The sequence below is a fragment of the Rissa tridactyla genome, chromosome 8 (assembly GCF_028500815.1).
Source record: "Rissa tridactyla isolate bRisTri1 chromosome 8, bRisTri1.patW.cur.20221130, whole genome shotgun sequence".
NCBI classification, from domain to species: Eukaryota; Metazoa; Chordata; class Aves; order Charadriiformes; family Laridae; genus Rissa; species Rissa tridactyla.
Window position 1 is genome coordinate 20,793,187 of NC_071473.1, and position 216,495 is coordinate 21,009,681.

At 45.4% G+C, this 216,495-nt stretch overlaps 1 protein-coding gene and 1 non-coding gene across 12 annotated transcripts; both read right to left on the minus strand.

The window, feature by feature from the left end:
- Positions 1-58,598: 58,598 nt before the first annotated feature.
- On the minus strand, positions 58,599-193,480 carry COP1 (COP1 E3 ubiquitin ligase). 11 transcript variants are annotated; one of them, XR_008468238.1, is made up of 21 exons: positions 192,954-193,477; positions 186,565-186,624; positions 184,973-185,070; positions 183,537-183,613; positions 180,421-180,540; positions 178,296-178,364; positions 168,364-168,423; positions 166,396-166,472; positions 161,551-161,608; positions 156,881-156,995; positions 153,331-153,466; positions 136,809-136,952; positions 129,171-129,279; positions 127,311-127,392; positions 119,097-119,213; positions 98,184-98,301; positions 93,250-93,374; positions 91,998-92,158; positions 61,743-61,787; positions 59,485-59,738; positions 58,599-59,162 (listed from the first exon to the last, which is right to left on the minus strand). XR_008468238.1 is itself a non-coding variant. In XM_054213195.1 (20 exons), the coding sequence occupies exons 1-20, from the start codon at positions 193,289-193,291 to the stop codon at positions 59,721-59,723; spliced, it is 2,115 nt and encodes a 704-aa protein (XP_054069170.1). In that variant the 5' UTR covers positions 193,292-193,477; the 3' UTR covers positions 58,599-59,720. The 11 variants fall into 11 exon arrangements, 8 of the variants coding, with proteins under 8 accessions (XP_054069170.1, XP_054069169.1, XP_054069174.1 ...); XM_054213195.1 differs by having other exon boundaries at positions 58,599-59,738; positions 183,549-183,613; XM_054213194.1 differs by having other exon boundaries at positions 58,599-59,738.
- Positions 78,823-78,957, minus strand: LOC128914421 (small Cajal body-specific RNA 3). The gene has a single exon (XR_008468292.1). It is a non-coding gene; the product is annotated as a small Cajal body-specific RNA 3 (non-coding RNA).
- Positions 193,481-216,495: the final 23,015 nt, after the last annotated feature.

A 216,495-nucleotide genomic window follows, 5' to 3' on the forward strand; every position in this document is an offset into this window, starting at 1 on the left:
TTATCTCCAGCCTAAAATCACCGGTGCCAGCCCAGTTGGTCTGGGGATGGATTCAGCCCCATTACTCTTATCAGGACTGTTATATGCTTACCAATACTTAATGCCAACTGGTTTGCCATGAGGAATCACAGCCTGGTCCATCAGAGGATAGGGCTAATGGGCAGGGAAGGCTGTGTCTGCAATGTGGCACCCAAAGATATGGCTTGCCTTGTGTTTTCTTTGCAGGAGGTAGTTTATGTGCAGTCCAAGTGGGATTGCTGGAGTGTGGCTGGTTGGAGAGCACATTATGCCATGGTCAAAGGCTCTCAGCTGAGCCCTGGCACTGCTTCAGTATCAGGACACCTAATTAAATACAATTATTTATAATTAAATATTTCCAGCTAATACCTTGAAATGTCTGATTGGATTTCTTGCAGCATTTTAGGAGGTAATGTTAATCGCCATGTTTGTGGCTCCCTACCTGTGTTGGGTTTGTAGGACGTGGACTGGAGATATGCTGGACCTTATAGGACCTTGTAGGACCTGGACTGGAGATATGTAGTGCTGGAGATATGCTTTGTGGTTCTTTCTGCACCAGCAGTGCAAAAGATGCAGCAGGCACATTAAATCTGTCAACAGGCTTTTTACAGTGCTGGTAAAAAGATACAAAGACCTCCTCCCTGCATCACCAGAAACTACCAAAGCTCCAAGAACTTGTGGGTTTTAGGTATTATTCAAAGCCAGGACATAGCTCTTGCAGTGTCCAGCCTTAATTCATAATTAACTTCAGTAACTCTGTATTTAGTACCATTAATAAATCTATATTCAGACTCTAAGAGGGCTTAGCCATTCTTACAGGTTTGAAGACTACAAAAAAGTACATGGGACTACATGGGTTAAGAAGGACTTAAAACCTCAAGGACTTAAATTCCTGAGAGCTGGAGTGTCACACTTGGATGGGACCTGCCTTGAAGGACCACTACATGGAGAGTGGCAAATTGCCACATCTGCCAGCTACAACATGCTCCTTCTTTTGGGACATTTGGTGGCAAGAGAAGAATTGAAATCAACCTGGTCTGACTCAGCTGCCTATTGCAGTAGCTCTCATACCAGTATGAGCATGGGAAATAACTGGGAAATAGAGGTGAGAAGGAGTAGCAGGTTGAGTGTTTCCAACAAGCTGCTTAAACATGAATCTCCCAAGATGCATTTAGTGCATAGGGTCTGTACTTGCGGTTTCACAGTTGGTCCACAATAGGAAATACTGGCCATGGCAAACATGAGGTGGGAAGATGTCCTGATGGCTTTTGGTGGATACTTCTACCCTATCCATGTGGGGTCTTCTCCAAGCAATGGGAGCTTGCCTGGCAGAGTGGGTGTGATACCCAGGCGCTTCAGTTTTTAGTGGGTCAGAGTGAATAGTGGTGTGATGCTCAGCTGCGATCCACAGCTAAGATGTGCTCGGGGCCTCTTGTCGAGTCTGACTTTGCTGGTATCTGCCAGTGCCATAATCTTGAGCAATTGCCTTCCCTTACTCTAATGACAATCCTGCTCTGGAGCTCCTCTCCAGTTCCCTGGGGAATGGCTGTGCCTCCCCCCTTTCCTTGCTGCTGAATGAAAATATTTATTTAATGGTTTCTCTCCTACAATACCACACTACTCCAGAAAATATCACTATTCAGCTGCCTCGCAGCATTCGCAGGATTATTATCCCATATTACTGCAATGTTTCTGCTGCACTTTTCTTTTCAGCTCCCTGCTTAATGCCTGCTTCTCATGAGCAGGCACCTGGGACTCCTTTGGTAGGGTCTCTCTTTTTTTCCCTGTTTTTAGGAAAAGCAAGAAAAATGGAAATAACTCCACAGTGGTGTGGCCTCCTCCTCCCCCTTAGCTTCCGTGATGGCTCTGACCATACTTGCAGAAGAGGGAAAGGAGGGCACGGGAGATGACAATGAGATGGAGCAGGGTGGTTGGATTGATGCTTTGTAAGTGGAGATTTGGGGCTGTACTCTCAGACCCTGAACCCTCCAAATCCTCCTCTGCCTTCTGGGATCACCAGCAGCTCCTGGTTGGCCTTGGCTGACCTACATAGAGACTTCTTGTCCCTGTGTAATGGGGCAACTGTGATGGGGGGAGGCATAGGGACTAATTAGTGTTGGTTGCCTTTGATTGACTCACTGGCATTGGAGGCTAACTACCTGCTCCTTGGCCTCTTGCTCAGATTTCTTTGTGTATGCTTGGAGTGGAAGTAACTGTGGTGGTGAGCCAGCTGTGCCGAGCTGGGCCAAAGATTCAAAGCAACCTCCTTGCAGGATTACAGGAGCATCTTAGACACAGGGAGATGAAATCTGCCCTCTCCCCACTCCTTCTCCCCCCACCACCCTCCCAGTTTTTCAGATCCAGCCTGGCTCAACAGAGATGCCAGAGCCTGTTTATGAGGGATGGGGGAGAAGGGGTCCAGGTGGACACAGGGATGAGGGAGCAGGAGATGGGTCAGTGGATAAAGCAGGGCAAGCAGATGCACAGCAGAAATTGCTCGCTAATGACAATGAGCAGGTTGGGTGGTTAACGACTCCCTAACCCATAGATGGAAAGCCATTCATTTGCTGGTAGGAACCACCAGGCTCATTGATCTGAATCTCTTTATTGGTATATCCATCACAGGGGACACCGGCAGGATGCTACCTAGCTCTTGTTTCTGAGCAGCAAGTGACGGCATCCCCCTCCAGCTCTGCTCAATGTGGTGGCCTTGAGCAGCGGGTGATGCTGCAGGGGTGGTGGCATCCCCATGGCATGATGCTAGAGGGGCTTTCTCTTTGTTATTATTACTATAAGCAGGATCATGGAAAGAAAAAAAAAAAATAAGAAAAAGTATTCCTGCCTCAACTGGGTGCCGGGTTAGGCTTAATGCCACCTCTTTGCTGTGAAACAGTGAAAAGTTGGTTCGGGCTATCCCCAGATCAGACCAGGCTGAATTCACAGGGTCCTGCAAGGCAGGAGGATGTTCCTTGGTGTCCTCCAACCCACAGCAGACCATCTGAGTCATAAATCCCTATTAATCCTGACTTCTTCCTGGAGGCTTGGGCTGACAGCTCTGAAAGCCCTGCCAAATTTGTGGCTGCATTCCCAGGATCTGTTGACTCCCTTCCCTATCCGGTCCTGTTTTGTCTCCTGCTCCTGCAGTCAATGATTTGCTTTTCCCTGAAGGACCCCGTCACCGTGAGCTCGGCCAGGGTGGGTTAATGTGGGGATTTGGCTGGCAGTGTTCCAGGGCCGTATGCATGGTCTGACAACTTGAGGCTTGTTGACCCAGAAAGAGAAGTTGCATTAATGTTCCTGCTCCGGGTTCCTTGTCCTCCTGCCCTCGTGGCAGCTAACACTGCCCATGGGCAACGACAGAATCATTAGAAACCATTGACTGAGTGAACAGATCCAGGATTATACATTTTTTCCTTCTCCCTGTATGAGGAAAAAGAAAAATTTCTGTGGTCATTTCACATGTAAAAGTAGTTGCACCAGAGCAAATGTATCTGGTGTGCTTTTTAGTCTTGTTTTTTTTTTCTTTCTCCTTCATTGCCACCAAATTCAGCTAAAACTCCAAGCTGATGTTGTTCCCAGTGGCTTCAGTCCCTCTGTCCCAAGAGGTAGCCTTGGAAAACCTCCCACCTGGGGCAGCAAACACAGCTTTGAGCCCAGTGCTTTCCCAGCAGCTGACAGCAATGTCTTCTCCTTCACTTTCCACCAGGCTGGGGAAATGCCTCTCCATCTGCTCAAACCTATGATGAGGGGCTTGAGCTCCAGTTGCCTTTGTCACAGCACAAGTTGGGGATGCTGCTTTATTTTTGATATCATGTTGGGTTTTTTCCCCAAGCTGCTCATAGATGGCGGGCGGGAGTCATGCTCATCGAGAAGCAGCTTTCCCTGTGCTTCAAAAACCAGAGCTGGTTTCCCTTGGTTTGCTTTGCTTTGTTGCTTTGGGTTTTTTGTTGGGTTTTTTTTGGTACCCCAGAAACACGGGTGTTTGAATTAAGTTCAAATCAAAGAGTTATTAAAGTTAATTATGAAGTTTAGCAGGCACTGAGCTCTCGGCTCCAAAGCATTTCAACTCTGGGGAGCTGTGAAAGAATCAATCTGCTGCAATTTATGTGTGGTGCTCAATAAAAAAAACACACAACATAAAATTGGGAAAAATATTTGAGGGCTTTTGCCAAACATATACCACAACAAAGCACTCTCCCTCCCACCTGAACAGCCTCTCTCCATCTAGGGCTTGTGTCTTATGTATCAGCGAAGGAAGAAATAGAAAAACCCTATTAAATCCACAGTGCATACACCCTAATTATATGTTTTTGGCTATTTTTACATTTTATTGATGGGCTGTATTTGTGAGAGCAAATGGTGCTAGGGATGCAAAAGGGAACCTGCATGTGGTGATGTTCGGAGCAGCTGCACCGAGAAAGTCACTAATAGTGTGGCAGCAGTTTTGGGGGGGAGCATCATCCAGAAATGCAGTGCTGTGTCCCCCAGCAGCATCTGCACCCCCTTTTTCGTAGCGTAGCATAGCAATATGAACATAGCAAATGCAAACTGTGTGCAGGGACAACAAATCTGCACAACAGGGATGATGCCAGCAGTTTTATCTCCAGCACTTTGCTGGAGATAATTTAATATTTGGATAGTCCAACAATATTTCTATTTTCATGCCAGTTTTGGTGAATTGCTTTGGTTAAAAACACCCCACCAATGCTGCCTGGAAAGATGCTTGAAAAATTATAGTAATTGTTTCTCCAGCCAGATATTGTGTATTAAAATATTTTTTAAATTGCTAAAGATGTGAAAATTAAGTGAACAATTTGTTCTGGTTGAGAAACACTTTAATCTCCCCAGAGCTTGTAGATATACATGTGTAGATATACATATTTATATGCATTTATTGCCCTGCTTTTTGGTGCAGATGGCAAACTGGAATAATCAGATTTATTTGGAGTTTGGACTGGGACACATCCTTAATGCCAACCAACAAACCATCAAGAAACAGAATTTGCTGTCTGCTTCCTTGGCGTGGCAGGAGCAGCCAGATATTGGCTAACCCCCAGCAGTCCCCGAGCCATGTCGGGGCTGGCTGAATGGAGCCGTGATGTGTTCTCTGCCAGAGCTTGGCTGGCAGGAGCCAGACCGCCACGACGGATTTGCTCACGGATGCTTTTAATGGTGGGAGCGAGCCTGGTGCATGGTGGTGTGTGAAGCAGGCGGGAAGCCTCCAATGTATTATTTGGGCTTTTACGTTGAAAAGTGTGTTGGAGGTTTCCCATAAGCCAAAAGAACCCCCACACTGGATGGTTTTCAAGGCTCCCAAAACTGCCCTGGAGATATTTGAGTGCTCAGTGCAGATGATGCCTGCTCCGTGTTACGGCGAGATGGAGCCTGTGCAGGCTTTCCTCATGCCTGCTGGGCTTGTAGGGAAGGAAATTCAGCTCCATGGGGTCCCTGGTCAGCTTCCCAGCCATATGCTTTCCACTCCAAGGTGACCACATAGCTGGGAAAATGAAGAGGACTGAAAGCTCTGAAGCCAAATCATGTGGGTTTTTTTAGACCTCTCAAGAAAGGTTGCAGCACTCACTGGTTTAGAGCAACCCGTCGCTCCCGTGCGTCAGCATTGTTATTGGCCCTGCATTGAAATTGTTGCTGGGTGCCACAGTCTTCCAGCCATGGCAGGTGACGACGTGTGCATGGAAGGCATATGCCTTGCTTTTGCTTTGCTTCATGATCTGGTGAGAAACTCTTGTGATTTGCCCATCTCACCAGAAAGCACTTGCGTCGCATCAGCTGCTAACTGAGAATTAGTGGAAAAAATTGGGTCAGCTCCTTGGCAGCCTGGAACTGCTGAAACTTTGGCATCATGAGGCTGATTTGTACCTGTAGAACCCTCATGAGCAGATATAGAGATGCAGCACATCCTGCAGACCTGATTCACTCCTGCAGTTTTCCAGGAGGGTGAAGGGCACTGGCTCCCAGTTGTTACTAACTTAATGATGTGCAATTTGTCCGTTTAAAAAGGTTTTCATTTCATTAGCTCCCTGGGCATCATAGCAGAATGAAGGTCCTTTCTATGTGCAAGCAAACATAGCCTCTTCCTTGATCAAGTCCTTCTGCACCCTCTGCCTAATTGCAATCTTTGTCTCCCCTCTAAATAAACCTGCTGCGGGCTTTTGGGGGAATTAAAGGAGGTGGAAAGCTTAGAGGAGCAAAGCACCACGTTCCCTGTAACGCTGAACCTCAGCCTGAAGTCAGTTAGTCGAAAGCCAGGCCCTGAGGACTCATGGGGCCAGAGCTGAGGACCAACATCGATACCTGCACCATTCTGGAGAAACCCGACCGAGTCATTTCACTCCGCCACCAAGCAGCCCTTGGAGAAGGAATTATTTTCACCCCACTGACTAATCGCATATTTAAGGATGAAATACTTTGATGCTTTTACCAGTGTTCCCTAACTATATGTGGAGGAAGAAATCTGTTCCCCCAACTGACTGTAAATTCTGATGGCTTAATAATTCATGCACGCCTCTGTGATTGTAGGGTACGTTATATCTTGCTTTCTTTACGTATTCTTTTATTGAGTTGCCACGGCATATATCAATAGCCTCTATAAGCTCCCCCAGGAAAGCAGGCAGTGGCTCAGTGCAAAGGTTTTGAGGGGAATCTCCTTTCATTTTCCCATTAACAGGTAAAGCCCGGATCCGGCGTGTCTGACTTCATGTTGTCTCATTCGCCTGTTCCCCTGCAAAAACTGAGGTAAGTCTCATTTTTGCAAGGGTGTCAGCTCTAAGCCAAGCACATCCTAGCATTTTACTGAGCACATTGTGGTCTTGACTGTCTTCATTTATATATATCTACAGGCAGCAGCAGGTACGTTATCAGCTCCCCCTTCAAAGCCACTGTGCTCAACCACGTGCCACAAAAAACGCTTGCTTCGTGCAAAATTCACTGGTGTGACAGGCTTGCAAAGGTGGGCACCTAATTTTGCAATGAAAGCCAAGGTGTACACCTAATTTTGTAATGAAAGCCGTTAACAGTGGGCTTGGGCATTGGCCTGGCGTTGTGCATAACTCTTTGCTGTGACCAGCCCCAGTGCTCCGTGGGAGATGCTGAGATGCAGGCACAGGCAGCAAGCCCATGGTGCAGCACATCATGGCTCATAGTTAGACACTTTCCTCTGGCCTCTAACACCAATGTCAAGACCCATGGTGTCCAGTGTCCTGCAGAAGAGTGACCTGCTCTCTCCTGTGTCCATATGAGACACCCTGGTCTGGCAGTGCCTGAACTCCCAGCTGCTAATGGGAGTTGCAGGCTGCTAAAACCGAGCTCTTCCGTACCTACTTATGAGGCCGGACATGTGATCTGAGTTGTGGCAGGTGAGTATTTTGTAGCCTGGCCCTTCAAGTACTAAGACTTGATGTCTGTTGGAGATGGCCTCGGCTGCTCCACTGCTGGAAGAGCTCCATCCCTCGGGACTCCCTGCCCAGGAAAGGGCATCACATCCAGTGCTTCACACCATATATTTATTCATGGTCATTTAAGACATAATTCCTCTGCAGTGAGCCTGTATGTTGCAGAAGGGTTTATTTTATCCTTATGCAGCACCTCCGTTAAAGCAGTCTTACCAGGGAGAGCCTGGGGGCAGAGGCTGGAATGGCTCCCGCTGTTCTTCAGTGCCTCGCCATTTGCCCATAACGATGCACCTGGGGGCATCTCTTCTGCCCCATGCATGGGGAGAGACTCTATTTCTAAAGAAAAATTTTGGGACAGGGCCACCCTTCAGTGCTAAAGCTGTATGCCATGTTTTTGAGCCCCATGATGGTGGCTCTGCCTGCCCTGCTGGCTCCCAGAGCTCTGCCGGAGATGCTGGGAAGTTGTAAAGGAGGAATTAACCATAATTATGGAGCATTGCAGGGTGTAAACACCCTCTAAATCCTCTTTAATTACGTGGTGGCACTTAATTACATGACAACTGGAATGTAAGCGCAAAAATAAATATGATTTCAGTTTTATCTTCAGCAGGGGCACTGTTAATTAATTTTGGAGGGTAACGTAGGACCCAGCTGAACACGGGCATGAGGTGGATCCCACTGCAGAGGTGTGGCCTCCCTGGATGATCAAACCTCCCTTCTCCCTCTCCAACAGCCACAGCTTTGTCATACCTTCCCACTCCCCCCTCGGCAGCATTCCTCTTTCTGTACATCCATGCACAGGCTTAGACTTGTGGATGTCAAGGTAAGGTAGGACCCAGTGGTGGGGTACCCACTCATCCTCCAGCATGGAGAAAAACAAGAGTGAGAGCCTCCACGGCTAATTCATCCCACCTCAATTACACTGCAAACCCACAGCCCATAACTGGTGTGATTCAGATCACTCTTGGCCACAGGCGTAGGTTTTTTCCCCCTCGTTTGCTCCCAGCACACAGCCTGGGTGCCAGCAGCAAGTTCTTGTGCTCTTGTAGCTGATGCTTGGCTGTCATGTTGCATTAGAGTCTACAAGTCAACCCAGACCTCCTCAGGGCTTAGCCAAAGTGGATGCAAACGACCCAGCTTGTGATGCTCTGTTGCCAAAACGCCACCACCCATTACCCCTGTCATGGATTGAGCGTATGGCTTGATGAAGATGAGTGTGCGATGAAGTGTAAAGTCATGCTGAAGAAATTGCATGTGCCGAGACCTCCATTGTCCCATATAATCACCACTTGCCACCAGTGCGACTGTGAAATGCGTAACAGCACTCCAGACCAGGAGAGGAAAATCCATGCTATTATCATGGCTTTTTTTAACCATAATTAGGGAATTGTGGCATTTTTTTCCCCGTGAACCCTGAGCAGGGGCACCCAGGAATTCGGTTTTCTTTCAGTAAAAGCAAAACCACCTGCTGAAGTCAAATGAGCACTTTTTTTAAACTTGCTTTTGGTTTGCCTAGTCATATACACCCTGACCTGAAGTCACGGGAATGGACAAGAAATGCTCATCTGGTGCGGTTTTGCATTCGTTTTCTCCACACCTGTGTATTTTTACAGTGCGGAGATGAAGCAGAGCTGATGTGATTGTGAGGTCGTGCATGCTATGGCTTTCGCCCACCTGCTTTATAACCCCTGTACTGGGAAATTCTCATTTTTCTCCTTTTTTTAATATATTGCTCAAACTAAACTGCACAATACAGCTGATTTACATACATATGCAACCTGGCAGGTAGCAGCAGGGATTCCGCTGTGAACCCTCCAATAATTGATATTTTCTACTCGCCTTCTCATTGTAATTTTCCCTGAATATTCAGAGCACCAGCAGATATTTGTGCAATAGATTTGGGGTTCAAGCAAAGCTGCCGTGGTGGAGCTGGCTCTTGCTAGAGGATGTTTTTTCTTGGGCAAAGCTTGTCCTCGATCCATTCTGGGGACCCACAGGGTCTCCTTGGGAGGGGACAGCCTTGTGGCAGAGACCACAAAGAGCCTGCAAATGTTTTCTATCATGTCTCATCAAAAAGGCAGATGAAGAGAGCGCGAGCAAGCTGGAGCAGAGAAATGAATTGTAGTCCTGCTGCAGAGACTTCATTTGATAAATAATGTATACAGAGTTTGCAGAAATAACTGCTTTTTTCTGACCCAGGCAGCTGGGCTGGGTTTGACACGTCCTGGACATATTCTCCTTCCAGGTGGTGAACCGAATCACGGGCACTCGCTCGCACAATGGGGAAGGCAGGGCAGGCAGTGACAGGCTCTTGTGTCAGATAGGTTAATCTGGAGGTTTTCTCACTTCTGACGAGGCGCGTGTGTGTACACAGAGGAGGCGGTATTTTCAGGCACTGTGGGAGCAAAGTGATGCACTGGGGGCACAGCATTTAGGAAAACACCTGAGGATAATGCATGCCACGGACACATGGCCAAGAGGATGTATGTAGCCCTGGTGGAGCAGGTGGGTACTGGCTACCCCGACACCAGGATGGCTGCACCCTGATCTGCCTGACAGCCCCAGCCCAGACCAATGCTGGAGATGCTGCTTCCCCACCCCAGGACCATCTCCCTCCTCCCTCCCCTGGTAAAGGGAGGGGTGTCCTCCTCTAAAAACTCATTTTTGGCTTCAAGCGTGCTTACCAAGGAGCACGTGGCATTGCCCGCGGGTGGTCTCCCCCAGGAAATATGGGATTTTGGAGATGACCAGCTACATCACCCCTGGTTATCCCTGCATAGTGCTGTGAGCAAGGATTTCCCTTTGCAATCCCATGTTGCTGTTACAACAGTGTGCAGTGAGGTGGTCACATTGCCTACCCTCCCAATTTGCCGTCCCTTTGACCTTAACAGCCGTTGCAGTGGGGCAACCCAATCATCAGGTTTGGCCCTCATTCTCCCTCTTCTGACATGTGAAGATGTGGAGGTGCGAAAACGGGGGCTGAAAGTGGGTCTCTTTAGGAAGCCAAAAAAAAAGGTCGAGAAATTCTCCCCTGTCTCTCTGCCCCGATGCCCTTAAAAACTGCTTTCACAACAAATAAGAAAAAATGTGTGCCTTCCCAAAGAACAAGCTGAGACTCCAGATCCCTTAATTTTTCAGGGTCTCAGTTTTGGGCTCCTGAAGAAGGGCAAAGGTGAGGATAGCATGGCTGAGGGCTCTCCTAACCTGCAAGAGCCTGGCCGGCCCCACGTAGTGAGAAGGGTCACATGGGTATGACAGAGCTAGTCTGGGCTTTTAGGATGGGTCCTCTACAATAAGTCACGCTGCATTCAAAATCCCAGATTGCCTTAGTTTATACCTTCCTGCTGGGAGAGCTGCCACGGACACTTCTGGGGCTGAGGAGCTGGCTGGGTGCCTGCACAGACCCCCCAGTGCCACTGGAGGTATATAAAATGGCTTTAATCAAGGCATACCAGAGATAATGCTCTTTAATAATTTTTTATGGCAGGCTTTGAACATTTCTGCTGGAGCAATTTGGTTAAAAATAGGTTTGCTTCTGCTGAACTTTCGAGGAAGACCTGGGCTACCATATTAATGAGGGTGAGTGGGAAAACCCATATCTCTCCTCATTTTACATCCCTGTGTGAGAACTGGGATGTGTGCTTTTATTGCAGGGAAAAACAAGATCCTTGGGAAGGGAAAATAGCTGTAGTCAGCGTGGGCTTGCACCAGCTGAAGGTCTGAGTTGGGCTGGGTTTTTACTGCTCTACAATAGGTAAGTACCTCATTAAGGAGTGGATGTAAATGTGTAACATAATTTAATTGAGCCTGGAGACAGTGCAGGGCAAGGAAGCTTGGAAGCGAGGCACTGCGTTGTGATGTTTTTTAAGCTAGAGCTTGGTTTTGCTCACTTTAGTTCTCCCACAGTATTGTAAGTGTTGGGGTTAGACAGTTCACAAGCAAGCACTTAAAATCAGTTTTAAGGCCATTTTTTTATGCTGAAGATGCATGGAGATGTAAGACTCAGGATGAAGGAGACCCCTTCAGTCCTGTGACAGACAGAGATGTGACACAATCCCTTTCATGAACGGGTCAAAATCCATCTTTGTGTTGACTCCCGTGATCCCCAGTGTCCCAAAAGGCTGGCTCAGTACATTTTATTTCCAAGACTCTTATAATTTCTAAACCAAAATTAACCACAGTCAGTTGAAACGCACTTTCTTGCCTGCCTTTGCTGCCCTCCTTCACTTGTGATCAAACTCATGGATAAATAATAATAAATAACACACTGCAGCCATCGAAGTAGGGCTCGCTGAACTAAGAAACGAGATCACTTGGGCAGCGATTGCAGCACTGTGGGAAGATGGGAAACAGCCAAAAATATTTGCAGAGTTGGAGCACAGTAATTTGAAAGTGAGGGATTATTGGCTACATTCTATTCCTGCAGAAAGTGAGGAGCAAACGCCCCTAGATGCCTGCTGGGATCAGGACAGCCCTGTCAAATTAGGCAAATTGAACCTGCTAATCGAGATGAACACGTGCTGCTTCTCACACACCTTAAATAGAGCAGAGAGGACTGTGTTCAGAGAGATGTTTTGGTATATAGCTGCACCTGGTCACTCCCTGGCTTCTCCACCCACCACCAGCCTGCAATAGGCCATGCAATGAGGGCTATACAATTGCAATTTTCCCTTTAAAATCAGAAGCATTAGGCAATGCAGTGTCTCTGCTACCTGTAAGGCCAAGCTGTGACTGCTGAGTAGGACAGGGAGGATGGCACTGCAGAGGATGGGGCTGTTTTGCCAGGTCTGGAAGATGAGAGTCCCTGGAAAACTGCTGGTGAGGCCACCAGCTGGGAAAGCTTGAGATGCATTATGGTAGGACTGGTTGGACCTCTGGTTCTGCTGGAGTTCGAAGTGTTGCAGCAGGAGAAAGACGCTGGGGTTGAAGCCTCCAGGAGATTTGCGCAAGAAGATCTGCATGGGAAAATGAGTGGGAAATGGCAGAAGAAACTCTGTTCACCTTAACTGGCAAGGCAGGATTCCACCTGGGAATAGCCTTGGATGGTTCCTCACTGCAAGGGACAGATCCATTGACATTTCAGAGTGATCCTACTTGAGAGGGGATGACGGCAAGGTAACGTCCCAACCCTCACACACACGTTCGATGTCTCCAGTTTGATTTTGCAGCTCGTTAGGGGATCCCTCTGGAGGAGGTCACCATGGGTCTTTCAAGCAGGCTTATATTCTGTCTGGCACAGTTATTTCAATTTTGGAATGTGGTTTTTTTTTTACTTCCAATCGACCCTTTTGGGATGCCTTTTCTTACTTCCAATTGACCCTTCTGGGATTTAATTTGTTTGGTGTGCCTGAGCAGGTAGGGTGGACAACAGCAGTCAGGCGTTTAACCCCCATCCTGACCTTGGCTGTGCTGTTTCACTGTGGGTACCTCTCGCTGCTGCCACTGCTGCTTATCCCCTTTGAAAAATGGGGATAATATAGGGCTATTTTCCTATGAAATGCTGATATGACAGCCTAATGAACAGTACCATGAGCTGGTGGAAATTCACTTCTGTGCAGAGGTGCCAATCTAATTTTCCAGTCTAGGTAGATATTTAATAACCCAAAGTCCTCTTACTCTAGTGAGATTATCTATAGAACACTTTTCTTCCACAAAGTCCAAAATACTCTACTAAAGTGCATGTGAGAAACGAAAACAGAAAGCCTTGTAAGCGACCCCTCAGACACATGCTTAGCTGGGTGGATGACAGGGACGACTCCATTGCCAAAACTATGCAAAAAGATCAATTTTACAATCTGGTCTCAAATTTGGGTGGTTTCACTTCCTACCCTGACTGGCCTTGCCCACCTCTATCGTGGTGTTTGGCTGGTCTCTAGGAGATAAAACTGAGCTGTCATGTCTCTGATAATGAATTATGTTTTTTTAATAAGTGAAGGGCGTGGAAAAGGATGTTCTTTTAACGCAAAGCTTGGCTGGAAGATCAATAGCACCTTCACATGTATCTTTGTCTAACACTTGGTTTTGTAGGGCTTTGGAGAAAAAAAAAAATTGTTGCTTTTCATGCAGCACATGGATGTGATGAGCTCTGCTGGCAGGTCCCAGGCCTTTATCACAAATTGCCTCCCCAGCCTGAGCCATTGAGGCCCAGCCCATGTGACCGAGGCAGGCAGCAAGCCAGGACTGCCCCTACTCACCTCAGACCTTCTCTTGCAATAGGGCTCTGCCCAAATAGATGGGGACTCTAAAACCAGGGCACAGCGGGTGTTCAGCCTATGGTGTCCTGGCCATGAAACATAGCGTGCCTTGCAGAGAGGCTTTTGCTCATTGCTGCTTGTACAGTGCCACAAGATGCTCTGATGGAAGGTTTTCTGATTGCAAGTCATTATAATTGTTCTTATATATGATTATATTTCCTTGCAGGAGATCTGGTCTGCAAGATACATGCCTGCCTTAGCTGATCTGGAGAAACCAAAGAAAGGCCAAGCACTGGCAATAATTATTGTGAAATTCCACCTTCTTCTCCCTGTGCTTCTCCTTTTTAAAGCTGCTGCAGCTCTCACAGGTGAGATGGCTAATTGCAAGGGGTGCTACCAGGCATAAGTAATTAGACTGGCTGATAAGCTCCTTTAAGTCCCTGTGGCTCTACTGATTTCTGTACTTAGTTATTTCAGCTGAGATTGTAAAGGTAGGGGCTGGGGTTTTTTGTGGTGTTGGGAGGATAATGAGTGTCTGTGGTTGGTGATGCTCTGGACAGATAGGAGATGTGGGTAAGAGGGAAAAGAAAGGGAGCTAACTTTTTTTGTAAGGACTGGGCTTCCAAGGGGAGCATCTCAAGTTTGGTGAGGTTAACTATGGGAGTGCTGCCTTTTTGTACTGCATAGAAGAAAGGCCAGAGGACCCCGCAGCGCCATTTCTGTCTTGTTCCAGTGTATGCGTTAGTGTGCTGCTGGTCTGTCATCTGATGGCATCTGAGAAGTGCGACTGCGACCTTGCTGGGAGCCGTGGAGGAGGAAGCTCATCCATCTGCTGTGTCCTGTGCTCTGGTGTTCAGGTATGCTTGTTGTGCTGGGTTTCTGCTGCACCTTCTTCTCTACAATGCTGTGCCCTGTGTTGTCTTCTGTATATCGCTTTTTTTTATATATTATGTAAATATAAAATGTTTACATATATATAGATAGATTATAGAATCATAGGGTTGGAAGGGACCTCTGGAGATCTAGTCCAACCCCCTGCCAGAGCAGGGTCACCCAGAGCAGGTGGAGGAGGATTCAAGTATTTTCTTTAAGTCTTCACACCCTGAGAAGGATGACATGTAAAAAGCCATCCATTCTTAAGCTCCTCAGAGCTGGTTGTCAAGCATGGAATGGGAGAAGATGGGGTGGAAAGGTCTCATCACTTCACCCATCTCTCCACCTCGTTTTTCCTGTTGGTGGTTTTGAGGTGGGCTTGGTTCATGCCTGGCTAATGCTCTGTTTCTCGGAGCTGCTTTTATACCTCTTCTGTACTGCTCCCACAGCCCTGAGCATGCCAGTGCCTATTGCGGGCTTTTCTGCCCTTCTTGGGTCACCTCAGAGTCTTTCTGTCCCCCTAAACATGGATGTTCTGGAGTATACTGACTTTGATATGATATAAACGAAAATTCAGAGGAACAGTTGAATGCAGTAAGATGCTCTTTGTTTGCCAAAGCCAGGAGGCAAAACATTTATGTTTTTATTAAAAAAAAAAAAATAAAATAAAGATTTTTTCTGGTTTTGAGAATTCAGGTAAACCAGTAATTTCCAAAGCCACTAGAGCACACAGTCCTGAGCTGGCACAAATGCAGCCAGGGTTAGCCAGAGGGTGTAAGGTTTTTATCATGGCCTTCTGAGGCTTTTTTATTTTATTTATTTTTGGATAAAGCTGCTCTGTTATGTGTTTGCTGCATTTGAATGAGAACTCCTCCCACAAGAGATGGCCAGGCAGTGAAAGTGGGAGCCAGCTGGGGTGGGCGCATCTCTGAAAAGCATCTCAGGATGCAGTGCAATCGTGGAGACAGGGACAATGGGTGTCCTACAGGCTGTGGCGAGTCAATTGGTGCTCTGTGCCTGGTGCTGCCCTGCTCCCAGTGCAGCAGGGCTGTCCTCAGCCGGGGTTACTGGAGACACTGGAAACTTCTGCCCTGAGCAAATTAGGCAAACATAATCCCTGTGCCCTTGGGCTTCTTCTGGGTGCTTTGCCTGGGTGATTGCCCTGGGAAGTGGTGAGGGATCCCCATCTGGATGGGGAGAAGCTGCCGGACACACAGACAGGCAACTGCCCCCTCCCCCCCGCCGCCTCCTTCATTCCCCAAGCTGCGATGCTCCCTCTCTCTGGATTAATTTAAAACCACATCAGCAACTCAACAAACTCTGTTTTCCCTTGCTGCATGTCATGTTTTACATTTTCTGCTACACTTAAACCATGGGATAGTGCTTCTGCTATGTGATTATAAACCTGATAGAACCCCCACTGTAGTACCTGCCTTTCCGAGGAGCTTAAGTAATATCTTTCGGAAAGCACTTCAGTGACCTTTGAATTCCTGTGGAACACTCGAGTAAGTGTGACCTGAGGCTTCTGTGTTATGAATCCACTTCTGAAAAAGCCTGGAAATTGATTTATGGCTGCGTGAAGCGCATACAGGCTTCAGAGATACGGGAGAGATGATGGCTTGTTACCCAGCCCTGGAAATGCTTCAACATTGGACCATCGCCACTGGTGCACCATAGTGGGTCCATCCATCCCGTGGCAGACCCGCTCGTGGTCTTAGCGGGCACTTGCCACCATAAGAAAATGCGAGTTCATGTTGAGCTGGGTTTAAAAAGAATTGTCTTTGCTAGTTTGGGAAGCCTGAAATACTTAAGTAAAAAGTGCGGATGCTGATAGGATCTGTTCATCTGATGCTTATCCAGTGGCTCCACTGTGCTCGCACACCTCTGGCTGTCTGCTTCAGGTCTGTAGTTATGTTCTTGTTAGCATGGCAGTTTTTGGGGATAGCTGATGGAAACTCGCCTGCATTTCATATTGTCCTTCCTTGGCATGTTAAAATATATATTATTTTTTTATATATACTTGCTGTGACAGCAGGAGCTTAAATAAAATCTTAAATAACCATAGAAGTGTGTTGGTTGTGGAAGTCCTTGCTTCCTGGGGCTGGGAGGCAGTACTGGGCTGCTGTAAGAGACCATCTGATATTGCAAAAACGGGACCTAGGACAGGGTAAGACAGAGACGGAGCAAATCTGCTCGCAAGCTGTGTAGAGGGCAGGGGAGCATCTTGTGGGCGCTTCTCCAGCTCCTGGCTTTGGTTTGGGTCTGGCTGCCGGAGTAATGTGCTGGTTGGCAAAGGCAAACTGGGGCATATCAAATCAGCTTGCAAACCTGGATGAAGTTAACTTTGTATGGTTGTAGTTGGAAAATGTCCCACAAGCCTGAATGTTTGGTTGTAAGGAAATCTCTCAAACAGTGTTTCAGGATAACTTGTTTTCCAAGTAACCTTACACTGTCTAAGGTGGGGGGGGGACACGGGGGGGAGGTGGGGGGAGCAGAAACTGCTGCAAAGATGGGATTTTTGTAGGTCTCAGTGTCCTGCTGCTGAATCTGGCTGGAGGGCTGATGCCAAGAAAGCAGAGTGACTTTTGCAGAGGGCCAGCTGCTGCCCATGAGCTGATCTTGCCAGGGGAAGATTAAATTGCCCAAATGTACTGCTCCAGAAAGCATGGCCAAGCCTGTGAAGGAGGCAGCAGGTGACATGAAAGCAGGGATGTGGGTGAGGATTTACAGCATGGCAGTTGCAGCCTTGTGCACGGGTTACCTGGTCTTTTGGATGCTTTGAGACAGCATCGTGGGGAGCTCCCGGTCTGCCGTGGGAGGCAGCTGATGTTGCTGCATGCCCAGCATGTTCAATCCAGAGTTGCATTCCCAGTCTCCTGAATTTTGCGATTGAGGGGAGAAGAGATAGCTGCATCCTCCAGGAGGCTCTGGGACGTGGTTGGGGCTGAGAATATCCTTATATTTTTTTTTTCTTTCTAATTTCATTTTTAGACTGAACCCTGACAGTGCAATGTCAGACCTGCTGCCGCTTGCCTGAAGAGACTGACTGTCCTGGTTCCGGTGGGGATAGGGTTAACTTTTCCTGGTATTCCATGCCATGTGAGCCACGCCCACCCTGAGCTGCCGGGGGAGGGGGCAGGAAGTTGCTGCTTAAAAGCGGGCTGGGGCGGCCCGGGTCCGGCCGGCGAGCGGCGGGGGAGCGGCGGTTCCGTAATCGCGTTTGTATATTCCCCTATCCGTGTTGTTGTTGTTGTTTGCCTGTTCCCTTTGCTGTTCTGTTAAACTGCCTTTGTCTCAACCCAAGAGTCTTGCCTTTTCTTACGATTCTTCCTGTATTTGGAAGGCACGAGCGAGCGGCACGTGGTTCTTTCTTGCCGTCTGAGGCTAAACCACGACACTGACTCAGACTGGGCTGATGCCCAGGTGAAACATCTCATGAATCCAAGGCTGCTCTGTCCTGGTGTTTCAGTCTGCTGTGGGAGATGATGTCATGGTCCTAGGCTCTAAAGCAGTGTTTGTAGAAGACAACTTCTTCCCCCAGCTGCACGTAGGGTTCCTCCTGGCAGTGATGGGTGCTATGTAACCCCTGTGTCTCACTGGTGCTCTGCACCATTCAGGTGGGGAAAATCATGCTCCCTGAAGGCAGAGGTGGCCAAGGGCAGCAAGGATGTCTCGACTGCAACAAAACCAGCTTCTGTGGTGTGCCCACCCTGCTCACACCAGTTGTGGGCAGGGTGCTTGGTGCTGCAGGATGGTCATGGTGTTGGTGTCAAGTCACCAGGACCTTGCTGTGGCATCTGTTTTATGTTCCTAAGTGATGAGGCTACAAAGGAGCATCCCCTGGCAGGGGGTGTGTGTGTGCTCAGCTTTAATCTGACTGAGCAGCTTCAAGTAAGAGATGTCAAACACAACAGACAAGTGTCCTTGCCCCTACATCTGCCACCATGCCACCCCCCATGAGGGGACCCGTGATGCTGCAGAACCTGGATGAGGCAGCCCCATCTCTGCAGGATGACTCCTTTGGATCAGAGGAGCCTCCCTTTTCCTCTTCCTCCTTTAAGCACCTCACCCCAGCTCTCCCAGGCAGATCCCATATCTCTGAATGGCACAAGAGTTCACAAGAAATCAAACTTCAACATTTTGGATGCACAGATGAAGTGAAAACTTATGTCCTGGGAGAAGACTGAACACACACATTCATGCACATACAGACTGAGCAATGCCCATCATGGAAACTCCTGTTGGTGAGCTACCTCCTCCAGATCGAAAGAACAAATCTTTAATTTCTACACCACCAACAACAAATTGGCGGGGAGGCAACATTGTCACTGATGGCTTTGGCACAGTTGTATCTGAAGGTGGGGGGGAAAGGCGCACCAGGGCTTGCAGCAGCTTGTTCCCGTAGGAGATGGTTTGACTCCAAATTTTGACATGGATGCCAATTGATTTTCACCAACTGCTTATGACACTTTGTATTAAAACACCCAGTCGAGATCTCTCACTACTTGGACACCACAGCAATGGCCATAAAACCCCACTCTGTTAGTTTGTCTGGCAAACCCTGGACTGGAACCTGCACATTTTGGTTCAGCCCAAAGCTGGGTCACAGTGAAACCTATGAGCTCCTGCTCCTTGGCTGTGACATAACCTAAATTTAATTCCAAACTAAACAACCATGGATGCCAGGAGTGTAGAGTCCAACTCTAAAAATCCCTGCAAGACTTAAACTAAGAATTAAAGAGAAACTATAACTTCGGGGAAACATAACTTGCATTACATCTCCTGGCATTTTTACCCCCTTGAAAGCAATACAAAGATTAATAGAAAACATCTCTATCAGGTTTCTGTGGATCATGCTGTATGAAAGGGCAAGAATAATTATCCCTGCCATACAACCCTTCTCCCCACCCCATGTTGGATGGTATAAAACCACTATTAGAAAGAGTATCCTGAGCTGTTAAATCCTGCAGGTTTCAGGGTAACTCCGTTAGCTGCATTGCTATTGCATCCTGTAGGATTTTCCCACAGGGTACAATTTCTCAGGGAGCTTGTGCCATGTACACTGACAACTGGGCATCTACAAAGGCCAAAATAACACCATTTCTTCTCTTGCGTAACGGGGATTTTTGTCTCCCTTTTTATTTTCTACTCTCTCTAGCTATTTCAGAAGTGTTCTGGGGCTATGCCCAGATGCTGATACCCTCGCAAGCCTGGGCAGAGATGCAACAGGGCATGTGGTGCACGTGTGGGCTTTTCCCTTCGGCAGCAGGGCTGCTTGCCTGGGTGGGTGGACTTACATGAGGTAAGGCTGCTTGCTGAGCACACGGCACGATCAGAGCAAGCGCACAATGCCTGAAATAGTTGATCTTATATTTTCTTTTAAAATTATTTTTATTGTTTTTGCCATTCCTTTCCATTCTAGTGTAATCTGTGTAAGCTTGGGACAGTCAGCTGTGGCTGTAGCCAGCTCCTTGGGGGATCACCCATTACTGGTTTTCTACCATCCCACTGTATCTCAAGGCTGATTAATCCCTTGATGGTGGCAGGATGTGTCCCTGTGATGAGGTGTGAGGATGCAGATGATGCTATCAGCAACAGGAGCTGCAGAAATGGTGGTGCCTCTGGGTCCCAGCGCATCACCTTGCCCCATAGCATCAAGCCTTGCTGCAGGGCTCACCCCAGCACTCAAATTTGTCCCCCTGGCCAAAGTCACCTGAGTTACCATGGAGCCTGGAGGGGCTTTGCCTGATGCCCAGAGGCTTTGAAGACGTCAGACTGGGAACTTAGTGAAAAGCAGGTGTCAGAGAGCAAAAGGAGAGTTCAGCTCTTACTCCGTGGGGTTTCCCTTAACTAGGAAAGGAAGTCCTGTTCTAAATTTCTCTCTGGCAGCCAGCATCATCAGCTCCTTTTTTTTTTTTTCCCCTCAGTCTTTACTTTTGTTCTTTGTCTCTATCTTGCCATCCCCAGAGGAAATCACAGCCACTCATCTGCAAACATGGGGGCCTGGACTGGGGGGAGACCTCAACCCTAGGCGTTTCTCAGTGTGGATAATATTGTTGCAGCACTTAAAGACTGTTTGAGCAGAGGGCTCTGCAGAAAAGCAGGCTCCAAATAGCTTAAATACTTTATATTAAGGCTGGAAGACAAGGCATTGATCCTTTCCAGCTCAGTGTCGCTGGTGCCTTCCCATGCACTAGCATGGGTTTTGCATATTTTTCCTCTGCTCTGGCTGTTTTCAGGTTTTCCTCCTACATCAGGCAGCTGTAAGCAGCTCTATTTCAAAATGACCAGCAAATACCCTAAGCCAGTGAAATCCTCATGCAAACCCCTCCTGAGCTTCCTGGCCAGCTTTACTAGAGATGAGGCACATCTTCCCAGTACAAACCTCCCAAGCAATGGCATGTGAAAACCTACTGTTAGAGTTTCTCTTCAAGGCTCTATTGCCTTCCTTGGTTTCAATTATGTGACAGTTCTCACCTATTTTCCAACTCATTATTTATCAGGGCTGGAGACTCTGGTGATGACAAAAAAGGGAGGTTTTTCTACCAACTTCCCCAGGCAGCCGCGGCTGGTTAGTCATTAAGGGCTCTGTGCACAAGTTCATCCTGAAGTTGGGCCAAGTTTCTCTTCCAATTTCCCCTCCTATCCTTCACCCTCCTTCCCTGTTTTCCCTTTGGGAGACTTGTCGTAGCGTATTTTCCACCCCCCCCCAGTATCTAGCAGAGGTTGATTTGCTGACCGTCCAGGTAAGAAAGAGCTTTCAATTGCTTTATCCTTTGGTGGGTTAGGTTATTGTGACTTCACGGTTTTCTGTTGGGAAAGTGATTAAGTCCCATCTGTGAGTGAAAATGGACTTTTGGTGATCGAAAAAAATGTCACTAGGTTATCTCTGAGGCTGGTGCAATCATCTCCTGCATTCTTCATTTTCCAGTTTTTTTTTTACTCTAAATATTTTTGTTGTTGTTAGCTTTTCTGTTTATTTCACATGCGCTTGAGCATCTGAAGGACACTTCTCCCCTTCTTCTCGGGCATGTGCAGATTGTACTTTAAACCCATTATAACCTGTGTCCTGAAAGCAGGGGCAGAATTGCAAAGGTTCTAGGGATCTATGGGTGAAACGAGCTGAGAGGTGGCGGGTGAAGACATGCTCACCATCTTGGTGGCTTTTGGGTGAGGAGTTGAGAAATGCTCTCATCTGCCATTGAGTTGGGGATCAGCAGAACCAGAGGCCCTTGACATGTATGGGGAGGCCTTGAGGTTGGGATCTCCTTAATAAGGAAAAGGCACCTGGTCATGCCAGCTTGTCATCAAAGTGAGGGGGTGCCACATATCAGAAGGAACAGAAGAAACGCCAACAAATGGCAGGAAAAAAATAGGCAGTAAGATCAGAAAAGGGATGAGAAAGCAAATAACAGGGTGAATATGTCTGTACACCTGTGGCTGATCATGGCAAATAAAAGGGCTGATGATCTTTGTACCTTGCTTAGACTAGGGCTTAAGTAGCATTACATGGGCTTGGTGAGATAAATAGGACCCAGCATGGCTTGCTGGGGAAGAGCAAGCTGGCAATGAAGGAAAGGAGTGCACCAAGAGCTGTGCATACTTGTCCTGGAGGTTAACAAGAGGCTGGGAACAGGCTACTTCAACATGGGTGAATTAAGAGGAGTGAAACTGTGGTGGGACAGACCTCATGAGTTATGAGAAGAGGGTGAGCGTGTGTGAGGGGCTCTTCAAGTCCAGGCTACCTCCACATGGTACAACATGGTGGTAACAGTGTCCTAAAGCATGCCAACAGCTCTTGGGAGAGCGATACAGCAGGACAGAGCCATTCAGTTCTCTGTGTGCATTAGCACAACAACTCATTTCCAATGATGGCAAAAGCTACTGGAGAAGGTGCTTATTTTGCACTTGGTTTGGGCTAATAGAGCAGAACTGGCTGAAAAAAGTAGAAGGGTAATTTCAGGAAATAAGTCACAAAATAGTGGAGCCCACTGCCGAAATCACTCCTGGGCATACTAACCCAACCTTGGAAGTGTTCAGGGTTTCTCCAAGAGCTGCAGGAGCCCAGAGCAGGCTGAGAGCCGCAGCGGGGCAACCCCAGGAGTTGGAGACTTCAACACAGGGCATGATGCAAGAAGTAGTTATTAAGCAATTAATTTGTAAGAACCTGGAGGTTAATGAGGTTAGAAAGTAACAACCGACACGGGTTTGTCCAGACCAAGTCATGTGAAATGGCAATTTAACCTTCCCCTCTGCCAGGATAACTGGGTTTGTGGATAGGGGAGCAGTGGCAGGCGGGCGAGGGCTTGGCTGGTGTTGTGTGGTAAGCAGCTGTAGGAGGGTGACCTGCTCTGCAGGAAGTGTTGGGGACCTTGGGCTGAGCTTCAGGGGGAGGTGAAGAGCACAGGTGCATTGCACAAGAGTGAAAATTAGACCTCGGTACATGATGACAACAGGTGCTTTCTGAATTGTCCCCCTGTGGTAGTGCAAGCTGATGTGCTCGCTTGTGTCTCTGTCCCAATGCTGCACAGACCAGTGCTGCCTTTGCTAATTCCCCCCATTCTCATCAGCTGGTCCCCATCACCATCATCTCTGCCCATCTGCTGCCATCACTGGGGGCAAGTGGCCAGCACCAGCTGCTTTCTCCTGCCCCATCTCTGTCTCCTGGGCAGCCCTGCCCTAAAGAAAGCCTCGCAGGACTTGCACAGGTCATTTGTCACAATGCTTTTTATGGTCTCCTCTGCCTTGTACCTCGTGCTGCAGCACAGCATCCCCCCCTCCCCAGGATCTGCACCTCCACCTTGCATCTCCAGGGACTGCAGTCCTGCCATGCTCATTGTGTGGCTGCATTTGTCTTAACGATTGACCCCTTAACGATTGACATATTAGCCTCATGGTCACCTCCAGCACTGCCTGTCATGATGAATTAGAAATAGAGTCCTCTCTGCATCACAGTCCTCATTAAACCAACCATCCCTTCTACCTGCCGCAGTCATCACCTCATTATAACGCCATTACCTTTAACAACAACTCCATTACCATCCATTATCTTTCTTATCATCTCCTTTATAAGGCTGTTATCCGCACCTCCCCCTTTACAGCCATCCCCTCCTCAATTACGATTCCATTATCTTTATTACCACCCCATTACAGTCATAACTATTCCCATTGCAATTTTGAGATCTGCATCTCCATCCAGACAAGTCGGTGTCTCCATCAGCCCCATCACCAGAAGCATGCCTTTCTCGCTCGGTGCTACTCATTGCCTTCATCATCTAGCGTAGTTATGGCCACCTTCCCTGCATTCGTAATTATCCCCATACCAATAGTCATATTTTAATTATTTTTCATTACAGTTTTATAGCCTTTCGCTGTTATTGCTTCCTTTATCAGCCATTCTCCTTTCCCTGACGTATCATAGTTGGAATGGGTACTGGGGTGTGAGCTGAGACTCAAATCGGTGATAGTACACTGATTTGCACCAACCAACCCTGAGCAGGTACCTTCACTCCATTGCTGTCCTCCATTACAATTCTAGCATTTAATCTCTGTCACAGCCCTAATTACTGATGTTATCTCTCTGTTATCGCTCACCTCATCTCTGTTGCAGCTTCCCTGATGGGCACGACCACCTCCTCCAGGTGGTGGTGCCTCTTCTCCTCCTGTATGCATGGAGCAGCATCTCTGACCCTCTCTGACTTTCCTGGACAACAGCTCTAGGGAGCATTTATTCTTTTCAATAAAAAGAATATCTGTGTGATACTAGTGGAAGAAGTGGTTTTGTTGCAAAGGTACCAACTTTCATAAATTCTCGTGGTCCAGCCCTGAGTACCACACCCCGTTGCTATTGCTCTCCCCTTGTCTGCTATGTTAAGGTTTCAGCTGTGCTGCCAAACCTGCCTGTACTCCCCCCAAAACACTTTCATCTTCCAGAAGCCACCATGAGAAACTCAGGAGTGGTGTTTGGCAGCTCTTTCATCAGCACAAAGAGGAGGGAGAAAGCCTCTGGGCCAGCATAGGGTGGTTTGCACCAGCGCTGCACCCCCCGCTCCGTGGCTATTGGGGTCTGGCAACATTGCATCGCTCCCAATGTGATGGAAGTCATGCAAGATACAGTGTGGTTCCTGAAGGAACCTGCCTGGCTCATCCAGCATGCTCAGGGCATCGTAGACCACATCTTATTGGCTAATCACAGCCCTTCCTCTGTGCATGAGATATCATGGACTAAAGATACAAACTGTGCGTCTAAAACTGAGGCTGAGTTGGGCTCTTCCATCCCTGGGGCAGCAACAGAGCTATGTGGTGATAAAAGGGCAGGGATAGCCTCAGTGCACACATGGAGGAGCAGGGCACTATTTAGGGTACCACAGAGGACCATGGTCTCATTTAGGGTACCATGGAGGAGCAGGATATCATTTAGGATAGCAGGGTATAATTTAGGGTGCCATGGAGCAGTAGGATACCATTTTATCCCCTGTAGAGCACTGACGCATCCGAGGACAAGCACTGTGCCAGTGGGTCTGGTGTGTCCATGCTCCTCGAGAGGACACTGAGAGATTGGAGTGGTTACAGAGGGAGTTGCAGCACTCCCCAAGGATGGGGAAACTGACAGATTTAGAGAGCCTGGTCTGCTTAGTTTATCATGAAGATTGAGAGGTGACTTCATGACTTCCTATAAGAACTGTCAAGGCAGGGATATACTAAAGAAGGTACTATAGATCTCTTTACAGCGTTAGGGAAAGGCAGAGCGGGAGCAATGGCTGGGCACTAAGAGAGGTAAATTTGGCTGACCGATGCAGCACATGGGGTTTAAAGCGAGAGTGATGCCCATTCCCAGCAGCTCCAGGAGGCAGTTGGAAAGAGTGCGATGCAACAGCTCATGAGTGATATTTTCTCGCATCCCAAAAACGTATCAGTCTGCAGGCGATGCTCAGCAGTGGATGAGCCGGTAACAGCTTGCAGGTAATTAACATCTTTGGTGTAAGAGAGGATGTAGCTCATGTTTGAATGCCCTTGGGTTATTTCCCACAATCGATAAGCTTTGTAAATAATGTATCCTGCAGAGGGAAAAAAACGCTACCTTGTACTTATCAGATTTTGTGCTCTGTTTGGTTTAGCAATGCTAAGAGGGAATACAGCTCAGAGGGAATAATAAAAGATGTAAAGGGGTAAGGGGGGTGACCCTGTGCTACTGCAACCCCCCCGAGATGCCACTGAGGAGCGCTGGGAGGGGAAAGCTGATTAAAAGCTAACAGAGGGGGAGCGAGCTGCCAATCCAGCCGTGCCGTGCACAGGGCAGATACCAGCTCCCAGGGCCACACTGCAGATTTTGGGGGAGATTTTCCTGATTCTGGGTGGTTAAAGCAGACCAGAGAGAGGGAGGCAAAGCAGTTAGCATCCCTCTCCTATTATTTCTTTGCTTCCCTGCTTGTAAAGGCACATGGTGGAGCTGAGATTGGTGCAAACCACAGGGCAGTGCCTTCCCCGAGGGCTATGGGGACAGCTGGCATTCTTGTTTGGCCATGCCATTTCCCATGGGGATTTTGGGAGAGCACTTAAGCACCCAGTGATGCCCTGTCCACACCTCGGTAATCACATGGGGAAGGCTGAATATAAAACAGGACGGCAGGGCACTGAAGCTCTTTTGGGGTCAAGGGGAAGGACTTGACTGAAGAATTGGGAAGGTACAGACAGATGCATTTAAAGCAGCAGCAGGATGGAGACTTGCTATCCTGGCTTTGGTTTTAGTCTATAGCCACAGGTTGCCTCTAAAAAAGCATAAACCGGGATTGCTCAAGCAAGCAGCCAGAGAGCTGCCTTGCTGCCACGACCTGCTGCCAGCTCAAACAAATACCTTGGGTTTTTTACTAAAGAAAAGCAAGGAGCTGGCAGGAAGTGGGCAGTGTGGTGTCAAACACCTTCGGGATTAAAATAACACCCCCAGTAAGCCCTTGCTAGAGGTTTTGTGTGCCCAGGCTGCTCACTGAGCAGCTGGAGCCAGAACACCTGGGAGTTTTTATAAATTAAAAGGAAACACAGGTCTCCCTGATGTAAAACACATAATTACGATATGTGGTAGAGCACGGAGGTTTTTGTCGATTTCAAGGTGATGGAAATTTTTGGTTAGGTCAGTAAATAATTCTGGAGTTGAACTGGGGTGGCCCCATTTTCCACAGAGACCCTGCTGCCTGGTAGCCCGCATTCCCTAACGGTGGGCAATTTTCCACTATGCACTGACAACTGTGGACTGAAAAGAATCCATCATGTCCTGGCTGGGAGCTGGACAGGGCAGAATGGCTTTTATCACCCCCTTTCCATTGCAAACAGCAGCCGGGGATGCTGCTACCCCAAGAGCGATGCACTGGGCTGGGCGAGCTGCGGTTAGGAGCGAACATTCTGCAAACCACCAGGCTGAGGAGCGAGCACCTTGGGGAGTCTTTAAACGTAGCTTAATTACATTAGCTATACACCAGCCAAGGGGATAATTTACCATCCCCAGACAGATGTTTTACTCCTTGCAACAAGAAGAAAACAAAAGCGAGCACAGCCCCACGCAGGCACCGCTCACGCTGGGGGACTCTCCTGTCCCTGAGCATCTCCGACAGGTCGAGAACCGCTGCCGATAGTGTTTCCTTGCAAAGCATTGGCCCCAAGGGCTTTGCTGGCATGCTGGTTTCTGCGTGTGCCTGGCCTAGAAATACCCATCTACAGTCCTACCTGTAGGAGTAAATTAATATTTGCAAGAGCTCAGCTGCTATCTAGGGCTTGGGTTTTCTCCCCGCTGCCCCAGGAAGGGTGTTTTTCGAGGCAGCATGGATGCTTGCTGCTCCCTGACAGCTGGAAAGCTTTGCTCTGGAGCTTGGCTGCTGGACCATTCAGCTGTGTCATGGTATAAATTTCAGGTTTCGTGGGGCTGGTACCATCTCCTGGTCTAATTTTGCCCCCAGTCCATCACCAACCCACCAGAGCAAAATTCAGCACCCCAGGGACTAAACCTTGCTCGCACTGGGGAGATGCTGCACTAGGAGCAGCGTTACATTGCAGGGACCAACAGGAGCCGGCACATCCCCATCAGGATATCTCTCCATCACTGTATCTCTAAAAAATCCCAGCTTTCCAGGCTGATGGGGATGGGGCCTGTTAAAACTTTCTGGCCCCCTCCAGGGCTGCTCCAGGAGCTGGAGCCCAGATGGTCTGAACAGATTACTGCAGCCTCTGGGGCCATACATCCTGGGCGCTTTGGCAGGCCTGAATTCCCTCTAAATGACAAAAATAAACAAAATCTCCCAGCACTAAATGTCGGGAAGCCCATGAAAAAGCTGTGTACACAATGAAAACAAATATATGGTTAAATAACCTCTCTAACAGTATTTCTGTAAAATGCCTCTCTAAATAACGCCAAGTGAAAGGCTTGCTCCATTCTGATTAACCTCAGTTGGGGAAAATTGTCTGTATCAAATCATTACCATCAGCTGATTAAAAATGAATTAAACCAAACGGAAAACAATTCCCAAAACATCATGTCTCCTTTCCAGTTCAAGGCCAAATTAAAAATAATAATAAACTCTATAAGACCCAGGAGCAAAAAGACCCTAAGTCACCACAGCCTGAGGATGAAACAGGTGATGGGGACCTGCGATGGGATGGGATGGATGGGATGGAGGGACTTGATGACGGTCGCCCCACGGAGAGGTGGCAGGACCAGGTGCAAGGGTCATAAAGCATAAAGAGAATGCTGATATGGATTAATTAAAATAACCCAAATGATCTACCCAGTCCTTCGCCTCTTGAACAGACCCATTTTTCGAAGTGCTGGAATCAGCAAAAGTGAGTTTTTAACATCTCTCTCTCATTTTTGTTTTATTTTTAGGAAGCCTGGCAGACCCTGAAGGAAAGTGCAAAGTCACAGATCTGGAGCTTCGACCGGATAAATCTGTCCCAATGGGACCATCCTTGAGTATTGAAAGCCAATGGGAGATGTTCTTTTTCATGGAGGAAACACCATCCTAGAGTGTTTCCAGAGAAAACATGTCCAACAGCATCACTGGCAAGCACCAAGGAGAGGGAAACGGCAGGAAAACCCTGCATTTGGTACTCTGTACAGGCACCCTCCTTCCCTGTTGGAGCAAGCTCCCAAGGAAAGCCTCCAAGTAATGGAAAGGCCTCAAATATTCCTTCTCATGCTACTTATATTTCAGTTGTTTCCATTTTCTCACTCATTTTCCCAATAATTGTGTAGCAATTGTTGGGGCTTATCAGCAGATGCTCCTAGGTCCTCCCCGTCTTGGGGCTGAACAAGAGGAATCCCAGACATGCATGGCTGTCCCGGAGCTGGACTCATGAAAGAGAAGGGTCCCAAAATACAAGGGTCTGCGGGATCCATCCTCCACTGAAGCTATGCTGGTGACACTGCTGTGGTGTCCTCATGGTGTGTCCCCCCCAACATGAATAAGACAGAAAGTTTTGGGTCTTGGGGTAGGGCTGCTGAAAAATCCATGTTGCCAACACTTCTTGGACACAAACCCACCACATCACAAAGGAGAGTCTAATTACTAACTCTAATTACAAAGAGGAGTAAATCACCTCGATTATTTTATTTTTTGGCTCTTGCTGAGTGCCTTTGATATAATAAAGAAGAACAATTGACAATCAAAGGGACCTGCCATAATGACACTTTAACAACAGCCCATTTTGAGACACCAAAACTGCAACTCGGCGCTTCTAGAAGTCGTAAAAACTGTTGTAAAACCTACTCTCTGTCCAAGCAATTGTAAAAACTTGTCTCCAATGATGAGGAGAGCATGACTGCTGGGGGGAGGTGCCCCAGGGTGCAAGCATCTCTGCTGGGTCCAGCCCTCAGGAAAAGATGACTGTCCCCTGTCCCCATTAGCATCCAACCCCATGGGATACACGGGGACCCGATGGCTGCAGCAGAGAGTGAAGCATCACTGGGGGGGCTTTTTCTCCACCCCAGCTCATTTTTAGAGCCATGCCATAAAAAAGATCATTTAATCCTTTTAAGGGGAGGCTTGTCCCTCCATGAGATGTATAGCTGTCAAAAATGCTTACATGTATGGGCAAGATTTTCTGCTTTTTGCTCTGCCCCTCTCCAGCCTTCCAACACTGGGACATCCCTGCATCTTCCTCAAAGCACTGGCACCATAAAACCAGCAGAAAACACCACTATGAGTGTTAATAGGAGCAGCGTGCATGCTATGCATGTATACATATATATTTTGGAGTATCCTTTTGGGGTGCAAGGTGAGGCAATTAATAGCGCAGGTGGGTCGGGGGCTCATTAAGGGTCACAGGAAAGCAGCTTGGTGCTGGTTTACGGTGCCTGGCTGCTGCCGGGAATTAGCACCAAGGTGCCACCCACTTTGATTTGAATAGTTCTTTTGACTGAGGCCATAAAATTAATGTCTGAGCAGATAGCTGGGAAAACAGGAAGCCATAGAAAGTAACTTGGTGCTTGGCAGAGGAATTGAGATGATCTGCATTTGGGAGATGCTGGTTTTGATTGCATTTCTTTCTCCTCTGGGGGTGCCAAGTGCCCCGGCACAGTGGTTACCACATCCCTATCCCTCTGCCCCATGCCGCCAGCTCTCCCTAACCCCCAGCTCTCCGGTACTGCTCTCATCTTGCTGCTTATCTCTCCACCTTGCTTTTCTCTCAATTCCCCCATCCCTTGCACGTTTATCTAGCCCTTCGGCCACTCAGTCCCTGCTTTATTCACCCAGACTCTACCTTGCACTCCTGGTTAGAGCTTTACCTATTTATATTCTTAACCTTTGCCCCTCTTTCCTCTGTCTCTTTAATCCATACATCAGTCTTGTTTATGGCCTCCGCACTGCTTATCTCAGGTGCATACGGCCCCATATCTGTGCCCTCTCTCCTAAGCCATGCTTAGTTCTAGCTCCTCCACACAGCAAAGCGTGGTGGAAGAAGACCCTTCAACACAGGACCATGAGGTGCAGGAGCTCAACATCCCACCCTGGGGATGCTTCCCCTACCTGACACACTCTTTGACCCATTTATGGGGTTAGGCCTTGCCCTGCACGCGGGCATCACGAAACCTGCAGCTGGTGAACATGTGCAGGGGTACCCAACATCCTGCATCCCTTCACCCTGGGATGCTTGGGACCCGGGTACCCGACAGAGGACAGTCATTTGGGGAGAAAGCTCACATTTCAACGATGCTGTGAGATTGGTACCCGAGTCAGCTTTACCAGGCTTCCCAGCAGTCAAAATTTAAGTCAGGAGGACCATCAGCTGAACATCCTCAATACATTGCCCTGTTGTTCCACCCTGCTTGCTGCTTCGGCACCAGAGCTCCATGCCTTTCCTTGGACTCCCTATTCCTACGTCATCACTCTGCATTCCACAAAGTTGCTTCACAGAGTCCAGCACAGCCCTGCCTGTAATTTTTACGCCTCCTCTCCTTCCCCAGAGTGTGGGAATTTTCCTTTTGCTGATTCACGCCCCCATTGCATCATTTTTTTTTTTAAAGCGCTGACGCTGGCTGTGCTCACCCCAGGGAAAGGCTAAAACCCAAAGCTGCTGCTTCAGGGACTGGCCCTCTGCCAGCCACGTGTTGACAACTCAGCCAAAAACCTGCACCTGTGCTGAGCAAACCGAAACCTCTCACATCGTTGGGGTTAAATAAGGGAAATTTCTGGGGTTCCTTTTCCCCTCACTGCCCTATCCCAAACCCAGTGCTCCCAACCTAGTCCCTGTGCTGGGAACAGCACACCTCAAACATCAAAAAAACACTTTTTTTTAGCATAAAAATTCCCTGGCTCTTCCATCTTGGCCATTAAGGTGGCAATAAAAAGGTCCAGTGGTTAGTCACAGCCCCGCAGGCATCACCCACATCCCTGGTGTGATGGAGCTGTTCGCAGCCCTGAAAGGGATTTTGAGAGGTGGAGCATCCAGATCCCCTCACAGGCACCTTTTTGGGAGAGTTCAACAGCTGGATTGGCAGTTTGCCTCCAGTTCCTCCTTGTGATAATCATTGCTGGGGGTTTCCCCCTCTCTGTTTCCTCCCACCTCCCTCCACCTCAGACCTCAACTAGATCCATTCCCCTGCAGAGGGGTCTCTTGCCCAGTGGGATCAGCAGTGACCCAAGGGTGGGTCTGCCAAACAGAACATCACAGACATTTTCGATGGACTTTGCCGTTTATTTTCTATCCTGGGAGGCTGCCTTTTATTTTTTTGCTATTAAAAAGGCTCAAGAAGCATCTGACCCAAGCTACCTCTTTCCCAGACTCCATTAATTTCAGCATCCCTGCCAACCCAGCTTGCCTAGCCGTAATCTTGCCTCCCACTGGCGAGGTACAGTGGGACCATGCAAGGCCTCGCTGCCCAGGAAGCAATTCCCAGCAATTCTGAGCAATTCCCGCTCTGTAAAGGGATACACTGGCTCTTGCAATCAGATCAGGAGTGCCACTACTCTCCTGCAGTCACCTTGGGGATGTCTCTCCAAATCCCACGTTGCAGAGGATGTGCAGAATGATGGGCACCTGGATCACAGCAGGATGGGGACGAGGGAGCAGCCCGTGCACATACTCCCACCCCTGGGCGGGGGATAGCAGGATGCGGCCCATCCCTGCCTTGTGCTGGGATGGTGGCACATCCCTGCAGCCAAAGCCCCTGGCTTGTTGCCTGTGCCTCAGTTTCCCTAAGCAGGGTAAGGAATAAACAGAACAAGGAATTCCCTAAATAGACTAAAATGTGAAAGTCTTCGCTTTGGCACTTTGTTTTCCCATTTGCTACAGCAACCGGAGAAACCCACGCAGCTGCCCTGGATAAACCTTCTCCTGGCTGTGGGGGCGGCTCTGATGCACCTTGTGCACCCCTATAAGCAAGGGGCCCTTGTAGGGTGGAATGATTTTGGAAGGTCTCAGCCATGCTGTTGTGCTCCCTGCTGCTCTCCTGCCAGCAAAGGCTGCCTGTCCCCTGCCCACATGCTCAATTTGGGATGGGATCAGCACAGACCTTTGTCCCCTGTGGTCCCCATGGCAAACCCGGGGACATCTTCTTTTTCCTCCATCATGCTGATAAGCCTAGAGGATAATTAGCAAGTAACAAGCCCCACAGTCACAAAGTCAGGGTGGCTTTAGCTCTGTCTGCTCTGCCGCAGTGCAAATGACAGGGAAATGGAGATTTTGGCATTCAGCAGCAACGCCATCACTAGGGATAATAAAGAGGCGCCCCTAACTGGGAGGAAGATGCGGGAGGCAGGGAGGCAAGCAGGAGAATGAGAATGTCATAATTACTGGGTAGTTACAAAGTAATGAGGGGTGATTAATGCTCCTGGCCTGTGATGTAGTGGGGAGGCACTTGCAGCCATGGGCTTGGGACACCACAGGGTACCAGCGTGGCCACCTTGGGGACTGCATGTGGCATGGGAGTACGTGGGCAGCTGCCAGGCTGCCTCCACCCCAGCAGTTAAAGCTTCTCCTGGTGGGAGCAGGAGCTATTTACTGGGACCAGCTCCCACTGGAAGCCAGGAGCTGGAGATCTGGGTCTGGGCTCACACCCTCTGGGCTTGTCCCAAGTGCAATAAATGGCAGGGCATAAATGGAAGGGGTCGTCGTCCCGACCCCCCCCCTTTACATTAAAACATTTTTGTCCAAGTGACAGCGAGGGAAAAAGGAACGGAGGAGAATGGATGCAGCTCCCTGGAGAAGATGGTCTTTGAAGGGCTGGTGATACCCACAGGTGTCACAAGTTTGCAACACCTTGGCCAGGCTGAGCCCAGGGCTGGGGCAGCTGCAGCTCCCTAGGAGAGCAAAGAGATGAGAGCTTTGCCCTCTGTAGGTGATGCAGCAAGACAAGAAGCTCCCTCGCTACGGACAACTCAGCACTAGAGATGTAACTGGGGTGTCCCATGCGCAATGACACACGGAGCCCTAGGGATCCCTGCAAATCAGAAGCGGAGCCCGAGCCAGCAGTTAACTGCATTTGTGCCTCCGATCTCATTTGGAGTGAATGCTTTTATCAAGGTAAAGTGGCAGGGAATCTACTTCTGTAGCTTTCTACAGGATTTGGGAAGACCCCGCCTTAAAAAGCTAATTTTTCATTCCAATTTAATTTTTAGCTTGCTGAGGGTGCCCAGTGGTCCCTCCTGAGTCTGCTCTGATTTTGGTCCAGAGCATCCTGAAGCATCCCACCCTCAGATGCAGGAATTATCCCTGGATGGCTGTCAGGGTTTGAGTACAACCACGTCAGTGGCTTAGTGGGATTCAAGGGAGGATCAGACACCGAAGGGGATAACAAGAGAGGATAAAAGCTTAGAGGGGATAAAAGCCCCTGGTGCATTGGGGCATGAGGCAAATACTAATTGCCCAGGGTCAGGGAGGCAGTTTCCCTCCAGGAGGGTGATTTATGGACGCAGGTGGGTTGCTGTCAGCACATTGGTGTGACCACATCCCTCAGCCGGTCCTGTTCCCTAGAAGCAAAGCCAAATTTCCCCCAGTTTGGGTAGTGAGGCATGGATGTTCAAGTGGAAAAAAATACTCCTGAGTAAAAATAGGTTTGAAGAAAGCATCTCCAGCTAAGCATTGGTTAATGGTTCTGTTTATATGCCAAAAACTTAGATCTGTTCTAATTCCCTTGGTGTCCGGTTTAATAGGACTCTGAGCATTGGTGTTGACCAGGTGACTGATGATTCCTGCTGGTTTCTGTGGTGACGTTCCCCAAATACACTTATTTTAGGAGTAGGGGAGGCCACGCTGGAGTGCATCTCAGCAGCATCCTCCATGCTGGTTCCCACAGGTCCCACATGTGCATCCTCCCAGCAGGGACAGGCAGGATGAGTGGGAATCCTGGACACAGGCAGAGGGATGTGCTGCTTGCCCCAGCTCCCTCTGCCTCTGGGAGCCAATTTGGGGTCCGTCCCACCTTGTCCCAGCTGATGGAGGATTGGCCCACTTAGATGAGTGAGGTGGACCATGCGCCCCAATGCAATGAGACGTCCGTCTGCACTGGGCATAGTGGAACTCAGACTCCTGGGAGAAGCAGAAATAAAAGCCACCGGTGCCAACCTGCTGTGCTCGGTGGCCTCATGTTAGGCAACAGCTTATTAAAAATCTGTTAGTGGCCAGGCTGCTGCAGGCCATATGCTAGGTGAGCAGACAGATGTCTGAGCCAACACCATCTGGGCATGGTTTGGGGGGTGGTGTGGGTCAGACCCTTCTCCGGGGTGGCGGCACGTGGGGGTCTGCACAGGGCTGGATGGCTTCAAATCAGCACTGGGGAGGGTGAGGACCAGCACTGCGGCAGGAGGGCATCGCCCCGCAGCATGGTCCCTGACGGCACACGGTAGTGGCATCACCACCCTGCCTCAAATCCTGCTGAATCTGGGAGAAGAGCACTTTGCTGGTGCTGGGATGGGGCTTGCACAGGCACAGGATCATCACCCACAGGCTGCTGACCAGGCTGCTAAACTCCCCCTGTGCCCAACCAGGCTGCACAGGGCCCAGGTATGAGCAAGCCTGCCAGGGACATGCATATGTGTAGGATGCAGCGATGGCATGCACATCCCCACCTCCAGCTGTATTTAAAATCAAGATAATGCCTTATTCTTGATGCCTTCTCTGTGGCACGATTGGCCCCATCTCTGCTCTGCTTTATGCAGCCTGCAGCAGAGGAGAAGAGGTTCGCTCCTGGCTGAAGGGAGGCACACGCCTCCCCCAGCTCACAAGTGATGCTCTTCGGGATGGTCATCCTGCTGCTTACACAGAATCCACATGCGCAACGCCCCCATGATGTTAGAAATTCGGTTTTCCTGGCTGGAACTTCCTCTGCCACTAGCTTCACGGAATGCCTCCCATAGGAGGATTTCTCCTTCAGTTACTCTGGAACCCGCAGGGGATGTGAAAGAGCAGGACCGAAAGACTCCTACCCAGGAGCTGAAATATGGACTGAGACCGAAATATGGATGAGCTAGAGTTCACCTGGAATTTAACGGGTATTTTTAAGACCAAATGTAAAACCCAAGTCCTTGCTATTTACAGTCATTAAATGTCCCCCTGTTCATTCTGCAAAGGGTAGGCACATTAACCTGCTGGCCTGGCTGCCCTCCGCTAACCACATCCTCATCACACAAATTCCCCTGACATTTGAAACTGCTCTTTTTTCCAAACCCACTACCTACTCTCACTTCCCAACCCAACATTTCGAGGCTGGTCATTTGCTTCTTGTCTTTCCTGAGGATCTTCTAGTATAAAGGATGCTATGGAGGAAGAAGAATGACATTATCAAAGCATCAGGCATAAGCACATCTCCATCACAAAGAGATTAATTTTTTGCTCCAATTAACATCCTAAAACCCTCCCTCAGGCAGCGAGGGGCAGGCGGGCAGAGCATCACCTCTGCCCAGGCTCACGGCTGCCTGTTCTGCCTTCGCCACCTCTCTTTCCAGCTCCCATTTCCATGGAAACCTGCCCTCCTCGCTTCTTCCCCTGCCTGCACTCCTGCTAATTTAAGTAAACCGCTTGCTTTCTGCTCCCCAAGGAGTTGCCTGGACCAGCTGGAGACATCCCACCGGGGCAGGCAGGGATGTCACCCTGCCTGCTGGTACCTGGCAGCCCCTGACAAGCACTGATGGGGTCTGTGCAAAGCTGGGGGTGGGTGTGTACCCTTATTTCTGCTCTCCGGCAGCTTGGGCAGGGAAGGGCAGGATCCCTCCTTATTTCTGGCCCTTTCACCTCCTCCCCTCCCTCCCGGTCCTTTCTGTGGCTGTTTCTTTCTTCCCAGCCCTCCTTATCTCTCCTCCCCCTGTCCCTCTTTCCAGCTTTGTTTACATCAGTAAAACACTTGTCCAGGTCAAACATGGCTACTTGATAAACACATTTCCATTGATTGCTTAAAGAAAAATCCTCCAGAGCAGCATATTCTTTGCTCTAGGCACTGCTAACACCTCAAGATCCCTCTCATCCCGTCCCCAGCCCTCCATCCTGATGAGGAGGGTACGTTTTGGGGACACTCTTAGAGTGGAGGTGGAAGGGACCCCCCTCCTGCAGGTATGGGATGTAAGATATGACACCCGAAGAAGATATATGATATAATTCACCTATAAATCCATTTGGGAGACTGAGAGCAGGGTCTGAAGGGCTGACCCCTTCCGTGCTGCACCCATGGGTGACAAACCACCTCCAGCTGCTTCCCCAGGCAAGCGCTCCAGTGCATCAGCACTTGCACCCGTGTCCCTGGACACAAGCCATCACGTATCACTCCTCTTCCCTGGGCTTGCCCAAGCATTCCCATTTCATGTTGAAAACAGGGATGCTCAGGCACTGCCAGATCTCCTCCACCAAGCCCCACAGATGGGGACGGCAGGCGAGGCACCACCATGAAGGCTGGAGTCCTGCAGGCAGCTAATGCACTTGTGATGGGGAAGCTCATGAATCGCTACAGCGAGTGATTTAGCCATAAAGCCACAATCAATACAGGGAAATTTAAGGAGATTAAGCTCTCTGCCTCTGCTGCCAACAAGATGCTACCCATCAGGGTCTCTGTTCCTGGACCACATCAGCTGCTGTGAGACCTCATGGGTGAGACATGTGCTTGTGGGTACCCACCGAGACCCCCAGGTACCTGTAGGGTTCACTCGAGAGGCTTTTTTTAGCCTAAAAATACCAACTGACATGTAACCTAATGTACAAAATGATGCTTCACCCACCCGTCTGGTGAATGGTTCACCTCCTCTACAGCAAAACACACACAGGAGGCTGCTGGGAAGCATCACAGCCCAGTGAGCCCCACCATTTGGGGTGGGGAGAAAACAAATTAAATTATAATAATAAATAGTTAATTATAAATAAATAATAAATACATTAAAATGATAAATAATAATTTGGGCTGTGAAAAACTATCCCAAGTGTTTTGTGTGGTGCCTATAAACTACCAGAGCCCTGACCCGAGGGAGCCAGCAAAGTGCTGCATGGCGGAGCATAAGGAGCTGTAATGAATTTAGAGTTTCCACCAGGCTTTAATAAAGTCCTTCTTGCAGAGGCTATTAAGGGAACTAAGATGAGAGGTGAAAGTTTGTTACAGATCAGAAATGGTCTAAAAGACAGAGAAAAAGATAAAAGAGATGAGCAGTGATGAAGGCATCCGACAAAGTGGAGAGCCTGGGACATCTCCTGTGGGGCACATGCCCCAGAGAGGGAGCTGGACTGGTTGGACCAAGCGGGGCACTGCAGGAGGATGCGCCTTGCCCATCCTCAGGAGCTGGGCTGGTTTCAAAGCGGAAGCTAAACCTCGTTCATTCCTGGTGTTCATTCAAAATGAAAGCTGCCTTCGATGCTGAAGATGCTGATGCCACCTCCCTCTCGACAGCATCCAGCCTGCACATTAACAACACAGCCCTTAAACTCCCCCCCCAAAGGGCTGTTTTACCCTGGCTCAGCCTTACCCATGCTGCCAGGCACTCTGCTGCCAACAACGTCAGAGCCTACCATGTACCACAGTTCCATCGTGGATTTTCACCCAGCTCCATCACGATTTTCAACTCACGTTGGCTCGGGGGATGCTTTGGAGGTGTCATGGGGACAACCTTGCCTCTCCTCAGGGCACCAGCTTTGGGTCTCCCCCTTGCTGAGAGGGTGAGAATGACCTTTCCTAAAGGCAAAAAAAGCCCCTGGGGTTATCCAGGAATTGAGGAGGGTTTACACTCCCCACAAGCCCCCCCAGTCCCACATGGCTTCACACCTCCGAGCCTCTGGTATGAGGGCTGCAAATCCCCAGCACATCCGAACCCCTGCCCTGCTGGGATGGATTTTTTTAATTGGATTGTGACAAACATTTAATACCTAATAGAGCTCACACCAGCACAGTTAATTAAGAAGGTGACTAATCCAATTCACTCGTGGGAGCACAGGAAGAGAAGAGTGGGAGGGAGGGAGCCTGTGTGCATGCAGGGGGTAACAGCAGGGAGGGAGCAGGGGATGGGGAAAAATCAGCTCAGCTGCTATCGCCCTTCATTTCATTTTGTGTACGTGCATAAACGATGAAGGACTTTTCTTCCTCATTTTCTTTTCCCCTTCCAAGCACCGGAGCTGCTGGGTAGCTGAGCTCTCTCGGGCTGGGGGTACCACTGGGGGAGCATCACTGGAGTACCAGCCCAGGGGAGGGTGGAAATTCGTGGCAGGTCAGATGCTGGCAGCTGAAGGGTGCTTGGGGCTCAGACGGCAACATCCATCGTTACCCCCAGGGATGCCCATAGCCCAAAATGTCACTTTTTATTTTAAACATGTTCCAGCTGTTTTTCCTGCTCTGGATGGGATGCTGAGATCCAGACACCCCAGAGCGTCCCCCCTCTGCATGGGACCCTGCTGTGGGGCTGGCCCCAGCCACATCAGGCCAGCAGAGCTAGCTGTGGCAACATCTGTATGCCAGTCACTCCCCGTCCCCCCGGAGTTGATAAATAAAACAAGTGGAGTTATTTTGGCCCCGGGGACAGGGCTGTCTCCCGGAGCACAGAGCTGCTCTTTCTCCATCTCTCCACAGCACCGGAGTTCATTGTTATTCCCCAGTTGAGAACAGGACGTGGATTGAGCCGAGGTCCCCATCTGCAGTGGGCAGCCAGAGAGAGACTCTCTTCATATTAGCTCCTAACAGCATCAATAGCGCTTTTAAATGAAGCCCCAGGGGGAAACAAAAGGCTGAGCGGGGAAGAGCGAGCGAGTGAAGCCAGAGAGGGATGGGGGGACAGGGACAGAGCCAGGGAGGAGTGTGGAGTGAAGCATGAGCTGGAAAGGAAGATGAAGGGGGAAAACAGAAATGAAGTAGTTCTGTATAAAGCGTGTTTCCTACCGAAAACAAGGCAGCTGGAGGACCTCAGGATGCAGACAGCAGTGCCACGAGCACCAGGTACCAGGGATGCTGGTAACACTACCTGCCTCCACCTTGGCCGTTGCCTACTGCCACCCACCCAGCAGGAAAGCACCCAGCATGTTAACCAGTGTCCTGCTGCAATTAGACTTCATTAGGCGAGGCTAGCGAAATGAGATGCTGCTTTAGCAAAATGACAAGTGGATGGGTTAAAATTGGGGAGTAAAAAAAACACCCAACCCAACCCAAAGCACCCTCTGCTCAGGGATGCCATCAGCCTGAGGCCGGCAGGACCCGTGGGCAGCACCCAAAGCACCCTCTGGGACCCCATCAGCCCTGGGGTGCACGGGGCAGTGAGCGACTGTCACAGGGAGGAGGCGACAATGGTATCAAGTAATTAGTGAGGAATTACATGGAGGGTTCATCCCTCCTGTGGCCAGGAGTGAAGAGTCCCCTGAGGCGCTTCCGCATCGTCCCCCTTGCAGGAAATAATTACTTAAGTTAAAATTATTTAGTAAATGAGGCAATTCTCAGAGTGCTGTCTCAGAACCGTTTGCCCAGTTTACTTTGGTACTAGTGCTACATAATAAATTAACTGTGTAATTAAAGATAAGTTAATGCTGGTGCTTTGCAGAGGGATTTTCTTTTAAGTCTCTGTGCAAGTATAAGCATCCTTTATAAAAGCACACGCACACGAGCATTGCATGAGGAGGGCTGAACCCTGCACCTGCAGCCGTGGGCAGGGCCAGGCTGTGTACTAATCCCCCATGAGAAACATCAGGGACCATTAGCACCAGCATGTCCCCTTGGGGAGCCCCTTTGCCCCCCCCAGGGGACAACAACCAGATCGAACCAAATCAATCTGTGTTTTAATTACTTGCTGAGGGGATGCTGGGCTGTCTGCGATGCTAGCTCGGCCGCCAGCAACCGAAATTGCCTCCGGTGTGGCTCCCTGCTCCTGTACCCCATGATTTTTATCAGGAACGTGGATGCACTCCATCAACAGGACCTATTCCTGGCTGTGGCACTCATCAGGGTGAGGCCGCAAAGCCCCACAGGGATTAGAGGACTCACTCACCAAAAAAATAAGGAAAATGAAAAATGTACTTTAGGAATCCATGTTTTCAGTGATTTCTGCTGACTAACGCAATTTCAGCCGAAACGAAGGAAGCCAGCATGAAGCAGCTCGAGAGCTTCGCTGGGAAACATTTCCCTGGTGGAGATGATGCTCTAGGACTGCAGTGGTGGGACTTGCCCCCCAAGGGTGTGGACCACGAGGGGCTGCGTGACCCAGGACATGCTCTGTTCCGCCTGCTGGCTCACCCGTCTTGCACCCACCGCCCTGCTCCAGTGCAGTGAAGGCAGGGCTTGGTGCAGGCAGGACTCAGAGGTCACCTCCCCTGGTAGCCATGAGCTCTGAAAGCCGAAGCCCAGCCTTTCCCTATGCCGGCTGTTGGTGGGCGGCAGCCATCCCTGAGTGCCTGCTTCCCGCTGCGGGCAGCCGTGGCATGGTCCAAACACATCGATATCGACTCGGCAATCAATTTTCAAATCCCAGGCAGCTGGGCCAAGGAACAGTAATTAGGCCAAGCTGCTGCATGCTCCAGCTAATGCAAATGCACCAACTTTCCCTTGGGACATTGTCTCGCATCCCATGATGGAGGGCTCTGAAAAAGAGAGCGGTGCTGGGTGGGCAGAGTTAAGGCTGTTTGCCTTCCTCCAGGGAGGATATTTGCACTTTGGAAGGAGAGACAGCACCCACTGGAGCATCTCTGCTCCCGAGGCACCTCTCCAGCTCCATCCACAGCCCCCATCCCTGCACTATCCCAAGTGGGATCTTCTCCCCAGACAAGTAAGAGGAATAGGAGGGAGCTGCCCTAGGCATGAAGGACAGAAAGCCGAAATAACTTCTTCCCCACCATGATGCCTCTCATCAGTGGAGAGGAAGGAGATCTTGAGGTGTCCCCAAAAAAGAGAAGGAGTGTCAGCCAGGCTAAGGAAAGCGAGGTGGGTCATTAGCATGCCAGACCCACCAGACACCCAGATACCAATTATACACTCCTGAATAATTCCTGTAACAGCAGGAGACTTCAAACCTCATCCTCCTGTGGTGGCTTGCCATAGGGGGGACAAGCGCTGGGGCTCTGCTCACTCTGGGAAAACAGACAGTGAGCAGAAATGCCTGCCAAAAAGCCCTTACTGATCAAAAAAGCCAAGAGAGGTGCAGGGAGGTGGTAGCTGGGATCGGTCACAGCTTGTCTGGGGACACACTGCCTCCAAAAGCCAAGAGCTTTTAGAAGAAAAATATTCAGATTAAGATCTGTGCTCACCAGATCTCCTAGACACAAGGACCTCAGCGAGCCCACACTACCTCTGCTGTTCTTTTTGCTGGGGACTTTGGGGGGACCCAGACCCCTTCCTACCACCAGCCACCCCAGGAAGCGTGGGGAAATAATTTAATGTCCCTGAGATTTCCACCCCAATAGCAAATTCGGCAGCAACTGGCCATGGGGTATCAAATCGCTGCCTGTGGGGGTTCCCAGTGCGGGGAGAAGGAGAGGGGCCACATGACGACCCACAGCCGTGACACCTCCACCTGCCCTGTGTTTTCCCAACCCCGGCTGCCCGGATGCTTACATGCCGTCAGGATGAGCTCACCATGCCAGCTTATTAAAAGCATTGTGCTTTACTGAAGGCAGCTGGTTGAAGCAGGGAACACAAGCAAGGCAGCTGCGTGCACCTCGCCAGTGCCTGCTCTGGCTTTTCAGCTCCCTGTTTCATACCCACTGCCCTGCAGATGCTTTGAGGGGAGAAATGTACCAGTTTATGGAAATACAAGGCTTTGACATTGCAAAGCATCAAGGAAAACAGGGGAGAGGGGAAAGAACCAAACAATTACCTGGGCCTCATCAAGGAGCTGCCAGGAGAGGCTGTGATGGGTAATTATAAAGGGAAAATAAAATCGAGTTCCAAGATGAGGATGACAAGCCGGAGGGGACTGGGAAGGTGCAGGAGGAGAAGGGCTCACAGCACCCCGCGTCAGACTGTGGGTGCGAGGCTTGGTGCCAAGATTTTGGTGAGGAAGGATTTTCCTTTGAATATTCATTGGGTCGAAAAACTCCCTGAGTAGGTCCAGAGGCCAAGAGGCGGGTGGGGATGTGGTGTCTCAACACACAGCACTGAGCCAGCTGCCAGCTCCAGCTGCCCATCCCGGGGCTGGAGCAGTCCGACTACTCCAAACTTTGGGGCTATTTCAGGGAATACTATCATCAATTCATTAGTGCAGGGATGATGCTGCCCCAGCGCCCACGCTCCGACCCCCTCCTTTGGCTAGAGAACAGTGGGGAGGGATGGAGTGGAGAGGCCCTTTCAATCCCCATGAAACCCAGTTGAAGCTGCTCCGCTTGAGGGCTGCAGAGGTGTGCCCAGTCAATGGGGACGATCTTTAACTAAAGGTCAGATAAAATCATGCTGTGCACCCTGGGGTTTATTTCAGGTGCATCAGTAGGGAAGGCTTGACCTGCCTTGAGAGACATACAAGAGTGACAGAACAAGGGGTGGATGAACAGCACCTGCCAAACCTGCCTCCTATTTTTGATTTTATTTTTTAAATTCCTATTCCTATCCCTTCTTACTTCCTTATTTTATTTCTTGCACAGCAAGGGTGACATCCAGCAGAGAGCAATGATGTGGGTTATGGGAGACCAGGAACTAATCACAGAGCATATCCCATAGAGACCCTGAGCTTCAAGCATGTAATGCCATCAAATTTAGTAGCTACCTCCCAGTAACTCCAGCCAGCAAGCTGGGCACAGTTAGAGCCCAGTTCCTGAGAGCTGGGAGGATCCAAGAGGCTTTGGCCTCGCTGGGATTTTAACCCTGGCCTGGCCGTAGGCTGCTGCTCCCCTGGCCAGGAGCGCCCTACAGGAGAAGCAGTATCCAATGACATTGACATTTCATTTCTCATTACAGGCACAATTAAAAGGAGAGAGGATTACAGGCAACGGCCACATCATGTCCCTGTCCCTTGGTCACCGAGTGCTGCCTTTATCTCTTCTGCCTGGGCTGTTCCGTCAATGGATCGACTTCTTCCCCTGACTAATTTATGGCTCCTTTATGTTCGTTTATATAATATGGTTAAACATCTACTTTACACCCTGCACGCTTGTACTCTCTAAATAGTATTTTTCTCCATGTTTATTGCATTCGCTATGTGCTCTGGCGAGATGAACGGGAGCAGGGAGAGGGCTGGGAGCCCCATAGTCACCCTGCGCTGGGGGCAGGAGCTGCAGCCCCCAGTTCATGCCAGCCCAGCAAGTTTGGGTGCCTGTCCCTGCCCCCCCAAGCTGCAGATGAAGCTGTTGGCAGCCAGAGCTGCAGCTGTGGCAGGGAAGGGCTCCCCATAAATTTATTTCTGCCTCCTGATGTGGTCCTTAGAGCCACTTCAGGGTGGACTGGGTAGGCTGGAGCATCACTATTAGGGGAACAAGAAGATATCCATGTTCTCCCCCATGGTTGCTGCCCTGCAGTGACAAACCATCACTGCAGCCGTCTGTCCTCCCCCTGGTGATGCTCAAAGCCACCTGCTGACCCCCTCTGAGTGGGTTTGGGGGGCAAGGCAGACAGGTCTCCACTGGCATTGCTTGAGCCCTCCTGTACCTCACAAGTAGCCTCCCAGACACAGCAGAGCACAGCCTGTCCCTGCCCACAGAGCCACCTCCACTCACCAGGAGCTGAGCCCAGAGGAAGCCCCAACCTCAGCCCAAAACAGACCTTCTCCCCAGCCTTGGTTTGCCAGGATTTGCGGCCAAATCCCCCCCCTCCACTCCCCAAGCACCAGCACGATAAGCCCTGGCAGCTGGCACTGCACCTTCCAGTCCTGGCAGTATGGGTCTACATACAGATCCATACTGCTGTGGGGTCTGAATCTGCCCCATGGTTCCGGTAAAAGCCCCAGCCCCCAAGGAGTCACCACCTCTTGCTTCCCAGGTGCCCTGGGGGGGGACATGCCAGGCAGGTTGGCAGGGCCGGAGTTTCTCTGTGGCCCCTCGCTCCCACGAAGCCCACCTGTCTGGCATCCCATCCTGGGGGTTCACACCCCATCGCTGTGAGCACGGACCCAAGAGTCAAATAAACAGCCAGGCTCACGCTCCACCAAAGGTGCAGGAAAAGCCTCCTCTGACCCCTCTGCCTGGCTGCCTGGCCTCCTGCTCTCCCCTACTCCCCGCGCTGCAGTTTCCCTGCCTGCAGGCAGAAGTCCCATGGGGGTGCGACGGTGGGGGGGACAGCCAGAATGCGTCCGCCAGAAAACAACTTCAAATCTGGCCCTTCCTTGAAACCACAGGAGGGGATGTCTAGTCTCAGCAAATACAGGGAGAGGAGAGCTTATGGTGGTGAGGTGCTCCCCAATTACAGCCAGGAGGACAGGATACAGAGATTCTTACCCCCAGGCTCTGTAGCACCTTGGCAAACCCTCTTCCTCTCCAGGAAGCATCCTCCCAGCCTGGGCTCAGCCTCCTTCTCCTCTCCAGACAGACAGATTCTGCCAGAAGCCGTAACAGGTAACTGCTAACAAAGCATGCCTAATTAACGTGCTCCTTGGAAACACCCTTGCCGCCCCTTCCTCCGGATGCTCGACCACCGCTCCACTCCGCAGTAACCTCGCCAAACAAGTGCTCTGCTCCCTGGCTTTACAAGTTGCAGTTCAGCAAAGGCTCAGGGAGCATCTTTCAGCCCAAAGCTCTCAGATGGCCCCTTCCAGGGCAGCCCAAGGGGTCAGCTCTCCTGTAGAAAGGCACCATCACTGCCTACAAGGTATTCCAGAGCAGGCAGGAGAGGAGGCAAAAATCGCATTCAAACTTTGGTGAATTGAAGCAGAAAGCTTGGGTTAAGGCTCAGCAGAGGGCCTGGGTGGTCTTCGTTGTCCGTCAGCAGCATCTACAGGCAGACGGCAGCCGTGTGTGGGAAAAAAGGCTGGGCAGGGTTGTTTCCACCCCGCCTGGGGTTAGGGATGCCGCTTCCCAGCGGCTGCCGGCACGGCCCTGCGGGGAATCCGTCTGCGCTCAGCCCTTGGTAGAGAGGAGCCGTGGACAGGAGGAGGGAGGGAACGGGGTGAGAAGGAGATAGGAAGCATGGGCTTGATGGGGAGAGGGTGTGAATGAACCCCCACCCCCCGCCCCCAGCACTGCCTGCAAGTATGCAGCAAGAAACCTCCTCCCCTCCCCGAACTGTCTCCTCTCTCTGTATGACGCAGGTACCAAGAGCCAAATTTCTTTAACCTCATTCCAGCAACAAAAGGAACTTGCAGAAAGTACAGGCAGCCTTTGCCCTCCCCACCCTCCACCCCAAAAAACCAACCCACCCATTCTTCCCCCCCCCCACTCCCCACGCTCCCCCGTGTCCGGAGCGGAGAGACGCCGCATCGCGGCGGGGGAACCGCGGGTCCCTTCCCGTCGCCGCCTCCCTCCGCGCCCAACTCTGCGCCTTGCTGCCCGGCCGCGGCGGTGGAGGGAGAGGGGACACACACACACACACACGCGCGCGCGCGCGCGCGCAGAGCACAGACGGTCGGGGCCCGGGGCGCGGCCGCCCGCGGGGCTGGGATGCGCGGAGCAGCGGAGCGCGGCCACCCGCGGAGCGCGGAGAAGCGGGGCGCGGAGGCGGGAGCGCGGCCGGCTGCCCGCGGAGCCGGACGCGGAGCCCGGAACGCGGAGCGCGGCCGCCCGCGGAGCGCGGAGCTGTCCGCGGTGCTGAGGACACTCACCGGACCGAGCCGGGCCGGGCCGGCTCCTCCTGTCGCCGCCGGGAGGGAAGTGGGGCGGCCCCGCTCCGGCGGGGTGCCCGGGCTCGGCCTGGCGCCCTGTCTGGCGCCGGCAGCCCCGCTGGCTGTTGCGGCGGAGACGAGCGACCCTGGGACTGCCTCGCTGCCGCTCCCTCCCCTGCTTAAATTTCAGGAGCTTGGGGTTGTTTTGGTTTTTTTTTCCTCGTTTCTTTTTTTTTTTTTTTTTCTCCCTTGCTCTCCCCTCTGCTCCCTCCGCTACCCGCTCCGGGCTCTCCCAGCACGCAGCCACCTAGTGGGCAGAGGAGGGAGGAAAATCCCACCCGCAAACCCACGCGGCATCGCCGCATCGCCTCCCACCGTCCCCCTCGGCCGGCCCTGCCGCCCCCGGGCTGCCCCGCGGCCTCCCCCCCTTCCCCCCGCGCCGCCACCACGGCCACGCACCTTCCGCCGGCGGGTGTCGCCTCCCGAAGGAGAGAAGCGATTGGAAAAGAAAGGGGGGGGGGGGGGAAGGGGTGGAGGGGGGGGGAAGGGGTGGAAGGGGGGGGGAAGGGACCACGCAACAAAATGGAATGCAAAACAAAGTGAGAACCAACTGAGTTTGGCCTCAGCCTTACTGGGCTGTGAATGCAAACCAGCGTGGCCACAAAAATCACCAGAGGGGCGGAACACCTCTGCTATGAGGACAGGCTGAGAGAGTTGGGGTTGTTCAGCCTGGAGAAGGGAAGGCTCCAAGGAGATCTCACTGTGGCCTTTCAGTACTTAAAGAGGGCTTATAAGAAAAATATGGACAGACTGCTTAGTAGAGCCTGTAGTGATAGGACAAGGGGTACTTGTTTTAAGCTAAAGGAGGGTAGACTACGTATAAGGAAGAAATTTTTTATGCTGAGGGTGGTGAAACACTGGCACAGGTTGCCCAGAGAGGTTGTAGATGCCCCATCCCTGGAGACATTCAAGGTCAGGCTGTACGGGGCTCTGAGCAACCTGACCCAGTTGAAGATGTCCCTGCTTATTGCACGGGGGGGGGTTGGACTAGGTGGCCTTTAAAGGCCCCTTCCAACCAAACCATTCTATGATTCTATAACCCCAGACAACAAGGTTCAGGTCTTGCACCCCCTCTGAAGGGGCTGCAAATAACAATCACTGGTCTGTAGGGGATTTCCTACCCAGCTGGGAGGTTGGGGTATCAAATCACACATCACTGTCTGGACTGGGGAATGGAGCTGCTTGGGGAGGAGAGGGCAGCAGCTTCAGTCCCAACATGGGGGCTGAGGATCCTCCACACTTTGGTACCTCTTTGGGGGTCACACCCAGCTCCCTTTCCAAGCAGGATGGACAAAGAGAGCCACGCTGGCATTATACCTTGCCTCCAACCAGCTGTCAGACCTTGGGGAAGGATAATTGGTCAAGCTGGCAGTAAGTATTTTTACACCCATCCTTACTTTACTTGGTTAAAAAGACCTGAGTTCAGCACTCCCCACCACTCCCATACAGCCAGAGCCCAACCTCACCAAGAACATGAGAAACAAGCCTCAATCCCCAGTGGTCACTGCCTCAAATACAGCCAGGAGAAATTTTCAGTCGAATTCTCTCTTTGCAGATTGAGAGCCATTGAAGCCATTTGTGAATTTTCGACAAATTCACCCAATTACCATCACTCAGCCAAAATAATGCAGGAAAGATGCCAAAGAGGCTGTAACATTATATTTTAATATATTTGGAGCACTCTAATGCCTTTTAACATCATAACCTACTTGAATATTCAAAGTAATAAGCCTCCACAAACTTTTTTGCTCAATGACGAGTAGCACTGTTGATGGTAGAGAGCTCTTTTTCCAGCTGAGCTGGTGAACCAAAGTTGAAAAGAGCAATCCAATCTAATTCTGTGTACCACGTTAGACACAGTTTCCACAGGTGGCTCAAACATTTTCCTGGCAAGCTGCTCCATCAGCTGAGATACTCCTGTCCTGAGGAGTTAAACCAGGCCTCCCTTAGTCACAGTCACAAGATGGCCCTAAAAGTATCCATGAGATATTATTTCATTTCCCAAATTCCCTGTGTCGCTTTGGGTAAATTGCCTAATCTACCTCCTACCTCTGTAAAATGGAAGTTCATTGAGAGATGCAAAGCACATTAATAATGATGAGATGCTTCAGCTCTGTAGATAAGTGCCCACCTAGATGTATAGGGAGTCATACAACTGCACCTACGTGCACAGACATCCTCCATGGAGTGAAACCCACAGCTCCGAGGGAGCAGGCAGCGATTTTTGATGGCCTCAGACACCAGAGCTCACTAAATCTGGTTGACCTACAGCCTATGGGTACCACCAGTGAGGTGGCATGCAACTTTCCTGACTGTAATGCAAAAGCCTGAGTTGGAAATGAGGTATTTCAGCCACAAGGAAACTCCCTTTTTGGTTTTACAGGTGTACCAGCAAGAGAAAAATTACATTCCTTGGACCACACTGGTGGGAAAAAAAGACCCAAGAAGCCATATTCAAGCAATAGATTGAAATATCTGATACATCCCTCCTGGCTTTCTCCACCCAGGCTCCTTGCCGTAGTGGGCAAAAGGACCTGTCTGGGTCCTGCCTTGGGTGCTGGAACCATGGCAGGGGAAGAGGAGGTCACTGCTCTCCTTCACCTTCCAGCCATGCAACTCAAAGTCAAGGGCAACATCCTCAAAAGTCATGGTGTATTTGACCATGGCCATGCATGAAGGAGAAGTTTCTTGCCCAAGTATCTTGGGGCTGGGTGTAAAACTGGCATGCTTTAATTCCTGTAGTAGTAAAGGTGCAAGGGAAAAGCAGGGTCAAGTGGGGTCCAAAGCTGTCACCACCTGCCTAAGAGGATCCTTAATGAAACCTGTGGTGAAGCTGAGGAGCAACACACAAAGTCCCTTGCTCTAAACATACTTCAGAGCAAAATACACTCCCAAAATGAGAAACTCACTTGTTTTGTAGCCAACACAAGAAGTTTTCCAAGGTATACCTCTGGAGGGGAGAGCATGTGGCTTGCACAAAGCATGGGTGGTCTGAAGGGGTCCCTGTGGACCATTCTGGAAAAAAACCCTAGAGATCTTCATTTAGAAGAAGTCTTTGGGGAGACCATTTCAAATCACTTCAGTTTTGCTCATGCTGTTTACAGCTCTCTGGGGCTCTGAGCCATAACCACCCGTGCAGTCCGGGCACCCTCACTCTCCCTGAGCCTGCCTTGCTGATGCCAGCGGAAACTGAGCTTCAGCTGGACACCCCAGGGGTTTCCAAGCACCCTCTAGTGAACAAGACCTTCTGGGCTGGCCTGAAAACCCCGGGATCCCTTCTCTGGGCAGTCACAACTGGGGAGATGCCCAGCAGCAAGTCGCCACTCTTTCCATCCCTCTCCTCCTGCTGCTCTCCTCCCAACACAGCCCTCAAATCACTGGCACCCACCTGCATCCCCGGGCTTTGAGCATCCCTTCTATTTCCCCTGGATGCACGGGGTGATGGAAATTCTGCCCTTGCAGAAGTTTGTGGAAAGGCTTTTACTTCTTCCATCACTGATGTTCAGGGGGAAGCAGCCCCGCGGGGGGAGGCTCTTACACAGACCTGTATGTATGAAGGGAAACCGACTCCTGGCAGCAGTGATCCTTATGTGCACGCAGAGGAACAAGTCGGGGCTCCCAGCCTGAACTACCAGAAAATTAATCATATGTCCCCATTCACCCAGGTGAGGAATTACATGTTGATCCGTCCTGATTCCGTCTACTTCAATTACAGCCAAGGGCAGGTGCTGCCTTTCCTGCACAGAGACCCTGGGAAGGCTGAATAACCCTGGAGAGGTCTCCAGCCCACAGTGCTTTTCCCAGGCAGGAGAGCACCCTGGGCCCTGCAGCCCCAGCGAGACCCATGGCAGGGAATGCTTAGGGCCCCAGGAGGATGCTCATGGCTGTGGGAGAGTGCTCTGGGCCATGGAGGGATGCTTAGGGCCCTGGGAGGAAGGATGCTCAGGGCACTGGGGGGGCTGCTCAGGGCCACTGGGGGATGCTTGGGGCCCTGAGGAGATGCCTGAAGCCCTGGGGGGGTCTGCCTGGGGCCATGAGGGGAGATGCTCAGGGCCATGGAGAGGATGCTCAGAGCCCTGAGGTGGATGCTTGGGGCACCAGAGGGATGCTCGGGGCGCCAGATGGATGCTCAGGGCCCCAGGGCGCTGACAGCACCCTGAGTTGCTTCCCCAGGAACTTGCAGAACGCTCAGGGCTGCAGGTCGGTGGATAATAAGAGGGAGCCTACCATAAACCAGGAGCAATATTAAAAAGGTTTGACTGTAATCATGAAAGCAATAAACCCAAATCTTTAAATCCATCTAATACCCTAAAATCAAAGCCCCCAAATTATCCGCTGTCATGCAACGGCTGAATGAAGGTGAGCACTGGCAGGGGCATGGAGGATGGCAGTGGAGTCAGAAAACAGCCCTGCAAAATAGACGTGAGCTTTACAGCAAGGCAGCCCAGATGCTTTATTGGTCCATAGCACCAAGACCTCAGTCCTCCTGGTGATGGGCAGGGAAAGCCTGTCCCCAGCTCACTGCAAAGCTCACTCCGTTATTGTAGGGTTTTGTGTTTCTGAGGGAGAGGAAAAACACCTTGAGATGCTCCGGTGGTGGGAAATGCAGTGGGTGGGTGACGAGCTTGGGTGGAAGATGCAATGGCAGCTACAATCTGTGCTGTGCAGGGGGGGAAGCAGCTGCAAAGCCGTGCCCCGTCCTGCTATTTCAGGGCCCTGCTGGCAGTACTTCTCCTGCTCCTCCCCAGCACCAGCTGTGCCTCAGTGCATTTAATGGCCCCTAAAGACAGTAAAGCACCATGGAGTGTTGCCACTACGGAAGAAGCCACGCTCTTCCTTTCACCCTGATCTACAGGTAGATGAGCCGCTTTGCTGCTGCCCTGTGCTCAGACCCGTCCCCAGATACCTCTCCATCCCGTTTGAGATGGCCAGTTCCTGGACCCATGCGCCACAGGGAGAGGTGCCACCCCACAAGGGCTCCTCCGAGGGCCCCTCTTGGAGCGCAGACCCCAGCAGGGCAGCACATTATGCTGATGGCAGGGGGCTTCACCACGGTGCTGTCGCCCTGCGCCCTCAAAACTTGCTGCAAACTTGGAAAGCAACTGGTGGCACCCACGCTCACTGGGGATGGGGACATCAGACTGCCTGGCAGGCAGCAGCAGGGGATTAAGGCAGGCAGGGACCGAGAGCTGGCAGTGGCTTGAGTGCCTCCTTTGCTGGCAAAACACAACCCAGCCTCCTTGGTGTGCTGAGGTTCTTCCGTGCAAGGCAAGCTGGAAATCTCCCCCTGCTCCCAGGGCCAATGCAGAGGTGCCAAAAAGAGGGTTTATTTAAGCCCAGCTGCTCTCATCCTGGCAAAGCACGACAGTTCCTGGCTTTGCAAATCACACGGGGTGCTTTGGGGCATTGCCTTCACTTTTTTTTCTCCCTCTCAGTGCCCCCTGCTCGCAGCAGAAGGTGGAGAAGCATGGCCACCCTTAGCTGCTCAGAAATGCCTGGGGCGCCCAGCTCCCCTCCCCGGGTGCATGGCACCGATGTGGTTTCTCTCCCTCTCTTCACCTGTCTGGACTAAGCGATGCCGATAGTAACACTTCATCATCATTAAAGCATCGTCACCACGATAAGCCCTTGCTTTCTCATCCATCAGCAGCACTGGTCATGCAGAGAGTGGCTCTATTGCCAGAATAAATAGTCCTTAAAAGTAGAGGCAAGAGGCAAACAGCCTCCTGGGGCTGTTTGGGGGGCATCTGTGAGGGGGCGGGGGGCCCTTGGAGGAGAAGACACCAAATCCCCCTTTCTGGAAACCTTCCCCCCAGTCTCCCACCTCCCCGAGCAGCTGCGCTGACACACCGGGCAGTGCCGCTGAAGCCCATGGCTGTGCGTCCCTGTCAGGAGAGGCTCTGCAGGCTTGCAGACAGACAAACAGCTCTGTAAACAGCCACGGGGAAAACAGGCACCTGGGGGAACATCAGTCCAAGGACTCCGCTAAACGTGAGGATTTTAAACCCCTATTTATACGGCAAACGATTGTAACAGGCTCTCAGCATGGCCACTGGAGTGGGGCAGCCAAGCTGGGAGGGTTTCCTTCCCTCTGCACAGAAGAGGCCGAAAATCCCCCCACGTGGTCTCCTTACTCCTACCACAGGAGGCTGGTGCCTTGAGGTGGGTGGGTGTGTGTGGGGGCTCTTCCTGGGTCACGCAGTGCTGGGGATATCCCTCACCGGCCGCGTGGTGCTGGGCTCCCTCTCCTTCCTCCTCCCAGCCCTGTGGGGCAGAGGCAGCTTCACGGTGGGAATCGCAGCATCCCACAGCAACGTTGGACCTTTACAGGTTCCTAGGGTTTTTTTAAAATGCAAAATGCCCTTTATCATCGCTATTGCCACACACAAGGCTTTCAGATGTCGCAGGAATGTACTGAAGGAATTAAAACCCACATTCAGACATAAAATATGGTATTAAAATGAAACTCTGGCAGCTCCAGTGCTGTTCCGCAGCCTCACGGCTGCCTCACAGACAAGACAAAGGAAGGATCTTTAACCCCATGTTTCTGCCTTGGGATAAGGCTGTGCCATTCCACCTTTGCCAGCTGGTTGGGCACATCCCAGGTGCTTCGTGTGCCCATCCGGCTTATCCGTGCAGGGCTGCTTTCCTGCAGGAACCACCACATACCTGGGGTTTGCGTGGAGGCAAATTCATGCCCATTTTACAGCTAGGTAATACTGAGCGCAGAGGTAGCAAGGGCAAGGGATGAATTACTGGGATGGCTCAGCCTTTTGACCACCCTGAACATCACCTTTGCCAACAGACAGGGCAGCTCACCTGGGCCTGCCAAGCTGGGGGGCACTTGTTCTGCAAGGAGCCAGAACATGGATACCAGCATTTCCATCACTTGGCTGCGCACAGGTTGTTAGGAAAAAAAAGATGATAAATAAAGATAAATGGAGGAGAGCGGAGCATGCTGGCAACCCTTCTCCATCATTCCTTTTCTTCCCTAAGCAGATCAAATTATGACCTGAAATCACTGAATACATATTTTATTATGTGGATAATTTAAAGGATGAGGGAGAGACAGAGAATTCATAAGGTACAGTCATGTTAGAAGACAAAGAGTTCCCATTAATCTCCTACAGGGAAAAAACTGAACAGGAGAAAAGAGGAGGGGGGATACAGGTTGTAATCAGCGCTACCCTCTTCTCCTCCTCATTTTGGGTGAGCTGGGACACACAGGGATGTCTTTTCTGCTAACATCCAGACATAAGCTGCTCCTTAACATCTCGCAAAATAGATGCAGCGCTCCCAGCTCTTCCTGCCACCAACACGGACCCATCGTATCGCATTTAAAGAGCTTGGAAATCAGCTCTCCTCCTCTTCCTCTGAGCAGAGCCGGGCAGCAGGAGAGTGGGTTCGGATGCAGCCATACCTTCCCCCCAGCCCTGGGCAGGGCTGCACCACGTCCCCCCATCCCCTGGGATACGCAGCCCCCAGCCCAGCGCTCGCCCTTGCCAGGGCCACGCCTGGGGCAGCGCCATTGCGGTCTGCTGGGCTTTGGCCCATTTCACCCTGGCTCGGGCGCCCGTCTGGGGCCAGCTGGAGCGCGATGACTTTGAGGGGTCAGCCCCGCTTTGCTTACTCCCTACACCCGCCGCCCCATTAAGTCACGGGTCACTCTACAGCCCACAAATCAATGCCAGCTTCAGGATGTTTTTCCGTTACCACAGGACTAGAGAAAGGCCACTGGCTCTTAATAACTGCTTTAATAACAACTTAAAAAAATAAATAATATGCAATAAATAACACTATATAAAAGAACTCTCTGTATTCTATGGGCAGATGAGCCCTGGCACTGGGCTAGGGGGGTAAGGGCTTGTCCCTGGAGGCAGCACCCCAGCATGTGCCTCTGACCTGGGACACCGTCGGTGGGACAGGAGCAGCTGAGTCGGTGGCTTCAGACCAGCTCCTGCTCAGCTCTAGGAGGATGAGAGGAGTGTGTTTTCCTTCTTAAATGCCTAAATGGTTTTACAGGGATTTTGACTAGTCTGATTAAGCACAGTAATCCACACAAACTTGTTTAAATAAGGTCCCTGAGGACAAATCAGAACTGCTGAGCATTTTCCCTGCTCAACCCCACACATCTCATGGGTGGAGGGTTGAGGGGTGGAATGGTGTCACACCTCCAGCATGAGTTGCTTGTCCTCTGGCAGTCACCATCCTCACTGCGGGGCTGGAGAAGGGGATAGATGGGATGATCCAGTGCCTTTGTACCTCCAGGGCTTGGTCCATCGGAGCCCAGCACCGCGATCATGGCTCCTTGCAGCACCCTGGCATTGGCCAGTCCCCTCTGGGAGGCTCACGATGCTGAAGGGGTTACGACGAGGTAACCTTTAAATGAACACATTTAATTTCTGAATTACAAGCTCCAGGGGCTGCTCTCCTTCCCGGCGAGGTTCCTGGCGCTGAGAAGGGCAATGGGAAGGCAGGCTGGAAGGGCACATCGACACTCGCTGGTTTGGGATTTGCATCGAGCTCGCGCTGCTGGCTTGGTTTCAGCTGTCACATGCTATTACTCATGCCTCCTAAGGATGGCCTTTACATTTGTTTGGCTTTTTTTTTTTTTTTTCTCTGAAACTCTCCAAATTATTTTTCTTGGTTGCCTTAAAGGATTTTAAGAGACTAAGTGACAGCACGCTCCCCAGTCCTCAGCAAGGCAGAGGCACCGGAGAGATTTTGGGGAGGATGGCAGGGTTAAAGACGGTCATGGAGCTCACACCCTTCTGCTATTTGTGCAAGTCTCCAGGCGAAAGCCAGTCCCATTGGTCCCCAACACCACATTTTGGGAGTTAAACAAGAGCATCAAGGTTAATACATCTCCCTGAATGGACTGGGGAGACAGCAATACCTTTAAGAGTAGGCAAAACTGGGAGAGGAAAAAATTAAGCTGCCTCTCTCTGCCTTTGCTCATGCGCAGATCAGAGGCTTTGGGCAAGCAGCTACCACAGATGAGATTTTTCTTCCTTCCCGCTCCCCGGTGAGCTGTTTTCCACCGCAGGCTGTAGCAGGCACGTTGCACACACTCACTATTCCAGGCAGATTAAAAGAGGCTACGATGGATGCATGGAGTCCTCCCTCAACTGAAAGGTTCATGGAGCCCTCCGAGATGCTTGAGGTCCTGGAAGAGCTGGAACCACCTTCCTCCCCTGCACTGCAGATCAGCCGAGGAAAGTTCATGCTTTTTTTCTTTCCCCCCCCTCATAATTTATTTCTAAGAGATGTCAAAAAGCTCACTTTTTCCCCTCACCCAAGCATTCTTCATGCTGCTTGATGTTATGGGACGAATTTTTGTCCTGCCCCTGCTAAGTAACAACGGCCAACCATGAGCCAGAGCCAGACTTAAGGTGTGAAAGTTAAGCTGGAAAGATTTAAAACAGGTTGTTGGCAAAACCTACTCAACTCAAATGGCCTGGTAACACGTGGAGCAGAGTAAGAAGTCTTGTCTTCACCCACCCAAACGTTTTAATTCCTTTATGAAGACATTAAAGCCTAGAATACCCAAATACTGCCTTGTTGTTGAACAGAGATAAGGATGAGAACACCCTCGCTTGAAGAAACCATTTGCAGCTCACTGAACGCAAAACTGAAGCAACCTATGCGGGGACAAGGGCTAAAGTGCTTTTCTGAAAGGAAGAAGATGTAGGCTCTGGTCCTTATCTGATGAACGCTGCTACAATTCACAGCTTCGCGTGGTCTTAAGCCCACCTTCCCACTAGCCAAAGCCCTCAGTTCCTCAACATTTGAAGCGGGTGACAGCTCCTACAGATGCTCTGTAATAACCCTACACACATGACCAAGCACAGCAGGCGGGCTCTCCACAGCTGAGGGGAAGGCAAACCCCTCTCGGAGAGCAAGCGAGGGGGATTTGTTGGCCTCAAGAGGTGAGGATGGCCTCAAGAAAAGGTCTTTGTGGGCGGCGGCGGCGGGGAATGGCGTAAGGCAGGATGCAATTACCTCTGCTGGACACCAGGGTGCCTGCATGTGTGGATGCTGCCGACACACAAGATGAATTCTTCACGGCAAATGCCACAGTGAACGCTCTACTTTGCCCTCAGACTGCTGCACAAGTCCTTGCTGGGTATTTCTAGCCTCCGAGAAGCTGTGAGAAAGGAAAGAGCACTTTCGAGCACGGGAGGAGTCAGATTTGTCTTCCCAGTTGTCCGCTGCTGTCATTATGACCTTCCATAGTTAAACAAAATTACCCTAAACAAACAAGGCTATAGTGCTTGAGTCGAACCTTGGCATTAGCAGCTGTCCACACTCACTGCAGAAGAGCTCTGACATATTGATATTAATTTAAATTTCCCCTTGACCATCATTTTTGATTCCCTCCAGCTCTGAACTTCTTTTTAGTACTGAGGCATGTCCCTCCTACTCTTCTATTAAATGCTTTAAAATTAATTAAAGAGGCTGGCTGGCCAGGCAGGGTTTTAAATTCCCTTTCTCAAAGAAAAATCTGACTCACCCAACACCTCTCGCAGGGACACGAGCGCTGGAGGCAAAACCATTCTGGGGCAGCTTCCAGCCAAGGGCTTTGTAACCCTGTTCTTTCAAAGGAAGAAAATGAGAATAATGACTGTAAGTGCGCAGCTGGAATTAATTTTTGCAAGGAGAGCCATAAGCCCTGGAAAAGTTTCCCAGAGGGACTTAGGAAATCTCCAATTCTTGCTCAGTTGAGTTGTGAACATCTCCAAGCCCTGGAGCAACCTCATCCAACTTTGAGGCAAGCCCTGTTCTGGGCAGGGGGTTGGACTGGAGACCTCTGGAGGTCCCTCCCAAACTCAGTCACTCCCCAACTCCAAAAAGGCTGACAACACGATAGGGACCATTTGTTGAGGAGGTGACTAATTAAAAAAAATATTGAGCAAATACTGTTAAAAAAAAAAAAGATCACAGTTAATTATATGCGACTTAATATGTCAACTGCAAAGAGTTACCTGAAGGAAAGAAAATTAAGGGGATTAAAATAAGACACGTACCACTTCTGACAAAGAGACAAAGACAAAAAATGCCATCAACTTTTGTTTATGAGCTGCTGTGTTTCTAATTAGGGCCAGACACCAAATTTGCATTTTATCTTGATTGAAACAGAATGAAACCCAAAAAAAAAAATAAAGGCGGCCGATGTTAAACTGTTTTCCCTGTTTAATTCAAGGACTAACCTTACAGCGTTCAAAATAGCCATTTATTTTCTTCTGGTTTTAAGATCTCAGCTTTATTGGAGTGATTTCAATTTAAAACACAGAGGACCTTCAAATGGTTGGAGAGAATGAGGTGACCTGCCAACCAGCGGCTGCACAGCATGGAGCAGGGGTACAACAGCAGCTTGCAAAACAAGTTATTAGGCATCGACAAATAAAGCCACAGGCTGAGGGAAACCCATGCCTGAAACCAGGAGAAGCAGCAAGAGTGATGGTCATTGCTCCTCGTGCCAGCCCGGTCTTCACTGGTTGAGAAGGATGCTTCACACAGCCCAGCACAGTAACCCCAGCACCAAATTCTCTTAAAATTCAGCAAAATGGGAATCAAGCTAGTGCTCAGTGGGATGCATCAGCTGCCGTCAAGACAGAAGGAACCAATTTCATATGGCGGAGACCTGCAGATAGCATCTTAGAACAGGACCTAGGCTAGCAGAGTCTCATCTCTGGTTGCTCTCACCCTGCCACTGGCATGCCAGAAACCATGGAAGAAAACCAGCATGCAGCATCTGGGGGCTATCTGCACCTCTCTCGAGCTGTCCATTGGTCCCCACTGGAGAGGACTCTCCAGCAACCAACAGCAAGTTCAGTGTGTCCCACACCCTTCCAGCCACAGCTGTTGGTTGAAGGTGCGTATAAGTCCCCTGTGGCCCCACTGGAAACAGGCACCAATGTATCTGCCCCAACTCTGCTGTAAGGCTCCATCCGTGCTCCTTTGTTCGTACCCACGAGAGCATCTTTGTTTTTCTTTTCTATCCTGTGACCCAAGGATGTCAAAGACCTTACCACCTTTCTGGGAAGATCAGAATCAGGCATTTAACACCTGGAAGATGTGAGAGACCTTTCACATGCCACCATCAGTTACAGCCCGAGACTGCAGCAGGGCCTTGCCTGGCTGACACACAGAGAGGTCCGAGCAACCTCAGGCTCAGAGGCATGAGGGAGACTATGTGTACCATGAATGAACACAGAGAGATTCTGTTTGCAAACTGACACACTTCCTACAGGTATCACTGTATACATTGCACCTTTGCCACCCGCAGCTAGGGAAAGATGCTACGCCCACCAATTCCACTTTCAAGCTTAATGAGTTCTGGCAGCAATCCTGACAGTTCAGCATGACTGCTACTCACGAAGACCGTCTGCACCTTCTTACCCATCCCTGCTATCCTGCCAACAAAGCAACAACAACTCTTAGCATCATAGTTTATTCCCCCTCTGTATGTACAATTAAGTGTATGCATGACCATTAAAAATAAGGCTACTTATATCATGGCTCTGAAACACATCACAAACCAACTCCCTCCCCTCTCTCATTATAACATTCAAAACGCTTGGCTTCCATCGTGTGCAAAGAGGGGCAAACGCAACCAAACCACACGGGCGATGAAGTGGTGCAGGGCTTTGGTAACTGGATCTAGAAGCTTCCTCCTCTAGCTGAGATAGTCAAACACAGCCCGGTCAGAGTGCGTGCATACGTGTGAGATCGTTATCCCACGACATCTTGGTGAGGTCAGTCCAGGTCCCAGGCAACTGCATGTCCCCTCATCTCAGCATGTTGCTGGTGGCAGGCAGAGAGGCCCAGGCTTATGTGGAAGGAAGGACAACATACTTCTCTCCTTTGGAGCTGCCCCTTCAGATCAAGGCAGGGGTGTAAGGAGAGGAGGAAGAGGAAGCTGCCCTTCTCTTCTTGATGACCAGAGGACTTCAGTCTCCAGAGGTGTCAACTTGGGTGACATTTCTCAACATTTAATGCATCTAAAAAAAAAATAAATCAAAGGAACAACTAAACCATATCATTATGGGATCTCAAAGCAGACTGCTTGCATGTCCAAGTGAGGCTTAGAGACTTTCTTTTTCCAGTGGGGATGAAGGAATAGTCCAGATGAAGGTAACGAGATATGTGCAACTGAGGACAGCCCTGTGTGGTCCTGTAAGCTCCCTTCCCAAGTAATCTGTTCCCATATGCAACAAGAGAGAATCTTCCAGCTTCAGCTTGTGGCTCAATAAATTTTATTATTCCTTTTTGTTTTTATTTAAAAGAATTTGTTTTCCTATCATAAAAATTAGACAACCATACCACCACCACCAGCAGCAGCAAAGTCTGTGGAGTTAATGTTGATGGCAGACAGTTCACTGGTGTTTCCAGTGTCTCAAAACGTCCCCGAAATTCCATAAATGGAAAAAAAACCCAAACATGATGATTTTGGGGAGGAACATCAAGGTGGTCTCGGTTTCTTGTCCCGCTGAGGATCCCAGATGAATACTGTAGCATATCGGCAGGACCAAGTACCTCATGCCTTGAGAGAAAACCCTTCATACCAGCTCCAGTACCTGATTAGTAGGGAAGACGAGACGTTTAGAACAGCAATTTATGACATTTATTATCTCCTACATCAGCATATAGATCACTAGGACAGGACTGACCCTTCTGCCTACACCCCTTACCCTTTATTCACCAGCATGCAATAATATCACACAAATGGGATAAGCACTTGGCAAGGATCATGATTTTGATGTCTGCTTGTGCTAGAATAAATAATGGCATTAAGCAAAACCATTCCCAGTTGTCTTATTTCTGCACATCCCAATCAACCATCTCTTGGAAATCTTGTGATGGAGATCAGAGATTTTGTCTTCTCAGCCCTCTGTGGTCACATTTCCCTTGTCCATGCTAAGATGGTGCAGCAGCCTCTGAAGACATGGTCTAGAGATGGCAGAAGAAAAGTAACCACGAGGGCTGTCACTTGCAGAGGCATTTGCACAGCCAGTCTTAACCCGGGGTGGTGTTACTGGGGAAAGCTTCAGCCCACGGGTGCTGGCTGGTATGGCATCTGCCCCTAGGTTGGAGCGGGTTTGTGCAAACCCAGTCCTTTCACAGACCATCCCACCTTCCGCCCACATGCTGCCAAAGGCAAATGGGAATGACAGAGTTCCGACAGCCCTGGCTGTTTGCGCATTCCTCCGTCTACCTTCTCTCGTTAACAAGTAACATGCATAAGCAAAACCTCTCCTCTCTAATCACTCTTTCTGCTGCTGCTGGCTTCACTTCAAGATATCAAAAGCATCTGTGCATTTTACCCGTTTTACTAAGAAGGAAGTGACCAAAGTAATGAGCAACCAATTCCACAGCCTGCGAAATAAATAGCCAATGAATGAGAGGCTACAGCACCACACACTGCAAAAGCAGGAGTAACCACGCTACTCATGGCCTAAAAAGGAGGGGAAAAAAAAAAGCCACCCAAAAAAACCCTCAACACACAGTCAAACACAGACCACTGCGGTCTCCATGCGTTTTCTGCTTTTTTTTGTGAATTTTCCGGTCTGGCCCCAGAGAGCTGCTATTGTCACAGGGATGCGAGGAAAAAGTCAGGATGAGGACCTCAGCTTCATGAGAGTGCCAATCCAGCGTGTAACTTTGCAAACAGCAAGGAAACCCCTTTATCAGCAGCTACAGAAAGCTGCCAGGGCTCTGAGCTGCAAGTTTGCAGTGTTAACCACCAAGCCCCAAAAACACGGTGGAGGTCAATGTTGCTGGGGACAATTTGGGATGGCATCAGACCTGCGGTTCTCCAGAGGATCAGCACCAGCCTGGATTTGTGTACTGGTTTTGCTTGGCTGTCTGATAGCCATGTAAAGGAAGGACAAAGTTCTTTTCCATATCACTTGACATTTCATGTATAGAAATACATTGAACAAACACTCTGGAAGGCTTTTAATTCAAGTTTTGAAAACCTGGCAAAACACTGGCTTCTTGGTGCACAAGGAAGACTGTTGCTTTCACAAAACCCTGCACTAACAGCTGCTGTCTGTTACAGCCAGTCTAGGCACCAGAAGCAAGCAAAGCAAGGGAACATCCCTGCTCATTTCAAACGTTGCTCCAGCTGGCTGCACATCAGGAGCTCCGTTTTCAGCTCTGCTGCACCCTGTGTTGGCAGCAGCAGCAGCTAGAGGATGGGCTCTGGTTAACGCTGGCAAGTTATCGCCCAGCCTCCACTGCCACAAGAACCAGCACGAGCCTCAGGAGATGCTTGTGCCGGACTACGCTACCGGGACCCTGAGGAGCGGTGGAGGGACAGCGAGTGGTGGAGGGACAGCGGGTGCTGGATGGCCGCCAGCAGCTTTTTCTACACCTTGCTTTAAACTCCGTTTCATCGCTGGTGTGCTGTCTGCTCGCTTCACCGTGTGCCAGAGGCAAACACATCATTTAAATTACAAAGTTCTACAGTTGGGATGACCTCCTCTAATGGCTTCTCCTGGCTGTACAGTTTCTCTGACCTTGGTCTTCACTCACAACAGATTCAAATGTTTAAAGAGGAGATGCATGAAATAACTTACCTTAATTGTACCCTGACTGTTAGCAGCAATCAGCACGTTGGACTCCTGGAAAAAAGAGGCACTATCACAATCTGGCATTGGTTGTTTGTTGTTGTTTTTTAATTTTTTTTGGAAGAAGCAGCAGAGAAGCAGCAGTTGTTTTTACCTTAAACATTAGAAATATATATAATTTCAAAGGAACTGAACTCTTACCATTTCCAAGATGCTTCGGAGGCTAAAAGTCTTTATAGAAGTTATATTACCTTGATGAATTAGAAAGCAATAATCCTTAGTGCTTATACAGAGCTCCATCTCCAACGCAATTTACAAATATGAATTAATCCTCACAGTCCCCCTGTAAAGTGGGCAAATAATAATAATCATTTTCATCTTTTGGTAGCCTATGGACAAAGGTCTCCAGCCCTCTAACTAAACCGACTAATCACCATGACAAAACCTCTCCTGTTCAGAGGCCACGAAACCTCTCCCCCAGCCAAGAGGTTTCAGACAAGTAAAACAAAGAAGAGATTAGAGAGCAATAGCAGATACACCCAGTTTGGGAGGGAAGATAAACAGAGAGGGTTCCAGCCCTGCTTTATTCAGGAAGGCAGCATCTATTTATCTCCTGCCAATTGATGAAGTTGCCTTTGGAAATACCCTGGTTGTCTGCAAATTAATGGTCTGCTGCATTAGTCAAGCAACCCCCAGGCAAAAACTGGGTGCCAGCTGCAGACAGGAGACAGCCTCTACCCTTCAAAACCACATTCCCGATGCGACCAGCAAGGGCAGGTGCACCCTCCCAAACCAAGATCATTCAGACAGAGGAAAATCCAAAGGAACGATATGATGTCAACAAACCTAAAGCACATAAGTGCTGGGGACTCTGGCCACAACCCTGGAGATGCTGAGGTTGAACCACTTCTCCTAGACTGCTGTCCTGAACGTGTCCTCGCACCAGCAGTTGTAGTGTACACCGCCAAACCAACTGCTGCAAATGGTTTTCTCTAAAGACAGCTGATATCTTCTCTCAGACACATTTTTCAAGTTCTCTCTCTGCTGCCATCCATCCCCAGACAAACGTACCGTAATTATCCCATCACTTAACACATGCATTTTTAATGAAGTCAGTGACTAGAATACAACCTGCTCCAAAGGGCGCAGAAAGCCAGCTCGACCCAGCCCCAACACGGTCGCATGCTACCTTGCCGCGACGTTCAGGACTTTGCACAGCCACCAGCTTTGAAGCAATGGGAGAAAAGTCCTTTTCAATGCAGAAACCCACTTATCACATAAGAGTAGCCTTGTGGTGGACCGCTGGGCTAATTATTATAGATAAGACTTGTTCATCCTGGTACAATCATTAGGGGATTAGTTAAGACTCCCGATATTATCTCACCAATGATCCTCCAAGTCAAAGCTCCTGAAAAGAAAGTATATCCTCAAAGGAAACATATGCTTCAGTTTCCATTAATTTGGTGGCTAAAAGATTTTAATCCTGTGAACGACCCAGCTTCTGATTAACAGCATTAGAATTGAAACTCGCTGGGGGGAACGCAGATATAAATGTGATTTGGGGACTAAAACAAGGACCAGGATGCCTGATAGGATTTTGGAGGCAAGGGAGAGACACCGGCAGCTATCTAGCGAGCAGTACAAGAGAGACTTGAACTCCTGAGTACATATGATCCAGGGCTTGAATAATTCCTGTTTGCACTGTGAGTGACTGGTAGTTCATCCTGCTGCTGCAGTCTGCTAGGGTACCACTGTAAATGAACTCTGGTTCAATGAACAGTTTTACCTGCTAAATAAAAGAAAAACGCCAGAGGGTAATATACTCTCACTCCCTTGTTCTTCAGAAGCTACTGGGTTTTTTTTCAGCAGGGTCTGAGCTAATCACCCGCTCTGCTTCTTTCATCCACAACCACGAGACGCAAACGGGAGCAGACAGCAGCAAAATTAGTACCAAATCTGTCATTGAACAAACAGTGACTTGCTTGTTAAGGCACTCTAGCACTGCTTCCCTGGGAACACAGCTAAGTAACTTGTTTTTAATCGTCTAAAGAAACAATTCTCTTCCTTTCGTGTTGCCTGTATAATTACCAATATATTCAGCACATTAAACACCGAAGCAAGCCATGAAGTTGCTTCGATCTGTAGGTCTGTAACTCACAACAGCTGCGTGAATGTTGAACCAATCCTTTTGCCAGGACATGGGTGAATGGAGTCAGCACTTCCTCAGAATGACAGAACCATAGGGTTGGAAGGGACCTCTGGAGATCATCTAGTCCAACCCCCTGCCAGAGCAGGGTCACCCAGAGCAGGTGGCACAGGAAACCATCCAGGCAGGTCTGGAATGTCTCCAGAGATGGACACTCCACCACCTCTCTGGGCAGCCTGTGCCAGGGCTCTGCCACCCTCAAAGGAAAGAAGTTCCACCTCATGTTTAGGTGGAACTTCCCATGCTCCAGTTTGTGCCCATTACCTCTTGTCCTGTCCCCAGGCACCACTGAAAAGTGCCTGGCCCCATCCTCCTGACACCCACCCTTTCAGTATTTATAAGCATCGATAAGATCCCCCCTCAGCCCTCTTTTTTCCAGACTGAAGAAACCCAAATCCCTCAGCCTTTCTTCATAAGAGAGGTGTTCCAGTCCCCTCAGCATCTTGGTAGCCCTTTGCTGTCCCCTCTCCTTCTCAAACCGGGGAGCCCAGAACTGGACACAGTACTCCAGGTGCGGCCTCACCAGGCCAGAGCAGAGGGGGAGGATGACCTCCCTCCACCTGCTGGCCACACTCTTCTTGACGCACCCCAGGATGCCCTTGGCCTTCTTGGCCACGAGGGCACATTGCTGGCTCATGGTCATCCTGTTGTCCCCCAGGACTCCCAGGTCTCTTTCCACAGAGCTGCTCTCCAGCAGGTCAGCCCCCAACCTGTCCTGGTGCAGGGGGTTATTCCTCCCCAGGTGCAGCACCCTACCCTTGCCCTTGTTGAATTTCATAAGGTTCCTCTCTGCTCAGCTCTCCAGCCTGTCCAGGTCTCTCTGTATGGTGGCACAGCCTTCCAGTGTGTCAGCCACCCCCCCCCAGCATTGTGTCATCGGCAAACTTGCTGAGGGTGCGCTCTATCCCCTCATCCAGGTCATTGATGAATGATGAATATATTGATGAGGACTGGACCCAGTCCAGAGACAACCACTATAACCACTTAACTGGCAGAATACCTATTTTCCCCTACTGCACCACCACAAGCATCGATATATCTCAGACATGAAAAACAGGGCATCAGCATCCATTGTGGTTGCATGTTTTACTTTACCATAATCCCTTGGTGTTTCTGTGCAGGGCAGAAATGTCAAGATGCTGGAACAGGTTGCCCAGAGAAGCTGTTGAGGCCCCATCCCTGGAAGCGTTCAAGGCCAGGCTGGATGGGGCTTTGAGCAGCTTGGTATAGTGGGAGGTGTCCCTGCTCATGGCAGGGGGTTGGAACAAGATGGTCTTTAGGGTCCCTTCCAACCTAAGCCATTCTATGACTCTATGCCTCCCAAGTTTGTTGTCTGCAGGAGCCAGAAACTCCCAAAGCAAAGGCAGGGGGTATGTTGGAGACCCACCCCGACTGCTCTGAAGAAATCTGTTATTGGAATGTCTCTTCTACACATACACCTCCTTCCATAGGTGGTTAGGACCTGTAGCCCTTCTTGACAGCAGAGGCAGAAGGTGCCAGCTGCCTTTGCTAAAACAAGGTTGAAGAAAAAAAAATAAATGAACAAACACAGCAAAAAATCAAGAGATGATGCTTTACTGCCTGCCAAGCAACAGCACTTTGTTCCATGTGGCTGCTAATCTCAAGTATTACTGCACCCTGGTGGAAAGCCATGGACTGTGTAATCTGATGAAATGCGGCAACCTCTCTTCTGCACATCAAGGCAGATAAGGAATGATTGGTGGAGACGTGGCATGGCGCAGTTGGGTCCCCTGTGATAACATGGCATCTCAACAATCCTGGGACAACCATGAAACTGACAGGAGACAGCTTAAGAGTTGTGGTCCTGTTAAGTCAACAGAAAAAGAGCAAGGCTCTGGGGATGTCAAAAGCATGCATCTTTTTGCCTCTTGGCATTACATATTAATTTAGAAAGATTAATTGACAAACATAGGTGCACCTCAGGACTCTATCAAGATGAACAGAGCGTGCAGGTCCAGAACAGCTCTAAGATGCTCCAGAGCTAAGTCCTGTGCTAAGACTTACGAAGAGGCTTCCGCACATGCCAACTTTTTCCTCAACTGCAGAGACAGTATTAAGGGAAGTCTGAAGGACAGTTCCTTGACATTGGGAAGGGCTTGCCTCCACCACAAATCTTTGTTATTGCCTACAGACTGGATGCATATCTACATAGAGGTAGGCATTATGCAAAGTGAAGTTGTAAATCAGTCCTGAGAGCAAAGACAGACCGGACAGAAGCACCTCGGTCCCGAACCTGACACATCTCCATCTCCTGGATGTGGCACTGGATGAATACGTCTCATCCACGCACGGGAACTTAGGAGCATTTGCCCTCGGGATTTGAAGGGACTTCCATTGATTGTGCCAAAAGAAGAAATTTCTGCAACGCGTTCTTGATGGCAAAGAAAAACAGAATCAAATTTAGGACCTTCCTGAGTAGATGAGCTACCTGCTACATTCCATTCACCATTCAAAAGAATTATTCACCTGCTGACAGTTGGGTTTTGAAGCACACTGATCTCCTTCCCTCCTAGATGAGCTCTGCATTTGGATGGCCCTGGGGAAGCAATTTGTACAGGGAAGGAAGGGAGGAGAAGGAAAGTCTGTCTGACTGCTGGTATTCATGCAAGAGCAGTTGGTATTAAGAGAATGAGAAATGCTCTGGATGCGAAGCTTGAGGATACTCAGCTGAACAACTGAAAATTGTCAGAGCTGCTTCAGCATGACAGGGAGTAAAAGGCAGCTGAGGTTGTAGCTCTTCCACTTTTCCTTTACACCTTTGTGCAAGAAAACTTTGGGGGAGGAGGAGCTAAATAAAAGTCACTCCAGACGGACAGCTGTTAACACACACATCTCCTTAGAGGGACACACACTGATATTTGTATGGACTCAGCTCTATGGGGCAAGTGAAGGCTCCAGACAGACGCTCTAGCTAAGCAGTAAACCCATCCTCCCAGTAACTGCAAGATTCATCTTTCATCCCTCTTCACTAATAAAGAGCCACCGTGGATGGCCACCTGCAGCCGCAGTACTCCAGGAATTAAGCACTCCTCTCACCAGCAGGCTTTTGCAAAATCACAGCCAAGTATTTTATCATTTTCCTTCCCTGACACAAAATAGAGAGCCTATCCCCAAAGGGGCTCAAAAATAGTCAGGGTGAACACAAATCACTCACATCCTTTTTTTTTTTATGCTTTAATATAATAACTGGTGAGACCATTCCTCCTCTCTTATCCCACTTATATCAATCCTTAAAGTCAAAGTCAGAAGTTCACACCATCCAGTGCAAGTTTCCCTGAAGGAAAAGCTGGAACGTGGCCTACGCAGAAGGAGGAGCCTGGATGCCGGCTTTGAAACATCTTGGTCCCCCTGTTGGGAGTGAAACTGCGAATCAGAACATTTATGTGTGAACATAACCTACACTTTTATAGTTTGTCTGTCAACATGGTAGTTTTGCAAAAGCTAGTCTTACCAGGAACAGTGTCAGAATACTTGAAGGCTGGGAATGGCAGCGGGTAGCTAACAACCATGGCTTTGACCACACAAGCCAACACATTAAAAGATGCAGCAGCACTCTGTGCTGTTGGCCCAACAAAACTAACCACAAAATAAACTTACCCAGCTGTGCTTCCTGCAAGGCTCACGCTGAGGAAGGAGGAAAGTTTGGCTACAGGAGAAGTGGTACAATGTGGAACTTGTTTCTTACTTTTCCCACTCTCCCCTACCTTACCGGTACCAGCAATAACACAATGGGCTGAAGACATTGTTCGTTAGGAGAATTATTAAGATGCAAGATGCGTCTCTTCAAATAGCATGTGCACTCGTTCATGTGATGGACTAGAAATCGTATCTCGGACTTTCATGGTATTATAAATAATTACAGGCCATGAAGTTTGTGCCTCTTATCTCACCTTTTCTACGCAAATAAAGCATATTCGCTTCAGACTCCCAGTGTTATCATCGAGGTAAGCATGAATTTTCTGGATTTTCCGCTAGGTTTGTTCTATGGATTCACATTTAGGATTCTTAAAGATCTTAATTTAAATTAACTTCTCACCCCAGCAGACATTTTTGCCAACGAAGGGCTCGTTCATCAGCAATTCTCTTTCAAGCAGATAGACTCACAGCCAACAAACCCTGAACACTTGCTCAAAGGAACTAGAGTCTAATTAAGCAAAGTCATTGGTACAATGGGAAAATATACCGGGTGAGAGAGCTTGCATGCAAGTGGCCATTGTCTTATGTTATTTATAGGCAGAATATAAGTATATAGTTGAATTAAATCTAGTGCCGTTTGCACAAAAAGCCCTTTAAGAGTAAACCTACTCATTCCTTACTGAAGGGGCAACTATTACTCAGGTGCTGGCTTTTAGGACTGAGCTGCAGACCGTCCGCAAGACATATTTCACTGAGACTTTTCCCACCGACATCATGCACGAAGGCTTTTCATACATCAAGATGTGCAAAAGCTGTTCCCCAACAGACCACCACTGTTTGACTGATCTTCATCTTATAATTAGCAGATTCTAATAGCTTTTCACTCTAATTCCCCTGAGAACTCCAGTTATTTCTTGGTGTAAGACTCAAGTCAGCCTTTGTTTTTGAAAAAAAATTACAAATTCTAACCTGGGAAACATGAGGAACCTCCAGTGCACAAAAAACAAGAGGTTTTCAAAAGCTAAACTGCTAGATTAGATTTCTTCCACACAGGATAACATGCTGCACGCAGTATTTTATTTTCTTTTTGCTGTTGTTGCGATACAATTGTTATTGATGAAGGGGTGCACAGTGGGATGGGTAAAGTGGTGCAAACCCCACTATCTCCATGTGTGCCAGAATCTCCTTTATATGCCATCATGCTCACCTAACATTAATCCCTTCTGAACAAATTTTAAGGGAATATTATCTATACTGTGAACATCAGGCCTAAGTAGAAATTAATTACTCCTTTAAACTGAGCACTTCTCTAAAGAACGAAGTCTTACATACGACAGATGTCATACCGAGACACTTCAGGAGCGACAACACCCAACTCTTTAGGTTTTAAACCTGGAACAGAACACGCATGCCTGAACTGTGTCTTTTAATCCTTAGAAACTGGATTTTTATCTTGTTCTGAAGGTAATTCCCTTGTACACGCAGAGATAAAAGCCTCCTTAGGCTTATCTGGGCGCCCCCCCCCCCCCAAAAAAAAAGGAACAACTCAATATATCTGAAAAAGGTCTTGTCTTGTCTGTGCTTCCTTCTAGATCCAGCTGTAAATACACAATCTTTTGGTTTTTTTAAGTTTATAAAGGCTACACAATTACCTGCACAGCATAATAAAGATATTTTCTTAACACATTAACCCACAGATTTACAGATGACAGCACTCCTTTGGCTCGCTTTCTATAGAAAAACTTGCCTACAATCATATATACACGGGTATAGTTTCTTCTCACATAGGAATTCATGGATACACTATAAAGGGGAAAAAAGCTTTCGAACAAATTAGTGTTTTCATCATCCTACATCACACAGAGTTTGCATCTTCTGCACAAGATGAAGCGCGTCTTGCTAGGCAACGTGCACAGGTAGAAATTCAGCATCTTCTTGAATCCCTTCCCCCGTTTTTCTGCAATTCTAGACTTTAACCTCTGTACCAGGAATGCTTTTATCAAGTTTTTTTTTTTTTTGACACTTCCACATCTGGTATTTTCTAATCACGACTCTCAATCCGTGAATATATCCCTCTTTCCTGCTCCCTGAAGAAGCAGTCTTCTCATTTTGGGATTTTACACTTGATGCATTTTTTTCTACTCCTATTCAGGCCAAACTCAACACAAGAAGATGCTGTGTAACGGGAAGCTCAGTTGCTATCACATATCCCCAGGCCTCTGTATTCACAGCACATGGGTGCCCGGGGGAAGGAGTCCAAGCCTTGCTCCAACGTACACACTCAAATAAGCAGTAAGCTATCTTCTCAGCCAAGTGAGAAATCACTTTTTCTTAGCATGACCTTTCTTTTCAGCATGCAGCTCTCAAGAAAACAAGCTCAACCAAGTAACTGTAGACCAAGCTAGGGGAAAATAAAAGTATGCATGTGTATGGTGCTGCACAAAGGCACCAAGTTGCTTGTTTCTACACCATCTTCTGAATTCCAGATGGAAACGGAGGCTGGTGAGACTGATGGGAAGAAGGCAAAGAAAGCTCTGCTAAGGCAGGAGAGCAAGTGAACAAAGCCCATCCCAGGAACTGTTGATATATTACAGGCGACCGCCTCAGTAATTCAGTTGTTCTGGAACAAAACTGTTTTTGGTGAGTGCCTAATTTATTTAGAATTCGAGATGAGAACAACTCATCAGACACTTACTATTCTGCATCTCCTGCAAAGGGAAGTACACAGCTCTAACAGCTGTTGCACACTCCCCATCAGGGAAAGTGGGGAGACATATGTTAAAACCAAATTATGTTGGCATTAACCCCCCTCCCCCAAACAGCAAGTCTTTTCCTCCTCTATATGTGGGAATATTGAGCTCCACTGTCCGTCTACTTGTGACAAGGTCGCTAAAGCTTGTTCCTATGGTCATATATCCTGGGATTTCAGATGCTCCCAGAGGAAGTAGCTAGGCATTATTTCAGTGAAAACAGCTTTCAGCATCTATTCTCTTAATACTTAAAGTTCCCAAATATTCATTTGGCAATTCTACATAACATACATCACTTGACAACTGCCCAGCCCAAGATCTGCGTTCCTACAACTGATACATTTTCCTCCTTTCTTGTTGCAGTCAGTCATTACCTCATGCTGGAGGTGATGAATTTAATCTCTCCCTAGCCAAGGTCACGTTGCCCTGCCAGTCAGTGCTGTATCTGGCGAATTCAAGCCCTGAGATGCTGTCATTATTATCGCTATCACTGTTGCTTACGATTCCCTTCCAAACCCCAATAAGAAACAACATGTGGATCTGAAGAAATGGACACCAGTCTGCATGAGAGTATTCAGAAATATGATCTAAATCTGGTAGGTTTAGATTTTGATTTTGTGCAGACTAATGTCAAGCCATCAGGGATCGGAGCCATAAACCAAAATCAGCAGAACGTGAAAAGCCTTTTCAGTCCAAGCTACCTCAAATTAGACAGATGAGCACTCCACAGCACAGCCTACCACAAGCGCTACACAGCCCAGTCCTGCAGCACAGCAAGGACCCCCACTCCCAGCTGCTGCACTGGGAGGGAATAGATGCTGGTGGGAAACTCCTGCAAGATGTTAAAAGACATCTTTTCCCATGCTTCCCAGCTCCTTAGTCCTCTTTAATTTACAACACCCTCCTTGCCCTACTGCGAAGGGCAAACTCCAATTTAAGCCCTGCTTCATGTTTAGTTGGTTCTCTTACGCCTTTCTTTCACACTCATGCGTTTCTCCCATCCCTATTACCTTCTTTGTTCTTCTTCCTTATCCTTTTTGCCAAGTCAGTGCTTTCTCTTCCAACTCAAATGTACCCAACACTCCTCAGTTGCTCAGTTCCCTCTTTCAAATCTTCTTCACACTTGAATCAGCAGTTCCCTAGTTTGTGCAAGAACGCTTTCATCTTTCCCAGACCATCTGTCCCATATCCTTTGGGGCTTTGTATTTGTGAGATCATTGTCCCTCGCATAGCATCTCTCATCAAAACCCTCCTTTCAGCATTCCATTCTTGAGTTTCAACTGCCTCTTCTAAAGCACCGTGTACATCTTCCCACCTCTTTCTCCCTCCCCTTTTGAACCCACCTTTGAAAATCCTGCTTACAGCACAGTTTCCTTTTCTTTGCAACCCTTTTGCTTCCAACATGGTAGCACCAACACCAGCGTGCACATCTTCCTTGGGTTCAGAAAGGTAATAGATGATGGCTAGCCTTTCTCTCTGGTCCCAGTAGCCAATCAGCCAACTGTACCTGCCACCAGAGGCCACCTTCTTTTCTTAGCTCTGTACTTTTAGATCCCTGAACTCATTACTGCACTAGGATGACATTTCTGTTCCTCTGGTCCCTGCCCGGGCTGTCAACTACAGCTCATTCCCGCCTCAGAAACATCTGCCCAGATAAAAAACAGTGGATTGAAGAATAAAAGGAGGCAGAAGCCTTATGGTTAGAGACTGAAACACCATGTTATTTTCTGGGAACAAACTGCTGCTGGGCCAGGAGCTTTCAACAGGAGAACGTGATCCACATCTGCAGCCTTGCAGACACAGACATACCCCAGATATCCTTTCTTTCATGCTTTTTCCTGATACACACACATCAGCTAATACCACACATCAGCTGCTGTGCTGAACTGGAGCACAGGCCTCCGAAGGCTGACAAACATTGGGCTAAGAGGGATCACTGCTAGGTGACACATCTCCTGTGCTCTGTAAAGCTCAGAACGCTGTTGATGTTGCCAGTGTCTTCCCTGGGTCAGGCACTGGAGTTCATATTCTGTTATTAAATCAGTCCCCACGTAGAAATACCACAAAATAAGCTGTTAGCTGGTCCAGCTCCTGCTTCCCTTACTCTCCCAGTGCCATTAGTTTCAGTCTCTAAATAGCTGAATGATACAGGCTTAAAATTGACCCAATCACCTTGACGTTAATGTTTTAAATTATTAAGTCTTAGTTCCGTAATGCCAATATATCATTTATATATGCACATTTAATTAACAGTCCAATCAGTAAAAACAATGTAGCATTCGCACAGCACACTTTATCAGAGGAACCAAAGACACATTACAACATTAATTAAGTGTAACAAATGTCCTGGTGAGGTAGCTAAGTATTATCCTACTTTGACACGTGGGGAAACCAAGGCAACACTCAGTGGATTTGCCCAAGGTTAATCCAGATGTTCACAATGAGGAGCTGAAGAGAAAAAGCTGGGAGAAATACCACCAAGATTTTCTTAATAAGCATTCCTTTTCTGAACTGGAGTATTTACTTATTTGCTGATGAGAAATCCGTTCCAGCTGCGTTCCTCTCCCAAACAGACCAGGGGCACAAACCACTGCCATCAAGCATGCTAAAAATCAACCCTGAACTGCAACAGCCTGTCAGGTGAGGCTGAACGCACTGGGTCCAACATGATATCCAGCCAAGGGTTCTGAAGAACACTTAACGACCCTTCCCGCTCCCACAGCTCACAGTTATGCACACATCTAAGCTCATGGGATGCAGGACACTTACGTAGCAGCCATAGGTCCTAGACCTACATCAGTATCTGGTATCTCCCAAGTGTTCCAACAACTCACCCAACCGCAGGAGAAGAGTAAGAAATTCCTGAACACCACCAACTGCTCACAACACGCTGAACAGTTACGAATCTTGGAACATATCAGGTGTCCCAGTATCCTCAACTCTTCTACAAACCCATAGCTTAACTAGTCTTTCAGGCCACACAGAGCCCATCCTGCCACCTCCTCCTCCCTTCCCACATCTAGGAGATGACCTTCACAGTGGTCCCAGACAACAATGGCACCCACACAACCATGGCAGCTCTGTTTGAGGATGTGCTCCTCCGTGCCTTCAACCTACAGTTCTACATCCAGCACTTATGTTTGCTTCTTGGTAAAGAAAAAACACTGGAGCCTGGGATTCAGGCTCTAGCTGGCAGCCAAACTGATTTGCCCAAAGTATCAGGGATGGGTTTTTTTGATAGTGCCTGGCAGCCATCTAGAATTCAAGCCCAACAGCTCATACTGGGGCAAGTCCAGCCTTGTTTTTTACAAAAATCATGAATTCTACTCTGTATGCAAATTACCTGCTGTGGAAATGCTTTAGGTTTCCCAATTATCATGTGATGAAATGATGCAGACCTAGATGATGCCCAGTGTCAGTCCCCTTAACCCAAGTGTGTGTGTCTCAGCAAAGCTGGATGGATTTTTAGAAGTTCTCACCGAAACCAGGAGGAGCTTATCTCCTCAACATCTTTGTCAACTGGATCTCTATGATTAAGGCACCTGAGTATGGATATGAAGTTGGTGTCATGATGGTAGGATGCAGAGCCTTCCTTCTCCAAGCAAAATGACGTACAAAGTGTTGCTTACATAGGAGTAACCACAAAGTCACCAGTTCCTGTACAGTGCTCAGTCTGAGACAGGGTGTGCAGATGATTAAATAACACAGAATTCACCTAATTAAAGCAAGAGAGAGAAAGACTTGGCTAATATTAAGGTATTAAACCTACCACAGGGTTAAGACAGGGCAGATAAAGCCCCAAACTAATGTCTGGAGAAAGAGGTCTTGCAATGCGTAACTGGTGGGAATATGTGCTGTCCGGTGTTAGTGGGACAGGCTGGGAGAAAACCCCACCTTACTAAACCCTTCACATGCCATTGTCTCCTCAAAGCAAAAGTGGAAGAACAATTAACAATTAATGCATTACAACCACAGATGGTGGCAATCAATAATGGAGAATGGGTTAATCATAGGAGGTGTCAGGAATGACAGAGAGCACTACGCTGAGTCAAGCTGGCTGGGTCAGCAACAGGGGAACACATGTAACGGCTGATGGACTGATGAAATCAATTTATTTAAAGCTGATAATGGATTCGTACTCTGCTACTGTTAATTTTCTACAGTTTGGCTGTCAACTCTTTGGGACAGGAAGCTGTCACTTGCTATCTGTTTGGACAACACCTAATAAATTGGATCTCCTGCCAATCGTCACTTCTTTGCACTGTCCTAATGAAAACCACCTCCACCTCTAAGACTGGCCTGACAAAAAGATGCAAAAAAGGGTCACGTTAATGCGACTTGAATTCTGACATTTCATTTGTATGCTTTAACTGTAATAACATCCCTTGAACATAACCGTGCATTTTTAAGTGGGATCCCACCACCAAACCAAACTCTGATACTACAGTATCCCAAACCAACCAACTTTGAAAGTTCTGGACATATATTAAAACCCTGAACACTTCATTAACAGGTCCTGGAATAACGTTGCAGACGGACTTGACTGCTCAGTATCTGTGAAACACATTAACTATTCTGAATGGTTTCCTCATGCCAGCTGGAAAAGAAGGATTCACTGCATCTACAAGTCTTCTAATCGTGTTGCTGGATGGGCCAGAAGTCTGGCAGCCACGGAAAGCAAAGCCTTATTTTCTCTTTAAACCAGGAATAGTACATTTACTACCAACAGGAACAGAATAATGGGTTTAAGTATCAGCACTGAGGGTATTGGCAGGGGGGAAACAACAGCACACGTAAGATGCTGCATCTCCAGCAAGACGCTGCAGGCAGGGAGCGCCGGGGACTGGACATCTGCACAGCAAGCAGAACCACAGCAAGAGGAGGGGATGTAAGGCACAGCAGAAGAGCAAAAATATCTCATCCCTGGAGGCTGCTTCCACCCAAAGGGCTGCAGCTGCTTGGTGGTAAGAACAGAAGAGGGAAGGGTCCCTGCCTGCAAGGTGGCACAGCATAACCTACTACAAGGGGGGGAAAAAAAACCCCAAACATATTTCTTGTATTTTCTATGTGACACATATATATGTGTGCCACAGAAGTGAAATCACCAGGACCTGGTGAGATAAAAGAAGGGACAAATTTTTTCTTGCAGAGAGAAATCAAGGCACAAACAATAACATTAGCATGTGTATAAACTTAATGAAATTATATCTATACTAAAGCTATTTACAACATACACCTATTTGGGAAAGAGGACTTTGATTTAAGGAATGGAAGTTTAACTAAGGTAAAACAAAACTTTCCATTATCTTGAAAGAATTCACAACCTGCTGCTCTCCTTCAACATCCAATTCAGCTAATACTATAACAGGATCAAGCGCAGCACTACACACCTGAAACCTCCCACAACGCAGACAGGGCCAGGCAAGCTGTACCAAGCCAGGTGGCATTCTTCAGTCTTGAGAAAGAGGAAGCTTTCTCTCCTCAATATACTGCTTCAAAAAATGCCCTGAGCGTGGTGGACACATATTTTCACTAGCCAGAGTATGCAGGAAAATTATGAAGGAGAAGAGATGTTGATAAACTTGAGATTGGCGACAAAAAGTGGCTAGAGCTTACACCTGCGGGCAGCAGGTTCTGATGATACCTGAAACTGCATTTAACATCACAAGCACAAGTTTTCCCCCTGTGCATATTCAAGTCAAAGTTTACTGTCTTCCGTTCCTGTGGTACAGGGTAATCACAAGTAAGGACCGGGCAGCAGAGCTGGGCGTCCTCTCACAGCCAGCAGAACTCTCTCTTCTCTCACAGCCGAGAACAGGGTCAGAGCTGGCATGGTGTATGATCAGCGTGATCTCCACAAATCCTTATCATTATGACAGTACATAAAAGGGAGCCAAACTGGACTTTGTGCTGGGTCACATCTGCAAGGCTGTCAGGAGGAGAGAGCAATCTGTCATTTGTACATGGGAAGAGATGGCAGAATCCCTGATGTTGAAGCCCACAAGCCATTTTTGCAGGTCAGTTTTCGAAGACCACACTGCAAAATGTGATTACCAAATTGTATGTCTGATATTGAAAAAGACAGTACAGTAAACTGAATTTTAGTAAGGTCTGATTGTACATAAAAGGTGAAGAATTTCATTAAACAAAACCATACAGTGTACAGATGATACATATAAGGTTGCTTCTCTAATATGCTACTACTGATGCTTTCTCCATTGTATTTATCTGGGAAGACAAGGGAGTGGAAAGAGAAGACAGCTACGCCTTACATATAAAAGAATGTTAAGAGTACAGCTTTATAGCTTTAGCACAATAAACGCAAAGCGTGACATCTTCCTTACTTTGTTCTGCTGAACGAACTATTCAAAAGATAATAATGAACTTCCCATCATCTGAAGGACTCAATTGTGCTCTGCTGCTCGCTTCCCTGATCCCATCCATCTAAAACACTCCCAAATCCACAAGGACAAGCGAAACCAGCAACAAAAATGCACCTGAGAAATCAGAAATCACTGGGTCATTCAGCTGTTGAAAAGCATTTTAGATTTAAAAATAAAGGATGTAAAACAACCTACCCCACCAAGGACTGAGATTGAAGTCAGAAGAAAAACATAGGATGTCTTTAGACAAGTTCATTGATTTGGGGGGAGGGAGGAGTAATCCAAGTTCTTACAACTAGAGAGAAAAACTCCCTATTCTTCCCTTCACCTTCCACTTTCCCTCTCCTTGACTTGCTCATTCACCTCCCTGCAACTTCCCCTCCCCCAAGACATACCAGGGGGTAGCCCCTGAATTCTAATTGCATTTGCTATTCTCCTAAATCCCGCGTATTTAAATGGGCAAAATTAGCAGGACTTGCCTATCAGGCATTCTCCACAACACTAGATGAGAAGTCACCTGAAGCTGGAAGATGGGCTTTCTTTTGTTTATGGCCTTTAAATAATTCAGAGAGAGGAGTTGTCAAGCTGAATCTGCAAAGCTCCTTTGACTTTGGGCTTATGCCTTTAGACTGCCTGCCTATTGTTTATAAAGACAAAAGGGAAAACATTATGGGGCCGTATTTCTGCATGGGAGGGGAGTCAAGGCCAAGAAGAACAAGGGCTGTCAGGACAGAAGGCATACAAAACAAATGGGAAAGCAAAAGTATACAGTAGGTGAAATGCAGATGTACCAGCAACGCAGCATGAACAAACTGCTGGTTTTGTTGCGCAATATGTGCGACAAAAAGTGCCAGCGCTTTCTTACGTAATGTGATGTCATTCTTTAAAAAGGAAAACCCCAAATGCAAACGGTAGCTTTAATTAGCAATTAAAAGCACAACTTCCCAGATACACAGCTGTGGTCACCTCTCCCAGATCTGTCTCACTCCTGCAAACCAGTGACAGTCATCAGGCAGCGGGCCAGCACTTAATAATCATCCCAAACCTCAGAGAGCGCAATTTTATCCTTTCTTCCTTTTTTTTTTTCTTGTCTCTTTGGGCAGACAAAGATTTAGTGGGTCCTTCCTGGGGACACCAGCAAACCACAGGCAATGGCCCCCAGCATCCCAGGAAGTTCACACACTCCAAGGTGCTTTTTGGATTTTATTATTTTTTTTTTTAATGACTCTGGGGCATGCACAGCTTTGATGGGGTTCTGCACAGTCATTTTCAATTAAAGCTGCAAACCTGGCTTTAGAGCAAATGACAAAGGCGATCAGAGGGCTGGAGCACCTCTCCTATGAGGACAGGCAGAGAGAGTTGGGGTTGTTCAGCCTGGAGAAGAGAAGGCTCCAGGGAGACCTTATAGCGGCCTCTGGCATCTGAAGGGGGCTACAGGAGGGATGGGGAGGGACTCTTTATCAGGGAGTGGAGCGATAGGATGAGGGGTAATGGTTTCAAACTGAAAGAGGGGAGATTTACATTAGATATTAGGAAGAAATTCTTTCCTGTGAGGGTGGTGAGCCCCTGGAAGAGGTTGCCCAGGGAGGTTGTGGCTGCCCCATCCCTGGAGGTGTTCAAGGCCAGGCTGGATGGGGCTTTGGGCAGCCTGGTCTGGTGGGAGGCGTCCCTGCCCAGGGCAGGGGGGTGGAACTAGATGATTTTTAAGGTCCCTTCTAACCCAAACAATTCTATGATTCTATGACCATTTCTTGAAGCAGCAAGAAGAATTGAGAGGGAAGGGGAGCCACAGGATGTGCAGCCCTGCTCCACTCATGCACATCACTCCAACCAGAACGTAATCACCTCTACAGCCAGTTTGCTAAAACTAATGAGGACTTTAAAAAAAAGAGCATTTTAATACAAAACTCTTATTACAGTCTTGCTGTAAACTACCAAGCTAGTTAACTCTTGGTAATTATACTTATCTCTGGATGTGTCAGACAGAACCCCGCACAAGGGCTGTCCCCATGTGGTGGGACATCACATCTGGGCAGCAGAGCTGCTGCCAAGGACACTGCAGGAACTGTCTTGGCACATTACAGGAAAATACACGTATATGGAGGTGAACGATCTGGTTTAGTTGGCTCTCCTAAAGCAGACAGAGACCTCCACTTTGCTCTAGGAAGACTGCAACAGTGGACAAAACATGTTTCTTTTGCCCACAACCGGTCCCAGCAGCTTCCAGTCTTACAAAATGTCATGATAAAAACAGCCTTTTATTACACTATCCTGGGCTTCTAACCATATCAAATTCTAAATGAAATATGATGCACCGCATGCAAATAAGCTAAAGAAAAGAGGATTCAAATAGGAAAATACAATTAAGTGGGCGAGTTTAACTCAGAAGGTCAAAATCATTCTAGCCAGAAGAAAGAGATGCTGCACAGGGCACGCACACACCCCCAACCGCCCTAAATGCAGTCCCGACGGCTCCTTTCTTACTTGCTTGGTGACTGCCAGCTAACAGCAGGGCCCGAAGCTGCAGCACCGTTAATAAGTACCTAAATCTCCTGGCCTTGAATATGCTCCTAAACTCCAGAGAACAGCTTGCCAACAGCGTGCTGCCTGCCAGCATTCCCACAGCAAGGCCATTAAACAGCAAGCTACCTTTTTTTTTTTTTAGAAATAATTTAACTGTGGTACATCCATCTGAAATAAGTATCGCCAGCTCCCAACGGTATTGATCAGAGCCCACTCTCAGGTAGGAGTCCTGAAATGAATTGAGGGGTCAGTGAAGCTCACATGTCATAGCTTGGACACCCCTTAAAAGCAGGATTCTGTTGTTAGCATCACTGCATTGGCAATGAGCACTTGGGGCTGGCAGGGGAGCGGTGGATCATGCTGTGGCTCTGCCGGACACACTGCCCCATGGGCTTGGGTAGCTGGAGCCTGAGCTTCTCCTCCTCTGGGTTCCCAAAGAGGAAACAAAGCTGCTTTAAGGTACTTAATTTTCTGTCCTGGCCACTCCACAGACCCAGCAGCAGCTCAGTTAATGGCAGCTAATGGCAGACCTTTAAGCCATCAGAGGCTTTTGCAGGTGGAGTGCGCCCTTCTTGTTGCATGCCAAAATAATTTCTAGCTAACACACTACACAGATTTAACCCATTCCATCCAACACCTCCTAACAATCTTATTAAAAAAAAAAACCCAAAAAAAACCCCAGAAAGCATTTTACTTTCTAAAGTGCCAGCAAATGAGGAAAAAGCATCCTTCTTCATATGATCTACTCGCAAGCAGCTCGTGATTTCTCAGCACTGCAAGACCAAAAAAGGCTTTCAATAAAGTGAGATCTGGGTAATGTTCTGCATCACTGTTTAAGGACAATTCAATCATCTTTGTTCTGGATTAAGTCTTGCTCCCGATTAATCTTAACAGAGCAATGAATAGGAAATCCATGACTCAGGAAGTAGGCAGATTTTATCTTTAAACCCAATTCACAAGTAAAATCATCTCTCTTACAATGGATAATTCTGCTGCTGTTCAAGTTATTTTCACATAGTGGGTATAAAAAAAAAATTATCTCTAGATACCTCAAATTGAAATGACTGTTTTTAACTCTCCTTGTCATTTTGAATGCATGCAAAGACTAACAATACTGTATCAAAAAGAGCAGCTCAACAATCAAGAAATCCATTAAGCTACCAACAACACTAATAGCAAAAAGGGAAGTTTAAAGAGACTCAAGCATATAAAGAAAAAAAATAATGTAATTTTCCTGCCCAGATTATAGGAGCGAACAGAACCCCCTGTGTTGCGACACAGCACCTTTGATTTTATAATATCCTTCAGCTACATAAATATTAGAACACAAACCCGAGCTCTGCTGACAAAGGGTGAGGGAAGACAAACACACACTTCTGGCATTGGACTTTTTTTTTTTTTTTTTTTTTAGTTAATCTGCTTCATCCTTCCTAGATTTTAGATTGTCTTTCTGAAGAGATGCTGCTGTTGACTCACTCCTCAACAGAAGCCACTGAGCTGAAGCCCGAGCGTATGGCAGGTAGCCGCTGCTCTTCTCTCAGCCTGATGTCTCAAATGTTCCAGAGCACAGATGGTGAGAAATACAGGACAAAACACTGTGGCTATAAGAAAATAAAAATAACTGTCCTCTCTCAGGACTACACAGGACTTATTTCTTGTCGAAGCAAGCTCATACGCGCTGCTACAACCATCAACAGAAGAGCTCCCGTGAAGAATTCACGATCATCTACTGCCCTAGCAAGTGCTTCCAAGGAAGAAAGAAATGATAGTATAAAGAAATGGCCTCTGAAAAAAAGCCGCACACGCAGCACATACACAGTATGCATTTGTCTGGATAAGGAGAGACAACAGGGTTTGGCATGCGTCACATTCGTTACTTCACTAACTTTGATTTGTAGTCAGCTGGACTCAGATTCCACATTCATGTTACCTGAAATTCGTACAGACACCCCAGCCTGGCCGAGAATACACTGGTCTGCATCACAAACCCACCTCAAACCTGCTCGCAAAGGAAAACAACGGGAACTTCAAAAATCTGTACAAAAGTAAGTTTTCATAGCTCCCCTCCCCACTCCAGAATGGGCAATTCCCAGGTTCATGATGAACAGCAAAAGACAAAGATTCAGTGACTGTGGTGGGGTTATGAGGAGGAGACTGTCCTTGTCCCCGCTTCCATGTTCAGACAACTGCTCTTGGGGGAAAAACAAGGAGTCTTAGGAGGGGAAGAAGAGGGATGGCTGCAGAGAGGGGCTGAGTTTGCACTCAAGGGTACGCTGCAAGAGCAACAGCCAAATTGCATCCCTTCACCCTGTAACCACACATCTTACCCATTTACCCAAAAGAAATCTGTAAAGAGCTATTTTTCTTACACAAACATCTGAGCATCAGCAGAGTGATTTTTCACAGTGTGGATCTCTGCTTACTTTTGACAAGGTTAAACATATATATTCATCAGTTTTGAAACAAAGAAAACTCACAAGCTCCCAGTGCAGGCTGCTGCCTGCTTTAACACTAGAAGAGAAGTTCCACAAGCTGCTAACTTCTGTTTTACTTCAGATTTTCACACGTTTCCCAACAACTTAAATTTCTTCTTTTGCATCGTCAAGCTTGAACCTAACGAAAACAATAAGATGAATCCTTTTGTACTAAATAAGGACATTTGTATTTCACTTCCAGCTCATTTTCTCTCTTTTTTTTTTTAACTCCTGCTGGCCCAAAATTATTTGAGCGAACGTGCAAGTTGTGAAGCAAGGTGCACACAGAAGCGGTATTAACCTCCTATTTTAATGAAGGATATTTCACTCTAAACGAGTCAGGACATCCCTCATGCACACACTCCCCAGACTAGACGGGCTTGCCATTATCTGGTGGTCGGAAGAAACTTGGCCAGAGCAGCCGGCTTTGTAGAAAATCTTTCTTGGAAGAAAAAGGCAACGAGGTCTCAACTGACCAACCCAGAAACTAGGGAGAAAAAAAAAAAATGATGTATGCCTGATCTACACTGGGAAACTTGGCTAGCAGCACTGAGCCTCTGCCAGCATGGGTAGTGAGCAGGAATGCAGCTTCTCCTCCTCCTGCTGCAGTTCACTGACATGCTATCTGCAGATTACAGGTAAAAGGAACTCTTTTTTTTTAATTTAATGGATCTGAAACAATCTTTCTTCCCAGTATATGTAATATTGTTTATCTTCCCTCTGGTATCTCTCATTGTTGTAAGTAAATGGGAAACAATGCACTGTCATCGGCCAGTTCCCCAGGCTGACCCAGCTACATCTCTCTGCTTAACTTAATATTCACTTCGACATACTGAAGTAAAACTAGAAAATCCAGTACTGCACCAAACAGCTCACTCCTCTCCAGCTTTAGCAACCAGTAAGAGTTTCGGCGGAGATTACGATATACAATAAGAGATGTAATTGTCTGAAGCAGAGCTTCCCTCGCAGAATTCAAAGCACCTCGTGCAAGGGTGAATGCAACTCCATTCAGCTGCACAACCCCAAATTTAACAGTGTAATTTTGGTCTAAAAGGTACTCATTGAATTACTAAACATAACTTTACTGACATAGTAGCTTTCTCTTCCTTAGAAAGGACTGATTATTATAATTATGTGTGTATCCTATATAAAATAATTACATATCTTAATTACGTATCCAGGTAGTTTCAATTCAGACATGAGACTGCTTTCCAAGGAGCGACCATTTCCACTCTGTACACATAGCTAGCTCATCTACCATTAGCTAGAATTAGATCAAAACACCACCAAAAGGAAACTAAGTCTTATTTAAGTAGGTTAAAAGGTTACAAATCCACATCGCTGTTGGAAAAACCAGTCTGAGCCGTTGTTTTTACAAGGAATGTCATAAAAGCCTTAATTCTTGCTTTACTAACGTGCAATGCAATTGGCATTAAGGTGGTCACAAGTTACTGGGTTTCAAAACACTTTGGGGTTTTGTTACTGATAACAGAAGGGCAGAAAGCACATGAAAACCTGCAGAACAGTTGCCCAAAGCCAAGCAGTAACTATATTAATGCAGAGACTTACATAAAGTAAAGCCTTTGCAGAGAAAACCACCTGTGCATAAATGCTTCTACTTCCATTTCACCCAGAGGTTAAATTATCTGATCAAAATCCTGTGCTAGAAAGAAAAAAATCAGTTCATATTTTTTCCACTTCCTTTAGACTCTGTAAAACATTAAATCCTTCCATTAAAATTGCTTAATTAGGAGTGCTAGAGCAAAAGGTTGATGCAGCTCATGAGCTCTGACTACTGAATGATGGTGGCCTGGCAGGACTTGCCATCAGCAGATGCACCGAAGAATGTTCTAAAAAACAATCAGAGACTTCATTCAGTGCCAATCAGAGACTTCAGCAGATAGATGGGACTTCTAAAAAACAAAACCAAAAAAGCCCTCATGAACTAGCAGTGGAAAGTAAAGCAAAGGCTACTCATGTAGGAGATGCTCTTGACTCGGAGGAGACCATCTTTGTTTGGAGCTTGAAATCAGGCACTAGATGCTGGCTCAGTACCTACAAAACTTGCCCGGCTCCTACAATGACTGCTTTCAACGGAGTTTGCTCCAGGACACTATGGATAATAAGCACTATAAAAAGCCCAGAAAATACCAGAGATGGACCTTGCTACCCAAAGGCTAACAGCTGTGGGGGAAGAGAGAGCATGTGCCCACCACCCCTAATCCCTAGGGCAATAAAGGGCGAAATGCCTGTGAGACAAAAGCACAACACTAAGAACAGGCATGGGAAGAGAGGAGCTTACAACTCATGACAAGTAGGTTTCCAGGCATCATTTGAAAAGAAATAAAACAAACCAACCCAAACCTTACAACAGCCTAATCAACTATTTAATCAGCATCTCTAGAACCCAGCAGGATACATATCAGAGTTCAGACCAAGGGGCTCAACAACAACACTGATGAGGTCGGGTGGGAAAAGGAAAAGACACAGTTGTACAATTATTTAATTCGAAAAGCAAATGTCTCTGAATACAAACCTACCCTTTTTCTCTCTCCACCCCAATATATAAGGATGACCCCGAGTATCACCCTAATACAAATAAATTTCTATTAAGTTATACTGCTTGGGAAATAGCTTATGTGAAAGGCCACGCAACACATACTGCTGCACTTCAGCTTGTACCTTGCAATGTTATGGGTCAGCAGGGAGTTGGGGATGGAGTCAGGAATGAAGTCCTGGTTGCAGGTGAATTCCTGACTTGGGTTCATCTGTTAAAAAAACCCTCATACTTGAATAAAGAATTGATGGTTACTAAAGCAGCAGAGTCCCAACAGGAGAGAAACATCCGCTTACAAGTTTAATGACAGCTGCACAGAGACTTCTTTGCATCCCCAGTTCATAGCATGTATCATAGCAATACAATCTGTGATTGCATCGGGATGCTCTTATTTCTTTAAAGCCTAAGAAACAAGGAGAGCCTGCTCAGACCTCTGCTTGCACCAGCAGTGAACTGCAATCCATTATCTGTACAGCTGCACCATTGGGATCAGCTACTGGAACTGTAACGTCAACAGCACTCGGAGTTATGTTAACCACTATGTCATTCGCTTGCTCTAGGAAAGAGATGACTCCAATAAAGAGGACCTCAGTCCGATCTACAGCATGCTGTCTACTTCTCTTGGCATTAGAACAGACACACTGGTAAGCAAATATCAGTTGTAAGAGTCTGAAAGAGTAAATGCTGCCTTCGTTCATGAAACATGCGCGACTTTGATCTGCCTTCGCTTCAAAAAAAACATCATCCCCTTGGCAATTTTTTGCGATTGTGCACGGAAAAAAAAAAGCCTCACCTTGTAGAAGGAGAGAGAAATTGAGTTTGCAAATGTAAACTTAAAACCAACAAAGAAGAAAAACCCGAGCCACCTGCATTTCTTGGAGAAGCTATTCTTAAAATAGAAGCTAGAATATCAGAGTGCTGCAGTACCACAGGGGACCTGAACTTCCAGAGCTGAACGAAAGCAACAGATTCATCCCCTCTGTTGGCATCGGCAGCAGGGTCAGCCGCTCTGTCTGCATCTAGGAAATGAAGAGTTAACATAGGCACCGATGTCGTGCCACCTTGAGCCCTGAAACAGCAAAATAAATGGTGTAATACGCTCCCCCTCCACCCCCAAACACATTTCATCCCTGCACATGCTCGACCTCAGCAGCAGTGGGGTGCAGCAAATGATGGCTCTCACCAGGTAAGAAGCTCAGAAGGTGTCCTGCCACTGGGGAGAGGCAATACTGAAAGAACATTCACCAACGTTTTTCTTCTTCTACAGAAGACTCAAAATTAAACACTTTCCCCTAAAGCCTGTCATTTGCATAATCACATTATCAAGATGGTCTTTCACATGGGCTGAAGTGTCAACACACCGAAATTTCAATATAATGCATGAACTGTTAATAATAGAGTATGATTTGTTTTCCCCATGAAGTTCTCTGCAGTTGGACTCCAAGAGTTGTTATAAGGAGGAAAATACTGTGAGTCACCTGAGTATTTTTTAATTCATTCTCCTCAGCTACAGTAAAAACAGAGCCCAAAATGAGCATCTGAAGAGATATGGGTATGAAAGTATATGAGTATGTTCAACAAAGCAGCATACATACCGAACTTGTGATATCTTATCTGCAAGGCAGAACTATTCTGAATATGAAAAGAGTTTTCAAGCAGCATATAAAACAATATATACAGTGTGTCTTGATATACATAAGTCATATGCTAAGATTTGGGGGGAAAAAAAAATTCAAGCATGTATAATGTTGATGTACCTTTTCATATTCTTGGTCTTAAAGAAGATTTGAGTTTTTCAAATGAGTAACAGAGGAATAGACATGAAAAAGGTAGGATGGAAGAGGAAGAGAAATAAAATAAATACAGTTACTACCTAAGGAAAGCGTGAAGTAATAAAAGTCATACAAAACTTCTTGTTTAAAGCATTGCCAATGGCCAGAGAGCAGAGGGCACGTCAAGAGGAGTGGGAAGCCATCGCACAGAGAGCTGAGAGCTTCACATCTCGCATGCCACGGGGCTTAGACGGCTTCCAGGGGAGAGAGGAAAATCTTTGAAGATCTTCAGGAGGGGGAGAAAAACCCCATAGAATAAACCCGATCAAAGTCGCATCTCCTTGCTTTTCCTAAAAGCTGCTCATTCTTAGCCTCCCATAAACTGCTGTGCATTTTGATCAGGAAAGAGAAGATGAAGACCTCCGCGTTGCCAGGATGAAGCAGGAGCGTGGTACTGCACTGGAGGACAACCTGCAAGAATAGCGGTTTGGGAGATGCTGCACACGAATGCTGTGTGGCCAGCGCGGGTCTAGGAAAGAAAGCCTGAGTCAGAAAAGAGTGAAAAATACTGCGGTTGAAGCTACTCGTGCTGCTACCCGTGCCAGCAGCTGGTATCAGAGGCAGGCAAGGGACAGCTTGGGTCTGAGCACTCCGGGCAGGCATTTATCTCAAACTTTGGATTACTACCTAGATATATCTTAACCGACATCTGACCAACTAGTTGAGGATGCTGCAAAAATAAAACAACACTGCGTTGAAGCTGGAAGTCAAAATTCTCACTTGTCTGAGCCTTTAAAATTTCAGCAGCAAAGCAGAACAAAAAAATACCGAGTCTTACACTAGTTTTCTCCCCCAACCCCCATTGGGATTCATATTTCAAGTTACAAGAGATGTAGTTACAGTCGATACAAGTTACTTAAGAATGACACTGAATAAGCATTTGGTTATTTGGGAATGACAAAGGAGGTTTCCTTTTTAATGTTCATAAGTCATCCAAATTAATTAGTGCTTTAAAATGGCAATGAATCACTTCCAGAAATAATTTGTATTAGCTAAATTAATTCCAGTGAAGTGAGCCAATTTGCTGATTGTAAATTACCAGAGTCCCTGACTAGCTCTCGTGTATGTTGTGTACCATTTATTAGGCTACTGGGAAACAATGGATGGCTACTTTTCATCAGTGAACAAGATTACAGCCCTATTAAGTGACCAGCTTACTGCGGTACAATTATAGGTTTCTATTTAAAGAATTTAAGCCAGACATCATTAAAAAACAAAACTGTATGTTCACAGGAAAGGAAAAATAAATGGAAGAGAAAACTTATTTTCTGAAAAGATGCACCAAAAACTTATTTAAAGGGAATATTTCCACCCTCTTAGATTAACAAAGAGAAGTTCAGAGACGCAAGGCTAATTATGGAGATACTCCATCACATGACAGTGCCTAGAGGCAACCTGAAGCCCAGAGTCCCAGAGCCGACTTCTCTCACTCACGGCTACATTATTGTTTCAAGACTCCCCTAAATTAAAATGACTTTTGAAGAGCAACAATGAGGTGAGAAAATATGTTTCTGCTCTCCCTCGTCAGGCAGAGAGGACACTTTCATAGCATTGCCATGCTGCTGCTCTGAGAGCCTTCCTCCCAAGCCCCAGGAGACCTCAGCATCCATCCAACACATACCACCCCCTACCCGCCCACTGCCGTGAGATGATTTGGCTAAGGTCTGCAGCACTCTTCTCAACGGATCTCCCTTCTTTACCCCTCCAAAAGAAAAAAAGATACCTGTACATAAAGCTTTACCTAAGCTAATTTGCATGGCATTCTCCTGCTCTTATCTATATCTCCTCACTGGTATCAAAGCCTCAACATTTCTGCTTGAGAAATCTTTCCCTGGCTAACCTGCTTATCGGCAGTAATGAATACTCCTGCAAACAGGTATAAAATTAAATGGCTTCTTTGCAGTGATTATGATAGATTGAACCATGCTTAATCTACATAATCAAATTGCGTCTGTGTTCAGCGGTAATACCTTTTTGCTGTCCTGGGAGCAGCCTTGGTTTCTCTTTTGACAGCTTCTTTCTGAGAAACACTAACCATGACTGGGAAAGGGTCTACTTGAGGTGCAATTATTTAACACAGCTGTATGAGGCACATCTCGAACTCTGCAATATGGCAAAGTGGGTCCAAACAAAAGGTGTCACCTTTAGGGAAGGGGAAGACATCACCTAGGACACGTAAGGGAAAATGAAATACAAACCAATCTCTTCCAGCTACTACCCACATACCTAGACAAAACCGGAGTGACCCTCCCAAGGAAATGAAACATCTCTACTCACCCAGCTGCAGTGAGCCACTACCACTACTATGATTTCCTTTCCACATGCAAGAGCATCCCTACATGCAAGAGCATCATCTGCTTACATGCTAATGAAATAGAAGAACGTACCCTCCAGGCATCCTCTCAAGACCAGATTCACATTTCAAATTCAGCTGGCTACATCTCACAGAGGTGACAGAAACAAAAGGATGGCACAGGTATATTATAAAATCCCCAACTTGGGAAATAAAAGAATTGGGGTCAGGGAAGGTTCTGAAATGCATCTGTATGCCTAACTCATGTTTATCAGGTCACTTGGGCCAGACGTGTCCTGAAGCTTTCTGTGCTTTGAGATACTGATCAACTTTTAGCATAAAATGAGAAGTGAGAAATGGTTTTCCCCACAACCTATAAATAAGTGCTATTTAAAAAAAATATTAAACAGCCTATTTACCTTTGTCCAAAACACAGCACTGAAAGAAGCAGAGCAAAGCTTTGCTTCCTGATGTACCTGTTAAGAGGTTTTATGTTTGATTGTTTTGGGGTGGTTTTTTTTCCCCCCAAAGAGTCTAACAAAACTACTAGCCTTCAAGCCAGTGCTTATTTCTAAACATCAACTAAGAGCTGCAAAGTGAGTAATCCTGATGCAAAATGCTATTAAGCACTTGCAGAGAACAGTTTCTCTCCCTCATTATTTGACACACGTGGAAAGAAGGTGCTGGCTAGATCTCTGCAGTTGGAAAGGTGACAGCTCTAGCAAAAAGGTCCCTGCATCTTCGTAAGCAAAGAGAAACCAATGCAAAGGAAAAAAAAAAAATTGGCTTCTGGCAAGGGCTGCTTGGCACAGCTTGACTTTGGCTCAGGAGGAAGTAAAAGCTTGAGTTACATAAAAATAGATTTAAGAAAAAAATCAGTGACATTTCATCTGAAAGTTTTAGTTAAGTTTTAATTAGGATCCGAGATTTTGCACTTAAGTGCATGAAGTGAAGGAGTACATGTACTCACACTTCCCAAGATAACTGACAGATGTGAAACTTACTCATCTCATCTCGAAAGGTTAATTAAAGAACAATCCTTGAGAGCAACACCATGGGGAAACCGAGGAGAGTCTGCATCTCCCCCCTTGGAAACACTCCAACTAGCAAACTGAAGCTACTGCCCAGTGACCGTGGCACGGAGACAAGTGAGACAGCTTTGAACCAGCCCACCAAGGCACGGAGAACAGCACGCCCACACCAGTAAAAAGCTTACCTGGATGTGCTCCCTCTGGCTCTGGGGCAGGTTTCCCAGCCCGCGCTGTGCTCTGTACAGCTGCTAGGCTGGAGCCACTTCGACACCGGCACCCTTCAGCAGAGCAGGCACGATCACTGCCAGCAGTGAAAGGTAGGCATGGTAGCTCTTATAATTAGGAAACTAAAGCAGAGTGACTCACCCGGGATCAAAGTCTGCCATTAAGCCAGAAATAGGCTGTGGGTTCCCCGATTCCCGCAGACAGCACTGTGAGGCAAAGGCCTTCTCCAGTTCATCCGAGTATCATTAAAAAACACACCAGCTTTTAGGGACGTCTGTATATATGAAGCTCATTTGAAAAATTTCATGCTATATTTAAGAAACATTATTAAAATGGAGAATAAAATAGAGTTCCATTGCTTGAGCAAGGCTTTCTGGACATCAGTGATCTTTGGCTGTGCAGTAATTTAATTTCCTAAGAACATGAGCAAAGGCTCAATTAGGTCAGAGAGGATCGCTGCGCCGGTACAAGAGGGAAGAGAAATGTGTGGCTGCATCATTGAAGAGTACTCCTCATCTCAGAGGGACCAGAGAGATGGCGCAAGGAAGCATTCAGGCCTCTTGGCAAAAGCAAGCAAGGCTGCTTGCTCAATATGTAAAGCAGGATGGCATGCACCACAGGCAGAGGTAAAACATAGAAGCAAAACACTCAGCAGGTAGCTTTCAGATCACAGGTGGTTTTTTGCTACTTCCTTTACAAAAGAGAGCCAGGTACTGTGCTGCCACAGGAGGAACAGGCTCATTTAGAAGAAGCCCAGGAAAGCAGAGGAATGATGGGAAAAAAAAAAAACACAATAGAATAGTGATGGATTCTGAATGCTGCTTAATGGACTGAAGCCTGAACGTTATTTGGTGCAATCTTGATGGGTCTGATTTAACTATTATATTTTTGCACAATGTTTTTCATAGCGGTTATGAAGAATTGCTTGACAGCCCTTTGTGACTGCTCAAAACTTTGTCAGTCACTTAAGCAGAAGGTCTCTCAGAGTAGAGCACATTAATCAGAGAAAAGGCTGATAAGGAAGATATGAAAGGAGTGGACAGTAACTGAGACAACACAAGGGGTGAGACACCACTGTTAGTCTGTTGCCTGTAGAAATGCTGCGTGGGAGGTCAGTGGGCAGGACAATCCGACATAGAAACACTGCAGCGAAGAAAGTCCAGGGAAGGGCATTTCTGGACACACAGGTTCCTGCAGCACATTTTTATCCAGCAAAAAAGATGGATTACGCAACTTCTAAGAGCCACTCTTCATCTGAGACGTGACATCTGTGTATACCAAATCCTCCTAAATCCCCAGACAGAAAGAAGCTGGTGACCCTGCATCATTTACTCATGCCCACCATTCAACGACAACAGCTCACTTTTTACTTTGGAAGTGCAGTTTCAGATGCTAAGGTTTATTTTTATTTTGATTCAGAATTGCCTGTCTGAAGTAAGCTTATACCAATAACAACGGAATCACACTTGTGGGGGCAGTTTCTTCATACAGAAACAGACTGGTAGATGTCATCCTTCCAAAACACTATCTTTGTGAACGCAACATGTCAGGACATCAATTAGGCAATGTTCCACTTCAGCTACTTGGAAGACTGTATTTAGCATGAGCTTCTCTCCTTTGCCTCCCAACAAGCCCATGAAGTACCTGATCTGCAAACCCTTGTACATACAACTTCCTCAAGTTTTGTTGGTGTTTTTTTTTTTTAAATGCAAAGTTTTCAAGAGTAGCATTTTGTTCTGAATCTAAAAGCAGCATTTTGTTCTCCAGAGCAGCCTTGTGCTGAAAGGCCACTCTCACAAAAGCTGCGTCAGGTTTGCCTGCAGCATTAGTACACCTGCTATGTATATGAATTAAGTGTCACTGGAACAGTCACTGAGGTGACTGCAGCTCGGGCTTGCGTCCTTTACATATCTACTCATCAAAACACAGGGGCTGTACATCAATGAGCAGGCCCAGATAGACACAGTAACATTGAGATAAGGTTCCACGGCAAGTATCTGCAGGTGCCTTCGTTAAAGCAACAAAAGAAACCTGATAATGCTCCCATCAACAACATTAAGTGCCAGACGTGCAATGCTACTTTTGGGATTTCAGCTGCCAGGTGGAGAAATTCAGACACCCAGGTGGAAGAGTTAAGGGCACAGCAGTCCCTTCTCCCCCACCACCTCCCAGCACTTCAGTTACCCTGCAGATCTTCACATTCTTGCACTGATCTGCAACACCAATAAACAGGAAAATATCGAGTGCAGTCAAACCCTCAGCAATGCTATTTCGTAAGAAAGCAAGAGGCATTCGTTTTGCACCCGGCTGGGGTGTCTGAGCAGAAAGCTTACCCCATCTGGTAGTGCCCTCCAGCATACAGCACTCACAAACTCATTTGTGTCATCTTCTTTCCGGTCCTTGTCCAGGACACTTTTAACTGTATCAAACTTGAACGTCAGCAGTGTCTTTGAGAGGCCCTTATAGTATAGGTAAAGGGAATTATTTTCACTTCCTAGAAATAAAATAAATATACAAGATTAGGTTCTGGTAGCAGGAAAAGAAATAAGACCTCTTAGCTCTTTCATTGTTTAAGACAAGACCGGACATTTCCTCCTTGTAGTTACTCAGTGGTGCCTCGGCAACTGGCAGTTCTCCATAGCAAACTTTCATGATGCTTAATAACACAGTTTGTTTTGTTTTTGTTTTTTTTTTTTTTTAACAAGACAACTGCAGTATGCACCACGCTTGCAAAACATACAGAATCCCAACCGTCCCCCACAACTTCCTTAGGGCAGAACAGGGGATCTGCACTACCACATGGAACACTGCTATACTCAGCCTGCTCAGCATTACAGCTCTGAGGCACTGTCATAGTTTTGCTTGCTGTAATCAAGGACGACAGTTTGGTCTGTGGAGGTTTAAGTAAGAGAGACTAGACAGTGTGCAGGCTTTATTTAGAAATCCATCCCAATTTCTGCCTTGCAAGCTGTACAGAGATCAGAGTATACACAGACTAAGGCCCTCCCTTCAGTGCTGGCACAGCTGTCCTGCTCATTCTGCAGCAATCAGCCTGCCACCGCTTTCCCACCAAGACCTGGGGATTTACACAGATTCAACAATTCAGCTTAAGCAGTAAAAAACCAGAAGCTGCTGCAGGATGATTTAGTTTTCTAGGCAGCTGTCCACAATGAAGGCATTATTGCTTCGCCATGCAGAATGCCATACCAAGTGACAAGTACAGGACCACTCGTGTGGTCCAAGCTACTGCCCTTCCCTAGAAGGATGCATGAGGATGTGTCAGTTGATAAACTTGAACAACATGATATCAACAGTGGCTACGTTAGCAGCTGACTTTTGGTGACAGCAAGCCTGAATCAGCATATACAAATAATTCATCTGAAATGGTAGAAAACCAAGGACCCCAATCGTTCAGGGCTCCTTACGCCATTCCCTGGGAAGGAAAGGAAGGGGAAAGTTCAGGATAATCCTCTATTAAAAAGCCCGTGCAGCTACATAATACTACTGCTGGTGTGCTTTGGAATTGGAGAGGCACCAACCCTGAGGAGTCCCATTAGCATTCATAAGGATAGCTGCTCTACTCACCACAAGCGATGTAGTCTCCATTGGATGCGAGCCCAACAAAATTCTTCTCGTTGATGTGACCCTTGAAGGAGCGTAAGCAGTGAGGCTTCCCTACGTTCCACAGCTTCAGCTGACTGTCTGTTGACCTGGAAACAATACCTGAAGTTACCCCTGCTGCCATACTGCTGATACTCCTCGCTTGCAACCCTGCTCCTTAACACCCTACTTGCAATGTAAATGTACAACGTCTTAGCGCACTCCCAAGGATTTATCCCGCTTTCAATCATATGCAACTCAGCTCGAACTCAGAAAGGTATCGTGTTATTTTAGAAGCCTGTCAAAACACATTACATGTTTGAATAAAAAACTTCCCCCAAGCGTTATTCTTCCTTTCTCCTATCAATTTCAGAGTCCTCCACTGAACTGTACATACCTTGCACCATCGCTGCCTCGTCCAGATCCCCACAGATCCAGGACACACTGAATATATATATTTTTTTTTTTTTCCAAACTTATACAGCATGGACAAAATTTGTTCCTTTCTTCGTGCTGCCTACAACTCTCATTCATGCCTTTACAGGATTCGGATAGGAAGCAACCTCCTCCCTCTCCAGCTGCCCTGAAAGCATGTTGTCATCTCTCTGCCCAATACCAAGCAGCAGCATATAAAAACCTACCGGGGGTCAGAGTTGCTGTTAGCATTAAAATGATGTGGTTTTCTCATGTGTAATTGAGACTGCATGCATACAGATCTCAAACTCCCACTTTTTTCACCTTGGCAGCAAAGCTAGATATTACTGTTAAAAATATACAAACTCTGCTGGTATTAAATCAAAATTGATGTTTTTCATTGTTCCCCCAGATACAAACATACCTGCCTTCAAAATATTTTTCTACTTATTGTGAGCAAACACTTTGCCTTTGGCAAAAGAAAGGAGGTGGAGGTATAGTCTCCTCCAGCTGGCAGAGCTCAACTGAAATAGGAAAATCCTAGGTTTCCAGGAGATACAGGATTAATTTATTTCCCTACGCCTGAGGGGACACGAGCCCCTCTCACTTCCCAGGCATTCTTCTCTAGCAGTTGCCAGGCTCTGATATTCTGGCACTCACTGACTTACAGTAATACACTCCACAGAAGGTGAAGAAACACTGATGTGGTGGGACTGGAGCTCCGTGAAGCCACCCTTGAGGAAATGGGTAGTGCTGTTTTGATTTTCAATTTGAAAGAGAATGGGAGCAGGACCTGTCAGCCTCCTGGGTGGGAGGAAAGGGAGGTAGGTAACACTCCCCTCTTACAAGTCACATCACCCAACCTTGATGCCTTCTGAATATTAAGAGCTGAAAGGAAAAAAAAACCCACCCAATAGCCATCAAATAGTACCAATGATATAACAAGTTAGCCGTGCACCAATGTCACATTTACCTAAAAATACAGCACAAAAGAGTAGCGATGCACCTCATGCTATACTGCAAAAACCTTATCTCAGCCCTCAATGACAGCTGAAATGACAAAGGAGAGATAAGGGAGTTGCAGCAAGATTTGTTACTCATTTGTAATAATAGTATGAGGTCAGATCAGAACAAAGGTATGAACTTTATCTGTAATACTCTGACTGAAGCAGGAGTGCTTTCCTCATCCCAGGTCTTGACCAAGGGGGGCCCTAAAAGAGAGTATTCAGCTTCTCTGCCTGATGCTTGTTCCATGTCCATCTCTGCCCTATGCTGCCGATCACCCTCCCTTCCCTTCTCTTGTCCTTACCATCACAGCAGCAGCAGAAAGGGCAAAAAGGTAGATACCACTGCTTTTTTTTTTGGCCCACAAGTACAGGGAGGTGCCTTCTGTGCTATTAGGGCAGTCATATTTTTAAAACGCTGCTTTTAAAAGCTTCAGAGTTGCCTAGAAACTAAACTTTTCTGAAGGCAGGGTAAAGCAGCAAAAGACTAATCCCTGGTCTACAAGCTGTCAGATTCCTGGGACACCTTCTGCTATTAGCTAACCCCTAACCCATCAAGATGACCTCATATGTATAGACACTTAACCTCTGCACTCCAGTAGCATACACTCTAGATCTCTTCATTAAAATAAAACACTTAAAGTCTATTACTAATGGAATGCTTTTACTGTTAACAAATTCCCTTCAAGCTCTAGCCACGTTTGCATTACTTCGGATAAACGTACCATAAAAGAAGAAAGTTATCCGCCACTGGACTGCAAGGAGAAGAAAAGGCCATTGATTCTGCTGGTGTTACACTGCTGCTCTTGTTTCATACCCTCTCCAAAAAAATACCATAGATGCACTGCTCAGTTAAATCTGTCTCTGTAAATCAGCACTGCAATCAATGTGTTGTGCTAAATACCAGGCAGTTCTGAACACCCTTGAGGTCAAAACCTAACTCCACAAGGCAAAGTAAATCAATGCAATCTATAAAACAGCTTTAGCTAGCAATCTGGAGAATCTGAATATACATATGATTTTTCCCTAAAAGAAATCAGTCCCTGATTTTTGAGCATCACTACTGCCATCTCCTCTCCTCAATTTGCAAAAGACAAACACAAAAAATAACCTGCTCGCTCTGACGTTTCTTTCTGTTCACTCAGAAAAAGACAGGTGAACCCTCCAGTTAGTCCTCTCCCCCTGTTGTTGCCTGTCCAAGTCTGCCAGCTCTCTCGATATTCCTCCCAGGACCGTGGGTTAAGCTTTCTCCGATGGTCAGCTCAAGCAGGATAGGGCCATTATGTCCTGAAACATCCCATAGATGACGCTCCACTGGCATATAAAACTTTCCATGGCTGTAAAACTTTCCCAGCCTCCTCCTGCTTCTATTAAACACTTTCTTCTTACCCAGATTTGGTTCAAAGCATTAAATTAAGTTTTCTCTATACTAGGTATTAGTTTGCACCCTTACAGAGTTATAGCGTTAATGGAAATAAGAGAGGAGCTGATTAAACATAAACACTACCAGAAACCACCAGGGAATCTTCCACCACACAGCCCAGAGTAACTCACTAGCAGCCTGAACACACCTCAAAATGCTCTGCTTTGGCTTCAGGCTTCTAGAGCAAACTGTGAAAACATGGAACAGAGCCAAGCTGGATAATCACCAGCTCAGTACCAGGCAGCAGGTGTACTTTCTGGGACTATCTCTACCCCTGTGATCCATCCCTGCCACCCTTGGGTGTTACACACAAGCACGTTGAGATCAAAGATTCCCCTGCAACACCCATTGCATTTTCCCCACCACGTGGGGAACCAACCTCTGGTTTACTAGAATCACAGAATCATAGAATTGTCTAGGTTGAAAGGGACCTTTCAGATCACGGAGTCCAACCATCAACCTAACACTGACAAAAACCATCACTAAACCATGTACCTCAGCACTACGTCTACCCATCTTTCAGATACCTCCAGGGATGGCGATTCCACCACTTCCCTGGGCAGCCTGCTCCAATGCTTGATAACCCTTTCAGCGTAGACAATTTTTCCTAATATCCAATCTAAATCTCCCCTGGTGCAACTTGAGGCTATTTCCTCTTGTCTTATCGACTGTTACTTGGGAGAAGAGACTGACCCCCACCTCTCTACACCCTCCTTCCAGGTAGTTGTAGAGAGCTATAAGGTCCTCCCCTCAGCCTCCTTTTCTCCAGGCTAAACAACCCCAGCTCCTTCAGCCACTCTTCATAAGGCTTGTTCTCCAGACCTCCCACCATCTTCGTTGCCCTTCTCTGGACATGGTCCAGCACGTCAATGTCTTTTTTTGTGGTTAGGGGCCCAAAACTGAACACAATATTCAAGGTGGGGCCTCACCAGTGCCGAGTAAAGGGGGATGGTCATGTCCCTAGTCATACTGGCCACTATTCCCAATACAGGCCAGGATGCTCTTGGCCTTCTTGACCACCTGGGCACACTGCTGGCTCATATTCAGGTGGCAGTTGATCAACACCCCCAGGTCCTTTTCTGCCAGGCAGCTCTCCAGCCACTCTTCCCCAAGCTTGTAATGCTGCATGGAGTTGTTGTGACCAAAATGCAGGACCCGGCACTTGGCCTTGTTGAACCTCGTACCATTGGCCTTGGCCCATCCATCCAGACTGTCCAGATCCCTTTGCAAAGCCTTCCAACCCTCAATCAGGTTGACACTCCCACCCATCTTGGTGTCATCTGCAAACCTACTGAGGGTGCACACTATTGAAGAGGCTTGTAGCCAGTCATTCAAACCTTTCACTATGTGATCTGACAGACATGCTCATTCCCACATGACTGAAAACCTACCTAGAACTGAGGCAGCCACATCTGGCTCTGGGGCAGCTCTAGGAACATTATTCTTCAGGGCCGCCGTGGAAGAGCTTATGGTCTACCCTGGCTGAAAAGCTGCATACCATTAGGTCCACAAAGCACTATTTCTTGTCTACTTTCTAACCCAAGTATAATCCTAAAAAGGGCCTTCATAGAGCAAATTAATGAATTACCAGAGAACAGAACAGTCAGTCCTACTTGAGTTGCTTTCAGGCTGTGGCCTAAACCTCCTCTTCAGACATAACAGCATCATTTGATCACTTCTGTCACTCATCAGATGTGTTTTACTGCAGATTACTATCCTCAGGGCTCTGCTGGCAGCCTTCTCTACAGCAGAGCTCTGGTCAGGAGCATCCTCTGCACACACAGCCCTTTGGGAAGCTGCATGTGAACTCTTTTATAAAGTTAGGGCTTGAGGTCAGAAGCTACATCTAGTTGCCCTAGTATTCCTGTTGAGCATTTTAGCTCCACAAGACAGAGCAGAGCGACACCAGGAGTGAATTTCTATTTTTGTCTTAGAAGAAAAAGCCATGATCTGCTTCCCAAAAGCACAGCAGCTACTGCGTGCACCCACCCACAGAGATGAACTTGCACGATGACCCTGAAGAGCACTGGAAAGCAAGGGCTACAAAGTCTTTAGCCTAAAGAAAAGGCAGTACTTACGCAGAGACGATTTCTTCCCCGCTCACAAATTTTGCATAGGAGACTGCCTTGCGATGCCCTTTGAACACCATGATTGGCTGCTTAGTGTTGCGAAGATCGTAGTAGTGAACACAGTGATCTGGAGATAAGAAAGAAAAGGGGCAGAATTTAATTACCGGACCTCGAATAGTCAGCTCACAATAAGAGTCCTGCCTGCAGCTTCCACATCTCACTTAAAGCCTTGCCTAGGATAAACAGTCTGCGCTGCAGGAAAGAAGTGTCTAAGCAGGCTTCTTAAAACAGCTCTAAAATTCAGTCCGTAAGGGTCCAAGTGGCCTTTCAGAGAGTCACTGATGGAAAAAGGTGAATCCACGTGTGTGTGTGCACACACATGCATCTCCCCGCATACCCCATTTGGCCCATGTGCAAGCCAGCAGCTAAAATGACCCTCGCCTCTCCTGCCTGGCTTCTTGTCTCCCACCTATGCCACTTCAATTACCATTTCTAATTCCCTGCACCACGCCCTCTTCCTTCAAGCTGTTCCCTCTCTTGGAAAACTGTTGAAGCCAAGGCTAAAAACTCAGTCTGTCTGCTATTTAAACGGGATCATGGAAAATGGGGATTAAAGTTCTTATGCTTACCCTAAATGGATAACCTCCATACTTTTGTTTTTTTGCTTCTCTCCTTCGATTTTATTAACAAGAAAGAGAATTAGCATTTCTGCTAATGAGAGTACAGACTAAATTCCAGTTCTTAAGATTTAATTCACAGATGTGCCGCAGTGCCGCAACCAAATAAAAGGGATTCACAACAGAATTAGCAATACATTTTATTTTCTGCACAACTAAACATCAATTCCCAAGAAAACAAGAATAAGAATAGAAAACGCCACAAGACTCACACCCCAAACGCACCCAGCGCTCTTTCCAGCTCAACAAGGTTAACAAGCTTCTCTCCTTCCCGACTTTCAGCCTTTAATGTTGAACTTCATTTAATTATCCCCTGCTATTTCAGAAACACGGGGAGAGAAGGCCACACACATGGAAGGAAACCAAGCCAGACGCCTTTCTCACCAAGCAACTTGCAATACCCAGATGTCCGCTGAAAACCGCTCTGACCCTCCTCCCACTGAAATAACACCCTACCAATGGAAGTTTATTGCAAAGACTACATAGAAGTGAATTTAAATGCCAATAGCTACAGTTATTTTTGTATTTGCATAGCATTGCAAAGCAGGGCTCTCGTTGTACAAGCGACACCCAGCTGTCTCAAAATCCCATGTGGTTTGAGAGATAACTGGATTTACATCGATCAGGCTACAGCGACCACGTCACACTGGCAAGGGTAGCTTCTCCTCTATATTAACAGGCTAACTGATGGCTGTGGCAGGACAGAGGGGGGGAGGCTGTATCAGAAACACCTTCAGTAAAATGAGGTAAGCCTTCCTCTCCAGCTGCTTCCAGCATCTTGCTCTCTGCATCAGGTGGGATCAGGGACTTATCTGGTAAGAGGTTTCTGGCACTCTTCCTTCTTGCCCTGTAAAAGCAGACACTCCAAGCAGCCATAGCAACTTTTCTCCACCATTTACACCAAACTGAGGAATTACCCCACTGTGTCGAAACCCAGCAGCTAGTATTATTTTAACAACAGAATGATTCTATCAGGGCTTTCTATTAGGAGCCAGTTAGTGGGTAAGCCTTTCAAGCCTGTTTTTGCTCACCGTTTCAACTTCCTCTCCAGTTGGCCTATCACTAGGATACCTTTGGAGCACCAGATTTTATCCTTCGGAGGGTGTCATGGAAAAGGGTACCTGTGGATGGCTGCACGTGAGCAGCCAGAGCAATGCGGAGAGGGAAGAGCTAGAGCAGGAAAGCCAAGCTCATTTGCAGAGCAGAGACATGAAGTTGCATTCACCTTCTAAATATCACAGTGATCAACAGCCTGAAGCCTGCCAGCATCTGGCCCCAGCACCACATGTGCCTCTCGGCATCGGCAGGGCAATCAATTCACTGTCTGCTCTGATCACAATGAGTCCAAGAGAATAGGCAAGGCCAGTGAGTTCTAAAATTAACCACTTAATTATTAATTGATTATTTCAGCAGCCAAAATGTTGGTGCCCAATTGAGGGTTTTTTTTAAATTCAATTGAAGTAGCTATTTTTAAGCAGATATATGAAGATGAATGCTCACTGCATTCATTAAAATCAGAACAGGTGGTCATGTTTTACAATTAAAGAGATACTCTCTCTTTTAGGCCATACGGACTTTACAAAAACATGATAAAAATGCCATCTGCTGAGGAAGCAGAGTGCCCAAAAATAATGCTAAATGAGAAAAATACAACTCCCAGGTACCCCGTGCAGCAGCCTCGCCTGGTGGAGTCTGATGAGCTGAAATGGTCCACGATTGGCAGTATCCTGGGCACAAGGTGAGGCGCTCCAAAAAGCTAAGGCAACAAATTAGTCCTGAGAGCCAGGAAAGGAAAACAGAACAGACATTGAGGGGAATCAAACACTTCCCAAACTCTGCGAGAACTCATAAGCTCATCTAGCGTCCCACTGCCCGCTCCTGCCCTCGGTATCCCTGTAAAGCCACAGAGCACACTCATACTCCATCGCTAACCAGTGACATACAGGGCTATTTCCTTCTTATTTTGCTCCTCCAGCGTGGGCATTAAAATCATCATTCAGCAATTTTTTTTTTTTTGCAGCTCTCCAGTTTCCAGAAAACTCACTTAGAACAATTTCAACTTGGAAATGACATTTCCACAGTTAAAAGCCTCATGCCCTAACCCCTGGGCAGCAACAGCTTGCTGCTTTACTTTTTCTTCTGCATTCAGGCTTAATTGAGATATGAGATATCAGGAAAGAACATGTATACATACCATAACAAATTAAACACTCTGAACACTTCTTGTCCAGTTCGGTGTCACTGCAGAAGCTGAGCATGAGAGAATTCTAATGCTGTGCCTTCCGAATTCAAATGTTTGCTGGCAGACAGAATTTTATTATATATCTTAATTTTTAAGTCATCTCAGAAGGCAAAAAGGGCAGCTAAGCTCCACCACTGCTGCTGAGAGGTCTCCAACCACAAGCCTGAGTTTAACTAGTGCATTTCCAGAACGCTCAAGAACTGCTTACTTCCCTGAAGACGTCGCTGCTTTCACCTTTGAGCTGTTTAGCAACCACTCATGAAGAATTCAGTTTTCCAAACTTCCAAAAGATCTCACCACCTCTCCAGCAAGTACAACCCGCATCAGCAAAGGATGGCATCCCTTGCTGCTCGGCAGCTCACAAATTCACAAGACTCCAGCTGGCAGGAGCCTGGTGAAAGGGGAGGATGATTTTGTGATGTACGAGGTGGGGAGATGCGTGCCTTCTCAGTCTCTGTCCTCAGACTCAGCTTCATTGCAGGTGTGGGGATGCAGCAAACAAACTGATGATGTGGTTACATGACTTTAACCAAAAAAAAAAAAAAAAAAAGGAGAGCTGGGAATTGCTAATAAAGCCAGCAGCATCTTAAGTTATTTCAGAGTTGCTCAGAAAGGTGGAATTGCTCTTGGATTTTCGGTTGTTTAAACAAAAAAAAGGCAAAAATCCATGTTTTTGCCAAAAATTCTTTTTCTTAAGCTTAGATTTGTTAATAAAAATTCACAAAACAGCTGTTACTAGCAAGATTTAGGTCCACATTACCTATTGCAAAGCTCCTAATGCGTACAGAGTAGGGGCAACTCCAGAAAGAGTAAGCAAGGGTTCGGAAAGAGCATCACACATCAGCAGTTTATGTCTCTGAGTACTAGTACACCCAGGGTAGCAAGGCACACAACCCAAAAAGCAGAGTGATTTAACTCTCCAGGTAGCCAACGATTCCAAGTAATATTCATATTTCAGGGCATGTGCTACATCCACCTTCACCACAAACATTAACCAGTCTACAGCACGAGCTAACTCGCAGCTACCCCAAGGCTTTTTTTTTCTGATCATAGAATCTTCATGGTTGGAAGGGACCTTTGAGATCATCGAGTCCAACCAAACAACCTACAATCTCTGCCACTAGAGCATGCCCTGAAGTGCCACATCTAGACGTTTCTTAAACACCTCTAGGGATGGTGACTCAACCACCTCCCTAGGCAGGCTCTTCCAGTGCCTGACCACTCTTTCAGTAAAGTAATTCTTCCTAATATCTAATCTAAACCTCCCCTGCCCCAGCTTCAGACCATTTCCTCTGGTCCTGCCATTATTCACCCGGGAGAAGAGGCCAACACCCACCTCTCTCCAGTCTCCTTTCAGGTAGTTGTAGAGGACAATGAGGTCTCCCCTCAGTCTCCTCTTCTCCAAGCTAACCATGCCCAGCTCCCTCAGCCTCTCCTCAGATGACCTGGTCTCCAGACCCCTCACCAACCTGGTAGCTCTCCTATGGACATGCTCCAGCACTTCTATGTCCCTCTTGTACAGAGGGGCCCAGAACTGGACACAGCACTCGAGGTGAGGCCTCACCAGTGCCGAGTACAGAGGCACAGTCACTTCCCTGCTCCTGCTGGGCACGCTGTTCCTGATAAAAGCCAGAATGCTGTCGGCCTTCTTGGCCACACTGCTGGCTCATGTTAAGCTGGCCGTCCACCGGCACCCCCAGGTCCTTTTCTGCTGGGCAGCTTTCCAGCCACTCTTCCCCAAGCCTTACTCAAAGGGCCTTACTCTTCCCCTGATCACTTACTCAAAGGGATGTCAAGGCAAAGACAGCAATAGAAATATTTACCTGCAATGCAACAGTTTTACATTCAATGGACATAATGACTTAGAAAGCCCCAAGAGCTGCATACAAAGGTTCTGTGGCTCTCCTCTGGAAAACTGAATTGCTGGAGAATCAATGACATTTGTCTTATTTCAATCATTTAGAAATGCATATTTCTTAACTATTCAAAAAAAATTATTCGAAAAATAAGTAATTTACATTACTCGGATTTTTCAGTGCTTACAGACTTGAGAATGTAAGTGGTGCTCGCTGCTACAGGTCAGACGAAGGTTACAGCCCAGGAGATGCCCATATTCAAAACTAAAGTTTTAGGGTAGGGAGCAAGATCTTAAATGGTGTGTTACATGTCTTCTGTTATTAAAGCTTATTTTATACTTTTTTTATTTTTTTCAATAAGAGATCTTTAATACCACACTTAGGGGTGAAATTTATTTCATATATGCTCTGGCTACAGTGTGCAATCCTGCATGCCTCGTGCTACAGATCTTTTACTGAAACAGAAGACCAGGCTAGAGGGTTATCTTTAAATGGGTTTCTCTCGTGCTTCTTTGACCATGATGATCTGATTTCTCAGACTCTTCAGGAAGGAGAGGCTGGGGAGATGAGGAGGGGGTGCTGTCCTCTACATCAATGAACAGCTGGAGCTCATAGAGCTCCACCTAGGGATGCATGAAGACCCAATGGAGAGCTTATGGGTCAGGATTAAAAGGAACACAGGGGCAGGTGACATCACAGTAGGGGTCTGCTACAGGCCACCTGATCAGGACAACAGAGAGGATGAGGCCCTCTGGAGACAGATAGGAGCAGCATCGCGTTCACAGACACTGGTCCTCATGGGGGACTTCAACCACCCCAATATCTGTTGGGAGGACAACACGAGCAGGTGCTGTTTAACATCTTTGTTGGAGACATGGACAGTGGGATTGAGTGCACCCTCAGCAAGTTTGCCAATGACACCAAGCTGCGTAGCACGGTCAACATGCTGGAGGGAAGTGAAGCCATCCAGAGGGAACGGGTCCAGCAGGGGACCATGAAGATGATCAGAGGGCTGGAGCACCTCTCCTATGAGGACAGGCTGAGAGAGTTGGGGTTGTTCAGCCTGGAGAAGAGAAGGCTCCAGGGAGATCTTATAGCAGCCTTCCAGTACCTAAAGGGGGCTACAGGAAAGCTGGGGAGGGACTCTTTATCAGCGAATGGAGCACCAGGATGAGGGTGTAACAGTTTCCAACTGAAAGAGGGGAGATTTAGATTAGATGTTAGGAAGAAACTCTTTCCTGTGAGGGTGGTGAGGCACTGGAACAGGTTGCCCAGGGAAGCTGTGGCTGCCCCCTCCCTGGAGGTGTTCAAGGCCAGGCTGGATGGGGCTTTGAGCAGCCTGGCCTGCTGGGAGGTGTCCCTGCCCAGGGCAGGGGGTTGCAACTGGGTGATCTTTAAGGTCCCTTCCAACCCAAACCATTCTATGAATCTATGATTTTGTTGCATTGAGTAACTCACATCCTCAGCTTCGTCTGTTTGTTCTCCTCCATATGAACTTCAAGCTTGGATCAAGGCTGCCCATTTTCACCAGTGAAACTCCGTACATCAGTAGTAAAAATAAGAGACAATTTATAGTCTGAGGGGTGTATTTAAATTACATGTTCAAGAAGATTTAAACTCAGTCAGAGCAAATTTGGTGCAGGATACCTCTGCTCGCCTCCAATTAGGTTATCCTTAAGAAACCTAAAGGGCAACAAAACAAAAGGGCACAAAAAAGCCTACAAAATATCTTTAGTCAGGAAGAAAGAGGAGAGGCATGATTTTGCAGCATTTTAATCCATTTCTACTTTCACTGGGTGAAAAATGATTCCAGAGTTCCTGAAGGAAGCCCACAATGCTTAATACATATTGAGGATGTTATCTGAAATCCAATTATTTATATTTAAACATCTACTTATCGAAACTGCTCTTTCTTTTCACTTGTTTCTCCTCTGTATAGCAAGAAGCAGCTCAGGACACAGTAGACAGAATGAAGCCTTCAAAGCTATCTAGAATTGTACCTAGGCAATTTGTTTAGCAGGAAAATATAATCATATACTTATGCCTGCAAGTGTCCAGAACCCAGTGGTTCAAACCAAAGCTTGTGTTTCAGGTGTCTCCGGGTGAAAAGAAAAGAGTACACGTTCTCATTCCCCTAAGTCGTACTGCATGAAGGAGAGGGCAAGCTACCCTAATGAATTTTTCTTGAAAACAGGTAAACAAGCAGCAGAAGAACAGAACTTTAACATCAAAACGGGTTAACCAAACATCTCTTTCAGCCAGGCTCGCTGTGATTTCTTGCTATGAAAAGGAAGCTTGCGTTCTTAGAGGTAAAGCTTTTGGCTAAACTAAAAATGGAAACAGAATCAGACGGCTCACACACAACCTCAGTTTTCACAGGTTTCTGTGAAAGAAGAAAAGAAAGAAGAAAAACTTTTCTTCTTCTGGAGAAAGAGGAAGGATATAAAAAAGAACAACATCTTGATTTAAAAATAAATTCAAATCAACAGCAGTACACTGCACTACAGCATACCGTATTGCACTACACTGAAGATGACTTGGCACATTAGATGCTCAGCCCTTACAGAAACCTGAATGAGGGCCAGGTAAAACAGTGCTGCTTTCTCAGAAACCCGAGGAGAGACACACAGCTGCTACCACAACCCAAACCTTCAAAACAAAATGCTTTAAAACCGATTTCCTTTCATTTGAAAGGAAACCTACAAAAGCCTCAGCACTCTCTTGACCTCAAAGCTATCTAACAAGCTGCATACTTACTCAGAGACTAACTAAAAAGCTATTAATAACAAAGTAAAAGCTCTCCAGTGGATCTTCTACATACCTCCACATCAGGAAACAGAGCCTCCCCACAACAGCAGTGATATCATCAAAGGCTGGCCAAAAGACAACTCGGGATTTAATTACAAGGAAGCCCAAACTGAAACTTAATCCTACGCAGAGTGCTGTTTCTGTTTGAAATCCATTTTTGCTCAAGGGCCCTGAAAGTTGTTAAATAATGTAGATTGGAAGGGACCTCTGGAATCCAGCCAGTCCAACTTCCTGCTCAAAGAAGGGACAACTGCAGTCAGATTCAACTTCCAAGTTAAATAATTGCGTTCGAGGGTCCTACTTAGTCAAGATGTGAGCATTTCCAAAGACGGAGTTTCTGCAAACTCTTCCCTCATTTTAGCTGCCTTGAAAAGGACTCTTATGTCAAAGGATTAGGGAGAATTTTTATTTATTTTTTAAACATGAATTTGCTTAAGCTATTTGCTGTTGACATAAGAAAGAAAAGGTACTAGCCCACCCCTCAGCATTACAGCATGAATGTTTAGGCTGCGTTTTGCTGCACAAGTTTCTGGCTTCTCATATCTTTCAAGTTTTGTCTACCTCCTCCCACATGATAGCAGTGGCATGAGGCACTGTCATACAACCTTAGTTCTTCTTTAATTTTTATTATTTTTCTTTTAAATTATAGTGAAAAATGGAGAAGTGCTGAACTCTAACTGTTGCCAAGTCTATAATACCAAACAACAGGACTTAGAGATCTTCATGCGACTTAAGTGGCTTTGTTCAAGAAGTTGAGGGTGGAGATTTAATCTCCCCTGTGGCAGAAAGCCAGGCTGGAGTTTGAACATCCATATGTGGGTCTTGCTCTGAAGAGAACACTGGGGACACAGGACAGTTGAACACTCCATCTTCGGGAATAATTCAACTCAACAAGACATGTGGATCTTCATGCAGGGACCACAAACAAAGACTATTTTTTACTCATGGGTCTCTTCCATGGCAGAAGGGAGTGTATGGAGTAAAAAAGGGTCTTTATTATAGCAACAGAAAGGCAGAGTGGCATTTGGGTATCTGACAAAGAGCAGTGAGGAAACCTTCCAGCCAGAGAAACTCTAAAAAGAGATACGTTTCACTTGACAGAGTAATATCAGGATAGGATATGATCAGCACAGGCTTTGGCCTATCACAAGCCATTTCAGGGAGAGAAGACAATGTGGTGGTTTCCACTGCATAAAGGAAATGGATGGTCTGGGAAAAGAGAAAAGATGACAACACATTAGGGATGGGAAACAAAGCAGACTTGAATTCAAGTGAACAAAGCCCTGTACCAAAAATTAACCCAAGGGTTTTCTGAAGAAGAAATTAGATAATATCAACAGCAGTGAGCTGACATCAGTGCTCTCTTTACAAACTATTTCCCTTAGTGTAAGGAAGGGGATTAAAAATGGGTTTGATACAGCCTGAAGCAAAGAACCTTTGACAGACAAAACTATCTGGAGCATTTTGCTGAAGAACGCAGTGTGCCGTTTTCCACTTGCAGCATGACAAATCACATAAGGAAGAGAGCAGCAATAAAACCATTTCACCCCAACAACTCCCTGTAGACCACTGCAGTGCGGACAAAGCTAACGGATTTTTTTTTCCCCTCCATTTTTCCTGTCTATACTTTCCCTTCAAAAAAACCCAAAACTAATAAAACCCCAAAATTCTATCCCAACAGCCATCATTACAAGCACATTAAAATGTTTGCTGGGTATGGCTTTGTATTAATAATTTTCTGTTCCAGCAAAAATTGCAAGTACTTTGTTGCTATAACTAAGACAAAATTACCCACTTGACGCATTTGCGTTTTCCTCCTCTTTTTACCTGGAGTTCCCTTTGCAGTAAAGGAACAGTTTTTCCTCTGAATAACTATTTTCTGTTGCCCTAGGGGAATCTCAGTGATCTCTTCTAGAAGCAACGCTCTGGTCCACAGCATCAAACTGAAACAATGCCCTTATTTTGTATTTCATGTGTGTGCCTGAGATGATTTGGGATGTGGTACTTCATTCATGTTAGCTATCGAAGTTCTGTCTAGACAAGTAGTCTAAAACACCATTTTATCAGACCTGGCAGCTCCCACACGCCCCATCTTTGCAGGCGTCAAATATTCAGCAGCCACCCAAAGAGGGACTAAACTTTGGAAAAACAGGTCAAAGCTTTCCCCATGTGCTCTTCCCTTACAGCATGCTCTGAAAACTGTACAAGATAAGTAAAGTCTGGATGATTTGTTTTGCTGGTAGCAAAATCTTAAGAAAAATACCTTTTAAGTGAGGAAGCCACAGAACCCATGATGTTAGCAAGGAGATGAGAGAAAGTTTCTAAAGCAGAGGAAATCACATGGGTATCTGGGACAATCTCATTTTCCTACACTGCAATACGGATGATGGGCAACAGCCTCCAAAAATCATATTTAGAGAATCCAACACAAATCCAGCCTCCAAAAGAAAAGTATCATATTTAGGGAGTCCAACATAAAGCCAATCCAGGTTTTCATTTAAATGAAGGAAGAGCACAGCTTTAAGAAGGAAAATGCCTACCAGTGTTCTGTTTAGCAGACTTGATGACAAAGGAAGCAATATGAGAAAGTTCCACTCCATGAAAATTGATCTGAAGAGAGCTGAGGTTAGATTAAACACGTGTGGTAGCCTCCGTTTAACCTCTGGCAAAACCAACAGCACAATAAACATCTCCTACCTTTCCTTCTACCAAGGAAAGGCTCCACAATGTGACAGCAGAGGGTTTCAGGTTAGAACTTGAAACATTTCGACAGACCTCCGCAGGGAAGACTATATACTGCTTCAGCCAGTGATTTTCATCTCTTACTAACACCAAATGTACTTTTTTTTTTTTTAAAATGTATATCAACACTAGCATTTTGCTAAAGATCTATATCTCCCTCTGCTGAACAGACGAAGGGAACAGCAGCCTTGATGGGAAGCGCCAACTGGGTTTTTAACCTTTGTATTCAACAGATTCCCTATGGCTCGAAGTTACAGATGACATTTGCTAGGTTGTGGATAATGGCCTTTACACACTGGGGACATTTTTTACTGACTCGTCTAAAGCTTTTGACACAGCAGCCCATAAAATCTCCACCCTAAATAACTTGTCTCGTATTAAGGAGAGAAGGAGGAGACATAAAACATTAGAGATCTTAATCAGTTGAGAAAAGGGCTCCGATGAGAGGGGGAAGCAAAACAGATTTCCCTAGAACTCCTTTGAAACTTTGACCTTTATAGTTTTAAAGAGTTACAGATCTCTCGCAGGCATAAGGAATATCTACTTTTTGTGCAATTCAAAGATTGCCTTCTATCGGACTGTTGGAGTAAAAAAAAATATTCAGTACACATAAGATTTACTAATGTTACAAAAGCACTGAAGACAATAGCAGTAACAACCTGCAGCTTTTGGAAGAATTCATTCTTTATGTCTGAAGGCGAAAAAAGAATTATATACTGTTCTGACGCTTAATCCAGCTTCTCTCACTGACTGTATAACACATATGACTACATGCACTAGTGCACGTAGGCTGATGTCCAAAATAAATTTTATGACACCTAGAACACGTGAAGAACACTTTATAGTAAAAGTTGCTTCAACCCACGCTGTCTAAATAGACCCTATCTCTGAAGATCTGACTCTTCTCACACGAGCATGAGTCTTATTTGTACAAAGAGCGTTGGATGCATCTATCAAAGCCAGAAGTACTACCTCATTTGCTGAGCAGATCTCTCCCGACTCAAGATACTTATTGCACACAGTATTTGTTCTTATGGCAAAGCCATGGTCAGCTCTGGTTCTCCAATGACTCAAAGTTGTGCATGTCATGGAGCTGTGATGGAGGGAAAGGGCAGCACAGTCAGACTCCCAGGGACCACACGCTCCAAGAGGTGAAGATCACGTAGATAAGGGCTTGAGACATTAAGGAAGGTAGATATGGAAAGGAACACCCTCCCTAGGATTTTAAGGATGCATTTATGAAGCAACAGCTTTAAGGTTTTTGTCGTATCAGCAAATGTCATATAAAAACAACTGAACCAGCTTCAGAGCAGTCAAACTGGCTCTAGGGAAGGTGCAGGCTATTGTCACACGCATAACAATATGCAGTTGAGGAGACGAGTTTGCCAAATTATCAGTCAAACTTGATTTTAATCTAGAACTACGTTTTGATTCACTAGCCTGAGGAGACACAAGCCTTCTTTTATTAGGTTCTAGAGATGGTGATATGATTCATTACCTAAACTGCCCTCAAAGCAGACTCCACTGAAAGAGATGACTGATATTAAAGAGAGTGCTGCAATCACTAATATTCCGTGTTCGGCAAGAATGCTTAAACCAAAATCCCAAAGGTATGGTGGATTATGTGGACAATGACATGAGCACAGGAAAGCACATGATGATACACAGGTACCCAATGTGGAAAAGAAGCGATATACACTCTAGCTAGGCAGTGAAATAAGTCATGTGAAGAACAACTAGATTTGTACACACATTACAGTCTCAATTTTTGTCATCTTCTTGAGATTCAAATGACTATCAGGCCTCTTTAGAGGAACCTAGCCCAAGCATTCAAACACTCCTCTTAAAAGCTTATGGTGACACTACAAAAGATGCCTTTGAGATGAGAGCCCACCCTGCACTCACAGGTTACAGATTTTACTAAGTAATGCGAGATCCTCACCAGTTTGTATGGAAAGAGTAGCATATGTTATAAAAGTCCCAATATGCACAGTACCCAAATAAAAGGGTGGAACAGTTAATCTACAGAGCAGTCTGAACAGGAGATAACACAGGAAACCATTACAGAGGATGTCATTCCAACGGGCAATTCCTTCAAATAAGCTACCAGAAAAAAAACCATGCAGCTTTGGAAACCGCCGAGGTTGGAAAGGATTAAACTCTAAGGGATACAGCAAAGCTAGTGGCAAGAACAGTTTGGCATTTTGAGGAAAAGATGAATCTTGGAGTTGCCTGTCTGTTCCTGAATTTCAAGGCTCATTTCAATTTAAATTTGAATTTTGTAAAATTGCCTAAGTGACTTCTACGCCAGTTGTAAGACAAAATGCTCAGGCAAAGAATATTTAAGCAAACAATTAGCATGCTCATTTCTGCAAATGACAGATTTATCTTTTTCTTCAGAGAATCAAATGGAGCTTTTCAAGTTCATTTTTCATTCACTTCTTACTGAAGTGTGATGACCTCTGGGATAAAGCTCAGAGACTCCCCGTAGGTCTCTATGTTGTTACTCACTATTCATTGCAAGTGCTTTATCCGACACAAGTCAGAGACTGCAAATAAAAACATTATCCAAGCTTTTAAAAATTGAGGCTTATGTGAAATTTGCACGCACATGTCCTGCACACCTAGGAGTGGTTTCGTGTCCCTTCATGATTTCCTAGGAAGCACTGTGCAGTGCCTGGCTGATCTGGTAGTATCTCTGATACACAGATACGGGCAAGTCAGCTTAACCGAAAAACATCATTGCTTTAAATAACACTGCATAGCTGCAGTTCTCCTGATTGTCAGCCCTGAGCAGAAGCTATGGTTCAATGTTTCATTTTTATTTACATCCCAGCATCCATAAAGAGGGATAACATTTAAGTTATCGAGATGGCATTCTAACCTAAGCTCAGTGCTTCCCCCATCAGTAAGTACTGTTGGGACAAAAATATGATGATAGCCACACTGGCCGAAAATACAGATTCCTACAAACAACCTTCAACATACTGAAGTGCTATAGATACTTCAAAGGTTACAATAAATTAAACCTTTGCAATTAATTCTGGAATGAATTTAAATTATAAGGTGACCGGTGTGCACTTGCTGAACATGGAACTTGTCCCCTCTTTCCCCTGCAAATAGCTTCAGAGACCATGGACTAGAAGATTATTGAATACCCGCAAAAAGAAAAGACACCCTGCAAGTCAAGTCCAACACCAGTAACAGGCAAGTCCTGGACTGCTGCATGCCATACTGATTTCATAAAGGCTGAATTTTGAGCACTGCTGTGAAGTTTTTCCACAGGCTTGAAAGAAATGACAAACCTTTTTGTCTGTGCCTTTGAACACTGCACTCAATTCATCCGCTAAAGGTAATCTTGTAGCTTAAGCCCAAAGAAGCCACCTAACTCCACCCTAACCATGTCATATATTCACACAAATAGATTCTTTCTGAGTCACTGCAGATTTTCAATAGAGCAGAGTACTTACCCATGAGAATCTATTAAGGTAAGACCTTGCTTTCAGCTGGAAAACATTAATTCTCTTCAAAAAAGGTACACTGCCTTCTTGGTCATTAATATCACATCATTCTTCTGAGCTGAGTGACAATCCAGGCGAGACACCCAGATGTGAGGCAGCATGAAAGGCAAGCTCTTTAGAGAGATGTTTGGAAAAGAGAAATCACTGCTCTGGTTACTGCAGCAGAAAAATCAATATTTCACTGGACAAGGATGGTCTCCAAAGTGGTCCCACTCGGACACCAGGTATATTAGCAAAATTGAGCTACACTGATCTTTATCACATGTGACCTTGAGTTGTGAGTGCACCAGGCTGATGTAGAGATCTTAAGGGGTGGGTAAGTAGTTGCAAATGGAAACAAAGCCGTTGACATAGCAACAGGAGTCCTTTTTCACGCTGGATGCTGTGGATGTCTATTGTTAGTTTTGAGGCCATTCAGCAATGAAAGAAAGGCGGCAGCTTTCAACGCCGGAGTACGATGCCATCCTGTAATGCTGAAGATAGTGCAGAGGGAAGCTCTTTAAAAAGCATGCAAAACCTGCTGGGGAAGGGCAAACCCATCTTTGAAGAAAAAGCACTTTCTTGAGAAGTGCTCTTGTTCAGCATCACTGTATGAGTGGGAAAGGGAATAAAAAGGAGAGACGGAACAGGGAAGAAAGGGCAGAAAACCTCACATTCAGTGAGGATTTGCCCCTTGGTAGCAAACACTGATCTCAATTAAGGCTGTCAAAAGCCTGTTGGGGGCTGGCACTGGTGCTCTATGATCAGGGCCATGCACTAATCCAGGAAAAAAAACGCAATTCAGGTTTGGCCACACAATTGCCAGTATGAAGGAAGAGATGGAAAAAAAAACCCAACACTGGGAATGCTTAGTAGGGACTACGGTATCCCCAGCGTAGGCAGTCTCAAACACTGAGTCTATAAGTAGTAGAACCAACATAAATCAGCACTACCCCACGTTTTCCCTGCCCTGGTCACTTCATCTGAACCCACACTGTCAAGAGTTTGTGACAACACCGTGAAGCTGTTTGGAGACCTAAAGGTAAGAACTAACCCAGCAAAACCTTAAGCTCTGACCACAGTGCAGCTGTTCTGTTGCTCTCCTCCGTCCATCTGTACTGGTGCGCTGCTTCAATTTAGTTCATGAAGCTCACGGACTGTCCTGCATCCCTGCAGTCCTGAGGAACCCCTCTCATCCCCCAGTCCAACCTGCTAGATTTGTGGGTCCTACAGGGGAAAAAAATATAGCATGTGAGAGGATGACGCATCCAGCGTAAGAACTCGGGAATCGAAGTTTTGATGACATGATCTCTGCATAATATATGGGAAATAAAAGGTCAGTGGTAGCTGCTGACAGTATTACGGCATGCTGGGAATAAAGCATCACTACCATCAGTAGCTATGCTTAGCTCACTAGAGTTAGCAGACAGTCTGATCTCACCCGGACTGCACAACTTGGACATTCAAGCTGCCAACTGCATGCATTTTCAACTTTTTTTTTTTTAAAGCAGGGAAATGGTACTGCTAGAAAATATATGGGTTGAGGGCATCAGTGCTATTGCTGAGGCAGAACAATAACAACTCCAGTCATGATTTATATAACTAGTTTCAGGATAAAACCCTATCTGTTTTTAAAAAGAGGGAAAGACCACAGAACTACCTGATTTTGTATTCGGAAGTGATTACAGTTTATACTGCCCAATGTTTCAACCCAGTAAGCATGCAAATAGAATATTTTATTAAAGTAACGGACAAAAGGGATCTTTTCTTCTTTATGTGCCCTCTCCACTGCAACAGATTTTATCAGGCTGCAGCCAGATGCACTAGCTTCCTTCTCACCTGAAGTGCCTGTCTGGTTTAAGAGAATTATTTACCAGACCAAATACCCATTCTTCTCTCGTATAGGCTCTATTTCCAGTTTATCGCTCATTTGTTCTGTTTTAAGCTAACAAAATGATCCTTTGGTCATCTAAAAGCTTTCAGACTGAAGAGTCCAGAAAACAAACATATATATCATTCATATTAGATGGTAATCCTGGGATTTGCTTCTATAGTACCAACTAAAGCACGGTTTCCTATTGTATCTGAAGCCAATCCAGTACTCTCTACTAAAGGGAAGTGCTCCTTATGGAGATACACAATCTAACAACACTCTCGACCAAGGCTACCTCTGTATCAAAGTGTCAAAGGAACTCCTTCCATCAACCACTAATCATGTTTACCAACAGGTAAACTGAAGCACGGAGGGCTTGACCAAGAAATCCACATAAACCCCAATTCCAACCCACGTGATATCCTTTTCAGGAGACATTATTCAAAGCAGTCACTTCACATTCTCCTGCTGCTGCCAGTGATGGGCAGGGACCTGCAGAGGAACTTGGCACAAGGGGGAAAGGGCTGTTCTCCATGAAGGAGGAGCAGTATGAGACAAACAGCAGTGAGCAGTCTAGTGGAGTCAACATAGTCTCATCGGGGAGAAAAGCCCAGCCAAAGCTGCTGCAGCAATAACCCCTGTTTCACTGACTGTGCTACAGGGTTTGCAACCTGGCCTCGCTTCAAAAAAAAAAAAAAAATCCATTGCCGCAGTCCTTTGGTTCACTCCTTTCATTTGACAGTACAGCATGAGAACTGAGCGTGGGTGGAAATGCGTGAGTGCGACTACCTACTCTGCAGTACAGCTGAGGGACCCAGCTCAGGGTGAAGCTGCCACCACCCACAGCACTAGACACACAGAAGTGATGCCCTCACTCCAGAGAGCCTCTGGTTTGAGGACCAGAGGACCTCAGCAGATAGAGGCACACAGGGAACAAAAGGGCAATGAGAACACTTTAACAGGCTGCTGCATCAGCTCACATAATTCATGCCACTTGTCAGTAGACCTCTATGGGGACTTTTAAGTATTTTCCTTCCCATTTTTCCGTAAAAGGGAGTTCTTCTAAAATTGGAGAAAGTGAGAGAAAGCACAAAGGTACCTCTCTGAATATTTTACCTGTGCACAAGATAGCATCACTGACAGAGGTGAGCCAACATACAAGATTTTACTAACAAATGAGAAGGGATATCTAAACTGGAGACGGGTAGAAAGGACCTTAAGACAGCCATGCTATTTCTGTGGAGAATGCAAAGGGAGAGCTAGCACAGAGATTCAAAGAGATGCCGATCAAGTTGAAGCATCTGATTAGGAAAACCCACTTCAAAGAGGCACTTCTAATAGATGGAGGCAAGTGGGCAAGATGAATTTGCCAAGGGCAGAGGAAAATGTTTCATTAAGCAAGGTGTGAAACAGCAAGATCTTATGAAAAGGGTTTCAGCTGTATGAATGATTAAGACAGACCCTCAAGAGAAAATAAAAACAAGAAATGAAAATTGAAAAAGTCTCCTAATTTCAAAATATTAACACTGAAAATATTTACATGTGCAGACAAAATTGCACTGCTAAAGCAAGGCATGCTAGCTTGCAAGCTATTCTGCATATAGAAATGGAGGAGAGCTGAAACATGTATGTTTACTAATTTAATAATAGTATACTAGATTAATTTACTTCCTCCATTTACATCCCGAGGTACCAATACTCCCCCCTCCTGTTTCCTTCCGGAGAGGGCCCACATCTTGCCTAGTCTTGCCTTTACCCCGACATACTTATAGAAGTTTTTCTTGTTATCCTTGATGCCCCTAGCCAGACTTCATTCTATCTGGGTTTTAGCTTACCTGATCTGGTTCCTGGCCACTCAGACAGTTTCTCTGTATTCCACCCAGTCAACCCGTCCTTGCTCCCACTCTCTGTAGGCCTCCTTTTTGCTTTTGAGCTTGTCCAGGAGCTCCTTGTTAATCCACGCAGGCCTCCTGGCATTTTTGCCTGACTTCCTCATTCTTGGGATACAGCACTCCTGAGCTTGGAGGAGGTGATCCTTGAATACTAACCAGCTTTCTCGGGCCCCTCTCCCCTCCAGTGCTTTTTCCCATGTTACCCTGCCGCCAAGCAGGTCCCTCAAGAGGCCAAAGTCTGCTTGCCGCAAGTCCAGGGTAGTGAGCTTGCGGCGTACCTTCCTTGCTGCCCTAAGGATCTTGAATGCTACTGTTTCATGATCACTGCAGCCAAGGCTGCCCTTGAGCCTGCCATTCCCCACCAGCCCCTCCTTGTTGGTAAGGTCAAGGTCCAGCATAGCTCCTCTCCTTGTTGGCTCCCCTACCATTTGAAGAAGAAAGTTGTCATCGACACATTCCAAGAACTTCCCGGATTTCCTGGGACCTGCTTGTGTTGTCCTCCCAACAGATATTAGGGTGGTTGAAGTCCCCCATGAGGACCAGCATCTGTGAACACGATGCTGCTCCTATCTGTCTCCAGAGGGCCTCATCCTCTCTGTTGTCCTGATCAGGTGGCCTGTAGCAGACCCCTACTGTGATGTCACCTGCCCCTGTGTTCCCTTTAATCCTGACCCATAAGCTCTCCATTGGGTCTTCATGCATCCCTAGGTGGAGCTCTATGCACTCCAGCTGTTCATTGATGTAGAGGACAGCACCCCCTCCTCATCTCCCCGGCCTCTCCTTCCTGAAGAGTCTGTATCCCTCCATTCCAATGCTCCAATCATAAGAGCCATCCCACCACATCTCTGTGATGCCAATAAGATCATAGCCCTGGAGGTGTGCACACATCTTTAACTCCTCTTGCTTGTTTCCCCACACTACATGCATTTGTGTAAAGGCACTTCAGCTGGGTACCTGAGGGAGCTGACTCACTGACTGGAGGGGCTGCATTTCCTTCATGCTGTTCTTCAGGTGATCTTCCTTTGGGGTGTTTTATCTGTGACTCCCCGGTTTCTATTGCCTCAGGAGCTCGTCCCCCATAAGACTTTAATTGTGCTGCAGCATACCCAAGCACATCTCGGAGCAACAGGTTGAGGGCCTTAGCTAGTCGTACATGCAATGCTGGGAAGTCTTGGCTCTTTTACCATTGACTATATCACTGAATAATTAAAGACTTCAAAACTGAAAATCCTCTGAGTATGTGAACAAGCCAAGGCAGAGCTAGGCCAGTTTTCTAAAATTGCCCACTACACTGGTCACTGAATTAGTGTTTTGCATCGCCCATTTTTTATTCCTACTGGGGGGCAAACAGGAATGGCCAAGTCAGTGTGCCCAATCCAACTTTTTTACTTTCCCCCCAGTACTACTCCAGGAAACAAGCTTTGACTCTCCCTTATTTAATTTTATAGCCCATGTGACAAGTCACACTATTTACAAGTTAGATCACTAGTTTCATTTAGCCTATGGAAAAAGTAAACAAGACCAGCTGAAACTGACGGAAAAGCCTTTTTCTCCCTCATAACACATGACACAGGACTGTCTGACTGTACGGAGTATGAAAGTAGACACTAACTCATTTCTTTGCTGATTTTTTTAGGAGGTCAGAAATAACATCTTTCAAGACCCCAGTATTTCTTTTAATTTCAATGCAATTTTTTTTCCACGTGCATCTATGGCTAAAAGATCAATTACAATTCCTTTGTGGGAAGTCATTCTCATCAGTCCAATTACTCCATGTAATTGTTTCAGCAATCATAGTTAAATACCCATTATAGTTTTTGTTTAGAGACTCAACTACCAAACATCAAGCAGGTGTAAACACTTCTAAAATTTTATCTTGTCTTCCTCCTACACCTTCTTCCCCAGTACAAATACCATTTTATTCCTCAGCATTCTCTAAATCGTAAGAATGCACATGATCTCATTTAAAACCTCCATATAACTCATAGTGCTCACTAATCCTTCTTTCCCAAACGTTCTTGTTGAAGATGAGCCCATGGTGGTTTGTTAGATGCAAGCATGGGGACAGAGACACTCCTATCTGCTTCCAGCCCACATGCCCTACAGCTCCAAAAGTCTTCACAGATTTATCTGGGCCTTATTCCCCCTCTGCCTTTCAGGTGGGAAGGAATCCCAGTTACTAATTTATCAGGAAGAATTCTGTTTCGTGGTGCTTTTCATATCTATTTTAATCAGTAGCTGACACGTTTGGAGCTCGTACTCTCATCTTTCCCTAGAGCCTTTCTCAGACAGCACCTTTCATTCAAATGCTGCTAGTAGGTGTTGTAATTCAATTCTGTTCTTGCCTGTAATTCACTAAACTTCAGCAACATGCCTGTCAAGCAAGTCAACATTTTACACTCCAACTTGAATCCATTTTTTGCAGGGTATCAAAACGCAAATTTATTTTTTCCTTTTAAGAGTCACAATCTAAGTAGAACCAGCCTGGAAACTGGAACACCTAAATGAAATGGCAAACCAGTGATTGCAACTATGGTCAACATATCTCCTGAAGTCCATAGACAGCAAATGTCGTCAGAACATCTAGTTACAAGTGCATTAAAACTCCCCGAGGAGAAAGAAAATGCAGAATTGGTTAAACATTTATGGCATCTCCTAGTTTCAGTTGTTGCACGCGTAGCATGATACAGTTTCCTCCCAAAGCGATACCCGCTCTGCTCTCAAATCTCTGTATTATCACCAAAACTATTTAATTTAAGTGAATAAAAGGCTCATTGTGACTTCCCCACTGACTACTTAAAAAACCCCACATTAACAGCGGTGCTTTGCCCAACCTAGCAAAACATAAGCCCACCCACGGGTATTGCAGTTGCAGCTATGGGAAAAAACACACAGCCACTGTTTTACAGCACGCCTCAGGTAAAACCAGTTAAAATTCCCAGTATGGCACTGTAGTATTTACAGAGCAATGCCGTAAATCAGAAAGAACAACTGTCACTATGTTAACACATTAATTTTGCTGTGAAACTCTCAAAGCTGAGCTTTGCCTGGCTGCCTCAGTGATCTCAAACACACCAGCTGACTTGCTTTCATGAGCTTTTATCTCCAATAGAGGCACCCAAATTAAAAAGTCAAGCTGCAGGATGAAGTTGACACTCAGGTATCGTAACGTCTTCTGGGTGACTGCACACTTCAAAAGTTTAACACAGAGGCATTTTAACTGCAAAGTTAAATTTTGCTGGACACAGCACCCAACAACACATCTTTGGGGGGAATAAGAAACAAGGGAAGGAAGAACCACTATCTCTTTGCCCCAAACCCCTTTTACTCACCTGCACAGCCAAAAGCTAGGTGATACCTAGAAGAGGGGCTGAATTTGACACAACACACATTAGCCTTGGCCTCGATGCTTGCTACTGAGTTGTCCAAGTTGGTAGACCACAGCTTAACTAGAGAAACAGAAAGAAAGAAATGAGTAAACAAAAAACAACAACAAAAAAACCAACCTCATCTGAAAGGCATATAATCTAGTTGTTTCATAAACAGTATTCTGAAAAGCTTCAGTTACCAAGATGTTAGTGATTATAAAGGGTTAGTTGCTGCTGATGGCTGGTAGGCCTGAAAACATTCTCAAGTGTGAACTGTAAATATTCTGCCCACCTCCATACACACAGGAGATGCTGAAAGTCCATATCCTGCACAGCTGAGAGCAGAGCAGGTGAGCAATCACATGTTAGAATTCCAGCGTTTAAGGCTACCAGACTGCAGACCAAGAGCAGGAAGGCTTAGATCCTTTTTGTTCCTTGTCCCTTATCTGGGATACAAGAACTCGGTGCTCCACAGCAGAACTGCTTTGCGCAGAAAGAAACGTACCTAATTGTATGCTTGAGCATAGTGAGCAAGAACAACTTGTTTTATTCTCAAGAAACTGGCACAGACAGGAATGAAATCAGTATGCTGGCTTCCTACGTTGATATGTTTCTTTGGTACAAGAAACTCTTAACTGTTTCAAGAGACTATCGTGTGAACACTGATTAAGCTTCATGGTACAGAATGAGCTCTTCCCCCAAGTACTCACTGCAGTGCTTCATGGGGTTACCAACAAAAAACACCAGTGGCTTTTCAAAGGACAGCCTTCCCCACCCTCCACAAACATTTCAAGTACCATTTAACCTTAAAGATGAAGAGTGCCAGGTGCTACCCATGTAGGCAACCTTAAGGTGCTACCATGTAGGCAAATTTAAAAGCACTTTGCCCGTGGTCCAGCTGAAGGGGCAGCACATTGGCATCAAGTCGCATGGCTGCCTACAAAGGCAGACTGAAGACTTAAATGTTCTCCCTTCCCCCTTTCCTTGATGAGTGGGTTGTGCTGTGCTTGGGTATCACGATCAGCATGCTGAGGCAGGAAGCAGAGCAAGCTGAAGCCAATGTTTGAGCACACAGGAGCTACATGAAGGTTTAATCCCCTGAACAGCTGCCACAAGCTGCCTGGGCTTCTTCAGATCTGCGGCCAATGGGTCCTCTGCTGTCTTTTACAGAAAGGTCACTTTGGAAGGGAAGTGAGCAAAAATGGCAAAAGAAGAATATTGCTACCCACCGTGGTCAATAAATGAGGTAAGCAGTCTTATGGTGTGTCCGCCCCACCCTCTGAGGACCCCTCTGTATCACCTCTTGGTCAGTCTTTCCCAGGAGCTTCGAAGCAGCAGCAAGGCTTCCACACTAAGTACTCAAGGATGTTTTACATGGTCAAGGAAAAGAAGGAACACTGGCAGGTTCATTCTAGCGCAGCTACTTTTTAATAGTACAGCAAGCAATGAAAAGGAACAAGATGGAAGTGGTTCAGTGCTTAGAGATACTGTTTAGTGATGGTTTTTGTCAGCGTTCAGCTGACAGTTGGACTTGATGCCTGGAAAGGTCCTTTCCAACCTAGGCAATTCTATGATTCTAAGATTGGGCTATTTCTGACCATACCTAGGAGAACTACTTTAAGGAAGAAGGAAATAGGTGACTCCTCAGAGCTCACTAAGGAATCATTTTAAATACAGCACTGTGGGGGTATCTGACAGCTGCCTGGAACCATTATAAAGCAGCACACATACACCAGAACTACAAACACAGATGCATGCTGTGTTTGCATGTAAGCATTATGGAAAATGCAATGCAATGCAAACAGCACCCACCCTGTTGTTGGTTTTCAGAAATAAAATCCATTCTCATTTACCAGAGCTATAATAATAATCTTAAACATCTAGCTACATTTCTAAATGAAACCAACAGCTTTGCAAGCATGGATTACAATGCTCTCTTCTCCCAGGTGGGACTGGATGATACACCTCCTCCACCCTGTTTTGTACTTGGGGTCAGGGAGGAGAACTGAGCCAGGAAAGCCGATTTTGCCAAACAATAAAACATTAGCATTTTGCTTTAATGAACAGACACCAAGAGATGTACAGTCTTAGCTGCAGTGGCAGTAGAGGACACCAAGTTTATGGATGAGATGGTATAGGAAGCAAATAATGCCATGATTACGAGAGGACACTGTTGGCAGACAACTTTGCACCAATTCAGGCAAGTGAGAGAGATCACACAAGCTCACAGTTCAGAGCTATGTTCTGCCCAAATCTAGTACTAAAACCACACAGGCTTGTCTTGAAGCCTTCCAACAAGGTATCAACATCTAAAGTTGCATCTAAAGCCACGAAGTCTCTCCTTGACACCACCTCTTATAAACAAATGGCCATCTGGTCTCAGTTAGCAAAAGCTAACTGTGGGCTCAGGTTCAAGTAGTCTCCTTTCTTCATTGAAGTTTTCAGGTCATAAGCTGAGCCATTTAGTCTGGTGAAGATTCAACCTGTGTGCTCAAAGCCATCATAATATTCATTACAACTAATAGACAGAGATTAGAGTCTGCAGTTTCTGTGATCTAACCACTGTGGGATACGCTGGGCTCCCATTATATCTTAGTCAGTGCCATAAAAAAAGGATATATGCGGCACATAACACGTAATGAAACATGTCAAGTTTTCCCTAGAACTGCCCATTATTTTTTAAAAAGATCTGACGGGTTAATAAAGCATAAGGGTAGAGTTTATTTGCTGTATCTTTCAGCAATTTTGCTGAAGTCAAGGCAGTAATTATGCAACATACAGATGTTTTGATAACACCTAGAATTGCGCTGATGAGACAAGCGACCATCTGAGATTGACTATTTCTAATATACTTGATCTCAAAGCATGTTTCCTAATTTTGCAGCTGCTCAGAGAGACATGTCTGCACGGCCAAATGTCTACCCCTCACCAAACAAGTAAGGAGATGCCTCCAGAACAGCTTTTTCTGTTTAAAATGTTTAGGTCTTATCAAGATAAATTTTTTATTTAGTTGGAGCTTTACATCAAATGTGTAAGTTTATAACATTTGGTCACAACATCAATAGACAAGGGGAGAGCAACTGACATCATTTACCTGGACCTGAGCAAAGCCTTTGAGACTGTCTCGCATGACATCCCAGTCTCCAAGCTGATAAAATATGGGTTTGATGGATTGACAATTCAGTGGATAAAGAACTGGCTTGACGGCCGCACCCGAAGAGTGGCTGTCAATGGGTCCATGTCCAAATGGAGGCCAGTGACAAGTGGAGTCCCTCAGGGGTCAGTACTAGGACTGGTCTTGTTTAACACCTTTGTCAGCAACATGGACAGTGGCATACAGTGCACCCTCAGCAAGTTTGCTGATGACACCAAGCTGTGTGGGGTGACTGACGTGCTGGAGGGAAGGGATGCAATCCAGAGGGACCTTGACAGGCCAGAGAGGCAGGCCCATGCCAACCTCATGAAGTTCAACAAGACCAAGTGCAAGGTCCTCCATCTGGGTCAGGGCAATCCCAAGCACCAATATAGGCTGGGAAGCGACTGGCTTAAGAGCAGCCATGAAGAAAAGAACTTGGGGGTGCTGGTGGATGAGAGGCTCCACATGAGCCATCAGTGTGCACTAGCAGCCCAGAAAGCCAATCATATCCTGGGCTGCATCAGGAGAAGCGTGGCCAGCAGGTCGAGAGAGGTGATTCTCCCCCTCTACTCCACTCTTGTGAGACCCCACCTGGAGTACTGCATCCAACTCTGGAGCCCCTACTACAAGAGAGATATGGACGTGCTGGAACGTGTCCAGAGAAGGGCCGTGAGGATGATCAGAGGGCTGGAGCACCTCTCCTATGAGGACAGACAGAGAGTTGGGGTTGTTCAGTCTGAGAAAAGAAGGCTCCAGGGAGACCTTATAGTGGCCTACCAGTATCTTAAGGGGGCCTACAAGAAAGCTGGTGAGGGACTTTTTAGGACGTCGGGTAATGGTAGGACTAGAGGAAATGGACTAAAACTAGAGATGGGACAATTCAGACAACGTTAGGAAGTTCTTCACCATGAGGGTGGTGAGACACTGGAACAGGTTGCCCAGAGAGGTGGTGGAAGCCCCATCCCTGGAAGTGTTCAAGGCCAGGCTGGATGGGCCTCTGAGCAACCTGATCTAGTGGGAGATGTCCTTGCCCATGGCAGGGTTGTTAGAACTGGGTGATCTTTAAGGTCCCTTCCAACCCTAACAATTCTATGATTCCATGAAATTAATTTTCTATACATTATTTCCATGTCTAAACACTGACTAAAAGTGGCAAAAGCCTGTACTGCAATAGCTGAAGGTATCAATGTACACATTTGGTACTGATAGTAAGGATATTTCATCCAGCCTGTCATTCCTGAAACTCTTATCTGGTCGTGTGATGGAGAGGCTGCTGTTACTCTGAAAGAGCTGTAAACCAGCAATAGCATATTGCTACTGGAAAACCCATTTGCACAGATTAGAGGTATCCCTAGGAAAGGGGGAAGCTGCTGAATTGTCCTGCTAGGCAAAATTTTGGATCCACTGCCTTGTGCAGGGTCAGGAGGGTAATGTAAACTGATGGCTGTTAGCAGGTAATGACCACAGGGTACTCCTTGTGGAAGACACAGTCATACAGATATTTCAGTTGGTATTTTAACTACCAACATCTTCTTGAAATTTCAAGCCATTCCCAGTTGAATCCAACAACCCCACAAATCTCCAGGAAATTATAGAACTTTTTAGCCAGGAAAATGAGCAAACTGAAAGTTTAACCTGATATTTTAAGAGCAATAAACACCTATACCTCCAGTTACAGTCAGCAGAAACTGAAGGAACAAACGATCACTGAAAATGAAGCCCCAAACAATCCTCTGAAGTCCTCGAGAAAGCAGAGGAGCAAACTCTAATCTGCAGTTCTCAGGCTAGTTCCCCTTCTAGATGGTTGTGCTTTTTTATGAAGCCAACTCTGCAAATGTGTTGCCCCCCTGAATTCAGGGTCACTATAAAAAAAAATAGCTGTAGGATTGGTACCAATGCTCTCATTTACCAAGGCAGCATGGAAGTTACTTTTCTTAGATATAGTGAAACAGATGCTTGCATTCCTCCCTGCCGTAAGACAAGCAAAAGTAACCTCTTGCTATGTCTCAGAGCTCTCAGGTGCTCCTGTTGTGCTCCACCTTTCCATTTTGAGCTGGGAATAGTGAAGGGACTACAGCTTACAGACAGGACATAAACCCAGGACTCTTTCTTCAGTTGAATTTGTCAGTACTGCTTGTATCTCCTCAAGCTTCAGAGAGTTTCAAAACCAACACAAGAGCAGAGAACAAATGCTTGATCACTCCAAAACAGGTCTCTACCCCAGTGGAGACTTAAATTCTACCCAAATGGTATCACCAAATATTTCACTCCATCTCATCTGCTAACTTTACCATGGTCACTAAACAACATTCCCAATCCAGATCAGACAGTTGTAAGTCGTTAGCTCCAGCCTTATCCTGGCACTTTGATGGCATCATTTTGCTTTCACAAATTTAAATGATCTTTTCTCCTCCAACAGCAGAAATTCACCCTTTCCTACTTAAAGGAGAATCAGAGCTCCTGCCATTATTATGTGCACAGGGGAACTGAAATTAAGACTGTGCTGTTCCCCCAACCTCCTTATAGCACAAGTGAACACTTTAATTTTGCTCACTGCTGTCTAGCTGGTGTACACCTTTGGATCCCTATAGATATACACAACTACCTTTGCCCCTTTAAAAGGGAAGGACACGACAACTGTAGATAAAAGCAAGGTTTTGACACACACAGCAGTTACTTCAAATACAATAATGCTTTTACGCTCTCATTACCTGCTATTAAAGTAGAAAGATCTTCCATAATGAAGATTCCTGGATTATTTTCATCTAACAACGAGGACAATGCAGGACCCAAGGCCCAAGGATGCTGTTTCTAATTGTATCAGAATCATTTTATCCCTAATAGCACTCCATTCGTTAGCACCCCCTTTGCTGTGCTGGAGCCCTGGCAGAGATAGCTGTGAAGTACAGGATTTTTCATCTAAAAGCTCCTTCCCCAATACATGCCTACCCAGCATACCAAGTGCCTTAAAAATTAGCTTCCAACTTGAAAAGACCAAGGAGAGATGGGCAGATAGACAGGCAAGTTGGAAGAACTGGCAAAGGTGTCACATTTTTGCTGGCTTGTCCTGATCACTCAACAGGAAAATGTTATGCTTTCTGTGGGAATGCGGCAATATTAGCTCCAATTGTTCTGGTCACACCAATATTTATTAGTATTGAGATTTCTTGTTAGAAAGCCCAGTGTGGCCTCACACAAGCAGAGAAGTAAAAGAGGACAGGAAGGGTACACAGAACTTGGATTTCCCACCAGACACGGCACCTGGCCAAATGTGTATTGTAGGTACAGAAAGCTGGCCAGAACTCAACTAAACGCTCCTGAACATAAGCAGAAGGCAAAAATTTAAGTTAGGCAGGTTTGAGTTAAGACACTCATGATAGGTATTACCTTTTCCTCATGTTTAACCCTTTCAGTGTGATCACCAAAATGGAATGTGGACACTGTAACATTAATTTGGACATTTGCTACTCTCATTCTGTACTTTAAAGACTTCTCCAATCTGTGCTTATTTCAAACACTTCCACTCAGGACTCCGTTTGTCTCTAATGGGCTTGTTACATATGCAAATCACAGATAAACCACAGTAGAAATAAAGGATAAAATGTTCCAGCCCAGTTTATTCCCCAAAACCTCGATACACCTTCAAAACACCTTCGTGAATTGAAATGCAAGTTACATAGATCTGCCGGCTTTATTGCAATAATTTCCAAGTAAACACTACACTTTTAGGAACTATTAATGAAGAAGTGAACTGTTATATTAGAGACAGGAGCTGTGCTTGCAGCTGGCTTTGCAAAACTGGACAACTTGTTAACATGCTAATAAATGCATGTCTACCCGGCAGATACGCTTTTTCAAATGCATAGCATGAATGGGGAGCAACGAGATGATGAGGCTGAAAATTTACAAGGTGAACTGTTCGCTCCTGCTGCATTTAAGCACACAGAAAACACCCTTGACTTCCACCAAAAAGGGAGGGGAAGCGTATTAAAAAAAATAATATTTAAAACACACCTTAAATATAAAATAATCATTAAAGCTGCATTTTGTAAGTGAAATCACCAGCTACATTAAGACTGCCAAATGCAATTGAGGAACACTAATACAGTTTGTTTTTTTTTTTTTTAAACAGAATTGAAAAGCATTTTAGAGGGGGGAGCAGCTTTCAGAGTTTAATGTTTATGAAAAATTAATTTATCATTTCAAAGCAAATCATGAAGAGTTCTGTCCAGAGCTGTATCAGCCCAGCTGGGAAGGCTGAAGCTGATCCCCACTGACTATGAAAGGAAATCTAAAGCTCTTGCCGCTTAATAACTCTAATTTGATATTGTAAACGTACTACAGATAAAATTTTGTTCATTGGGGATGAAGAATACTGCGTGTCTCTCAGTGCTATCCTTTTCTTTACAAGCTTCCTATTTCTTCTTAGAAGGGACATTTTCTACCAGTATGTTGGGAAAGGGCTTGTCTTAAGGATTCTTTCCGAAAGCCCTGCGCCAAATGGACCCCGGAGTGTGGAACGCTGAGAGTCGCTCCCAGCGCTCCCAGGCAGTCCACCATCCGACTCTGTTAAGCTCCAAGAAACAGACTGCACATTGTGAAAGTGGGAAGCTTCTTGTTGTGCAGTCTTTAACATTCAGAGCTACAGGTAAAACAGCAGCAGGCGTTTTTAACTTCTGCTTTTTCATCAACAACCTCATTTTTGAAATATAAATACATGTTGTTCTTTTGAAAGGCCCCAAGGCTTTAACTCAACAAGCTTAACTAATGTTAAAACACATTTTGCTTTGTTTAGTGTCCTGGAAAATGCTAGCTAGAGAGCATATTACCCGAAAAATGTGAACATTGCACCAAGAAATATTAATCCAAACAAAGCCTCTCCATTAATATCCAAACAGTTCGGTAATATCTTTACACATTACCACATCAACTACAATACTGAAGGCAGCTGAGGAATCAGCTACTTGAAATATCACATTTTTGTTCCTCCAAGGGAATGCAAAGTGTAAACCTTCTGCAGGGAGACTGAAAAAGAATAATACCTTTGGCATCATCTGAGCCTGAAGCCAATAGTTTTGGGTCCATCAAGTTAAAGTCAACACTCCAGCACCTTTTCTCATGTTCCTGTTTAGAGAAACAAAAAAAAAAAATATTGCAAAGCAGTGAGCTATAATCCGATAAAATAGTGAAAAACAACCCCAACACATGCTGTTTGGCATAAACTGTCAGGAGAGTCCTGGATAGAGACGCTTATTGTGTTTAGCAGTTTCTCAAAAAAATATTGTTCTCCCAATCAAACCAATGCTAGTAGTATGCTAGACATGACATGAAAGCAGAAAACAGTAAAATGGCAATTTTGAAAAATAAAACTGGTTGTATTTTGTTCTTTTATTTGAAAGAAAAGAAATAATGATTCCAGGAAATACACATTACAGATCTGGTTTTGCAGCACGGTTTGGCTGTGGTTCCACTGTGTGCTGCTTCTTGTTCTAGTGGATCACAGTTTTATTTCCCAAAACCAATCAGATGCCTGTTCAAAGCAGTTTCAAACATCTCCTCTCCAAAAGTCCAGGAAATTCTCACTTTCCTATTGACCTACGAAACAAAACTTCTGGTGTCTGATCCTGTGTTTTTCCACTGAAATATTCTTACAAGACTGCACACTCTCCCCCAAAACACAGAAAAGCTGGTTTTGCTATGCTGGCACATCCCATATGGAAGCAAAACACTGCATTGAATGAAACCCGAAATTCAGTCAAATCCTTTGTTTAAAGCCTTCATTCAGGCTTGCAAGACAATGACACAAAAAGCTCACCAGGACAAAGTCACTAGAGGATTTCTAATAACATGCGAAGCAGACATCAGTATGCATGCCTCTATGCAAATACAAATAAAAAACTCAATTTATCAGACAGGAAGCAAGTGAGTTTGTTTCAACATAAGCAACAGCCGGTTCTCTCTAGGTTCATTATTTAGCCTCATAAAGAAATGCAAAATATATTTGAGAGGAAAACAGACAAGATTTATTTTGTCCAGTATAATTTTGTTTTAATTGAGGTATGCAACGGATTAGTGAAAACAAGCATCATAAAGTGGCCAAAACACAATGAAAAAGTAAACAAGGGCTTAAGTAGGAATAAAAACTTATGTTGAGCTGTCAAGAAAGGGGAACTGAAGGCCAGTCTGCAGTTCATTTGTTAACACTGACCAGTGTCAATGCACTAGGCTACCTACGCAACAGCCTGCAGCACTTCCAGCTTCTCCACGAGCAGAACAACCTCTCTTCCAACCGCCCTGTTCTGATCACTGTGAGAATCCATTATACAGAAACACAGCGTTCAAATTGCATGAAAAGACAAAATGCCAGAAACTTCTCCTGAAACAGGTCTCGCTGTTGAACTCAGCCCACTCGCACGCATGCGCTGCATCAGGAAGGGTTCTGCCTACCACTCTGTTCTCCCAGCCTCACACTTCGCACTGCATTTTGCTCTCCTGCTTTACAAGCACCTGCAGCAGCAATCACCACAGGATTTTACAAAAGGCTTTTGACAAAGACCAAAGTGGAACAGGTATGGAGAGACAGAGGTTTCTAAAGAAAGGAGAGACAAATAACTTTCAGAAACTCATTTCTCCCCACGCAGATTCCCTACCTGAAAGCAGCAGCAAGGAAACGTCAACTGCCTCACGACTGTGACAGGAAGATATAGCTGCCTCCCTCAGAGGACTACAGCTCAATAAAGCTGCGCATATAAGACACGTTTACCAAACAGGAGCAGCATCCATTTCACCCTGTGGAACGTAAAAGCCTATTGCTGGACTAGAAGCAGAATCTCAGACTGAATACTGCTCCCCCTGACACGGTCCATGGCATAGGAAAGTATTGCTCACTGATTGCACGTTACCTGGTAGACTTTGGATCTTTGTCCTGTGAATCCATCCCACAGGATGACTGTGCCTTCATAGTCACTGCTGGCTAGCAGGTTCTTGTGGTAACTACTCCAGCTGATACAGCTTAAAAGGAAAGAGGCCCAGTCAGTCTTATATTAAATTATACCTTACAACACAAAAATCACTCTTGCAATACATCAGGCTATTAGTGTCTTTGCAAAGCAGACAGCATTTGATCAAGCCACCCCACTGAAACAGTCAGGAACAGACAAAACCAAAACCCACCAGAAACATAACAGACTTTGGACCACGAGTTAAAAGAAAAGCTTTACTGGCCTAAGCGATGCTGCCCTCTCTCAATATGAAGTGTTAGGGCTTGAGATTTAAAAAAGTGTTGATCTCTAATACTGTGATTGTTGTGCTATTTGAATTCCACACAAATTCTCACACACAGTTCAGGGTTTGAGTCTTAGCCTTTTGCCTATAGCTGCTACTATTATTACTACCATAAAGATATTACCTAACAGAAGCGATCATGTAAAACAGAGGTGCACAGATGGTAAATCAGCCTCTCCCCTAGCACATACATAACATACCTGTACCTAGTGCAAATGAAAGTTTGACTTCTGAGAAACTACTTCCAGCTTTCCGTAAATGAGGAACAACCTCCCCACACCTCCTATCCAGAAGGAAACAGCAGTTTTCTATGGGCAGTTTAGGAGATGTTTCTGATTGAGTACTGCAAAATATATCACGTAGGTTTATATTTTAAACTGAATTAAGTGGCTGTGCAAAACTAAATGACAATTCCACTGACAAGCTCTAACCATCAGCAGACAAAACAAGAACAGCGACACTGCCAAGTCACAGTCATAGTGTTCTGGCACCGTGCCTCCACTCTGACTCCCAAAAAAATGTGACAGAGGTAAGAAGATTTGTAATACTTGTTCACCGATTTTTGGACCATCTGGCACAAAAGCATGCCAGTTGGTATCAACTGTGATGCACGTAGCAGAAGCTGAACTGACAGATACAATTCATGCAGGTCATCAAACAGCTCTGACACAGTTAACTAGATTATGGTGGCCTTGGGGCTAAGTTTTAACCAACAATATAAACTACAAGTCCATGATTCTGTAACTTTGTAGTACTGCTTTGATCAGTGCAGCTACCCGTTGAAATATGATGTAAATACATGGATACTGACTTAGGAATGTTATACCTTGGCAGACTCTTGCTTCCACTGGACACATGCAGCCCAATTCCCTTGGGAATACAGCATGTACACACAGAAAAGGGAAAAGTCTTTTTCCAATGTAGTTAAAATATATAAACACTGTTAAAGTAGTCATTAAATAGAACAGTATCCTCAGCCCTTGCACACGCAAGCACTGTTCACAAATGTATCATCAAGGAGGTATCACTACATGAGCACTGCTACCATCAGTTACCCACACAGAAGCGCAGCTCTTGACAGTCTATGATTTACTAGGAGCCTCATTCAAAGAGGCTTAAGTGGCTCCCTGAGGACCAAATGAAGCTGGCAGGCATTGCCCACCAGGACTGCAAGGTGAAGGCTGCGGCAGTCCAGAGATAACAGTGTCTGACATCTGGAGCCTTGTTTCCAGGCGGAGCAGTCAGTCACCGGTGGAAGCAGAAGCGGTTCAGAGCCCTAGAGCTACAACACAGGGAGGCTCTGGGCTGGGAAGAGGCACCAACTAATGGCAGGGGGTAGACACTGCACTAGGCATTTATTGGCTTCAAACCTGTTCCCCTGCCATCTTATCTCCACTGAAGTCAGGGCCTTAAGGAAAAAAAAATAATCTGTAAGTTTAGCCATCACACAGAAGCAGGAAGAATACAGCCCAGGGCCAGATCTTAGAGAATGCAGTCTTCTATCTGGACAGCTCTGGAAGCACATCAGGCAGCATCAGCAAGTGGAGAGAGTCCTAGAGAAAGGCAGACATGCTAGTGCCACCCTGGCTGGTTAGAGGATGGATGCTCTGTGCTAGGGGAGCACAGGATCCACACCTGACTGGCAGAAGAGAGCTGGGTATTGCAAGCTGAACTACGAAGAGGATAATCATGTAACCACATCTTGTCAAAAAAGAAGTCGCCCCGGACAATGAAAATTAGAAATTACTGAGTAGGCAGAAAAATATAAAGGACAGAGTTTAACAGTTCTGCTTGAGATGTGATAGATCTAAGGACATAAGGAGTGTCAGGTTTGTTGGGAAAGGTAATACTTTATTGGATTGATCAATATAGATGGAGAAAAATGAAGGGTTTTGCGACCAAAAGCACGTCCATTAGGTCTGGCACAGCAAAGATCAAGCTAAGCACCGTGTCCCACTGAAGTCTGATGGGGTTAACGCTCACTTGGAAAGCATCTGTAGATAGACTGAGAGGGGAAAACAGGAACTGACATGTGAAAAATGTTTAGGGATTTGCAGCCACTAAGTGGTTCAATTAACACCTTTTAAGTCACACACACCATAAATCTTTCATTTTTAAGGAATACGATTAAAGGATCATAATAAAAACAAAAACAATCCTGTTCCAGCTCTCTGCCTTAATTCTCCCCTTCATCACCACCCAACTCTTTACAAAGTCTGAAACTAGAGCATTCTCCTTGACATTGCAATACTTGAACTTCTTTATAACTGAAGTTCTCAAAAGCACAATTCAGGGTTGGATCAGGTGGAGGGGAGCTCCCTCCCCAGGTAAGGGACACTTTTTACCAAGTGCCGACTGTCTTTGGTTGTATTCTCTGGCATCTGTGATAATACAAGCTTGAAAGGCAGTCTTGGAGCGGGGACAGTACAATGTTTCTCTTCCATGGGGCTTCTCTGGGACCTACAAGGGGTTGAGATGCTACTGCAATACTCGTGAATCTTTCCTCCATGCCCAACACAGGCAATTTTGTTGACATTTCAAAAGAGACCTTTTTGAGGTCCCCCAAGGTGTTATCATGGGTAACAAATTGATTAACAGACTCAAAAATGCATGGGTGAGCAAGTTGGAGAAGAGGAAAGGGCAAAAGGTGAGACAGACCAAAAATGCCGCTTACACAGTCTCCACCAGGTTAAGCATCAAAACCCCGCAAGTACATAAAAATAACCTTTTGTAGACCACCTTTAGATGGCCTGCGGCCACATCCAGGAAGAAACTGAGGCATGGACGCTATGAGATACGATACAAAAAATAGCCACCTAAGGCTGAGATAATTCACAATTCAGTGTTAGATTAAAAGGAGTTATGCAAGGCCATCTTTTATTTTAAATACCAGTAGCTGTATTTTTTCAGGTTTTGCTCCATTCTTTAATCCAGAAACAGGGTGATAGTTACACCCCAGAGCTTTATCTTGCCATAAGCTGTGATAGCTTTCCTTCCTAGGAGATTAGCCTAGAGAAACTCTAGTTGAAAGCTAATCACTGACCCCCTGAAACACTCTCCTAACCTCGGCATCCGATCTGGACACAAAGAATTCCTGACCCCGTAAAGATTTATGTGCATCCTTCATTTTATGCGGAGATGCAAGTCAGACAGCTCAGCTCGTGTTGTCAGTCACGCTGATGTTTCTTTCATGAGCCAGTATTTTTATGGCTGAAATGTCTCAAACCCAGGATCGAGTTACCTAGTGTCAACCGCCCCTCCAGCCGTGAGTTAAAGCTTTTAATAAGGCACAAACTGCTGTGGTTTCACCTGCTTCCAAGCACCAAGTGCTTTAGACCAGTCTATTACCATAAGTCAGCCGATGCCCAGGAGTTTTAGGGCCAAAATGTTTTTAAGGGAGTGATCTATTACTGTAAAGGACATCCACATGAGTAACAACACTAACCAAATACTTCAGAGACATACAGAATTATGTTACCATTATGGAAGCTTTAAAAAAAGCCTTTTTTCTAATAAATCTGGAGCAAACCTCTAGTAGGGTTAAGAGACAAACACTTTTAAAGAAAAACTTCATCTTCTTGCAAAGTGAAACAGTTACTCCAAAAACCGGAATTAATGAAAGTTGAAGGTATATTTCCTTATAACCTGTTTAGTGTTACATGTTTTCTGCATTAGAAATACGGGCATCTAACATAACCACTTGTGAGGTTTTTCAGCATAAAGAGAGCCAATACCTCCTCAAATAGCAAAGACTAAGATGAAAGGTACTATACACCAAGTTTTTGCTTAATTTAAATTTAATAGTGAGAACTGAATGCCATTTTAAAAATTGACAGCAATACAGCCATGAACTGCTATTAGGATAGAGCAATCACACATTTGATTTATTGACACCAAAAAGTGAAAACAATAAAATACTGGCAGCCTCATGATGCTTTGCTTTTACTGCAGTTGACTAAACAGATGCAGCCGATTTTGGAGCTTTGTGGTGACATCTATCACTGGGGTACAGATGATGCAAACACAGTGGTGGGCATGGAGAATACTAAACATGGATTTCAAAAGCATGTTTACCTAACCACACTTGCACATCACCTATTGTAGATTAACAAGGCCTAAAGCCAATTTCTTCTACCTGAACGTTGGATCTCCTTATTTTTCTCCCCCTGCAACCTATGGCAAAACAAAAATCTGCCTCTTGAATAAATTAGAGAAAAGCTGTGGCTCACTGCTAGCCGTTCAATCTCTTCTTGTCCTTTCCCACCTCCTCCTGCACGGGCGGAGCTGCAGATTGTCTGCTATAGCTAGGGACACAGTAAATCATAATTAGCTCACAGGGTGCTGTTTATAGCTACTACACAATGCCAGGATTTGTTTCTTGTACTGAAGCTATGAATCTGTAAATGGGATTTTTTATGAGGATTTATGTGTCATCTTGTGTTTTTCCTGGAAGCTTATGCCACTGTCATTCCCAGGGGATGCAGTGCGCATTTACCAGAAACCCAACACACCAACTTCCTCCCTGTTCTTAAAAATAGGGATGAGAAAGCTCAGCAGATGATGGGGGAAAAAAAAGGAATGTATTTAAGAAGCAGGTGGGTGTAAAAAAGGGGGTTGGAAAAGAGGAAGAAAGACTCAGCTACAGCTGGTACCAGGGCTCCGGTCCAGAAAAGCCTACAATCAATTACTGATGGCATGAAGCTCAACCTTTCAGCAGGCACCCAGCTGGCACATGGTAGAGCAGGGCTGGGCTGATGCCAGCCCCATCCCAGGCAAGGGCTTCCCTTCCCGCAGCTGCTCCAGGCCAGCAGACTTGTTCTTGGCCAGACACAAGTTCTCACAAATGCTGTCACCTGTCTGCTTTTATAAAACACCCATCAAGAGCTGCTGCTCCACCAAAAGCTAAGTCACCAATATAACCTCTAACAATTTATGTTCCACCATCATCACTCTGAACAAGGTTAACCAGGATCAATTTAGGGTAAGCTTTCCATGACACATGTTTGGAAAGTCAAAGCGCCCGCAGACAGATAGCTCCAGTGCTGCGCAGAGATGGAAGGGACATTACAAGCTGTATCCGTGTCACACGTCAGCTTCAGCACAGCCCATCTGCACACTCCCCTGCATGCCTGCTAAAAAATATGCCTGCTAAAAAACAGCCAGGGCATAAAGCTTTGCACAAGGCAGTCCTATTACACAGGATTTTATTTTTTTTTTTTCCAAATAACGGCACCATGATGGAGCCCCAAACTCCAACCAAGAACTTTAGCAGAATCCCTAAGAGATGATGGTCAAGAGAGGTACCACCCGTGTGCCACAGCAGAAATACATCTGTCTGTGACATCAGAAGGGGCATCAGCAGGTAGAGTAAACCTCTGGGAGAAGCTTTACCTTCACCCAAATTAAGATCAACAGCTTTAAGCCAAGGCTTTTTACAAAAAGCTGGCTCCACTTGTTTAGATTTTTTTATTATAACACAGGCACATTTTCAGCATACTGCAATATTCCGTAATGAAATTACAGCCTTCATATATAATTTCTCCCTCAAGCTACACCACTTCAGAATAGCAAGTTATTGTGCTGCTCGACACTGTCACAGTGAGCCCCGGCACCCATGACTGGCAGCACAGCTAATGGAATATAGCAAGGATGCATTTGACTGACAGCCTAACTTTATTACCAGCACCACCCGCATGCCAAAGGAAGGCTGATATAATGTGGAGGTATCAAGGAGGGGGCGGGGGGGGGAGAAAAAATGCATTTCTTCAGAGGAATGAGAAAAAGTTAGGCAAGGAAATAAAGAAAGAGGACCCTGTCCACCTGTGCTGGGGCACAGTGCCAGAGGACAATACACTTGGCATTGTCATATATATATATGTATATGCAAGAAATTTGAGAAGAGAGAATAATCTTGAATGCAAGCAGTGTCTTGTCTGGAGCACAGAGCTGACAACAGTAACATCACTGCAGGGACTAGCGCATCTCTCCTCACCAGCACCTGCTGGAGAAGGGAGAACAAACAGCTACCTAACACCTGGCAGGATCATTGGGGTACATCCCTGCTAAAATTTGAAGTAAGTTTGGAAGTCAGACTGAGAGAAATACAGAATGCACATTGCTTTCCTTTGCTAATTAAGGCAAGGGGTATTAATTGACTGCTAGATGGTTCTCCTATTATTCTGCTTTTCTCTGCAGAATAATGAAGCTGAATGGAGTCAGCTCTGCTATGACTCAGTCAAAAATGCTGCGTGTTTCTCAAGGAAACATCTTAAGGATGTTTCTTACCTTAAGGAACATGTCAACTACAAAACTAAGCATGGCTTTTATACTATAACATACGCTTGCAAACGTTATTAATCTTGTTGCACAACATTTCGTGTTCGTAGAAGCTGGACTGTTATGTAAATTTATTACTTACGCTGTTGTGGGTGCTTTATTGTTTTTAAAATGTAGAGTACCAAATAAAAAAAAGTGAGTTCAACAGAGATACTGAAGACTTGTATTATAATACTGAATTGATTTGATTGCCTGCATTATTTACTTTTGAGTTTTATCAGCATTTGTTAATTAGAATTTTTAAGCTATATTAGCCAGGTTCTTTCAACTTAAGTTCTGACATGGTGGTCTATATTTCTTTGGTTTAAGTCATCCAAAAAAGATAAAAAAGTAGGTTGACGACAACAACAGCACCACAAAAGCAAAAAATCAAGCAAGGTCTTTTCCCAACAGCTTGATGAGGCCCAGCACAACAGTACTTCAGGCAGATGTAAATTCATAGGTAAAAGGTACAAATGAGGCCCATTTCCTGAGGACTAGCAACCTCTCAGCAGAAGGAAAAGGATCTGGCCGATGAAGAGAATAGAGCACGAAGGAATCAGTGGCTACTATAAAGAACAGGGCCCAGAAGTTACCTCGAGACAAATTAAGACTTTACCTGGACCATATCCACTACTCTGCTTTTACTCTCCTTTTAACCGACTTGCATTTGCAAGGAATACAAAAGCAGTTCAGTACCCTATGTCTCTTTTTCCTCTGGATACGCAGCATGCTATTACCTTGGATGAGCCCAGCATACACAAGTAACAGTGCCCATGCCACCTGATCTCACCCAAGTTGAAAGGAAGCTCTCCATCAGCTCCTGCATTCCTCCTTTCCCCTCCCATTCCCGCAATGGATAAAGAAAGCAAAACAACTACTGCACCCGAACAAGGAAACGGAAGAGGCCCCCCGAGTTTAAATGTAAAGTCAATGCCTACCTGATTTTGGAATTACAGGTCATTTCATTCTCAGGGTAGTGAATATCCACTGCATCCTGAATGACTGTACCATACTCATAGACTTTAATCTTCTTTGTCACCCCAGCAATGGCAAAGTAGTCACAGTCTCGGTCGAACTCAATACTGAGGAATAAAAGCACAGGTTGAGAACTGTGTAAACACAACGCATGTACTTACCAGCAGGGTATTTTACCACCTAAACGTCTCAGATGGCAGAGCTGATGATCACAATTTGCAGTTAGCAAATACCCCGTTCAGAGCACCTTGATCAGGTCTAAGCACACACACCAACAGCATGGAGCTCTTGCTCTCAGGCACCATCTTCTAATCCCCTCCAAACACACCTGCATCTCCATTTACCAAAATAGGACTTTTTGTGGTAGCACAATCTCCCTTTTCAGACACTCTTGAGGTTTTCCAGTTGAACAATACTATCTACGTTATGTGGCACCCAAACGTCAAAGCTGACAGCTCGCCCTGGAAATGTGCTTAAAAACATTCATCTGTATGCTCTACAAACACAGCGCTATGTGATGCTGCCCACTGATTTCTCTCAGCTGCACTGCTGCCTCCCTTAGCTCCTATATACAGCGGCTTGGGGAACTCCAAGTGTTAATGCAGATAAACCCAGTATTTGTGGAAAAAAACTTTTAACTTCCCTGAGTAACAACAGAAAGCTGAAACATATCATCAGTACTGTAAAAACCACGCACACTACAACTTCCACTTCAGGTTGCTCATGGAAACTGCGGCACCTTCTTTCTTGAACTGCAGGGCAAGTTTGTAATAGATATCTATGAAGTTGGAAGTAGAAGCAGTCACCTTATAACAAAGTTAAGCTGCAAATGAGAAAAGCCTGAGGTTGTACATGAAACACGTCTGAAAGAAAGGCAGGCAGCAGGTTATAAACAACTAATGTCATTGCTACCTTAGCAGCTCGGAAGGGCTTGAGAGAAATCCATTAGACACCAAGCAGCCAGGGAAGCAGGCCTCCTTCCTAGAAGGAGCTCCTGCCCACAGCCCGTGTCACTGCAGGCAGGGCAGGGTGGATGTGCACATACACCTACCTCCCCTCAGAAGCATCAGCCCCAGGAAGGCACCACTTTGGTACTCCTCCCAGAAAAGGTTTGTGGGTATCATTTCCCCTCAGTCTCCACACTTCTATAACCAGTAGCCAGCTCTTTTCGAGCTTCTTGACTAAGCAGTCAATCTACTACTTTAAGAGGTCTCTTCTGGGGTTCATCCATGTCCTGGGTTGAGTGACACAGGACTAACTTCTAATGCTTGGGAAAACTCCACTTTTGGAAGACTCTAGTGTCTGAATTCGTGAAAATATTTACTTTATAGCCAGCTAGGCTGTGTGGGATTCAAGGTCTCAATGTTTTCAAGCCTTGCCAGGTGCAGGGATGAGGAGGAGCATGGCCTGGGCACTTGACCCAGGCTGGCCAACAGGATTATTTCATACCATGAACATCACATTCGATATAAATTAGAAAGTTTGCTGAGTAGTTTCTCTCTCCCTTGATGACAGTGGTCCAGAGAAACTCCTTGCCCCGGTTCCGGAGCCCTGAGCCCTCTCCCTCCTCCTGAAGCCACAGCACTCTCAGTGTCCCACATTTGCTGTCCTCTGCTGGGAGTACAAAGCTTCCTACTGATAGAATCAGCTGAGTATAATTCTTGTATATCTTATATTAGTATCAGGATTAATACTGGTTCTTTAATATCATTGTTAATTGTTTAGTCTTATCCTATTAAATCTATTTATATTTCAACTCTCCTGTTTCCTTGCTTTTCCCAATTCCCCCTTCTGGGTGGGGAGGGGTCATCAGGTGATGGAATAATCACCTAAACAACAATAAATTGTAATGGGTTTTCTCAAACCATAACAATCCACTCCACAGAGATTCGTTTCAACCTCTGCTGCCCCTATCACATTTCCCCCACCCCACCCCCCCACCCCCCGGCAAGAAGCCACAGCATTCATGAACCAGGCAACACATTCCGAATGGCAGCAGAGAAAACGGAGTTTACACTGATTCCACATTCATATAACTTGAAAAATCCTGAGAGCAGAGGTATTTAAGGTACCTTTCTACAATTAGAAAGCCTTAAACCAATTACAGGAAGAGAGAGAGGGCTCTTTAGGCTGCCCCATAGCTATAACACAGCTAGAATTTTCTACCCCTCAACATAGCTGAGAAGTTGAAGGCACCGCAATGCTTTGGAGGGAAGATAAATTTAAATGCCAACAGAGTTTTCAAGTCCTTTTAAAGGAGATATCATCAAGTTATTTTTAAACTATGGAGAGAAAGGATTGTTGATATGCAGTCTGATGGTATAAAAATAATTCAATAAAACAGCTTGCAACTTGGCCTTTTAACTCAGGCACCTAAACTTCTCTGGCAGGAGATGGTTCCACTCACAACTGCTTGCTCACTTGCTGGAGGAGAAGTGAGCTAGTCAGGTCAAGTCTGCAAAAACTGCAAGCCCCCAAAAAGGCAAAGAAAAGGAATGTGCTTATGGCTGGGGAATCAAGCATGCATCTATTTGATTAAAATGGGTGAGTGGAAGAAGTCATCTAAGCAGCCGCACAGCTTTCCCCCTGCCCCAGATCTATCCTAGTCTAATGCCGTTTTATACAAACAGAACGAAAGCACCATTCAGGCCTGTCTCATCAGCTCACCCTTTTCTGCAGAAGAATTTTATAATCGAAAGCCTCTATAACAATACAATGGGTTCACTTCTACCACAATCTTAATTGAACCGCTGTCTCAGCTCCCGCTCGTTGCCCTGTGGATTCAGGTAAAGAGCAACTAAACTGATGGCAGCGATTCATCTACTTGGATTCAATTTATACCCTTAGCCTTCTGCTGCTGAACTTAAGAAAAAATGTATTACAATGTCTGGTAAAAAGCCAAGTTATTAGAACAGAATAGAACCTTTCTCACCTGGCGTGGGTTTGCTTCTCTAGCATTAATTCAATTTATATATTTTTTAAATGGAGATGTGCTGTAGACATAACAAATGAGTATTTCAGTATGTCTATAAAAGTTAACACACCATTTGAAATTAATAAAAAGCATCAACCAATGAAAAAGGATTGTCAGACTTGTGACCTTCAAACAGCATCAAAGACACTGCAGGGAGAAAAAGGATGCAGAAATAAACCACCTGTATAGACGTTCGTTAGCCATGAGAGAGGCAGGCAAACTCAACACAGCAAGTCCAACGCACACCTTGGCCTCTGTCACCTGTACACAGTCCTGGTACAAGTGCTCTCACCTTCTGCCAGTCGGCTTTTACTAAGGAACTTATGAAGAAAAATATGGACAATCTAAATAGCTAATCAAGTGGATTATTTACCGTATAAAATTATTCCTAATATGTGCAAAGCTCTGCTTTCCCCTGGACTAAACAGGATTAGGACAAATAGCCCACTTGCATAGCAACAGTTATTTTGATGCTTTTTCCTACAAGTCTCCTAAACACATTTAGCATTAAGCAAGGCTTATTTGCATTTAACTGGCTTGATGGTATTCCTGTCACTTACTGCTTGAAGTCTTTGTGTCAATGTAAGTGCTTGCTTATGCACAAATTTATCAATATGAAAATTCACAGGAGAACTTAGTTTTATTTTGTCAAAAGGCACAATAGGGCCAGCTCTGAAGAACATCATCATTCTGGTTTGCACGTGATACACTTCTACAGGCTAAGTCATTAGCACAATGACAACATGGAACAGAGTAATAGGAAATACTTTATCCTTTTTGTCAAAAAGGCCATCCAGTCAAGAGATAAACCAGACAGACACCGGCATCCACTTCATAGGTGGTGAGAGGCACAGTGTCACCAGTGAGCCAAAGCACACACAAAACATGCATGCAACGGCTATTAACATCCTGCTAAAATAAGAACAATGTGTTTTGGTAGCACTATTTTAAGTAGATTTAACATGGGACTGACAACAAATGTTTTCACTATCTCAGAGGACAGATGGAGCACCAACTGTCTATACGTGCTACAAACCTTCCTCAGTCCTAGCATAAAGCAATCTCCTCTAGAGACAGGAAACCAGTTCCGACATTTCCATTTTTTAAGGAAGCCCTCAAGATAAAACGATTTAGGTCATTTGAACATCCAGTGCAGTTCCCTTTCAGACGAGCAGTGGTCCTTGCTCCTCAAAGATGTGCACATTAGAAACAATTAGCAATTGTTTCTTTTTTTTTTCTTTTTTAATCCACTTTTAAACTCCACATTTCTGACCAACAAGACTAGTTGTGTTTTTATAAGGAACCTTTTGGGGACACAAACTCGTGGATATTTGATTCATAAATGTACAACAGAATTTACTTATAAAAACAAATTGAAAGGAACCTATTGTTTTGTTCTAGCAAAAATGGAAGAGACTTATCTCCAGTTCCCAAGTCACTGTTTTATTTTTCCTAAGTAGTTAATCACCAGTGTCCTATAGAAATAACACTAAGAACTGCTAGAAAGTAAACACATTCTCAAGGGTTCTGGTTGCTCTGCTGCTTATCTTTAGTCTCAATCTGTGAGATTATAAATCGTTTTATTTAATGCTAAAACCTATGACCTTGGAGAGCACTTGTAGCTAATAAATGGAATTATGAAATAAATTGCTTCTGAAACATGCCTGGAAGCTTGGCTTGATGTTGAGGGTAGGCCAGTGGGGAAACAGTAAAGAATGAGTATTTACCAGTTCTGCCATTGTATAAAGCCTTACTATGTTCACCTCCTGATGGCACGTGCAGTTGTTTCCTACATCCCAGGAGGATGTGCTGGAGTTAGAGAGCGCATACAGATAGGCAACTAAATTGATTAGAGGAACAGAACAGCTGCCTTACCATAAGGGTTATGAACAAGCTGACTGCAAGACCAGTGTTCAACAAGTCATTCCATGCTAGACCCAGGAGGCACTAACCAGGAGATTGATTTGGCACAGATAAGGGGTTTTCCCCCTCCCAGTCACGCTTTAAAAACCACACACAAACACTCCATGTACTTATTGCTGCAAGACATGATGGTGGCATGGTGAACTTGACAACTGTAATCCAGGAACAACTGGTCCATACCAGATGTTAACAGAAATAGATATACCCTTTAGTATGCCCGATGTAATGATTGTGGGTGCTGGGAGGCTACAAGAAGACATCCCTACAGGCAGTGACAAGGTTGGCACGCTTCGTGGTCTTCTGTAGGGACATCATGAGGCCAGGTGTCCTCCAAACCGACCCCTGGGGCAGCTCACACTTGAGATTGCAGTTTGAAATGTCCCAGGGATTAGCCTGAAGGGACATCTAGCCCTGCAAGTTTCCATGAGAAATGGGTACATGCTATATCTACTCCTTTAAATCAGGAGATTGGGGGGGGGGGGGCGGTGCACAGGGCTGCATCTAACTGCATTTGCCTTTAACTGCATCACTAGTTACAGATAAAGGTCTGCAGCCAACTGCTCCTCTCCCCTTTCCATACACACACTCTACAATTGTTACTGTAATGAACCTTGACTTGGTAACGACACCTGTGACCACAGGAGTTGCCATTTCATCAAAGTGGATGACTCAGTCCTTCTCATGGGACTATAAATATATATATATTTTCCTCCCTGAATATACCAAAGCCTTTCAGTTCTACCTAATACGGTTCTGTTTCTATTTCTGTACCCCCATCTTGCCGTGGCCCCATATTTAATTGCAACACAGATATATCTTTCTCAGTTTTTGGGGGACTTAATTAGTGGGAAAAAGGAGAGATAACAGCAGTTTTGCTCGTCCCTTACATCTCTTTGATGTCTTTCTCACTCTATGCTTCCACTTCCTGGCCTCCAAGAGATATCCTGTAAATTCTAACAACCCCAAGTCCCACCGTCTTATAGCCTGATTGCCTGTTTCCAATGCCCATTTTGAGGCATTGAAGTCAAAGATCAGAAATTTAGGTTACAACCCAACATCGTGATCACCAGTGCAGACTGCTCAGCACCTAGGACCAATACAGAAATTGGTATTAGTATCACATATCTGAGAGACTGTTTTTACAGCAGACTGATATTTTAAGGCAAAGTAATTAGCGTCACTACGCATGCACTAGCATATTAATTTGTAGTTTTTAAAAACAAAGCTATATTCATGCACAGGAAGCTGCTAGTACAGTGCTGAGATTGTGCGCTCCATCAGCTCAAAGTCTAAATTTTGTCACATATAAAAACAAAGGCTACTGAGACAAAGCATGTGAAGTTTCAATAGCAAAAGATTGTTTTGCTAGAGCTGTGAGTGGCTAAAATAAAAGATGGATTTATTTAAAAAAAAAAAAAGCAACCATTGCATTAGTTACTCCTCACTCTGGAGCACCACCTAAATAAGGACACTGTTGCTATCCTGAAGCCCTTAATCTGTGCCACAGGGACAAGGATGGATCACAGCTCATTGAATAAACTCCCCAATTCAAACCCCTGTACTACAAAACACATTTTACAAAATATAAACTGAGCAAGTCTACCACAGTTCCAGACATGGTTATGACAATCTCTAATCAGAAAGGAACACTTAAAAGAAAAACGCTTTGATTCTCTACATGGCTATGCGGATCACAGAATAACAGAATGGTAGGCGTTGGCAGGGACCTCTAGAGATCATCTAGTCCAACCCCCTGCCAGAGCAGGGTCACCCAGAGCAGGTGGCACAGGAACGCATCCAGGTGGGTTTGGAATGTCTCCAGAGACGGAGACTCCACCACCTCTCTGGGCAGCCTGTGCCAGGGCTCTGCCACTCTCAAAGGAAAGAAGTTCCTCCTCATATTTAGGTGGAACTTCCCATGCTCCAGTTTGTGCCCATTACCTCTTGTCCTGTCCCCGGGCACCACTGAAAAGAGCCTGGCCCCATCCTCCTGACACCCACCCTTTCACTATTTATAAGCACGGATAAGGCCCCCCCTCAGCCCTCTTTTTTCCAGACTGAAGAAACCCAAATCCCTCAGCCTTTCTTCATGAGAGAGATGTTCCAGTCCCCTCATCATCTTGGTAGCCCTTTGCTGTCCCCTCTCCAGCAGTTCCCTGTCCTTCTCGAACCAGGGAGCCCAGAACTGGACACAGTACTCCAGGTGCGGCCTCACCAGGCCAGAGCAGAGGGGGAGGATGACCTCCCTCCAGCTGCTGGCCACACTCCTCTTGATGCAGCCCAGGATGCCCTTGGCCTTCTTAGCCACAAGGGTACATTACTGGCTTATGGTCATCCTGTTGTCCACCAGGACACCCAGGTCTCTTTCCACAGAGCTGCTCTCCAGCAGGACAGCCCCCAACCTGTCCTGGTGCAGGGGGTTATTCCTCCCCAGGTGCAGCACCCTACCCTTGCCCTTGTTGAATTTCATAAGGTTCCTCTCTGCTCAGCTCTCCAGCCTGTCCAGGTCTCTCTGTATGGCAGCACAGCCTTCCGGTGTTTCAGCCACGCCCCCCCCCCCCCCAGCTTTGTGTCATCGTCAAACTTGCTGAGGGTGCACTCTATCCCCTCATCCAGGTCATTGATGAATATATTGAAGAGGACTGGACCCAGTACTGACCCCTGGGGAACACCACTTGTCACTGATCTCCAACTAGACTCTGTGCCCCTAATCATGACCCTCTGAGCTCTGTCTTTCAACCAGTTTTTAATCCACCCCACTGGCCATTCATCTAACCCACTCTTCCTAAGCTTCCCTACGAGGATGCTGTGGGAGACTGTGTTGAAAGCCTTGCTGAAGTCAAAGTAGACAACATCCACTGCCCTACCCTCATCTATCCATCCAGTCATTCCATCATAGAAGGCTATCAGATTAGTCAGCCATGATTTCCCCTTTGTGAGTCCACGTTGACTACTTCCAGTAGCTTTCTTTTCCTCCACATGCCTTGAGATGACTCCCAGAACGAGCTGTTCCATCATCTTTCCAGGGATGGAGCTGAGGCTGACTGGCCTGTAGTTCCCCGGGTCCTCCTTCTTGCCCTTTTTGAAGACTGGCGTGACATTGGCTTTCCTCCAGTCCTCAGGCACCTCGCCTGTTCTCCGGGACCTTTCAAAGATGATGGAGAGCAGCCCAGCAATGACTTCCACCAGTTCCCTCAGCACTCCCGGGTGCATCCCATCAGGACCCATGGACTTGTGGACATCTAATTGACTTAAATTGATCTCTCACTTGATCCTCCTCAACCAAGGGGAAGTCTTCCTCCATCCAGACTTTCCCTGTTACTTTCTCCAAAGCCTGGGACTCCTGAGGGCTGTCCCGAGCAGTAAAGACAGGAGCAAAAACGCATTCAGTAACTCCACCTTCTTCGCATCCTCTGTCACCATGGCTCCTGTCTCATTCAACAGCAGGCCCACAATTTCTCTAGTTTTCCTTTGGCCTCCAATATACTTGAAGAAGCCCTTCCTGTTGAGCTTGACATCCCTTGCCAGGTTTAATTCCAAGGAGGCCTTGGCTTTCCTCATTTCATCCCTGCATGCTCTGACGGCATTCTTGTAATCTTCCCAAGTAGTCAGTCCCTTCTTCCACTTACTGTAAACTTCCTTCTTCCACTTGAGCTTTTTTAGAAGCTCGCTGCTCAACCACGCAGGTCGCCTGCGTCCCTTGCCCCATTTCTTAAGAATGCAGCGATCCTGAGCTTGGAGAGAGGGGTGTTTGAATATCAACCAGCTCTCTTGAGACCTCCTGCCTTCCAGATCCATAGCCCATGGGATCTCTCCAAGCAGTTTCTTGAAGAAGTCAAAGTTAGCCCTCCTGAAGTCCAATGTTGTGATTTTACTTCTTGTTGTTTTGTGAATACAAAACATAGATAAAGTAATAATATATAAATTAATTGTATAAACAAGATTCCACTTAAATGCATAGAGGAAACACCTTCATCCTTAAGAATCACATTAATTTGGGTTAGATGTGACCCCCAGATTACCAGAAAATTGCAAGATTTGTCCTCTAATCTGATCCATTGGCCTCTCAATGGATCAGATTCAAGTCTAATGGAAGTCTAATGAAAACCATGGGACAGAGGACTCCAAGCTATTTCAGACTGATCCCATTCCTTGGAGCTGTTTGTGATATTCCAGCCCCAGAAGTTCAGACTCAGCAGACTCGGTTGCCTAATCAGACCCTGAACCTGATCTCCTCTAAATACAACCCAAAATCTCCCAGGAAGCCCTACCAGACTTCCAGCCTTGTCTATAAGACACTACAGCTAGAGACAACCTGTTGTTTTTTTTTTTTCATACATGTATACAGGGGAACCTGGCTTAATTAGCACTAATGATGAGAAAACCTACAGGGAACTACTGAATTTTGCATGCAACAGAACAAAGTGTATTGATAAAAAGCCACTTTGCTGCTAGGCAATGCTCTTCTGCATGCTGAAGAGAAGATGACGACAATCCCCGAGTTTATATGCCAGATACACAGAAGTACAATAAGCCAAAGCCGCTGCAAACAACTACCATGCAAGTTAATGAGAATTAGATTCAGTTTTTCCACAAACACCATTTTAAATAAGCTAGAGTAGGGAAACATTAACTAAAAATGCCAACAGTTTCTTATGACACTATTTAAAATTCAAGCCAAATGATCAGTCTGCCTGCTGTAATATTTCAAGGTAACCCACCTACCTTTGAAAACCAGGATCTGCCACTTTACCCAGCTGGACTAATACACTGTAGGTGATGAATAGTTCTGACAGTAGCAGGAACACAGCCTCGACAGCACAAATTACTAAGGTGGAAGAGGTTTTAAGTCTCCAAACATACTCAGCTGTCTTCTTTCTGCATTCAAATTTGGGAAACGAAATTTCTAGACAGGAAGGTGGCAGACTCCGCCCAAGCTGTATAAGGAGCAGGTTTGAGGGAGGAGACTCCGCTCCACACCAGTGTCTGCACAGTGGTACCATCTTATCAGTCTTATAGCATTAAGTAGGAAGGAACTCAATCAGTTGTGATAGATACTGAAGTGCCTACTAAATATAAGGCCATTCAAAAGCTTGCAAGCTTGTTTTCAAGCCACCACATTTATTACTACACCAAAAAGGATTTTATTTCTTCAAAACTGAGCATGGCTGCTGCAGACAGAGCTGAAGTGGCCAAGGAACAAATATATCTGAAAGAGCTCAGCACAGGGAACCTACATCCATACTTGGACTGTAAACAACACAGCCCATCCATAGGCTCCAATTATTCCCTCATGATTTGGCTGCAGCAGCTGGAGGCATTACTGCCTCCAGTCGACCACATTGCCAGAGGTCCCATTTCTCAGAACAAATCACTGCCATTCCAGTGCCCCGTTACACAGGCTGCTATATTATTAACCCAAACCTCCAAATGCACCCAACACTGCCATCAGGTCTTCTGCCAGACATCCCACAGCAGAGCACCAGGAGGGACAGCTGGAGACAGTAACCTCTTTAGGCATCTCCTCTCAATCTGACAGGCACCACAAGTCAGGGCACCAGCCTTCATAAATACCGAGTCCATACACCGCACATGAACTGTCTTGAGGAGCCAAAGAACAGGCTGGGGCAGCTAACTCCGATGGTCCTACTGCCTGGTAATGACGGAATGGGGTTAAAAAAACCCAAACATCTGAAGCATTTTTCATCCAACTGCCAAATCTGTTTCAGGAGATTGTTTTGATGGCATTTTGAATCTTTTTTGGTCAGTATTTCGTATGCTATTTAACTATTCTGTTGAAAGATCAGAAGGTACTGACGAATAGCCTTCATTTAACAGTTTGATATAGAAAGAAACTTGATCTGTCTTCTTGCACAAATGTATACCCACACTTGCATATAATCCAGTAAGAACATAAGTGTCATTTCATAACTTTTTCTACAAAACACATGAACTGTTTTGAGGAGCCATATGCAGTGTATAAATTCCAAGCATCTCTGTCTCAGAGTCTGCATTTATTAATACAGGCAATATTAGTAATCATTAGCTCAAGTGTCTTCTCCAGGCTGAGCTACTCATGAGGTGGGTTTTTTTTTTTTCCTTAGAACTGTTTATGCCCACACTCTACACTTTTGCATGCCTTAACACACCACCTCAATATATTATTTTTTTTCAACTATCTACCATTTAACAGATGAACTCCTCTAGCTAGCAAGGAAGGAACAAAAAAAAAAAAGAGTCTAAAGGCATGCTAATGCTTTTCAGATAATTACCTCCTAGCAAATTTAGGCATTTCACACAAATGCAGCTAAAGAATTAAACAATACTAATAAGCTACAGAAATTCATGTTCTATTAATAACAGACTTGTTTCTTCAAGCAGACGCAGCGTCCCCACAGCCACCAGGTTTACTTTCCAGGTCAGGACTGGAGATATGTGCAGACATGCTCTTTTCTGGTTTCAGAGTCCCTTTTGGTACTACCGGCCTGTCCTGGGGACTTGAAGGGCTATGTTACAGAGTTGAGAGTACCTCTGAACTCTGAATTCACAGATCTGAATTGACATCTGTATAACTCTTCTGCTGGTACGAGTCACATTTAGCTTCTGCTCAAGGGATCGAGACCACAATTATGTACTAGCAAATCTATCAGTTCTGCACTCCAGAGAAAAAGAAGGGAAAGCAAGGGAAAGGCTCTGCACTTGACTCATCTCTAATTTAACAAAATACCATTTCAGCCCCAGACAATCTCTGGTCTATGGGCCAAAACCTCAGATGAAGTAAGGCAAGAGAACCACAGCAGAAAGACAAACTTCAAGTAGGTTCAGGGTATTACACTTCAAGTTTCCTCAGCCACTTTGCAGTTCAGGTCTCTATCCAAGCATTTATTTCTTCCTTCCAGTTGTGGGAACAGTCCAAGTAAGACAGATCCATCTGCAGTTTTGAGCTGCCACTTGTAAATAAGAGTCTATTAAAAAAATGATTGATTTAACAGACTATAAGAAAAATTCAGCCAATCTCATTTCTCATCTTCTCAAGGAGCAGCAGCTACTGTACTTGGAAACATAATCCTGTGAAGGATAAACCCACTTACATTTATTTCATTTATCTTTACCACCAAGATAGAAGCATTGCTGGTCACTAGCTTAATGAAATGGCTCATCTAATCCTAGCCAGACCAGGGCATAAAAAAAAATAAAATAAGGAGCTTGTTACAGTAGACACAGAACTAAAAGGTACCTTGTTAAAGTCTAGATCTGAGAATTTATATGGACAAGTTAACTGTAGTCCGAAGTAAAAAGGGGAACAAAAAAAATAGGATGGTTCAATAAATACATGGAAAGCAAACTCCTAACGGATGTTTTTTCTCTTAAGATCACCTTTGAAGAAAGGACTTCGGGTCACATTACTGAAAGGGTCAACACACAAAAAATAATACAGTCTTGAAACCAGCTTAACTATATTGTTTGAATGCTAAGAGAAACCTCTTCATATCTTGTTCATTACTTAGAGGTAATGGAATAACAAGTGAGCAATGGGGGGGAAAAAAAAGGAATAATGGACCCCAAAAGTAAGATGCAGTTTTTGAATACTGTCTCAAGATTCAACAGACGAGTTGAATAAGGTTTCAGCAGCCAAACCCAAGCTGTTTCTTTCTGTCTCTGTAAATCACTACTCCTTTAGATAAATATAATCAGCCTTGGCTATCCAAAGCCCTTTGGATGTCAGAGAAATGGTAAGCTAACCCTTCTGGGTTAGCCTTCAAGTTCTTCTGCATGTGAAGTCTGAGCAGACACAAAGAACCCACACTATTCACCCCCGAACCTCAGGGCCTCTGGGAGCAACATACTCATGTTTCCATCAGACATGGGAACCACCTGGCAGGCAGAAACAGCTTTCTGATAACCAGGTTTCAGACAGATATCTTGCTGTAGTCTGTTTCTTGGATTTTTTCTGTTCTTTTAAAATATGAAAGACTGCCACATTATTCTCTGAAGGCCCCTGACATTGCTAAAGCAATTTTCTACATAAATCATTGCAATGCTAACGCTGCAGTTTACAGACCCATCTTCAAAAGAAAGCCTTTACTATTTACTGCCACAGCAAGCGGGGAGAAGAAAAGTTAAGGTCTGATGACTGCTCTGTCTGGGGGGCATAATAAATGGAAAATTTATTCCTTGGCCCAATTCTAACAAAACTTAATATACTTATGAAAACCATGTAAATACTTTGTACTTAGGAGAACTGAGCGTATAAAGAAAACATTTAGCGTATTGAGGTGCGTGTACATTCACACTGCAAGCATGCTGGAAGCGCCCCAAATGTTAAAGCAACCAGCAATAGCAAAGCCTTGAACATGTTTTCCCTGAACATTCCTATCTGTTAATCGTTTTTTCTAGAAGCAAATAAGTGGGGGGGGGGGGGGAAGGACGGACTGAGGGTTGTAAGTTTTGCTTGTGATCTTATGATCTTGCTGTGAACACCTTTCCAAATCAGGCCATGAGCCTGTGATGGAAGATGCTCAGCTTTGCTACCAGCCTTGTATCAGTCCCTCGTCCCCTGCCCATCTCCCGCCTGCAGCCCCACGCTGCTGGCACTGCAACCGATGGCTGCCACCATGCGGATGCTGAGCAGCCACCGCAGAGCCACCAGCCCAGCAAGGCTCAGCGCAGGTCCCTCGGGTAACCTCCCTGCCAGGCTGGGGAAACCTGCAATGCTCTGCTTTCCACTTCCATTGGCTCGTCCCTTCATCCCAAAAGGCAACTGTAGCTCTCCTACTATGGCACCAGAATTTTTATAGTAATACAACCTACATAGTGTTGTTAATGGCCTTTTATTAATCCTCGAGAAGTCCAGACACTCATAAACCTACTTGTGGCAAGGCACTCCGAAGTGTACTGTTGCTGCTCAGTTTCAGGTTTTCGGGATATTTACATAGAGCCTTTAATTATACTTTTTATCCTGTTACCATAAACCCTGTTTTATTTCCCTTCGAAACAAACATGAAGGTTTTGCAGACAGAGAACGTATTCCCATCTTCTTCATTTGCAAACATAAAGCTAATACATCTTAAAAACCTCCTTATTTAAGCCAGCAGAGCTTTTGGAGTGCAGTGCATGAACTTCAGATAGGGTTAAAGCAATGCAAGCCAAACCCACTGATATCCTGTCTGTTTGTAACAGCAGTTTATTTTTTTTAGAAAACAAACTAAGTTGAGTAGAAGGAAGTTTAACTTCTGGTCATTCCTACTTTTATTCTTAATCACAATATCTCTTTAAAATACTTTTTCAAAAATTGGAGGATTCCTTACTTATTAACCTTATATTTGCTTTGTATTTAAATGCATTTGTCTCAAGAGCATCAGCTAAGCAGCAAGACTTGCTTTTTGTCATTATTTCATCGGTGTTTCCTACAACATGCCCAGGAACACCTTCAGAACGCTGTGCAGTCAGGCAGATAAAACTTTTCACAGCATTTCACTCAGTTAAAAAAAGCCTTTTAAAGCACTCCAATAATTAATTTGGACCATCTTCAGGTACTTAAAGCTGCTCTATTATCTTAAGCTGCCATCACCAAGACACACACCTCATTTAGCTTCACAGACTCTCTCTGAACTTGAGCCTATTAATTTGGATGAAGAACAATGGTGACCACAGAAGTGTGTTGGCCAACACACATTACATGTAAACTCTTGATTAACAAATTCAAACTTTAAAAGGAACTGTTTGGATAGCCAGAAGCTAACAAGAGGTACAGTGGCAGCCCACTCAACAGTCCTGCGTTATCAAAGCACTTCAGGACACGCTCAAATGTGAATGGTATTACTCAGCCCACATCCTAAAACCGCTAAAAATGTCTTAAATGCTTTTATAAATAAAAAGCATGAGAAGGGGAGAATATTGAATTGTAAGCCAAGTTATTTTTCAGTTAAATGCATCTAGCTACCAATTCTAGCACTGGCTTGGAGGGAGGCCTCACAAGATGCATACTTTTCAAACATACATTTCACCCAAGAACTATAATGCCTTCAACATAGGAGTGAAATTTACTGCCATTCCAGCATTTTCTAACCACATACCACAAAAATGCTGGTTTTGCAGAATGTCAAGGAGAAGAAAGGGCAGAGGAACAACATCCAATCCATGCTGAACTTGGTAGCTGAGGAAGTTTGTCTACATTGCAGTGAGATTCCCATCTGCATTTCATTGCAGCTAGTGTGAACCCAATTGGTGCAGGTTAAATATACATCAGATCAGTGATTATTCTGTTCTGACCTCTGTGACTAAGTCGGACATTATACATTCCTGCTACATATTGCAGTAGTTAAGGAATCAATGCTGCTTTAAAAAAGTATTCTATGCTTCGCATGCTTTCTTTTCTTTGCATAGTGCAGATTTCTTGGGGTCTTTCAACAAACATTCAAGATGTTCAGTCTCTGTCCAAACAGCCCCTTCGTAAGGCATTAGCCTGAGGCTCAGAAAACCCAAAACCCAAAAGTCAAAAAAACAGTTCAATTCTTCATGTCATTGTTATGTTTCTTTCAAGACCTCAGGTATGGCCTCTTTCGATCTCCTGCTCACCATGTATAAAACAGAGATGATAATACTCTTCTCCCTCAAAAGGTTGCTGTGAACAAACACATTTAAATTTGTGAAACATGCCTGTAAGAAGCTAATGATCCCTGCATATATGCCACGTAGAAAAGATTTCCTAGTTAATATGTTGCATCATTTTTTCCACCATCAACAACTCAAAACAAGCTACCACAGACTAATTAAATCCCCCAGGGTATGCATCCACAGCTGCTGAAACTAGTTTAAGGTTGTTGGCAGGTCCCAGCCTCTCCCTATCCTGTGTGCCCTCTTTAGCCCTTAAGGGAGCTGGTTCATGGACCTAAATGGGAAGAAACTAATTCTGTTGAAAGACAGTCAATAGCATTTTCCCAGCTTAAGTGTCCAAACTGGTCCATGGGAGGCTCAGACGAGCTTCAGCAGTGGTGCCCAGGACATGACCACCCCACACAGCAGGGGATAGAGACTTGGTGTTGGCAAGAACAGAGCTGTTGAGTTGGCTTTACCGCAACCACCTCCTCACTACTGTTTAGCACAGTAAACAGAGCTTGCAATGCTTAAGAGCTCAAGCAATCACAAACTCAGTTATTTCATATTTGCCATTACAACTGGATCCACAAACAATATTTGAAACCACCACAGATTCTTAAAGCTACCAACACCAAGCAAGATGGATATTTCTTAAAATGTTAGAACTGCATCGCTTACAACACAACTATACTAACACGAAGAGGACATCAGGCTTCGTGCTTTATCACAACAGCTCCAGATACTCACTGGCACCTCAAAGGTTCTGCATTCGGTTTTGACCAACACCAACAGAAATAAGAGGCACCACTGTGGTACTTGAGTGACATCGCAGATCAATGATAATCACGCATTCGAAAAACTATTTTTGGGAAGTGACTATAAAGCATTATGTATGTACAAACCATAACTTGTTTAATATGGGTTATTAACTCAGCCCCAGAAGCTTGCATCAGCATGAGATGCACTGTCAGAGACACAGTATGTCTTACCTGGATACTATGCTGGAGCCATTGTAGAGGTCACTAGCGTAAGACAGTGTTGCCAGGGGTCGGACAGAATTGTAGCGCGTGAACTTGGATAGACACTCCTGAAACTCATCCAGCTGGCTTGTGGTTCTGCTGTCATCTAGGGAGAGGCAGCAGCATTAGGGAGAACAGAAACAGAGTGAGAAGATAAACTCAACATCAAACAAAAAAAAAAAATCAAGATGTATGTCTTCACATGACACTACCTCTGCTTGTTGTCTGGGGAGGTTCTCTCTCACCTCTAGCATTCCACAAAGGCAGTGTGATTTTTCAGAGCACAAATTAAGTCTTTCCACTGCAACGCTGGGTGAACCTACCGTGCCTAGAGATGAGAAGTATAGCCTTCCTGGTAGATAAGCTCATTTATTTTATTCAAATTCAGAGCCCATGGACCACAGATTATTAACAAAAAACCTTAAAGCGTATCAAAGTGCATTGTGAAGAACATGTCTGGTTTTCTATGGAGGTGAAAGTATATTCCTTTCCCCGTGCTTCAGTTACAACATGCCTACATTTGGTGTCAATTACAGCATATCTTTGGTGTCAGTTTAGTAAAAAAATATTTGTCTTGTTACTTCAAAACCAACAGAGCTAAGGAAGAGTTGTTTCAGGGCTGGAGAAGGAAGACAAGCATGAAACCAGAAGACTCCCTGTACTCTTAAGTTTTGCGAAAATTATGACCTTCACCAGACAAGGTGAAATTGAGCCAGCTTGAATAACGATGATAAATATTCTGTGGAAAATGGAACAGTTTTACTGCAAAAGTTAAAACTAAATTTCAATGTAGACAGCTGAAAGTCATTCCCCGATTCCTCAGAAGTTCCAGTTTTTCTCAGGATGAACACAACATTATGTAAACCATTTTAAAATTTAGTATTTCCTAAATAAAGAAAAATTCCTAGCTTCTGGTGATGCGACATGGGCGCTATCACACATCTGCAGTCAAACATTATGTGGAGTCTTCAGGCTTTGTAAAAACTCCCAGAATTTGCCACAATTCTCCCTTTCCTCCTCTAACCCTCCCATATTCATTTTGTCTTTTTGCACCGGAGCAATGTAAGGGACCTACAGCTACGGCTGCTCTCACAGCACTAACACCCAGCGCCGTGGTTTACAGGTAGGACAGTTTGCACATCAGGTTAATGCACACGTTGCCTCCTGTTAAACCACAGCATCCACTGCAGCAGCGGAGAAGCCATACACTCAACACGCTCATGCAGCTGAGATCAAGTTCCACCCACTGGTTAAGTTATCCTTATTTATTTCCTTATCAGCAGCATAAGGAAGTGACAAAACTCCACTTATTAGAAAGCCTTGGAAACACCAGGATGAAAAAAATGAAGGCTGATCTATAAAAGCAAGACACATCTGTGATTTCTTGTGGGAAAACAGAGAGAATAATCACTTTCTGCGCTCTGGTAATTCCTTGCCATCAGATGTTATTATCTTACTCTACGCTTGTAAGGCATTTTGAATTGTCCCTTATACACTATTTAATGTTTGATCATATAAAGGAACAATGAAAGCCGGTAATTAGCATGTTATGTTTAAGAGTACTAGAATATACATTACCCATGTCAGACAGATCAAAAGGGGCAAAATGAACAAAGTACTGCTCCAAATTAAAATCATCAGCACCTGACCACTACAGGAAACAGTTCAAGAAGCAGCATGCAAACATCAGCCAGTGTTTTTCAAAGACCTTTTCCTCCTTTGACACTTTGATAGGAACAAATAGCTGCTACTCTTCCGTTTCCCTCATTTAGGGATCAAACACACAGCCCTCCTACAATTTTTTTCTGTACCTGGAAAACCAAATGCTATTTCAAGACATTTTCCCTGTCAAAGTGCAAGGCCATTTCATAATTACAATTATATTATGTCTCTACTCCCTACTAGAACAGTCATAGGCACTTCTTGCAAAAAGCTTTAAATCCACATTAAATCCTATTTTAAATGTGTCAAAAAGCAGGAAAGGCTTAAGAGAAGAAAATTAATGAGGTATCACAGGTTATCCCTTATTTATGAAAAAAACCTGCACTTGCAAATCCTCCGCTTTTGGTGCAGCTGACACATATGAATACAAAAAATAATTTCACTGCATTCATATTTATAGTTCCAATTATGAAGAAAGATGTCTTCTAGAAAGGAATGCTGGGAAGAGCCCCATTTGTTTTCCTTGGTTAGTGAGTATTATTATAATATAAGCACAGTTATGCATCACCAAGTTAGCACTGCATGAAAACGTCTCAGTGTGATCTGTGAAGTACTGTAGTCTGCAAAGCACTTGCTAGCACTTCACAGGAAACTGGCTCGTCACATACAACCAGCCTCTTGGACCTTCCAGCTACTAAAGCACCCTCTCAATGTGCTGCACCCCTTGTTAAAATTATTTTGCTGCACATGAGACCTGAGTCAGTCACTGCTCTGAACCAGGTAGAAGATGTAGAGTTACCTAACAGTAAGCTACCCTAAAACACATTGCAGCCTTTAAACTTAAAGCCAATTTATTATTCAAGACTCATTTTTATTTATTTTAAAGTGGATAAAACTTAAACTATTAAGCCACGGAGGAAAAAAAGTGGGGGTTTCTATCACAGCTCTCTTGTTCATCTCTGTGTCCTGGGAGGTTGGTCATTGCCTTCCAAGGCTACAAATAAAGATATTCTGCTGCAGCTCACAGCCTGGTGTTGCAAACCTTTCAGGCAGTGGGCTGTGGCAGGCAAAACTTCTTCCCCCCGCCCCTGCAAAGCTAGTTTCTTTCCTAGAGGGGACACAGAGCAACCCTCCTCATACTCAAGACATATTCATCTGACCCGTTCATTTCTTAAAAGAATCTTACATCATTAAGAACCATCCACCCACTAGGTAATAGTTACTCTAGCTGCTGTCACACTGTTACTCAGTTATGAATGAGGCAATCTAGGAATTGTGAAAACAGCTTCTAATTCTACAAAACAAGCCTTAAATCTAAGGTGTGCCCCATGGGACAACAGCACTGCTGGACACTCAGCTTCTATCCTGCAAGCCATTTGTTAACCAAGACTCAATCTAGTCAACATAACGGATAACCTCCAAGCGTGTTATTGCATGCTAACTACAGGAGCATTTATCAGTTTATGTTTATACCTCTGTAGCATTTCAATAGCAATGTTTAACTACTGTGCTTATACCACATCTAGTAGAAAGACAACCCAACCACTGCTTTCAAACATCTGCATCTACAGAACCAGCATCAGTGAAATTGTTTATTGTAGGTTATGCCCTTCGCAGTACAGGATTACAAAGCAATACATGCGTCCCTCCAAAGTGACAGTATCTAAATTTAGCAGCCTCAAAGACTAGTCAAGACAAGCAAATCAGGAGGATCTGAGTAGTACACAAAGATGTGTAGCAATGTTCCATGCAGGGAAGATGTGAAAGCTACTCTCTCCAAAGAGAGTCTTTTCTGAGGGCTAGACACTGTAAGAGGTAACTGATGTCAGGAGCTGAACACCCCTCAAGAGGAACTCACCCGAGACACGTGTCATCCTGGTGGAAAAATAGCACTGCTCTAGGTCCTCAAAATGAGCTGTGAGCCGCTTGCGTCGTGAGGCTAGCGTGCTGTTATACCACGGCTGCTTTTTGGTCTGAATGGAGAAGAGGGAACACTTCAGAAAGTTAAAGTCAGGCCTGGGTTTCATTTCAATAGAGTTTACCAAGTTATACACAATGTACACATTATATGTGAAGGGTTAGAAGTGTAAGACGACAATAAATTAAGATTTTTGCCACTGTCAACAGTTATTCTTAGGGTCCTAGGTTGCACCCTTTAACTTGACAAACAGGAAAAGCTGTTTTTAGTTTCCTGAACTTTTGCAAATCTACTGATTCCAGCCTCACATGCAGGACAGACAGAAGCAACCCTTGGGGAGTCACGTCTTGCATTGTCACAGACAGACAGCAGAGGCCAAAGATACTGGGCTTCCAGCTTCACAAATCAGACTGTATGACAAATACTTCCTAGATCCCTGGCAGAAAACTCACTAAAAAAGAGAACGAGGTGTTTATTTTAAAGAGTTAGTTACTGGATTATTTCTTTTGAAGCAAATCAGTAACTCTGTGAAGCTAAGCAAATAAGGATAGAAGTAGAAGACATCATGAAGTTCAAAGGTTAATTGAAAAGAAGTCCATGCAACTCATCATTAAAGAAATTTCCCAACCTACCCAAGCAACAATAGTGAGAGGTAGAAGCAAAGGACTGAAACTACATAGGTAAGCTGTCTTCCTGAAGGAATGCAGAAAATATAGTACTTATCGTTTTAATCATTAGTAAGGAAAAGGATACCATTCCTCTACTATACAAGAAGCACGAAGAGCACCTTGCTTTAGTTTGTATTTAAGAAGTATCACATGCTCAAAGCTAATGGAGAAATTTTAGAAGATTAGAGAATCATCAAGCTCACTAACGAGCAACACCCCTAACCACATACAAGGTCCATAATGCCATTCAATGGCACTAACAAAATCCACTCCATGCATAACTCCCCCTCAGTCCGCAGAGGAGAATGGGCTGCCTTCATTACAACCATCGAGCCAGTGAACAAGAACAAACTAAGTTCAGAGCCCACTCAAATTCCGTTTCTACCTAGATGAACAATAATGTAACATTTTTAGGGAAAAAGCAAGCCCCACGCAATGAAACCTCCAGATGCTGCTTCCCACACAAGGCCCCTGGCTATACATTAACATTATGACTCACACTTGCATATTGACAGCACCTATGGTCTATGCAGCTTGTTTCATCTTGAAAGCAACTCCAGTATCAACACACAACTAGGACACCGGAAAGTACTCCGACCTTGACACCTTTTAACCACAATTTTCTAGAACTTCACAGTTTTAAGAAATACTTAATGCAACACTTTTATAGCACCTTCCTATTCTATTTGTACACCAGCCTGCAAGGACTCCAGCCTCTCTCAGCACATCAGGAGTGATTTGGGCTCAAGATGACTTCAAGCATTGAAGAACAATCACTACAGTCTCAGGTTACGATGTGATACTCAATATAACCTGTCACGTGATGAGGAATATAATGGAAGACCAAGTCTGATCTGCCAGATGAGTCCAGTACGCACCAAGGTGGTATCAATCACGGTAAGTATTTGCCTGCTGTGTGATACACCTGCTGGGTCTCCAGAGGACAATCCCCCCAGAGCAGGTCTCAGGCTGGCACGTGGCAACCCAGCTATGCTGGGAATCAATCGGCATTAACCCATCTTCATCAGATCCTCCCCAGTTCAGCATTTTAAACTGCTCATGTTTCACCAAAACATTTATTGAGTTTCATAGAATCAAAGGGTTGGAAGGGACCTCTGGAGATCATCTAGTCCAACCCCCTGCCAGAGCAGGGTCACCCAGAGCAGGTGGCACAGGAACGCGTCCAGGTGGGTTTGGAATGTCTCCAGAGACGGAGACTCCACCACCTCTCTGGGCAGCCTGTGCCAGGGCTCTGCCACCCTCAAAGGAAAGAAGTTCCTCCTCATATTTAGGTGGAACTTCCCATGCTCCAGTTTGTGCCCATTACCTCTTGTCCTGTCCCCGGGTACCACTGAAAAGAGCCTGGCCCCATCCTCCTGACACCCACCCTTTCAGTATTTATAAGCATCGATAAGATCCCCCCTCAGCCCTCTTTTTTCCAGACTGAAGAAACCCAAATCCCTCAGCCTTTCTTCATAAGAGAGGAGTTCCAGTCCCCTCATCATCTTGGTAGCCCTTTGCTGTCCCCTCTCCAGCAGTTCCCTGTCCTTCTCGAACCAGGGAGCCCAGAACCGGACACAGTACTCCAGGTGCGGCCTCACCAGGCCAGAGCAGAGGGGGAGGATGACCTCCCTCCAGCTGCTGGCCACACTCTTCTTGATGCCCCCCAGGATGCCCTTGGCCTTCTTGGCCACAAGGGCACATTGCTGGCTCATGGTCATCCTGTTGTCCCCCAGGACTCCCAGGTCTCTTTCCACAGAGCTGCTCTCCAGCAGGTCAGCCCCCAACCTGTCCTGGTGCAGGGGGTTATTCCTCCCCAGGTGCAGCACCCTACCCTTGCCCTTGTTGAATTTCATAAGGTTCCTCTCTGCCCAGCTCTCCAGCCTATCCAGGTCTCTCTGTATGGTGGCACAGCCTTCCAGTGTGTCAGCCACACCCCCCAGCTTTGTGTCATCGTCAAACTTGCTGAGGGTGCACTCTATCCCCTCATCCAGGTCATTGATGAATATATTGAAGAGGGCTGGACCCAGTACCAACCCCTGGGGAACACCACTCGTCACAGACCCACTTTCTATGAAGTCTGCTCCCTGGTTAAGCAATGCTGGGAAACAGGAGTGAAAGAAGAGAAAACATAGCCAAGCAATTTTTATTCAAGTGCTAAAACTACTATGGTTGTCCTAGTTGAGAACTTTAGTTAGGACTGTTCTGTTATCAAGAGTGATTTTAGTGTCTGAACTTCATTAGGTGCTCTGAAGAGTCCTCTAACAACTGTGTAAAAGCTTCGCAGCTACACACAAGCTCCTTATTTCTATCAGAAAAGTACTGCCACTAAATACCACCTGCGGAATTCCCCAGGGCTTTTGTGACCTGTCCACTATTTACTTCTGAAGCTCAGCTTCTAGAAGAAAACTGTCCTGTAGCTTTGCCGTATATAAATTCTTCCCTAAGAACATGTTCATAAGCAATGCACAAAGTAATTATATTGAGAAAGAAAGCTATGTTTTCCAACCTAGCATAGCTTCTTTCAGCCATCACTGCCCAATCTACAATTTTTGCCATGAACAACAATCAGAAAAAAGTACAACTTATATTCTTCAAAGTATTTTTATGGTAAAGTCTTGCTGATTTTGAATGAAGAATTTAACTTCAAGAGTTCTCTTTCAACTCCCCATCCAAACATATATTAAAGTCTAATTCAAATTTACACTAGAGTAGAGATGTTGCACTCTTGAGCATAAAAAAAATTGCATTTTAGGACAAAAAAGATTATTCTCACACAAATAAGGCTGTCATACAGAATGACAAAGAAGTCTACGTTGTTTGTTTTCTGCGCTTACCAGAAGTACAACTATGCTATTAATTTTGTCTTTGAAATAGAACAAAAAAGTAGTGTCAGTAGAGAACACACACACTATACCATATCAGAGTCCTGAACGTAAGATCTCCAACCACATTTCACCTGCCCTCTGAAGTGAGGTAGAGCTACAATTCTTTGTTCAAGCAAAAGTCTCCCAGACCACAGTAGCAAGAATTACAAGCTTTTTTCTAAAGATTAATAGCAGGAAATTTCTAATTACCAATTACTTAGCCACAAACCCCAAAAACCTGCATGCACAGATACATGCATATCAGTCCAAAATGCAGTTTTTTCTTTATATCAGTTACTCCATCAAACAAGATCCAATAGCACTTCTACTTTATTTACCAGCTTGATACAGCTGTGTACCACCACCACCAGAGAGCACCAAAGGCACAAGCTGACGTAATCAGCAGTCTGTCTAAATCAAAACCGTTTAACCTTTTTGAAGCTGTCAGCTAGATACTAGTGCCATCCTCCCAGCCCAGCTGAATCACTCTGAGCTGCAAGATCAGAACTGTGCTGCTTGGCATTCAGGAGGCCCTGTAGATCAGACCATTTGGAGGCTGCTTGCCAAACACCTTCACTGTATATGCAACTTTTTACCCTCTATGTGCATTTATAATACAGTTTGCAAGGCCTTAACAAGGACAAGCTACAAGACAGCTGTATGTTTGGAGAATGAATGTTTCTTGTTTTGAAAGTCAAGCTTGATCCAAAGTTATTTAAATCAATGCAAAGGGTCAGGGATTTACCTTCCTTCCCAAATGCTGCCCACTTGGGAGATGAGATGAAGAGCAAAAAATATCCCCTCTGCCATGGAAGAGTCAGCTTTGAGAATAAAGTCAGTGTCTAAATATATTACACCAGATTTCTTTGATGGCATCAGTGTAGACACTCACAATCATGCATAGTCATTCCTACAGCTGTAGTCTTGGCTCCAGTTTGTCCATATAACCAGTTAAAAGCATTTGCAAGACTCTATTTGACTGGAGTCAGATGGAGTTGTGCCTAATCTCTGCCCAACCTCCACATTAACTTTCCCATTCCCCCCGCCCCGTGCACAGACACATGTATTACCTTACCTGAGAACTGCCGCTGAATCCTGGAGGCTGGCTATACTCCGTGGAATCAATAATACTACTGCAAAACCAAAAGAAATAGTCTGCTTAAATCAACCATTCTTTATCATTTTTAACCTATTTGTTATTCCCCCCTTTACATCCTGTAGCATATTTGCCTTTGAAATTCATTTTACAGACAGAGAACACAAAGTTATTTTTTGTTTGGGGGTTTGGGAGGAATTTATTTTTTTTTTTATAAATAGAGGGATCTCTAAGAGCAGAATGCTGTCACACACAATTATGTGTAGTGCAATCTAATAATTTCCAATGAGAATACAAAAGCACATCTTTTGTATGAAATATGTAGAATAAGACATTCTGAAAATAACATGCTACCATTGGTTTTCAGTTCCTTTAAAAAAAAGTTTAATGCCATGGCAATTGAAACAGCACTGTGAAGAGAAAAGCCAGAGAAATCAGCTTAAGATAGACACTAGTATTCCAGACATCTCTGAAGACACACAGAACAGACACAAGTAATGAAATACAGAAATAAACTAAAAACATAGTGACAGCCAGGATTACTATTATTAGAAAATGCCACACCATATTTAGCTATGTAGTATCTATGACACACAACATACCTTAAATCACTGTTTTCAAAACATAGTATACATATGCTAACTCAAGAGATCTAACTTTCAAAACTGCAAACCAATCTACTGATAGAAGCAGAAGACAGGTGGTTCAGTATTCTTGCACATATAAGCAAAATATTTAGCTCTCACAATAAGACACCAAAGCCAGATTAAAGTAAAGAAGAACATCATTTATTACGAAGAACACATTACAAACACCACCATGATTTGTTTCTAAAAAATCTTTATAACTAGCTTCTGCTATATCATTTGGCTTGGACAGAAACAAAACTATCTGGGTCTTACTTACAAGGTAGCCTTAGATTTAAGCATTGCTGGGGAAAGCTGAAGGTTTCTTTAGAAAGCTGCCAGAACACTGCTATAGGTCCTGCTTTTGTAAAAGGTGATTGTGCCTATTGATGTTTATGGAACAGCTGCCAGAACTGATGCTTAGACCTGACATTCTTGGTCATAAAATTAGTGGTTTGGCTGAAATGCCCGTCAGGGCACCTGTAAGTCTAGAAGCATGAAATAGTAGTATAGTGGTTCAATATTTCTCTGAATGTTTTAAAGCTCCCCTGGAGGCAGAGGGAAGTAGAAACAGAAGATGAGAGATGATTTTAAAGTCTCATTAGCGGTTAACTTGTAAGATGAGACTGATTTGGCTTCTGTTACAGGCAAGACAAAAGCTGCAAACCAAGAAAATCTGAGGGATAAAAATCATTATTTGCTGCAAGCTACTGCAAGGGAGAAAACAGCAGAGCTGTTTTGGGCATGGTCAGGGACAATGAACTTTAAATTAGAACGTGGCCACACAAAATAATGAAGCACGCAGAGCAGATCCTGCATAAGTAAGATGCTGGGCTGGAAAGTAATGAAAAAGTACTCCATTCTGAGACAGGTATAGTGGCAATTAACAGCAAAACACACAGACTTTGAGCATCTGGTCTCGTTTTGCTGCAGGTTGTCTGGTGATGTAAAACCTTCAGGAGTGCAAACGTCATCTCCCTAACCAGAATACAAATTCAAAGTCATTTCTGTGCAGTGCCTGTAGCTGGGTTAACTGGCATACGCTTGAATGTTTTCCCTTTTAAAAACCGGATGCAAATAATCAGAAAATTCCAGGAGTTCCCTCTGAATTCTTTTTTAGAAAGCTGTAACATTAGGTTCAATTAGAAGATTCAGCTACACTGACACAACATATTTAAAAACCTGGAACAGCAACAAAAACACAGCAACTTGCAGACTTTAAATCCCATTTGTTAAACCCTCATGGGAGTGGGAAGGGGTAATTAGAACAAATGGAGGAAAACAAGATCAGGATTTCGATAACTGAATCACAGTTACCAGGAAACTAATTTTTAGATCAAAATCTTTCCCTATAAACTTCTATTAGAGTGATAGTTTGTTATTGCTGTTACTGCCTGAATACACAGTCACAGAGAAGTTGCTTATTCATATCTCCTGTTTGCACCACTTACTGGTAGCAAAAATAGCACGCGTGCGTGTTCAGAAAAACCCAACAGAACTATTTGTTCTTTTCCCTTACTCTTCCCCTCTTGTTCTCTATTAGTATACAAGCCCAGCAATCTGCAAGGCTGTAAACAAGTGCTGTGCCATTACCCAATTTAATATTTCATCATACCCTGTACAAGCATAAGAGAAAACACTTGTTTCTTGAAGCCGAGAACATATTGAACATGATAGCCACACTTGTTTTATTGCTAAAGAACTTATGAAGGAAGATGGGGAGCCACAGTAATTTCACATTTTGATGATGCTAAAAGTGTGGCAAAAAAAAGCTACAAACAATGAAAAGAAACAGAGAATTAATGAAACAAGCCTCTGATTTAGAGGAAGTAGATGAATAAGGGCAAGTCACTAGAGATCAGATAAAACTGAATTCCAGAGGAATATTTTCTTGAACTTTAAAGGCTAAAGAGTTTTTTCTTCATCTCAGCAAGGGCCTGTGATAACCTTGTACTATTTATAAGACACATTAGCAAAATTTTATACAATTATATTTCATTATCAGGGTGTTCAGCATGTTAACAAGTTATATTCCAATTTAAATATATCATTTTAATTCACTGATAAGTTAAAACGTCTCTGCAAGTTCGATAACATTTTAACATGGAAGCGAAACCATCCCAAACTATATTTGTAGTTCATTCTTAGTGATTCACAGCATCTCTAAAACATAATTTGGATATTAAATATTTCAGTTAACACAGCTTAAAAAAATCATCATATTCTAAAGCTCCTATCAGCTGTTCTGCAGCACTCTTTCCAAGGAGGAATCAAAGTTACAGCTTTTGAGATACTCTCCAAAACTTACATTTAATGTTGAAAAGAAAATAAATTTCAAGTGGTAGACCTTTCTGGAATCTGAGTTCTGGTAATTCAAACCAATTCAATTACTTGAATTACACAAAACTGTCAGAATAGAGCTGGGACAGAAGTTAAAGAGTCTGGCAACAACTTAGGCCTGTTCAGACACTTCCTTTAGGTACCATTTCCTCTTCAAACACTCAGGACTACTTCTTAATGCAGGAATGTCATTGAGAAACAGAAAAGGGGCCTTCTCAAGCAGAGAGAAAAAGGCAACCCCAGATACCCTAGAAAACCCCTAAACATCTTATTATATCCCACCCCTAGCACGCTGTACCAGAGGAAAAACCCCAAAGTTCAAGACACAGCTGAGATGGAACCAGACAAACATAAGACGACCAGGCAACAAAGAGAGCCCATGGTCTCTGCACCTGCAGGTAAAGCACATCAATCCAAAGTCACTAAAATATTTTGGACACTATCTTACATGTTCAAAAGCAAGAGTGAGAGTGATTGATCCTAGGACATGCAATGAACAGGCATAAAGGAATAATAAGAAATTCTCAGTAGATTGAAGCCAGTGAAGGTCTCACAGCAGATTTTCTTTTCCCCCCAAAACTCTTTCATCAGAACTCTTGGTCTTAAAATGTTATTCCAGCTTTCAACAGATAAAGAGTTCTTCAGGAGCTTGAGCCCAACCAGTGCTCAAGTTTTCCCCAAACAGCAGTACCACGAAGGAAGCAACAAGCAATCTATTTAGTAACCAATAACCAGAAAACTAGTAGAACCTGACAAGAATCTTGTCAGCTTCACAAAACTGCTTCTTGGCAAAACAGCAATAAGCCACATCAAAAAACACACCTGCACCCGAAAAAACTAAACAAGCAGTAAAGAGCAGAATAACAAATGCTGTTCCTATCCATCTTGGCCATACTGCTGTCCTTTCCCTTCAGGGCCAGCCAGAGCTTCATAGAAATATGAGAGAATCTGGTCTCAATGTCTAGAAATAGCATCTTGGTAAGAAATCCCAGCCAGTATTGCCAGACTCCCTACCAGAGCACTGTATCTAAATCTCTGTAGGGGAGGAAGTCTGATCATTTTTTCCTACTTATTTCTGGGCTGTTAGGTTTAGAGCTGCTAATTGCAGAAAGGGTACCGGTACAATTTTATAACAGAAGTCAACAGTTCAGAGAACTCACCTGTTAAGAGGTGGAAGAGAACAAAACTTGGCCCTGCAAAACTAGAGCTTCTTACAACCAAAAGCCATGGCTACGAAGAAGTAGAGCACTTCAAACCTTGGCACATGCAACTTGAACACAAGAAGCATCTGCAGTTTTATCATCCAGAAGGCAGACTCACAATATTCCAGACAAAAAAAAGCCACATTGAAAATAGGTTGCTAGAAAGGCATTTCATTAAATCAAATCAGTCAGATGAACAGAATCAATAGGCTGTATAATTAAAATTTTTGATCTTGTGAGCCCATACCTTCAGCCATTCACACTGAGTAGGACACCAATATCATACAGTGTTAAGACCTCTCATATGCCAAGCGGAACTGCATAACGTTCAGGTAGCATGTATTTAACAGTAATATTTCAGACCATAGCAAAGACTCATGCCTCAAGTTAACTAATCCACACGACATTTAAAACCACCAGCTTTCCCCAGCATCTGATTTAGAGTATACTTTTCATCCAACTGCAGACTCAGATAGCTTTTTCTTCACTGCTTTGTTCACATAAAGTTTATACCAATCAAAAACAGAACAGGAAAATATTGTATGTCACTCAAAAACTAGTTTTGCTCGTATTTTGGGCATAGCATGGAGAGGATTAGCGAGTACAGTGCAATACGGACAGCTTGAAATCCAAGTTCCGAGTTGCAAGCTCCATACCTGTGTGAAGGTGAAGGAGCCTCAAACTGCGGCACCGTACTGTCCTCACTGACTGGGGAATACAAGCCACTCATTTCCTGAAACAGAAAGCCAAGTTACAGCAAAGCTGACAGAACATGAATAGTAGGCACCATCTAATATATGGTGTTCACACAGTAGTGGTTTTGTTTTCCAAGCAGATAACCAACTGAATCTACATTTATTCAACTCTCACCTAGAAGAAGAAGAAACATTTGTTTTCTTGATTTTCTAACCCGGTATAAGAAATTCTACAACTACAGTACTTTTTGCCCCAAAAGAGGCAGTTCTGGAGTTGATACTTCAAAAAAAAAAAAATCAATGGATTTGGTTACCGTCCAACTGACTCTACCCCAGGACCTCCCTTAAACATGGCAAAAGCAGCAAGCTATAACTGCATTTTTGAGATATGTGCAAGCTTTTATCTAATAGCCTTTGCACTTGAAAGTAATGCTGGTCATGGCAAGAATAGCCACAAGATGACAGGGCAAAGGTGGTATTGTGCTCCAGACTTAAAAGAGGATCTATCATTCTTCTGTGGGGCAAGTTCACAGAAGACAAACTTTGCACATAAACTTGCCTTTGTCACTGCCTAAATCACTGCTGTGTACCCAGTGTGAGACTGTACCTTTTATCTGTTCAAGAAATGGAAGCTATGCAGGATGCTGCAGCTCATTAGTTAGGGGGCAAGGTGTTCCAGGACAACATTACTGGCACTTTTCAAATTCCCACTAGATGCCCATTAGTTGTTAGGTAGAAAGTAGGATATCTGTGACAAGAGAGATCCCAGGCTTTAGAGATCAGAGCCAAGGTCACTATCACACAACAGATATGTACCCCACCTGCAGTCCGCTGAAGTGCCTGATTAAAGAGCAGAGAAGCAGGTAGCTAGATACTTTCCAAGGGATCCTGCAGCTTTGGATATAGCTTCTCCGAGATCTGAAGACCTATTTTACCAGTCTCAAGGAAACATGCTAAGGTATATTTATTTCCCAAGAGCTGAGAAACATTTAGGGAAATAGGTAGATAACAGCAATTTTCAGACCACGTTACAATTTGCATAGTATCAGCTGAAGGGAAGTTCCTGCAATTGTCAGTTCTCTTTATATTTGGATAATTCATTAGCATGCATATAAATTGGAAGTGAAGAAATCCAAAAGGCTTTTGGGTAGTGGTTGGGAGCTCATGCTGACTGCTTGAGACAAGCAAGAAGAGAGAAGCAGACCTGCAAACTGATTCCCAATACCTTTAATGCTATTTTGAGAGGTGTCAGTCTGATGCATTCCTGAAACACCACTTTCCTGCTCCAAGATCAAAACACTAGAATGATCAGAGAAAAAGAACCAAGAAGGAACCTAAGGACTCAATAAGGACAAAAGGACTGAGCTGATGGGTTCACAAATACTTGGAGAATAATTCTTAACAAAAATCTCAAGAGATCCCCATCATTAAGGAACTGAGAGAATTATATCAGGAGGCAGCAGATTGCTTCTGTTTTGACATGCAGCAGGAGCTGGTATTGTTCCTACCCAGTCTCTGTATCACAGCTCTCTTGTGCACCCCCCCAATACCTCTCCATCTGAAGAGTGGCAAGCTGCTAAGATTTAAATAGCGTGTGAAAATAGCCAGAACACTGCAACGCAAAGTTCTAAGTTAGGATCAATACACCAGCTGTGGATCTCTAGCAATTATTCTAAAATACTCACTACCAACACAAAAAAAAAGGAAGATATGATTATACAAGACCTAGGTTTCAACGAAGTCCCCTCTTACCAACCTGCAGCTCACAGGCATCACCTAAATGAACAAATTAAAGAAAGACCACCATCTGTTCATTTTCCCATTACTGACTCAAATGCCATAAATTTAACACAGCAGCCCCACAGCAAGGCAGACAGCTTGATGAAAATGAAAAATTGCCAGAGTCAGAACAACGTCTGGGCACCTCACCTCTACTCGTTTAATATCTTCTTCCAGAACACTTAGCTCCTTCTGGATCTGCTCCAATTGCTGTGGATAAGAGCATGGGAGAAGTCTAAATCAATCTGCACTGCACCATCAAGATAAATCACAATCTTTTCAGAAAGGAACTTGAAGTATCTTAACTAGCATGCTACATGATTCAAAAGTCACTAGGCAGGAAGTTCATATGCATAGATTAACATAAGTGTGCACACAAACCACATTCAAGACAAAGTTGTTTTTGTGAAACAGTACAAAAATGAGCATGAAGTACTTTGATATCAGAGACCCACATTATTCAAACTAATACTTTTATGCTCCTCTAACGTCTTCCATACAAGGTATAACTGGTTTATAAATGCTGAACATAATAAGAAATAAACCACCACAATAAAACAGTGATCATTTCACCCTTCAACGAAATATGAAACGCTTTGCTAAAAGGTGTTAAGAGTATTTCTCTTGCTAGCAGTTAACCTGCAAATAGCTAATTTAAAGTTATTGACCAAATTTTCAGATTGGCAAACACCTCTTATGACCAGACACATTTGCTGCAGGCACCCAGCAAGCAAAGGTGTGATACTTACCTTGGATTACACCATAAACTCCAGTCAATCTGAGGGTTATCCCTGAAAAGGTCAGAAGGGCACCTCCCCTGTCACCAGTCAACCTCTCCTTTCCCTTCTTTCGTCATACGTTAATATTTTTCAAGTTTTTGAACTTACTTTTCAGTCAGTCAATAACCTAGCTTCACTCATCTCTAGCAGCTGTGAAGCCACAGACTTGGTGATTGTTTACGCTTAAGCAAGAGCATCATCTGCTTACCAGCTCTAATTCCCATCCTCCTCCAGGGTGTCCCACCTAAACACCCACACAGACTACACCCAGCCTTGCAAGACTCAAACACATGCACTTCTCCAGGTGAGAGCTCCAAGTCTGGACCTCAACAGACAAAACTCAAGTCAAAGGTAAGTCTGGTTCACTAAGACGCACAAGTCTAATGAATACATTGAGAACTGAAAGTCCACCTGACTCTCCTCAACTCAGAAGAAAAATCTACAGACAACTACCACTGTGGCACATGACCAGAAGCTGTTACCAACTTGGCAAGTCCACTGAAAGCTAACTAGGCACGACACATTCTCTAAAGGCCAGACAAGTTTTTGTCATTTTGAATTTACAAGGGAATATCAAATTGCCCAAATCCGAAGTTACTAGTGTTGCAAGACATATTACTCTCAGTACGACATATTCCCAAGAACATTTGGCAGGCTATTCCCAAAGACTTATTCCCTCGAGCGCTTAGGCTTGATCCTTTAAGTGGTAAAGGGTTTTGCTTAAAGAAAAACACACCCACCACTTAAACCCCTATTATTGATCAGCATTCCAAATATCTGTGCTCTGCATTAGCTAATCCACCATTTTAATCTACCTTTTCGACTTTAAAAAAAAGCTTCTGTCCCCGAAGACAGGACAGGAAAGGACTGCCATGGTCCACATCTATTTAACATGGCTGTTTCTTCCTTGGAATGAGATGGCATTGTGTTTATATCTCAATCTCTTTGCTCTGAAGGTTTCACTTTATATTTAATTTGAATCACAGACAGCACAAGTTTAATAGTTTAAAACTAGACTGCCACAGATAATTTACAAACTGCTACACCACAACAGATAATTCCATTTTCACTTGCGAAACCTAAAGCAAGAATAGCAGGTGGTGCTATAGCTCCAAGATTAGTGGTAAAGCTAAGTGACACTTGCACAGCACAGGTCCTGCCTGTACTCAGCTTTAGCAGACGAATACCATTAGTCCCCCACTTTCATAAATCCTATTTAAAAAAGAAGTTACAAAAACAGTTAGAAGTTCCAAAATTACAGCAAGGAAAACAGCTATTCTACAATTTACTGGCTTACAGCCAAAGTGGACAATGGAAAAACAACTGACAGTTGTCGCCATCATAAACCGTTTATAGGAACAAGACCTTTTATAGGAACAAGAGCAGAGACTTTTTTTATTAACTTTTATGCAGCTTTTATTAACTACTGCACAGAGTCAGAAGTACACCATCTAGGACTTCATTTACTAATTCTTCCTTCTTGTTACATGAAGGCAAGCAATCTGAACGTACCATAAACTTATCTGATAGTAGCAAGTCTAAAAACTAGGCAAGTGTGCTTCATGCTTACTTTAGGAAAAGTCTTCTCATCAGCACCAGTCAGCATCAAATGAGTTACTAATGCACACACTGGGACTTTTTTTTGGTAGGTTGGCTCAAGTGTTTCATGATTTAGCTTTAATCTTTCAGACCTTAAATCAGTCTACATTCATTCCAATTAAACTTTGAAAAATGAGACTACTGATTTATAATTGCTAGCCATTGAGGGACACTTAAGGAAAGCTAAATGAATTATAGTCCTTGTAGAATATCCGGATTTATGGGCCCTTAATTTTATTTTCACTATGTTGGGCACAGAAAGCAAGCCAAGTCCTGTCCCAGTGATGGGCAGAATCATGCCTGTCAAACTTCAGATTAAGTCAGCAAAAACATTTAGCATACACTGAAGTGTACGCTAAAGTAGAAGCACATACTATAAATTCTTTTCTCAGACACAGATGCTTTCCCAGAACTGAAAGGGCCAATGGACAAGGAGAAGGCTTCGATTCAGCACTTAACCCTCAGAATTTCAACTCCACTGAAGGAACTACAATAAGTTGGTGTAAAATGTTCTGGTCCCCCACTACACACAAACACATACATATAAAAGAAAAATCGATGAGCTTAAAAAAGCCTGCGTTTCTTACAATCTCTGGAAAAAGGTTTTCAGACATTCAAGTCAAGAAGCTACCATAGGAGGAAATGCAGGCTTTCATATCATTCTTTTTATGGACCTTTCAGATCCAAACCCTTTTCACAGCCCCAAGGCAGTCCCTCCAGAAACTCTCTAGTTTGAGTCTGAAGCTTAGACACACATACAAAGAGTTCTTAAAAGACAGCTCTCAGCTCTGGACCACATGGATGAAGGGAAACCCTCTAGTTAGAGTTGCTCAGCGACAGAGACACCCCGCCATGCTACTGAATTTCCACATAAGACTTTTGCACAAGCTAGAACATAGGAAGTTCCGTTCAAATACACGGAAAAACTTCTTTACAGTGAGGGTGACAGAGCACTGGAACAGGCTGCCCAGGGAGGTTGTGGAGTCCCCTTCTCTGGGGATTTTCAAGACCCGCCTGGATGCAGCCCTGAGGGATGTGCTTTAGGCAATCCTGCTCTAGCAGGGGAGTTGGACTAGATGATCTCTAGAGGTCCCTTCCAACTCTGAAGATTTTGTGATTCTGGGTGGGAATATTAATTTGAAATACAATGCTAAATACCAGATCATGTTTGGTTTGATTTAAGTTGGCTGTCTACTAACAAGCATAACTGGGCACAGAGCTGAGGTTTCATCCTTGGGCTTCCTGTTTTTCCTGGACAGAGGGCCCCTCAGGAGGCAGTGACTTCATCCTTTGTGTTTGTACAGCACAAACAACAAGCAGTCCTCACTGTGTCTCCTGGTGCCAGTTCTAAATATTTGCAAAAAACTAAAAGCTAAGAGCCTCCCAGTGCCACAAGAGATGGCCTAGAAAAATGCATGAGGGAAGGAGTCATACACCCTTGACCAAATGCCTTTCCAATTCTTGAAAAAGCACAAGCAAAGAACAAGTTATTTTCCATAGAAATACTGTGAAATCACCAACACTATTCCACTGAGCAGCTAAAACAGAGCATTCACACTTTTGAAACCTCACAAGTCACCTTATGTTCAATCACACACCTTCAAGGCTCCAATCCAAACCCCTCGTGCATTCTTCACAATATACACTGTAGACCAAGACAAACAGATGAGACTATTACTAGAGGGAGCAACTTTTTTTCTCCAGACACACACAGACATTTCACCAAGCAGGACTGAGTAAAGAGTAGCATCTGTCCAGCTGAAGAGGATAATTCAGGTAGTCTCCGTAGATAATGCCTTCATTCTATCCCACAACTTCATCCATCCAACGCAATCGCTTCCTACTTCTTGTTCTTCCATCAACTACTGTCCTAACAAACTTGAGTGTAAACTGAAGTATCAACAGCTGAACCTCTCCTAAAACGAATTTCCTCCTATAGAACTCAATACTTCAACAACAACTCTACAGCACGTAAGATCAATTTCTCTCTCTGGAAACAAGTTGGAAGTCTTACCTGTCTCTGGGTTTTCCTTCAATTATTGCTTCAGCTACATAGCTACAGCTATGTAACAGGCTGAAGATGATAAGGAAGTAATCTTCAGAGTTTAGAGAGATTTTAGCTTTTTAAATTCATTGCAAACCTCACTTATTTTGACATAACACTTCGCTGTTACAAAGTCTTTGCACAAGTGGAAAAAGGTGCGAGGATCCTTTCCATATGAAGACAAGAACACCTGAGTCTCCACAAGTTACTTTCATTGATGAAACATGGCATCCAAGCCTTTTAGACACATGGGCAGCCCCCCTATAACAGATTAATATGCAGGGAATATTTCCTCTCTCTGATCAATACTTTCTCCAAATGGTAAATGTTTCCTCTTAACTGGAGGGGAGCTAGCAGAAAAGTTTGAGAATAACATCCCAGTTGAGTTCTTTAACATACAGAACTCCTAAGGGTAGGAAGGAGGAGATGCCTGGTTGATCAAAAATAAGTTTCCTATCTTGAATTTTCCTCCCTTACATTTAAATCCTCCAGTTTGGGCTGCAGAAGTAATGCTTTGAAGGCTTACTGATAGGGTCTGATAGAAAAGTGTCACAAGAGAAAGATATCTGGGGCAGGGAACAAAGCTGTCTAAACATTTAGACTAATTGCCTTAGAGCTTAATACATCAGTGTACATGTCGCTTAGCTCCTAGTAGTAGCTTACCCCCTCTTTTTCTTTGGAAAGACCTCTCCACTGCAGTAAGGCGAGTCAGCTATTATACACTATACACTGATGTTTACATGATAATCTTTAGCTTGCTGCTCATACAGTAGCTGTATCCCTGGCTTATCATCACTGCAGTCAGAGCTCACATCTCATTGAGTAGCTTAGAAATGCAAATAGATTTAAAACACCAGTTATTTAAATGCCGTGGATAGAGAAGAGATTACTATAGCTATAAATTCACCTCAGGAGTCTTGGAACGTAATCAAGACTATATGACAACATAAGAGTATGACTGAGTTCTAGTTCTGTCACCTTCTCTTGCTTACTCATTAGTTCATCCATGTGTGTATGCACAGAACAATAAGACTTGACAGGTGAAGTGATTAACACAAGGTAATGACATCCCTGGAGAATTCATGCTTATAATTCCCTGCAATTATCCCACAATAACTAATAGCTTCTCTTATTTTTAGTATTTAACATGCTCACAATATGGAGTAAGTGAAGACAGCTGGATAGATACATACATTTGAGACTGAATAGAGCAACGATCATTCTGAAATGCTGAGCAGGCACTCAGTGCAGCAAACCTGAGATATTTCAGGATTGCTTCTCTGTCTCGGGACGTCTACCAGCTGAAAACAGCCATTTGCATTAGCAGACATGAAAGAGGTCTTGTTTGTTAGGCACGAGAGACTTAAGACATTATTAGAAAGAAAAATCCCATGCAACGTAAGAATGAAGTGACAGCTGCCAAGAAAAGCATGAATGCATTTTAGGGAATATCACCTGTATGTTGTAGAACTTGATTTGTCGTACTAATTGTTAAGCTCAATCTCCTCCTTCAGTAAGCAATGGTGCTACTTCACAGAAACAGCAGTCTCCATCAGGTAGCTGAGCTAACAATGTTTTACGACAAATTATATATACGATGCGTATGGTGGTGTTTAACTTCATTTGGTAACATTCAAATCCTGACAAGACAATTAGTAAGGCCACTTTTTAAAGTAATGAATATAAAACCAGGGAGAATTTTTTGTATTAACTGATACCAGCTCTCTCACAAAGCATTCAAGATGAAAGAGCATGTGATCGTTTAAAAGTAAACACAGTTAAATTTGCAAAAGTATTTACACAACACAGCTAAGCTAACAGCATTAAAACTCTGGCATGAAATATAAATTTTAAAAAAGTCACAAGTTGTTGCATTTGGTTTCCCTTGAAAACAGTAAAAAAAAAACCCGAAGTCAAGTATTTTCATTATTAAACTTGATATTCCAGACTCCTTGGATCTTTGATTTCAACAGAAGAGACTGCTGGATCCAAAAAAAAAAAATAAAAAATGGAGAGTGTGCATTCAATTAACTGTGCACACATACAGAAAGGCAGACAGCCATGCTAAGGTTGTCTTAGAGACAACCAACTATTGCAAATGATCAATACATTTCTCCCCTCCAAAACTATCTCTTATTTTGTTGAAAAAGTATTTTCAAGCTTTAGCCACTTGTTTTCAATCTTTTTCAAAGTCGAAATTTTTTTTTTCATTACTATTGCCAAGCATTTGGTTTTTTGCCACATTGCCATAGGTCAAAGAGAAAACAAAATATATAAACTTAAAAGAAAATAAGTTGCAAATACCTTTGTGCAAAAAACATATGCTAAATTTCAGCTTGAAAGATCAATGTTTTGGAAAGTTATGAACACATCCAAACAGCATTTCTAATAGAAACTTCTGTAGATGCTGAACCTCTCATTCATCTTCTAGAGATATTATGGAAGTGCAAGAACGGCATTTGTCAAAATACTTGACTACAGCAATGTTCTGAATTCTTAAGTACAAGTCTATAAAGATACAGTTTTCTTCTAGACGTGAACCCCTTCCAATAAGCTCAGAAGTCACTATTTCATGAAGGCAGGAGGAAAAAAGAAAACCACACACAAAACTTGACTGAAGTAAGCAAGGAGGGCTACAGGGGGTAAACCATATACTCTGAACATGTTTTTATGAAATATTACACAGGTGCACTAACTCTAAGGCAATATCTGGATTAACTAACAAAGTACCTACTCTCTATATGTAAGAACTTGCAGTATGTAATAAACAAATCTGTTAATAAAATTGTGCAATAAATAATATTCAAAGAGGCAGATTAGGACACAAAGTTACCAGGCAATATTACATTCCTTTACACACCTAAGCCAAAAATTTGAAACAAGCACTCTCAGTCATACACAAAAGAAGCTTTTTTTTGTTTAAGAACTTAGTGTTACAGCTATGGCTTACTGAGTGAAACTGCCATTACTCCGCAGTCATCTTTACTAGAAGCAGGTTTGAATTATGAAAGGAAAAAAGGTAGAAGGTAGCATTCCTCCACATAATAAAGCCTTCTCATATAACTCATAGCTAGGTGCAATACATCACAGAAGAGTTCCAGGGTCCACATGTGTTCCTTGAGCTCTATCCTTATTTCTTAGGGTCACCTACTACAGCATCAAAAGAAACTACAGTAAACTTTGAAGCTCCAATAGCCTTCCTCTGCTTTACTGCATTAAGGTGGCCCCCTAAACCCCTCTTCTCATCTTTCAAACTAGGACCTCAGGCCTTCTGCAGCCTGGATGCATCTTCACCACTGGCATAACTCATGCCCTTTCACAAACAGTAGCTCCTCTATTATCCACACAAAAGACTCCTTTGAGAAAGGAGTTCTTTTCACAAACTCCAGCAGATACAGGGAGGACCTTGCGATTTATTAGAAAGGAAGCGTCAACTGGCTTAATTTACTCTATGGCTATAGCTTGATTGCTGAAGACAGATTTTGATATCTTTCTAAAACTATCCTACTGACTGGTCTGTATTTTCCATGCTTCTACGCACTGCTTCTCATCTTTCTTATCCTTATCCAGTGAAAAGAAAGATAACTAGCCAGTCTGGCAAGCCATCATTTCCCTCAAAATAAATGTCAAGGCCAGATGCTAACCACTATGGCAAGGACGGAACTTACAGGCCTGCATTTCACACTGGAGTATAAAGGGGGGTAAAAATAACATCAGAAGAATTCTTGGAAATAGAGGGAACACATAAGCAGGGACAGAGAGGATCTGAAATAAGCTATCTGTCCCAATAGGCTTCAGAATGTTCCCAAGGTTGAATTCGGAGGATCTACAGCCAAAATTAAGTTTCTTTAGCATTAAGAGATGCTATCCCTGCACATTATTACTAAAGCTAAGGGCAGATGCAGATGAGATGGGAAAGGTTTCTCAAGTGCTGAAAATCATAGTCAGGGATGGAACACTGTGCTACAGTATGTTAAAAACCAGAAGCTATGCAATTTCCCTTCCCACTCAGCACATGCAAACTAAAGTAGGTATCAACAGCGCATCCTTCTGTGAGAGTTGTTCTAACTCAGTTTCAGCTGGGGGAGGAGAAAGCAAAGTCAGCACTGACTTTAAGGCACTGCCCCAAACACCCTTGCACTTGAATCACCACAGGACTACTCAAGGAAGAGCACCCTCGATAAGCTGTGTATGAAACTCCCGAAGCACCTACTTCTCAATTCACCTCCTAGACAGAGGCAGCATTACCAGGAAACTTCCCCAACAGCTTAATGGTCCCTCAAGCTCCATTGGCATTCAGTGCAAGGCATTTAATGAGTGTCGATGGACAATGGCTAAAGCCTGCATAAGTTTTGCAGTGAAGATGAGTCAAGCTCTGAAATTCTCTGCATAATACTAAATATTAGTAACATAAGAAAATGAAAGTAGATGTTCTGAAGACTTGAGAAGCATTGGTAGATTAAGCCGCCACAGAATAACTTCTACCAGCATTCAAAAAGTGAAAGCTAAAAGATACCTCTATGGTTTTGAGCAATGCTTGTGTGTCTGCTGTTTAAGCAAGAGATAACAGTAATAGATATTTCTCCACTTTTTTCAAATCCTGAAAGATCAAACAGATAGTATGCTTCATACTAAACAGAATCAGAAGTATGCCGTTTTGTCCTCACCGATACCCCTAGTGATAGCCAAGATATTCTCTAGCATACATTTTCATGTGAAGTTCAGGTATCCTAATCAACAGTATTTTCACCACTTCCCATGGGATACTATGCCTAGTGTACCAGGCCCCATACTTTACAAAGGCAACTCTATCTTGGACTCAGCTTTCCCCTTTGGTTAGTTCCTTTCCATTACTCCCATTGGTTCTGGTCAGAAAGCCATGGATATCTACCTGTCGGTGGATGGACTCCAAATAACTTGCTTTGGGATGACTTCACAATCAGATCCTCAATCCATTCTGGACTCGTTGCCAGACTTGAACTCATGGTTCAACTTTGATCTTACAGTCACACTGTTGAGTTCTTCACATCTTTTATCAGAAACCACGACATCCAAGAAAGCTTGTCTTTCTGCTGTTTTCACAATCATTTTTCTAGCTTTCTGGGATATTTTTGGTATTAGGGTTTATGCATTGCATAAATGATAAGTCCCAAACCATGAAAGACCACGTATGTGATTACGGAACCCTCTCTCATTCCTCGAGACACTCATTTTGAGACAAATAAGGAAAGCATATAGAATATTCATTCTTTTCTGACACAGCATTAATCATAGTATTTGATACAGTAAAAGAAAAAATTGAGAGGAACAATTTCACTCCTTCCCCATCTTTCAGTTTTCCCATCACAGGAAAAAAAAAAATCTTGTTTCAAGAATTTGATGTAAATTTAACAGTGAGGAATCTCTATCCTCAAGTTCCCTTCTTCCCACATCCTTCACCAGCGCGAGACAAAGAGGCAAGCAATTAAAAATTGAAGCTGTCATATGTAAAGAGATCAGTTTTCCTTGAAACCCATGTGTCCTCTGCCTGAGGCTTCCCCAAAAACGCCTTGCCTTTTTCTTTGCAGAGATAATGCTAGGCTAACACACCACTTAAATAGAAATTAACTGGTAGAAAGCAGCAGACACCACCTCACCCACTGAAACACAAAGCAAGTTACCTCTCGTTTGTTTCTCCTGGCAACTTTGAGAAATTCCATAAGGATCTGCAATTGGGCAGCATGGGACTCCTGTAACACAGTAAATAAGAAAGTGTAACTCGTATATACATTAAGAGAAACAAACATTCACTCTATACACAGAAATCCACACTTAGCACAGAAAGAGAGGTGAGGAAGAAAAAATGGTTACTAAGGCAGTTTTAAGAATGGTAGTTTTACTTTGCCTCACAGGTTTTAAGGTTTTGTTTGGCTCATGACAAGTTTTTACATGAAGGCAGAAGTAGTTGTAAAAGCTCTTGCTTGTGCATTACTGAAGACTTACTAGTAAGTTGAACAAGTTTTTTTGACTACTGCATCTGAAATTGGACTTGGAATACAGGTTCCTCACAGACTTATCTTCTATCTTGGAAGATCATTAGCATCCACTTTGTGATTAACACACTAAAGCATGAAGTATTTCTACAAAAAACACCTCCCCCCAAAATTAACATTTGTGTTTATGTAAAGGGGTTACTGCTGAAGATTTCTCCAGAGTGGAAAACAACAATAAAGTCACTGATGAAACTAAAACATCCCTTTCCAACCTTTCCACAACAGAACATTTACCTCAACCAGCAGCTTAATATTTTCACCCAAATTGTCTTGGCCTGTCAAGTTTTTGGCCAAGACAAGCACAAGAGGAGAGAAAAAAACCTATATTCCAGCATTAATATAGCCCTAACCCTATCCTAGCATTCTGAGACTTATTTTCATAACCTACCAAAATATTTATTATTAAAGGACTATGAACATACACTCAAGAAGGATCAAGACATAGGAGCATGCAGAATTCATTAAAGGCAGATGGGACAGGACAAGTAAAGAGATTAGGATGCAAGACTACTGCTTTTTTGAGATTTTCTTCCTCCCCACCCCTGTGACTGTAATTAAAGTGAAGCAAGTAAAACTAGAAAGGAAAAGTGCTTTTAAATTGTTCTTTAAGTGTCAGGTGTGTTGGGATTTTTCTTTGGTTTTTTTTTTTTTTTTTTTTTTTTTTTAAGACTTAGTATCCTTAAACGATATTCCTGCTCAGGAGCACCCATACAGTCAGTCCTGTGCCCACTTTGTTTCAGAAGTGTCACAAGTGACACAAAAAGGCTTCGGGGGGGGGGGTGGGGGGTGGGTGGGAAAGAGTTTCTACTCTGAAGTTAGAAACAATAAAAGAGTTATGTACAAGTCCCCACAAAATAAAGTAAGTTACCAGTTTTGCTAGGAGTCAGTAAACATACTTTTGGGTTACTTTCCTTCTATCAGAACCACAAGTTGTGTAAATATTGATTCTGCAAGAGTGAATAAGATAAGCCATTGCCAATATAACTTTTCCTCACCAGTTTTAAAGCACCATCAAAACACACCCTCCCTACCCAAAGTTCACTAGGCCAAATTTTGTAACACAGTTTAATTTACAAGGTCTGGCTCTCATAAATGGAAAATGGTCACTTGAGACCAGCAGCATGGAATGGACAAAAACATGAGTACTATCCCAAACCAGCTATATTTCAGGTAAATCATAGGAATAGCTTACTTCATATTGTATAAATCTTCAAGCCAGCCTCATAAAGAAAACAACTGAACTTTTCTTTCAAGCACTAAATACTAAAAAAGTCTTCAGGGATGGCAGTCATCCAGGTTTGTTCAGTTCCAGTAGAAACTGGAAGGTGTGATCTTTTTAACATGGTCACTGAGTTTATTTCTTAACCTATATTTCGCTTCATGCTTATTACCAAGATAGATATGGTATTTACAACAGTCAATTAGTAGACATCTTCATATGCACTTCTCTCTTCTGCTACCCACTTTCTCTTCTCCTTTTCCATTTTCCCTGCTTTTCCTTTCCCTTCCATATAACCCTGCCAGCAGCAACACTACAAGCATGTTATGGGCGTCACAGTTAAAATGTTAGTTTGCTACAAAGGTCAGCGAGATGGCCAACTTTTCAACACCAAAATGCAAGAGAAAATTCTGAGCATTTAATCTGGCAATAGAATCTTACTACAAGACGACAAAGGCATGAAAAAAAAAAAACAACCAAACTACAGCTCACTAGATAATGGTGTTCATTTAAATAAGACAAGAGACTTCTTACTGCTTCCAACTGCTTCTTCTTTTGCACCAGCAGCTCCAGCATCAGGTTGACATTGGCCAAGTCAAGATTGTCTTGATCAGTCCCCAGTAAATCTTGAATTATCTGCCACCTATGGCCATTCTAGAAAGAAAACAAGAAATGTTGGAGAGACACTGAGTTCAAGGCATCCAGGGCTATATCCAGCAACAGCCATTAAAACAACATCACAGTATTTCATCCCTTTGTAAAAATTTCAAAACAATTTTCAGGAATCAGAATTCCCAGTTCTCGCATATGTACAGGATATAGCTCTTCTGTCCTACTGCGTAACTGCTTATCTTATTTGGAAGATATTTGCACTTTATGAGCACATAGCTGCTGCCGCTAGGAAGAGATTATTTCACAGCCACAATTTTATCTGATTTGTGTCCTAGTTTCTGAGAACATGTTTCTATGGGGAGAAAGAAAAAACAGGTTTATCCAAGCTTAGTTGGATTACATCTATCTGAAATACTGTTAAGTGGCAATACCTTTTAATTTTTTTACTCAAGTAATAGGTAAAGGCCTTCAAATGGAAGAACATACTATCAGCTTAGTTTTTCTATTCTCACCTCCCACACTACTCCTCTTAAGAGTATTTTCATGGGAAACATGAGAGAAGGAAAGAAGATGGAGATCATCAGGGTGATCTTCTCATTCAACCTGTTAGAGCTGAGAAGGGACTCCTCAGAGACCCAGGATACTACCATGCAGCCCATTCTTCCCTAAAGGCTGTTTGCTCTTCTCTTCATTAGTAAATCATGTGAAAAAAAAAAGTATCTTTTAGCACAAGAGAACATGAATAATAGGTTAATGCTAATACAGCCTTACATTAAAAAAGCCTCAGGAACCAAAAGGAACAGCTGAAAGGTCTTTAGGCCTTCTAAGAAACAAAGCCAGACTAAAAAAATCCTTTCTATAAAAGCTATGATACTAGATCAAGGTATTTAAATTGCAAGAACTAGAAATGCAATCCAGTCTAAACCAGACACTTTATAGGAGGTTGTAGCCTATTTACAGTGGCTAGATTAAGAAAAATAAAAACCGTAAAATCGATACAGAACACAACTTTTTTTATACAACTCTCAACAGAACCCATAGAGACCAGAGGCAAAAACTCAATTTTAATCCTTAACAACAAAAATATAATTCTTGTTGACTTGCTTAAAAATTAAGACAAATTTTAACATACTAATGTGCTAGTTAAATGTACTACTGCTAAATTAATCAGAAAGCTTCAAAGATGCCTTAACATGATTTCTTAATGAGACAAATCCGTGATTGAGAAGGAGCATTTGCTGCAATGTGTCTTGAATGACTTCACTTACTACCAGAAGTAATACAAAAGAACAGGCCCATTAAGGAGCTGGTACAACAACAAGGTTTCTCTTTTTAGAGATGTCAGTAATTTTTTTTTTTTATTTGCTGCCAAAAGGTAGACACAACACTGTTTTAGGCATGAAGTCATGGTAGATTTCCACTTATTGGTAATTATCTAACATGGATGCATTTACAGGCATAGTTTTTAGAAGTGCACTATGAGAAAGTAAAACCAATTTCCAAGAAGTTACTTACTGTATGTGCCTTCAGGTCAATTGTGTGCATTTCAAACCAGATGTGGTTTATGCATATTTTATATAGAATATGGTATAGGCACATTTTATATTGAATATAAAAAACTGAGTAAAGCAACGAATCCTTAAAGCATGCTCTTTTCTAAAGCATACAACTGCTGAAAGACTGGCTTCTGCAATGCAGTCCCAAAATTAACACTTCAATAGAAGGGGTTTTTAAGTGACTGTCATGGTTTCAGCTGGGATGGAGTTGACTTTCTTGCTGGCAGCTGATGTGGTGCTGTGTTTTGGAGTTGGGATGGGAGTGGTATTGATGGCACACTGATGTTTTTCGTTGTTGGTAAGCAGTCAAGGTCTTTACTCCTCACATCGCCCCACCAGCAAGTAGGCTGTGAGTGCACAAAGAGCTGGGAGGAGACACAGCCAGGACATCTGACCCCAACTGACCAAAGGGCTATTCCATGCCATGTAACATCATGCTCAGTATGTAAAGCTGTGGGAAGAAGGAAGCAGGGGGAGTTATGGTGTTTTGTCTTCCCAAGTAACCATGGCACATGATGGAACCCGGCTTTCCCGGAGATGGCTGAACACCTGCCTGCCAATGGAAGCAGTGAATGAATTCCTTGTTTTGCTTTGCTTGCGTGCACAGCTTTTACTTTACTCATTAAACTGTCTTTATCTCAACCCACAAGTTTTTCTTATTTTTTTTCCAATTCTTCTCCCCATCCCACCACAGGGGCAGCGGGAGAAGTGAACGAGTGGCTGCATGGTCCCAGTTGTCAGCTAGGGTTAAATCACAACACTGACAAAAACAGGGGCTCTGTGATTTTTAATATTATTTTGCAACCTTATTTTGAGTTACACAAGCCAAAGAAGCCAGACATAGCAAGACAAATACGCAAGTTTCACGGTTAGCGTCATATATTCTTTTTGATCTTAGTGTACAAGAGCATCCACTGCTGCTGTAAAGGGGTTTTCATGAACTGAGAACACAGATCATGGTCTGATTTGTGACATGAAGCAAGTCTAGAAGATACCTAGGCAGTTTTATCTGGGATCGGAGCCAGAACACCAGCACTCCAAATGCATCCTTCTCCCTCTTGTGGTTGCTAACAGCTTTCCTCCAATTTCCCTGCAGAACACAGCTTCTCACATGTGATCAGACAAGCCCGTGGCACTTTTAATCATCCATTACTCTCATTGCTGCTGTAGTTTCCAACACTGAATGAAAATTAGTACTTTTAAACAAGTGTGCTTCTGTGGATAGGTTCCCAGGTTACATTTAATACATCATATGACACTCAGCTATGCTAACGCAGCCTATCTCTACACACATATTGCTGGCAGGAAGAATGAGAATTAACAAGGTTGAAGGGATCTAGTGACACTGATATTGGTATTATTCTCTCATGAAGCAAGTTAAAGCATCAGCTCAACAGTATTTCTTCTAAATTAAGCCACATAATGATGGAATTGCATTACAGAACCATTAAATAAATATAAAGTAAGAAAGTTGGAACATACGGTGCTACTCACTGAATGGTCCAGTTTGAGTCTTTTCTCCTCAGATCTTTGCTTCTGTTTAAGAATAAGTTCATTGACTAAAAAATAAACAAACAGGATGTCAGAGAAGAGATGGATTATTTAAAGTTCACAAAAAAGTACGAAAAATTCTGTCTCAATATTTTTACTTTAGTTATTAATTCCACAGTAAGTTCATCAGTAATTAAAACTGATCTTAATTTTTTTCCTCACCAATTTATTCCTTGATTTTTTTTGGTAAAGTATATAAAGATTTTTTTTTTAAAAAAAAAAAACAAACCATCAACAAACACAATGCCTAAACATTCCCCAAATTGTTTCAGTTCCTTTTTCTAAGCATCCATGGTTCTTTGACAAAGTTTTTCAACTCCAAGACAGAAGTGCATCACAGAATAGTATGAGGGGGAAAAAACCAACATTAACCCGTATACTACAGGCTAAAAACAAGTACAGACAAATAGAATAACTTTTTTTTCTTTTAATCACTACTGTGTGCATTTTTAAAGATAAATTTTTGCTACGGTTTTATTTCACACCAATTTAATAAGTAGTGTAAAGACAGAGATAACCTCAACCTTTCACACACACACATACAAGCTCTTCTCCCTCTGTACAGATTTCAAACCCCTTAATGTAGGTGTATGGCAGCAATGCCCTATGGCCTAACACATCCTCCAAGACCTGCCTCGGCACCACCTTCAGAACAACATGCTTGGGTCTAAATCAGGATGCCCATTTCTGAAGCATTCCACAGCTACCGTGGCTTTTAATCTATTTACTATTAAATGGATATCGCAGCATATGAAATCAAGATTTGATTGTTTTGATATTTCACACTGCAATGTGTTTCCTTTGATCTTTTCTCCCCATAATAAAGTTTTAAACTCTATTTCCAGTCAGGAAGACTTCCCTTCTCTGTTTAAAAAGCAATCAATTAGGGTCACATATATTTATGTGTATGAATATTTTTTCCTGTATCATTTACGTATATACATCACATTGACCTCACTGCAGTAGCAAAAATAGTACAATATGTATTTCAGCCTCCCCCCTTCAGCGTCCATACTTTGTAAACAGGGCATATTCCTGATTATTAGACAGATAACAGTGCAAGAAAACAAAATAAAGAGATTCAAATCTAACCATCAGAAAAGCATCTTCGTATTGCTTTTCTTAGCATGCAAACAGCATGTCAGTCTCACTACTGTAACTCTGCATACAGAACCGCTGGAGGCAATGGAATATTAACAATTTATGCTACTAACCACTTTTTTTAAAAAAAAAAAAACCACAGTTGACCAGAGGACTGATGTTTGGATTTTATTTTCAGTATCCAGAAGCCAGTTACTTATAGGATGAATTTACAAGTGCCTGCATTCCTAACAACTGTTTCTCACGCAAGCAAGCCTAGAGCTCACCTAAGAAGTTGGGATAAAGATGATCTATGTTGTCCACAACATAGTTGCATTTGGGACATCTGTTATTGTCCTCCAAGCTCTGGTGAATACATTTATAGCTGTTTAAAAACATTAAAAAAAAATACAAGAAACAAAAAAGTGAGTAAACATGAAGGAACAAAACATAAGCACCAGGTAAATAATATTAACCTTAGATAACATGTACATTGTGTTGCCAGCTAACAGCTGCATTGACAAGATCCTACAGTGGAGTCAGAACATTCCAATACACTCAGAGCATGCTACAGCAGAAAGACAGCAAAGTTTCTTGACAAGAATTACAAAAGGGGTTTAAGTACTTCACTCTTATTTCAATGAGGATTGTAGCAACGTGGATATTTCAGCCACGCTTCCATCTCGAATTTATGCCTCTCTTCCACAGGTAGAGCTAATAAACAGACTGTGTTATTCAGAAGCAACTCTTCTAGATTAGCCAAATACTTATCAAGAAACATTAAAAGCTGTTACACACTTTGTGTAATTGAGCACGGAAGAAATACCTTCACCAGCTTCTCACATTTCCCCCCACCCCCTGGCTGTTGTTCCTACCAAAAGCAACTTCAGAGGTGCTCTCTGTCGAGCTGTAGGGACAAGCTCTGTCCCCTCAATCTCTGTCGAGCTTGAGGGACAGAGTAACTACAAGATGCACATCAAGTTTAAGCATCTCACTAAGAACCTAGCTTCAGGTTGACTGCTGGCAAAGACATCATGTGACAATGTTGTTTGTTCTTTCCACATAAAAATATTTGAATACTCCTCATCTTGGACTTCTAAAAAAGTTACAGATCACAGGGATAAAGTTACCATAGAGGGTGCAAAATCAGCTGTTATCTTGCCTGTTGCAGGTCAAAACATTTCTGACAGTTAACTGAATCTGCTGCTTGAGGAATTGCTTTATGCGCTAAGATATTACTTCTTGTAAGAGATAGGCAATTTATTTCTAGTTAACAGATACTGTCAGAGTTTAATCTACACAGGACATTAAAACATCATGGTTCAACATTTATTCCAATCCCTACTTGACAGCAGGAGCAGCAGACAGTTCCACACCTGCCCCTTGAGGGTTCTTGTACTTCTGCATGGAACATTTGCTCCTCCTGACAGCCAGAGATAACACACTGGCTGAAAAAGAAGTGGACCTTGGGCCATTTCAACACAACAGAAACAAGTCTGAAGCACATCCTCTCTCAAAAAGTTTAACAGAATTGCAATAGACAATGTGCAAGCCACTTCAAACTGTATGGTCGTGCACAAAGGCAAGGAGGACCTCCCAACAGTCACTCTGGGTTCTGGATGCTACCAACAGTTTATGACTATTTTATTTCTTTACAGAGGAAATATGGTGGTACATTTCTTGTTTTAAACACTAAAACAACTTTTTTTTAATCCAACTGGTACCCATCTTTTAAAATTTTATTTCAACCTCTTTTTTCGGTGCAGGGACAGGAGACAGAAAAGTAACAAAAACTCAGAAGGAAAGGGATTCACAACAATGTCAGTCCTCACATGCTGCAAGAAATGGACATTTTGCATAATATCAAAAAAAGTCTTACCAGAAGCTGTGTCCACATTTTGTCATGTAAGCTTCTTCAATCATATCAAAACAGATGGGGCTGAAAACAAAACCAAAAAAGAAAAAAAATCACAACGATGTCTTTTTATGTTAAAAAAGAAAGGAAAATATTAATTCAAAGCAGCCACCTAATCACTCTTGGGTAGTATTTTCTATTTGTAAAATGAAAGAGGACACAAGCACAATCACCAGTTCTTTGGACTCAGAATGATACTACAGTTTGCTACAATTAGAAACCAGGTAAGCATTCACTCTTGAAGCTATCAACAGTTGCAAGCCACCCAAAGCCAGAATACCTTCAACCAGCAAGGCTGCAGAAAACCCTCCTAACCATCTGTACTAGGTCTCCAAGAGCATGTAAAAAACCCACAATTTTTACATGAACACACATATGGTATTTATAAGTGACACCAAAATTAGTTTATCCTTCCTTTGCTCAGCCAATAGCTGTCTATAATTTTAAAAAGTGATGCACAGAACAGAAACAGTAATGATGTCATAAGAATTAATAAGCAGGAGGAGAAGGAAGTTGCCAATGAGGGGGTGTGCCTCCGCAGAGCACTGCCAGGGAGCACACTGGCTGATGAAGAGCACAGTGCAGTACAGTGAAGGTACAGTGCAAACAAAAGAGGTTACCAACAGTCAAGCACTGTGTTAACAAAGTCAAAGGAGGAGACAGGAAAGGTAGAATACGAGACTGTTAATAAGGAAGACAGAGGAATGCAAATGACAACAAGGGCTTTTGTTTTTTCCAACACTAATTAGTGACCCAAGTGCAGCCAGCTCTCTGGGAGGGATCAGCAAGGACCAAGCAGGGAGGTGAAAAGAAGAATGTGCAAGCAAGCAGTGCTCCACAGGAACCTGAGCAAGACTAGAGACATAGGAATTCAGTGAGCTGGGTAGGGGAAGAAATCTGTTTCAATATCAAGTGGCTGTGACATGTTTTAAAAGAAAATGAAACACAAATGAAAGCAGAGGAGAGATGCATCTTACTTCCCAAGACTCCTACAGCTGCTCTCCCTGATAACTGGTAAGATATGCTGCCACATACATACTCATCTTCAGGTCTTGGACAGCTATCCAGTGAGACACTGTGGACAGCAACGTCAGTTCTGCACGTAACACATACCAGCTGTGTCAGAAGCTTCACCTTGCTTTCAAGCCCTTACAGAGATCCAAAAATGCTCTCCTTTCACTCCCACAAGTCCACACCAAGCTCAGAGGTTTTCACCAGCATTTGTTTTCTTCAGAAACAGCCTCCTCCCACCTTCTGCCCACAAGGCAGTTCCCACAGAATGAGCTGTTAATAAACTGTTAACAACTTTTGAAAAGCAGGAATCTTTTTGAATCCAAGATCAACCCCCCAGATCTCAGACTGAAATAAGCAATGCTTGGCTGAGCAGGGGAGGGGAGCACCTCAATTTCTCTCCTTGTTAGTACTCCACAGAAGTCATTCCTCCTTTCTGTCACCCATTTTAGAGGATACTAACATTTGTTATCCCATTAGGCATTTAAAAATAGGAAGGAGGAAACATTTCTTAAATACTTATTTTTAAGCCCGTAAAGGGGAAGCTGTGGCCCCTGCCAATGCAATCCCCCTCCAAATGACCAAACTGGAAAACATGGATGCCTTGGAAGGTTTGTCCGACCTCACACACAAACCAGGTTGTCTTAAATATTCCACAAAATCATCTGTATAAACACAATGTAAAGGCAAATGGATCAAACCAGAATGCTACTCTGAACCAACTAAGCCACCAATTCTGTTCCTCAAAAGAAGCCTCCAAAATAATTAACACACACCTGTCCCTCTTCGACCCTGACAGACCCTTCTCTGCACACCATTTGTCTTGAACTCCTGAAGTTGGTGCTACTGTTTCCAAGTTAGAAATTATTTACTTTCAAGGCACTATTTAGTCAGAATAAATTATGAGCCAATAAGGGTGGATTAATAAGGTGAGAGTTATGCATCTTTACATTCTATTAGCTGGCGTTTAAAAAAAGAAAGTCAAAGACTTATGAGTGTCTAAGGTTGGTTTCTCCCCACTGATTACGAACAGCTTAACTTCTTCGCCGCCTTCTAGTCACGTGGTATAATATAGTCCCACTCTGTGTATCACACTAAAAACTGCTATTCCCCACAGGGCCAGATGAGATTTTTCCGGCACGGTGCTAATATCCTGCCTCCAAAAAGTGCAGCAATCAACAAGGCTGTAATGGTTTTCTGTCTGCAATAGGACATCACAAATTAGAGCTAAGAAGAGGAAGATTACCTCCTAACAGAACAGTCACCCAACACCACTGTTCCCAAACTTACCCTCCTTCATACCAGTTTGATTGGAGAGGTGACAGAGCCAAAATAGTTGAGAAAAAACAATCAAAGCCAGCCAACGCAGCCATTCAGTGCCAGAGTCATCATTAACAGAGCCTGAAGTTTCCATTAAGAACTGTTTCCCCCAAAATGCTCACTGATTTACAAGTGGAAACAAGATTGATGGTTTTTAACACTTACTGAAGCCAAGCTGGCTGTAACACATGAAAGTTGCTATGCACCAGTTGTTTTAACTTAATCTAAGACAGAGGGAAGGTTAAGAAAGTAGTGGAGTGATGGAGAAGTGAGACATAATACAGCTTGTAGTATACACCAAAAATCGAGAAGCACTGAATTAAAAATATGGTAAAATCAAGACTTCTCTACATGAGATAGCTCTTATTCTCTATTTATCTTAAGCAGCATAGCCAGGTAAAAAGGATACAAATTACTTCAGCTTACTAAAGATGTCACTGTTCTTTTCCAGATACTGATGCCTTATTTACTAACAGGTTTTTATCCAGCTCTGCAAAGGTTTAGAATTCTTTCTGTATGGGGTACACCTCAAATATGTTTTTAAATAATTTTAACCAAGTTTATGCCTCTAAGTTTTGCCAGCTGTTTTCAAGGCATCTCTCAAGAGTGCTACTGTCACACTGCTGCTACCCAACCACCTGGCTGAAGTGGTCACTATAGAATTTAAAACATGTTTCAAATTTCCTTCTGCTCCGCAGCAAACAAGACTCATTACAGTTTCTCCCTCCTATTCTGCTCCTCTTTGGCCTAAGCAGAGAGCAGAACGTGCTGCAGGCTCTGTCCTTCACATGGAAGGTGGCCGGGTTAAGATCACTGCCATTACTATCTACTCAATATGAAACTCCAATATAACAATAGATTATAAAACCATCATTGTACACAGTCCACTGTGTTTTTAGTTTGTAGTCTCCAGGGTCAGTTTGCAGTATTCCTTACTAAAGTGGTTTGCCAGATCATGAACAACTACACTCAGCCCGTGCCTAGCATTAACAGGTAACCCACCTGAGGAAAGGACTGTTGTTAAAATCCTGCAAGTCCACCTTTAGATGTGGCACACAGCCCTTCCCACACCTGAGTTTGTTGCGTATGCCTCTCCAGGTCAGTATGCAACATCCCCTCTTCTGTATGTTCTTACTTATGCCAGAGCTCAGAAACAAGCCACTGTAGAGACAGCCTACAGTAAGATCTCCTCCATCCAGGGAGCAAAGCAGATAGTAACTGGTTTTAAAAAGGTTTAGTCAAACACTAATTGGGAGTGTTAACGTAAGACCTGGGAAAACTGCAAGCAATTACACTGCTGGACAGGAGAAAATCCTCCTATTAGAGGCTTCCCTCTCAGGTACTCTCCAGGCAACTGGGAAGAGGCCTGGCTGCAGGAACAGCAGAAACTCTACCTTTAAATTCTACATCCTGCACTAAGAGAAATAAAAAGTTTCCCCTTCTGTAATAAAGTTGTCCAGTATGTCAGGCCTATTTGCTTTTCTAACTAGAGTTACACATTTCCAGGCAAAAGCTCATATATACCACAAACAGTACACAATTGCAAACTCCTGAGAGTACATTTGCTAAACATTTCACAACCTAGACTAGCAACGTATGTCAACATTTATGTTAAAGCCTAGGCCTCACATTGCTGAGATAGCACTTTCAGAAGACAGGCAGGGAAATTGCACACATTAGCACTGCTTACAGGATTTCCACTTGCACCTTGATGCTTGAAACTCACCCAAACTTCTTTACTCTTTCCCACCTTCAGTCTGGTACAGGCAGAATCTATCACTGAGTTTACAGATGTAGCTAACTGCTAGCAACTCACAGACCACGTTCGGCCAAATTATCAAGTGTTCCCTGCAGCTGGCAGCATATTGACAGCATCCTTATAGGAAAAAAAAACAACACAGCATATGGAAAACTTCTGCTTCTCAGACTGAGATATCCAAAACTTGTTTAAATCAATTATTTAGAACTGCACACACACACACCTGTCGTCTTGGACATTGCTTAGAATTCCAGGGTTGCCCAGCTGACTAACTCAAAAAGAGAGGAATACTATAATCTGCAGCTAGTGTTAATATAAGCAAGAACAAGCCCTACAGCCCACAGAAATACACTGCAGTTAAGAACCCAGATAAGTTAACTATAATCATTGTCTGCCCTTCAATATGCCCAATGTGTCTCTTGTAAATACCACTCTCACTTTAAGCATCCAGCAGCACTTCTCGATGAGGAGAAAACAGCTAATTAAACATTCTCCTTGGAGTATGCACAGTACTTACCTGCAGGAAAAAAAAAAAAAAAAAACAAAAACAAACAAACACAAGAAACTCAGCTTTTTTGAAACATCTTAAAAATACTTCAACTGGCCTACAAACTTGTTATAGATGTCATTTCCCTTCATACACCCTCATTTCTATGGCAGAAAACAAAATAGGAAATAACAGATGACTAGAAAGGGACAGGGAGCAATGGTTGCAGACCAATACTGCCAGATTATAACCATGGGGGTAACAGAGAGGCACAGGCATTTACCATCAAGTTATCCCCCATGACCAACAGCAACACAGCCATCTCCCACACTAAGCACCCTTAAATCCACCTAACATGGCCTAGAGCCTTCAGCAAAGCAGGACGTCAGCTGATTACAGCTGTGCTCTCATCCCAATTCTGCTACTGACCAAAGGACTACTTATAGTAATAAGTAATAATAAAAAGTTACTGCTTATTACTAGTAAGAAGTAGTTACTGTTTTTTCTGCCGCTAAGTTTTTAGCAGCTTCAGGTTCTCACTTCAATAGCAAGGATATTTCCTATCTACTTTGCTAGACAGTTTACAAAGCTGTAAAATCAAGCCTACAGGTTTTTGAGACAATGCCTGTCCAGTGGAGATGTCAAGCATCCAACCATCACTGTAAGTCAGAGTTGTCAGACAAAGTCAACTTTGAAGCTGTGGCCCATTTCTTTTCCTCCTTTTTCCATTTCTTTACGATACATTACTTCCCTACAACTTAAGCTTCTTTCCAGTATCTCTTCTCTCTTTCTCTCAGATGTGAGCACTTACCCCTACTTTCTGTTCTCACATTTTAGTACACCCAACCAGCAATAAAAATTAAACCTACTCCTTATGTTAGGAGGTTTGAAACCCACTAGCAATGGACTCTCTTTAAAACTGCCAATTACCAGCAGTTCTCAAACCATGCATAGTAGTGGGCCTTGGTCTACCACTTCTGCTGAAAGAGTATTTCCAGCTACAGGCTGCAGCTTTGGCCAAACATTAGAAGGACAGCATCTGAATGGCTTCAAGAAAAGTCTTTATCCCGTCATCGCCAGGATTTCTCACTCAGCTGGTTTTAGGTGCCAGACTGACACAAACCTTATTGCTGTTTCAAACTAGCCAACGTTTTGCGGCGAGGAAATCCACGCCAGCTTTGCTGGACCTATCAACCACCACGAGACTCCTCAGATCCCCGTCCACAGGAGCACAGAATCCTCCGCTGGCTCCTCTTCCAGAGATCAGAGCAGGGCAGCACAAGGACTCTGGAGGGGCTACCATCTCACCCACTGGAGGCCGGAGCCCCTCCAGCCCCTGCCGCAGCTACGCCACCCAGGAAAACAGGGCATTTGCTTGCAATGTCAACACGTTATGAGGAAACACCTCACGTTGCAGGTCCTTTCCAGTAAGTTGGGCCACTCTGGAGGGTTGCCAAGGAGGAACCTGCTGGAAATTACCTGATTTTGCTTAAAAACAGATAAGGTGAAAGCAAAGCTACACACAATTACACTTGGGGCCAAAAAGCAAACAGATAGCCACAAAGGGAGGAAAATAAACCCAAAACCATAACCCCTCGAGGGCCACTGGACGTACAACAGCCTCTTTCCCCTCAGAGAATCCCTGCGGTGCCGCTGTCGGCTGCTCCGTCCTCCCGCCGCTATTTTACACCCCCCCGGGCTACCAGACAGCATGGCGGCGCCCCGGCTTCCCTCAGCGGGGTAGCGGGTGCCGCTATCGCGACATATCGCACTCACCAGACAAAGTCGTTGCTCTTGTCCTCGTAGGAGTTGATGAGCCCGTTGCAGAGCGGGGTGAGCAGCGGCCTCTTCCTGCTGCCGCCGCCGCCGCCCGCGCCGCTACCGCCGCCTCCCCCGGAGGAGCCGCCGCCGCCGCCGGGCCGCGCCGCCGCCGCCAGCCGGGCCAGCCCCGAGCCTGACACGGCGGCCGCCACCAGCACAGGCCTCGCTGCCGCGCCGCTTGAGGAGGACGAGCCCGGCGCCATGGCCGCCGAAGAGGAGGAGGAAGAGGAGGAGGCGGCCGGGGTGGCGGCGGGCGGCGCAGCGGAGTGCGGTGGCGGGCGGCTGCCCGACATGCCGAGGCCGGGCCGGGCTGAGCCGAGCCGAGCGGGGCCGACGGTAGAGCGGCCTCAGCGCATCCCCGCGCGCGGCGCCGCGGGAACAATAAAGTTCGTTCAAAGAAAAAAAAAAGCCAGGGGGAAAAAAAACCCCAAACCAAAAACCACGCCCGCCCGCACGTCCCTAGCCCGGCGCTTGTTCAAGCTTTATTGACAGGCGGACAGCCCGCCACGCATGCGCGGCCCGGGGCGGGGCCGCGCTCCCTGCGGCGTGGGACGGGTGGGGGATCCCCGGCCCTGTGTCCCCTCAGCGCCCCGGGCCTTACGTTCTCCGCTTGCCCCGGGACGGCTCGTCAGGCCGGGCATTCCCGGGGTGCCGCCGGCAGGCTTGGCAGCAGCAGGTTCGGGGCTATGTGACAGGGCGCCGGGCGGCTCGGGGGCCCGCCCGCCCCGCCGAAGGCCACACGGGACGAAGCTTGTTGTAAGCAAGGAGACATTCCCTCCTGACACCACATCTCCATCAGACAGTGCGGCAGCGCTGGGGAGGAAGGCTGCCAGTGTCTCCCTTGCGGGGGGAAAGCTGCCGAGCTCTCCCTCAGACGCCATTGCTGGCCACTCGGCCCCTCAGCGCCACAGAGCAGGTCCCACGAAGGGGCAGGGCTGATCTGAGTCTCACAGGGTGCGCTCACCCACAGTTAATTATCTTAGAAGCGTACTGCGAAGAGCAGCTGTGCGCTTGCTGAGCTTTACCCTGGGTATGGAACGTTGTCCAGCCCCACAGAAAGGCCTCCAGTAGCGATTTAACAGGTTTTGCCGGCCTTGAGCTGCCTGGGCAGGTGGGAATCCCACTAACCAGGCCCACAGGGTGTTCCAGTTTCCCCACAGCAGCACATGGATTTACAGAAGCAAGGGCTTTCTGCATAAATTAATGAACAAAGTGTTAATAAATGATACCCCAAAGATGTTATGGGTGTTAACGGAAATGATACCCCCAAACCCAGACTTTGGCAAGCCAAACTAAAGGGTTTACGAAACATGACACTTGCCAACGTCTCAGCCTGGCTAGAAGCACTGCAGAGAGATACCAGTTGTTCCCTCTCATTTCTCTGTATTGCCTGCCTTGAGTAACTGTATTGTTTGCAGTCAGCTTTACCCATCTAGGGTTAAAGAGACAGCTGGTGAAACTCCAGGGCATTTCCTGAGGATGGTAATCCTAAACCCAGGTATGGGAAAACGCCCAAAGAGATCAGCTCTGCAGCACTCCTCCCAGTACAGACAGCAGAGTGAACCTTCAGTGGGCTGTAAAACCAGTATGAGAGCTGGTAAAACTGGTCTGAGAGAAAAAAAAAGGTGGCTTCAGGTAGGCAGTGTTGGTCAGGAGACCTCTCTGGCATGCAGAAGGGTGGCAGTGATGCCGGATCACAAATGTCCCAAAGGGAGCACAGCAAAACGTAGCTCTTGATTTACGCTGGAGATGCTGCTGTATGTGGAGAGCTGTGGAGTACTCCTGACCTCCTCTCTCTCAACTGAGCTTGAATATCGTTGGGTATTTGCTTCTGTGTAGTTACCCCTAGTGTTTAAAAAAAAAACACAAGTCATTCAACAAAAGCCAGTCTGTCTCTCTGAGGAACGTTAGTGTGGAAATGTGGATGGGTGCAAGCCAGGAAATTCAAAGGCAGCTTCTCTTTGAGACCCAGATCTGTAGTCTTACCTTAAAAAGCTGACATCTGCCATTATAGTCACACCCATGATTTAACTCTTTGTTGCTATTATTAAAAATTTTCCTTTTTATAATTTCAGGGGTTCTTTTTGGTGTTTTGGTTTTTTTGGTTTGTTTGGTTTTTTGGTTTTTTTTTTAGCCATTGTGTTCCCTGCTTTCAATAAACAGCCTTCTGACTGGCAGGTCTCAGGACTAACTCCGTAAAGACATTGAAACACATCGATTCCCCCCATTTTCAGTGGGAGCAAAAGAGAAGAGCCTAAATACTTTACTTTGAGCCTGACTGTTGGTGTCTGTATGCATCATATTTCCTATTGCAAAGAGAAAGGCTAGCCTCATTTTCTTGTCTTCCAGAGGGACCAAAAGCTTTATGGATGAATGTCTGCAATCGACTTGTAGGTTTCCAATGAAAGAACAAAGTAGTGGTAAGCAGTAGTATTGGCAGTAGCACATCTGCATGCTTTATGTGTACTGAAATACTGGCTGGTACTTGAAAAGTCTTGCTATCCTTTGATGCCATTACTGGCTGTGCTCCAGGGAATTAAAAATGACATAGGTAAAAGCTGTTAAGGATCAAATATATGCCCACTTATGCCTATCTGTAACTGGCCTTTACAACAACGCTTCTACTCACAGGCCTGACAGTGAGCGTGGCACCCAGCACCTTCAGCACCGAAAGACCTACTCCCTAATATGTAAGCTTTAGGATATCATTACAAGCTCTTGGAGGCCCTCAAAGCAAAGACCTTCTCTTCACTGCCCTGATGAATACTGAACAGCTTCTGGCTTCTGGAAACATTTCCTTCCTGGGGTTACCTTGCATTACCAGTTCCAAGATCAATGTATGCAGCCTAAGGGAAGATTAGGTCCTACTTCCGGGTGATATGTGTGCCTGTACTGAGATAAAAGACATGGATAAAGTCTCCCGGTTTTAAAGTTCACTGCAGCTGGAGCAGTGGTGCGTCAGTTGTCTTTCAGTCCCTCTGAGCACAAAATGAGCTCTAAGAATTAATTTGCTACTATCCAGGTATTGACAATGTGGTTATTAGACTCACTAGCAGCAGTGCAGGAGTGAAACTTGATAGATCAGCTGTAAGAGGTTTTTCTCTGTCTCCTCCAGCCAGCCTCACGCCAAATGCTTGCACCGCCTCAGGGCTGGGATCCCGTATTGAAGCACAACTGCTGGGTTCAGGACAGAAGGGAGAGTCCTGGCGTGGGGATGCCAGCACCCTGCTGTAGCGTGCTCTTCCTAGGGTCCTGTTCAGGTTCAAACCTGCTCACAAAGGATCGCTTGTGTTTCCTTGTTTAATCTGGGTATTAGCCTTGGTATCTCCTGCTAAAGGAGATACTATGGCTCTCTGCCTTCGAAGGCGTGTGGAGCACAGCAAGGCAAGCTCCACTGCCCATCCAGTAAAATCGACCCATTCCTGCCTGGCCTGAAACTTAGGCTGGAAACAAATCAGTTATTCTGGGATAAGCTGTCTCCAGCTATAGAGATTATATATATACACTTTAATATATACAACATATTAATTATTAATTAATTAAAGTAGCCTCTCTATATTAATATAATTAATATATTAATACAGAGCTATTATACTTTAATCCTTAGAGATTGCTTTATACAATGAAACTGGCATTTCTGACAGACATACATTTTGGCAGAGACTGGCTATAGGAAGTTGCTCTTATTTTTCTGTATTTCCAGCCTCTGAAGCCACTCACTCACTATGCCCTGAACAACGAAGTACCAGTTCTGATCCTGTGCAAGGAGGGATGACACACTGACCCTGACATTAAAGGAAGGAGCAGACAAGTACCGTCTATAGATGAATGAACTTTAATAGCAATACAGGTTCTGCTCTTCTGGGTACATAAATCCTACTTATTGTAAGCTCCAAGTTTGTGACTTTTATGACTGCAGCTACATTTATTTACCTGTGCAACAGGCAATTGCAGCTGTGAAGCTCAGTCACTGCACAGCTGCAAAAATCATTAAGGGCACTCTGCATGGGTCACCATGCAGGGAGGCTGAGACTTCCACGCAGAGCAACGTGTGGGCCAGATATTTGGGGGAAGTGACAGTCACCTCCCAGGCTCTGTTCCTGACTGCTGGTGTCTTGTTAGGAAAATTACTTCTGCTCCAGTTTCTGAGCCTGTTGCCGCCACCTGATTTCCATTGGGCCCATTAGTCTGTTCCAGAGCGCAGCAGCCCCTGCTAGGAACTTCCACCCTGGCTTGGGAATTGCTGCCCCAGAGGTCATTAGAGAGGTTTATTAATAATCATTGTATTAACCTCCCAGCTAGCCAGTGACAGAAATGCCATTTCTCCCAGTTTATAGCTGAGATAAATGAAGCATATACAGATTCATCACATGGTTACAGAGTCAATGGGAAATCTTAATGCTCCATAAATCTGAAAATTAGGCTGTCAGCACCTTCTTCTAAAGCTAACCTGCAGCAAAGCTATCCAGGACACCCAGTTCCTACCCATCAGGTTCACTCCCTCCCCAGTTTACTGGGAGAAACCTGAATACATCTCTCTGAATTTTGATTCCTGCAGTCAGACACAAAGACATGGGGATCTGGAGGGCATGGTGAGATGGGGGAAGAGAGCTCAGCGCTTCCTGCCCACAGCAGACATCTCCTCTGCAGGGCAGCAGGACCAACTTGGTGTCTGCACAGGGGAGAGCCCCCAAGGGAAGGGCACGATGCACTTAATGACCATGTTTTGACAGTCTTATAGCTCTTATAGCTACTCGGGTACGTTTCTGGTCATCACCTGAAACATGACTGTGAAAGAATATTTGGGGGACCGGGTCGGTTGGCTGTTTTTTTAATTTCTTTTCTAGTTCAATATTGCAGAAGCAAGTAGTGCTAGGAGGGAAGATGCTTAGTGACATCTATTGTACTAAAGATTACACAGAGTTATTAAAAAAAAGGATTTTTTTCAATGCTTTACAACACCACTTTTGCCACTGGCAGATGGAATTTTATGCACCCGCCTCAGGCTACCTCCAAGCTGGCATAGAGATTTTGAGCAAAAATTTAATTTTCAGAAATGAAGAATCAGCAAAATAAAATATTAATATTTACTGCTGTGTTTAAAAAGCATAGCAAAACAAAAAAGGTGTCTGGGAGAAGTGTAATCTTTACACTGCAAACTACATCATTCAGGTCTTCTGAGGAGGCATTTTACTTGACTGGACTAAAATGAGGTTAAAATCATTTGGTGATTCTTCTGTAATACTAAAATACTGTCTCCAAAGTTTCCAGGTGCTACAGAGACCCAAAGAGAAACGCACGTGCAACTGTTGTTTCAATGTGTGTGTGCTGAAGCAAAGCTACAGAGGAGCTGGACTTCATTTCTGACCTACACAAGCAGAAATGCCTGATTCACTGCTCAGAATTATGAAATTCCCTTATGGGGGTGGGGGGGGAAAGATGCCATCTTGTTATTAAACACCACACTTTAACGCTTGTGCCCTTGCGTAGCATGAAGGTTCTCTTATGGCACATCCTTTCGCTCTGAGAGTCTTTGACCTTGTATTCAAAGGGTGGGCTTTCTAGGCAAATATTAACTAAACCCTCTGCTCAGTGTGAGCAAGGCTAGAGGCGGTTTCTGTCTCACACAGGCTTGGCCCACCCTGGGTTTATGCAACTCCAGGTCTTTCTCAGGATGCTGCAGCGCTGCCAAATCTTGCTGGTTCTCATGCAGTGCATTGGTGAGGCTCAGCCATCCCTTACTTGGGGTACCTGCTCCCACCAACCTGCTTCCCAAATGTGGCCAAACTGAGACCCAGCTATTGCTCCCGCTCTTGGCTAATACGCCATGCCTAAATACATCCATGATCAAATTAATTCCTTGTGTAACCGTACTAATAATTTTAATAAAGATTAATTTGGCATCTCTGTCCAGGGTGATTTCTTTCCCACAAAATATGATTGACACTGATGTAGTTTATGTGCCCTTATAGTATGGAGCAGGTCTGTTTAGTGGCTTGCAATTGTTTTTTTTGAGCATTAGCATGTGCTGCTGTCTCCTGTGAACTCTCTCCATTATGTTATGGACAGCAAAAGTCATCTGTCTTTAGTGTCCATCTGTTAGGATTTACAGCATGGCTTGGAAGAGTTGATGTTTTCTTGTAGCCCTGACTGTCTAGATCTGGTGTTTGCCTGAGCCACGTTGCTCTGCGGCGTTTTTAGGGAAGTGTGTACCCGGCCCATATGGTTATAGGGGCAGACCGGAAAAAGTGAGCTGTAAGAATTAAAAAAAATCAAGAAGTGAAACACATATAGAGAAATCTATGTCAAATCTCACTATTTTCAAGCCTGTTGAATGACTGTATTAGAGTTGACCAGGCTGAATATTTTCCAGTCCATTTTCATTCTCTGATCAGGGTTGATTGTCCTGATGCAGACATCAGGATGCAGGTTTTGAAAAATTTACCCTTCTACAGAAGGCAGCTACCAACAAGGGCATTTCAAGGTGTGATCCACTGAACTACTGATGGTTTCCAGGCCAGGAAATTTCACACTGCCCTGTTGCCTCTGCCACACGTGAACTCTGCCCGCACAGGTGAGCTTTTCCATCCAGCCCATGCACTATTTTTCATTGCCCAAATCAAACCTGTGCTTGGAACAAGGAAATCTCTGGTGCATCTCATCCTTCAAGTAGAAAGGAAAATGGTGTCTCTGCTGGTTATCTGGTGAGAAAAATTACCCTAAGGCCTTTGGAGTTGGCGAATAAAAGTTGCTGTCTGAACAAACCCAAAGATCTATGCTCATTTGCCTGTGTTTGAGCTCACAGGTACGCACCACTCCTGCCCTCTGCTTGCTGCTTTGTCCGTCTGGAGTGGGCTCTGCTCTCCTGCATCACCTCTGTCACCTGCAGACCAGGATGACCCATAGTGATGCTGTCTTGGGGCTCACAGGCCAGATACAATACAGATTTGCCATGATTAAAAAAGATGTAAAGTTGTGCCTGCTCTCATCTCGCCCTGCACACATGGCCAGATGTCCTGGGTTGAGCGACACAGGACTAATTTCTCATCTAATGCTGGGGAAAACTGCACTTTTGGAAGACTCTAGTGTCTGAATTCGTGAAAATATTTACTTTATAGCCAGCTAGGCTATGTGGGATTCAAGGTCTCAATGTTTTCAAGCCTTGCCAGGTGCAGGGATGAGGAGAAGCGAGGCCTGGGCAACAGGATTATTTCATACCACGAACATCACATTCGATATAAATTAGAAAGTTTGCTGCGTAGCGTCTCTCTCCCTTGATGGCGGTGGTCCAGAGAAACTCCTTGCCCCGGTTCCGGAGCTCTGAGCCCTCTCCTTCCTCCTGAAACCATTGTGCTCGCAGTGTTCCACATTTACTGTACCCTGCTGGGAGTACACAGCTTCCTACTGATAGAATTGGCTGAGTATAATTCTTGTATATCTTATATTAGTATCATGATTAATACTGGTTCTTTAGTATTGTTGTTAATTGTTTAGTCTTATCCTATTAAATCTGTTTATATTTCAACCCTCCTGTTTCCTTGCTTTCCCTGATTCCCCTTTTTGGGTGGGGAGGTGTCATTGGACGATAGAATAATTGTCTAAATGACAATAAATTGTTACGAGTTTTCTCAAACCATAACATCAGGGAAAGACAGTGTGATGCCCAGGCTGAATGCCAGGGACTACGTACAAAACACAGCACCTAAAGTCCTCACCAGCCCTGGCCCTCACCCACCGATCTACACTCCCAACACCCTAACCCAGTCAGGTCTCCCTTTCATTTTTACCGCCCCGGATATATTTCTTCTTCCCCAGGTCCAATCCTGGAGTCCCCAGATGTGTGTGTAGATCACCTGCTCCTGGCTGTGCAACCTCCATGCTCGTATGGAGCATGGAGGGGAGAAAGACTGGCGGATGCTAAATCCTCTACATCTGCCCCCTACATCTGAACATGGAGGAGAGTGAAGTCCTTGCTTAGTGCCTGCTTTGGAGGCAGATTCCCATGAAGAGCAAGGAGCCAACATCTCTGTCGCTGTGGAGGTGAGCCCTAGGGTCTGACCTTCAGCAGAGAAATAGGGGAGAGGCAGGAAAAAAGGAGGGGGTGTGTGTGCTTAAGCTCTGGCCTGCAAGCAGCATGGTGCCAGCTGTCAGGACCCTGGGGGCACGAAAAAAGCCTTGATTGCCCTGAGCAGTGTCACCTGGGACCTCCACCCATGCACCTTCCGGCCTCCTTTGCTGTGTCTAGGGGTGTTGATGGACCCTGTTGCCAGCACCCAGCCTGCCCTGCTGTGTTCAGACTGCACCTGTGTTGGTAAGTGCCCTGCTATGATGGGGTCACCCTTGGCTGCTGGCTTGTCCCCCTACACAAGACAGCCCTCAGCTCCCTGATATTAGCAACTGTGGATGTGTCTGTGCCCTTGCTGTTTCCCCTGCCTGCTTTCTCTTTGCTGAGCTGGGTGGATGGCAGGTCAGAGGGGTTAGTGCTGCAAGGACAGCCGCCCCCCCCACAAGAGTCAGCTGCTGGATTTGGGTAAGCCAGTTGATCGCTGACAGAAGTTGCTTGTTTTCCTTCATGTTCCCTGGTTCCTTTTTTTGAACTAGGGCTTTAAAAAAGCATTTTGGGGCCTTGTTACCCTCTTTGGGCTGCTGCAGCATCCCTGCGCTGCCTTCCTTGCCCTCTGCCAGCCCCTGTCCCTCCAGCCCTGCTTGAGGTAGGGCACAACTTGGGCTGTCACGGCCAAAGGGCTGCCTGGAGAAGCTGCTCTCGCTGGGACAACCTTCAGCCCAGTAGCTGAGGTTCAGCTCAGCCTTCATGGCAGAAGCACTCTGAAATGCTTTATTAGGATCGGGGGGATCAGCTGGGGATGGGGAAATCCCCCAGGCCCCGGAGGAGAGGGTGGGTTCGGGAGAGGACTGTTGCTTCTCACTACCGGCGCTTACCATCAGAGGGCAAGCTCAGCCCAGGCGAAGATGTTCCATTCCCGGTTACTGCAGCCTACTGCTTCCCAGACCCATCTTTGCCAGGGCTGCTGCTGCCAGGTTATGACAAAGGAAAGGGAGGCCGTTTACTGTCCCTCTCGTAGGGGACAGATCCAGCTCCCCATCTCTGCCTGCTGCCAGGAAGGGCTCTGCTCCCCAGTTCCCCAGAGAGCAAATCTTGCTTTGCGGGACCGCCCCAGCCTGCAGCGAGTGGCGGGGATGTTGCTGTCAGCTCCAAGTCAGATCAGTTTAATACAGAATAGGTTCCCAGAAAGCAGCAGGTTTGTACTTTAGTGTCCCAAATACAATCTAATCTTCCCTACTCTCTCCTCCTCCAGCAGAAATTGTATTTATGGATGAGAACAGACTACGAGCAGCACGTGGAAAACTTGTGCCGGCTGGTGCTTGCTTTCTATCCAGCATCTTGCTGCTCCCCAGAGCCACCAGTGAGTGTGGCTGCACAGCCCCAGCAAAACCAGTGACATTTAGGTAACCTCTATGTGAGTGGTTCCCCTCAAGTGCTTCAGATGCATCCTAGAGGAGCGAAGAAAACTGCTTTATACAGCTGCAGATCTGACCTCTCCCAGGAGCCCCATGTGCTGGCTTGTGGTCCCCACTGACAGCCCAAAACCCTCTGTGGGGATTTACATCTTGCCAGCTCCCCCCCCTTTACCTCTTCCAATGAATCTCAGTCTTAATCCACACCCCCCTCATTGCCCAGAGTCTTCCTTTAAAAAGCTTGACGCTGGAGAGCTTTTCAGAGGGGAATAATGAACCAGACGCTTTCCTGGTGTCTCTCTTTGTTTTTACTGCTGTGGGTCTCCCCTGAGGACAGAGAGCCCTTTGTACTACATGGGGTCCCCTTACAAAAGGGGGCTTTTGAACAGAGCATCCTCCCATTGGGTACCACATCAAACTGATTTTTTTTCCACCTGCCCTCCTAGGCATAGCCAGTGTAAAAGCCCTTTCTGCATGCAGGGGACTGAGCCAACACTGTTAACCTTGGAGATGCATGATGCATATATGTAGGATCACTCGGTGCCATCCTGCTGCCCACCCTCTATCTAGATGAAGGGTAAATGAAGGGTTAACCTGGTTGTCATCTTCTCCCCTGCCTAGTTGGTATTTGGAGTGAAGCCACATTTCATTCTCTAGATGGCCGATAATTGAATAAACTCTGCATCTCGAGTGAATTTAAAACCAAGACAGGAGCTCTCCTCACCAGAAGTCGATACGTTTTTTCTAGCAGGGATTTTTGTCTGGAGTTAATGCTGCAGCTGCCTCTTCCAGGGGATGAGGGCATGCCTGTGAGCTGTCAATTTTGCCTGATGTGGGGCTTTAAATTTAGGTCTATATGTGCAAAAATGAGATTCCTATTTCTATTCCCTGCTAAGGGTGAAATCTAGGGCTACAGCCCCTAATGGCCTTAAAACTGTTAAGCCTGACATAACTTGCTGATGGTTTGGTGATGCTGAGGATCCTTGCCCAGGTAACACAGGGAAAGAAAGGCAGAGGGCTACACACGCTGCTCAGGTGCCTGACTCTGCTTAGATCACTGTTTGGATGGAAGAAAGCAGCGTGACAGAGCTAATTAACGTCATGCTAATTAAATATTAGGTACTCTTCATGTACCTGGTAAATCACTCTTCGTTTCAGGTGGCAAATTCTCTCACTGTCACTTAACATACGGATACACCGTAAACCTAAAGAAAGCTGTCTTCTGCAAAGTCGAGACTGGTGATTTGTTGAGCTGGTTTAAATATATTTGCTTTGGTCCTTCTTTGTATTTACTTTTCACAAATATTCAAACAAATGCCTTTGAGTCTGGGAACCAGCAGCTTTTTGGCATGTGTTCCTTTTGCAAACAGGGGCATTCACACCAGAAATGCATTTCTAGGATTTGATAGCCACACGGTGGGTAGACAGAGATGCGCCATGCAATCTGTGCCCCATCAGAAATACCTGGCACAGCTCGTGTTTCAAACTTCACTGAGCAAAATAATTGCGTGGAGCTGTTTACTGTCAGTCTGCTGACTGCATGTTATTAATAGGAGAGATGGAGTGAATAATTAGGACTAATGACTAAATTAAAGAAAGTTGTCATCTATTCATGAATAGTTTGCGGAGAGAGGCAGCATTCAACAATTAAACTGATAGGCAAAAATGATTCATTCCTCTTTGCAAACATGCTCTACGTTATGCCAATACATAAACACACACACCTGGCCTAATAGTGAGACTTCAGCTTCTCCCAGCCCCATTTTGGCACTCAAGCTGGTGTGATGTGATTGCCAGAGGTGCTGGGGATCCCCTGCCTCACTAAGCTTCCCTACCAGGCTTTGGAACTGGGCATCTTTAGGAAAGTAAAGACGTCTATCTAAAGTCTAAATCATAGGCTGAGGATCATGGAGTGGTTTGGGTTGGAAGGGACCTTTAAAGATCACCTAGTCCAGCACCCCTGCCATGGGCAGGGACACCTTTCACTAGATGAGGTTGTTCAAAGCCTTGTCCAGCCTGACTTCGAACACTACCAGTGATGGGGAATCCACAGCTTCTCTGGGCTTCTCTTCCACTGTCTCACCACCCTCTTTGTAAGAAATTTCTTCCTTATATCTATGCTACATCTACCCTCTTTTAGGTTAAAGCTATTACCCGTTGTCCTATCTCTACAGGCCCTGATAAAAAGTCTTCATTTTTCTTATAAACCCCCTTTAGGTGTTGAAAGACCTCAATAAGGTCTCCCCTGAGCCTCCTCTTTTCTAGGCTGAACAACCCCAACTCTCTCATCCTTTCTTCAGAGGAGAACAGCCCTTGGGTTGTTTTGGTGACCCTCTAACAGGTCCACGTCTGTCTTGTACTGGGGACCCCAGGGCTGGATGCAGTACTCTGGGTGGGGTCTCATGAGCACAGAGGGAGCATATCACCTCTCTGGACCTGCTGGCAATGCTCTGCTGACAATTGCCTTTCTGGGCTACAAGTGCACATTGCCAGCTGGTGTCTAATTTGTCACCAACCAGTATCCCCAAATCCTTCTCTGCAGGGCTGCCCTCAACTAATTTGTTTAAGTTTGGGCTTCTGTTTTGGGTGCTAACAATCAGTTTGTGAGGTTGGAAGAAACTTAATGTTTTCAGAATGCCTCAGAAACACTGAAAACTTATTGTGTGAGTATGGAAAAACTAGACAATGTGGGGAGGCTGAGGGGCTGGAGCAGTTTCGCCAAGAGCAAAGACAAGTGAGGGGAAGGTATAGAAACAGGCTCCAGATACACCCAAAGCTGCCAGAGAAGGAATAAACTGTCCCTTGAGGAAAAGGCAAGGAGTGATTCATTTAAACAGAAGCAAAAGAGTTAGGAAGACCTGAGGAAACCTCAGTGAAGCAGTAGGAGATGTTGTTTTGGGAAGCCCCCTTTTCTGGCAGGAGGATGCAACCTTGCTGCTGAAGCAGCTACAGGGGAAATACCAAATGAGGTTTGCCCCATGAACTGGGCTGCCCTACCAGTTCCTCTCCTACTACTTCATTGAAGGTGCTTTGTTATTCATCATGCAGCAGCTGTGGCGGATAATGTGTGGAAGTGGTTCATGGAGACAGGGATGTTTGGAAAGCAGGGGAGACTCGTAAAGGTACAGGTGGGCACAGAGGGGCAGAATTCACTTTAGCTAGCTTCAGCCATCCAAAAGCTAGTTGTTGCAACACAAGCTGTTGTCCAATATCCCTTGATGGCCAAAGGACTGAATGAGCAACTGTCTGAGAGTGATTCATCCCAAGCCAGTTGCCTCAGATACCTGGGATAAACCAACCTCTGGACTGAACTCTTTCTCATGTCTTCACTCACCAGAGAGGCAGGCTGGATGATTTGCTTGCTTTTGACATCCAAGCAAACCAACCAACCTTACAGATAACTGATGTGAGGTGAGATGAATTCAACCCGAGTTACAGGGATTTTCCATGGAACTGTCCAGGTGAGGTCAGGTAGACAGGGGTCTGCTGAACCTGTAAAAACCCTCTCTGGACTGCCCGGGCTGACCGATGACCACCCTCTGCCCATGGACACATTTATGTTGAGTCTGATTCTCATCAAGGCTGGGGAACTGCTGAAAAAGGTCATCCCACAAAGGTTCACTTCAAACATTTAAATCCATTTGTTTCTAGGCAGGAACCGTACTCAGGGTGCTCGCTATCCCAAGAACTGTTGAGCCAACTAATTTTCTGGTGTAAAAGCCTGCCAGTGCGTTGAAGGCTGAGGGAATTCTGTGGAACACGTTCAGAAAGCAAATGATTGATTCATCATCGTAGGTGGTGGAGAACTGATTCCAGGAATTATGCATGTGCCAAGCTGAAGCCTGTTGAAGCCAGGGAAAAGGCATCCTTGAATTCGGGTCATCAGTCAGCGCAGGGAAATGCATGGAGGCCCTGGTACAGGAAAGCATAATTCCAGCGCACGCTCAAGCCTAACTAACCTCCGTTAACGTCAATGGAGATAAAATTAAATGTGAGGTCAAGATTTTGGATAAGAATGGCTTATGGCCTGGAGACTTACGTGGATGAGAAGGTCAGGCCAATGAGCCAGGATGTTTGATATTGAGGAATCTAATCAAGGAGCTCCTGCGTAAGCTGCTGTGTGAATCAGGGAATAATTTGGCATAACAGACGCGTCTGAGTAATTCGTGACCTACTGGCAGACGATTCATGCAGACAGGCAACATCCATCAGTGATGTTATTCCTTGCAGAGGTCTTCTTGGGAAGCTTATGGGTCTGTGGGTGGGGGGTTCATCGAGGGAGAAGCTGGGAGCCGCTGGGATTGCAGGGATACCCTAGCACACGTTGCTGCATGGGGGCAGAGCTGGTGCTTCACCCACCAGAGGCCCAAGAGCCATGATGCAATTGGTGCTTTGGGGGACCAAAGCAAAGGGAGACCTTCAGGTTTTTGAAACTGTCCTTGAGAAGAAAGGGATCAAGGTGAGGTGTGGTGGTGGGCATTACTGTAGACCCTGTATACCCTCCCTGCTCCACCACACACATCCTGTGTAACCTTGTTTAGACTTGCTTTATAACCGGCTTTCCCACCTGAAACATCAGTGCATGTCTCTGTTTTCAGCTCCCAATATGGTTTGTGAGATCCATCAACTATATTCTGGTGTTCATCAAGAGTCATCATGAAACAGTCAACACCACAAATACAGAAAAAGCCTAGCTTGGAGCTCTAAAACTGGGAGTCAAAGTAGAAGACTCAAAATCTGGAGAAAATCAAGCTTCATCTGTGTTCATCACAAAAAAATAGTTTTCCAATATCTAAATACCTATCTACAGTGACGCGTTGCCATGCGATAAAACACCTGCCTCACCTCTTCAGCCTGGATGCACACCGATGCTATGGCACTGTAGCTGTATGTATGGTAGGGTTCTGATTTGCTATGCTGTATCTGAGATATTACAGCAGACAGGGAAAACTTTGAGCCTGACACTATTAAATTCCTGTTTAACACTGAATTGGAGGCGCCTTTTGGGAGCTTCCTTTGGGTGCACTGTACCTCTGCTCATCTCCATGGACCAGGTGACTCCAGGCAGTGCTAAGTGCCCAGAAGCAGGAGGTCCCTGTGCCCCTTGGGAGACATGGTCCAGCTGTTCCACCTGGCTTGCAGACATGAAGGGGAGATGGAGGCCCCAAGCTGTTGGCAGATGGGGTAGGAAGTGAGTGTTGTGGGGTGACATGGCCGGGATGCACCTGGAGCACCAGCAGAGAGGTGAGGGACAAGGAGAGCTTCCTGAGACCCTATTAGGAGACCTGCACAGGCTGCAAATGCACAGGGAAATCTGCTCCAAAACAGTCATCTGTGGGACTGGTGATTTGCCAGAAAGGCTTAAAAAAAATAATAAAATAATTCCAAGTGCAGCTGGAACTGGAATCTATAAAGGATCAACGGGGAGAAGGAGTATCTTCACTGCATTTACGTGATCAGCATCAGGCCTGGAGATGCTAGAATAAGGAATAAATGAAGAAATCTCTTTTTTACCATGGAAAGGGCAGGAAAGGGAAGCGGCATGTCAGGTCCCTGCTAGAGTTTGACTGGGGCCTCACTAATGCCAGGGTCTTGCAAAAGGTGTGAAAGGACTTACAGGCAACCTCCTAACCCTGTCCTTCTGCAAGATGCACCAGCACAGCCCCCAAGCCAGGGTGCTGGCACCCATCGAGTACCCAGCCACCATCCCTGCAATGGGATGGCGCGTCTTGCTTTTCCCCAAAGGGCTCCCACCTGGCTTTGGAGGGATGGGGAGCGTCTCAGAGCAGTATGGAGCTCCCTATCCTCACACCAGCATGAGAACATGGACGCAATTTCTGTTCATTATTTGAACCATAGTTGGTGCTTTGGAGCCTCCCGCATGGGGACCGTGCTCTGCCTCTGCTGGCTGGTATCTACCCGCATGCCCCAGCATGGCAGATAGCCATCCAGCAGCTTCCACTTAGCTTTAAGAGTGGCTATAAAAAGAGCTTGACAAGATCAAATGCTAATAGAGAGGTTTTCTGAAGGTTGAAACTGATCTGCTCGAGGGCAATCGTGACGGGGAGATGCCAGAAGAAACCAAATAACCAGTGCATTGTGGAGTAAATCATTTGATTTTAACTACTCTCTGGGAAAGGCTCCTACGAAGCGGGGGCGGGGGGAAAAAAAGCCCTGCTAAGTGCTTGGAAAGCTGTTGCTCTTCTAAATCTCGCCTTTGCTGCAAGACGTGCAGAGCATTGCCATCCAAAGGTATGGATGACATGTGGGTTGCTGGGGGGGATTTTCTTCCCTGAATTTGTCTTGAACCGTGTGAAACTTCAGCACCCACAGCATCCTGCCCCTGTAGTGTCCATGGATGGTGTGGAAAGCCACCTCCTGCTGCTTGTATCCTTTTGTGCCCCCCTGTTTTTGTATTCAGAGGGGCAGCAGGCAGTCCCCTGGCCTCCATGGCTGGAGGAGCTTTGGTCACATCCTTGAGTATTGTCCCTCCCCACAACAGGCAGAAACGAGCAGAGCTACAGCTCCCTCCCACCGGGCTGCAGCACGAAGCAGTGCCCATCTACTGGCATGGGGTAGCTGTGTGCCAGTATTGGCTTCTGGGTGTTAGCTCAGTGCAAATTCCTCCCCAAACATGACTTCTGGGAAGAGGTTCACAGGTTGACCCTTGCTCTCTCTGCAACAGGGAGGAGGATGTCAGTATTGGTCTTCGAGGACAGGGATCGAGAGTTGTAGAACAGTAGGGCAAGTCAGGAGCACCAAAATGGCTCATTAGAGCCCTGCCAGCATCTGTGTCCTCACACTGGGTGAGGATGAATGTCCACATGAACAGCACCCGTGTCATTGGAGCCACAGGCTTTACCCCTCATGAGCATCTAGGCCCTACTCTCCCACTTTCCAGTCCATGCTGGTGGACAAAGGCTCCACCTCCACTGTTTTTTTTTTTTCACAAGATAAATGCCAAGCCAAAAATGGTCTCAGTCCTGCTAGCATCGCACCATGGCTGAGACATGTTTTTCAGCAGGTCAGTTGGTGGGAGCACAGGACCACACGACCATGGTTACACAGCTCTTGGACCACAGACGACTCCTAATCAGCCATGTCTGAGCACAAGCGTGGGTCTGGCCCCAAAAAAGCCATGCAGACGTGCCTTTAGGAAGAGCTAGTTCGGATCATCCCTCCAAGCATCACCAGGCAGACTGGGGACCAGAAATCCCCGCCTGTCCTGTGTGTAGTCCTCATCCTTGCGCTTCTACTCCTTCTCCCCCTGTTTCTCCTCTCCTCTGTTCTCTCTCCACTAATGCATCCAGCGCATAAAAGTGAGGTTTCCAAAAACATCTCTGAACCCAAAGAGACAGCAAGGAGATGGATAGAGAGGGGAAGAGAAAGAGGCTTTTTGAATATTGAATTAAGGCTGTCTCCAGTATTATTGAATTCCCATAAGAAGGAAGGCAGCCAGTAAGCCCACTGCTTTAGTGTCCTATGAATATTTCATTGATTGACTTAAGCTCGGTGAAAATGGTTTCGCTGCACACAAAAACACCTCTTTGGCTTGTGGACATCTCTCCAAGCACATGGTGAGTGCCCTCACGCTCACACTGGCTATGAAGGCACCCTGGCTTGCAGATATAGTCACCCCACGCTACAGCAAACTAAATCTGTCAAACTTGAGTGATCTTTTGGCACAATCTGGACAGGAGTTTCCGGAAGAACCAGTCATGGCTCAAAACGTGTTGGTGGCTCACTGGGTCAGACTGCCTAATCCTGCAGCAATGTTGTCAGCACTGATGCTCGGTACCTGTGTCTCCATCCAACCAGGGCAACAGTGGAGAAGGTGCATGGTCAGGGAAGTCGTCTTGCCTCACTTCGACCTACCAGGTTGGCTGCAGAACTGGGGATACAAATCATGCATCCTGGTACCCAGCTGTGGGCACTGGCCTTGAAGGTCTGGGTCTGCTTGGTTCCCCAAATTTTAGATGCTTACCTGGAGCTTCTCTGGATAATCCAACCCTCATGAATTACTTGAGCTGGAAATCTTTCTAAAACAGGCTCTTTCACGTAGATGTGGTGACTTCTGCTTTCAGACAGGCCATAAACCCCATTCACCAGTGCTGTGGAGAATCCTCATGCAGGAGCACTGCTTGCCCACTCTGCACGGGTGAAAATAGTGTCTCAAATACTGTGAAAACACCTGCTTTTCCCTCTCCAGGACTGTGTTTTTGGAAGTGCCAGTGCTCAGTTCCTGCCACACCTTAATTTTCCTCCACAACCCAGGAGTTTCCTCTAAGATGACACAGCTGCCAAAGGTCCTGCTCAGAGACGGCAATGGCATGAACGTTTTTCTTGTTTCTTAGCTGAGCTCAGAGATCTAACAACAGCACTTAACACCTCTCCTTGCTCTGCCAGATGGCGCCACGTAGATTTGGAGTGATTCAAGTCCAGAGGAGGCTGGCTAATTCCATTGCTTCTTCTCTTTTTTGTTTCTTTCTTCAGTCTGGAAATCCTCTTCAAAGGCAAAGAGGGCATATTAATGATAGTTAATTATTTTATTCTAGACTTGGTAGGTAACACTGGTTATCCAATACTTCCCATTACAGGGCTGTGTTTCCCATTGCTTAGAACAATGCCAAAATGCAAACATTTAGGCAGAAATTATCTGCCAGGGATTTGCCTCAACCTGAACTTCTCTGGAAAATTTCAGCCAAACTGAGTCAGCTTTTTCCAAGAGAAAAGGCAGGGGAAAGCCATTTTGTTCACCTGTGGCCTAACACCCTTCATGAACCTCCTTTGGAAAGATGTCATACCCTGTGCTTCACGTGGGGAGGTGAAATTTGTCAAAGGAAGTTCCTCTCAATGAGACCATACTTTCAACCTTTTTCACCTGCAAAACTGTGCCAGTTTCCTTAGAGGAGCACAGTGCCCTTTGCAGCTTATATAAGCTTATAGACTTGTTTTTCTTAGCTAAAATCTCAGCAACAGTCGCTTGACCTTCGGACCAAGAGGTGCAGGCAGCGCTGTGGTGGTGCGCATGGTGGGCAGCTCCAATGCTATCCTCCCCAAGCCGTGTCTCCTTCAGGGTAGAGGCCCTCCACGTCTCCTGCACAGCTGAGCTTCGGCACTCTCCCATCCGCGTCTGTGGAGCCCAGGATGGGGACAAACAGTGGGACAGAGAACAGGGACCCCATTTCTCCTTGCTGGGCACCCACCTGCTGCAGAGAAGGGGCTTGCGTTCACCTTCAACCTGTCACAACTGCTTGTCCCTGGTGAAAGATGAGAAGAGAAGTGGCAATGCATTTTCTGAGCTAATTTCTCATGGTCACAGACCATTGATCATAGAATGGTTGGGGTTGGAAGGGACCTTAAAGATCATCTAGTTCCAATCCCCCTGCCATGGGCAGGGACACCTCCCACTAGACCAGGCTGCTCAAAGCCCCGTCCAGCCTGGCCTTGAACACCTCCAGGGAGGGGGCATCCACATGGTGCTTCACTTACTCCTTTTCTACAAGGTGGGGAACCTCCCTCCCCTGGGACATGGGAGGTCAGCAGCCCGCTATCGCCTGCGACACCCCCTGAGATCTGATTGCAGAAGATGCTGCCCCTCTGCAACACCGCAGGCGGGGACAGCTGGAGACCTTGGGCACAGCTCATGCAGCACAGGAACAGCGAGGTCTTTCCATCATGAACAAGAAGATGCTGCCTCAAGACCACACCACCTCACCCTTTTTGCAATTTCATCAGGAGAAAAGAGAAGCCCAGATTAAACAGGCTCTTCGCATGCTGATGGCCCATGGTCTGCACATTGCGTGGTGAGCCCAGTGGCAGATCCAATCCCGATTACAACCATAGATCCCTTCAGCATCTGCCTCAGGTCTGCCCTTCCTAGGCTTTAGTTTTCTAGGAGGGTGACAGCAGGTGGCTCCAGCTGACGTCAGTGCAATTGCGTTAGTGCTGCTGAAAACCAGGCCCATGTCGGCTGCCCCAGCAGAGCCCACTTGGAGCACAGCGGCTTGTGGAGTCATTTGGCATACATTAGGTTGGGTAAGATGGATTGCTCGGCTCCTAACTAGGACAGATAGATAAGGATAATGGATGGATGGTCAAAGAGCAACCATGCTTTAGGCAGATGAATAAATCACTTTGAATCTTCATATATAAACAGGAGATGCCAGCGGGACTCAGCTTTAAGGCGGGGTGAATACAAGCAGGGTGCCCTATGATTGTGTTTAAGGATCTAAAAGCTGTTTGAAATGGGCTTTGTTAATTGAGAAAACCCCACTCAGAGTGCTCCTGCGACAGAGCCAGGGTTGCTCAGCACTCGGGGCTTGCCTCAGAGCCCCAGTCCCTCTTGTTCCTTGGGAACCTCTGTCCTGAGATGACATGTTCCCGTGCCACCTTTCCTGGGAAGAAAAGGGCCCAGGAAAGGGAGAGGAGCAGTGCAAGGCTGGCTGCAAGATCTGCCTTCCAGCTGCCTACCTGTCTGCACTCAACACAGACCACCAGTTACCCCGGGTTGCATCCTGGGAGCAGGAAGGGTCTTCAAGAGGTTTTGCAGTGCATGCTGTGCCCTTAATTTCAAAGGATGCTCAGCTCTGGCACCTCCAGCATCTGGAGATGGGGTGATGGGCTGACATAGGTTCAGCATGAGGGATACATCTCTAGCATCTGGAGATGGGGCGGTGGGGTGATACAGGGCCACTACTGGGGACATGTCTCCAGCCTGGCCTCCTCATGCTGCAGAGCACTGCGTTTACTCATGGCAGCCTGTGTGCTGAGCAGCGTAGCACCCATCAGGCTCTCAGCCTGTGATAGGGGGACATCTTTCTCACCCAAATTGGTGGACAGTGTGTTCCTGGTTTCAGCTGAAAGCATTTTTGGCACAGGAGTTGAGGCTGTTCCTATGGGTGCCTGATCCTGTCAGGATCCATGCTGGGGGTGCGTGGAAATGCCACAATAGCTGTGGATCAGAGAGGAGAACAAGATGTCCAGCCCATGCAGGGATGGGGCAAGCTCTCAGTGCCCACCCAGGGCAAGGGGCAGCCCACAACCTGCTTTAACAGGAGCACCTGCTGTGTTGTCACTGCAATGGCTGTGCCCACCCAAAGCTGGCCAGGGTGTCCCCACAGATGTCCTCTCATGCCCCATGCTGGGCTGGGGTCCGTTCTTCATGCCCATGAACACCCCATACATCTGTGGCCTCCCTACATATGCCCAGGTGAGTATGGCTTCATCAGAAATTCCCTCTGAGCCTCCACCACTGAATAACCACTCTGGTGGGTCTGGTTCATGATGCTGGGCTGCCATGCCATTGCTACTCCCCCACACCAAACCACAAGAGCTGGCAATTAGGCTCTGTCTCAATTAGGCTTCACTCAAGCCACCAGCTGCTAGCTTGTCCTCAGCAGCCCAGCGCCAGAGATGCTTCTTGCCTTCCTCTGAGGGCTGAGGCGAGCCCTGAGAGACTTCGGGTGTCTATCTCTTGATCCGTCACTCCCACCAGCCCTTTAATGTCCCCCCAGCAATGGAACAAGCCAGGACGATGCTTTGGCCATCCCCTCCCAGAGCAGCCAGGGTCCTGGATGCAATTTTGCTCCCCTACCAAAAGCTGATCCGACCCTTTCCCACCAGCTGCGCCCCTCCTTCTCTGTGTGCTTGTTGTCTGAATAACCCTCTGATCATTCTCAGAAGGAACCAGCAACGTGGGAATGGCAGATGGGGAACAGAGCATGAATATTAATTAGCAACGAATTCCAAACAGAGGACTTTAATTACATTAAGAACGCAGGCTCAGAGGCAGTGACATACTTCCTGCTGTAAATCTGTTGACAGGTCATTTGCCGCGGTGGTGTTGGTGCTCCTTAATGAACGAATATATCCATTTCAAGTGCTGGTGTATGGGGGGAAATAGGGTCTTGCTTCCAAAAATGCAAAAGCAAGATGCCGCGCCAGTGAGAGTACTTCGCACGTGTGGAGGATTCAGGGAAATAATTATCCATGTAATTACCTGTTAATAACACACCCATTCTGGGAGCCAGGAGCTCTGCTCGTGGGGCTGGAAACCTCCCGTGCATGAGACGGACATGCCGCATTGTTATATGTGAGCCGGTCACTGGGGGGAGACCAAGAACCACAGTGCCTTCGCCGGGTGTTGGGTGGGTGCCCGGCTCCCCGCCACACTGGCACGCTTGGGTGCGCGCAGTGTGCCTGGACCGCTGCCCGCCTCGGATGTAGGGACCCGAGGATTTCTTTTGCTGCAGCATTTCACCAGCTCCCACGGGGCTTGTGGTGGCCTCGTGGTGGGGTGGGGACACACCTCAGCCTCTGCGTTGCTGGTGGTGCTTTGGCAGTTTGGCAGGAGAAATCAGTGCCGCAACGGCAGAGGGTTAGCTGAAAAACTCATCTAGCCAGGACCCCTACTCAGGCCACGGGCAGCAGCAGGTGGAAAAGCACATTTTCCCCAAATAAGGTTTAACCACCTTCCCCAGCAACAAGGCAGCTGACGCAGGGGATCTTCTGTACCATCAAAAGAGTCTTTTTGTTTTAATCCCTCAAACTGGCATGGGACAGCGATGCTGCCAAATGGCCCCTTACAGGGACAACTCTATCTATACTGAGGGATTTTGCTGGATGTGTTTGGCCTGAGATTTTCTGCACTGCTAACCGGCTTGAACTAAGAGGGGTCACATGAGTGCCAGCATGCCAATATCCCAGCAAGATGAAGCTTTAGCTTTATCCTCCTCCATCCCAGCTTCCTTTAGTCTGTGGAGCAGCATGTTCTTCTGCAGTCCCCTGCAGTGGTGCTGGAGACCCGTGCTCCGACTAGGGGCAGCACCCTGCCATAGACCCCTCTGGTGAGTCATATGGGCGGATGGATGATCCTCAAGGGACTGCTGCATTCCTGGAGCTCCTCCAGCTTGGCCTAGTGGCCCCAGCCCTATGGTGGGGAGTAGCGTGTGTGGGACATGTTGTGTTTCCAGACTCTCCAGAGCTCTGGTGAAGGGAAGGAGGGAAAGAACCACACTGGGTGATGCTGGTGGAGCTGCAGCGTTGGGCACAGTGGTGTGGGCTGCAGGAAGGAGATGATGTGGGGGTCTCTGCTGGGTGGGCGCACTGAGTTGCAAGGGACTCTCAAGTAGCAGGTTCAGGAGCCAAAGGCTTGCATGGGAAGGGCATGCCAGCAAACACCTTCTTATCTCCATGCTTAACTGTAACAACCTTGCCTGGTGGGTCTGTACCCATCCAAAATGATCTTACTGGTTTTGTTGGGTCACCCCAGACTGGGACTCCCACTCTTCTGTGCTTCCTGCCGGCACAGTGAGGCTGCAAGAAGCTGGAAGTGCTGTCAGCCAGCTCTGACAGCAGTACAGAAGTGAGCTCAGAGATGGCTCTGAGTAACTCCTGGCACACCAGGGATCACTTGGGCATCTACAACTCCAAAAGAAGCCACAGAAACACTCGAGGGGAAAACCTGAACTAGGGATGAAGCTTAGAAGAGCTAATTATATCTGTCTGAGCCAAGATAAAGACTACAAGAGCAGGCTACAAAGATGCAATGGGTTTTAGCACCTGGGAAGGTAGTGGTTTGGAAGGAGTGGTCCTTGCCAGCAAGGACCTTATACTGACCAAGTCTTTCATGCCCATGCCTTGCCATCCTCTGCTCAAAACCGTGGTAAGCATGAGTGCTCTGGATTGAGATGGTCTTGAGGTGGCACCAGGGTTGGGATCAGGTGGAAAATGCTGCAAACATCTCAGGAGCAAATGTGCCAAACATCCTCAGAAGATGTCTCTGTGCTTTGGGGATGGCCAGAGAAGTTGGCCATGACCATGGCACTGTTGCCAAAGACACACTGAAGGCTAAGGGCTCAGGAGCATGAAGTCAAAGATTCAAGGGCTTATGTGAGCTTCAGCTAACTGGCACAGAAAGCACAATGTGGCAGGACAAGTCCCAGTGCCAGTCCTCCAGCAAATGGAAGTACCCTACTCACTCTGGTTCCAAAGGCTGAGGGAACCAATGATACCTCTA

What these genes read in the sequence shown, in the direction of transcription:
- COP1 (XM_054213194.1), bottom strand. Translation starts at nt 193,291, where the DNA reads ATGTCGGGCAGCCGCCCGCCACCGCACTCCGCTGCGCCGCCCGCCGCC. An exon ending in GGCTCCAGCATAGTATCCAG is followed by an intron (nt 136,953 to 153,330) that starts GTAAGACATACT and finishes TTTATTCCTCAG; the next exon opens with TATTGAGTTCGACCGAGACT. An exon ending in GGGGAAGAAATCGTCTCTGC is followed by an intron (nt 93,375 to 98,183) that starts GTAAGTACTGCC and finishes TATTGTTTCCAG; the next exon opens with GTCAACAGACAGTCAGCTGA.